General features: G+C 43.8%; 1 protein-coding gene and 1 long non-coding RNA gene across 5 annotated transcripts; both read right to left on the bottom strand.

Annotated features, from left to right (window-relative positions):
• Positions 1-5,264: 5,264 nt before the first annotated feature.
• Positions 5,265-224,642, bottom strand: GRIN2B (glutamate ionotropic receptor NMDA type subunit 2B). Of its 3 annotated transcripts, XM_061361769.1 has the most exons (17): positions 224,614-224,642; positions 222,798-222,918; positions 221,135-221,217; positions 212,648-213,091; positions 211,701-211,876; positions 176,720-177,148; positions 126,390-126,988; positions 85,871-85,985; positions 38,367-38,575; positions 37,876-38,047; positions 36,987-37,140; positions 35,357-35,482; positions 32,172-32,401; positions 17,156-17,316; positions 14,718-14,905; positions 11,419-11,657; positions 5,265-9,567 (listed from the first exon to the last, which is right to left on the bottom strand). In XM_061361769.1, the coding sequence occupies exons 6-17, from the start codon at positions 177,128-177,130 to the stop codon at positions 7,657-7,659; spliced, it is 4,515 nt and encodes a 1,504-aa protein (XP_061217753.1). In that variant the 5' UTR covers positions 177,131-177,148; positions 211,701-211,876; positions 212,648-213,091; positions 221,135-221,217; positions 222,798-222,918; positions 224,614-224,642; the 3' UTR covers positions 5,265-7,656. The 3 variants fall into 3 exon arrangements, with proteins under 3 accessions (XP_061217753.1, XP_061217761.1, XP_061217744.1); XM_061361777.1 differs by lacking the exons at positions 211,701-211,876; positions 221,135-221,217; positions 222,798-222,918; positions 224,614-224,642 and adding an exon at positions 213,874-214,041; XM_061361760.1 differs by lacking the exons at positions 211,701-211,876; positions 221,135-221,217; positions 222,798-222,918; positions 224,614-224,642 and having other exon boundaries at positions 212,648-213,382.
• A 26,640-nt stretch (positions 224,643-251,282) lies between these two features.
• LOC133214179 (uncharacterized) lies at positions 251,283-254,723 on the bottom strand. Of its 2 annotated transcripts, XR_009726025.1 has the most exons (3): positions 254,555-254,723; positions 252,586-252,700; positions 251,283-252,037 (listed from the first exon to the last, which is right to left on the bottom strand). It is a non-coding gene; the product is annotated as an uncharacterized LOC133214179 (long non-coding RNA). The 2 variants fall into 2 exon arrangements; XR_009726024.1 differs by lacking the exon at positions 254,555-254,723 and having other exon boundaries at positions 252,586-253,135.
• Between the last annotated feature and the right edge of the window lie 33,635 nt (positions 254,724-288,358).

The following is a 288,358-nucleotide window of genomic DNA, read 5'->3' on the forward strand; positions in this document are numbered from 1 at the left end:
CAAGCCAATGACTCTAGGCAATAAGAGAAGATAGCCCTGTGCTTCTAAAAGATAGCATACTTCTCACCAGTAGCCTTGCTTTTTCCACACAGAGAAAAAGCAAACAAACTCTACTGACCCTGATGGTGGTCAACATGAAGCAGATAATAAACTGTATCTGCCCTGCTCTAAATTCACTAGTCAGCCCTCAAGGATAGAAACTATGTCATTTGTCTTGCCTTTCTCAGAAAAAAGCAATCCTGCTGCTTCCTTGCACTGGCTAATTCACCAGAATGATCAGTTCTTATTTCCTGAGTGTGCACGAGCAGAATACCACCTCAGTGAGAGTGACAGAGAAGTCAAAAATAGTTATCAAATACCTTCTAAAACATCTGGTGAGGGCTAGAATTTGCCTGGAGAGAAGGAGAGGCCTGCCCTTCACTCATCTTCTGCACAGCATCGCACAGTCTAATGAAGACAACAGAGCAACAAGACAGTAATAAGAAGAGCAGAGTGAGCAAACACCCGGCATAAGCTGTTTTGAGGGAAGAGGCATAGAAATGCAATTGAAGAATCAGTGTAAGAAAGATGGCAAGTAAGTAGATACGAGGCCAGGGAGGTGAGGCAGTAAACTGCTGGAGAGATCAAAACACCTGCAAATGACATTCTACTTAGAGGAACATATAGGGTCTAAAGGAGAGGAAGCAAATCTGGCAAGAATGGCACAGAGGGTCTGAGACCACACTGCTTCCCCTCTCACTGGTAGTGGGAAGGCCACAAAAAGAGAGAGATGGAAGAATTGGTCAGAAGATGAAGGCCCACAGAGAGGTCCCTGTAATCCACACTAACAAATGTACTCTGCTGATGTCCCAGGGAGAATATAGTGGGGACCAGGAAAGATAAAGTAATCGAAGAGAAAAGCACACAGAGAAGGAAACAGCCCTGTGCCTCACACAAACAGCCCCTAGCAATCAACACGGCTTTTATTACAGGAAATTATTAACACCCTCTGCTACCCACCACCCGTCACCAATCCCAAACCTCCCCTGTCTGGGGACCCTTTCTCGGCACACACAAATAACATCCAGATAAACTTTCCAAACCAGCAAAAGCAACCACTGAAACAACTTCAAACACCACAGACCAATAAAACCACAATTTAGAAGTTAACTTTCCCAACCCACCCCCATGCCATTATTTAATAAGGAAATACTGTACAGATATAAAACCCACCCTTTTCCCAACCTGAATATAGTCGCTTGAGTTAGTTGCTGTACATATATACACACATATTTACACAGTAATGCTGCAATCAAGAAAGCAGATGATGTAAAAGTCACAAAGTGAGTACATGAATTAAGTAACTACCAGCAGAACATTAGGAAAGGTCACACTGTTCCTACTTGGCAAAAATGCATTGTGAGACAGAGTCATTAAGCGTACTGCAATGTACTGTGTGTGTCTGTGTGTGCGCGCGCATAGAGGCACGCAAGCCCCACAGCTTCCTGCTGTGCCAAGTTTATTCCTGTATGTTTGACTTCCCCTCTATGTCTTGTAAGTGTGTGCATGCCCAGAGGAACCCCTGTCCACAGCTGGAATTTTGTTCTGACCTGTTGAAGTGTGTACCGGTGCTTGCTGTCAACCTTTAGTGGCAGAAGGCCAGCAGGTTAAGTGATCTGTAACTACTAACACATCACAGAGATCCTCCTTTACTTCATCACCCAGGGAGCTGTACCCTTGGCATTGGCAGACATGAGTGCTGTTCTCTGCAGTGAGGTTTCACTGCCTTTTTCTATACACAAGCAGATTCATGTTGTGTCAGTTTTGTTGTCAGCAATGACAGAAGGGTGCCAGAATTCACACAAATAGCATGGCTAGGAGAGGAATTTGGGAATGCTCAAGAGATGAAGAAAGAACTCAAAGCCAATTGTAAAATGGTTTTTGTTGTTGCCATTGTTGCCGTTCTAATGGCAGACACCCAAGTCTGTCTGCAGTCAGCCCCAGGGAGGTCCAGAGAGCCTGTGATGAAGATGAAGCAATATTATTTATATTGCCAGTGAGACAGTCAGCACCCCAGTTTGCCTTGGAGGGAGGAAAGAAGAAGGGAACCACAAGGAGGTGTAGGAGGGTGAATTCAGCGAGGGTCTATGGCTTGGAAATCTATTTGGCTGCAAATTGAAAATAAGCCCTTGTGGGGACAACAATCCGGTCCCACTAGTTACTATCTCAACGTGCCCTGCAGCATCCAGCAGCATGGTAGGTGTGTTCCAGGTGGACACGCCAGGTGTGTTCAGCAGCAGGGAAGCACTTATGGGGAAGAGTGGGTGCAGATGGGGATCGTGGCTTGGTGTCTGTCCCCATTTGTTGCCATCAACCCAGTTTCTTTGTTGCACATGGCTCCCAGGGGCTCCTGTGGTGAGCCAGGCATATGCCATGGAGAGGCAGCATAATTGGACCCTACCCTTTGCCAGCATGGACTGAACAAGAAGGGTGAAGTGCAATTCCTTAAAGTGATGGTGCAAAGAGTCAGCACAAAGTCCTTTCATCAACACACCTCATTTTTATCCCCGCTCCTTTTTCTTTTCTTTTCGGCAAACATAAATACGTGGGGAAGTGCAACCTCCCACCCTTCTCCATGGGAAGGGCTCATCAAAGGTTGCTTGACTGAAGTGGAGGATGTGCGAAAGGCCTAAGTCTGATCATTGGCTGTGTTCCCAGTCTTGCTTCCATCTGTTGATAAGCAATGGAGGTGGGAGGATATGCCACATTTGATAGAAAGCTCTAAAGCAAAGACTTGCCTATAAAGATCCCTGAGGTATCTCTGATCACGCTAACCTGTCACCACCATCACATTCATTCTCTGTCTCCCCCTCTCTCTTTTGCTGGCAATGTTGCTGTGAGAAACAACCCTGATTTGAAAGTACAAAAGGGCTTTATTCGAGATGGATGCTAGTGTCTTCTTGGAGTGAGAAGCTCAACGTCAGCATGCATTGCTAAAGAAGCCAGAAGCAAAGAGGCCCATCCTGACAACTCTTAACTCCCTCATCAGATCCTTTAGGACTTTTCAAAGGAACCTTCCTCACTGCCATGCACTGCAAATTGAAATATCAGTATGGGAGGAGTACAAACTTGCATATTGCTGAGCATTTTGAACCAATTGGGGTCCTTGCCTGGAGATTTCTGACGACACATGCTGGATTTCAGAGAGAATGGAATGAGGTTTTGCTGACGAGTTGGGGCCGATGTGCTTCATTGTCTCAACTGAAAAGTCCTGACTGCAGCTTTTCGTTCCTACTTATGATATGACACGGCAAGTTCTGAAATTGTTCTCACTGGGAGGGTGATGTGAGACAGAGAATTACTACACCAGCCTGTGTTATGTTGCTCTCCTGTAAAAAGTTGGTGTGACTACATCAAGAATGTTTATGACGTGGAGATCCACGATTGCAAGTTCTACCTGCCAGCTGCTTTTCGCTGATGGCACATTTCTGGTATTTTTTGAATATCTCCTCTGTCTCCTTCATCCACATCCTCCTTCAGGTAAGTACGAACACTACCACATCACTTCAGAAGAACATGGCTCATGAAAATACCTCTCAGAGAGCCATGCCTGAGGCTAGAGTGAGGAGGTAAATGTCAGAAACATTGCCAAAGTTGCCTAATCTTTCCCAGGAGGCTGGCTGAAAATATACAGTAGAGGTCACCAAACCGTAGAGAACACAATGTTTGGGTTTTTTTCAATATTCTTGTATGAAGAAACTTTCAGAGAGGGGAATTGTTCCTAGCCACTGCACCAGAAAACACTGGTGTTTCCGCAGGAGAAAGAGAGAGAAATGGCAAGGTAGGGGAAGTGGAGTTTTGTCAGGCTCTGGTATGAAATCCCAGGTAATTCTAGACAGGTAATAAACAGCACATGGGTGGTTTTGGACAGTATGGACAACACCTGCTGCTAATATTACCTGATCGATTCACTTGAATACTTAGAATGAAAATACACCAAATCTAAAATTCTAAATATATAATCAGAGTTTAATAACATCATCCATTTATTTTCTGGATTATGAATTACACCCTCCCCCCTCCCACCCCTTTCCCTCCATCTCTGCCCCAAAACTTGTTGACCTGTCAGAACTAAAATAAACAAAGCAACCAGAAAAGATCGCTTATAGGAGAAAGGATTAACCTGATGGACACGTGGCCTAATCTATTATGGGAGAAGGCAAAATACCAGGCTCCTGTTGTTAGACCAGTGGTTCAGTCCAGAATTTCCAGTTCTTCTTTTCTGGTTGCCCTAGAGCATTCGAGTGGTTTGTGGCACAGTTAATATTTGCAGAGCACTCAGAGTGTTAACAGTGCTACAACGGTATCAACACTAGATAATGATTTTGGCAAACTATCATTTGCCAATCAGTGGAACAAGGGACAGACCAGTTCGGAGAAAATACGAACCAACTTTCACCCCGGAACACAAAAATCAGAACCTTTAAGAAGAGATTTGAAAAAAAGTTCCATTAACTTCTTTTTGGTTTGTTTTCGGCTTAATTTCCCTGCAGAGCCACCCTCCAGGTTTCCTCGTTCCAGGTGGGGAGGGACGGAAAAGTACCGAGATAACCGCCAAAGAGATTAGCTGCCCTTGCCAGCTGTCAAGCTCCCCCCCAAGCCCTTAGGAAATACCAGAAATTATCACAAGCTTTCCCAGGTCCAAGATTTCTAAACTGAAGTAGCATCGGAGAAGTCTCTTAATGTCAAAGTGATGGTCCAACCTGAGCGGCCAGCTTGATGGTTCAACCCACCACTATCAAGACAGCGTAGTGTCTTGAGGCCCAAACTCCACAGAGAGATGCTGGTACAGAGAGTTTATATGCAAAAAGGAATTGGGGGTGTTCCCATCAAAACATGAAACCCTGCTGGCAAGGCTTGAAGTGACGTTCCGGCGTCTTCCATTCATGAAGATAAAGGTGACAGAGCAATACAAGGGGCCTCAGGGGAACACAACACACATGGGTTTCTCTCTCTCTCTTTTTCCTCATTCATACGGCCTCGACCCGCGTAAACCGCTTCCAAAAACGCAGCCTGAAAATTCGTAGAAAACAAACAGAACGAAAACAAACTTTCCCTCCCTCCCACCCCACGACCTGAATATTCACGAGAAGAGAAACACCAATTTATACAAAAACGCAATAAAAAAGAAATATTTACAAATGAAAGGAACGCCTTCTTAGTGGCTGCTGTCAGAGGGCTCTGACAAGCTGCCATGTGTTCTGGATTGCAGATCGCTCTGTTAATTTGTTTGGTTTCTTTTTTTTGTTTGTTGTTTTTTGTTTTTTTTTTTTTCCATTTTTCTTTTCCTTTTTGTCCTTGTAATGAGAGAAGAGGGAAAGAGTAAGAAGTTCCCTTACCCTGAAGACTAAGGGGTGGCATTACAAAGACTCTCCCCCTCTTCCCTCCTTAATTTCCTCAGTGAAATATAAGAAAATATTCCCCGCACCAACCCTGCCCACCCTCTCCTCACACTCTTTGACTTTACAGGCAAGTCCCACCCTCCCCCCACCCCAGCTCTAAAAAATAAGTAAAATAAATAGGTTAAAGAAATAAAAGGCCTTTTGTTGGCTTAAAAAGAGAAAGATAAGATAAAATCAACAACGGTGCGGTGAGGAAAGTGAGAGAGGTGGCTTTCAGCTCCAAGAAATGTGGCTCATAAAGACAGGGCTACCATCTCCTTTCAAAGTCAGTCACAGCAGTGTCCCCATGCCCCCAGCACAGGGCTCTCTCAACCCTTCACCTGGCAAGCCACGGTCATCAAAACACTGGGACAGATCCAGGATAAGCAGGAGAGATTTAGCCAATATCTCTCAGGACAGGAGAGGTTGGTCCGTACCCCCACCTCAGGAGAAAGAAGACATATGAAAGGGGAGTTCACCTTCTCACTCCTACCATTGCTCCCTTTCCTTTAGTTTAACTTGCATCTAAAATGATACAATGGAAAGAAAAAAACTCTCTTATTGATACTAGGTGCACCAGGAAAGCTGTCACTACAACTGCAGGGATAGGAAACCCTAGGCTATTCCAGCTTTGCACCTGTGCTAGTATCTCTCTCGCACACACAGAGGCACACGCACATTTACGTACACACACATCTCAGCCTTGCACATCTTGTCTTCATCCCTCAGCACAAGTTTCTGTGCTCTCTGGCATTTATTCAAGCACACCCCTTCACAGGAAGACAAGCCATGTACTTCCCCTGTACATTCAGTAGTAAATATACATATGTATTTCCCACAGGTGCACACACCCTCCTCCCATTTCCACATGTGCAAGGAGGCGTAGAAACAGTCCACCAGCACCACCACCATCACACACACTGTTTCATGGCATTTTTCTTCCTCTCCAGCACCATGCCAGCATTGCAGAGGTCACCCTAGTCTTTTTGTTCAGACCTGCTGGCCAAGGGTAGGGAGGGCAGAAGAATGAAAACCCCTTTTCCCTGCTCTCCTTGCTGAAAGGACATGCCAAAACCAGCTTGGTATCCCCTGAAGTGACAGTGACAAAACTCCCCATCTTTCCCTACTCTTAAGCTCTGTTCCACTGTGTTTGTTATCCAGACACCTTATAGGATCGTGAATTTATTTTGCTTTCTCCACAGACATTTCAAGTATAAAGTTATCATATATACTCGCGTATAGGCTAACCCACACTATACACTGCTCCCACCCTTGAAGTACGTCACAACTAGTGAGCAACTCACAGCTAATGAACCAACCCTGTGCCCCTTTCCTCAAACTCCTCTCATCAGTGCAAACCAGCATCCTCTGTCAGAGATCCCAGCAGCCTCCCTGACTTCAGGGTTACTTTCCCAAACCCAGACCCCACTTCCTTTCCATCTTTCCCACTGGTCTGCTAGAGATTCCATGGCTCTAACTGCCATAGTGAAACCACTAGCCAGACCTGCAAGCAAGCCTTATCTCCCTCCCCACACACCCCCCAGCAAACAATTCAAATTTTTAGCATAAAATTTCTCAGCATATACGCAAATATATATATATTTCAGCCCTAAACCCCCATAGTCTTCACAAAATAATGTAATGAGAACCTCAGTATAGCTAACATATAAGTGCATCATCAAGTTACTCTTGTTATTCTCCCTTCACTTTCTTCATGTCTTCAAACACTACTCTCTTCTAGGCAGTTTAAGGAAGAGTTGCCTGAGCAAGCATATTTTCCTGCATGTCCATTACACTGCTTCTGCTGTCTCCTCCTGCCACACACGCAGGCGTGTGTGTATGTGCGTGCCTTTCTTTGCCGGGAGCCAGCAAAACTGATACACTAGAGTCATTGCCACTCCCCCTCAGCCCATCCCTTCCCTGCCTTTTTCTCCACTTCCTGAAATCATGAGCAAGGATATCCAACTCCAACGTCACTGTAAAGTGCAATGGCCAGGAATGGAGGAGAATGGGAGGAGCGAGAACATGGAAAAAGATAAAAGGGAAGGGGTGGGAAGGAGAAGGAGGAAGTGGGGAAACCAAAGAGGTGGCACTTGTCATCAGTGCTGCACTACTCAGAACTCCTGTATCCCACAAACTAAGAATGACCTAGAAGAGTAGCTGATGGGATTGATCCCACCCCACCCTCCCATGCTCCACATACACCCCCAGTCCCTCCCCGTGCTCTTCCCCTCACTCAAACGTCAGACTCAATACTGGAGAGTTTCTCATAAACATGCCCGTTGCTGGAGCCATTGAAAGCCCTGGGGTTTTTGTTGTTAGGCACACAGGGGTTGGACTGGTTCCCTATACAGATGTCCTTCTGGAAACGGGCTGGCACAGCCCCATGAAGGGCTGAGACCACCGGCTTGTTGGTGGTGACAATGGCTCGGAAGTCTGGCCTAGCTTTGGGCCCTCCTGCCACCACAGGCTGCCTGAAGAAATAAGATTTGCTGCCGTGGAGCAAGCATTGGTCATCCCCAAAAGTGGGGATGAAAGGGTTTTGGGTGACCCGGTCGGGGTAGAGCGACTTGCTGAGCATGTAGCCCCCGCTGCTGCCGGGGTTGTTGTGGTGGTGGTAGCTGGTGGCGGGCACTGAGGACTTGTTGTTGGCAAAGGTGGTCTCACTGGCTGGCATCTCAAACATGTGGGCGTAGGGGCTCCCCTCCAAAAAGCGGCCCTTGTCCTTGAGGCTGACGCTGCGGGGGGCCAGGGCTGAGTCATCCTTCTGCAGGTCCACAAAGGTGTCATAGGAGTGCTGCCGACGGAGCTTGTTGCGGTTCTTCTTCTGTACCTTGGAGGCAGAATTGGAAGGGCTCTGAGGATATTTGGAGGAGGAGGTGGCACTGGTGGCCACGGGCACAGGGGCAGGTGGCTGGTCCAGCTCTTGGAGCGAGTTGTCCTCACTGATGTCGTACAGGTTGCCTGCTTTCTTGCAGGCCTCGCAGCGGATGCAAGCTTGGCGGGTGGAGTTTTGCCCCACCACTGATGGTGTGTAGTTGTGCACCTTAGAAGGGCAACTGCGGCAGAAATTAGCCCCAGACCTATCCTCCCACTCTAGGTTGGTCAGATTCTTCTCCCATGGCGCTGGGACCCCACTCACAACTCCTCCATGTTTGTGCTCGTTGCTTCCTCCAAACTCGCCTGAGCCATGCTTGTGGTGGGCCCTGTTGGTGCAGGACCCACCCCCTCCTCCTCCTGTGTCACGCTTAAACTCATCTCCCCGCTCTTTGTAGATATCCGTTAGGTCCACGTGTTCCCAGTGTGGCGAGTTCTCTTTGGCTCGAAACTGGTCCAGGTAGAAGTCTCGTAGCCCTTCCTTGTCCCTGAAGTAGCGCTTGTGGTCAGGAGAGCGGGGTGGGCGCCGGCGGTAGGCCAGCTCTATCTCATCAAACTCCCGGCGGGACTTGGCAGAGGCTGGGCGCTTCTTCAGGCTGTCCTTGTACTGCTGCTTCCGCCGCTTGGCTGCATTGCCCTCGATGTTGCCATAGGTGACCGTGTGAGTGGAAATGTCAGAGACATCTGAGCGGATCAAGTCGTCATGGGCCCCGCTGCCCCCATAGCGGTCACTCTTGAAGGAGAACTTGCCGTAAAGGTCGCCCAGCTGGCTGTGCTTGGCAGGGGGTAACCCCAGGTCCAAGGGCTTCTTCCCAATGGACCGCGACTGGGCATTGAAGGGTGGGTTGTCACAGTCATAAAGCCCGTCGATGGAGCTGGTGCTGCCAATGCTGTGGGGGCGGTGGTGGTGGTGGTAGTGGTCCTGATACACATTGCTGTCCTTCAGCTGAAGGTTCCCAAAGGTCCTTTCCACCTCACTAATATAGTCACTAAAGAGGTTCTCCTCACAGGGGGGGTTGTTGTAGGACTTGCAGTCCGAATGGGTGAAGCTGCGGCGGTGCTCAGAGATGTCATAGACTGACGACTCACGGCGGATAAAGTCCAGGGCACTCTGCGGTGAGCCATTGACCCCTGACAGGTTGGCCATGTTCTTGGCTGTCCGAAGCAGACGGAGGATGTTGGAATGGGTGTTATTCATAGTTGCTGTGGGGGAGTTCATTGCTGACTGGCGTTCCTCAATAGCCACGCCATGGATGCAGCTGTAAATACCCTGAAATGTGAGAAAGCAGAAAAATGAGTGGTCCTGCAAAGACTGTACAAAAGGGAACTTGGACTAGGAAGCACCCTGTGCAGCAACAGCATACTCCTGTAAGACAGCAAGGCCTGTTAGCCTTCCTTCTTGAAGCACAATCCAATCAAATTAAATAAGACCTGCTCTACCAATGTTTGCTGTTCTGCCCCTCTTTCTTGCCCCTCACATTTTTCCTTCCCCTCCATTCTTCTTTCTCTGCTTTGCTTCATGTCACATCTGTAGGATGCAGGAATACCTGCTTGCATCTGTAAGAGTTACTCAAATCCAGCAGGTGCAACATGGAATTGCAGATGGGGTCGATAATACCTTGGGAAAACAGACATCAAGACAAATTATTCTGTGTGGATGAGAGAAAGAGTCTAGTTTGGCCCTTGAAATTCATCTGGACATCTATGAATCAATGAGGTAGAAGCTATCTTTAAAAGGGAACAGCTTCATTTGTCATAAACTTAGCTACATTAATCACCAGAACAGATTAGCAAAGGAAACAGAGAAAGAGCAGTTCTGCCAAATAGGTATTTAGGTCTTTTGCATATGGATGAGTGAGGTACAATAGAATTTTTAATTGCATTCTGTTAAATTTAACACTGATAACAGGCTCCAAATTGACATCACTGAAAGCAAAAGTACTCTGTTCAACTTCAAATCAGTCATCAGAAGTGCCTGATTCCTCCTCATTCACCACTACCTCATTTCATCCATGACGTGACACAGATGGTTTACAAGGGCTATCCCTAGGAGCAGAAGGAAAGGGGCTCATTTATTCCCTGGTCTGCCAAATGGTGCCTTCTGATTAAAGTCAATTGTGAAATGGACACCATCACATCATATTACCATGGTTTCTGAGCAGCCAGCAGATGATTAACACTTTCCAAGACTTTTCACCAGCCTGGTCCGGGTCTAACTGATAACCCCAGACTGAAAGAATCTGTAGTTAGCTAAGGGTCACCAAACACAATCCCCATTTTATCTCCAGACTAAACCAGGCTAGAAACTAATACTACAGGAAGGATGCTGTGCCCCCTGCATTCAAAAGCTTTGCCATTTCTCCTCAACAATATGTTATGTAGCAATTATATACTCCTTGCATAATCAAAGTTAATTCTTTTACACTGGTCACTGAGGTAAAAAATGCTGAGATTTGACCTCACTTCAGAATGGATCAGGAGAAAGGACCAGTGGCTTGAAAGAAGCAAAAAAAAACCCTCCAAATTACACAATGCTAGCTACACTGATAGCAGAAAGATGAGTCAGAAATTACTAGAATCTGCTTTAAATGCAAATATTAAACCCTAAGGCTGATTTGCATAAAGAGATTGCTAAGTTTATGTGGTCATCCTTTCCACATGGTTTATTGCATGGTTTTTTGTTAGGGACTTGTGACTTTCAAAGTCAGTGCACTTCTAGTTAACATAAGGTCAGCTGAAAAGCTGTTATATAGAGGACAATGAAAAACTCCTGAATTTCTAATCATATTATCCACTGTCCAAATTGGTCCTCTCACAACTCACATTGGAGAATCAGACAGTTACAGTTAACTTCTCCTTACACTGCATTTTCATTTCCATGTGAAATTTCCATTACCATAATCCATCAGAGACCAGAGTTGTCACAGAAAGACATTAGATGCTTTTGCAACATTAAGGGTGAAAAAATACCTTAACTTTAGCTAAGGATAGCCTTTATCCTGCAGACCACCACTCCATGCCACCTGTGTGTTAAAACAGTCATGGTAGATTTCCCCATCTCCAGTACCTAGGATTGTCTGAATAAAGCCTCTGTTCCTCCCCGTTAGCTAATGACACTCACCCTGCTGATGGAGAAGACCACACCAGGCTTGCCAGAGCAGACACCCATGAAGCAGTGGCGGAATTGCCAGTAGAAGAGATGTTCACAGATGAAGGTGATGAGACTAAGGGCCATGGCTGCTCCCAGCATGTAGAAGACACCTGCCATGTTATCTATATCCAGCTGGCTGCTCATAACCTCATTCTTCTCATTGTGACAAATGCCAGTAAGCCACAGTGCTTCCAGCTCCTCCATCTCTCCTAGAAAGATGAAGAGAAGGAAAGAAACAGGTTAGACAGACCTGTGATGGTTAAAGACCTCAAGCTGGAGAAGACTGAAAGCAAGAAGCTGATATAAGGTCATTTCTAGTGGTCATGTTCTTTTGCCACATGTATTACATCCATGAAATATCCTGACTGCCCTTTTATTATGGGCAGGTGCAATCTGACACAGAGAGGGCAACAGCATTTTTCCACAGCCAGATATTAACCACAAAAAGCTGTACCACAGGGCACAACTATCACACTTGTCAAATGTCTACAGTAAGATCCTGGAAAAGTTGTCCACCAGGTGACTGAAGACATGGTCTAACAAACTTCCACTTTCATGTTAGGTCAATGTGAGAAAAAATCAGTGACTGACACAGGTAGACAAAGACGAGTCACTTCTACAGGAAATTATGTGCATTTTCAGCTCAAAATTGAAAATGTTCTTTTTTTTTTAATCAGAATGTCTGATTTTGAATGTGTTTCCATTGTATCTGTAGCTCATTCAAACTAGGTACAATGTTCCCAAAATATTTGTGCATTTGTACCTGTTTTTCTTCCCTACAATGTTGTTGAAATCCAACAATTTCAAACTCTTTGACCAACCAAAAATATTACCAATTTGTATCAGCTAGGAACAAATGTTCTGTAGCCTAATTGCATACTCTGCTTACTGCCATTATGGTATTTTCATGAGTGGAGAGAAAGAGAGAGAAACTCTCACATACGCACATATTGAGATATTCAGAAACAAACTAGTTTTGCAGATTTGCAATTCCTTTCATGCTGTTAGGAAAGTTAGTTTTTCACATTTTGAACCTCTAGTTCAATGTCAGAGGGAAAAAAATATGTATATTTGTGTGCTGCCAGAGCACAGACTTTAAAGCTTTAAGGAGAACTTACGTCTTTTTCTGAAATAATACATATTAGGCTGTTTAAGAGACAGAACACTCTATCTGTCAGGTGGCAAATGTTCAGAGCTATGTTCTTTCCATATTTATTATACCATATTTTATTTTGAGATTTCAGGAATTAAAAACAAAGACAAGAAAAAAACCTTATAAATAAAATACCCTGTGAAACTTATTTATTAAAAAAGGGACACAACAAGACTTAATATGGAATGGAAAGAGAAAGCCAGGAAAATATTTTCTGAGAAGGAATTCTTTATCCCACAAAACTATAATGTTCCGAGTAAAAATTCACTCCAAAATATGCTTCTGAGTCTCAAGTCCTCCCTTGTTTTTTTAGGTTTCGGAAAACCATAGAATTATAGAATCATAGAATAGTTAGAGTTGGAAAGGACCTTAAGATCATCTAGTTCCAACCCCCTTGCCATGGGCAGGGACACCTCACACTAAACTATATCACCCAAGGCTTTGTCCAACCTGGCCTTGAACACCACCACGGATGGAGCATACACAACTTTCCTGGGCAGCCCATTCCATTGCCTCACCACCCTCACAGTAAAGAACTTCCTTCTTAAATCCAATCTAAGCTTCCCCCGTCTAAGTTTTAACCCATTACCCCTTGTCCTATCACTACCGTCCCTAATGAAGAGTCCATCCCCAGCATCCTTATAGGCCCCCTTCAGACACTGGAAGGCTGCTATGAGGTCTCCATGCAGCCTTTTCTTCTCCAGGCTGAACAGCCCCAACTTTCTCAGCCTGTCTTCATATGGGACGTGCTCCATCATTCTCGTGGCCCTCCTCTGGACTTGTTCCAACAGTTCCATGTCCTTCTTATGCTGAGGAAACCAGAACTGTACACAATACTCCAAATGAGGTCTTACAAGAGCAGAGTAGAGGGGCAGGATCACCTCCTTCGGCTGATAATCATGCTTGTCTTGGTGCAACCCAGGATACAGTTGGCTTTCTGAGCTGCAAGCACACACTGCTGGCTCATGTTCAGTTTCTCATAGACCTACACCCCCAAGTCCTCCTCCACAGGGCTGCTCTGAATCTATTCTCTGCCCAGCCTGTAGCTGTGCGGGGGATTGCTCCAACCCAGGTGTAGGACCTTGCACTTGGCATGGTTAAACTTCATAAGGTTAGCATCAGCCCACTCCACAAGCATGTCAAGGTCCCTCTGGATGGCATTCCTTCCCTCCAGCGTATCAACCGAACCACACAGCTTGGTGTCATCGGCAAACTTGCTGAGGGCGCACTCAATCCCACTGTCCGTGTCACCGACAAAGATGTTGAATAAGACCAGTCCCAACACTGATCCCTGGGGAGCACCACTCGTTACTGGTGTCCAGCTGGACATTGAGCCATTGACCACAACTCTTTGCATGCTGCCATCCATCCAGTTCTTTATCCACTGAGTGGTCCACTTATCAAATTTAGAGACAAGGATGTCGTGTGAGACAGTGTCGAACGCTTTGCACAAGTCCAGGTAGATGACATCAACTGCTCTACCCCGTCCATTGGTTCTGTAGCCCCATCATAGAAGGCCACCGAATTGGTCAGTCAGGATTTCCCCTTAATGAAGCCATGCTGGCTGTCACCAAGCACCTTATTGTTTTTCATGTGCCTTAGCATGCCTTCCAGAAGTATGTGCTCCAAGATTTTGCCAGGCACAGAGAATGCCAGAGAAAATCTGAGTTAACTCTTTCATCCAGGAATATTTTTTAAGATTTTGTAAATGTATGTCTTGATCTTGTCTAGAACTATAAAGCATGGGATAACCACAGAAAGTCCAGTATAATTACTGAGTTTAGACATGGCAAAACCTCAAAGCTAGTGAAAAGTTCACATCTTGTTTTTACAAGATATTCTTCACAGAAGATATTTTTCAAACACACATCTGAGCTGGTTCTATGAAACCTTTAGTACTTTTGACATTGCTTTTGATGATACTGCCATCTTACATCAACAACATAAAACAAGCGACATCTCACATTTTGGTGCAATGCCTCTTAACAAACCCTTGTTAGTAATTTCCTGTTCTCAACTCTAATCTGAAGCAATAGAGCTAGGAACATCTATCTCTTACATGCAAAACTTGGCACTTCTTAGAGAAACTCAAACTCCTGTTTTTCTTGTCACTTACCATCTCCAAAAAGCTGTAAAATGGCAAGATCAACCTGGCGCTTCCAGCCTGAGTCCTTTTGGATGGCAATGCCATAGCCAGTGGAGGCAAACACTTTCCCACTCCCAATCGTCACCAGCTTGCAGCCTTCATCTCTGCCAGCCATGTAGTTTAGCACTGCTGCATCATAAATGAAAGCATCCAACTTCCTGCACATGTGTAAGAAACAAGGGAGGTGTGGTACAAAAACGATAGAATCTATGTGAGTTCAAAGGTGTTCTCAGGTAACTAAGGCAGAAATGAACCTCTTTCAGATAGACTACAATAACTTGCATCTTTACCGTCATCAGAGTTAACTAAAATCTGAGCCTAGAACCTGTGTACAGAGGAAGCTAGGTTATAAAGGAGGACTGTCTATTTCTTTCTGACTCATTGCTAATCACCATTTTTGATTGGAAAGAAAATGTGGAATACAAACATACTGCATGATGAAGATGAAGGAAGAGGAAGTCAAGGACATCTGTAGTCCTAATAATAGCTTATATTTCTGTGTTGTCTTTCATCTTAAAGGAACCTAAAATGTTTTAGAAATTGTATCAATAAAAGCAAAGTAGGGCGTGTAGTAAGGAAAAGACTATCTCAGATTCAGACTGCTGGCATGACTTAGCTGAGCAAAACGTAATTTATTCAAATAAATATAGTCATGACGTCACTCCTTGGTTACTGTGAAAAGTACTAATGAATCTTCACCTATGTCAAGTGGCCATCATAGCAGCTTTATGATTTACCAGGCTAAGCAACTCTTCGGCAGAGAGTGCTTAGCCGAAAATCTAAAGAAAAAATCAGTTTCAAGACAGAGAAATGCCCATTATGGGCTGGGCTGGGTAGACGGCACAACAGATTGATGAGAGCCTTCCTCTCATTGCCATAAATTGATTAGGGTGTGGGAAGCGGTCTCAGGGGGGCTGCATCTTCCACATAACTGAAGACAGGCGATGAGTAAATCCTCCCACTAGATCTGAAATGAAGCACTTTTCAATAAAAGACCAAAGATCTTCCACCTTGCACATACTCACACCCATGCTATCTTTTCAATCCACCTCCTGCACATATATTTCCAGTATGGTGATTATCTCTGTGCATATCTGTGGGGAAGTCTGTCCAAGTGTGGATATGAAGCCAGGATGCCATCTACTGCAAGTGATAAGCTCTATTTCATCCATATATTTGCAGGACAGAGCATATTTATTTCCTGGATGATGACTTTCCTGGCAAATGTACCTTCCCAGGATGACATCCAACAATGGTACAATCATTTATAATGGGCTTTGAGCCTCTGAACCTGGCAAACAGGTTTAGGAATAGTCATTCAATCTAGTAATTAAATTGGCTGAACATCTTCATTCGTGCTTTGGAATGAACTTTCTCATAAGAGTGCAACACAAGTGTAAGCATAAACATTGGGGTTCTTGTTTTTCACTGAGGCTGGACTCTGACAACCAAAATGGTCAGCCTGGGGAGGTCGTTTTTGATTATAAAGGACAAAGGCTTGCAAAATGGCATTTAAGTTAGTTCCCTCACAGACTCACTGCTATTAAAAAAGGATGAGCTGTTCAAACATACTGTTTGCAAATTATTTTTCCCACATTTCCCAAATTACCCAAGGAAATGCTCTTATTCTCATTTTATATACTTACTTATTATTCAAACAACACTTTTTTCAGCCCTTGATGCTAAAATATTCCAGTGAGAAGGGCTACTTCCAAACTATTTGCTTCAAGCACACCTTCGATTATACTGTATTAGCTAGTGATACACTGGGGTGGGATTAGTCCGACAAGGATTGTTTCAACTTCCTGATTAACATAATCTTTTATAAACAGAAGGAGGGAAAACAAAAGAATTTCCAGATGACAATATAAATGCACTGAAAAAAACTTTGTCCACAGAGGCCTGTGAGCTTTTCCTGTGTACGCAGGACACATCAACATGAAACATCTTGATGAAGCAAAGTTTTTTTGACTAATATACACAAGACTAAAATGTACAAGCATACAGAAGACTTTTGGGGGGTTTGTGTTGTTTTTTTTTTTTTTTAACAATCTTATAAACACATTAGAGACAGAAACTCTTGTACAGATCCCAGTAGAAAAACCTGGCTAAGAGAACCACAGAATTATTCTCCTGTGCTGTGTTTGGTCTTGCTATATTTTTAACCATAGGATCATAGAATAGTTAGGGTTGGAAAGGACCTTAAGACTATCTAGTTCCAATCCCCCTGCCATGGGCATGGATGCCTCACACTAGACCATGTCGTCCAAGACTCTGTCCAACCTGGCCTTGAATATGGAATGATAATGGATGCTCATTTTCCAAATCCCACAAAAAAATAATTCCAGACAAGTATGCAAAGAACTCAGCTTTCTTTGGTGAGTAAACATGGAAGAAGGAAGCCTCACCCAGTCTTCAGTGAGAACAGTGCATCATCCACCCCCCTCTGATTGAACTTCACCATGTAGCTGTGCATTTCAGGGTAGTTGTTGCGAATGTTCCTTTCTGTGCTGCCATTGGGAACTGTCCCGAAGCGGAAAGGGGGTGAGAAGTCATTTGGTTTCTGGAACTGGAAAGACAGAAAAAGAACATTTCTCACAATCTTTCAGCAAAAAGCAGTCATCTGAGTGGGAGGACACACTCTCCTCTATATTTTACTGTTTTCAAACACAGAGATCTCCTGTTAGTGCCCAAGAACCAAGAAGCGAATCTGAGCAACCCGGTATCTTTGTCCACTCTGGATTAAATGCATAAAATAGCCAGTAATCAAAGATTAAAAGGTTAGATAGAAGGAAAAAGGAAAGGGAAAAGGTAACATCAGCTTTGGAACACAATAAAGGAAAGATTTTAGAAAAAATCTCTGTGTATTTTATCCACAGTATCATTTAGTTTCTAAAAACTATGTTTTTCAGCTCTGTGGATGCCTTTGCACTTCTTGATTCTGACTGAAGTAGAAAAGCAATTAATGAGGAGAAATGCCTCTCAGAACACCTCACACCCACTTCAGCGAATGAATGATCAGCTTTCAAACTTTTGGGCAAATGTCCCAAATGAAATGCTATTAGTGGCTTCAAGTCGCTAGTAACATTCAATGCTCAGAACTGGCTAGCAGAATACTCCAAACCTTTTGCTGCTCCTAAGAAATACATCCATCATAACATTCCCTTACGTCTGCAAGGCTGTGAGGTTTTATATGCCACTTGCTTAAGTCATAATCAGTGCTCTCTGGGATTTTATGAGCAGTAAAATTTAGACTGTCAATTATCAAGACTGCTTAAAACTCCTAGAACCAGCAGATGGGAAGGAGCATAGAATTGTAAGCTAGGAACTGAACAAGAGGTACAGATAAAGTTGCAAAAGTAGTTTAGATGGAGGGAAGCTCCCTCACTGATATATCAGACTCCCTGATATGTCAGCAAGTAGCTTGCTTGATGCTAATTCTTGACTCTCAACTGCATATTTGGATGATCTTGAGAAGCATGATAAGACATACTGAAGATCAGACCATTTAACAGCAACAGTTCACCTGGTACATGAATATACGCAGTCATGAACTGCTGCCTTCTATAGTGGAAATGTGGCTGTTGTCTACAGCTATAGCTTAAAAAAAACACACATGCAGATGAGCCTTATTCTTGAGTTCTGCTCAAAGACAATTTTGAACCTGGTTGACTCAGCTGGGAAGCCAAAGCTGCTAAAGCTCATTCATAACATCTCAACAATAACCTCAAACACAAGCTGTGTCAGTGATGCAGAGATGGTAGGTGAACACACCATTCACATCACTTTCTGTGTACCAGTCAACTCATCCGGCTGTGCAAGGGATCACTCTCCAGCTTGGATGGTGAGATGAACTGGCTTGTACTTGCACACAGAAGTGTGTGAGAGAGAATACATGTCCTATTGCTTTAAGCCAAAATTAAATATCAGGGAGGTTTTTGAAACACAAGTTGGCACCTCACCAGGAAGAAAAAAAAAAAGGTTTCACACAGCACAAAACAGGCAGTAAGGTGGCTTTTAGAACCTTGTCACACCCACTAGGGATGAGGACAGACCCATAGCTATCAAAATCTGTAAAGAAAGCAAACTTTGATGGGAGAAAAATCACTGCAGCATGCTAAAACAGGAGTCTGCAAAGTGGGCAACTTGCTTTCCCAGGGCCTGCACCCCCCATCCCCACAGAGCCCTCCAAAAAAGTGAAGTCAGCAGGACAAGCAGCAGGCAGGTCCTATCAGCATTGGTGAGAACTCAGCTTCAGCATGCCCTTTTGAGTGGCAGCAGCTGTGAGAGCCTTGCTCTGGGCCCAAACAGTGTTAAGAGAACAAAGAGGCCCCATCCAATGTCTGTTCTATACCTCCAGCCTCCATTCCCAGTGACAAGATCTCTAGTTTTGCCTGCTTCCATGACTATGTCTAAGAACTGGAGTAAGGATTATAGAGTCAGGCAGGGCTGTGATGAGGGAAATAATCCCACCTTTGAACTACCCTTTGTCCTCCCTGTGTCCAAGGGCCCATGTCAGCGGCCAGAGATGAAAGGCTCCATATGTAATATTTAACTTCCTGGGAAATCAATAAATAAATTAAAACAGTTTTCTTGAATGAAATTACTGTTTTCAGCAACAAGAAAGGCATGTTTCTAGAGAAAGATGCCAGGCTGGTGGCTTCTACACATCTGAGAAGTAACACTGGTACATGCATGCAGCTTTCTGTCAGGTGATAGCAGATGAAAAATCCCTACATCTGTTGTTGCTTGGAAGTAGGTGGGCACAGCTAAGTCCAGGGACGAAGGGATCTACAAAATGCTCTCCAGAGCCAAGAACTGCTGCTTCTTTCTGAGCTCATTTCTGCCCCACTAAACTTACACTGAAGGAGGAAGAAGACACAAGCCTTCCCAGAAAATATATGGGGAGGAGTGTGTCCTCTTCTGGCAGCGTGGTGGAGCAGCATGTGTGGAGGAACTGGGGAAGATCCATGAGGAAGAAAGTTCATTGACCCTGTTGTCAAAAAGTTCAGTAAGGAAAATCACTTGTTTGGCTTCTCCCTGGGGCTGGGAGAGTGGGCCTGGATCGGAAGTGTCAGCCCCAGGGAAGCAGGGCACTTTGGAGGGCTGGTCTAGAAGGAATCTGTGAGACATGAGACAGGAGCAGAGGCACAGTGCAGGGGCCATTACATGGAGGCAGCCTGTGCAGAGTTAATCTCAATGCTTTAGTAAATACTGATGAAGGAATTAACCATAGACATTGACAGAAAGGGTCAGAATTTAGATTAATGAGAGAACTGTCCCAGTATGTCCCAGTATTTCATATAAATGTTTCTCCTGCCAGAGCCCTAAGTCACAACTGCTCTACCTGAGGCATTTGCAAAGAGGAAACCTGTGAAGCTCTGGGAAAAAAGTTTGCGATAGCAGGGGAGGGGAAGATAAGCAACTGTACCAGTTGCTGAGCAAAACCAGCTGCAGAGAGTTGCAGGGAGCAGCGAACAATGATATACAGGGACCACACTTGTAGAAGTTGCCTGTCACACTTCCCTCCAGCAGGAGCCTGGTCCTGCTGCCTAGCTCTACCTGCCTCAAGAGGTGAATTCCTGAGAGGGAATCTGCAGGACTCAGCTGCACCCCTGCAAGCCAAAGACCCCTGGATGGGGGTGTACCCCACCTGCAGCCTGCAAGTTGTTTACCTTGGAGCTCTGGTCATGAGATACTCCCCTTTTAGCCAAGGTGATGTGACATGCTCTTGCCCATGAAAGAAATCCCTTAGATAGCTGACTTCACATCAAATGTGGGACAGAAGTTGGTGATAGAAATCAGGGTGGGAAGCAGACTAAATGTTCCAGAAGGGCTGGGTTAGCTCTGGGATATAAGAGGCCTGTGTTCAGCAGCTGTCCACCTCTTCAACCCCTTGCTTAACAAATTGAAATCAAGAAGCGTTAAGTCCAAATCAGAGCATGGCTTTGGGAAAAGTAACCTCTCAGAGTCAGAGAGCAGAAATCCTCCTGCTCTGAAGAGTGATAAACACACAGGCTGGGGGCTATTAGCACATTCAGAGTGGAGAGCCCCTTTCCTGCTCCCCCCGCAACTCGCCATGAAAGCTGTCGACAGCAGCAGTGAGAGTGGGTTTAAGTGACTTGTCTGGCAGAGCTGTTTCATTAGCAATTTGGAGCCATGCCGAGCAGAAAGCAGCATTGTTCTCAGATGTTCGAATATCAATCTGCATAATGAAACAGGTGATAGGAGCACTTCCCATTTAGGCAGCCGTGATTGGAGGGGATTCAGGAATGAGGTGAAGGGGTTATGTCTAATTGGCCACAATTAATTTGATGAGAATTTTTTTTTCATTGTCTATCACCAAATGGTTCCTACAGAAAAGCGCATCTGCACTTATTTATCTGCCTCATGTAGGCCCTGTTTACACTGTAGAGTATTTGCCAATAGCATTGAAAGCAGTTTCCCAAACTCAGCAAGCTCTCACAACAAAAAGGCTCTTCTTAATCAGCTGGTCTACTTTTACATTGCTTTAAAAAAGGGAATAATGCCCTGCTGGATAACATAATGAGCTGTCAAAACTTGGTGTGAGTGTGTGTGTGTGTGTGTGTGTGTGTGTGTGTGTGTGTGCAGTGCCTTACACTTACATTGCTTCTCTGGGAGGGCTCCTTTCACTTTATAAGTCCCAGACCCCCAGTTTAAATTTTCTACCACAGGAAGCTCCACAGCTCTGACCCACCAAAATAAAGCCCACAGGTTCAGCTCCTCCGTTACCTGAAAGTACAAAAGAGCTTGAGCCCATGGTAGGTACTCAGGGTTCAGTTCATTTGCCCAAGTGTTAAATGCCAAGTTGAGATGCCAAGGGAATTTCACCCTGGGGGCAAGTCTTTCATAGCCCCTGCATCAGATTTTCTTACCACTGTAGGGTATTTTGAACACTCTGGTGCACCCAAATTGCCTCTAGACACCTACATTTGCACAGATGAATCCTCCTACTGGACCATTTGGCCCTCAGGACAACTTCTCCCACCTCAAGTACAGGAAGGCAATTGCTGTGGGCAGCAGACAGCTCAAAGTGACCACTACTCTCTTGAACTTGCCCATCAGGGCATCAGTCACAATATTCTCTGCAGACGCCTGTAACCATCACTCTGCTTGCTTTTTTGGCAGCTGTGCAACCATTAGATACCTGTTGTGGCACAAGCCAAATATCTCTAAAAAAGATGGCATTTATTAGTGAGCTGCAACATAAGATTTAGTGGCATCAGGTTAGAAAAGCAAAGTCCATGCTTGAGTGCATAATTTTAGCACAACGTTTCTGCATTGCCCAAACACCCTTGGTTGGTTCCTCTTGCTCTGGTTCTGCTGCATGTCACTGCAGTCACTTAGCACCTTTCTTTGCTGCCTGAGAATCCAGTTAGGCTGTTTGCACAGGAGCTTCACCCAGAACTTGTTATAAATTAAAGAGTGGGCCAGTGGGTTTCAGGTCTAATTCTGAGGTAGCTCTATGCTTTCACTTTAGTCTTGATAAACTATGCATGTTCAGAGCAACATTCCTCACCCAAGCCATCTTGGTTTTGTGTCTTCTGTTGCAGCCAGAAAATGAACTTCTTCACAGCTAATGCATCAATCTCAAAGACAGGAAACTTGTCCTTTTCATATCTGCAAAATATGTCATTTTTGTTCCCAAGCTGCACTATGAACAATGCCACAGAACCACAAATCTGGATCTGGCTCTGAGATGCCTGCTCTGGCAGGTCTCTCCTAGACATTATTGCTCCTGACAGCTCTTCATTCAACCTGCAGGGGAAGATGGCTGGACCTGCAAACTCCCCTACCTATTCCCCTACCTATTCCCTGTACAACCTACACCAGGCTTTTACTATTGGAAAGTTCTTCCAAGTGTTCGAACTAAAATCTTCCTCCTGCAATCCAACTACAATATTTTCTGTTATCTTCACCATGGATACGGAAATTAAAAGTGTCTTCTTCTCTAAAGGTGAAGGTGTCTTTTTCTTCTTCAGAAACATTTAGTGTTTCTGAAGACCACCGAGCTGCTTCTTCATCATGTTCTTGCATTGGAGCGAAAGTGACCCAATTTCCTCAATCGTATTAGCTGTATTATCTAGACCTGCAACCATTCTTGCTGCTGCCCTTTGGCTGTATCCAGTAGGTCTTGCCTTGACTTGCCTTTGGTTGGATATGCTCTCCACCATACTAAGAACATTCTGATTGGCACCCCAAGATACTGAGAGAACATTACACTAAAAAGGCTCACAGAAAGACAATAAAAGTATTAGTACTGAGAGTCAGTGATCATCATTACTCTTCTCAGTGACTCTCTTGTATCAGTTTCCACACAACTGTGGCCCATCACCTGTCCTGGTAGAGGAAGTGCTCTACAGATTCCCAGAGTGGAATCTGCTCTATTGGTATGTTACTGCAGGGCACTTTCACATTGATACAATAGCACCCCAGGCTAGGAGTGTGCCAGCCCAAAGCATAGGTAGAAAGTCATAGCACTGGTACGATAATAGGTGAAGAGAGTAGACTAAAGAGAATTAGCTTCTCATTTTCCTATTACCCATTAATTTCTTGTACAGATACTTCTCAAGTGTCATTCCTAAAGCATCCCTCTCCCCTCTGCAGTCACCTAGTTTTGATATTGCAAACAGTTTTTTACTCCCAAGGTGGAACTCACAGCCATTTCTAAGTAACTGCAAGTTTTCAAATCCTCTTATTACCTGAGCTCCAATTTACTCTATTCTGCATTCCCTCACAGTATCACCCTCTACCTCCTCAACAGCAGCAGAGACTCTTCTCAGCTTAGAATCCCATCATCATATCAACTCCTCCTGATTGTTGGGACCAGTGGAAGAAATCAGCCTTAATACTGCAGTGTCAAAACCCCAGTTTCTTGTCTTCACCAGTCAAACAATACATGACTCAATTTATAAACACAAAAAAAAAGAGAAAAAAATAAAAAGGGGAATGAACAGCATCAAATCCAATATAAGTCAGTTTTGGGAGAGCATAAAATTACCTTGTGCTCCCTCAGACTTTGACTTTGTGGTTTATCTTATTATTCAATACTCGGTGATGTTTCAAATTCTCTGATCTCACTTTGCATAGTGCTTTCACCCATGAATTCCTCTAGATAAGTCTGAGAAAGGAGTTATCAGTTAGTGCAGCTGACTGCAGCAAAGTTGGCAAAGAATTAGATTAAAGTAATTTTTAAAGGAAAATGTAGGGTGGGTCAGACCCACGAACAAGAAATAAAATATCTATGAATGTCTGGTGGTGAAACAGGGACACGTGTGGGTCAGGGAAGGGAACACAGCAACCTAGTGACAATGCAAAGGTGGAGGGGGGGAGGTGAAAGCAAAAGAAAGGAATTCAAATGTAGCAACTTCAAAAATAGTTGCCCTTGCAAAATAACTGAGGTGAAAGCAGAGATCCAATTGGTGGAAGAAGCCGCCATCACATGCAGTTATTGCCAGAGCAATGCACACAGTGGGACTGTGCAGCCTCTTCACAAGCTGGATTGCTATGTGCAGGCTTGCTCTGTGCTGCTTCTGCAGAGACCCGAAGATTGAAAACCCTGGCAGCACAGCATCACTCCAAACAGATGGCATTTCAGGGGTCCTGTGTCTTCCACAGCCAGGGCTACATGCACATGCTGGGACCATACTGCCTTTCTGCTGATCCAGGCATTATGGAAATACCAAGCCTTCGGAGCCCCTCAGGGATCAGGCCATCACATGTGGACAGAGTCCACTCACCACCACCAAAGCAGGTGTCTTTTGGGTTTTCCAACTGTGTGAGCATTATGCAGCCTATGCGCAGCTTCTTCACCCAGAAGGCAGCACTAAGGCTTTAAAATTTGCTCAGGACACATTTGGCAGGCTATAGGCTTCAAGTCAGTCACAGGGTTAGAAGTTCCTCAAGCTTGACCAGAGAACACCATTCGTAGTGGGAATACTGAGCTTCACTAGTTGGGGACAAAAGCTTCTTGCACAGCCCTAGTATTAGTAGGTGTGATAGTAGATCAGCAGAGTCCTATCTGTTGCCCTATGGATCTTATCTACAGTGCACTTAACTTTTGCTTGCCTGCATGTAGAGAATGGAGATCATCTCTTTACCCCAGTATCAAATCATGCCATGTATTCCACCCTTGCAAGACAGCTTCCTTGGAAGCTAAACACAATGGGGCAAAAGGCACCTACTGAATAATTCCAGGCAAGCACACAACATAAATTAGTCAGGCAGAAAGATGCCAGTTAGTACATTTATGTTTATATCATTAGAAGTGTAAATGTTCATTCAGAGGGAGAAAATTAACTGATGAAAAAGACCTTGAAAGGAGAGGTGGCAGCTAAGTACAGAGGAGTTTGAAATCTGTTTTGTTTGCACATGAGACAGCTGGTTAACAAATTATGAAACACACTGAGAAATCCAGAGGATGTAGTTTGATGGGGGAGAAATTCCATTTTTCATTCATTTTCACTAAGAAAGGCAGGTCAGAGCCTTCTATGTTCTGAGTACTAACAGTAGCCAGCCTGCTTCAGCACCTTGTATGAGGGTACCAAAAATGGGGCAGTAGGGTAAAACCCTGCACAAGTCCAGCAAACCTCCCAAAGACTTCAGGGGCCAGATTTTCATCCAAGTAATTAGAAAAGCCTTGTCATCATATCAGAGCAATTTCTTAAGCACCTCTGTAGGCATGAAGGCAAAGCAAAAAGAAAGGAGCTCAAGACAGTATATGGGGCATCTCAGCACCATCCCAGAGGTGGGAGATAACACCTTCCCTTAGCCTTCTGCAGAAAGCTGCCTCCCATCTGCAAATGGACTACAGCAGAGGAATGAAAGCTGTAGCAACCCCTTGTGGGTCCCAGGGCACTAGAGCAGGTACACCTGAAGCAAGCAAGGCTGTTGGGCTACCAGGACTCAGGGGAATTTTTACCTTGAAGAGCCAAAGGCCTGAGAGAAGCAGGGCTCCTGAAGTAAAAATGCCTGGGAAGATACAACTAGCCAAATATTTATCAAGTATGTGCATACTACTTCAAATGTCACGGTTGCTAGGCATAAGCAATGAAAGGGGGAGGAGGACTACTATATTTTCTTTTAATCCTGTAGATCTCATCTTCCCATCTTCTCCCCCCACCCCCAGCAATTCAGCCCTGACCATTCAGATGAAGAAGGCCAGCTCATCTCAGGCTGCCAAATCTTGGCGGCAGGGCCATTGTCTTTTATTTGACTGCAGAGTGCCAAGTACTTTCATGGCACCGTATAAATAATAAATAAAAATATTCATTGCTTCCCCCTCCACTTACTTATACTGACGTGAGAAGCAGAACAATCTTTTGCTCTCCCTGACTTCCTTCCCCCTTATGCAACTCTCCAAAGATAGCTTTTTCCAAACTGCCAAACAATTAGCACAGAAGCAACCAAATTTGTCCAGAGCCTCCAATGGGTTAGCTCCAAGAGCCAGTTAAAGGGAAGACAAAAAGGAAGAGTCAGTGGTGGCCAAGGTCTGGGAAAGGCCAGGACCGTGTGGTGGGGAGAATGCAAAAATCTGCAAGCTAAGGACAGTGCCATGGCCCCTTTGCCAGCATCCCTCATCCAGTGACTCCCACTGTGCCACCAGCAAAGCCCAAGGGGTTGCATCTCTCCTTTTCCAACAGAATGAATTAAGCCTACAGTCTGAGTATCCCCTTCCCTTGTATCTTACCTGCTTAAGTTCTCAACTAAACTGCATTTTAGTTCACACTAATCCTGAAGTGTCCCATTATAAGTTTTTACTTCCATTAAATGCCTCCAGATCAACGGAAGAGAATCCTGAGAGACTGAGTCAAGTCTAAAGCGTATTGTAGCCTCCTCACCACTCTGCACTACACAGCCCTGAGCTTAAAAAAAGAGGGAAAATGACAAAGAAAGTAGTACTGAAGTGGGGCACGGGAAAAAAAGCATGCTTGAAAAACACTGACTTTAAACGTTTATAGCCTTAAAATTACAGAATCACTTTTTAGCCCACAGGCACAGTGATTTTTTCCAAGGATCTCAGAAAGCATAACATCATGCCAATCTGAAGAGTGCTGAATGACTAAATCTACAATAAATGTAACCATCTACAACTGTAAAAAGTTATCTAAGATCATATTTAAGTACATAATAAATGTAAGTCACCAGTTAGAAAGGTCTATTACTAACATAATGAGATGCTGCAGCTATTTCAACAGCTATTTATTAATACGAAGGCTTTAGCATAATATGTAATTACACAAACATATTCTGCACTGTATAGTATTTGTAAATAGTTCGTGCTATAGTAACTGGTGATTTACAAAGAGGTACAGAGAAACCATCAGGTTTTAAGACAAAAAAATTCAGACTATCAGAAAATATCAGACTACTCGAATTTTCTGCACTTCACTATGAACCAACGTTTGTTATATTAAGCACTAATGTTATATGCAATGGTCATATTTAAGCAAAAGACTGCACACAGTTCTACTTATTTACAGGAAGATGTATCCACAACGAAGCACTGCAGAAAGAAATTCAACTCTGCCCGATGACTTAAGGTTTTGAGACTTAATTACTTTTGACGGTTGTTGGTCAAGCAGCATACACTGAACTTCATGCATTTTGAAAAAGGTTTTAATCTATCACTAGAGGACAGGGTTGAAATTGGCGTGATCTTACTTCTGGGCAGCTAACTCATATCTTTACAAAGGTGTCCTGACAATAAAAGTCACACTGCTGTTGAAAGGACTTCTTACTTTCTGCTTTTGGACACCATCACATAAAACTTCCTTTGCATTGTGCAGAAATGTGTGAAAGTACCACAGATGTCTGTTGATAGCAAATGCACAATCCCGTGAAAGATTTGGTCTGCCTTCAAGCCATCTGGTTAGGCAACCTTCCTCTTGCAGACCTTACAAGGTACAAGAGTAACCCCCACTTTTGGTCCCCTTAGGAAATTCCTAGCTGATAGGTGTAGCCTTTCTGCGTTTTTCCTAGAGTTCTTCAGAACAGGTATTTGTTGTACAAAAGCTGCAAGCTCTGAAAAGCATGTGCATAATAGCCCATTGACTTTCACATGAGCACAAAGTTAAGCATGTGCTTAAGTGTCCTGCATATCTGGGATCCTTGGATAACTTGGATCTAACGTGCCACAGAGTACAATGTGGGAAACAATTCATTTTTCAATTTCAGGGCCAAGCATCTATTACTGCAGAAATACAGCAGATTCTTTTTTGCAGGATTTTTCGTGTGACTCTTGATTTGCATCAACTTTGTTTCATTCACTTCAGAATAATATGTTGTTTTGTCTTCCAATTATTCCCTTCTGTCCTTTCCCCTTTTAACAGAAAACAAAAATAAATCCCCCCCTTTTTTTTTAATGTAGGTCAATTTTATGAGTAGCGACTTCAGAAAATGACAGGTCAAAAATACATGTTAGAAAACAGTGTTTTGTTTCAAGTATACTAAAATGAGCTACTCTGACAAATATCAAGATTTCCCACTGCCTTCTTACTCTATCCCCAGTCATGGTTTATCTGAAACCAAGACACCCCAGAATATTTTTCAATAAAAACATTGGCCAGTTTTAACTCCAAAACTGATTTTATTTTTTTAATAAAAGTATATTTATTGAAAAAAAAATAGCTAACCTGTGTTGCATAGAAGCAGGCCCTTTGTCTCAGCATTTCATTAACATCTTAAAAATCAAATAAGTCAAACATGTGAAATTTCAGCAATCTGTATTAATTTGCAAGCATGCAGAAATCCATTTCTCTCCTTTTTATGTCAATTACAAAATTACCATTTTGCTTCTTTGGCATTTCCAACTAATTTATAGGCACGGATACTATTTTTTATTATTAACCTACTGCATTCTAAACTAGTTAAATGCCTTGCTGGCTGTCCACATTTGCTTTTATTCTATTACTACTGTATATGAATGGAAATTACATCTAGCTATTATATTATTTCACATATTATTCACATATAATCTTTCCTATATTTATTGCCGTTAGACTGAAATACCACAGGCGCTTGTTTCTCTAATTTGTCTGAAGCTCTCCTGTTAATGGAAATTGGGTTATATCCCCTGATTACAGTCAGATGAAATCCAGACCCAGAAGCCAACTGAAGTATTCTGTGACAGGCCACCTTACCAGCAGGGCTTTCACAGAGGGTTGGGGCCATAGCAGCCCCCAATGTGGACCCCAGATGGATACAGCCCAGGGCCACATGAAAAGATGCTCTGGCAGGGCTTGCTGGTGCTGGTGCTACAGCCAGGGCAGAGCTCCAGCCAAGGAGCTGATCTGGCCAGCACAGCTCTGCCCCTGCCAGGACCACATCCAGCCACTTCACTGCACAAGGCTGACCAGCAAAGGTGGCTGGTGCTGGTTTGGTATCCATGCAGGAGAGCAGTTCAGCCAGTGCTGCTCTTGGAAAGGAGTGGGTTTCTCCTTCCTGAAACTGCCCACAGCTGCACCAGCATTAACAGCCACACCTTAATGATTTAGCATCTGCAAAGGTTAACATGGAGGAATTAAAGCCATCGTGAAGTGGGTTCTGGGTCAGCTCTGGCACCAGTTTTGGGTCAGCTGAGCACTCAGCAGAGTGAGCATCACCTGGGCCAGAGAGAGAGTGACAGAGGTCACTAAGCTCTGCACAGGAAGCTTCGAAATCACCCTCAATCCAACCTATTACCCTGGCACAGAGGTATCCACTCTAGCTCAGCTCAGACAGACCTGCTCAGGCATCCACACAGCACAGCAGGGACATGACGCTAGTCATTGTCTTGCATGTCATTACGAAGTAAATGCTGGGGCACAGCCAAGACATCATCCAAGTCCTTAGACAGCTGGAGTGTTTCAACCTGCTTTTCTGAGGAAGCAGCAGGTCGAGAGCAGTAGGCATCTCTCAGAACAGCTCTTCCCAGGCAAGGCCCAAGGATGAGGGTCTAAGGAGACCCTCAGGGTGGCTGTTGCAGTATGTAGCCAGCCTGACCTTGACAAGCACTCCCCAGCCAGGCACAGTAATGGATTTTGCGAGTGCATCTGGCATTTTGGCTGCTGTACAGTGCCAGTGGGACACCTTCCCCAGGTACTGTCATGCTACAAAGACATTTGCAAGCAGATCTGGGTCTAGGCAAGTAGAACAATATCCCTTAAAATAACTACCACTTTGCCTATCAACTTAAATTACATCTTCTGCTGACTCCTTGTATTGGACACAGTTGCCCTTGCCAGCTGATGTAGCAGGCTGGGAGGTTGATCTACTTCACTTCTGCTGCAGAGACCAGATCACACACTGGAGTTAAAAAATACAGAAAGATATAGTCTTTCCTCTTGGCCACTAGCATTGGTCAGTGACTAGCTAATTTAAGCAAGCAGGAAAAGGTAGATGGAGCAGAGCACACCTCCATCTCCCCTGCATGTGCCTGCACCCTGGCCAAGCAGTGCATTGCCTGGGGGTGAGTGAGTTGTAAGTATTATGTGGGCTTTGGAAGAGGGAAAAGAGGAGATTCAGAAGAGTGATACTCCTAAACAACAGCATCTTGAAGTGTTGCGACACATTCTGCAGGACCCTCCACAAGTTCAGAGAGCAGAAACCCATGAGCCCCATAGATCAAGCTCATTCACTCACATCTTTTGGGTGAAGTTAGTCTCACCTGTCTTTATTCTCCAGAGGCAGCAACTGGCCTTCATTTTTACCAGCCAATTTTCATCCAATTCCCGATACTCTGGTAGATTGTAATTTTACCCACATGCTGTACTTGCACTAACAGCTGTGTTTGAGGCATACTGCAACAACCTGAGTATATACTGTGACCTTTCACTTCCCCAAGAAAGAAAGCACATATACTTTAGGATACTAAAAGCAAACACAGGAACTTTGGCAAAGAAACTTGGAAGAAAATGACCTCGATCCAATACACACAGGTAGTCCTACAGTGAAATCGACTAAAATAGGCCCTTGTATCCCAACTTGTATCCAAAGGCTTTGTGAAGCTCCAGGAGTTACTGCTTTCAATTGATATTTCATGCACATATCTCTGCAGGTATGAAGAATATCTTGAAAAACATGAGAATGAAAGCGTGATTCTCTCCATGAGCCTAGGCACAGCCTGAAACAATAGATCACAGGTCTGAGCTATCCTATTTAGCTCAGACAGTTGAAAACCTAATGATGACAAACTAATGTTAACTCTGATAGGGCTGGCTGGTTTTGAACAGTGTCTTTCAGCATGAGGGAGTCCACAGCTTCTAAGGAGTCTCAGCAACAACCTCTACCTGGCAGAAAAGCATCTTCCCCTCCACCTCCTCCTCAACACAGCACAGTGCAAATCTGGAGACAGCGTGAAACAAATTGAGGTTGAAATTAAAACATGTAACAGGAGAACCTGTGCCTGGATTGTATTATTGTATGTATTGTATTGTATTGCACGGATTGTGTTATACACTGTATACACAGGGGGCCTGGCCACAGTTTATTTCTAGACTGTCATGGGGGACACATGAGACAGTAACTATCACCAGTCCAGCAGCAGCAAACTGACATTTGCAGTTCTCTTGCTGCTGTCCCTGACAGGAATGTGTGCAACCTATTGCTGTTCGGTTGCCCTACAATGGCCTGACCCTTAAGCAGCCCCAGTGTTTGAGTAACAAATTCAGCATGGGAAATTGACCCTCACAATATTCAATTCCTTGTGAGTAACCTCACTACATAACAAAAATAAAGCAGTGCTCAAAGCTTCAGACCCTCATGAACCAGCCAGTGGTACGCTGCATGCATGAGCAATCTTTTCAAAATCCTCAGTGTGCAAAGCCCAGCAAAAGCAAATGCTCTGCAAGGACAAAATGTCGTGCACGTAAGCAAGGCAGCGAAACACACTCTGAGAAGGAAACAATTTCTTGTGCTAAGCTTCCAAAGGCCTCAGAAAAAATGACAGTATAACTTCAAATGTAAGTAACAGTAAATCATCAAAGCCATGCTGGTTTACCCCCACGGGCAGAACTCGTCCCCAGAATAAACTAACAGATCATATTTGCTAGGCTAATGGCCAGTGTTCCTACAAAGACAAATTATTTCATCCAGAAAAAACAGGTTACAGCCATTATATACATCATCTCCAAAGCTCCATTAATTCATTTCTTGCTGACGATCAAGGTGTGGTTTGGGATCATGCAAGTAAGCACAGTTCAGCTCTGCTTCTAATTCATTCCTGAAATGTTTAAAACATGACAAAATGCAACCGAATACCAACAAAGAGCAGTTGTGCTATTTAAACTAGGGACTAAAGCTACGATGTCACTCTGAAAAAACTGAACACTTGCCCAATAAAAGCAAAGAGGAGAGGGGAGAGAGGGTATAAGAGAGCCTCTTCTGTGGAAAAAGCTGCTTTGGGGGTTTGGGTGGATCCATTACCTTTTTGTCGCTCAAGCCAGACACCTGGTCCACGTATTCTTCTTGGATCATGAAGGCAGCCAGGTTGGCAGTGTAGCTGGCCAGAAAGATGACAGCGAAGAAGGCCCACACTGACACCATGATCTTGCTAGTGGTGCCCTTGGGATTCTGCACTGGCACAGAGTTGTTGAATACCAGCCCCCACAGCAGCCAGATAGCTTTGCCAATGGTGAAAGAGGGACCTCCTGGCTCTAGAGTGATTGAGAAACATGAATCCCACAGTAAGCATCTCAAAGTAAGTGGTCTGCATTTCTATTCACATACACATCTTGACTTCAGAGTTAAGAGCAGTATCTATTCCCACATGGGAGATGAATGTCGGTGGCTGCATACCCCTATGTTCATGACACCATACCTCAGCAAAGTGTGACCCTGAAAAATTGTTTTTAAAAAATGTCCTCATGTTTCCATATTGCTTCTGTCCCAAATATTTCCTCTGAAACATTATAAAAGGGCTTTTTTTCTTGTATTCGATTGGAGTCTCTAAAAGCCCAAACATTCCATTTCAGTTCAAGTGCTGTCACCAAAAATAGTTTTCTCAGAAAAATTCTATCCTTGTTTCTAGCTATTCAACAGCAATTTTGTCCTTGAACTTCCAGCATGCACCTGTGCAAAACATGACCTTAGCTGTATTTGTACAAGAGCAAGGCAGAGCACCATCTGAAATAATAGGGCTCTACAAATACCTCTGCAAGATGGTTTCATTATCCTGTCTGTTGAAGATACACAACCCAAAGAAAAAGCAGAGCTCCCTCTCCACAAGTTGTGTGTCCAAGGTATATAACGGTGACAGAAACTCTGGTCTAAATCAGGAAAATCAGCAGCTCCACCCCAGGCAGTCCAGGAGCAGATCCAGTGTTTTAAAAGCTGCTATTTTCCCCTTACTCATTTTTCAGCATGGAAGCTCACTCATACCACAAAAGCCATGTGCTCAGGAAGCACTAGGTTTGAAAACAGGTGAAATCCTGCCTGTCTCCCAGCAGTCTCATATCCCTGGAATATTCTGGTTCCATTAGTGGGAACCCAAATAAAAATTTGCTCAACTTGAGCACAAGAAGATCTGTCAGCAAGACTGCTGATGCAACCCCTCCAAGGTTTCTGCTTCAGACCCTGAGAAGACCCTCTTAGGACAAGAGCCCTCTGGCACAGTTCTGTCACTTTTCCAATGATGCCAGCCTGGCTCTGCACCCTTCTGGGTTAGCACCCCATGTGTTATCTCCTCTCTTGGGTAAGCTGACTGGTGCTTAGTGCTGCTGCTGTGGTTAAGGTTGGCTCCAGCAGAGGAACAAAAAGGAAGAAAGTTTCGACATTCCTCTCCAAACCCTTGAGTAGTGAATAGCACAAATCACCTGAAAGCACTAACTGTTTTACTCTAAATACAACTACAAGGTGCAAGGTGCTCATTTTTCACCCTGGGAACTGCACACCAAGTTCAAAACAGAATCATCACCTGGCAAAGCTGGAATCTCTAAATGCCAGGGAGACAAAGTTGCTGTAAGAAACATGGCCTGGCAATCCTTGTCTTTTTACATGCTGGACCGGTAGCTTTAAAACCCTCTCTATATAATGTGCCCTAACTCACACAGGTGCAAGGCCTGCAGAGTACTAGTGGGAACTGTAAGTTGTAAGGAAATCTTGAGAAGTTCCCTTTTAAAGTCTTCCTCTCTTCACTCATCACCCCATGTGCTTTTACAGTTACAGCAATGGGAGCCTCTGATTCAAACCAGGGACCTAGAATCCTTCTGACCTCTCTAACATTGAGTGCTCCAACAACAAACCAACACCATTTAGGGGCTAGATCAGGGTATGCCCACCTGACCCTGGAAATAAAATCTTGGTGTCTGTAAAGAGAAAATAGAGGAACAGAAAGCAGGGTATACTGTCATAGACATAGTTGCAGCCAAAGTAACACTAGCTGGAGCATTCATTACCAAAGAAGCATTCCAGTGTGTGCAGCAGGTTTCTCCATCTTCACATTACATCTGTCAGGGATAATATTTGCCTGATTATGCAGTACTGTTCATAATTACTCAGAAATATTGATAACTGCAGCTGCAGTTCAGCTAACTTAATAACTGCACAGCTACACACCTGTACTAAGAACTGCTTCCAGTTCCACATCTGTATTAATATTTCCCAAGAGGCTCACAGGTTTACACAGCATTTACTTGTGTCCACGGATCCATGTGGTTACAATCAGTTGCCATAAAGGCCCTCCACAGCTCCATGTTAAGAGAGTTTTCCACCTCCTCGTATATGTGGTTCTGCCTGCATTCTCATTAACACTTCTTTTTTCCTCACTCTCCTCTGATATGATGGCACAAAATCACTTAAAGCACTAGACTCAGGAGCATTTTCCAGTAACAGTCTCTCTCCCACTCTTCTGAATGGACCAATAAGCCCTGAAAGGTTTGAAGGGTTGATTCATCAGGGGGTAAAGCTACAGAGATAATGGAAGGCTCAACTTTCTAATTGTCTTCATGACAACAAGACAAAAAAGGCTGTCTTAGTCTGTCTGTCCATCCTCTCTTTAACTCATCAGGCTGTCTTCTAAAATCCAGAACAACCGAGATGGGTCAGTCATTTCCATCTTTCCTGCTGCCCTTAGCAAAATAATACATTACCTACTCCCAAGAAAATGTGTTTTCCACTTTTGCAGTTGGCCTTAGCAAGCCAGGGGGTGAAGTGTGGGAGGGACATACCCAGGTGACAGATGTGGAGTCTGGAGGACATAGCACTATACTGGGAGGCCAGCAGAGTGGCTTGCTCTCTGGGGAGAAGTAGCACTGAAGGATGGGTTGACAGCACTGAGCCTCCTTATTGCCTTAGAGAGCACAGCACCATAGCCATTGCCAGCACTGACTACCAGGATCCATTTTCCTTCAGTGAGAAACAAGCTGGAGCTGGTGTATGCTTTAGAGATAAAAAGGAACACAGCCCCATCTCCTGAGCCAAGCAAATTATCCATTATACACATCTGCTAGCTTCAGAGCCTTTTTTCTGCCTCCATTCCTGCCCTCTATAGTTTGAACACAGAGCTCAGAGTGGGCTAGATCTGTATCATGTTCAAGGCAAAGGAAAGACCCCAACAAAGGAGCCAGGATTGGAAGCAAGAGATGACCATGGCAAGAAAGGACTCCCCTTACCTCTGCCATCAGCAAGGCACCGATTATAGCCCACAGGGCTGAAGTACTCAAAGACGAAGACAGCCACCGCAGAGATGATAAGCAGCATCACAAACATCATCACCCATACATCAGCACTGAAAGGCTCTGCAGAGGAAGAGAAAACGATAGTGAAAGACCTGATACGCAACCTCACCCATCCCTCACATCTTTTGCTCTCCAGGTCACCTCAGTGAGAGTGGGGGGCAAACTGGTCAGGGGAAAAATAAAAGTTAAAACAAAGACTGAACTCCAGTCTGAAAAGCTACATGAACTGGGAGAAGTGTAGTTTCTGTCTCTGTAATGACTGCATTCCTTCTTACATTTGTGACACATGGCTCCATCTGGAGCTACATGCAGCCATTGTGGCATGAATTGATAAAATAAAATGCATTGATAAAAGATTGTTCCCAGGAAGTCCTCCAGCACCATCTGGAGAGAGTGGGGAAAATCAAGCAGAACTGGCAGAGTTTCAGACAAGCATCCAACTTTCAAGACGTTATTGAGCCAAAGAGCATCTCCAAATTTCTGAAGTTCATCCATAACGATAGTAGTTTTTTTCAGCTATTCCATTCCCTTAGCAATGGGAACACTGGCTTATTCTGGAAATCTTAGCATTGACCTCTTTCAGGTTTTCTAATTCTCCAAGCCTGAACACATAAAGATGTGACTGAACCAGATCAAAGAAACATAGAATTCTGCTCCAGACTATAGCCAATATTTCAGCCTTGGTTAAATTTTCAACTTAAAATGCTGGAGTTAACTTTACCATTGCTTTTACATCATCCAGCAATATTGGTGGACCTGTGTAAAGGCAAAAAACTCCTGAAGAGTGAGTAGTCATGAAATTCCTATTAAAGAGGTTTGGAAAAAAACTCTTTACCCATATAAAGTTGTTTCTGTTTGTCAGTGTTCTCAGGATGCTGGCAGAGAGGAGAAATTCATTATAGAATTCATATACTTGTGTTTGCTGCATCATAAAGCATTCTATAAAGCCAAATAATAGACACTAAGAAGATATTGCTGTATTGGGGAAATGCAGTGTAGTTTCTCCATTCTCTGATCACCTTCCACCACTGAAGGACATTAAAAAACACTTTATTGGAAGACAGTGTCAGCACAGAACTGATAGCTCAACTGTTCTTGAAAAGCTCTATTAGATCTCTAATAGAGAGTCAAGTTGTTCTGTCAAGGAAGTCAAGTTAATACCTTCTTTACAAATAATGTCTCTCAAAGTGTAACAATTTATTGCTAATTGTTATCACTAAGTACAATGGTATACCATCTATAAGGTTCAAATCAATTTTCTTCTGCCTTACACTCCTTGGACATGCTACTAGTTGAGTAGCTGACAACTCTGAGTGAGCCCATTCTTTGCTGGGAATAGGCATACAATTGCTGAGAAATGCCTTGGAACTCCTAACCAGTGCCTGTTTGCATTTGCCTGGATTTTGCTTGCTTGGGATTTAGAACTAAAACATCAGAGTTTATTTTTATACACCTGTCCCACAGGTACTCCCAAAAGAAACTTTCAGGCTAAGAATCACAAGCAACCTTCACCTAATTTTTGATGAACACTGGGTGAAGTTTTAATTTTAGATTAAAATGATACCTAAGAAGGCAGAAGGTGAGACAGTTCCATTGCTACGTGACACCATGACGCTGATTCCCGTCTCAATGAAGGGCACAGAGAAATCCACCACTTCTGAACGTTCCTCATTAATGGTGAGGGATCCCACAGCCATATAGGCCCGTTTGGTGACAACCTAGAGGAAGGAAAGGAAGAAATCACACATAGACCTGAGGCACCCCACAAGTACCAAAGCCAAGCCCCTACGCATGTTCTTTCCTTTCCACCTAGTCCTTTACTCCTTGTCCTGGGTTCAGCTGTAACAGTTATTTTTCCACTTCCTAGTAGCTGGTGCAGAAAATACCTGTTACAGCTGGACCCAGGACACTCCATGTGATCCCATTCCCTATATTGTTTCTATCATCTCTTTCTTATCTTTTATCAGGACACCTTCTTCCTTCAGGAATTGTATAGACATCACTTTCCCCCTCAAAGCTGGTATGTGTATAAAAAATAAAACCACAGAGATCTTAGGATAAACACATCACCCACCGAGAAGACATCTCATTTTTCTGTCCTTGCTTTCTCCTCCCTCTAACACTGCAAGGTATTATTTCATTCTTTATGCACCTTATATACGATCTAAGCATAATCTAGGTTGCAGCCTCTCTGATGCATGGATATTAAGCTCCTTCTTTGACTGTAAAGGCCAAATTTGTGACACCATAGAGAATAATAATTAATCATCAAACAGGAAAGGTAGTGAGAGCAGATTAATTTACCCAATGCCCAGAAAGAATCCAGGCCAATCATTTCTATAGTCACCTCTGTCCCTACTCAGAAAGGGACCCAGTAATGATGAGAGGCTAGACATGACCCATGTCACCCAGCCCAGGAATGAAACCCATCATGCCCTCCCTTTGCTGCTGACCTCTCCAATCATTCCATTCCATGTTCCATTGATCTTTTTTCCATGCTTGCCATTAGTCACCAAGTAGAGGTCATAGGTGAACTTGACAGACTTTGAGATTTTCTTGAGGATGTCAATGCAGAACCCCTTGCAACATTTCTTCATGTAATCTGGCTCCTCATCGGTTTTGTTCCTGAACCGTCACAACAAGAATGGGTTAAAGGACTGAGGAAGACTCCCTTAATTCCCTTCTGTTGTCTTTATGCACTCCCCCTCCCACAGTACAATGTGTAGAATTTCATGTGTGCTATCTGTGCTGGAGGATGAACGGACACACTATGATGCTTTGACCAAAGGGGCCAGTCACGAATGGACACAGGCCAGGCTGGGCAAATGTTGGTGACTTTTCTAAAGAGGATTGTCAGGGTATGATGGTATTGGCCCAACAGACTCCCTACATTTTGCTGAATTGGGAGAGCCCAGTAGGAGGAGAAAAACCCAGGGGTGCCTACTCAGTCACTATGCGTTTTTGGCAAGGGACCGTGTTCCTCATGCAGGTGCCACTTAGGGGGTCCACGTTCTCCACAATGACAAACGGTGCCTCTTCCAAGGTCACAATACTCAGGTGATCGTCCTCACGTTCCTCAGAGTCAGGGTACAGCTCAAAGCGGGGCCACACGTAATACTTCATCTGCAACTTTTTCTCTTTCCATTTCCCCACCTGTGGAGACACAAACCACAGAAGATAGACTTCCAGCTGTCCTATTGCTGTGCATCTCCCACAGACCTGGGCAGAAAGACCACTCTGGAGTATCCAAGCTCATGGCTCATGTAAGATGAGGACATTCCTGAGAAGGCTCTGAGTAAGTGGGTTCAAGCAGGGGGAAGTGGAGAAAAAGAAAGATGTCTGGGTTATCTCATATCTGTGATGGTCTCCCTCTGCAATAGTGAGTGGATGACCAAGAAGATACCATCACAGTGGTCAAACAGATATGATGTCTTTCAACTTTCTCAGCCAAACAGCAACAGAGCTTGTTGCCTCCTGAAATGACTTCAGCCTACTAGCCACAATAAAAGTGAGCTTTTCCTGCTAAAAAAAAGAAGAAATATTACAAATGCTGAAACAAATATAATGTTGAAACAGAAAAATTGAAATATTTAACTCCAAATAGTCAAAAAGGAACTTGTTTATTTTTTCAAAATTTTGTCTTCATTTATTTTCAGTGAAATTCATTAAACAGATTCATTTTAGTCAAACTTGATTTTGCCCAGAAATAATAATTTTGCCCATTCCTAGTGAGGACTGAGCTCTTCCAAGAGATAGGCAACAGAAGGAGATGTTTTCCATTTGCAGGAGTGTCTTCACAGAAGAACATAGAGGTGCTTGCTAACAGAAGTTTTTGCTATCCCCTGGCAAGGCCTTATTGAAATACCTGTTCTTGTCCTTTCACAATGACTTGGTTACATACCTAAGCTGGAAACAAGGAATTCCTCTGTGTTTCTGACACATAAAAAATAAATCAAATAGTACTTGGTATTTTTTTGATGTTGCTATTTGTCTATAAGAATATACTGCAATTTTAGATCTTTTCATGTTCCATTTCTTGAGCAAACAGAAATCATACCTTCAGCAGTCAGAAAAGGGGGGGGTAGAACTCAGTTGCCTTATAATTACTGCCACAAACAAGAGTTTTTTGAAGCCACTCCAGTCCCTCGAGAGACAATATGTGTAACACATTCACTGCACATGTTAGATCATTCCTTGCAAAAATTCCAGGAAAAAAAACCCAAACAAACTCTGGAACATCAACTAAGCTTTCAACTATCAAAGTCTTGACTTTGTTCTGAATTCCCCCCATCACAGTTGATGCTAATTAGCACCATGGCTGGCAGCTGAAGCTGAGAGGGCAAGAAACTAACTGGTCTTCAGAAGGTATTCTCCTGCTCCATCCTCAAAGAAAGCCCTTTAGACCAGGGCTGAGACATGTTGACTTGATGGCTAAGGCAGTGTAGGTGTGTGGAGGACTTGCATGACTGCCCTGAGAAGGGTACCTGCTTGGTGGGTAAACAGAAAATCTTCATTCCACTGCAATCCAACACCCCTCCCACCACCCCCAAATTTCAGTCATTTATTTATTTAAGTGACAGGATGGGAGGGGGAAGCACTTATTAGAGGCTCATTAGGTGTCAGCAGTTATTCTGTGAAACTCAAAGCCCAGCTGGGGTTTGGCATTTGAGAGCAGCTAGAATTCACATAAAACACTTGTCGCCTTCAAAACAAACAAACGCTTCATCTGGCCATGAAAGAAAAATCCACTCCAGGGGCTTGTGAAGGGAGAAGAAAGGCAGAAAACATCACCCAGAGACAGCAGCCTCCCCATCCATCCCTGCAGTGTGAACACAGCACCCCAGGGATAGCAAGGTAGTGGGTTTGGTAAGAACGGGGTGAAGTGGCTGGGCAGCTGGTCTTAGTTTCCCAAGGTGACAAGCATGTCAAGGAGATCTTCTCCTTAATGTTCCCTCCACCTACAGAGTCATGCTTCTTGGACCAGAAAGCAGGGTGAACAGCTAGTTTTCTTCTTTCTTTCTGTCCTTCTGTTTTGTTTTGTTACTTGAGTGGACAGGGAGGGACTGTTTTAATTTTTAGCTACATTTCAAGCAGCAGGTGAAAGGTGGACATGTAAACCAGTGGCCCTGAAAAGTGTCCTTGAATGACAGGTAGTGTTGTCCAGGGCAGCAGATGGTCTGTACTCAAATTAATATCTAAGCCCGGATGTGGAGAGTATATTCTGATGGAATAAAGAGCTCCTTCAGGATCTGCTCAGACCTAGGCTTCTCACTTGTTGACCAAGCAGCTCAATCTCATCATCTCATCAAGCTCATCATCTGAGCCAAAGATTTATGCAGTGTAACTTTAACCCTCAAGTAACTGAGCTCAAATCCCCAAAACCAGTTTGGTGAAGCCAACCGACAAGTAGAACAACTGCACAGACCGGGGCTCAGTAGGGACCAGTGATTAAGATGCTGCATGAAACAGCCCAGCTTAGTAACATTGACTTATCGCAGAAATAAGTGTTTGATGAAAGAGACATCTTGCAGAATCTCAGCAGCACTTAGATATCATAGTAATAGGCATGATATAAACCCCTAAGTGATAAATTAGATCAGATAGGCAAACCCAGTGCATAATTACCAAGAAGTTCTCTGGGACAGAAAGGGGAGTTCATAAGGCTGTGTGCCAGGCACGTTTCACAGTGTTGTACTACATGGACAACATTATGAAATTAGGATAAGAGTGACAGTCTTGCCACAGCCTCCAGCATGCTGAAGCATCTAACCTGCAAATACAGCACTACACATCCTTTCCTTATTATCCCAATAAAATCATTCTAAATTGTCCAAAGAGAAGGAAACAGGATGTAAGGGAATGTCCTGACCTAAATTTCCAAATTAACTGTGGAGTGTCTCAAAAATACATGCGAATATTACATTTCATTGCTAACCTGAACAATCAGGCATGCCATATACCTGGAGACATGTACACATACGTATAAGCAAAGTCAGAAAAGCTTTCTTAATTAAGACAAGGCAGACTTCTTTATATGATCATACACGCAAGGGTCAAATATGTATGCATGTAGTAAGACGACCAGGCTTAAACAACATGTGGGCAAGGACAGTATGGATAGTAAAAAACACCACACATTCAGAGGATGGAGACAATGCAAGAGAAAGAATATACATATGTGCATCATATCCTAGATAATCTGCCATCAGAGGGAAAGAGCAATTCACTGTGGGGACAGAGGTTAGCTGCAACAGAATTAAAAGTCACAGACTTGTCCAGGTAATGATGCCTTCTCCTAAAGAATATAATCTGCCAAGCTGTGCAGATCAGAGCAAGGCACTTCTGAAGTCTCAGGGTGTTTGGTATTAACAGATTGTGAACTGCTGTTACTAAGGTTTTGCTGAGTGCTTGCCTCAGCAAAAAGTGGAAAAATAAACCAGCCCAGGCATCTTACATATTGGTCACCCTGCAGTTTCAAGACCTACTGGGCATTCTTCGATCAGAGTCTAGTCATTCAAACTCCCACTAGGAGCCCTGGAGGGTTGCAGAATCAGCAGAAGTAAGGATACTAGGGATCTCTAAAACCTCCTTTCTAATCATTCGCCAATCCATAGGAATGTTGCTATATGTCAGGGCAGGGCTCCTAAGAGCAGAATTTCACCTTAACTTTTCCCTTGTTCTGTCTATAACACATCTGATCTTACCAAGAAAGGTAAGTCACTTCCATTTAGGGATAAATTTGGAGGTGTTGAGGGAGAGAAGCAGACAACTTTTACCTTAAATGTGAGATCCTACTTTGGATAGGAAGCTATTGGAACCAGAAGTCCAATACACTTGCAAAGTACAAAAGTGAGAGCTATTGTAGTGCAAAAAAAACATATACACCTTTGGTTTGCCTAGGTATACAAGCTATCCCATGTAGACAAAGGGCAAGATTGCCTATGCAAGGAGAAATGAAGTAAGAGCCTTCCAAAAGGCTTCCAGCATCTGGCAAATTGCCTTAATCGTGGTATAATGCAGCCAGAACAAAAGTGTTCTACAGTATGTTAATGCGCATCTTTAATGAAAGGTGTATTGAATTAGTTCCCCAAAACTAACTCTTAACAGAAGCTTTTCTCCTTCCAAGGAAAGCTAAGTTTTGTAACAGCCATTTGTGGCAGATGTTTGTCTAACCTGTCCTTACATTGAGAGAGGGCCCACGGTCTCTATGGGCAGTCTATTCCAGTACTTAACCATCCTTACCATTAAAAAGGTGGTTTTTTTTCCTGATGTATAACCTAAATCTCCTCACTGCAATTTACACCAGAAGAGTATATTTCCTTATTCTTCTACATGTGCTCTTTTCAGTGTTATCAGGTCAGCAAGATATTTATAACACACCGGAGTTGGTAGTCTCATTCAGTGGATAACTTGCACACTACACTGGGAAAAGTAACTGCCTGTTGAAATGTCCAGCTTCAGTCTCACCATTTACAAAATCCTTATGCAGATGGGTAGTACGATCAAGCACAACCTACTCATGTGAACTTACAAAATTGTTTGTTCCCACTAAAGACTGGCAAAAGTCAATCTCTGAGCTTCTCTTAGTATGCTAAGGCAGGACTTCAAAACATAAGAGCATCTGGAAAAACCTCTAAATAATGTCAATAGATGGAAAACCAACACCTTCTAGAAATCTGACTTTTAAGCAGTAGGCAACAGAATACAATTCTGGATAAAACCAAAATGTTCTGACACATTTCTTTGTCAAGATACTCAGAGGCCCTGCATTCATATTTAGGGTGAAGGTCCAGGGGAAAGCCTGAACTTTCAGATGCCTGTTTTTCAAGAGGCTGCAAGAGGAGTACATCTGAGCAAAGTCTTTTGACAGTTTTTATTTCATTCAGACTCCCACTTGCACTGTGTCTTCTACCACTCTCTTTTCATTTAAAATCTTCTGCCAGCTCCTGCCACTCCTGGTATAGAAGAAATACAAAAGGAAGAAAAGGAATTTGGTTTCATTTACAGACTAAAACAAAGGCCACCCCAAACTCACTCAGGACTTGAACTGCTTTCTTAATTTTCCCAGAAGGTGAATGTTTTCTCCCTTATTATGTGTTTGAGATTTTTTTTTTTTCCCCAGAAGCTGAGGGGCTTTTTCATTTCAGTGGGGAAGCACTAAGGCAATAACACAGGTGATGGATTAGAAAGCAGAAATCTCCTACTCCACCAAGGACCAATGGAGTCTAATCTGCACCCTTAGCCACTCCACACTGTAGTAAATGCAGATAATATTACGTTTTCACCTCTGGGCTTCACTGGGTAGATATACACAGAAAAGGCCTTGAGGTTCACAAATAGTATGGAAATAAAAAGACGTGTGTCTAGACCTACGTGAGGGAACATAAACAGCACGTGTCTGTGAATGGTGTAAATGTAAAAATTTCCTCTTTTATCTTTGCTGTCAGACAGTTGTCTGGAAAAAGTTCATGTAACTTTTGCAACCTGATTTCAATACAAGAAAAAGGGAAGATCAAATATAGAAAAGGTAAAGGTAGGATGTTGGGCAGTGGGCAGAAAATAGCAGTGTTATGGGTAATACAGCTGGGAAAAGCGTACCTAACCCCTCTGGGAAGCAGGGAGAGTTCAGGGAGAAATAAGTCTTGTCAGTACTATTCATATGGATCCTGAATGAGGACATAGGAAAACCAGAACAGCTGGGCAGGACCTGAAAAGAGCTACTGTAGGAATAATAGAAACACCATAGAAATAGTCATTATAACTGGGACACTGCCAATGGAAGTATGCACTGCTCAGGGTATATAAAAATAAAGGTAAACCTGGGGGATGCTATTGTAACCTTAATGCTGCAGTAGATTGTGAAGAAATAAATACAGTGAAATCATTTGGGACTGAGACAGTTTTTGGAAGGCTGGTGCAAGATATTTCACCAGGACTGAACCACAGAGATCTATTGTTTCTCCACAGGCTTGGCATTCAGTCTGGATAGAGATGTCATTACTGTTATTAAAGAGATATTATATCAGGAACTAAGTAATTATGGAAGACTTTAGTTTTCTACAGATAAGGTGGAGAACAAATGCAAATTTTAACATCAGCACCTTTGTGTCTTTTTTTTCTAGATCTCATAGCTGACACATTTCTTCACCCCAAAATTATTCAACAGGCATCAGGTCATGCTATTTTACACTTGGTTTGGACAAAGCAACTAGGGATCTTACAGAAAAGCTAGTTATCAGAAATAACCTTGGATTCAGTGATTAGGGGAACAGAGAACCTGCTTTAAAGGAGAAGATTAAAAAGCTTCTTTAACCTAGATAAATGAAAGCCAAGAGGGAATATGACTGCTCTGTATAAATAAAGGGGGGACGGGTACACAACAGAGGGAGAAAAGAGGGCTTAAAGCACAAGACCAATGTTGGTACAAGAACAACAGGTTGTGATGAAATTTGCCTTGAAAATACAGTGGATTTTAAGCATCAGAGGAGGGAAGTTCTGGAAGAGCTGCCCAAAAGGTGGTGTGTAAACAACTAAAATGGGGTTGAGAAGAAACACAACTGGTTCATATAGAGCTATACGATGTTGATTCCTTGAGTAGTGGGGATGGGACCAAATGAGCCTTTCCAGTCCAGTGTCTTAAATAAGCAGAAGCAAGAGGAGGAATTCCTCTGTGGAAAACCTTTTCTCCCTGACTTTTCAGCCTGCAGATGTCAAAACTCATATATACCACTATATCTCTGTTCCTCAGCTAACCCACATAATCACATATACTCTTGCCATTGATACCTCCACCTCCTAGGCTCATAATTGCCTCATTCAGCAGCAAAACCTTCTCCAGTGCTTTGAGAATAGAGCATTCCTCTTAGCCTTCACCCAAGCTGGTTAAGTCACGACTCTCACACTTAAGAGTGCTAACATCACAGCCATTGCCAAATGTATCATTCCTGTGATGTTACAGATCTGTATCCTCACATAGGCTGGTCTACAACAGATGTAGAAGAGATGCCATAGAGAGTGAAAATCTCCTGTTTACAGACACTCAAGGTGATTAATTAGCCACATCAGCCAAAGCAGACAAGAAATGGTTGTGAATGATCCACATGCAGAACTAATTAACAGAGAAACAACACTCCTTCCTGAACCTCAAGTTCACCTTCCATAACCACCTGGGGAAGGCTGCTTTCCTCACTGCACCTGCAGAAGGAGGAATTGCTTCTAATAGCCTTTCAATTAAACATGTAGGCTGCAGGAGATGGTGGAATTTTCTTCCCTCTATATTTATATAGCACCTAGCATATGCCAGAGAAAGGCTTGGCTTAGAATACAGACAAGGCGAAGTACTTGCTCTTGTTTACAACTCACTCTGGGAATAAAAGCTCTTTGCAGAAACACAGTCCCCCAGCTCACTGAGGTCTGGCATTTACACAGCTCTTGCCAGTTTTGCTGAAACATTTCTTTCCTAGTGCATTTAAATGCTTTTTTTTTGCAGTTGCTGAGGTCCTGTCCCCTGCCATGATTAGCCTGAGAAGGTTAATGAGATATGCTTTGAGTGCTTCTTATTTCTGCAAAGCCTATGGAGCTCCACTGGTGTCACAGAAAGGTCAGAGCTGTGAGAATGCCAAAGTGTTCGCCTTGCTAAATCATTTCTCCAAACCAGAAAGTACCAAGAGTTCACTACAGGCATAAAACCAGCCAGGATCACCTGAGAGCTTCCTCTGACAGATGGTGTTCTTGGTAACAGTGGCAACTTGGTAACCCAGGTAGTGGTCCATCCAGGCAAGGCTGGCTTATGCAGGAGCAGCATGGTTTCCAGGGGGACATATTTGCTTAAGGTCCTCAATGCTACCTGGTGTCCACATAACCATGATTTATGCAAGTGCAGACTGCAATCAGCACAGGCATAATTAGGAGACATGAAGGGAGAGGTTAAAGGAAGCCTTTCATGGTAGTGTGGGCTGTGATCTGAGTAGTCTGGAGGATGTAACTCGGCAAAGCTATAGCTTCAAGAGGATGCAAATCAGGTGTTAGGATTTTGGAAGAATAAGAAAAAAATCTGTATCTTAATAAACACTACAGCCTGACTGTACCATCCAACACAAGCCACCTCCAGCTAACAGGCAGTGACAGCACCTGACTCAGGCTCTTACTTCAATAATTTTACATCCTTAGGGCCATTATGCCCTTCTGAAATGACTCTATGTGAAGAGAGGGGAGCTGAATACAATGTCCCAAACTCTAGCAACATTGGTCTAGTCTAATCCTGGTCTGGGAAATAAAACCTAAAGCTAGGAAGCTTATACTACCCCATCATTGTTCATCTAAGGTGAAAGATTTCACCCTGAGCATCTTTACTGTTGTCCTCTGCAGAACCACGGGGCAGAGGAAAACGGGGCAAGGATACTGGTAAGATTGCACGTTTTCTGTCACAGGGGGTTTGGAAGTCACAAAGGTTTGAAGAAAAACTTATTTTTATGTGCATAATAGGTATCTAAACACTTTATGAAAGCATTTTGCAGTCTCTAGGAGTGCATCCGCATTGTGCAGGTGTGTGTCTGCATCTAGTACGTGTCCATGCATGTAATGCCCTATCTAATGATTTTTCCCTTTGGCTTTCTCTGTTGAGTGCTGGGCCTTGGTTTGCATTTTGCTGAGCTTTCATTTCTTTCACTCAGACTTTTTTTCCCCTTAAAGCATGATACACAGAGGGAGAGATGCGCTTTGACAAGTCACACTGCAGCTTGGGAGATGGTTTAGATCTTTACCTGATAAATGGGTCCTGTTCAGCAGTGTACAAAGCCTCTATATGTGTTCCCCTGTGCAGTGACACCTACTCTTTACACAGAGCAAATACCTTTCCCAGCACCTCTTGGGACCTGAGGCTGAAGGAATGTTTAAAAATGCACAGCCAGAGGAAGGCCAAAAATGTTTCCTTGTGCTGAGAAAAACTAAATGTTGGAGCAGGTCGCAGCAGGGTTAGGAGAGGAGGCGACATGAAGAGAGAGGGGGTGAGCTGCCTAAACATTACTGATTACTGTGCAAGCAAGATGGAAGGTGCTGCATTGAAAAGCATCTCTGCGAATACCAGAGAGATCCTTTAACTTTCACCATGGGGGTGTTGCAGTGAGTGAAACGCTTCCCCTTTCTCAATACGTCAGCCAGAGCTGCTGCCCTCTGCACAGCAGCCCCACATTGCCCCTATGCAGAGACGCACACCTGCCGAGAGAGGCACGGCCCCATGCACGCTCCTACTCAGAGAGACACGGGGTGCTCAGCTCTTCTCTTGCTGGTGAAAAGGGGAGGAATGTGCCTCTGGAGGAGGAATTACTGCACACGTTGGGAGCAAGATTTCATGGAAGGCAGTTACACAGCTGCATGTCCCTGTTTCTTTTCTCTCCCAACACTAAGAGATCTGGGCAGGCAATTGCAAATGCTGTCCCCACTGGCCACACACCCTTTGTATGGATCCTAGCCCTGTTTTCACACTGGCATAGCCACAGCCAGCCCCACCACCTCTACACCTTCAGAGTGTATGTCTGCATGCCCCCCAAACCTCGCATATGTTGGGGGGCTGCACACACTGCACAGAAGCTGTCCCAAGGAGTAGACAACTGAGTCACTGCTCCAAGTTGTCACTGTATTTCCAAACTAGTAGAAACCCCAGCTCTGCTCCGCACCCTGGTTCTCTGGCAGCTCTCTTCTCTAGCTTTGCAAAGGGGCCAGATGAGAAGCAAAGCTGTGAGATAGGGGGAACAGAGGACACCCTTGCTGTTTTCCGTCTCCCTTATGTGCTGCTAAGGGGGCTGCTTTCTAGCATCCTTGCAACTTTTCAAATCCAAAGTCTTCTTTGCCTGTCTCTATGGAGAAGGCATGGAGATAAATTCATACCCTGACTCAGTTTCTCCCTCTTTCCTTCTTTCTTTCACTCACTTAGATGTTCCCAACTAAACAGAGGGGACAAGAGATGGAGGAGAAGCAGAGGCAGCTCCCACCTCCCCTGTGTGAGCAGAAACAGATGGTGGTCCCTCATGCCCCAGCTCATCAGTACCCCAACTCCTGCCCACCTATGGTCCTCACCCCCATCACTGGTATGCAACCATTGACATGGTCCCCACTGCACAGACCTGTCTCCTCACCACTGCCTCCATCATATCTTCAATTTGTTGTTCTGCTGCCACATGCCAGTACCAGCTGCAGGAATGAGACTGGCACAAGCAGTGGAGAAACCTGCAGGGATGGGGGAGTAATTCATGGTTTGATTTCCACCCCATCTCAGCTCCCACTGACTTAGGGCTGGGATGGGTGCTTTGTCCTTATCCCAGCAGTGTCCAGATGATAACCTCACCCCTGTTCTGAAATTAAGTGCTGGTCCAAACCACAGTGGTGTCAGAGCTGCGCATCTCTGCCAGCAGTGAGCATTGCCAGGGTACTTCTGTCTTTGTTGCTGAAGACCAGCCCCTCCAATGGGAGAGGCTGCCAGGCTGGCCCAGGGCTCCCAGCTGGTGTGGGCTGTACTCCCCCACTGGAGACTTCTGCCTTAAGAGCTCATGCATCAGCCTCTCTAGTGGATGAGGGCTCCAGAATGAGAGCCCACAAGCTGCAGGACCCCCAGCTGACCCACTACTACAGCAGAATGCTGGGTTTTGCTTGAGAACCATGGCACTCTGCTGTGTTTGGGCAGAGCATGGAACAGGACTCGCCAGCCCTACCCATAACCTACAGAGAGGACCTGACCCTTGGATGGAGCCCACTGGCAGGACAGCTGGTTAACTGCACATGTGCCATGCTGACTGGAACCAGCAAGCACTCTGTGAGCAGCAGGGAATGGCTCTGCCAAAGATTTAGCTCCTTTCCTTTCCCATACACAGGTGTAGACACACACTCAGAGGTACCCCCAGCAGCAGTTATCCTAAGATGATTGGGCTTATAGTCCAGGTAGAACTGCCAAGGGCCCAGCTGAGGCCATCTGGGCTGCAAGTCATCTCTATGCAAAAGGAGTATAATCAGACCTGAGTCTGGATAGAGAGAGAGGTAACCTTGAAATCAACAATTTGGGAAGGAGAAAGGAAGCTATTTATTTGCCAGCCCCAGATGGCAAAGAAGGGTTAAGCCAAGCACTGCTTTCTAGGGAGCATGGCCTTAAGAATATAAAATCCTCGCATTCTCTCAACCCAGTGGACCTCAGATACACCTATTTTTCATAGAATCATAGAATTATAGAATGGTTAGGGTTGGAAAGGACCTTATGATCATTAAGTTCCAACCCTCCTGCCATGGGCAGGGACACCTCGCACTAAGCCATGTCACCCAAGGCTCTGTCCAACCTGTCTTTGAACACGCCAGAGATGGAGCATTCACAACCTCCTTGGGCAGCCCATTCCAGTGCCTCACCACCCTCACAGTAAAGAATTTGTTCTTTATAACCAATCTAAACTTCCTCTGTTTAAGTTTGAACCCATTACCCCTGCGCTACCACTACAGTCCCTGATGAAGGGATTTGTCTGTTATTTTGTTCCTAATCATGTCAACACAAAGCAGATCTTGTGCCATTCTCTTTCTGCAACCTGAAAGTAGAAGAACAGGCATGACAGAGGCAGTCTTGGAGATATAACACGAAACAAAGGCTGAGCAGGTTGCAAAAGCTCTTTCGTGACACATGTAAGTCCACATGTGGAATGACTTCTTGAAGTCTGGAATTAGCTGGATGACTTCATACACGTTATTTAAATGTGTGTATACTGTGTAGTTACCTCTATTATAAGGGGAGTAAGTAGTAAGACTAATTTAGTTCTCTGACATTTTCCTTTCCAGCAGTCTTCATGCTGGTTTCTTGCTAAAAGCCAACATCTCCATGTCTTGCAACAGACATTTGAAAGTCAGCAGGATAAAAACCCTGAGGCTAAGGACATGATTTTTACTTTGGCCCATCAAATTTCATTCACTTTTAACTGCATTATAACCTGTTAAATAATCGTAATTTCTTTTCTGTCACTTTCTTGCAGAAATCGTGGCAGAGAGCACAAACAGCACCTCAGCATAAATGTTTTAAGAGCTAAGCCCACCAACCCAGTAAATCAGTGGGGACATCCCCACAGTCAGTACAAGGAACACCTCAGCTTTGGCAGAGCAAGGGAAAGCCAAAAGCCTGATCAGGATGTCCACAAAAGCGAACAACCTGTCCAGGTTCTTCTCCATCTTTTAAACACACCCCACTGTAAAAAGGTCACTTGCACTCCACCATGTGGGATGCAGAAGAAAGGCAAGCCAGTTTGATCTGTCATTACTGCCTGTGTAACAGGTACAGGTTAGTCACTGGGTTGAGCAGTCAGACTCAGTCCTGAAAGTTCAGCATGCATGAGAATGAACAGTATATTTCTGCAGAAAAGATCTTGCATTTTCCCCTTAAAAGTAAAATAAAACACACACAGACATAAAAAATCCCATAAACCAAACTACACAAAAGGAACTTTATTTAGGTTGAAATATTAGGAAATGGCAGGTTTACTGTTTCCTTTTCAGCTTTTCTTCCATCCCACTTGTGTGTGGACATTTTGATTCAAGTTTTAATTAATGAGTACATACAACTCTCTCCACAGGGTCCCTGCCTCAATCCTGTACTGTAAAGAAACTTGAAGGAACAGTATTAAGGTGCCCTGGGAAACAAGACTGGCATTTCCTAGCTTGACTTCAGAAGCTAAAAATGAAATCACTGTTCTTTTTTTTTTCTGTTTGTAATTGCTTATACAATTGTGCATGAGTTATTACAAAACCAATAAATGGGCCAAGAAAGTATCAGTGATGATGGAGAAAGAGCTATCCATAAATCACCATGCACTGGCAGAGGACAGAGGAATAAAAAAAGGGCGATGGACAGCAAACCAATCAACCAACATGGAGATTATGCAATCCTATTTAATGATGAAAGAGGCAGCACTGACCTTGCCAAGGGGTTGAACAAGGCAAAGGAAGCAGAAGCCAAATTGGAAGGGAGCACTGGAGAGAGGTGGAAGAGGGTGAAGCTGGCAGGTGCCTCATGGTCATGGTGCCCAGAAGGTGAGAGGAAAGGAAGGCACTAATCAGGCAGATTATGCTGCAGGCAGATTTCTCATGTCGCAGCAATATGCTTATAAGAGGCTGAGAGAGAGGGCTAGGTATGGACAGGACCATGCCTGTCTAGTCTGTGTAACCTTAGAGTAGAAGCATGAGGGTAGGGGTAGATGGCATGGGGACACCAAACCAGTTGCAGCCCAGATATCATCTAGCTATGTTAGCACAGCAGGGCTGAGAGCCAAGGCAGCTTGCCAGGCTTTGCACCACACTGTGCTGCTGCATCCCTGTGGTGCTGCTCTGCGTGGTGTGGATTTACCATTACAAGCCTAAGCCAGTACAGGCAACACGTAGCTGAGTTTCACAGAGCACACTTGCCCTAAGCAGCTGCAGCAGCTGTGCAGAGCGCAGATGCTCTCCCCAGATGACCAGGAGTGAAGAGACACAAGTGCTGGCTGTAAATTTGTCCTATGCTTACTCTGTGACCTCAAGCAAGCTACTGAAGCTTTCCAAAGCTCAGTTTTCCCTCTATAAAAGGCCTCTTAATAATCCATCCCATGTTGCGAGAGGGATGAACAGGGACCTAACAGCTGGGAACAATGACGTAAGTATATTAAGGAGATGCCTGAGCTCACCCATACCAGAAGGAATTGTGCAGTTCAGGGCTGCATCTACAAGGGCTACTCCTCACACCCCACAGCAGAGAAAGAATCTTTGATGTGGAAGGGTAATTGTCCCTGCAGAGCAGCCATGTGTGCCGGCAGTCAGCAATGGAAATCATGCTGATTAATGACAAAGAGGCAGTACAAGAGGTCAGGAATGTAGATCGACAGCTGTGAAAGGAACAGTGGGATTTTATATGATACTCGCTAAGGACTAGTTTGGGATCAGGAGATTAACTAAAGATTGAGAGCACATTTTTGAGTCCTCTCCAGCTGCTCTGGAAGCTGAAGTGGCACAAGTGACCAGGCAGCTGTCTTTCCTGGCTCTCTGAAGATATCTTCTCTGGAAGAGGGAGCAAAGCGATGCTTGAGCTGGGCACAGTGGCACTCAGCCCTGCTCCTTCCAGCCTCCAGGAAGCAGTCCCATCTCGCTTCCCATGGTTAGCATAAAAATCAGTCAGATGAGGCCCCAGGCTTCAGCTCCTCCTCTTGGCTTTGAATCAGCCTTTCTGCCACCTCAGGACCCCATGCAGTAAGTCTCCACACACATAGGTCACATACGGGTAGGAGTGAGTCTGCAGCCTCAGAGGGTAGGCTGCCTCCAAAGATGCTACGCAGCTGCCACAGAGAGCTGTGGCTCATCAATGCAGTGCTGTCTTGCACAGAGAAATGGAGACAACCTAGGCAGAAGAAACAGTCTTGGAGGACTGGCTGATCAGCAGTCCTTAATGACAAACAGGCACTACGGGGAGTTGGCTTGGCATGTGTAAAGCAGCCCCACAAGCAGCCCAAGGCACATACAAGTGCAAGTTTACCTCAGTGCCAACTTTAGCCCTGCCTGCCTTTCTGCTGTGCCAAGAATACCCAGTAAGCCAGACCTTACCCTTCTTGCGACAGAAACGATCATGCTTAAGACTGAACATTTATCCCTTCCAGTCTACTGATTATTTCACCAGGGACCCTTAACGTTCCATTAATATCAGTCTTTGTGGAGCTAAATATATACACTAAGCACATATACAAATACATATAAATATGTCTCTATCTAGCAGAGAATCCAATTAAGTGAATATGTTATGCCTTAGCAATTAATGAATTCAACAAGCTGAGCTGCCTCTTGCATATGATTAAAGTTCAAGCAATATCAATCATAACAGCAGAAAGGTTCCAGATTTTCCTACATTTTATCTACAAGGGGATTCTTAACACTTAAATCAGCGGGCAAATTCAAACGTGTTTGTAAACCTCAGGAAACTCATCTTCCCAATGACACAAAAGCTGTCCTTCAACTCATGGTAGCCTATTCTTACATGCAGCATCTTAGACCACTCCAGCATTCTTATATATCTTTCTGCAGCATTTTCTGGATGGCAGGTCTCTAAAAATGGTGGTGTCTTATGGGTCAAAAGAAAGCAAATTCATTGACTGAATAGAGCTCGCTCTGTAATCATTTGGCTGGTGTTCAGTTTGCCAATTTTTTTATTTGTGTTTATGTGTATGTGTTTGTGTGCACATGTGTGCACACATTCTTTTATACATTCATCTTTTTCCAGGACAAGGCTTTTTCATGCAGTTTCTGCCTCTCAGCAATAGACCATACTGAGCACTCTAAGGACTGCTTGGTAATCCTTCTCTCAAAGTATTATATAGTATATATCTCCTTTGCATTCATTAGATATTCCCCAAGGGGTAAGTTCTACATAAAATAATATTTAAAGCCACTAAAGCACAAAGATGCAGAAGAGCACACAAGGGACTTGGCTGCAGTACTCAGGGCACAGAGGGGAAAGATCAGGGGCATGGCTTGGAGGGTTGGAAGAAGACAAATGACCAGAGTTTGAACTGGAAACACAACCATCCCCTCCTCTTCCCTGACCCAGGCAGCACAGTAGGCTGGTTATCACCCTGAGACCAGAGCTGATACAACACAGATCTGTGTTAGCACAGCTGCACAAACACCAAAGCCAAGAATGTGCCTTGCTGAGAGGCTAGAGGAGGCAACCAGCCTTTAAAAGAGACACACCAAAGACACAGCTAAACAAATATACTTCTAATGCTTGAGTCTTTTTCATTGTAGCTGCTCCACTGTTCTCCCAGTTTGTTGTCACACTCCAGAAAGAGGCCTAGAACACTTAGATGCAGGTTGATGAGGGTCAGCTGACCACCCTTCAAAACCCTGGAGCCACTCCTCTGCCCTCATCCCTGCTACATGGCTTGGAAGAGGCTGTTACCATACTGACAGCTCCTTTGAGGCTCAGCAGCTTGTGGATCCTGTAGCCATGCAGAATTATTTGTGTCTGCACCCACAGAACTACAGATTTCTCAAGTTTCTATGAGATATCAAATAATAAAGTTTGGATCTTTTCTAGACTACTTGAAAAACACTGGTTTGAACATGGGTATTATAGGGAATAGGGTATAAAATCAGCCACTTATGTTACCCATGAAAGATGGTAGTTTGAGGGGTAATAGCCATATGAAATATGTCATGCCCCAGGAAAACCACACACTATTTGTTTGTTTTCCAACATATCGAGAAAAGCTAAACAGCCCTCAGAGTATCCAGTCAAGAGTCAGTTTCTTGCAGAGCTGTGGGAGCACACTCAGCCGTACATACAGAGCCCACAGCAGGAATCGGCAGATTTGAAGAACCACTTGTATGGTCAGAGTAGGACATTTTTTTGTGCACTGGCATGCAATGACGCTTCACAGAGATTTAGAGATCTTTCTTTCAGAAGTATGTCCCAGATTTTTCACTTCCTCAGAAAGCTGAAAGGTCAAAGAAGTCCCCCCTTTCAGTTTCACTAGTTTTATTTTCTCCTCTATGTACAAAGATGCTGGCTGCTATTTGAGTTGTGGTAGGAAGCAAGCTGTGAATCAGAATTTTGGGTTCAAAGTGAATGAAACCAGCCAAAGCCCCTTCTTCCCTCCGTTACAGCAATTTCTGCAGCTTTTTTTATGCCTCTGCAGAGTGCTTTTATCACCATTTTAACCTGTTCTACATCATTGTCCTTTGGGGAAGGGAGAAACTTGGGGCAAAATGCTCCCTACTGATAGTGAGAAAATATGAGAGAGGGGATGGTTTCTTACCTGAACCTGGTGCAATAAGCATAAACAAATGCATTTCCTCCCTAGGCAGCCTTCTTGCGTTACAGGGAGAAGCACCCTGTCTCTGAGAAATTTGAAGAGGGAGAAGAGCCAGCAGTATCCACTAGAGAAATAGATGGAGGTGCCCTGTCAACATGGTGTGTACCACTGAACACGAGAGACCAGCCCATTCCGTCCATCCATCCATTCTCACTTCTTCCTAAGCAGAGTGGAAAATGAAAACATCCTTCCCACATATAGTCATCCAGATGTCAAAGCATAACAGCATTTGCGCAGTTGGGATCCCTTGGGATTTTTCACCCCACACAGCAGTCACAGCTGGTGATTCCCCAAAGTGCCTGCTGCATTGTCAGGCTCCTTGCAGTTTGCTTTCTCTGTGGCACCAAGCCCTTTCCACCCATCACCTTCTCCCTGTCTGTGATTACCACTGCCTGTCAGCACTGCGGTAAATATGTGTGTATTTCCAGGTCTCTCACTTCTCACTTTATAGAACTCTCTCTCCTAAAAAATGCAGACTTTCCAACCAGAGCAGACACTAACATAGAGAACAAACAGGAATTTTTTGACAGGTTCCCCTGCTCCACTATGCACAAAATTATCTGAATCTAAGAAATTTTTTTCTGGTTCCTGCAGAAGGTTATCGCACTTCTGTAACTGTGATATTGTAAAGCTGTTGTCATAGGTGCCCATGATCTTACAGGTTAAGAAAAAGTCAGGTCTCATATGAGAGCTGCACAAAATATCCCCCAAAACCGGAAGTCCAATGACATACAGCAAGCGGTGCAGCAAGACTGAGTGAAGGAGAGCTCTGTGCTCCAAATCCTGGGTGTAGGAAAGCAAACCCTGCTGCCCTTATAAGGGCAACACATCAAGATCTGAGGTATGGGATTAGGACTGTTGACCTTCACAGACTATCATGGTATTGCTCTCTCCCTTACTCTAACATCTTTTCATTCTGGCTGTTACAAATGCCTCTCAGCACCCCACTCTGCAGATCCATTCATAAGGCTGTTTCAGAGAACATTTGCCTGATATGATTTTCTCCCCTTTCTTTTCAGTCTCCCTTTGCCTCCCTTTTCAGCTGCATCAAGTGCCTCTTTTCTAAGCCACTTGATGCCTTTATCCCTCAGTCAGTAGCAAGATATGAATGGTGGTGACCTGCTCCACTTTCTTCAGCAGTTTTTCCAAGACCCACATAGCTTGCTTCAATTTTGGCTGCCTACTTGAGGGAGGTGCAATGAATACAAGTTATGTCATTGCTTTTCTCCATACTTTACCCTAAGTCTTTCTTTTGCCCAGATAGCTGAAGATAATTTGCAACGATTAGGCTGCTGTCATAGTTAGAGTCCACAAAATTTACAAATGTTCATCCATTTTCCCCTTGTATTTCTCTAGCAGATCAATGCAAAAGTGTTCACTGCTATCAGTGGGTAAAATATGCCACCTCTTTACAGACTTTGCTGAAGTATGCACAGTAAGAAAATCCTGGATATTAACTATTGTTCTTAACTTGCCTTCATTCCCCTTGCATTGACTCTCTCATCTAACTATATGACCACGTTTTCTCAGCTCATAATAAGTTTTCACAGCTTCACAGTAAGTGCTTAGTGGCTATGGTTATCCTCTTGGTCTCCCTGTGCAGCTCCCAGCAAGACAGGCAATGGTTAATGACAGGCCTTTTCAGAGACTACAGTAATACAAACAATCAAATCACCATAAGCTTGTTCTGCACAGTTCATGAATCAAACTAAGCAGGACTGGGATTTTTTTGCAAGACAGAGAATGATAGCTGTATTGCAACCGGAGTGCTATTCATTACAGTCTTTGTCTCTCTAATTACTCCTCCATTTTCACCTATCCCCTAAACTGCCAGTTAGAATGGCTTTGCACTGAGGAACAGCTGCCACATCTCAACCCAAGGAGGTACGGCTGCATCTCTACAGAGGGCAGAGAGATCTCTCTGAACACAGCTCATTCACAGAGAGCTCAGGGACACCCTAGGCTAAGGGAAAATAGGTCTTCAGTGTCACAGTTTTGCCTCTGCCTCTCCATCACAAGATCACAGAGATGTCGGAAATTTGTCTTGAATTTATAGAAGTAATTTATACATATTTAATCACAAGTGAAAAAATTACAGAAAGTCAAGAAATGGATTTCTATTTTCTTCGATTTGTACCTCAAAAGAGTCTCTCCCCATCACTTCTTCCTCCTGTCCCAGCACAAAAACCACCCTTTTAGACTCTAGTTGCTCACTTGACAGACTCAGATTAAACTCCCAGATAATAACCTTGCAAGGCAGAGCCAAACTTGCAGCAGTACAGGGTGTTCTCATCATTGGCTCCCAAAAATAGTTCCTTGCCAATAAGAGTCAATCAGTTCAGGCTTTGCCAACATGCACTTCTACTGTCCCCCACTATCCCAGGTGCTGCTGACACAACTGTCCCCTCCAGAAGGGTTGCTAGTCTCTAAATACAGACAGGAGTTGTGTATTAGTTGATTAAAATATCTCAGGTTTGTAATATTAATGTAAACCAGGCGTCCATGAGTCATCCCTGTCTCTACTCCTTTGTATAAGGGAGATATGAGAGTCCTGGACTGCAATAGCTGTGAAACAGGATTTGTGGACTTTAGTCTGTCTTCCACAACTACCCAAGACCTAGTGGCAGTAATCAGCCTGGGATAGCTATTTTAGGCTTGTCTCAACGACGCCAGCTTCTAGGACTCCACACAACTGGCTGCAAAGTGGAAGCAGAGGGTGGGGAGCATGCAGCTTATGGGAGTGTGCCATTGCAGACAAGCAGATCTGAAGGGACTTTGAAGGAAGACAACAGGGAGAAGAAGACAGGTCCCAGGACAGAAGCAAACAGAAAAGAGGGCTCTTAACATGCAAAGATGGAGCACAGCACTGTCAACAAGCCAAACCAAGCCTAAGAATGGATCATTTTTTGAACAGAAACCAGTTCATTATGCCTTAGTACTGTTCATTTTCATATCTACATTGCAAAAATTTACCCCTGATGTCAAGCAGTGATCCTACCCTGAAGTCAATGGAATTGCAGCCACTTATGCCAGAGGTGAATTTGGGTCCCAAAAGACTTTTTTATGCAATGACTTAGATAATGACCCTTCACAGCTTACGCTGTAGCCATAGCATGAGAGAGGAAGAAAAAGGGACAGAAAAGGCTGCAACAGAGTTGTCATCTCTCCTACTCATGTGTAGAGCCCAGCTAACCCAGGATGGCACAAAATAAGGGCAAAAAACACTGTAAGTTAATGAGGTCCCCTGGAGCCCCTTCTAAAATTGCGAAACCATGCAGATGTGTTAATACAGGCACCTTCATGCAAACTGCATTCCAGAGTATTTTGCAAAGTTAAATACAAGACAGCAAATGGCATACATCATAAAGAATAGCTAGTGCACCGAGCAATCAAGAGACAGTGCAAATGGCCATATAATTTTGCCTTTTAAAAGCAACTGCATAAAAGCTCATTCATCCATAAAAATGCTGTGTTTCTGTTTTCTGCCTTCCTAGGAGCTTTCTTGCCTGCCCCCTTTATCACAAACTACAGACTTCAGATCTTCTCAAAAGAGTACGAACAAACCCCTGTCCTTCCATGCCCAAATATTGCCTTCACATTTCAAGGCCTTTTTATACAGCTCCAAGTATTACCAGACAGGGCTAGTAAAAGACTTCACAGAGCCTCAGACCCATAGTGTATTTTCAAAGTATTGCATGTGACAGCAGCGTATGAATGCACACACAAAAATAAAAAAAAGTCAAGACAGCATGCGCTAAATGCATTTGGAATTTGAAAATTAGGAATGAATGGGATACAGTTTTAGGTATGGTAGGATAAATTTGTTTCCCAGTTCCTTTGCAAAGCCAGAATCTAACACTCTAGCATCCAATGAAATCTAGACATCATTTTGAACACCATGAGATTCAGCCTTTAAACTCTTTTTAGCCATAATATCTGCAAGAATTGCCAGCCCAGCTCACAACAAGCGAGTCAGACAGCAAGTTACAAGCATCATTCATTATGCTATAATACAGGTATTTCACTTCCTTATTGCCCCTAAGGTTTCTCATTCTCTCTATATGCATGTTTAGTTTATCTTCATGTAGTGTGCAACATCTCCTTTAAATACTATGAAAAACTGACCTCTTGGAAAGTATTTTTGCAGTGCCTGCAAAGACATCATAATACTAACATGAAACATGAGAGCTGAGATCTGGAAGTGCAGGGGAATTACAGTAGCCAGGATCGAAGAGCACAGAAGACATGTACAAGAAGTCCAAGAGACTGGAAGTATCACAGCCAGACAAGCTAAATCACTGTGGATGCATACTGGTGATAGGTAGATAGATTATAGATATAGATACATAGACAGAAAGACACATACATACATACAGAAGATGCAGATGAAAGAAAAAGAGAAGGTCAATGATAAGAGTGAGTCAATAAAGGGGAAAGTCCAACTCAAAGAAAGAAATAGAAAATTAACATGAAGCCTTTATCCCTCTCGCAGGGTTACAGATGGTATGCAGAAGATGATCTGCCAAACTTTGAACCTCACCTTGAAGACCTCAGCTGGCACACAGCATACATTGTGAATGGATCTAACAGCTCTTGGGCCCAAGTGTCCTCTTGGCCTAGAAGTTTCATGGCCCACTTGTTTCAATGAGCCCTGCTCAATTGCCCCCTTCCCCCTTCTTTCCTTTGACAGCCCCCGGTGCCACTGTGTTGACCATGGTAGAAAGGAGCTGTTCAAACAAAGAGGAAACACCTGAACTTCCAGCCACACAAACCCCTTCATAGACATGCTTCATCCATCAGGGACCAGGGAAGAGCACTGACACAGCCGCTGCTGCTGTCACTTGGTGCTGTCAAAAGAATTCATGAAAATGGGGAAGCTCTGAGATTCAGAGTTCATTGCCTGTTGTCCAGTCTCTCCCCTTTTCTCCCCAGTCCTCTCAATTTACAACTAAACAACCCCAATTCATTATATCAACCTTTGTATGTCTTATTTTCTACACCCCTGGTTATTTTCACTTCTTCCCCTGGACTCGTTACAGTTTGTCCAGATACCCCTTGAAGAGCTATGCACAGAACTGCACAGTTTTTCTGTCTTGCCATCACCCAGCAGAGCACAAAGATTACATCATGTGCCTTGCAGGCTAAACTCCTATTTATACATCCAAGTACAGCATTTGCCTCTTTCTCAACAACACACAATCATGTTCAGCTTGTGATCCTCTTTTATCCTCCTCTCAATCCTCTTCTACAGAACTGTGATCTAGTTGATCTTTCTCTGCACTGTATTTATGTAGTCCATTATTCCTGCCAAGGTACAATAGTTTGCTCGTCTCTACTGAATTACATCCCACTTTTTCAGAGTGTATCTCCGGTTTGCCAAGATCATTATGAATTCTAACGTTGTCCTCCAACAAATTCACAGTCATCGCCCCCCAGCTTGTTGTCATCTTTAAATTTGATATGCAAATTCTCCATCAATCACCAAAGCTGTTAAAGAAAACACTGAACTGAAGTGAGCACAGGACAGACCCTCACAGAACCCTAGTCCACATTCCCTTCCATTTTGACAATCTTACTCATTTTGTATGCATTTGTTATAAGCTTTCCTTGAGACCTGGTTCCTCTAGATTGCTAACAAAGCATGTTGAGAGAGGTGATAAAAACCTTCCTGGAGTCAAAGCAGATGACACCTTCAGTTTCACTTCTGTCCACAATTGCCTGTTACCCTCTCACACAAAGGTATTAATTTGGTCTGACATATCTTGTTCCCAACAGATCTTTGCAGACTTTCACATCTGCTTGTTATTGCTCAGGTGCTGACAAAGAGATTGGTTGATAATTCATTTAATATTTTTTCTGATAATCAGGGTTAAGCAACAGTGATTCCATAAATCTATAATTCCCAAGCTCCTTTCCCCTCTTTCCCAATCCTGTCTTTTCTAAAGACAGGCATTCATGTTTCTCCAGTATCTGGCACATATTACCTAGGTCAACTTTACAGGTGCAGATTCAATGCAGTGCATTCACAGAACACCCTTTCTGTAAATTCCTTTTGGAAAAGGGGGAAGGGTGGGTATGTAATGTGTTGCTGCAACAGGAGAAAGGAGGTTGTTACCTTGTCTTGGGAAACAAGCACCCCTGTCCTTACGCAAGTCTCACTTGTCACACTGACAGCAGAATATAGACTGGTATTAACATGAACCAGACCTCCTGTCCTACAGCCCTGGCCTGTGACACATCTTGCCATTACAGCCCTTGACAAGAGTAGGCAGTTCAGCCAGTGCACCTTAGATCCCATCTGTAGCACTTTTAACTATTTTAGCCCTTTCTTCCACTCCACACTTAGTTTTGTCCATATGCCTCTGTCCTGCTCAGCAGCATTCTCAGCTACCTGCTTGCCCTATCTCACCCATGTGCTTAGCAGGGACTGATAAACTGATAGCTTGCACCTTCCCTGGCATGACAGTTCTCACCCAATGTTTTGTTTTCTCATGGGATAGAATGTTTTTTCTTCCTAGTAGCTGGTACAGTGGTGTGTTTTGGATTTAGCATGAGAATAATGTTGATAACATTGAGATTTTAATTGTTGCTAAGTAGTGCTTACCCTAAGACAAGGACTCTTCCCTTTCCCTTGCCCTGACAGTGAAGAGGGGCACAAGAAGCCAGGAGGGAGGACAGCCAGGACAGCTGACACAAACTAGCCAAAGGAGTATTCCATACCAGAGAATGTCATGCTCAGTACAGAAACTGGGGGGAATTAGCAGGAAGGGCTGATCGCTGCTAGTTGGGCATTGGTCAGCATGTGGTGAGCAGTTGCATTGTGTGTCTTGCGTTTCTTGAGTTTTATTTCTCTCTTTTTATTATCTCCCTTTTCATCATTAATATTTATTTTATTTCAAATATTTAACTGTTTTTATCTCAACCCACAGGTTTACCTTTTTCCGATTCTCTTCCTTATCCCACTGGAGGGTGGAAGGAAGGAGGGAGTGAGCGACTGGGCTGCATGGTACTTAGTTGCTGGCTGAGGTTAAACCACGCCACCTGCTCGTCCTCCTTCAGCTTCTCTGAGACATTTCAAGCCTGACTTTCCACTCCCTCCTGCACCCATAGGTGTGCCAATGCATCTTCCACCTTGATAAGAGCAGTTAATCCCATTGTGCAATATTTCAGGACGACAATCCAGGCCACAGAAACTCAGATTACCTGAGACCTGCTGCACTTGTTTCACTTGTAGCAGAGGACAGGCTGGACAGCAGTGGTCAGGAAGAAACCCACTGAAGAAGGAAGTCTGAACTGTGCTCTGGTGTGCCAAGTGGAAGCCAAGAGCTGTGTGCTAGGAGCAGGCAGAAGCTCTAGGCTGGAAGAAGTCAAGCAGCTGAGATCATCAGAGAAAGAAGGTTCCTCTACAGCTACTACAACAATTAGCTGGTTTCCTGGGGAAACGGTGCAGTTCCAGGGATGAGCTCTGATGGGCAAAATAGCTTTTCCATGTACTAAATACCATGTGCACTCTTCAGCACAGACAAGGACCCAGGTGTTCATCAATTATTGAGCTTGCTTGAAAAGGCATTTAGGAGAGTGCACAAGAGGCCAGTCTGCAGCTCTGCCTCAGTCCCAGCTGGGCTGCTCTCAGAAACCCAGCCAGTGAAAAGGGAAAAGAAGGAGGAAAAAAAAGAGAGCAGGAAGTAGTAGAGAGAGAAGAAAGGGAAGAATCTAGTAGAACATTCCCCTTGCCAAAGGAAATCATGCATAGCACAGGAAATGCCTCCTTGCTGCTTTGTAGTATCATTCCTGTACTATAACCCTCTCCCTTCCTACTTTCTAGGATGAAAACTGAAAATTCCTTTTTACTCATCGTGCAGCCCACACACTCTGAGGCCATCTCCTGTACTGCAGAGAAGACCTTGGATTGGAGTCAGATCAAGGCAAGAACACACTATTGCCCCAGCAGTAACCACATCTTGACCACTCTACTGCCCTAGAACTCAGTGGACTTTACAGCTTTATTAAGAACTGCCATGTTTACCCAGTTCAATGAACTATGCATCATCCTAGGTTCTTCTGTGTCAAATCATATTTAGGGAAAAAGACAACTGTTACTCCAGATCATCTGCCAACATTCAAACACACACACTGTCAACACACATCTTCACATGGATCTGCAACAGGAAACTGTGTCCTGATAAGAACAAGCCCATACATTTGCTACCATTTGCTATGCATATTGTCCATAGCCAGCATTTAATCTCCATTATTGCTTTGGAGATGAAGCACAACTCTCCAGAAAAATGAGATATCTAGGTGCAGCTCCCTCAGGAGAACCACAGCTGATGTGCATTCAAAATGAGAAAATGAGAAGAAATCTCAAGGAACAGCTGCAGTCTCAAAGAACATCCACTCACAATCACTCAGAACTTTTCTATTTGTGAACTAGATTTTCTCAGATGTAAAAAGTCACTTATGCCATTGAACAAGCATGAAGATTAAATGTGACCAACCACAGAATTATCCTATCACTTAAAAGTGTGTATTTTTATAAAAAAATAAGTAGGTTTTTTACTTCATAACAATATAACTTGAAAAATGCTCAGTAAGATCAATCTCTACGAGCTTTTTTGTTAGAGATTTTTGTTGTAATTTTGAGCTGCTAAAGAAACTTTCTGCCTAGTACATACCAAAGTAAAAGTGTTTTCGATCATCATGATCCCCAAAAGGCAGAGCTTTCTAAACTACAAGCTTGTGGAGGACTATACGCAAGTGTAGCAGACAATATGAGATGCCTGGAGACTTAAATTGTTTACAATCCAAGAAAGAGAGGAAGTATTATTTTTTTTTAACCCAGAGTCTTTAAAAGTAGCTACAAATTTCTTTTTTTCATTAGGTTTTTGGTGTTTTTTTTTTTTAATTTAGGATCATAATCACACACCTTTGGGACCTAGGATATACTTTTCCACACACTGGAGCATCAGGTTATGGAACTTGCTGTCATGGCACACCAGTGGGGGACATGGCTTGATGCTAGCTAATGAGGAAATAACTGAGCATTCCCAGGATCAGGATCCATTCCTAAAATTGCTATGGCAACAATTAGAAAGAAGCAAAGAGACTTGGAGTCACAAGAGTGGTAAAATCTCTTGTGATACAGGTTATAAATCAAGACTGAAAGGAGTGAAGTTGGCATTAGGCAGTTCACACACGTGCATAGAAAAAGAGGCAGTGCTCCACACACTTCCAGGATCAGTACCTCTAACTCACACATAGAAATACATCCATTTCCTCATGCATCCTGTTAAGCACAAGTTCCTATATGCGCATCTACAACTTTCTGCAGACACCAAACACAACTCACCTGTCCCTCACACAGAATAGCATGTGCAAAGTTTTGTCTGCCCTGCAGTTACCTCACTGAAATGTGCATCTCCTGGAAACACTGGGGAAACAGGTCTAGATTCCCACTCAGTACCAACCATTGCCTGTTCACATCCATGTTGATGTTTGTTTCCGGGCTTAGATTTGTTGTATTGGGTGCAGCAGCAGGCAAAAGCCAGAGGCTAGCCTGGATGGTTCCAACCTGATGCCTACCCAACACTGTCATTGCCCAAGATCTTTGGCTATTGAACAGGTAGCAGTCAAACAAGATGGAAAAAAAAAAAATATCACCCCAGAACTAAAAACTTTGGCTATTTTTCCTAAAGACATAATACCAATGGGGAGGCTAGCCCCTATAATTATGTTTAAGCCATTCCATAAGTAAGTCTGCCTCTGCTGACTGTCCTGGCCTAAGGGGAAACTCTGAAAGAACAAAGATTTCAACATAGAATTCTGCCAGAACAGTATCTGTCTCTAGCACAGTGTTTTCTTCATTTTCCCAGGCCCCAGGGGACCAAGGGATAAGGTCTTGTCTCCTGAGTCCAAATCACTGGACACCTAAATAACTCCACCAGAATTTTTAACTCCTTTCAATATCTGTGGCGGAGCCTGGATTGACAACCTGGAGATGAAATTCACTTTGCTCTCCAGAAAGGATAAGCAAAAGTAGTCCTACCTTGTTACGGAGAAAATAGGACATTATGTCTTCAACCATTCTGAAGTCTCCCCCAGTATTAGACTACAATGAACTCATAACCTGCTGAGGGGATGCTACACTTCTATGGTCAGAAAAGCCTGTAGCATAGAGAAGAGGTTTCTTAGCAGCTGCAGAGAAAAAACAGTTTCTGATCACGATTGAAAGCCCCCTGATCTGTGTTCACCACGAAGTTAAGTGGCAGAGATGTTGGACTGAAGAAGATCTTTGGGATTCCATCACCCCTTTCTCTGGCCAGAGTTTAATTTCTTCTGCCATTTCTCCGAGCCTCTGTTTCTCAGCTAGGAAATCTGGTTTCTGGGCCACATGTGAAGGGGAGGGAATGGAAATTGTCACAAGGGTAGCTTCACCTCTCCTTTCTCAGCTTTTCATGGGGAGTTTGTATGCATATTAAAGATGAAGGAGGAGTCAACTGGTCTATAGCGCATGCCATCACAGACTGCAGGGGTACTACCAGAAGGACCTAGGGCAATCAAACATTGCCTTTGCAAAGGCAGCTGCACTTTAAAATATTTAATTGAAAACTGCTGCTACAAAACATGTAATAAGCAAAGAACACTTGCCCAAGGCCACAGGTCAGAAGATCATTGATACTTAGCATTGCTTTAGGACAGAGAATTACAAAATGTCAAGACTTCCCTTTACTCAAGTAAATAAATTTGCTAGGAATTGGGGTATGGAGGAAATTTTCCTTCTTTAACAATAATCCTCAACTGATTTATCCCAGAAATATGTCCCTTTGTAAATGATATTGTCACAAGACAGGATGGAAATCAAAGTAAACAAATCTTTGTCTCCTTCAGATGGATTTAGAAAATGGATCAGTAAAGAAAGTTTTAGTGAACTGCATTGAAAGAGTTTAGGCATTTCCTCTGGATGTGGCAAACTGGAAGAGATAAGGGTTATCACTGTGAGCTTCGGTCCGAAATCTTCTTCCATAGCAATGGCTACACAGCTGCAGGTATCTCCAGATAACCATGATATAAATGAGAAGGAAAATGTTGTCTCCATAACATAAAGCACCCCTTTCAACAATAAGTGCTGATAAGAGTGGTCTGTGTAAATGAATCCATCCACAAGACAGAACTGCAGAAGTGCAGGTGCACTAGCAGAAAGAGGAAACTTGACCTCATCTACTGCTGCAGGCTGCTGTGCGCTCCTCCCTTTCAACCAAGTCCCATTTCCTGGGATTCTCCTAGAATGAGCTGTCCAAAGCCCACCAGTCACCTTGCTTAAGGAAATTAGAGGCATTGTCCTAACCAAGATGATGGCCACTTTTTCTGACTGATCTCCCCTCTTTTGACTAAGGAGTTAATAAATACCTCAGCTGTGATCTATTACTTCTTATATTCCACATTTCACTGTTCCCTACTCCCCTGCATCCCCTCCAGTTGAAGTGTGACTCCCCTGTTCACTGCTCTGCCTCCCATTCCTTACCATTTCTGGTGTCCTCTGCGTGTAAGAGAGAGATTGTGTGAGAATACTTTCTTCAGAAGAGAAGCCAGAGAAGGAAGGACAAACAGTTTACTAGCCAACAAAGAGGTTCCAGACACCATAGATGTAAGATCTGCCAAACCTTGTAAGATCACTGGTTCTATTTATTTCCCATTCTGTATTGTGTATTATTTCAATCTCTTCAAGTGCAACTGTAATAAAATTGAAAAACATCCATGGAAACACTTCCAATTAACACAAGGTCAGAAAATTACATTATAGACCTCCACCGCCCATAAAGAAGAAGTACACCCAACACTTCCTTATGCTACCATTCTCCTCAAAATCAGCCTCAGCAAACAAGCAGACAGTGCAACTTGTCTTAAAGGTCAGCAAACTTTGTCTGCATGTCCAAGGCCATGGAATAAAGTATCACTATTTAGTACCCATTGCCAAGATCATAGCAATGGTAAAGCTACATGTACAAATCTACAGATTTTTAGCTCAGCCTAGATAATTTCAATCCACGCTGAAGCATAAAGCTACAAAATGCTCAGGATGCAAAGCTACAGAGGTCTACAGATAACAAATTCAGTACCTTTCAGATGTAGCAGAAACACAAAAGAAGTTAGGCCCACAACTGAAAAAGAGATGCGCTTCGGGTCACTGCATAAGCATTATGTCATTAAATGGCTTAACCTCACTATGACTTCAGCACAGGCTCCTGCACAGTGCTCTGTGGCACCAGTAGTAAGAGAGATAATGACCACAGCAAGGGCAATAAAAACACAGCAAGTAAAATCGAAACAAAGATGTTTGTAAACAGCTACTTTACAAACATCTGGAACAAGGTTGCCAGTTCTTGTCCACATGTCCAATACAAAGTAGATACAATACCCTGGTACCTGAAGTTCAGCCATCCAGGCTCCTTTTGAAGGCAAATCGGAACATAGCCTAGTGTTTTTCTGAGCCTTTCTGTCTTCTTCCAGCTAAGTCTCAGCATCCAAATCTACCAAAAAGATCCCACTCACACGCACATGGAGGTCTTATCCTCCAGACCAACAGCCCCTGCCTACGTAAGCAGTTACCTCAACCTACCCTGTAGCTGAAGGGAGTAGAATGGAGGTGTTAATAGGTGTCTGAGTCAGCAACTGAATCCTGATTATTACAACTGTCACAGCTTCCCTGTTCCCAAACCTGGGCTGAAACAGATGAAGAAAATTAGAGGTCTTCAGATCCTCTTCTGCACAGGCAACTTAGCAACCACCTTCCCCTGCAAATAAGCCTTCTGTCAGGCAGACATAAAAGGAATGCTCATAGAATCATAGAATAATTAGGATTGGAAAGGACCTTAAGATCATCTATCCCTAGTCTGTCTTTTGTTAGAAACATACTTATAGAAGCCCTTCCTGTTACTTTTGACATCCTTGGCCAGACTCAATTCTAACTGAACCTTAGCCTCCTGACCTGGTCCCTAGCTTCCTGGACAATGTCCCTGTATTCTTCCCAGGCTGTCGGTCCTAGCTTCCACCTTCTATAAGCTTCTTTTTTCCTTCTGAGCTTGCTCAGCAGCATCTTGTCCATCCATGGAAGACTCCTGGCCCTCCTGCTGCACTTCCTACTAGTCAGGACACAGCACTCCTGAGCTTGTAGCAGGTGATCCTTGAATATCAACTGGCAGTCTTGGGCGCCCCTACCCTCTAGGGCTATATCACATAGAACATGACTAAGCAGGTTTCTGAAGAGGCCAAAGTCTGCTCTCTTGAAGTCCAGGGCTATGACCTTGCTGCATGCCTGTCTCACTGTCCTGAGGATCTCAAACTCAACCATCTCATGATTGCTACAGCCAGGGCTGCCTTGGAGCATCACATTTCCAACCAGCCCCTCCCTGGTGGCAGGCACGAGGTCAAGCATGGTACCCCTCCTTGTCGGCTCCTCTATTACTTGCAAGAGGAAGTCATCTCTCAAACAATTAAGGAACCTCCTGGATTGCTTGTGCAGGGCTGTACCATCTCTCTTGCAGATATCAGGGAGGTTGAAGTCCCCCATGGGGACAAGGGCCTGCAAGCATGAGGCTGCTCCTATCATCTACTTTGAAAGACATCTGTTTGCAGTACCTCTAAGAGTTGCTCACAGAAGGTTCACAACCTCTTGTGTCCTCTTTCTATAGAGGTCAGGGTGATGTCAGAAAACCCTTGAAGCCAGTTTCAGTTTCCAGTGCTGTCTGTATTATGCTGCAGGTAGATAGTTGACTTGCCACATTGCAGTATTTAGTTCACTTGTTCTGCAAAGTGCTGCAGAAACGAATGACCAGGAAAAACAGAATTCTAAGCAGAAATAATCTTGGCTTAGTCTCTACCCCAAAATTCAAATTTGTGATCAAGGATGCAGTCAATCTGCTTTCAACATAGATCTCATGAGAGCTATTTATTTTAACCGTTCCCCTCCTACCAGTCCCTTCTTCCTTTTCTTGGCCATCTTCATATTCTGGCTTTGCTGAGCTTTGCACCACTATCCTGTCTGGAGGACAATGTTGGGCATGCACACCTCACATGAAGAACCAGGCAAGGACTGCTGTCCCAGTCCACCAGAGAACAAAGATGGTGCTTGGTCCCCGGAAAGAGGGTGTGCATCAGGAACTGCAGTATCAATTTTACAGCATCAGTATAACTCATAATAGTCAGGTTTGCAGCAAGAGTGCAGCTTCAGCTTCTGGAGTAAGGAAGTGCAAGACAGCACAAGGCAACAAGGAAAAGAGACAAGCTTTTCCTGACACTGCAGAGAATGGTGTCTGGGCAGCCTGTGAGAGAGGGCTTTCAAGAACAGAGCACCTCGGTTTTGTCCTAATTTAAAGAAACCACCTTGCAAAGTTGTGATGCTATCTAAATATTTATCACTCTTACACCTCAGTAATTTTTATGGTTTTTCTGCCACAGGCCAGGCTCACCATACTCACTGTAACTCACCATGCTCACCATAAACCCTCAATAAGGAAAGAGAGTGCAGCTTCACATTTGTCCAGGAGCTCGACCTTGAACTCGTATCCATCCCTAGGTGTTTCCTCAGAGATCAAGTTTGGTTATTCCCTCAGCATCTGCACAACTTCCCATTTATCATTGCAGAACCTTCTGAAGCAGAGAGAGATGGTAATTTCCTCTGAACGAGGTGCGCTGGCTAAGAGTATGTTCTTTTTTTAATACCAGAATCATCTGGTTTGTGTTTCTGGCTTCCTGAAACACACAGAAATATCCATTTGAATATAAATGAGAGGAGGTCCCTGACATTGCTTCTTTTGCTGAAAATTTCAAAATAGTATTCAATAATTTGAGAACAAAAAAACCTAAAATGAATTTGTACATATTTGTAGCAATAAAAGACTTTAAATTGTCTCTTTTCAAACTTTGTAGCCTTCCCACAAAAAATTGGAGTATCTCAAAGAAAACAAGCACCTTATAAGAAAAATGTATTTTAACTGAAATACTGATTTTTCATCAAAAAAACCTTTCACAGCGTTTTCTGCAATTTAACTCAATATGAGCTGGTTTGGGGCAGAGTCACTCAGATATGTCTGTATATTTAGGCCTCCTTCCCAAGGTATTTCCCTAAGTATCTTCAGATTACATATCACTAAGACAAGCCCCAGTGAGCATGATATGGTGTCCTCAACAAAAAAAAAGGACATGGAACTGTTGGAACAAGTCCAGAGGAGGGCCACGAGGATGATCAGGGGACTGGAGCACCTCCCATATGAAGATAGGCTGAGAAAGTTGGGGCTGTTCAGCCTGGAGAAGAGAAGGCTGCGTGGAGACCTCATAGCAGCCTTCCAGTATCTAAAGGGGGCCTATAAGGATGCTGAGGAGGGACTATTCATTAGGGACGGTAGTGACAGGACAAGGGGTGATGGTTAGAACTTAAACGGGGGAAGTTTAGACTGGATATAAGGAAGAAGTTCCTCACTGCAAGGGTGGTGAGGCACTGGAATGGGTTGCCCCAGGGCAGTTGTGAATGCTACCTCCACGGCAGTGTTAAAGGCCAGGTTGAACAAAGCTTTGGGTGACATGGCAGGGGGGTTGGAACTAGATGATCTTAAGGTCCTTTCCAACCCTAACTATTCTATGATTCTGTGATTCTATATACAGATGAGTCAACCAGTGCTTCTTTCAGGATAACAAGTCACACTTTCATAATACAAATATCTTTATTATATCCCTTTTGGTGTGTTTCTTTAAATGAAATTATACTAAGATCTTGCCTTCAGGGCACGATTTACCTATAGAAGCCAGATCAATTGACAAGTCCTCAGCTTGAAGTCTCCTGCTGACCTTCCATCATCCCTTTAGAAAACCTCCACTGCCTTTCACTTCAGATCTGCACAGCTGTAATTATCTTGGAGATGGCAACTGAGGTGGAACACAGCACTCAGCACAAGTGCAGAAAGGTAGCACACAACTTGCAAGAAGGCTTGAGACATGGGCTTCATCTTAACCTTGCATCCTCATTTATCTGCACTAACCCTGGCCACACTGCAAGCCAAATCGAACCGCAACCCCCCCTTCATAACATCTTTCTCCTGCTGTTGCGCTCTACAGAAAGCTTCAATAGTCCCTATGGATCCTTCTCCTGGGTGCCTTCACCCTGATGCTAGAACTGACATCTAACATCCACAAATTCTACTTCTGCCCACTGCTCCCCAGTTCTGCCCTTCATGGTTACCACTGTACACCTTCACATGTGCCACTTAAGCCCTGAGGGTTTCTCCTAAACAATCTTCTGATCTCCACATAGGTCCTCTTACTTGGCTCTTGAGCCTCTTCTAAGGCACCCATGCAGTGCCCTCTCTGCAGCAGCAGACCCAAGAGAATTTGCCCACTTCTTGGGGTGAAGGTCATCACTTCAGCTGGCCACATGCTGCTTGGAGGAGCAGCCTACACAGGATCTCTGGATCTCTGTGCCAACACAGTGACAGCACTTCTGAAGCAGAGAGATCTTGGTGGAATCCAGGCTTGTCCTCACTTGAGCCTGTTGAGGTTGGTCTTTGCAGGCTCCTTCTTTTTCAGAGACAGCAAAAGTAGTTTTGAGCAGGGGTATGACATTTAAGCCCTCTGAATTGCTTCCTGGAGCAGTCAGTCATGCCACTGGGCACAGGTTCAACCTTATAAAATTTACCTCCCTTTTTCCCCTGTGGTCCCAAGCTCTGAGCCTACTCAGCAGGATGGGGGCCAAGCAGCATCCCTGCTGCCAGTGAGGCTTCATGCTAAGCTCCCCCTGTTGTGTGAGTTTGTGCTCAGAGATCCTGTCTTCCTTAGCTTCCCTCATCCTGTACATCCTGTTCCTCTTCCATAGCCAATGCACAAAAAAGGCAAATGCTCCCCCTTTCTGGAGCAGGACGTGAAAACATCTGATCCTTCACTCACATTTCCTTCATTTTAGATCCTAAATGAAATCAGGAGGAACTTTTTTTCTCTTTTATCCACACCTCTCACTGCCCCCTGTCAGAATTATTCAGCTCTCTGAAGCTTTACCAGATACAGTGTAGGAAAGACACAGCAGAAGGAATTAAATAGTATTGTTAGGTATCTATAATTATCTCAAGTCATTTTTTCCACAGTGTAGCAATTTCCAGTCTCTCACATCACTCTCTTTGGAAACCAGATGTTGACCATGTCAGCTGTGTGCTAAGAATGCATTTTCATGAGTTGCATTTCTTGGTGTTTGCAAAGTGATGGTGGTGGCGGAGGGGGACGCTCCTGGAAAATTCCACCCATGCAGGCACAGTGTGGGCAGTGCAGAGACCCGCTGGGCTCCTCAGGGCACAGGGGGATTCTCAGTCCTTTCTTCTGTCACAGCACAAACTAGGTGCCCTTCCCTCAAGCAGAAGACAAGGGAAATCTCTAACACTCTTCTGCTCATAGAAGGACAGGCAGGGTGACTCGGAGGAGAGCGTATCTGAGAGAGAGAGGATTTCCCTTCGTAGTGCTGTGCTGCTTGCCCTTCAGAACAACACACATACAGACATGGAACAACTGAAACAAAAGATTCGGTGGACGTCTCTCCAGACAGTTCCTTTCCACTTGCCTTCCATTTGGCCTGTCCTGTCCCATACTCACAGCAATCAGGCCCCCAGCATGTTCATCACACAACTATTTTGCATCTTCTGTAAGAACCCAGTGATCTCCATTAATCTAAATGCACTTTTGCACTACTTCCTGCCTCCCCATTACTATTTAATTACCCTCAGTTGGACTATCTTTCCTTGTTGATTATTCCCTTCAAAGACAGAAAATGATCATACTCTCTATCTGGCAAAAATATATATTTGGGAAAAGATCTATCCTCAGCAACCAGGCAAATGTCCACTCACTACTACCAGAAACCAGGTTTTAACTAAAGTTCAAGCAACATTGCATAGTAAACCCTGGCAATACTTCAGTGTTTATTTGAGACAGGGGACTTCTTAATGGAGAAAGTCCTTAGTGCAGATTTCACAAGACTGTACTCTTTTAATCTTTATTTGTAAGACAGTGTCTCCATTAGTGCCAGGCTGGAGCAAGGTGTCTGGGCAATGAGCAGGAAAAATGTATACACACACAGGATTTATTCTTGGACCAAATACAGAAGACAGAGCACAGATGAGAACAACTGTTCAAATACAGACACGCAGATCTCTCTATGGGTCTGTTCCTCCACCATCCCAAAATCCAAGACCTCAAATAGCAGCCCTTTTTAAAAGAAAAGGGACAAGGCATGAAGCTGTTGGAAGCTACAGTTATAGGCTGATCTATACACAGGAGGAGTTCAGGGAAAGCAGCTGTCCACAGGTATCCCCAGTCAGAGGCAGAAAAGCTACAGAAACAAGATTCTGCCATAATCCCAGCAGTCTTTACAGAGCAAACATAATTAAATTCTGTGATACAAAGAACTCTGGCCTTGGTGAAAATGAGCACACATCTAAGAGGGAAAGCAAATAGCTCCCACTTCTAAAAAAGAACAAAAGTAAAACATTGGCTTGAAAGAAATGACCTGAACAATCCCGAATTCTTTAAACACCCAGATGATGCTTGGAGCGAACAGTTAAACTCAGCATGCAGGAGGTGATCTGAGGCAACAGACTGCACAAGGGACTCTTTCTATTATTCCCAGATCTCCCAGCTTGGGAGGTGAGACAGCTGTATGACACTACATAGACTGCAAAACTTGCAGCACACCTCTGCTGCCCAGTGCTGCACCCAGTCTATATTGGTTGATTTACCAGCAAACACAATTTCTTCTCAAAACCCACAGGATTACACAATACCAGGGTGGATCTACTAGAACAAAAGGATCTGCATCATCTATTAACATTAACACTGCAGTGTGCACCCCATGTTATGTGGTGGGTGGCAAGCTGCCCTGCTGCACAGTTCCCTCAGTCTCGGAAGGGCCAGCTGTGAATGCTCCAAAATGGTTCATGCATGCATGCATGCATGCATGCATGACCAAAATGGTGTTCCAGTTACCACGCACCAAAGTGATTTTTCAAAGCAGGGCCTGAACAATAAAGGGGAAAAATAAAATAATTACAGGCATTGCTTCAATCTAAATGCAGGTTTGTTTGCTTTTCTGAATTTTCCATGAATCAAACTCTTCAACACACACCCCAAAATCATGTTCTTTATCAGACATGATTAATAAAAGTGATGGAAATTTGGATTCAAACAAACATCTGCAAAGACACTTTGAGTACTCACTGGCAGAGGAGTTTCAATGATTAAATGAATTAATAAATATCCCAGTCCCAAGGGCTAGACCTACTCTCTCCTGAGATGTAACTGAGACTGCAGTTGAAACCTTCATTCTGAGTCAGGCAGAAGGGACTCGAATGCAATTTTCCCATTGCCCAGGAGTCTGTCTTCACCGTCTGGATAGCGAGGCTCTGGGATCTGGGGGAAGATGCTGCCATTTCCTCCCCCACTTTGCCTCTGTGAACAGTATCTGAAGACTTTTGTGAGTCTACATGAAAACACCAAAATGCCAGTTTTCATTTACAGTAATAAAACTTCCAAAATAAATTATCCATATCTAACCAAAATTAATGGATCTTTTCATTGATCCTGAACTATGTTTTGTCATAGACTCATTTGTTCCTCCCACCATATTTCTGAAGCTCAGGCATTATCATCTGGAAAGGGAAGGGCACAGGCCTTATCACTCCTGGCATTTAATGATCTTCATAATTTTCCCCCAAAACAGGCTTTGGGGACAAAACTGGCAAGAGTGCAATTAAAATTTCCTCTCTTCCTTCAATTTGAGACTCCTCTTTCTTACCCTACGTGGCTGTGCAGCCTTGTTTTGCATCATTAAGCAGCCTAACCCCATTCCACCACACAAGAGGCTGAACATCACTCACAGTGAAATGTTGCCTGTATGTTAATTCTGCTAAGTGCTTAGGATCCTTCTTGAATAAAGGAACAATAGAAATGTAAGTCATTATCATGTACAGGAACCGAGGAAATAAACCTAAGGGAAACAAGCACCAGAAACTGTCACACAAAATGCAGACCAAGTCAAAAGCTTAAACAGGAACAAGAAAAAGGCTGTCAAACAATCTTCTAGGCTTGGCATAGTGAGAGACACTGCAGAATGCAGCTAGCCCAGCAGAAGGAAATTAAATAAGCCTGACAAACTGCTGAATCAGCAGAAGACAACACAACCCCCAGCACATTTTAGAAATGAACCCAGGTCAGTAAATGCCAGAACCTTTCACAAGGAAGAAAGGCCAAAGAATAGTGACAGAAACTCAGATAACCACTACGAAGCAACAAAAGAGTGAGTGCTGGGATCTAACATTACCAAAGGCAGTCTGAAAAAATTACAGACTCGGGGAAAACACAATTCAGGCAGAGGGAAAACAAACGACGCTGAACATATTGTATGCTCAAATCAATGACACTAAACGCATGCTAGAGTTCAGGAGCAGTGAGAGCAACTCAAGCACACAGTAGCTTCAGCAATAACCACAATTTTAACACTGAGGTACCTTTGAAAAGCAACAGACAAGTTAACACGTAACAGTGCAGAGAAAGCCACAGGGGAAAAGACTGTCCTAGTCTAGTAAAAAATACTGCCAAGATGCAGGTCAGCATCAAGCCAAGTCAACCATGCGCTTCGGGATTCAAACCCAAAGCAAGGAGAGTGTGAGAGCCCAGCACAAAAATGCTGACCAGAACCAACACCAGAGGAAAGAAACCAAGGCAAGGACACAACAAACAAGCTATTCCTTACTGGGACAAAAAAAAAAAGAAAAAGTCTGAGCAATTTCATACTAAGTAAAATTTATTTCAAATTCATTCAGAAGCAAATATGACCAGGCTTCTACTCCAGGAAAAGCAACTGCCAAAATCCTAGCAAAAAAAAAAAAAAAACAAAACAAAACGGGGAAGAGGCAGAGAAAGAGAAACAAAACCAGCAAAACAAAAAAATAGGCAAAAGGAAGAAAACCTTAGGGTCCTGTGAATATGCAGATGAGGGCACAGCAGCCCCTCCCTTCTCTGAAGCCCCATGGAAGGAAAACAGAAGCTCTGGCTCCAGCTAATAACATTCAGAAAACATAAAACTAGAAAAAGCAAAGGATTTACAGACCAAGTGAAAACATCGTTGACATGAGACTGAGTCTCAAGCAAATGCAACCAAACAGATGAAAACACACTCTCAGGCACCAGGGGCACACTCACTCACTGTGAGCCTCCTTCAGCAGAAGTTAGCTAGCATTTCCTCCAGACTCAGCTTGGTTGCCTGCTTCCTCTCTGTCGCCATTTCTTCACCAATTTCAAATCTTAAAGTTGCCAAAATTCCCATGCTTTCCTTATCTGTCTTTTCATTGCACTCTCTGGCCACAAAAGCACTGTGAAATGTGAAAAGCAACGGAATTGCCTCTTCCAATGGCACTGGGGAACCTGTGCAATTTCTCACTGCTACAGATTCCCTGAAGTGATTTCCAGTATGTGGCTAGGGACAAAGCAGGGGAAAGCAAAGTTTGCTGTGCTGTGTATCCATCTGGTATTGTAGGACACACAACTTCCCCACTGTCACTCCTGAGTGAAATACAGTTGGATCAATTACTGTTGGGCAGATAAAAAGTCAGTTCACTCCTAAATGGAGTTTGGGGAAAAAGTCATTCTCATGCTCAGGTTGAAATAAGAGAAGGATTGTGGCTTGAACAGATGGCAAGAGAGGGGCTTCGTAGAAGCATAGATCACTTAGACATCTCACAATGACATGCTTTGCTTAAAAACTGCAATTCATGAAATGAAAACTTTAGAAAATTTTCATTTTCATATGACATTTTTCTATCAAAATTGGTCTATGCTAGTATATTTAAATGACCTGAGTTTTTTCCTTTTTTTTTCTCAGATCAGAAAAACATTTTCTATAGACTCAAAAAGAAATATAAATTTGTTTTCATTCACCAAACTAAAAAAAAAAAAAAACCCACAAAAAACAGCTATGTTTCTTTCTTTCACCTCTAACCAAGTCAAACTCTCCTTCCTGTTTTTTTCAGGATATTGAGGATGTTGCGGACTGATCAGGCATGATAGGGTGGATCCTTGGTACTGTGTTGCAATAGAAATATTTAATTACTGTACCCATGATTTAAAGCTCATCTTCCCACAGCAGCTCAACTATCACCTGAACTAAGATCTGGATGTTTATCATCAACATGCTGGGAAAACACATTGCCACAATCAATGAAATGTTCACGGTTATAAAATCATAGACTCATACAATGGGTAGGGTTGGAAAGGACCCTAAGGTCATCTAGTTCCCATCCCCTGCCATGGACGCTAGACCGTGTCACCGAAGTCTCTGTCCAGACTAGCCTTGAACACTGCCAGGGATGAAGCATTTACCACTTCCTTGGGCAACCTGTTTCAGTGCCTCTCCACCCTCACAGTAAAGAACTTCTTACTTACATCTAACCTGAACTTCCCATTGAAGTCTGAACCCACCACCCCTTGTCCTATCACTACAGTCCCTGACAAACAGTCCATCTCTGGCATCCAAACGGAAGGACCACAGACACAGCTACACAAACCTCGAAATTGATGAGAAGGAGGGCTTTTGACCAGAAGTGATATGACTCTGGCACTAACACACCAACCCTGCACTGAGAGCTGTTGCTGCATCGTTAGACATAGCCTTACTACAGGATTTTTGGATCCTCTGTAAAGTTAGGATTATCCCCTTGGATATTAAGAAGACTGAAAATTTTACAGCAGCACTGGATATCTTTGTTTCACCTCAGCCACAGCTCTCCAAGCACACAAAAGCACCCTTACTGCTTTTCCCCCATCTGCCCTTCACACTCCCAATGAGGCCCCCATATGCATGCACAAAGCCAGCTATAATCCTCTGCTGCCTATCAAAGCGTTCACAAGAGTTAGGCAGTTGGTGTGTAAAGCCTGCTGCCTACCATGCTGACTAATGTTGTCTGATTGTTCTCTTGTACTCCCCCGTTGGTCCATCTGTACCCATCTGCTGCCTTTTGTCTTCTAATTAAAGTGTAACCACTTTGGGGTAGAAGCCACCTTTCTGGTTAGCATTCACACAGCTCCCTTCAGACCAGAGTCTCAAGTCCATAAGTGGGTACTGGAAACAGCAATGGTGATGCACAAGAGGTGACTGCAGCAAGAAGGAGCAGTGACACCCCTCGCTATGTGGCATAGGCAAATCAGTTGGAAGAAAGACCCAGACTACAACCCTTACCTAGAACTCGACCAAGGCAAGAGCAGCCTTCTCCCATGGCTGAAAGGTGTTATCACAGTACACTGGGTACAGTCCTAAGGGTTGCTCTATCCAATGAGTCAGGTTGGCAACTCCACTAAAAGTCAGATGGCTGCTATCACTGTCATCAGCTACACCAGCATGAAAAACGTAGAGGCACTTTGAACTTAATAAAGATCTCTAGATTTTCCAACACCTGATTTGCATTAGAGGACAAGGTCTCTCCAAGAAGCCGTTATTGTTTCAATGTAAGAATTCCCTCTGGTAGCCAAGGAGTAGGGCATGGTGGAGAAGAGCCAGAATATTTTTCTGCAGGCTCATGAATCATGCAAATACACTCCAAAATTCAATCAAAGAAAGTCAGCAATTGCTTCAGCAAAAGGCAAAGAAATCAAACATCTTATACTGACATATAGTGGTTAGGAGGAGGCACGCACCTAGTGCCCTCTTTGGCCAAAGAGATGGACTACCTCATTACTGCAGGATGCAATAACCTAATCTGATGGTCTGATACTATCTGTCTGCAAATATACGTTCAATCAGCATGTCCCCAGGATTTACATAGGAGGCTTTTTCACAACACTTGTTCCATTTATCACCTGATAAGGAAAGCTTTGTGTGGCACTTGCATCTGTCCTTCTCCTTAGGAGTCAGTGTAAAGATTAACATGGCCAGAATTAGCCACAAATACATACAGTTACGTGTTGGACAAATGTGAGAAGCCAGGCCAAATCCTGGCAGTCGGTGCAGCATAGGTGCACAATAAAGCCATCTGGTTGTCTGATTGAATCAGGGTCATCAAGAGACCAATCAGATGTGACCTAGATCAGGTATCTAAGGGACACTCAGTTGTGAGTGGGGTATCCATAAAATATGTATTCTTTGATGCATGACTGGTATCTAATGAGAAACAAGAGATTCAGCAAAATACAGTCTCTTAGAGAAGTGTCCAGAAAGAACACTTTACAAACAAGGGGGGAAATGCACGTACAGACTCCCATTCTAATTTCAGCTATATGTGCTTAAATCCAGAACAGTCCATCTGCCCTAAGTGAAGCTATATCCTTCTAAAAACCGGTTCTATGGGAATAGAATCAGTCACTAACTCTGAGTAGGTTTAAACAAACTCCTATGCCATTTCTCCTCAGGGACAATGAGTCATAAATCCCCATGTACACAGGGAAATTAGCAAAACAGGACTGATTGGCAAAAACAATCCAATCTTGTCTCACTGTAAAAGGAGTCGGTGGGATAAAAAAACATTTCCTCTCTGAAGTCCCTGAACATGCTGGCAAGATACCAGAACTCCACACGGAGAACAGAACCTGACCAAAGGCAGTAACTTCTACCCCAGAAAGGCAAGCATACCTGTGCATGCATGTGTAAGTGATCAGAAAGGCTTCCTCAGGTGGGCACCAGACAACACAAGAAGGAAAACGTCATCTTTCTAAAGCCAGGGGAAGGCCTTCAAAAAAGGTGCTTGGATTTGTACAGCTGTAGACTTTACCTCAATACCCTACATTCTTGTTCTCTTCTTTTTAAAAAGTCTCCTTCAGAAAATGAAATTTAAAAAAATTTAAAACCTTCCACCTGCTAAGCAGTATAACAGGTACATGATTCATATTGGCCTTTCATGGAGTGGCCACTACCACACAGTGTGTGATTAGATTTTCAGTTTTTTTTCTTTCCTTTCCTTTTATTTCTGCCACTGGGACATTGAAGCACACAAATAAAGGATAGTGAATACTTCTTTTAATGCATAGAAAGACTTGAGACCAGATTTGAAAGCTGTGTCATCATCGAAAGCTACAGCCTCTTCAGTGTCTCTGTGGCATTCATCATCAGCCTTCCAAAGCTTCAGACTGCAGGGGGTGACAAGTCCTTCCATAAGGACTTTTGTTTGTAGTCATCCACAATAGTCTTCATGCGCCAACTGCCTGCTCATACAAAAGGTACATGGTAGAAACTTGCAGAAATGATGCCCTCACTGGGCCAGGCTTGAAGTTTTTGCTGATCAGCCTGTCCGTAACCCAGTTTTTCTTTTCTATCAAGTAAGTGGTCTCTTGTGAAACACTTCAGGTTCAACTTGTTCACCTAATCACAGAAATGTAGGCTGGCAGAGAACCATGAGAGATCGCTCACTGCATCTACCAGCTCTAAGGCAGGACAAGATAGATTTAGACCCCGTGCTGTTGGATATTTTTCTATGTATTCTCCAACAAATGAGCCTCACTAGCAAATGAGCCTCACCATGTCTCACCATGCTAACAGTCAGACATCTCCCTACATATCTAACTGAAATATTTCTGCTTGAAAATTTAGCAAGATGTCTCCTTCTTTCTGCTTACTGTGGACATGAAAAGCAACTGACCATAACGTCCTTTTTTCAACGATTTAGGTGTCCAAAGATTTACCTTGCTCCCCTTCCTCTCTTTTTTTCTTGCTAAACAAACCTTATTTTTCCATTTTTATTTTCTAAACTCTTCTTTCCTTTCTCTAGCTCTCTCCCACATGCTGAGGGAACACTTTTGAAGAGTGGATGGGCATAACACAGTTCTGTCCCAAGCAGTGGACAGGGTCACACAAGTTGCAAACACACCTTCTATGGACTATGACTGAGGCTGAACGTATCACTTGAAGTGCCATGTGAAAGAGAGCTGTGGACCAGCTTTTCACCCTGTTGCAGTGTTAGGAAGTACTGAAAGTGTACAGTCACCAAGGCATCTGACAGCATGTCACAGCAAATGGCCCCATTCTCAGGGAACACTAACGTGGGCAATGGTGTAAGGGACCAGACTAAGAGCAGCCTGTCAGTGAATTTGTAATCATGGCCATACTGATGGCTAAAGGAAGCAGAACAGATGCTGCTAATTGATTTTCAGAAGTTCAAAAGTCAAACGCTCATAATTATAGGAGCAGCAGCAGGCAAACATTTCATCTACTGATGGGGATGAGAGTTGATAGGGGCAGAGGATTAGCACATGCAGCAGGAAGAATGAATCTTTCAGCATAAGTTTCCTATCTGTCCTCCTCTAAGATGACTTGTAGTGACACCCTGACCAAACCCATCATCTGGATCTTTGCTTGTCCAGCCAGGAGCAGGAGTTACTGGAGCTTGCATGGTAAAAGATGCCCCAGGGAGACTGCAAATTAAAGGCTCTGTGGGGTGGCACAAGAGGTTGCTGTCATGAGCTACATTGCTCTGAATCCCCCCGTGACACACCTAAGGAAAGAGGCAGAGAAACACCAGTAAAACTAAGAGGCTGAGAGCAACCTAGTGATAGAAGTGATGCAAAATTCACTAGAAATCAGAGAAAGAATTCCAAAAAGGGCCTCAGACATAGCAACATTTGAGTCATCCCCACATTTGCAAGTAGGAGAATCTGGGAGCGAATAGGACAGGTCCACTGTGCCTTGCCTCAGTAGAGGTGGACTAGACAGCAGCATTTGCCATCTCTCACAAAGAGATCATAAAGACACAAATAAGTCTTCATCACGTGTGGGATTATAGGAGAGCAGAGGAGTAAGGCAGCTACTAAAGAATAAGCCTGGGTAAAAACTCTTCCCATACAAAACATTACACCCCACAGACACAAAACCTAGTGTAGTACCGAGTCTCTGGCTCACCCTGCAAGATCTCTGGGCTCAGCTCATCACTCTATCGAGGCAGGACCCTTCATGGGACATAAGGGTGGACTTCCTTTACCACCTCCATCTGCATATCTGCCTCTCTTTGATAAATACAATGGGGGCACCTAAGCACTCTAAATACACCTAGGCTATGTGGCCAGTGAAGCAAAGGGCTCTGCTAAGTAGCTGATTAAAAGGTAGTGAGGGAAGGTATGCAGCCTTTTGCCCCTAAGGAGCAGAAAATAGAAAAGTGAATGAGATGCAGCACAATTGCTTATCACAAGAGGAATCATTACTCATGGCTACAAGAGCAGAAGAGCTCAGGATACTGCCCTGTTCCAGAAAGTGGTTGCTCTACATGTTCTCTCATGATTGTTAGCCCGGCAAGGCCTCAGTCTGCCTGAAGGATGCAGGAGGAGATTTATGATTAGTCTGGGGACAGCTGTAGCTCTTCTGGAAAATGAATTCCTGTTATGAAATAACTGGTGAGGTTTTGAAGATATTTATGCCCAAACTGGGACAAAAAAATCGAAATCTAAAAAAAATTCACAGATTGAAATCCTGAAACAGTTCAGTCACTGAATCCTTGCTGCTCAGAAAATGGAAGGCATCACACATGTTTTAAAGCATTTCTTTATATGTGTATACACCATGAGACCTACTTTGCACAATGTATTTTGCTGTCTTTCAAGAATCAACTGCTCTAAGCTCTACAGAGCAGTAAATTGTGTTATGAAATCCAGAGGAGACTAATAAAAATGATCAGAAGACTAGAAAACTTGACCTACCAGGAGAGACTGAACAAGTTCTTGTTTCATCTACAGCAGAAATGACTGGGAGACAATGTGACAGAAGCCTTCAAACATACATAGAGAAGATAAAAAGAGGAAGAGAATCAACAATTCTCTATGTCCACTAGAGAGATTCCAAGTAGTAATGGGCTTAAACTGCAATCAGGGAAATCCAAGATAGACAGTAGAAAAACTCTGCAGGAGAAAGAAGCCATGGAAGAGATTGCCTCAGGATTTGATGGAGTTCTTAGCATCGAAGGGATCTCAGAACAGGTGAGACAAACATCTATCAGGAATAATTTCAGCCTAGTTGATCCCTCCTTTGGGCACAGGGAGGGACTAAATGACCTCTTGATGTTCCTTCCAGGCACGACATCTGATTATGGATAAAAGCATGCAGTGATGTAGTTAAAGACTGAGCTATAGTGAATGCACACAGGTGGACTGAATCGGTGTTTCCTGTGCAGCCTTTCACCTACCATCTCCTACTGTCTGAGTGTTTGACTTAGGAACTCTCCTGCACTTTGCACGGTTTCTTATGTATATTGACTAGAAGTTGCCAGGACAAAGCACCTTGCTAATTCAACAAAACTTAGTGAGAGTTTGGATGATTTTACACTGCAAAGCAATGCACTTACAAAGGTACTGGGAATGTGTGCTAATACTATATGAATAATTTCTAGCTTGTACTGTGGCAGTGCCTGGGGGCAGCTGTTAAGGGCCAGGACATTAGCCATATCGTCACTTCAGACTAAGGGCCTGACTCTCTGCAAACACAGAACAAAATGATGATCTTTGCCACAGAGCTCTGTTTCACCCTTATATTTTAATATTTGCATTTTTGCTGAATGGAGAAAAAAAAGAGAAGAGTATGAGCTGCCAAGTTTGAAAGGTATTTGGCTGTGATTAGAGCATGTTGGAGATTATTTCTGTGTTTTCCACAACTTGCCAGTGTAAAATTCAAACAGCTCAGAGTTTGATTATAATAATCTGATCTTCCAACTCAAGGTAAAACATTTCTGTTCAGGAAGCACTATGGGATTTTCATATGGCTAATACTGTTGTTCGCCATAGTCTCATTTCAGTCCAGCTCCTATGAAATGAAGAGCTGTTTTGGTTTAACGAATGCCAAGTAGTCCCCACAGACAGCAAGGCTGAGGAAGGTTCTAGGTCTAGCCCCAACATTCCAGCTCACCAGCATCCTTTCTGCTAATTGGTTCATCTGAGAGACCACAGATACACTATCAGAGACTGAACAACTGCTTTTACCACTCCTGGAAACTCCTGAGCCCTCAGTGAGGCTGTGACAACGTAATGCATGTGACAAGCAGGGTAAAAACAGGACTGCATTTATCTCTGCCTCCCCAGAGCCTGCAAAACATTCCAGCAACAAATTCCCCACAACTATCCAGGCTAATAATCCCTATCAGGACTTATGCTGCTACTGCCTCTATTTCCTGCTTGGATAATGGAATTTTCCTCTGTGAGAACAAATTTGGTGACAGCTAGGAACAAATCCTCCTGGACTTTGCCTGGTGAGCTTCAGTGAAGTTGCATGACGGACAGAGCCTAACACGAGGTCTCTGCAGTGTGAGCTTTGCCTGCCCACCCTCTCCGCAATATCCCACCAGCCTGCCTCCAAGCACGTCCAAGAATTGTCCACATGTGCTGATGCCACACCGTATGTTTCTTCACACTCCTGTCCCATTGAGACATCTGCTGACTCTCCCAGACCATACACTCTCACCTGGTCTGCACAGCAGCAAGACTGTGAGGTACACAGTTCTTCCTGGAAACCAGGAAGAAGATGGGACCTTTCACCCTCTCCCCTCTCCTGCAACTACTGGGAGACCTTAGTGCATGCCAGGCACTAAACAGATTGCTTTTCTGCCTCCTTCAAAAGTTGTTCCAGCTCTTTTCTGAATGCACTTCTCCTGACAACTCTTTATTTCATTCTCATTTCCCCATTAATTTCTTCTTGGCTTTTGCCACGCAGCCCACTTGTAAGTCCATGCATAGAACAAGCAGCCAACAAGAGGTTTGTTGTGGCTGATGAGGCAAAGAGGCATATTTCTAAGCCATACATGATCACATTCAGACCAAGCTCTTCATAGGTATTGAGAGAATTGAGAATTCTGCTGAATTCTCCTTGCTTTCACTCTGACTTCTCACCCTGATCACTTTTTTTGTATCTTACTTTCTTAGCCCTCAAACTACCTCTTCTGCTTCAATTCAAACCCTTTGGGAGTGCGTGTTCTGAGCCTGGACCACTGACATTTATGTGGGAAGTGAAATGAACCAAAGGAAGTGAAATGAACCAAAGCATTACATTAACACAAAAATCCACACCATTTCTAAAATGGTGCTTTGGGTTACATGCTAATTATTCAAAAATATGCAAATTTGCATCTTTGAACAACTCGATATGATCTCACATACACATCCTACTTAATGCACCATCCTATTGCAAATGACACTGGCCAGATATATCAGGCAATGAAGTTAACACTGGCATATATTACTAAGTAGCTGTAGCTCAGTCACAGTCATTTAGCACACTGAACTTCACTGCCTCCAAGCCACACAGAGAAATATTTTCTGTCTCTGCCATTGAAACCCATGGCAGAGAGGTCCCTTCTCTGAAAGGCAGGAAAACTTACGTTCAGAGGTTACAGACAAGAAGCTGATTAATTTTTTATGCACGCTAATGGAAGAATGTAATGGCATCCTGCATGGAGAAGACAGCAGCCTGGGTATTGGAGATACCAGTGGTCCAGGATGCAAGGAGATTGCCAGTCTTTGATGAGAGATACAGAAAGGTGGGGGGCATTATTTGCCTGGAGCCTTCCTCCATCCTCCCCCCAACACAGTTTGAGAATTACCAAACATGTCCTACCCTCTCCCACTTCCTCTCCTTGGTCAGAAGGATGATCACGAGTTTGGGATGCATCTGGTATCCGTCCTCACTGAATGACAAATTCCTGCCTTCAAAGGTGACATTGATCAGGTACCTGCAGGAGAAAGAAAAGAGCAAGAAGAACATTAATGCTTGGAAATTGAACCCAAAATGAGAGTCTGCCTCCCCCCTGCATTTTACATTGGGAATGTAGGAGCACAGAGCAAAAAATGGAAAATCTAAGAGGAAGGGAGTGGGAGAAACAAGACAATTACTTCAGGACTTTGGGACAATCAGATAAGGCAATTGCCTCAGTTCTGTGACTGGGATAGGTAAGACATGCCCTACAACTGGCTGCCAATGAAATCCTGAAAGCACAACTAAGAGTCACACACACATGAGGGCAGATGGATCCATAGAAATCAGCCATGTAAACACACTCCACAGCCTATTCTTTGCTTACTCTCCAATGGGGATTTCACATGTCAGCTGAGGACAGCAATGGCTATGGGTGAAGCAGTGGAGACAGCCTAGCCCAGCCCAAATATCAAGGCAATGATAAGAAAAGCTGTGGAGAGCAGAAGGAGCAGCACATTGGTGAGAGCTCCATCCCTATCAGATCCTCTGAAACAGCTTAGGAATAGGAACAGCGGATGTTGAGATAGCCCAGTGGAAGACCATTTCCCTAAGGACAGAGCCATGTCTTACACCCAGCAAGATCAAACTAAAGGGTGATCAGCACTGCAAATCCCTGCAGCCAACATTAATGATTCTCTTTGTCTGGAAAGTCACTTCCATACCAGGCACTCTCCTTTGGGGTATCTCATGTCAGCTGTACAAATGGACTATTAAACAGTCTGGGCTTCAGTCTTATTTGTCCTAAGGCCTCTTCACTCAGCTCAGGCAACACAGGAGACCTTTAAGTGGGCAGATATTACAGCTACACTCATTTCAAAGCCTTGCTGCATCGTGAGAGCATGTTAAAGTGAAGTTGCTGTAAATGAGAATCAGGTCTATTGTTTTCTTAACTGTCAGACCATCCAGAATGACACTGTGGGGAAGAGGGGGAGGCAAATACACATTTCACAGTTCAATGGTTTATACGACATCTCCGTGACACTCTGACAGCTTCCCCTGTTAATATATTTTACTTCAATTCACAATCCCATTGCATGAAGTAGATTTTGCCTTTATACACCTTCTCTGGCACCAGTAGAATCACATCACGGTGAGAGGCAGAGATGATCAAGCTGCCTGCAGGGCTAGCCCCAGGACTGTGCCCTCCCCTGCTTTGCCCAGTTCTCCTATAAATTACACAATCAACATTTCCATTACAGACATGAGAGGTTCTTTTGCTCTATTACACCATGAAACCAGGAAACATTCCATGACATTCAGCTTCAGTTTGTCCCTTCTGAATTCAATTTGAACCAATTTCAAAAGAAAAAAAAAAACCAACAAACTGTTCTCTTGGTCAGTTCACACTTTCCCACTATCTGCACATAGAAAACACGCAGATAATCTAAAGAAAGCATTGGCAGCAGGGAAGCTTCTTCAAACAGATAAAAAAGCAGGTCATGATTTTAGCTTCTTCCTTTTCCCAAACATTCTTGTCCTAACTCCATTAATCAATCAAACTCATCTAATAATTCCTCATTACCAAGTGTAATCATCAATAATGCTTATTTCTAGAGGAAATTCCATACTTGGTCCATGTGACCTCCAAGGAACGTGCATAGCTTAAGAAGCACAGCCATAAGGGAGCCCAGCATGAAATGTTTGCAACAGGACCATTTTCAAAGCCACACTACTGGTTATTTTCCAAAAGCCAGACCCATTCAGCACCCAAACACCAAGAGAACCCCATTTCATGTCAAGGCCACACATGCTCTTTTTCTGGCATTTCTTTCCTGGTCATTTGCATTGCTCTGCTATTGAGCAATGCCAGGCACAGACCATCGCCAGGCATGTGCAGCCTACCAGACTTAGGTGAGTCTCTGGTGATGGGAAAGACCTTCTAGTGGACGGAGATTACAACCACATCCACTTCATGGCCTCTCTGCACTGGCCACCAGAGTAAAGACAAAGCAAGGCTCCAAGAAGATGAGGATGCCGTTAGCCTGATGGGAGTTACAGTTTTATATGTCACTAGTTAGAAAGCAGTGCCAATAGCTAATTAAGCAAAAAGCAATATTAAAGAGTTCTCAGCCTTCTTTCCCCTACCACTCAAGAATGATGCCACTATGGGAATCTCCCTTGCACAACCTGACAGGAAGAGTTCACAGAAATCAGCAACAGATATGACACAAGAGGGTGTCATTTCTGTTCATTTTCCACCAGAAAGATTAGAACCACTAATAATAATCCAGGAGGGATCATCAGCGACTCTGATTCTTGGAGCTGCACTGAGATTTACACTTAAAGCAGCACTAAAATCCCTCACTTCTCACCTTAATGACTGAAATGAGTCTCCAAATTTGGCACAATAACTCTTCAGAAGGTTTTCTCTAAAAACCATTATCAACACGCTTACAAAAGTTTGCAGGAGGAGTGCAGAAGCAGGGGCTCCCCCCCCCCCCCCAGCTTTCCCTGCACTCCTGCTTGCTGGATCCAGTTACACAGAGATGTAGGGTGAGAGCAGCACACAGGGAGCTGCAGGGCTTGCTTGAATACGCTCATGCTTGGGACTCCTGCATGAGAAAACATCAGGGCTTGAAGGACTCCCTGGCAGGCCAAGTCAGTGGTGTGCTGCAAGGTAGCCAGACTCGAGTGGCTCTGCCCTCCATCACTACTGCAAGCGAGAGTCATTCCCTTCGGCAGCAACGCTGCCCTGCTTCAGCGGCACTACTGCTGCTTGCACTGGCTAGGGGGATGTGTTTCCTCCCTACAGACCACACACACACCTCAGTCCCCAATCAGGTGGCTGGGAGACTCCCTGGCCTGTCTGAACTGAGACACTAGCTGCAACAGGGGCACAATGAGAGGGCAGCAGGCTGTGCACGCAGGTTAGGTATCCCAACACCAAACTGTGCCTGCAAAGGGCTATTTCCATGATTTTTCAGACTCCAAGATGGAAAGAGAAAGAGAAAGGGGACATGGTGAGGCAGACACAAGCAATTTAATTTGCTAGAAACACCTTTCAGCAAACAATTTTTCTTATGTGAGCATTTTTGTAGCTGCTCAATGCGAGCACAGAAAGGGTGAGATGCAGTGGCCACAGTGCCCAAACTCAGCTGGATGGGAGCAAAACACACGACACTGCAGAAACAGCCTGACATTGTGAACCCCTTGGTGTGGACTAGCAGGCAGGAGCAAAGAAGGAAGGGATTTGCCCTTGGGCACAAAGCAAATCAGATTCTGGGGGACCCAACTCCCCATCCTGTGCTCTGAACATTAGGCAACATCACCTGCCCTAAGTGTGAGGCTGTCAGCCCTGCATTCTAATGGAGAGTGTTTCAAAGGCTGGTTGGCATAGGAAATTGAGCATCAGATGGCCAATTTAGGATCAGCAGAGAGATGATGAACTTTTAAATGGTTTTATCTAGTGATGGAGAAAGCATGGAGAGACAATTGTGCCAGGCAGACAGGGCTTGGAGGAAGACAGGGAGGGTGTTAACCAAATTTTTCTCTGCACCAGCCAGCTCTGAAGGAGATGCATTTGAAATCAGCACTAACCACTCCTACTTCTGCCTTGCTGGAAATGCCTCCTCCTGACTGGGTGAGCAAATTTGGACATTGCCATCACAATTCCTGCCTCATACATGAGCGTGTGTGCATGTACACGCACTACCCTGTACCCAGTCGGTGCTTGTTACATGCCAATGAGACAAGCAGTCTGCCTGAAATGGCATGATTATCCTAACATTGACCACTTCCTTGAATAAGACAGGCCATATAAATAAAACAGCCTCTCCACCATCAGCACTGGGGATTTGTCTCAGCACTCCAGTATATGAGGGAAAAGCATGGTGTAGGTGGATGGAGAGGAAAGAAATGCTATGAGATACCTCTGCTAGGGAGGATTTGCAGGGTAAAAGGCAGGTGGAAGGCAACACAGGATAAGGGGATGGGGATGAAGACCATCGTCAGCTTTTTCGGAAACTCACTATAGCACAAAACACTGAAGCCAAACATAAGGGCAGGGAATTGAAGGCAGCAAAAGGCCTTTACCACATAGAATCTGCATGGTCAAATAGCCTTTTTCTTTCCCCTAGAGACAGTATTAAAAACCCACCAGCCAGAGGTACGAGGGACAGGCATAGCTGCCTGCCCAGACCCACTTAGTGCCCAGGAAAGAACAAAGACAAGCACATTACTGATTTTCAGCACAAGTGCCCACAGCTCCAAACCATGTTCTTTCACTGAGCACCAGCAAGACCTACCCAGGCTGGGCTGATGCAAACAGCCTTGGCAGAGTGCATCATTCCTGCTCTGCAGCAGGTCCTGTCTGCCCCTCATGCCTGGTCCTGGACAAGGATGGACAGACAGAAAGGTGGGTGGACTCAAAGGGCAGCGAAAAGGGAGTTTAGGACCAGTGTATTTACCTACAAACGGTGATTCTGACCATCAAGTGGCAAATGATTGAAAAATGAAGATTTAACTAGCACTAACTATGCTGTTAATAGCTTCTGCCCCGGTCTGAGAGACTGAAACAGCGTAGATTTTGGTGAGCACTTTTTTGAGAAAACTGCAACTGATCCCTTCAGCTTGTGATTTAAACCTCCATTCTCCAAACCCATGGAAAACTTAAAATAATACAGATATTTTCTCTCCATACCATTGCTCAACATGTGAGAGACATGTGAGACATGGCTGTGTGAGAGATAGCCAATACATGCACAACAGCCATCCAGACCCAGCTGTGAGTGCATGAGGTCTCTTGAGATAAAGCAGCCTCCTCGGGATATCCAGCCCAATTGCTCACCCTCAGAAAGGTGAGAAAGAGCTCCACCTGGGCCTTTGAACAACTTTTCCCATGGCTAGTACGGACCCTGACTGAGACTTTCAGAGACTCCCCCATCACTCACAACCTTGCGCTGCCCCAGCCTCCTATACTGTCTCACACTGCTGCAGTGCTAGTGGCTTGGGAAGATGTGAAAGGTGGGCACATCTGGCTGTGTCTGTGTAACATCTGTCTAGTGTCAGGTACAATTTACGGAGGAAAGATTTCACACAAAGGGCACCAGTGCAACTGATTTTACATAACAAGGGGCATGGACTCTGTTCTTTCTGCTGTTATGAAGAACAAAACCAAAACAAGATAGGAAAAAATAGAAGCAAACATTGAACATTGACTAGGAAAATTAAATCTTAGAGGAACGGTATCTCACTCTTCTTCATTTGCTCTTTTCTCTCTCACTATCAGTATTACCGATGAATGTGGGGAGATGCAGAGCAAAAAAGAAAGCAAATACAGAAAATAGATCAGCCAAATTCCAGTTGTGCAGGCATCCTGCACCAGAAAATCTCTCCAGGCTACAGCCATTTTGTGCTACTGGGAAGCAACCTGACCAGCAGGCTTAGAGAAATGCTCAGAGCTCAAGACTGTTTTCATTAACCAAAGAGGTTTGGAGAGCATCTAGGTTAGGAAATATTCCTCAGGCTACAAGATAACAGAGATATAAGAGATTAATTTGGTTTATCCCTGCTGTCCACACTTTTTTAAAGACAGCAGATACTGGGCTGGAATAAATCAGTGATATTCAGCTGACTTCCATGTAGTGATACTGTTTGGCCTGCTGAGATTCTGGCCCTTCAAGATGAATTTTCTTCGTGTTTGATCCTGACCTCTGAAATAACCATTTCTGGTGGAAGACAAATTTCTACTCATCTGTCCTTGCTCTTTCTCTATCATATTTGGAAAGGTTGTTTTCAAAACAATATACATGTGTCCTGAGACTTCCAAGTGACAGCTCCCATATACAGTGAAAGAATGACTCTTTTCCATCACTCCCTCTCCTAATAATTAAAAAAAAAAAAAAAGGTACTTTCACTTTATTTCCCATTTCTTCTATTTATCTACCATGAATTTGTCATTTCACAGAGACTCTGATCTGACAGTTCCTGGGGACTGAGGATATATCCATCCTTAGAGTATGTAGGGAGCCAGAGCTGCTTTCCTACACACATTGTTTGATCTTAATGAGACAGGACCGTTCCTGAGAATAAGAAGTGAAGCTCACTTTCTACAGCCTTTGCAGTCCCCAGCCTCTCTCCTGAAAATGTAATAGGAAAATGAAGCACTGCAGCATAGGGTTTTGCAGCACAGACAGACGTCCATCAGGAAGTGGACAGAGGAGGAACTCATTGTACAGGATCACCAAACTACCTCTCAATGAGGAACATGGGGTCAGCTGCAACCTGGGGCAGAAAATATAGTACAGACATAGGTCATCAAAAAGTGGACAGAGTGGGGACTCATTCATTGCACAGGGTCACTGAATTACTTCGCAGTGAGGAAGATGGGGTCAGCTACAATCTGGGACAGAAATTATAGTAATGAGACCTGGGGTGAAAGGCTGCTTGTCCGACTGCTTCAGTGAGCTTCAGAATTTCCACAATAACTTTTTCTTCTATGTAGCTAATATCATCTAAGACGTGATCTCCCATTTGCTTTTTGTCCAATGCAGTCATTGCCTTTGATAGAAAGGGGGAAAGAGGTGCTGCCATCCAGGTGCAATGGCATTTTACACTCCTTTTGTCAAGATGCTGCTGAGAGTCCCAAGGCCAGAGTGTGAGAGCTAGGCCACTTGTAGATAACATAGGTATACATTAGGATGAGGTGACCTGTTTATGAATAAAAAGGCAAGATAAATCTTCATTTTGACCCACCTGCTATTTTGGTCACAGCAATATCTGGAAAACCCAACCAAAGCCAAATTTATCTCACATATACCATGTCAGAACCAGGAAAAAATACCTATCAAAACCACTTTTTAAATGGGAAAGGGGGATAAGAACTTGGCAACAACATTTTCTCATGAGGAGGTCAACATTTTGTTCAAAAGAAAAAGAACTGTAAGTTCTGAAAACTGTAATGACATTGGACAGAGAATGAAACTTCTGGCATGGTCATGCTCCCACACAGTCTCATGTGTTGACACACTGAAACAGTCCCACAGGCAAAACCACCACCTAAACAGGGGAAGGTATATCACTGGAGATCTAGTCTGAGTTTCATGAAGGAGAAACAGGAATACAAAATTCCCATGCTCCTGATCACTAGGGACAGCAAATAGGATTTCCATGTCAAAATATACCATTTTAAGTCCAAAATTTATAACTGTGTTTCAAAAATAATCTTTTTCTTTTTTTTTTCTGGGAAAATGACAGTGTCATAAGTAACTTGAGAATATACCTCTACACCTTCTGCCATCATTGGAAATAAAACAGAAACAAGGAGAAGTGGTTTAAGAGCATATTCTGGTTAAAGCTGGAAATATCTATAAATCTCATAAAAAAGCAGTCTATTCTCAGAAAGCCTTTTTTATCCAAAAAGCTTTGATAAAAACAAATATACTTCTGAATTGACTCACCAAACCTTTAAGTAATAGAAAATAGCTAATAGAAAAATAGCTTTAAGGTCAAAATTGTTACAGTGACTGGATAAAATAAAAACTAAATGTTCAGTTCAAAACTGGATCAAGCTGCAAAGCTTTACTGACTTAATAAATTCCTGCCAATTAGTTTTTTAAAGTATTGTTTTTTATTGCTACGTCTTTCCATCCTTCCTTATTCGTTAGGAACAGATTACATACCACTTTTCTCCAAAGCAAAACTAGTCTTCAAGGTATTTTTGCCATTTGAAAGAACTAAAAATCTGCTTACATGGGGCACTAAAAGCACAGAAAATTACATTTGTCAGAAGAGCTGACGGTGGGTCATAATTATATCGTGGCATCCACCTAACAGGTCACTGATGGAAGCCATACCACCAGGAACAGGCAAATATTGAAAGGTTAAACAGTGCCCTTCAGATCTGGTTATCTGTCTTAGGGCACAGTCATACAAACATTGGTTGGAGAAGCAGTCACAGAACAGAAATCAAATGAGGCTCCTCTTAGCGGTTTTTCATACAGGATGATGTTTTTCAAGCTCTGTCAATTTGCAGAGCCATAAAAAATATTCCAGTTGAACTACTGTCCCCATACAATGAATTTAATCCCACTGACAATGGCCTTACTTTTTTAAATAATTTTTGAAGGTCCTTTCGAAGTGTCCTATGGACCCACACTGCTGTGCACTACAGCTGAAAACACCTGGCCAAGTAAATGTGCATGTCAGTAGCCCCTTTGGTCTTCTGAAAGTGACTGGTGCTGAGAGTCAACCAACCATCAGGGCGTCTCGGTATTTACCAGAACTTACTCCAAGTTTCTGTACAGGGAGTCAAGACCAGCAAACAGGTGAGCACATCAATTTTCCTGTAGAGCTTTCAGGACTTTCTTGCTTGCGGCAAACCACTCAAATCTGCCAGAAAGGTCCCTCTCACTACTGCCAGAAGCCAGACAAGGCTAAACTAGCTGGAGAGATTGAAATAAATCCCTTTATTACATTCTCTGAAACAGCAAACTAACTTAACTTTTTTGACCCAGTGAGAAACCACAAGCGATTTGGGGGTTATTCAATGTTTATCAAGTTTTGAAAGCATTCCTGCATTTGTAAACGCAGTGAATTCACAACGCTTGCAGGAACAGAGTCATTGCCCACAAGGAGACTCAGTCCAAAAAGTGTGACTGGATTTTCCTGGGTCTGTAGCAGTCCAGCCAAGATGGCACCGTACCACTCTCTTCCCTACCACATCTCCAAGGGGTAATCGATTAAAACAAACAAATAATCACTCCTGTCAGCAACTGGGAGGGGGGGTTCTGGAGGCTGCTCCTCCTTTGTCAGAGGAGCCGCTCCTGCTGCTGCTGCTTCCTCTCCCTTCTCCCTCTTTCTCTCCCTCCGTGGGTTGATGTTTCCATGGAAACGTATTCTTTAGTGCTGCTGAAATTACATTGAATTTAATGCATTAACCCTTCCTTAGGCTGAGGAAAGTCTCAGAACAATTAAGGTTCTTTTTCGTTTGTTTGTTTCCCTCCCCTTTAAGCTTCCTTGTGATTTTTGTCCTTCCTGCATTAGGAAAACCTCGTTCTTACCAAGACCTCCCAGCTAGCGTGTGACAATGGGTAGAGGATGCATCAGCAGCGGTAGTGTCTAATTTAAGATTTCTTTTTTTTTTTTTTTCCTACATGAAATGATTAATGCATTTCTCTCCACACAACATGTGAGCAGGGAAAATGCTGCAGTTGCAAAGAAAGTGAAGAGCAAGATAGAAGCAAGCAAGCCATGAGCTAGCACATGTGGAGAACACAGCCTCAGTTAATAGCCAGAGCTGAACCCTTTGTGGTCCCGCACTTCTTCACTGCAGCTTCTTCATTGCAAAGTGCTAAAATTGCAGACCTCACCACCCCTCCTCAAGCCTGCCTTCTCTTCCTCTTCACAATCATGTCTGTAATTAGCCACCCTTGTCTTCACTTGCAGTTAGCACTCCAAATGCTACGGTAACACTTGCTGCAATCGGTATCCTCCTCACCACCAGCACCCTTCCCTGTACCACTGCTTCTCCACCCAAACTGCCATCTCTGCCATCCTTCCCATCAGCTCTCTAATAGAGCCAGCCATCACCTTCATCAGTGCTTCCAGTACAGCCATTGCTGGGTCTCTGCTGCCTTCACCGCAGCCAGCTCAACCACACGATCACTAGCATTTTCTGTGTCCCTACTGTGGGCCAACAAGGCTGTGAAATCCAAGATGTCCCCATCCAGCAGCTATCAGGACTCCAGGTCCCAACCCAAAAATTACTCTGCAAATCCTCAGCTCCCGGCTTTTTCTTATCCCCACCCCTTTCACAGCCATAACATCTCTGTACTCTTCTTCTAACATTATCCTTTTTTCAAATACTGGGGAAATATGAAAGGGAGATAAATACCAAGAATCTCCTTCTAGGCTTTTGCCTGGGTTCCTGCACTCAGGCATACATCCTCTCTGCCACAAAATTCCAAGACTTGGCAGCTTCCAAACCCCTTTTATCACCTCTACCTTCATAGCTACAGGGTCCACATTCCTTTGCACCATCTATTTTTGGTTTCCCAACACACACTGAATGCTTCAAGTCTACCCTCACCATCCTCAGCTCTTGCCCCAAAAGTCGATGTGAAACCTCCTGCTTTGAGCTGGGTGTATATGTAGTGCTGTAAGGATGGATCGGTGTGGGAGGAAGATGCTATTCTGAAATGAATGATAAATATGGATAATAAACTCAACCTAAGTCTTTTCAGCCTGTCTCTAGTGGGTTCCCAATATGGGAGATAGAAATATCATAGGTACATTTTGAACACGGCTGGGAACACTGCCAAAGTCCTACTCAGAGTTCACACATTTACATCATTTATATCACATCCGACTTGTGCCTTGTATTATTAACTTTGTAGAGTGTTTTGTGATGTAGTTTGTAGTCCAGGCTCTGTTTAAATAAAGTTACACGTCCTCTTTCTCTTCCTTTTGGTGAAAGGGAGTGATGTCGGGCTACACAAGGTCTTGCTAAGCACAAGGAGGGCAACTCTCTGCTGTTATGGTCAGTGCACTCCTACATTCTCCACACAGTGCTCTGGAAAAATTTTGGGATCCATCACTGGGGCTTGAAATGTACGAAAAGAAAGGAAATATTTGCCTTCTCATCACTGGTTCAACTCTTAGACCAGATTGGTAGTGACTGAAGATATTTTCTCTGCTGCTACATATTCAGGAACTTCTTTGAAACATACAGATTGGGTCAACCTACCAAGTGCCCAACATGGCACTGCAACTACTCATGCTTCTTCCTTAGCAGTGAAAGAGAAGAGGTTGAAGATGGAAGGAGACAAACAACCCAGGGCATGGAACTGAAGAAATTACATTTGTCTAGAAGAGAGTAAAGGAATATCAACAAGGAAAGAGGCAGAGCATTGCTGACAGATCAGGCATTCTGCTTTATGCAGGACAGACCACAGACTGTGGCAGCTGAAAATCCATCACCTTCCAGGAATTGATGCAAAAGACGAAGCACTACAATGACCCAGCACTGTGACTTTATGGTTTTGTAAATCGATAATATTTCCAACAGCCTGAAAAGACTCCAGGTTGTAATCTATCACCTACTCCACATGCCCAATTTGGATGCTGTGACTATTATGACATCTGAGGCCAGGCGAGCAGCAAGTGACTCAGATGCCTGATACACACAGGACAGCATTGTAACCACAGTGCATAGGTTAGATGCCTGCAGCAGGCTGCCTGAATGTAGTTACTACATAAAAAAGAAACAAACCTTAGCAATGTTTGCTAAACAGTAAGAGAGAGAAACAGTCAACTTCAGCCCATGTTGCTGCATCTCCAGTGAAGTAAATGTGCCATTTTACTCTGCAGCTCTATTTGATCTTTTCTGCTGCTTCTCCAAGAAAAGGTCAGTTTAAAGAAGCCTCGGGCATGATGCTAACATCACTCTCAAGAGGTCTGAAATAAGTATAAGGTCCAAATTTGGGATATGTTATTTGAATCCTTCCCTTTCTCCCTCCTGTAGTCAGAGTGGGAAAACTCCCAAGAATATTTCTTTGCTCAGAAGACTTCCAGGACTTCTTGAACCTAGAAATACTGTGAATAAGGTTTTCCAATGTGCACTTGAGGATCCCAAGCCACAGTGCCCACTGAGGGAAGCCTGAACAGCACAGGTGGAAAGAGCAAGCATGCTGGGAGTGAGACCAGAACATTTCCATGGACAGTGCAGCTGAGGGTCAATTCCCACTTCTATTGCCATATGACAGCTCCCCCACTTCAGCCAGCTCTGATACCCAGCAAATTTATCAGAGTAACCCAGCATTTTGCAGAGATATCTAGGCAAGTTTACTTAATTTGAGCATAAACTTATTTCACCTTTCATTGGTGCTTAAGCTAACAGACTAAAAACGTAACCCACAAACCTCACACACAAGTACAGATAGAGTGTAGACATAACGTGAAAGCTTGGGAATTAGCATGAGCACCAGGTGGGATAATGGGGGCTCTAGTTCTGGTTTTATTCAGTACATTTGGCTGCATCATTCCCTCACAGCTCTTGCTGAGCACATATTGTGGCAGTGTATGAGTTGTCTGCACCCTTTTCTGCTGGCAACAGTCACTGTGATCACTTCCGAAAAAGCAGCCTCCAGAGGAGGCACCTTTCAGAAATCTCTCACTCCTCCTTTCTCTTCAACATGTCTTGGGTGCTTAAACATCACTGATTCAGACTCCAGACACCTAACTACGTGGTCCCATTCAAACACCTCTCGTAACCTCCAGCATCATGTAAGCATTTCTCAAAGCCACAACTTCTACTGGGTGCCCATCAGCTGCACTTCCTCTGCATCTTCCCTCTACACTCCTTCCAGGAGGACATCTGAGTCTATAACAGAGACTGCCCAGGGACAAGGTTTCAAAGAGGCAGGTGAGGCCTCCTCTACCCACACATTAAACTGAAAAGCAAACTTTTAACAACCAAAAAGAAGCCAAAAAAAAAAAAAAAAAAAGAGGGAGGTGTCTTAAATTCTTTGCGGATTATGACTTTTCCATGGCAACAGGCTTGAGAAACAGGAGGGCTGGTGAGGCGGGTGAGCAGAGGAAGGGAAAGGAAGGCAGAGCTTGAGGAGGGAGCCAGCAGAAGTGGTACATTGCCATAGAAACCATCTTGCATTGGCAGCCAACTGCCAAAGTCAGTCAGGATCTCAGAAATGGTCTTGGAGGGAGGCCTGGGAGGAGCTGGGGGGAGAGGAGCCATCACCTGGCCAGCCCAAGAGTACCCTACCCCTGCGAACCCCAGTCCCACTCCTCTCACACTTCCCTGCCAGCCATGACTTCCTGGGTGTCCTTGCCTCCACCAGACAGAGCCAAATTTGGCCCAGCTGAATAGTGGGAAGAAATATGTATCAGCAAACAAAACAACTGGAGAGGGCAGGAAGGAGCAAAGCAGAGAGGGATAATTTTCCTGATAGCCTTTGGTTTGCTTTCCACCTTTCTGGATGGATTTGGACCACACAGATATATTTGTTTTCACACCCCAGATGGCTGTAGAGAAAGGATGACATTCCTAATCACTGAAATCATGATGGAAATGTTACTTCCCTGCAAACTTAACTACTGAGACAAAAAGAAGGGCTGTGTCTGACTAGAAGTTGCCGTGTCCATGTTTGCACAGGGCCACATCCCTTTCAACTGTGTCTATCCCACTCAGTACAGCAAGTGTCCCAATCCATCTCTATGATAGATGTCACCATGTTGTGGCCAAGTGAAAAATTAGAGCAGATTCTGCTAATGGAAATGAAGCACATTGTGAAAATGAGTCAATACTGTCTTCTAACCCTTTTCTGCATCACTAGAAGGGCAGGCAGCTCAGTGAAATGAACGATCAGCCATTCGCACCCCTGTGCACACTGTATTTCATCAGAAGCCTTTTGCTGCCATAGAAAGCGCTCAAAGACAGATTTCGGAGAAAGAATTTAATAAAGGGCTGGCAACTTCTGTGAGCCCTTGCTAGTATTTATAGTTGTACCCCTAGGATGGTAAGGGATGGATGAGTCGTTTCAGGCTGCAGACGGCTGCAGACGGCAGGAAGGAATTGACTCCTACTCCAACCACACAACTGGCTAAGCAAATTGTGGAGGAAGATTCCCTTCTCCTGAAGCATCTGTTATCACCCATCTGATTGCACAATGAATCAGTAGTATGAGGACAGGCTGCTATGAAGGTGGGGGAAGAAGGAAAGATTTCATATCAGACAGTTACAAAGCAAGGAGATGCCAGTTTCTGCTTTTTCAGAGGAAAGGACATGAACCAAACAGAAAGGGTCTGGGTTTTATACTTTTGAGCTATATGTTTGGGTTATTGCTGATACTATAGCACCAAATAAGTAGCTTAACTTTCAATGCAAGAGTAGCCTGGTTTTCCCACACATCTTTCAGAGCAGGGGATCCCAAAGTGCTCTGCACACAGACCATTTGTATCTTTAAATCCTCTGCACTGATGAAATAAAGCAGCCAGCCTTTACTGACAGTGCTACAGCAGAAGCAAAATCCTTACCTATGTGCTCCATATACAGAGCCCAACCACAGCTCTGCTCAACCACCATCTGCACTGCTTTGCTTAGTACGAAGATTGCAGCCCAATCCCAGGCCACCAAAGCACTTCTAAGATATTCTCACCACTGGGCAGAATTTTCCCCAGCTTTCCTGATGGGGGAATAGCAGCTAACTGAGCTCCATAACTTCCAAGGCGTCCGATACAAAGCTACCACAATGATGCTTTCATGAGCTCAGCACAATGGTGAAAATTGTCAATATTGGCCCAGGCTCCTACCTGGACTGTTGGAGGGACCTGAAATCAGTCTGCATTTTGGAGGAAGAGAAAGGAAATTATAATAATGACCTGTTATTGACTTAAGCAGTAAATTGGTCAATGTGGAAAAGAGTCAGCATGGGGTTAGTTTTTTCATATGAACTTTGCTTGGGCGGCAACCAATAAATCAAGGCCAAGTAGTGCTGATTTCCAGATCTGACAAGAAGCTCAACATGACCCAGCAGTGTGCACTTGCAGTCAAAAAAAGCCAACCATATTCTGGGCTGCATCAAAAGAAGCATGGCGAGCAGGTCAAGGGAGGGGATTCTGCCCCTCTAGTCCACTCTTGTGAGACCCCACGTGGAGTGCTGCATTCAGCTCAAGGGCCCACAGCATAAGAGGAACGTGGATGTGTTGGAGTGGGTCCAGAGGAGGCCACGAAGATATCCATAGTGATGGAGCACCTCTGCTGTGAATACAGGCTGAGAGAGGTGGGCTTGTTTAACCTGGAGAAGGCTCTGGGGATACATTATAGCAGCCTTCCAGTACCTAAAAAGGGCCTACAAGAAATCTGGAGAGGGATTTTTTACATGGGCATGTAGTAATAGGGCAAGGGAAAATGCCTTCAAACTGAAAGACCAGAGATGTAGATTAGATATTAGGAAGAAAATCCTTACTGTGAAGGTGGTGAGGCCCTGGCACAGGTTGCCCAGAGAAGCTGTGGCTGCCCCATCCCTGGAAGTGTTCAAGGCCAGGTTGGATGGGGCTTGGAGCAACCTGGTTTAGTGGAAAGTGTCCCTGGCCATGGCAGGAGGTTGGGAACTACATCATCTTTAAGGTCCCTTTCAATCAAACCGTTCTATGATTCTATGATTCAACAACCTATATTGAGAAGATTCTGGTAAGCCTATTCACTTGGACCAGTTCCTAACAGGTGAACTCACAAAGAATATTTCTATTCAGGCTTTGCCTCTTCAAAATCTTGAAGTAAGGTGATGAGTTTTATTCTGTAGGCCAACGTGAAGAATGATATTTGGAAAAGGTAATAAGCCCAGCTGAGTTGAAATTTGGGTTGCAGCTAGCTGCGAGATGTGTTCTCATTCAGAACCTGGACAAGGTACCATGCCCCATGGGCAGGAAAAAACTGTGAGGACTTCCTCTCTATTCTAAATCTGACCCAGTAGTTCAGACAATACAGATCCCTCCCCGAAGGACACAAGTTCCTTTCTCCAGCAAAGCCACATCCTTGACTTCATCACAGGTGAGGGCAGTACCCAAAGAACACTACTCTCCTGAGAGAAGAATTCTCAGCCCAGAGCCCTTCTCTGTGCATACAACAACTAACCGTGCACCAGTAAAAGGAGCCAATCCCAAATATTTTCATCCTGACCTCACCACCTCAATTACTCTTCAGGAGTACTCCACAACACAGGATGCACAAGCCAAAAAGGGAAATAAAGAATTCTTGTGGCCCACAGTCTGGTTTTGGCAACCCAATTCTGAGAAAACCGAGGACTCCCAGCCAGCCCACCCCCAGTTATTTACTGGTCAGAGACAGTCCCAAACAGGAGCCTGCTCCTGGAAACTGGACTCCTGTGTACTACTTTGTGCCTGGCACTTATCTTGTTTTATCCTCTTATCCCCTTATTTCTGTGAAGGCACCTGTGTCTGCCTTCACAGAAATGGATAGGCTATTAAATATGGACTTGTATCACTTACAAGAGCATTGCTGGCCCATCTGTGAAACTGCTTGCTGTCTCTTGAATGCATGCATAAGAGACATTCTCTTCCCCCCCTCCTCATCCTCCATTGATGTATTGAGTCTGTCAGCTTGTCAGCTCTCATTGGGCACTATTTGACATCAGTCCACATCGGAGCAGTGAAAATCTGTTTGCAGTCAGCTCTTCCAATAGCTCCTGTGGAAGAGGGGTGGCTGACCCACTCCAAAACATTCTGCCTCAGCTAGCTACAAAACGGCCACACATAATAGTGGTGTTAGAAAACAGCTTGAGCCAGGTGGCAACACTACCAGTTTCTTTAAGGTCTGTTGGGCAGGGCAAGGGGAAAGCTGAGAGCTGGGTTGGGAACACCATGGCTCCTGGATCTCACACACAGCCATAGCCACCAAGACCATTAGCCAGTGACTGAAGAAGGGGAAGTCTGCATGGTGGAAGTTGTGCAGGGATGCAGTTTGGTGGAGCAGGCCCTCTAATAATGTCCTGAGCATCCCTGCCCTCTCCAGTTGTAAATGTCATCTGTCAATCCCAGGCTAGTCCTTCCACAGCAGTTCTGACAGGGATAGCTGAGAAGGGACATAAGAGGCTAGCTACGCCTGCAGTGCCTCCAGAGGGTCAATTGCCATGGTACATCAAGTAGACAGTCATTCAAAATATGGTTTCTTCACCCTGCCTTCTTAATGTCTAAAAAAAATTACACTGTTTGATAGCACTGGAAATCCTTCTCAGTCTTTATAGAAAGCCAGAATCAAGGCTATTGTGGCTATCACAGTGTCTTGGAAGGAAAATATTAAATTATTAAGAACATTGAAGTTGCCATCAGGAACCCATCAAATTCATTTTATTCTGACATGGAAAAAAAACATGCGAGAATAGCTGGGTTTCTAGAAGGAGATAAGGTGATATGATGGGCAGACTGAGAAGCCTGAATGCAGCCAGCAGAGATTCTCAAAGGGAACTATTTTGACAGGAAAATAAGGAACTATTCTGAAAAATTCACATATGGGTCTAGTTTCAGCTTTGCAGTTCCATTTCCAGCTGCAAGCCCTCATTTAGCAAACACTCAGAAAATGTAAAGACTTTGACCCCATTTGGCATTGCAGCCCTTGATTGGCAAAACACTTCTACAGATGAGCTCTTCAAATGGTAATTTTGTGCTCTCCTGCAAAGTAAGATTTGTTTAGGCCATCAAAGGAGAAACACTTGATTGGATTTCTGTGCCTAGACAACAAGATGCGAGATACTGTCCAGTCCCACCATGCCATGCACTGTGAGACAAGCAAATAAAAGCACACCTCAGGATGAAAATACCACTACAGCAAACAAGATTTTTAAAGTTATAGATAAATTCAGGTTAGAATGGACCTCTGGAGGTGACCCGGTACAGCCCTTCACTCAAAAGAAGGTCACCTTAGGTCCTTTTTTTCACATCCATTTTCCAATGAAATAATCAAACATCAAATTATGATCGCTAACTTCCTTGTCACCTATTGTTTCATGTCACAGTCACCCATTCTTACACACCTGCACAACATACACAGAGCTTTTTAGCCCCACTTTCAAACAAGTGTGAACAGAAGCAGTAGATCGTTATAGTTACTCTACCAAATACCATAATAATAACAACTAAACAAATAAAAACACTAAAACACCCTGCACTCAGGTATGATGGGTAAAGAGTAAGGAGGAGCCCGGACCAAGAAAGGAAAGAGCGAAGGTTAAAAAACATTGAGTGTAGAAAGAGATAGATAGAAAGGCAAGAATGTTGTGGCAAGGGAAACCTCTGGATCTGTTTTAGCACTAGTGAGACCCATTCAAAACCTCACGAAAAAGGTTTCTTTTTTTTCTGAGCTTCTTAGCCCAGCACTTCAGAGCCTGGAGAGTTGAGCTAAATAGCCATGATTTAGATACTGAAGGGAGCCTCCTTGCTTTCAGAGCCTCCTTCCCACAGAGCCCCAGTGGCTGCCAGCTGCCCACTGGGGTCCCTGACCACAGTATCCTACCACGTCAGTCAGGAGCTACCCTAGGTGTAGGCATAGGGACCCATGGCAGAAATGGCCCAGATGCACAGCTACATAGAAGTGAAAGCTGTGGTGACATTGGAAGGGGAGCTGCAGTTCCCTTCCTTGCAGCAGGATAATAAGCACACATTTTCTACTGCACCCAGTTGAAAACAAAGAGGGATGAAAGTCCTAGAGTGAGCAGTAAGCATATGGCTAGGCTGAGTCACTTAAAGCTGAGTCTGTTCTTCACCTCACGGCCCTGCCCTGTGCATCAGTTTCATCATTATCCATGACAATTGTGACAGAGGATTCCCACCCTGGAACAGAGCTATGAGAGCATCTGCAACTCTCTCTCATCACTGCCCAAATGAACTTCTTCCTGCCTCTGCATAATTGATGCACGAGCCTTTATTGCTCCTACCAAGCCCTGTGTAATAGCTGGGGCCAGTCCTCCTCAGAAAGCTGGGTAATCTACTCTGGTATCTTTTTAAGCTATTTGCCATAATATTCCTTTAAAGCAGCTATTTCTGTACTTTAATTAGACACTGTATTTTCAAATCTTCTCCTTGTAGCCTTTAACCCCTCACTTATTTCTACATTTGCTGTATTTTAACTCCAGGAATCACTATTTGTTCTTGGAATATTGAAGAAGGTATGGGAGGGTCCCGCAAGGAAGTCTCAAGAAATCAGTACTGATATAGGATTATAAGCAAATTTGAAAAGATAAAGGTAGAAGCAGCTGAAGGACTGGGAAATACATGTGAAAGAAATGCCTTGAAAGCACCCTGCAAAAGTCATCATCATGGGGGACAGGAAGAGGAAAATAGGTGAAATAAAGGATGCATCTCTTGATGCATGCTCTGTTCAGTGCCACTTGACAGGTAGATAACTTTCCACTGCCCCCATGTCAGTCCTGGGGCTGGGGAGGGAGAGGGCTGGGAGCCCCATGCACAGTGCAGGGTACCCCAGCTCTGACTGGCTCTTCAGGTATATACAGCAAGCTTGAAAAGCCATCTTGCTATTTCAGATGACAGCTTCAGGCAACAGTAGGACCTGCAGCGAAGGGCTCGGCACTCATTTGGGACTAAAACCAGAGCTTCTTATTAAGGAGGCTGATGTAAAGCCCAGAGGAGGGGGGCGAGGGGGATGATGTGCGAAGGGAGGACACGTGATATTCATTCAGTAAAAGAAAACTAACAGCTAAAGAATGCACAATGTTAATATCAGCTCTAGAACTTCTTAGTGCTCAGAAGCCCAGTTGTTTGGAGTGTTTTCCTCACACACACACGAGAAACACATACCACACACCTCATCAGTCTCAGCCTCCAACAGTTGGAAAGAGTAGATATCCAAACTAAAGACTAAGGAAAAGAGCTCTGAAGGGAGGAGTGCTTAACTTAAAGCAGGACTTGTCCTAGCCCAGAAATCATCACCCCCTCCAGCTCCTGGGCTTGGAGACAGCTTTCTTTATGCTAGCCATCTCCAGCCCCAAGCAAGCATGTAGCCACTCACTGCCACAGACCCAGTGAGAAGTACATGCAGAGTGGGAACACCCACATCTTCCCCATATCTATCTCTCATCATTACTCCTCCTCTAACCTTCCAGCTTTCTCACCCTCTCTCGGTGCTAGAGGCTCTCCCACTACAGCAACCTCAATGATGCAAGAGACTGAGGGTGTCACAGCCTCTAGCTCCCATGGTCCAGCACAGCAACATTACCCATGGCAAAGGCCAAAAGGAAAGCTCTCTAGAGGTCAGAACAGATTCTTATCCTCAGCTTCCATCCTATGTAGATCTGGATCTGATCACCATCAGCCCTTTGGCTCCAGCATACTCAGGTTTATCAGGTTTTCTCCCTGGTTTATATCCTGGTTTCCAGATGCTTTTCTGCTCTGCCTTCTCTTCTCCCTAAGGCAGAGTGGAGCTCCTTTGCACGGTGCTACATGGGCCAGAATCCATGATCATTGCTAACTACATTTGAAAGGGAGAATCAATGGCAGAAGCAAGAAAGTCCATTTTAACTTCAAGTGACAGCAAGGGAGAGCTAATGGAGAAAAAGCAACAAGGGTGGCAAAGAAAGACAGATAAGGAAGATGGTGCAAAATTTGTATTTCCTACTGCCCATGTGTAAATGATTTAGTTGCCTTGCAGTAATTTACAGTAACTGGAAACTGGTCCACAAAGCCCCAGTGGGAATTAGGATGTTGTAGTGTCCCAGGGAGCTGAAAGGCTCATTCAATGCTGAGCTACTGCTCACTGGGAGTCCTTCAAGATTCACAGCCTAATGGAAATACTGGTCTCAGTATTTTCTTCACACCATGACCAGAAGGACAGAACAGATCTGCTCCACTGACCACATTCTTCCCCCCACCTGACTCAGCCATGTGCATAGCAAACGAATAACTCAAGTCATGCATGTTCACCACACTCTCACTGCAGCCCACATGCTCACCCACCTGCTGCCAGAATAGGCACCCCCCTCCATTGCCAGAGTCAGTCAGGCATGTTTCTTCTCCCACTCACACAGTCCCACTCAGCTCCATCCACACCCTGACTTTGTCTGCCTTTAACAATTATCTCCGGCTCTGGGAAGGAGCACTGCAGATTCCGATCTTGCCTCTAACTGCTCATTTATTGCATCACAGAACATGCCTGGAGATGGGATAAAATTTCACTTTTTGCATACCCTTGATTTACACTTGCTGCCCATGCTGGTTGCTTAAGGATGGGAAGGAGACAGGTGGGTATTATTAAGCTTTTTAATATGATACCTCTTAGATATAGAATAGCTGCTGCTATGTGAAGATCAGGCAATGGACCTGCCCAGGACTCCAGTCTTCACTATTTTTCTATGCTCACCTGGTTTTGTACGGCATATCAGGAGTATGGGCTCAGCTGCTGGCCCATCATTTCTAAAAGCTAATGGTTACACACTAAGCTCAGTTTTTTAAAGGTGTAAGATGGAAGATGGCTTCACACACTCTTCAGAGCTCAAAAGAAGGTGATGCTCTTGTGGAGACAAAACCTTTTATAATTCATGTCAGTTCTTCACAGGCCTTCAGATGCACATGTCCTCTGCTCTCTTCCTCAAGTCAGCCACCAAGATATTCCCTTTCCCTCCAAGAAACCCACTAGTTAAACCCAGTAGTTAAAGCACAGGGACCTCAAGTCCTAAATGCCTGACCATTCAAAACAAGAATGTCAAGAAAGACTCCCTGGGAAGGCCCCCTAAATTTGAAGTTGTCATCTGTACTAAGAATTTCTCTAAATTCATTTTTCTGAAGTAATTTTATATCACAAAAAAATATTTAGATCTTCTTTGAAGTCTGAGTCTGTGGTATCCAAGTAGAATACCTTCACAATGGGGCACAGGGCCAGTCCCAGCCTGGCTAAGGGCAGATGTAACTGTGCTGATAAATACATGTGCTGCCCCTACAGCAGTTGCGCCTTGAAGTCGCAGAACCACCAAGTAAGATTTCTTCCTAATACAAGCATTTTGTGTCTATAAGTAAAACCGGTCAGTGGGATCAAATCCATCTTTTCTAGCTCAAGCTCTTCCATCTTCCTCCATTGGTATGTAGCCCAAGCTACTCTTTTTTCCTGGATGCTGGTTCATGACTGTCATGTTGAGGAACCACAACTACATCCCCTCATTTATGCCAGCCCACCAAGTTTCATTCTCCCTTGCTAAAGCCATAGAGCTGGAAGTTATCTCAGCTATGCAGGTGGACCACCGCAACTCCACTTAGTTTTCCTCTGCTGCCCAGTTCTTCTGGAGCACTCAGTCTTCCTCATTTTGGACACTGTGGTATTACAGATTTATACCATGATAATTAAGGGTAGAGCCTGAATCTGTCTCCACTAAGACAGGTTTGCTGTAAAAGTGCACAGGGAATTGTACTTCATGGGACAAATAGATTCTGTGTCCCTAAAGGACCCCACCTGAGACAGAAACTGTGCTTCCAATTCATCTGATTGCTACAGTTAAATGTTCATACCACTCCATTACACACATCTTAATTAATCAGCTGATTGTTCCCATACTCTCCCAGATTAAGATACCCTCTCCTAGAAAACGTTAACTTATTAACCCCAGTCACTCCTTCTAAAGTAGTCCCAGAACAGAACATTGCTTGCCCACTAAATGCCAAGGCATTCATAATGCTCTGATTTACCAAGAGGCATTGCAAAATCTCTCAGAAGTATTTGAGTGGAGGAATAACACACAGGCTTTCTCAGAAGCATCATTAAAACCAGACAAACCTTTCAATCCATTTAGTGAAGTGCCTGAAGGTTGCTTTTCAGAGAGGGGAAACAGAAGTAAATACAGCACATTGAAAATGAATACATGTAGTGCCACAGGCACCAGCCCTCTTACACATCATTTGAGATGCTGATGTTTTTTCCTGTTTCCTCTTTTTCTTCAATCTATACTCAGTACATTTCAGGCTCATGTGAGGAGGCATCATAACAGCCCTGGAGATTTTTATTTATCCCTGAGAAGGTATAAAGTGGGCAGCAGCCATGGAATTTTCCTTTGTTGTCTGCTGAATGCCAGGCAGAATGTGTCAATTAGCTGCCAGGAGAAGGCAGTTCATAATTCAGCCCCACTCAAGCCCCTGCCCCTTCTGCTGCAGATGACATAAAAGAACTATCTGAGAAGTTCCAAGTAGGGAACTGGCTCAGGAGAGAGATACCAGCTCCTAACTGGACTGAGATACCTCGTTCATCTCACAAGTCCCATCACATTGCCATTAGTGGACATTAATATTTAGTCAGTGTTAGTGACAAGGTTCAAGGCTGTGCCACCCATTCTGAAATCCCCTTCCAGAGCACAGAATGCTGTCGTGGAGTCTACCGAAGTGATACTTTTCACTGGGCTTTCTCCAAGGAGAGGCCAGGGGAGGATGCATCAGGTCTCAGAAGATGCTTGTCTATCAAAACAAATGGCGAAATCTCTTTCAGCATCCTGATCCCAAACTTATCCCCTCTTCTAGTCTGTCACACTTTGTGGCACACAGCCAGAGCAACTCAGTTGGAGCCTGCAACCTCACCACGCCACTGAGCTCCTAGAAACTTTCAAAAAAGTGAGGAAAACCAGTAAATCTTGAATTCTTTTCTTCTCTTCGAGGCTTCCCATGTTTGGGGATGATTCAAGAGCTGCATGGCTTAACATACTTTGGTAAAAGAAAGACTGCAAAATACAGCCCCATAGCTGAGCACCCATGGGTGAAGAAGCAAGGAGGAAAGAAGGGAAGGAGAAAGCCTATGAAGGGTTTTTTCCATTCGTTTTCTTGTTTGCTCCAAATGCCTGGCTGGTTGGTTTTAGTTCCACCCAGGGTACTGGCACTGATTTTCTTTCATTGTGTGACATGCATTTTTAAATGAGTATTAAAGGTGCTGAAAGCCTGGGGTAGGCTGTTGGAGGGCTTTTAAAGTAAACTTGGGTTTAATTTAAACCAAAATAAAACAAATGATTTCTTTGCTTGTTGACTGAGCCCCAGGTTTAAGCCCCTACAAGGCTGCGTTCAGTCAGTGAGTAGACCTTTCTCAACCTCATAAAAATGCTCTAGGAAGCCCACTGAGAGAGGTTAGATCTGTACTGCTAGGGCTGGTACCAGTGTCTCTTCAGGCTGCCCTCTGATTCCTACCAAGATTTCTCTAGCTACACCAAATTTTATCTTTCAGTTTGACATTTTCCATATCAGATGCTCATGCCAGGTTTGATATTTGGAGAAAAAAAAAGAAGCAAAAGTGCTCTGTTATTTGCAAAGACAATCTAGAGGAAAGAAGCTATTTTACCAACATTAAGAGGGGGGGAAAAAAGTGATCTTTTTAAAAAGCTCCAGCAATTTCTCTGCTTTCAAGGGACTTGAATTTTGAAGAGAGGAGAAAGAAAAGATTCCTTTCGTGTCACATGCTGCTTTTTGCCATATTGTGGAAACCGAGGCAGGTCATAAGCCTTTGGAAAAACTGCAATTTACACTTGTTCAACAGACACTTAATAGAGTTTGGGGTTTTTTAATTTGAAAAAAAAAAAATCTAAAATACTCTCCTTACTGGGCTTTCTGCAGTCTAAGTGACCTTCTCTTCACGTGAGCTCAAAGGTCTGTATCTGGACTGGGGAAGCAAGAAGAGCACTGCACCTCTTGGATTTGCATCTCCCTTGATCCTGCCCACTCCCTGCACACAGTGATCATTGGAAAAGAAGGGTGGCTAATTCTAAAGCAGTAGGAAAGAGCCAGGAAAGTGATAAGGATATATTGACTCGGGAGACTAGGAGAAATATGGGCTGAAATGTTACATGGGAGAAGAAAACTGGTAGATGTGACACCTGGACCATTTAGGCAAAGAGACTGGCACTTGTTGGGGCCCAGAGGAGCAGAAGACAGATGGGACAAGGAGCCAGAATATGAGATAAGTGGAAATGGATGAAAACAAGTGGCACAGAATCCAGAAGTGGAAGCTGGATTTTTCTAGATCCAGATCCAAAGCTTAAATGAGACATCCACAGGGCAGATCGTAGCTTTGTAGGTAAGAACCAGACTGGGATAAATAGCCAGAAGGACAGAAGAAACAAGGCAAGCTGGAGGAGACAAGAAAAAAGAGGTGGGAGATAAAAGATGAAAAGTTCACAACTACTGAAGAAAGCACTTTGGCAAAGTCTGGGCTTATGCATTACACAAAGTCAAGCACATCAAAATGGGGAAGGTCAGAAGTACAGTTGCTCAAGGAACCTGAATGTAGCCCATTTTGCATAACCACTATGAATCAGTCCTGAATGACACAATCAACAACAATTTTTCTTATAGCACCCTTGTCTCATTCAATACACCAGATGGATTGAACTGAGAATCAAACTTAGCTGTTTGGAAAGTGGGCAGTAATCAAGGAAGAGGTAGAGATTGGCTGGTATAAACAGGACAACCATACAGCTGAGCTACCTTTCAGCTGTACTGCAAGGCTGGATTCATCCCTACCTCTGCAGAAGGGTCACGGTGATGCAAGTAGTACAGAATAGGAAAGGATGGGACAGGACAGAATGAAACGGAGCAGATGGAGCATAGTTCTGTTGGAAGGGACCTAAAATAACGATGTAGTCCAATTGTCTGACCACTTCAGGGTTGACCAAATGCTAAACCATGTTATTAAGAGCATTTTCCAAATGCCTCTTCATTAACAGGCTTAGGGCACTAAATACCTCTCTAGGAGGCCTGTTCCAGTGTCTGGCCACCATCTCAACAGAGAAATGCTTCCTAATGTCCAGTCTAAACCTTTCCTGGCACACCTTTGAACCATTCCCATGCATCCTATTGCTGGATACCAGGGAGATTAGTAAATCTCTTAAACCAGATTCTTTGCAAGCAGTCACTAAATCTGTGTGCCTCATTTTCTGGACACTTGACAGAAGCTGAACAAACCTCTGGCCCTTTTTTGGTCTGTTGGCAATTCCAAACAAAATAAATACCGTATTGAGAGCCCAGTTTTGGCAAATCCGTAAGTATAAAATTTTGACTTTGTTGAAACAAAGGTTTAGTCCCCCTCTTTTGAATCTGAACATTTGCAAACATATTTTTTCAAATAAAAGATACATTTTAAAACTGTACACTAGTTTGAAAGAGAACTAAAATATTTCATCTAAAATATATTGAAAGAAATTATTAAAATTAAAACGAAAATTTAAAAAAGGAAACAATTTGAAAACTGGAGATTTTTTTCTCTTGGGTTAAAGATGATTTCTTCAAAACAAACAGTTACACAGGATACAAACAAACAGCCCATACAGCTTGCCTGCCACCAAATCTGCATTTCTACATTAATAAAAAAAATCAATAAAAATGGTGCTCAGTCCTAGTTAGGATTTGGAAGGCAGCAATTCCAGGAATTGCTGAGTTGAAGTCAAAGAGGAATTTGCTTTGAACACAGAAAGCTTTCAGTAATGATCAGTACTTTGATAACAAGTTCAAGGTGTCTGAGATCGGCCATGAAAAATTAATAGACATTTTTGACCTTAATCTTGCTGCACCTCAGTTCTCCACCTATACAATGGATTTACATAAAGCTGCTTGTGCCTCTCGTCTCACAGGAGTAGGGTGAGAATCCATGGACTTCCTGATGTACTGAGTTACTGCCTTCACGTGTGCCACAGATAACACCTTGAGACAAACACTTTTCTCAGAAGCCTGTGAAAGCAGGCACATTACAAAGCTTAAGGCTACACATTAAACACGGCAAAGAAAACAAAACACTGAATCACTGCTCAGTCAGGAAATGTCACCCTTCCTGCGTACAGAAGCAGGCAGGGGTCCTATCTTGTACGATAGTATGCAGTGTTGAAACCGCTGCTCTGTAATGCGGAGTCTTAAGAGTGCCAAATTAACATTGCAGCCTTAATTCTGGCATTTCCTTCCTTTTGAAGTGCTTGCCTTTGCAACCTAAATAATATTTGTCTGACACAGTTGTGTGTAATATATGAAAGGCTCTTGGCTCGGGGGCCTTGGACTTCACAGAACATTGCAGCAGTGCCCCTGAGATTTCCTCCCCAGCTATTTTGCTTCCAGCTCATACCAGTTTTGCAGCACTGTATTAGAGCCTATCTATCTCCCTCTGTTACCACATGCCCTTCCTCAGACATTCTTTCTCACCTCCAGCCACCCACCAGCAAGCTCCCCTGCTCTGATTTTTATCACAGCATTGATAATTATTTGTTTGGGAAATAATGATCATAGGACTCCAAGCACAGAGGTCTTGCTACATCAGATATAAAGCAGCAAATACAAGAGGTATTTCCTATTTTCAGTGCAATAGTGTTGGCTTTTTGCATTCTTCCCGGATGTGGTCCATACTGCAGAGGTGCCTCCTTCCAACACTTGCTCCTTTGCAGCCATCCACCCAATAACTCTACTGGTGAGAGGCAGAAAGAGAAACCTTGACCCACCACAACTGTCTTTAATTGCAGTTCTCAGGCCCCTCTTAGCCCCAGACTCCCTAACACTTTTACAGCTATATAGCTTCTATGGTCTTACAGTCTTTATCCATACCTCTTTATCTGAAGCTGAGCCATTCCCTGCTTCTCATTTGAAGAAGACAAAAATTCTGGAAACCTCTGCTGGGAGTAAAATCCCTTCAGAGAACTCCTGGTGTAGTTCTGTTCATCCTGCAAAACATGCTCAGAGCCTGATGTAAAGAACATGCAGGAAACATGTTTGCACTGAACAAAACAAAGGTATCATATTAAGGTGGGAGTAGGGCCTGGTGTTAAAAAAAAAATAAAATATCTATTCAGAGAAAAAAAATAAATTGGAAATTGCCAAAAAGGAGCTACTTAAAAATATATATATATGGCTTTTTTTATTTTTGAACTTTTTCTTTTTTCTAAAATATCAAAACAATAGAAAAAGACCAACCCAGTTCAAAACATGGATAATCCTCTTCTCCCTGGCATCATGACACCAGTCAGTGCAAGATTCCTCCTTTGATAACATCCTTTATCCTGTCCTGTTATAAGTTATTGTCCTCCCCCTTTTTCTTATTCCTTCTCTCCCTTCCTCCCTCTCTCCTGGCTCTCTCCTCGGCTCTCCCTGGTGAACAGTGAGCCTCAAGAAGCATTCCTGGGCTAGAAATTAACATATTAATGAAGAAAGAGCCTTGAAGAAGGGTTGAGAGATAGGGAGAAAACAGAGAGATGAGGCAGGCAGAACAAAATAACAAAGGGAAGATATAATGAAGAAGGGACACAGAGCCAAAGCACAAAGGAAGGAAAAAAAAAACCAACACGCCTTTCTCAGGAACTTGTGCTACTTCAAACACTTCCATGTGAAGAAAAGATGAAAGAGAGAAAAGAAAGGGGGTGGGGAAAATGGGGTGGTTCTTCTGTTTTAAACCAAGATTTAATATTTCTATAGAAAAGAATCACCTATTGAGAGAAGGATGAGAAAGATGGAGGATGGGAGTAAGGGAAGGACACAGAGACACACAAAGGGGACATGACTGTTAACAAAAACAGTGGGCTCATCCCTGGCTTTTTTGCAAATCACAATGAGCATGGAGACATGGATACGTCAGTGCAATCTTAGGGCTTTGCCTACAGGTTATTGCCTCCCCTACAACCCTCTTATTCTCCCCTTCCACAATGTACTCCTGCAAGCCTGCCCCAAAATTATGTTGAAAATGGAGAAAACATCAATTAGCAAAGACTAGTGTTGATCTGGCAAGCTCACAGGATTCCCACTCCCAACCCCTCTCAGCATGAACAGGCAAACAGTTGGAAACCCATTAGGTTCAGTGGGTTGAGAAGGAAGTAAAAAAATTGTTAGTTCAAACATCTAAATGCTTGCTCAATCATTGTTCCTCTACTTGACTACCCATGATTTACATCCTTGGTTAGATGCACTGCAGAAGAAAGTATTCTGAATACTACAGAAGAATATATTCTAAATTTACTTTGTACCCACTAGCCAGAACAAGCCCACCACTCCCATGCCTGCTAAACATGACAAAAGGGCAAAAAAAAGGATTCCAGGCCTATAAAAGAAACATAAAGAAACAGCACCTTTAGTGCTGAAAAACACAGCAGACATTGCAAAACCAAGAGACATAAGGACTTGACTAGGAAATCAAGCTTTTTTGCATAGTCTACATCAGCAAAAGTGTGAGTTGTTTCCAGAGGGCCATTCCTGTAAAACAGACCTCCTGCTCTTTATCACCATCTTTCACATTTCTACCCGCATGTGCCACCACAGAAGAACTTATTCCACGGCTTCCTGGTGGTACCAAACCAACTGCTTAGCAGCTCACCAGAGCACTGCTATAGTAAGTGTTGAGGGCTCATGGTCTTCTGCAGCACCTTCCTGGGTGTGTAAGAATTATGTAAATAGCCACATGCACAACAGCGTTTGTCTCCTTGATCAGGCCCGCATCTCTTTTCTTCTATAATAGTGAGGAGGGTGGACCAAGGCAAATGCACTGGTGCAGGAGTCCCTGCTCCCTGGCTTCAGCAGAATGGCCACAGCCAATGTTGCAATATCCATGCAGCTCTCCAGGCTTTTGGCACTGCTGCTATGACCAAAGGCAACTTGAAAAGTAAGGTACTAACTGCACTGAGGAATAAAGGTCAGTGCCACCCACAGCCCTCCCTTTTAGGGAACTGGCTGTATTCCAAGCTTGGCAGTAGCCTGCATGCCCTTCACAGCAAGTGCTGTAAAACCAAGCCCAGTGATGCTTTTTATTTCCCCAAGTGCTCCTCCTTCCGCACCACATCCCAGCTCTCCTTTGCTGCCTTTCTATCAGTGCTCTTCTCCAGGGACCCATTTCCACAATGCCAATTGCTGGCTGCAATGAAGTTTCACAGCTGCCACATCTGATCACCAAGTGCAGGATCCCTTCTCCAGGCTTTGTGAGGATCCAGAAGTGGGTGGCAAATAGGAAGGCAACCAGTAGTAGTGCAAACCAGCCTGATCCCCAGTGGAAGGTGGTGGATGTCCCTCTCCTGAGCAACTTCACTCCCCTCTGGCTAATCCTACATCTGAATGACTACATAACCCAATGTACCAGCTTACTTGGTACTTCCAGTGCCACTCACTTTTGGCAGCACCATGTTCTTCTCGTTTGGCTCCCTCATTCTGCCAAACTTTCTACTTAAGCAATTTCATGGAACTATAATAAACTATCCCAAATCAATTTCACAGCATTGCTAAGCTTGTGCCTTCATCAGTTCAAACTTGAGCTTTTCATGAAAAATTGCTTGGAGAAAAAAATAAAAATCAGTAAACTTCTCACTCTGGGGCCTTTTCAGAACTACAATATTTCCACAGCCACTGGAGAAGCCATGACTTGGCACCAGATCTCCAAAACACTTGTTTCATCCGACCAGTAGTCCCACATTGGTAAAAACAGAGACCTTCTCCTCCTCAGAGCAACGTTAAAACAAAAATAGATTGGCAAGTAGAGCTCTCCCAATGTTTCAATTACATGCCTGCAAGGAAAGAGAAGGAAAAGGAAACTGAGAAGAGGGCAGCAGAACATGCAGAAGAACCCTGAAAGATTGGTCCTGCACCTCCTGGATGTGGGCAAGTCAATTGCTGGAAAGCCCAGTATCCCACACTCTCCTCCCCAAACAGCTGTTTAACATTAATACATACTAGGCATACTGAAGAGCAGTTGCTAGATGTTCAGATTTATTTGGAGGATGTATGCAGCTGTACTTCGCACCTCAAAGTCTTCACAGTCCCTTGGTGATGCTGGAGAGCATTTCACCATGGCTTAAGTACCAGCTCTTCTAAGCTCCCACCACTCAGATGCAGAAGGGCAGTGTCAGCATCTTTGAGAAGAGGATGAAAAGCATTTCTTGCAGCAATCTGTTTCAGATACCTCATGTCACTCATGGAGCTTCATCTGCCAGTGACATGCTGTTTTAAAGGGGAAGAAAGCCATGAAAAATACCCACTGTGGGTGGACCATCTTTTATTTGTGGCATCTATTACCTATGTGGCTACATCCTCCCAGAACTTTATTGTAGTTGACCCTTTTACTTCTCACACAGTTCTGGTTATCACTTGCTTTTTCTCAGTGGCAGGTACATAGCAGCCTTGTTGGTTGTCTCCCTCTGCCCAGGGCCGAGTTTCCAGGGGAAATAAGCAGATGATCAGTGCAGAATCTAGGTACATATGCCCAAAATATGTCATGATCTTGTGATGAAGAAGGTCTCTGAAAGCAGATATTATCTGCTGGTGAAGTCTGCATGTTGGAAAAGCTGCCAACCTCCTTCCTGAAACCACTTCTGGAACTGCTGGCTGCCTGCTTCACACAGGCACAGAAGAGGCATGTGTGGCACTGACGCTAATCTCTTGTGCTTATTAAACAGCCCCAATGTCTTGGCGAAAATCCACCTCTAGCAATTTCATTCTGCTGGCTGAAACTCCTCGTGCAGCTCCAGTGAGGTGCTGTATTAATCTCTGCTTCATACTGTGTGCTGTTAAACAGTTGCTCTATTTCACCCCAGAGATGGCTGAATTTTAGCGATGAATTAAGCCATCCCTTTCTACTCTGTGAAGTGCTTTGGAATTGCAGATAAAAGATCCTACGGCCTGACATAAATAAATGTAAGATGCTGACACTGCTACTGGAGGTAGCCATCTTGCTGAAAAATGATTTCATGTGTAACACTAATAATACAGGGAAGAATGCTGGGCAAGACACTGAAAACTCATTTCCATCTCGTTTTAATACAGCTTCAAAACCAGGAAGAAAGTCAGTGTCTAGTCAGTATTTGTGCATTTTTAACCATTGTCAGGCCTCAGAGATTCACAGGTTTTCAGGTTCTTTTCCACCCTGACCAGACCATCAGGGGGTGAATCCTTCATCTGATTACCTGACATGTTGCCAGGTCCTTGCAAAGACCAGCTCTCGGTTCACAAAATCTGTTTTTCAAGCATTTCTCATGACATGTTACTCCACAGGGGACCTCTATTCACCTTACAGTTTACTCAGTCAGGACAGGTATGGTGACCTGTTCAGTGTGGTATAGCAAGCTCAGAAATCTCTCCAAAGGGGGTGGAAGAGAGCTTTCTTGGTAGGAAGATGGCTGGCAGCATTCAGTCTGATAGATCCTTACAAGGGCACTACGGTTAGATTTTAATATTCATTTTATATAAAGGTGTTTGAGTAGGGACATTTTTATTACTTAAATCAGGGCAGGATACGCTGCAGGAATGATAGAGCAGGTAGTGCACTGGACAAGCTGATACATCTCTGCCATTTCTGTTTTCTTTGTTACTATTTCACTCACACTGAAGCATTTTAAATACCACATTTCTGAATTATCTTTCATTCAAGTACTTCAAGAAATATAGTGCACAATGAATGTACAGTAAGAAAAAAAAATTACACAATATTAACATACACCACCTTCAAATGTTCATATTCAATACAAAATCAAATTTTTAACCTTAACAAAGCAGGAATCCCTTGTCTACCACTGCAAACTATTTTTGAAGTTTGAAGTGAAGCTAGCTTTGAGTTATTTGTCCACATCAACAAAAATCCCACTGCTGGATAATTATTCAAAAGCAGAACAAATTCATCCATTTCATACAGTCATAACTCAAAATGGGATGAACAGGTTTTTTTTGCTCAGATTTTTCCAAAATGTTCACCTTTGGACTAAGAATGAAAATAAAATTTGCAACATTTAAAAATAACAGCTACTTGAATATAGGCCAGTGGGGAGGTCTGTGAGCTGCAGAGGGAGGTCTGGATTCTGCACAGGCAACAGATGTTCAAAACCACAGTTCCGTTTGGTCCCTTTGACATAAGTATTCAGCTGCCCCACAGATACGCAGATCCACATTTTCCCAAAATTTGGATGCAAGACTCGAGTACACCCTTAAAGCAATGATTTTGAGAGGAATATCATCAGCAGCATCTAGTCAGGAGTAGCCTAAGCCTCAATTCAGCAAAGCACTTAATTGCCAGCTTAGCTTGAAACATGCACAATGACCTCTTAGACAAAGCATATATGGCAAAGACCACCAAAGAGCAGGTGCCTCTTGAGGGGAACAGACCAGCTGTTTGATAGCACTCAGCTCCAGCACACAAGGATGAAGGACAGAAAGGGGAAAAGAATATCCCATCAAAATTTAAACCACAGGAATGGCGTTAACGCTGCAAAATGTAACAAAAAATGTCTCAGCCTGATGCACCAGGGTTAATGTCTTGACTGTCCGCCAGGAAAGGACACCTGATTTTTTTCCCCCTTTTATTCATGAATTACTGTCAACGATAGCTGCTGTTGTGGCCCCCCTGTCCCGCTGGCAGGAAGCCAGTAGGCGGCAAGCTGGCCTGGTGTGTTGTCAAACTGCACCCAAATTGCACCAAAGCGAAGAGAAGCAGAATCTGCTTCAGAGTTGCACAGGGAGCCATAGCAACATGGCAGTTCCTAGTTTTAAAAACTTGAAAGATAGTAAGAACATTAAGTCTGAGGAGAAAAAAAGAAAAAAAAGGAAGGGAAAAAAAAACCCACAAAAAACCCCACATTTCTATCAAAGGAAAGAAATGCCTGTGTTCCTTACAGGCTCTAGTGATGAAATCGCATATGGCTAACCATGGATTTGCAGGTGTGCAAGTCAGAAAATAACCACAGACCCATCAAGCCATTTCCTCAAGGAAGGAGGCTATTTCTCACCTTCCCTCCACTGATCTGCTAAAGCAGGTTTTCAGATTCCCTCGGGCACTTTAAAACCCACAGGACCCCAACAACATTTTGTGACTGGGGAAGATGCCACTGTAGCAGATGCTGAACTGCAGCCAGAGCTGGGTTTGCAGTTTCACACTGCTTCCTTCAGCTTCACTACAGAGGAAGGATTCTGATTCGCATTTCATGAAGAGCAAACAGAGCCTGAATGCCCAACTTAAAGCATATTGTCACCAGCAAGCAAAGTTGCCACGGTATTAGCACTAATTGGACTTGGCTGCAGAGCAGAAGATGTCTCAGAGGGCTGGAAGCAGAACATGGACATTTTCCCATCTGGAAACTGATGGTGCATACCAAAATTCATTCCCAGCTGGTGGATTTTGGAGGCCATTATGAAAGGGTCTGTCCTCTAATCAAGATAACCCTTGCCAAAAACCCAGCACTTCACTTGAACCCTCCCATCCTATTTTAATTGCAGAAAGGATGAAAAATACAGCTGTCCACACAGAGCAAGTGCCTCCTCTCCACTTCTGACAAAGCCCTGCTCTGCAGGACCAAGGCACCCTGTGGTGCCTGCTGAGGGACAAACATTTTTTGCTGTTCCCCATCATATACTCCCTCTGAGAAGCTGGGGTTTTGGTATTGCACAAGCACACTTAGTGGGGTTGATGTTAGACTTTCCTCTACCTGTCACTGGTGCCTTCCACTGCCAAAGCATCAGTGCTTAAGTGCTTAAGGTCTGGGCAAAGCAAGGAGGACCGCCAGGCAGAGGCTGTGCCCTTCCGCATGAGGCATCCTTGGCAGCCCACCCATATGGGGGAGATTTGGGTTGAGAGAATGTTATAAAGCTGCCCTCAGCATCACCCTCCAGGAGACAGAAAAATGAAGTGAGAGGAACCCACACTGCCCCCAAGATGTGGTGGTACATGGATAAATGCTGCTGCTCCCACCCACTGCCCACCTCCTTGGCAGACAGTGTGAATAACTGGTAGCCTGAGGGTAGTGAACTCAGCACCTTTCACCAGCATGGAACCACCATGGCAGGGAGCAACACATGCAGGGCAAATGAAATGCAACAAGAGATGGAAGGTGGAAAGCATAAAGAAAAGAAAGTGATGGCAGCATGCAAGCAGCAGTAAGCAGAGTAATCTACAACGGATGCGGGGAGACAGAGAGACCCCAGTGGAGGCAGGAGGCATGGGCCAGCACAGGCCTCCAGCTGCTGCTGGAGTGGTGACAGGAACAAGCAGATTTCAGCAGCAGGGATCTCTAATCTGTCAGCAGCGCTCACGCCACATGCTGCCAGCTAGCACCAGCCTGACAGCAGCCGGACTCATGAACCAGTGGAAACATAACGAGCTGCTAACAAGACACCAGCTTAAAGGCTCCAAAAGGTCAAAAGTTACATATGCTCCCCCACCCTCCAAGTTTCTGAAAAGGGCAATTTTTGCATCTGTGGGAACATGTCATTTATACCTTCTCTTCTCTCCTCCACAGTAAAGAAACAAGTCCCAGCACCGTGCCTCCCACTGCTGGAGCAGGGCTTCCCAGTCAGCTGCCAAGCAGGTAGATGTGAAGCCAGTAAGACTTCAGTGCCAGCCAGTGCTCCTGTCTCTTAGCACAAAGTTAACTCCACAGTCCTATGGAGAAAGGGTGACACAGTCCTTTCTCCATTTCTGCTCTCAACTCCTTTACTGCATTGCGTGAAGGTGTGTGGTTCACTTGTCTAGGAGACAACAGAGGGGCTCCATGGCAGCTCCTGAAAATGACATATGATGATCCCCATGTTGGATATGGCAGGCAATAGCTGTTGGGACTGCAGAAGAGAATGCAGGAGAGAGGGCTGGGAGAAGCCTGGGAAACAAGGAAAGGTGCTGCCTGAGTGCTGTCCTTCACACTGACCTGGGGAAAGCAGGTCTAGGATGACATGGTCACAGTGCTGTTTCCAGATATCAGGGTGACACAATAACCTGACAGGGCACTGCACCTTTCCAGGGATACATACAGCCCCTATGGTCTTGAGTCTCCAGGGAAACAATATATTTGTACAATCCTATTGCAAGTACTTTCTCTGCTCACTGACGCACTGTTCAGCTCTGTAAGCCCCTGCAGTTCCTAATTTCCACTAGGGCAATTTGGCCACATGAGAACAGAGCTTGCCCTGGAAAATAGTTTCCAACCATTCATTAAGGGCTCTTTTGCACTTCTTAACTGGCTGGTATAGAAAGCTCCAGATGAAAGTTAGTATTTCCCCCAAAGTGGAAGTATCATATCCAAACAATGCACCAAGCTAGCTTTCCAGCTGTTTTCATATTTGAGGAATCTGAGGTGCAGAATTGAATCTATCTTTGTTCCCCTCTTAAAGTATTTCTTTGCAAAGGCAGTATAATTCCATATTTGTATTTTCATTCCAAAGCAAATGCTTCACTGCACTTTTTATTAAAATGAAATCTGGTGTGTGCAGCCTGGTGTTAAATAAGAGACTATTAAAGCCAATCAGTGGAGAACTCATTAGTAACCCTACAACAACAAACTAGTAGTTATGGCCCAGCATTCACAAGCAGCCATGACAACCAGTGGGAAGAGCCCAGGTCTTGTTGAAGGCTATAATAAAAACACAGCTTATATAGCCCTATGACTGTGAATATCCATACAAAATGGTGAGCTTCTATTCCTCAAATATGTGCCAGAAATCATGTTCTTTTCTCATGACTCATCCCTGAATTCCACTCCCAAGAATGCTCCTGTCATTTAGTTGTTTCTTCTCATTTCTAAAATGTAATGAGAAGCACCAATCCCAAGCTCAAGGAAATCTGTCCCATCAATTAAAATAATGAAATAAGCAGAAGGCTGCCTATAAACACATCCACCTCTGCCCACTCACTCCTCAGCAGCCATGGTGAAGCAAGAATAGATGAGTTCTGCAGAATGCCTACGTTAGCAGCTCTCCTTTGAAGGGCCAAGAAGGAAGAAATCCACATTTGAGCATTTATCCAGAGAAAAACTGTGTTAGAAACTCCTTCTGAACTTTTGTAATCTCATCCACTAGAAGAGAGCAGAGAGCGCAGTGGTTTCCTGGGTACTCAGGAGAAGACTGGCCATTGAGATAACTGTAAACTTGGTAGACCGGAATATTCAAATCCCATTTCTTCTGGGGCAATGAAGAAATAAGTGAACAGGTAATTATTACAAACAATATGAATAACTAAAGAATGCAATTGAACTGGAAAACAGCATTTACATATACAGACTTCAAATGATCACCTAAGCCTATTATCAGCATAAATTGAGATAAATCCCTCACTCGAGGAAAATTTCATTCAAAAAGAAAACCAATAATTCTTGTCGAAAAAAAACCTTATTTAAAGTATTACTTTCCTATTATTTAGTGGAGTTATCTCACCAGTGGGCTCATTTCCAGGACAAAATTTGCAATGTTCAATGGTCGTGATCATACTTCTGCAGTTCCAGTCTAACACAAAAGAGAACAAGTTTCGAGACAGACAAGAAACAGTTGCTATGAGACCATTATTAATACAAGAAGATTCAGACCAAACACCTACATTGGCAAGAAATGGCATTTAGATAACAGTCTGTCTTGTTTCTTTTTGTGCTTGCAGCTGTACTTCAAACAAAACTTTGTTTGCACAGCTCTTGCAAAAGCGAACAAGTGTCAGTGTAAGAAGGGGGAAAGACAGAGAAACTGAGCTTTCTTTCTAAACATGAGCAACTTTCATTTCAGTTCCTCCATTATACGCCCAGATCAACCACTGAGACCACATTGAGCGAGACCCTCCAATTTTAGCTGCATTCAGAACTGCTTCACTTTCAGAAAGAGAAGGGGGGGAGGGGGGAAGAGAGAACTAAAAAAGGAAGAAATGGTCAAAGTTCAAAGGCAGATCTTGGGAAATGACTAATTCACAGTCTTAATGTATAATGTGCCCCAGCTGAACAGAACTACACTTTTTTTTCAGTTGGATGTGTCACTCTTGGAAGAATGGGAAAATTCCTTTATCACACTGCCTCCCAGCTATGGATTTGAAGCAAACTGGACCACTTTGGATTAGCTTCGAGAGTTTCTGAAGCATCAGCTACATGGTGATGTATTATCTGAGGTCACATACACTTTGCAGCCTCCCCAGACATCAAGCCCACATACGTGCATTTCTCTATTCTGTGTAGGCATGCGGAGGGGGAACTGTAAGTTGCAGATGGCTGAATATAGTATTGCCGGGTTCAGGGCAAGACTAAAATTAGTTTTCTAGAACCTTCAGCCCAGTCCAAAGTGAGCAAGACAATGTCCCAGACATGCAGATATTGCTGCTCCCTGGTGCTTACAATGCACAAGTGCTGTGGCATCTTCGTAGGTGGAAGGGGTTAGAGAAGGTATGAAGCATCCAGGTCTGCAGAATCTGTAATACTCCAGATAGACAAAGCATTTCAGGAGAGATTTAAAGACCTCAGATAGACAGAGTATATCAGGAAGGGTTTAAAGTTTAGCACATCATAAATTTCAGCAAGTGCAACAGGACTTGAAGGCATGAACACAGATCACAGCCATTTATCTCTGTGGGTTTTGGTCCAGTGAAGTGAACTCATATCTTCATGGCTGCTCCTTTCCACATCTTGTCCCTCTCTCACCTCTACCTTTCCTCCTACACAGACTCCAGGCTGTGAGGCTGAGCATGAAGCTGTCATATTTCTACTGAACCTTTGGATTTGCAAAAGCAATGGTTTATTTTGGACACCATTAGTTTTATACATCAAAAGGTGCCTGAAAGTAATTCCACTTAAACAGAAAACTAAGCACCCAACTCACTGAAGTCTAACTTCTTAACCATCTTACTCAGAAGCAGAGAGGGTGGAAACATCTGGGCGGGGCGAAGGGAAGAGAGCACAAGCCAGTGCTGTGCAAGGCAAAACAAGTATTTACACTGTGGTGAGAGAAGCAACTGCAACACAATGTAATTATTTCTGAGCTAGCCCAGGTGCCTCCAGCAATGTAGGCAGTGGCAGAACAGAGCTTGGCATGGACTAATTCACTCTGTTTCTCAGAGAGACTGATGTCAGTTACCCAAACTAAGCTGGGTGTATCTACATGTATCCACAGTCATTCCTGTGAAAGCTGTACTCAAAGCAGACAAGGGAGAAGGAACAGCATGATTTGGGCCATGAAGGTGAGAAGAAAGCTAATATCTTCAAAAGTGACAAGAACTGCTTTCGTGTGGGGTGCCCAGGCTTCAGGGCATATCTACACTGCACAACAGTACCGTCATATCTAGAGACTCAGGAGTCTCTGAGCTGGCAGCTTTTATACAACACAAAGAAGTGCTATGCTGAGAGGTTATGCTGGGTCCTTGAAGCAGTGTAGCTATGTGGGTATGATGTGCACAGGCTAATACAGTGTCAACAGAACTGATTAGCAAAAAGTCTCTGGAGAACACTGCATCACATATTAGGGGACAACATTTTTTTTTCTACATAACTGCTGAAAAGACACAGTACAGCTCTCCAGAAAAAAAAAAAAACACACCTTATTCATTTGGAAAGGTAGAACAGCCTGCCTTAATGCTGTTGTATAACTTTGATATCTGATAACTTTGCATCTATTAAGTATATTTTCCCTGCTTAATCATTCCAGTGATGAGTCAAAAGAGAAGCAGAATACAACCCTTACCCCTAAGCATAGCTGGGAAGGAAACCAATAAAGCTTTGGGAACCTTTAGTCCTTCAGTACTTCCAAGGCTCGCAGACAGCAAAAAGGTAATACGGGGATAGGCAAGTAAAGGCAGTAAGATCTGGTATATGCCAAATAGATCATAGAAACAGCAGATAACATTATGGATAATAAAAATGGCTCAAAGAACAGACTTTTCTTTCAGTTCCCAACTTCCAGGCAAACCAAAATCTGCTTTCTTGTTCACCAAGTATCTGCCTAGTACAGCTGACACTGAGGGGCCTCAGCACGCAAACCAATCAATCACGTTTTCACTGTTCCATGATTCATCATGACAAATGAACAAAGATGCTGAGCTCTGTGTGGCCACCTCTCCTGGTGGCTACTGCCTGCATTGACCTTGTTCTACCACAAAGGGACCAATATGCCCAAGGATTTTACATATAAAACATTGGAGAATAACAGCTGAGCAGGTCAGGGGGCATCTGGCTAATTGCAGATCCCATGTCTAATTATCTGGGTTGCTTAGTGACACACTAAAACTCCAGCTGAGAGAAAAAGGAAGATCTAGTAATCAGAGTGCTGTTCTAGAGATTGTTCCACCACAGGCCTCCTCTATGACCTTAAATAGGTATCTTAGCACTGTTTCTTCAGAAAACCTGAATCTGGATTAAAAGAAGACTGTTATTCAAATAGGTTTTCACTATTTTTAAATGCCCTTTTCCATCTAGAAAAACTTGCCATTCTGATGCAGATGCCTAAGCTCTACGTATAACGTGCACAATAGAGAATGAGACCCAAAACACCCAGCAGACAACGGCCAAGAATGTGCCAATGAGCAGGGTGATAGCACAAGTACTCCTCTTTGAGGTAAACTGGATTCTTAAGACACCCAAGGGTTTTAAAAGCTTCCAGTATAAAGCAGGAGCGAGGCAGAGTTATTGACTCTTACTCTTTTTGCAGCTTTAGTTCTCCACACCTCTCTGCACTTCACTCTTTCCTGTAATTCAGAGCTAATGGACAGCAGAAAGACACTAGGTCCTCAGACAGCAGGTGCCATAAAACTATTCCAGGTGGGTCACACACCTGTTTACATAGGGCTGGTGCCTGGAACAGAACCTGGTGCTTACTACATTTACATACAAACATCCCCAGTGCTTGAAGCAAGAACCCACCTGAGAGTTACCAGACCCATTTATGCAAAGATGCTCCAAGAAATTCACCACTGTTATAGATGCAAAATCTGGTGCCTCAATGGGCACACTCAGTCTTTGCACTATGACTTCATTGTTCCTTTTCCTCATGCTGGCTTGCCCCGTGTGTCCTATACAGGTTTTCTAAGGCGGTAACAGTACTGGTAGTCGCGACACATAGCAGCTCAAGTTCCACCATCAACTCGCCTCCCCTTGCCCAGGTTCTGGCCAACATTGCCCACTGCCCTGGAGCATCACATAGCCTAGCAGAATTATTCTGGTCTCAAAGGTCCCTTCTGACCCCTCTTTTGTAAGGCTGGCCCATTCCTTTTGCTTACCTGTTGAGCATGTTGGACTGGTAAATCCTTTTCTCCTGGGTGTTGTAACAGCTGCTCTTGGGCTCAGGGATGAAGCTGTGTTCAGACAGCATATCAGAAGCAGCCGTGGTGATTATGGCTATTCCATCCCTCACTCTGGCAGGAAGACCATAGTCCCATTCATCATATGAGACAGAGATGAGCCCGGTGGGGAACTCAGATGGCACTGTGTCTGTATCCCCTGCCACCAGGCTGGGCACGATCCACGTGTAACCATAGCCTGTCAGACCCACAGAGTTGGCCACCTCAAAAATGTAGGTAGCCTCTTCCTTTGTGCAGTAGAGGAGGATAACAGGGCTTTGGAGCTTCTTGAGCTGGTTCTGGATCTTTGAGTCCCCATCATCCAGGGACATGTCCAACAGGAGGACTTCCTCCAATTCCCAACCCACAAAGCTGTGCTCAATGGTACTGCGGATCTTGTTCACGAAGTCCTGATAACCAGGGAAATAAGTAGTGACAATGGAGAAGATGTACCAGTCATATTCTTCCATGATGTTGAGCATGACAGAGGCTTGCTGTTCTATTGATGGACCAAACTGGAAGAACATGGATGACTCATCCTAGATAGGAAGTCAAAGAGAGGAAGAAAGAGAAAAAGAAAACAACAATAGGTCAAAGGAAATAAACAGCATTCCTAGTCAACCCATTGCGTGTGGAGGGGGAGGCGTGCAATCAGAATCTTACACTTCATGTCTTGGCCAGAGCTTACAGATTCTTCTTTTAAAATTTTAAAATTTAAGTGAAGCAAGTGGGAAGGAAGTAAAAGCCTTTTTATGACCAGCTGTCCTTACTTTATTTTTAAAGGCAGGTTGCCAAAATTACTTAAAGATTTCAAATGTTAGGCATGATTCTAACAGACAGGGAACAAGTGGTACACAAGTGAGCAGAGAAAAAGAGAATATGTACAAAATACTCCATGGCTGCAGAAATTTAGAGTTTTAATCCCCAGATTATCATATGTAGTATAAACAGGGAAAACAGCAGCTTTGATACTGATTCAGTTTGGGATGGTCGTTCCAGTATGAGTATCCAGATTGAAGTAGCAGAGTAGACAAAACCATGAGACACAAATAGCTCTGAGAATCTCCACTGCAAGCTCCTCACAAAGCAAGCAGTAGCACAGAGCGCTGCAACTGTGAAGGTGCCACCTCAGAACAACATAAAACATTACTAAAATCGAAAGAAATAAATTCTAAACTATTATGGGTTTTGATTCTACCATGTTTTACAGAAATGTCAGCTCACTATTTCTCTTGGTATTGCTTTCATACCCTTCTACCATACCAAGTTCATCTTTGCCAGAACCAGAACTTGTACCATTTTATAGCCTCCACGACTCCAAGGAAGTTTTGTACAGGTCTCAGCTCTCCAATGGTATACTGTAAACCTTTTTCATTCTGGAACTTCACAAGATATCAGGCTTTCAATTTGTGACAGATCCAGTAAAATCCAAATACTCCCTTTTGTGCAATTCATGATGGAAAAGAATGGGAAAAGCATTTGCCAATATGCTCTCTCCCACTGACTTCTGTAGAGTAGGATTAGATCATAAACAAACAAAGACAGGATGAAATCTGCCTCTCTGCAGAGATTCCCATTACAATAAGAAAGCTCTCCAAATCCAATCACTACTTTTAGGAATGAGATAGCAGCCCCACCTGCTTTTCAATAAGCCAGAAAAGCTGAACCAGAGATTCAAAAGGAGGCAGTCAGGAGTTTCAGACGTAGGGAAACTTATTGTGCGAATGCCTCAAGACATTACTTCAAGATACTTGCATTTAGAACAGTCCTTTACCAAATTCATTCTTCTACAGCCTGGCAGGTAAACCTGTTTTTCAGCAAGGATGCTAGTTAATTATCCCTCCCTCCATCCCTTCTTTACCCATGGTTTTGATTACCTATAGCCATTTTCTCTATTGGCAATTAAGCCATAGCTCAGGAATTCCAGGAAAAAAATAAGGCAAGCTTTGATCCTGCATGCAGCCTTAAGCTGTTTGTTGCTCTTTCCTGAACTCCCTATGAGTCACGTCCTATATGAAAGAGTCCTTGCTACTATATCCCCATGCCTCTCCTATTAGGTTTGGTGATTAAACTCTGCTCACTTCCATACAACTCACCACCTACTTGTGAAAGTACTCTTAGGGCTGTTATTTGCTCACTGCAAAAAGGAAAAAGTACACACATCAACAATTAGAGATATGTTAAATAAACAGGAGCAGCAACTGAGCCCTTCAACCTGTGGAATATAGCTCGTACTTTTTAAGACTGGAATTCAGCCTGTTCTCCCAGAACTGCTCAGGAACAGAATTACTCTTCCAATAAAAAAAAAAAATATCTTTTTATCTTTGAAGATTATGTAGAAAATCAGGAAAGGAAGAGGAATGATTAAACTATTCTCATGGCATGTATCAGAATTTGAAGAAAGCCTGAACAAGCATCTCCAATACCCTTCACTGGGCCTTTGAAAGCCACTTGTAGCAAACTGAATGCTAGAGTGTAAAGACTCAGACTTAATGTAACATGAAAAGGCAAGACAGCTACACTGATGACTAGTATTCATTTTTATATTAATTTCCACAAAAGCTTTTCTATACTCATGCATAAGAACCTCTGAATTGCCTGTAAATTTCCAGTTTCTATCAGAAAGTCTAAGAGTTGAAGGACCTGGCTACTGAATTACAGGAACATTTGACACACAGCATCTTGAAGTCTCATATGAAAAAATTCTGGGTCCTTTTCTCCATGACAAATAAGGGATGGGAGATAATAAATCAAGGCTGCATATAAACACACACAGGAGTTAGCAGGCAGGTGTGAGAGAGGTGCAAGGTGCAGGAAGTATTGCCCTCCATGTGATTTTATACAGGGTCAAATACTTCAGTCAAAAGTGTTCACTGACAGCTCATTTCACACGAGTGCACAGCCCAACTGTTGAAATAAGCCCCAAGACTCAGGGAGAAAATTTGGAGCTCCTCACTAACCAGAGTGTGTCAGAACATCAAAAATCAATACACCAAATAGATAGCTTTATCACAATCCAGATAAACAATTCCTCTCCACTGAGAAATGTAAGCATCCCTCCCTAAATCAAACAGCACAGACCACTTGGCTGTGCATATAATAATTGCTCTTGAGCAACCGCTTGCATTTTTATTAAAGAAGGAGCAAGAAGAGACAACTTCTATTTAAAATGAGAACAGTAAGAAGGTGCAAGCCAGTCCAGCTTTTGGCTTGCTAATATGTCTCTTGGCACTTGATCACCCCAATAGTTGGGTGTAGCCAAATGTTCTTCATTCCTTAACCAATTCAGCACTCAGAAAAGAGAGGGCAAGGGAAGAAGAAATAACAACATTGTAGAAGTGTCCCTCATATCAGGAGAACTGCTGATTGAGCTGGACAGAAATCTCAGTAAGTGCCTTTTGGGGGGTAAAAAGTAAACTAATAAAAATGAAGAGAGCCACAATTTCCTTCCTTATTTTTGACCACACCTGATGGGAAGTCAGGGGAAAAGAGAAGGAGTTGAACTTAGAGAACCACTGGGTACTAGACAGAGTAGGAATTTGACTTCACTGTGGTGTTACAGTGAAAGCTTTTAAATTAGGAGATCTAAGGACGTTTTGCATATACCCCATAGAATCATTATAGCTCTGTTATAGCCTAAAACAAAAAGAGAAATACTTTAGCCCCCCAGCCCCCAGACATTAAGGGTTTTTACGGAATCTTACAGGCTTCTATTTTTCTCCTGCAGAAATTTCATGCTCCCCACCTCCCCTTTTGGAACAGCCAAAACATGGTTCAACATTGCCACTAGGAGACAGATTGAAGTCTGGGATAGGTTGGGTTCAAAGCAGAAGCCCCTTACACTGCACATCATCCAAGTGTAACACAATCCCCCGGCTATAGCAAAAAGCCTGTCTTTCTCCTACAGTTCTTTCACCTGCAAGCTCAGGCTTTCCATAGCTAACTGCTGCAACAGACAGCAAGATGCTGCTGGGCATCCCCCACCCAGTCTGAAAGAGTAGAGGCTCCATTACAGGATCTCAGTGCCTCCAGAGATCCTAGTACTCCCCCACTGTCACCCTGCAAGGTCAGGGATCTGTAGTTTCCAGAGCTGAGCTGGAGGTGGAGTAGATCAATTGACACAGCACCACTCCCAGGCTGACAGATGGCTTCCCACAGAAAATCTGCTTCGAGTTTACTGCTGCTGGGACAAGTATTGCCTCCTCCTCCTGCACGTTTAACCCCTCCAATAAGGAGGCTAGATTGCACACGGGGAAGATGCAAACGCACTCACTGTGAAGCCTTTTCTTGGAAACTGGTAGCTGGTGACTTCTTTGGTGGATGGAAGAGGGTTTGCAGAGGTGGCACAAAGGTTAGAGACCAAGCAAGTGTTATTGCCACCACTTCTAAGCTGCTTGGTGCCTTCTGCCCCTCAAGGGACAGGCAAGCCCATGCAGATATTGCATGAAGGCCAGGTCTGGCGAACACCTCACCCAAGATGCAGACCCTTGGCAAGGCTGCAGGTGACTCTCTGAGGAGCGCCCCTACAGCTGCACCATTTGAAACCAATCACTGCCATTTAATGAATCATTAGACTACCTCAGATGTGGTAGGAAAGGTCCCTGGGGTGCTGTTCTCACAAGTTCCTTCCTAACAGCCTCTCTGGATTCCCCAGGCAAGCAAAAGCAATTACAGCTTTACAAACAGCATCTTAATCCAGAGCTAAACTGTTCTGCACTGGGCAGTCTAGTGAACATTCCTAAAGCAGAGGAATGCAAGATCTCCAAAAACAGTTGCAGTGGTCCAGTCATCTTGAGTAACTAGAAAGACTTCTACTTAGGCACAGTATAACTGCTCACTTGGGAACTGAGGAGATCAGCACATTACATTTCTTCTGTGCAGCCTATCTGAATGTATTTAGTTTTGGTGTGCCATGCTCTGGTCGCTGAGCTATGAACAGCTCTTTGCTACTGGTGGCAAGCTCCTTTAGCTCCAGTCCAAGTGCCAGACTCTGCAGGGTTCAGGTGTGTCAAGCTGTGCACAAGGAATTTGAGTGAGGAGCAGGTCAAGAGCATATGTTTGCTTCCTCATCTGGAGAAATAAACCATGTTTTTGCAAAATGGCCTAAGCTGCTATATCTTCACAAATGCAGCAGAAACACAGTATGTGCTACTCTGGAAGTAACCCCTTTTTATTAGGCTTTTGGGAACATCAGTATATCTAACCCTATTTGCTGCTTCATTAAGCTTCCTGTGCAACCATAATTTAACAACTGGTATCTGGCCTTCCTTTCCTTTCCAGTTTGTAAAGGGAATCCTATAAGATCCTAACAACTTAAGCCAGTATCATTTTCCAAAGTCCTCTTCTAATTTTCCTGATTCAGAAGAAAAGCTGTTAGTGTTTAGTGTTAGTCTTTAATAGGGGCTTGATTTGCCAAATTCCTCTATGACCTACAAACAAATTACATAGGGATGTTTCTTGTTTAAAATTCAATCCTGCCTACCACACATTTTGTGGGGGCAAAAAGTAGTGAGAAAGCACCAAATAACTTCTGGGAAAACACAGATTTTAATTTCCTCACCTATGTATTTATTTTCTTCGAAATTGAGACACCATGTGCACTTATTTGTTACAGTGCTGGTGGGATACCTGATTCACTGGGAGTTTTATTGTCCATGATGGAAAATGCTGCAACAGTTCAAAGTCTTATAATTAAATTTCCTATATTTCTGAGCCCCATTTGTTACAACAGATCTGACAGGAAATCAGGATCTTTGCTGCTTAAGTGTTCATTTACTCCTGTTTATTCTTACCACAAATGCATCACTGCCTCAGGCTAGCCTGAAGTCAGGATCTTCTGCCTGTTTGTTTTTTTCTCCCCACATTTAATTTATTTAGCTTTCAACAAATCAATACAATAAAACTCTGTTTTTAATATTACATGCTGTATCATCCTGTGTGAGTCCTTTCCCTGAGTGCTTGCAGTAGGGACTATGAGAACACAGTAGCACTACAGCCCTAGCACAATGCTCTTATGGTGGGATTTGCATCTAGAACAACATGTTTCCGCATCTCTCACACACATACATGCTCGGATTTCCACAAGTACGCATATTGACAGCAAAACCTACTCAAAGTAAGTTTGGAGCACACTGGACTGTGTAAATTCTGAATGACTCTGCCTAGTTGATACTACTTAGTAGGATTTCAAAACTTTCCTGTCTCATTAGAACAGGTTTCCTGAGTTATTACTGATTTTGGCTTGCACAGCAGATGGAGCAGTGACCTCCTACAAGCCTTTCCCAGTGCTCTGATTCACTGATGAGTGGATCGTTGTTGGTAAAAATCCTCCAAGCTACCCTGGAAATGTACCCTTAGTGGGAAGTTCAAATTTGTTAGTTGCAGAAATGTGTTTTACATAGCCCTATCATTTATCAATTTCTTCCCTTGTTCTCATAATAACTACTGAACACGCTGGCCTTGTTTGACAGAAGTATACGTAGCTCATAGATGATGGTTAGAGAGAAGTGATTACAGAAACTGGCGGATGAGTGAAAGGGAGAGACCCAGTTGAATGTCTCCACTGGTGGAATGGCAGTCAGGATATACTGATAAATTAGTGGAGGTCTATAAAAGCCCTCTCTTCCAGGACAGAATGTTGCATACAAGTGGCCAAAAAAGGAAGTCTGCAGCAATTAGGAAAATGGTTGATTCTCTAGGTCTTCTCTGAAAGCCATGATCCCTGATGGCTACAAAGAAGAATTGCAATAACAGATCTAAAGTTGCTAGTATAGCTCAATTTTGTCACCAGGATAAACGGTAACAAATGTAGCAAGATTCACATGTATAATGACATTAACTATAGACATACGTATCACCATACACACAGATCCTAGTCATGGCTTGGACATTAATCTCTTCATAGCAGTGGAAACAGATTTGCTGCAGAGCCTTAGCCCAGGGGCAACTGTGTAAGTGCTCCAGCACCAAGGAGTTCCTGAGAGCTGCAATAAAAACATCTCTGATTAAAGATGACTCAAGGGCTGAAAACAGCTAAGTGATTTCCACTTTCCACTTAAGGGTCTACAGAAATCATTCATTCGAAACATTTTCTAACAGAGAAAACTCAAGATACCCTGAATTCTGTAATCTTGATCTTAGGATCATTTCACTCCATACCACTTGCAGTTAACAAAAAAAGATGAAAAAGCCAAACATACTGAGTGCCATTGACGGACATACAATTCCGAGAAAAACCTCAGAAGTCTTTTGGCTAAGAAGGGAGTGCACAATTTGTGACTTTTATACACAATCACTGGTCAAAGCAGGCTACTATATGCTGCTATGCCATACTAGCTTCCCAGAGCATCACATATGGGTGCCAGCAGTTTTCCACAGAGGACAAATGGCAATTAGAAAGCTGCCAGGATAAAAAGTTTTCACACCAGGCTTCTTGCATTTCCATTTTCACCTCTGTATATGTGTGGTTCCTTGTTTGATGAGCTCATGTGGATGGATTAAACCATTGGTCACTCTGGGTAGATGCTGCCTGCCAAGTGCCATGTTACACCACGATGGCAATCTGGACAACTCTAGCTTCCCTGTCCCAGCTCCGACAAGTCCCCTAGGTTGGCTTAATATTTTGACATTGCCAGCCCAGAACAGTTAGAGGAAATTCAGACCATCCCATTACTCATTTACATCATTACTCAATTACATCATGGTGTTTGCCTGGGACTTCTTTTCTGGCTGTCTTACCCCCCAGACTTAGGACTGAATTTTGACTGAAAGCTGAATGAGATGTCTTTGGTATAGACATATTTATCAATAGCAGCTATAAAACTATCCAACACTCTTAAAAAGTCCAGTCACAGTATTTGGCAAGATGTTATTGAATAAATTTCTCCAATCAGCTATTCAGGGTGAAATACTATTTCTTTTGATAATTTTTAAATTAACTGCTCTTTCATTTCATCAAGTATGCCTTTGGTCTCTTATTGTGAGCAAATCTTATTGTGAACTGAACCTCCAAAATTTCACAGAATCTATTTAAATAAGCCCTGGAAGCCCAGCATTGCATCCAAAACCCCCTGAGTCTCTCAGGAGCTGGCAATTTCCTTGTACTATGGCCCAGCTGTGGACAGGTCAGAGTGTGTCTGTGAGGGCCTCCATTCCCCTTCTGTCTCATGAAGCAGTGATACCCCTTTTCTCTCAAAATTTTGCATTGTTTATTTAAGTAATTATCTTCTGCAGGCAAAACTGTTAGTTGCTCTATGTCCTAACACATGGCACCCACAGTCCTGATGATTCCAGTGTCAGACTTTATGAACAGAGCAAAGTTAGCTCTGTCTGCTCTCTGGGCTGGCCAGATCACAGCTGAAGCAAAATAGTCAATTTAAGATAATATTGTGCCAAGACTTAATCTTTTCTTTGAGGCTGGCCGTATTAACCAGTTTAGGTAATTTTCAAAGCATTGATAATAGCTTACATACTCTTTGATATGGCATCTGGCTTGCCTCAGAGTGCAAGTAAGCAGCGGAAGAAAAGCCTGTGTAGATGTGTCCTTCACTTTCCGTAAGGCAAGGAGCAATAAAAGGCTTCAGCCTCATCCATTCTGCCCAGCAGTAAATGGTAATTCTCTTACTCAAAAACAACAGCAACAACAAAAAAAAAAAACCACAAAAAGCCCCAAAAATACAAAAAAAAAACCCAAACCAAAAAAACCCACCAAAACTAAACAGTTCCAAACTCTTTAAATGGGAGAGCTCTCCAGAAAGGGGACAAAGCTCAGCTCACAGACTCCAGATTTCCCACTGCCCCATATCTGGCTGCTTCTTCTCTAAGGGGTCATAATTATTCTCTGAGTACAAAAAAAAAAAAAAAAGAAAAAAAGAAAAAGAAAAAAAGGGGGGAAAAAAAAGAGAGATAAAAAAAGGTTCAGCTGCCACCGTCTTGGTCCCACTTAAGCAGTGGAGTTTCCCTGGCAACCACGCACACGCAATGCAGCCATGGCCATACACTCCCCGCCACAGCCAGCGGGAAGGACCACCATTGCTCCCTGCAGTGCTACACAGGGTACAGTACAGCCCACAAGTTCTGGGGCTGAAAAGACTGGGGCTGCACATCACTACCCACACCCCAGAGAGAAACTCATTGTCTGGCAGCCTGCTGGACCTGCAAAGATGCTCAGGGAGAGGAGGGTGGCTAATGGCCCACTAGACTTCTTGTGCCAGGTAACTAGGGGCAAGCAGGAGGAAAGTCGAGATTTGCCCTCATCCTGCTCACCCAGGCCTCCTTCTTCGGGCTGGTTCCTCACTTGCTTCACGCTCCTTGGAGCTGTTTTCCTCTGTGGTGTGAGAGGAAGGTATGGAGTCTGTCTTTGTTCCCCTGTTTATGCAGTGCTCAACTTGAAAGTTCAGTCCCACAAACACAGCCAGGTTTATTCAGTTAGCCCAGGTCACTGTCTTTCTGCCATTAGGCTGCCCCAAAACTCAGAAAGAAGGGAGCCCACTTTTCATCCTTCTCAGCCTGGAAGTACATTCAGACATTTCATACTCACAGCTTTATGAGATCGTGAGGTTCCACACTACCCTTCACTGCACCCTCCAAATCAGATCTGATCACATTGGAAAGGAGGTGCTGCTTGCACAGAGTATACCTCCTCCCTGCTCTGAGCTCTCCCAAACCTGCCTCATGCCAGCTCACTCCAACCTGTGTTTTACAGTATGGGCTGGAATAGCAGCAATGTTGAAACCTTTGTGTGCACCAGGTGAGAAGGCAGCTCTGTGTGGTGTATTTCAAGAGGGATTTTACTACCTTCCTTACGTCGCCAAGATAGATAGTATAAAATAGCACTGGTATAAAATGAAGAAACAGTACCCTGTTGCAGGTTTTCCACTTTTTGTTTGGACATCCTGCTGGCAAGCAGCTGCCCCATTAGCACATAACATGTATGTCTGCACCAGACAAGAGGAGGCAGAGGAACCATGAACTGGCCCTAAGGCATCTGTGCATTAGCACTGGGTAGAAACTCCAGCTCATGTCCAGTAGAGGTGCCATGTCAGGAGACATAACTAGTTCAGACCCCAGCCTGCACCACGCTGGTGACACTCCTGATTTCAGATCTAATTGGGAATTTGCTAAGCCTGAGGAGAAGAAACAGAGGTGGATTCCTGAACCACTGGACCTGGACTATGGATTCAGCCCCTGCTTTGGAAAGTGACTGTACCACTGAAGAGTTTTACAAGAGTCTTTGGCTGGAACAAGCAATATGGATTTCAATACGCAGCTTGATTTGTCATGCTTGAAGACGTGATCCCCATCAGAGATGGCTTTGTCCACAGCAAGTTACCATCCAGGATGGATGAAAGCATAGCAGCACCTACTTTCTCTCTACACAGCTCTCCTTCCTAATCAACCAGTAAGCAGTGCTCCTGTCGGGAAGCTGCTGTCATGCCCGTCTTGCTCATGTAATTGATTCACAAAGTTTAAACAATTATTGATTTTTCTTCTCCCCACTGTGGAGACGTTAAGACCATGGAGTTATTTACACAGATATTAGAAAGGAAAGAAGCTCTGTTCTCAGATGTTCTTTTTGAGTTCACATCTATTAAGTCTCAGAAAATAGGAGGTTTCCTACAACTTTACAGACAAAAGCACGCATAAATACGTTAAGTTCCCTGCACACACACAAGCCCATCCAAACATTTGCAGGATGTTCTGCCAAAACCACACCAGCTGAGTTACTGCTTTCTATTATTTTCTATTGGGACCATAACTCTTCAGTTCCTTGTCTTTGCCCTGATGATTAACAGCCATTTGCCATGCCCCTTTACGGCTATGAGACTGAAGCACAAATTGTGGCAAACTTCCTATTCAAGAAAAAGCCATTTCTGAACTCCAATGAATTGGAAATTCTTCTTTGTAAAAGACTGGACTATAGGAGACATACAGAGATGGAGCTTGCAATCCTCCCCACAGCTCCTGAAGCACTTCATATGCATGGTTGCTACAGAGATTGGTGCTGTAAGAACCATTATATACCCACCTCCATGATCTAAGAACATGAACGTTTACACTTCTCAGGGTTTGGTGAAGAGAATCTGAAAAGGGAAATCAGTCCCTCTGAGCTTGCAATAAGGGTGCTATGAGTTTCAGTTCTGAACTTCTTTTTGCTTGGGCAATGAAAATCAGCAAGTCCAGTTCTAGTCAGCTTAACTCTGTGCTGGAGCACACACAATTAAATTAACTTTTTTTCTATAGTTACCTGCACATCAATAAAAAGTTCCATCTATAATATTCAATATGCCCTTGACATAACTTTAAAGCAGCAACATTACAAATAAAATGCTCTTTTTGTACCTGAAAACATATTTTTCTACCTATATTAGGCTTTGTATTTTTTTAACCAAAACCTGAGTCTGGGACTGAACTGACATCTCTTTTTCAAGATCACACACAGACATAAGACAGTGAGATTTCTGTTGAGGATCAGCACAGCAGAGAAAGGGACTGATGGAGCAGCAAAAGTATTTGCCTCTGCTGGCCATTAATAATAAGAGTAACAAAAACATCTAAGAGAATAAGAGCCAGGGTGAGGCATGTAAGGTTTAGAAATAGCTCTTCAACTAACTCAAAGGCAAAGCCAATGCATCTTGTTTTCCTGCATCTCCCATTGTCTGTCCTCTTTATTAACCACACACTCCAGCACAACGGGGGAGTGGGAAGTAGATGGAAGCATCAGCAGGAGCTCTGGCAAGCCGGGTAGAAATGAGCTATTCAATCTGAACATTGCCTGGTCAGGGCCCATGACAAAAGATGGAACAAATAACTATAAAAGAGGGGAAAGAAAAAGCCATGTCCAGCACTGCACCTCCTGCAAGGGAAGAGGCGTTGGCTGTGATATTTTCCTTCTACTTTGTATCACCCTGTTTCACTATTTTCTGTCTTCCTGCACACAGTTGCTTTCAGGTGCTTCAAGTGCATGCAGTTGGATATGTGTGTGTGCATATACACGTATACATACATATCTTCACATACACACAGGCAAGTGCACATAGGCAATTCTACATGCAGGATGGCTCAAGACAGGCAAATTGCCTCATCTCCAGTATACCAACTCAGGCTGGCAGCACCTGAAATGGATTAGCATCCAACAATGATCTCTATGAAATGAGGTGATGATGCAGTCCAGCCTTACTGACAATAAATATCTACATCACCACGCATGCATGCAGTGCTGACTAAACTTCTGGTTAGTGCTCTCAGAAAGAAGCCAAGGACTACACAGGCTGCTTCATTACACAGCCCTGGCCACAGCCCAGAGGAAGAGAGTTTGCATGCCTTCAAATCGTGAGTGAAAGCATTGAAGACAGTTTTAACACACTTTGTTCTTCCTGACATATACAGTCCTTCAGGACTCATCTTTCATGGAGGCAAGTAGTCATCTATTAATACACAAGAGGATCTGAGCTATTAAAAAAACAAAACAAACCCAAAAAAAACCCTGCAACGCTGTCTTTTCTTTCAGCAGGTCAGAAGGAATACTTGTGGGAAGGGAATAGCCACAGAAAGGTTTATTTCAGGGTGTAGCTAAGCAATTCTGGAAGCTGAGACAGTCATTGCTCTGGTCATCCAGCTTCAAGATACCTTTTTTTTTCTTTCAGGATACTTTTTTTTTCTTTCTAGGAAGAATTGTATTTTCTTCTTTTTATGCAAAACCTCTGAATATCTGCCTTCTGAGAAGTAACGAGCTGAAAAACCTTTTCTTCAAGTCTGGTGGCTAGTGCAAGAAGCTCAATCTTTTAATTATCTCAGTGGATGCAGGATGTGTACATTCCCACACTACGCATCCATCTGCACTGCGTAGGAGCAGATCATAGTCTTGGCATCAGTGCTCTTCAAGGCATGCAGCCTTGCAGAGTGGGCATGCTTGGTGAATGAAGCACACTGCTTGGAAGGCATCAACCCAGTGCTCTACGGCTCATCTTGTATCCAGCTGCTCTTATTATGTTACCCAGTAATTTTTAAGGGCTGGTAGTAGATCTTCTCCTTTCACACATGGCACTAATCCCACTGACTTCGAAGTCACACCATATTCTCTAGCTGGAAGTGAGAACGTGGTCAGGCTCCTTGTGCATTCAGCAGTAGGCTATGGATACAAACTCTCTATTCATCAATAGGAAAACACGGCCTTTACAGCTATCCCTCACTGGCCTTTCTTCCCATGGAATCTCTCTATTATGTAGCTCTAGGATACCCAAGAAAGGAAAAGTATGCTTTTAAAAATGTACATATTCCCTCCACATATAAAGGGCTGAGGATCATAAATTTCCTCTTTTACAGGGAGCTTTCTGAGGGCCCTTCAGCTGTCTGGTGTGGGGGACTTTGTGCAGCTCATTCATAATTTCTGTATTTCATTGCTATGCAACAAGAAAATTGTTGAGTCTCCAGAAGAATTTCACTTCACTCCATAAGCATCAGCATGTCTGTTTCAGCAGAGATCAATCATACAGGCCCTCCCGGCCTTGGACTCAACCCTTCTCAGGGCTCCTCTAAACAGGGCAGTTCACTTCCTTACACAAGGTCAATTGTGCATCTTCAACTTTGACAAAAGAAACTCTCAATCCCCTGGGCACACTGACAGTGACATTTTAACTCAACAGGTGCTGCTCAACAGTTTGTAGTCTAAACTAAAGATGAACAGTATTTCAAATGGAAGTGGCAGGAGGACTTTCAGCAGGGTAGTCATAATCCCTCCTGCTGGGATGTGGACATTAGACAAGCTGGTCCCATTCCTGTTGAGTCCTGGCAGGGGATTTTTCAGGACTGTAAGTAGGCAACAACTTTCATCCTACAGCTTCCACCAAACCACATCCTCTGAGTTTAATAGCATCCTGCAGTCTTTATGGGCTCAGAAGGGAGATTACTGCCTCCCAAAGTGCCAAGAGCTTTTGCTACAATTCCTAGATTTTCCCTGAAGTGCTCCCCTCCAGGTATTGAATGAGCGAGGTATTACAACTGAAAGATTGAAAGATTTTCATTTAGCATCTTTTTCTTGTTTTTTTTTTCTCAGTTTATTTACTCAGTGCAGATGGAGTATAATAGATGAGATTGCTTTGCTCACCTATATATGCATAAGCTTGTTTTAATCATACATTGTATGATTACTTCAACTTCCCACGAACAGCCTCCTCACATCTTCAGGCCTCTCAAAAGCATGCCTGGATTGTGTAATGCCACAGCCCCATATCAGAGTTGCCAGAGTTAACCTGGACTCCCTAGTAAGTCCACAAGGCACAGCGACACCTTGCAGAAGTACTAGCTTGGATCCCTGAAGCTGAAGAGTGATTTCAGTACAGTCCATGAGATAAATTTGTGGTGACTCAATTGCACCCCTCTTAGAGTTATCCTGTTGGTGCTGAGGGTCTGCACAACATGCCATGCAGCTATGATCTCCTCAGTCTCACTCATTCCCTGCAGTGCCTAGGCACCCCAACACCTTGGAGTGCTTCACACCATAGCTGCCAAATTTACATTTACAATTCACACCATAGCTGACAAATTTACATTTACAATTGCTGCCTGCTCCTCTAGCTCCCTTTGCCCCCACTGCCTCAGCAGAGGTTGTTCTCTCTTCCCCAGGGCCCAGGGAACAAAGAATCCTAAAATCTAAAATCTTTTCTCTCAACCCCACCTTGGACACTTCTACAGCTCCACACAGTCCCTATGCATAAGCTTCCCTCCCACCCACCGAGTGCAGGGCAGCTGTGACCGCCCTAGGAGTGGAGCAGAAGGAGATGAGGCCAAAAGGACAGCAGACGGAGGGTTCACGTCCACATACACGCACATCCCGATTAAGGATCCAGCTTTGTTTCCATGGCAACATGCAGAACCGCAGCAGAACAGTCCCTTCCTGCACAGCAATGGCAGCCATGCCCTGCACCCCTAAATCCTCCCACTGCTCCCAGCCACTGACAGGGCCTGCAGAGACCCCTTTACACACCTTCCAAAGCCTGGCAATTTAAGGCTTGCAGATTTCCCACTCATGATGCGATGTCCAGAAAACAGGAAAATAAGGATGTACACTAATAGCAGTAACAGAAATAACACTACCTGTCACAGTCAAGCTGTAAACCCGTTAGAACAGCATTACAAAGAAATGCCTTTTCTCTCCTGGAAGCTGGCAATGATAATCAATGGAGTGCAGCTCACAGAATTAAAAGAAGATATTTTTTCCTACGCGCAGGTAGCCCCTTAGTATACAGCCAAGCAGCCAGCACTCCTCTGAATCTACTACGAAATGCCACCTGCAACCAAACCCAACTCCACCTTTCAGGACAAGTTGTCCCATGCAGCCCACCTTCCCATGAGACAGTACTAATACCTTGATCCCTGTTGGTAGGGTGTTGAAACACAAGAGGACAGCTGAGACCCTGAGTCTTGGCAGCACGCACCCTTCTTAGCAGCTCCACAGGGAAAGGCATGTAGGACATGGCTACATGTTTCTTCAGGCCTTCTGCACTCAGAAAATCTACCTGCCATCTTATAACTGAACCACAAGCAGGACTGAAGTGCTCATGATTTCTTAGCCATTTCTACTACATTTCTTCAGGGTTGTCTGCTGAGGAACGATTGGGAGAATTAATCCAAATTAACTGAAGTTGTGAGTTTAGCATGAATTCATTAAATCACATTAGCCTTGAATGGACACATTTCTTCCAAATTAAAGCAATCCTTAGAAGAAAATTGAACTAAACCGAATTAAGGTCATTTTAATCCTGAAGAACATAGTGCCTACATGGGCTTTGTTGTAATTAAGGAACAGCAGTCTGGAAAGGATGTCCCAGCCCTGGTCTCCCAGACAGTCTCTCCATATCAGTCTTTTCAAGAACCTATCATGCTCTCACTGGGAAGGGATTAGGTTTCTTACTTTCCCTGTGCAGTTTGGAAGCTGGTGCAGAACTTTGCTGTACTGATGACTTTCTGCTAAAGCCCGTTCCTGGCCAGTTAATGCCTAGTTCCTCTTTACCTTGAAGAGCTCTAGTATTGTCACAGTATTTTCCTCCCACTCTTTTTTTAATGGAGGGCAGCCTTTTATAGTCTCTCAGCCTGCATTTTGCCAGGTTAAGTAAGCTACACTATCTTAGTTTCCTCTTGTAAAATGTATTCTTCCTTCTCATTACCAACTAAATACTTTTCTGACTCCATTTTTGTTTAATTGGGATAACTGGAATTATACACAGAATTGTACACAGAGGAAATCACACTAGAGCCTGTTACAATGATACTGATACTTCCCTGCCTTGGTAGGGAATATCCTGCCTGGCACCTAGGAACATAATTGTCTTTTATGCTGATGTCTCATATCTAAGCCTCAGTCATCACATCAGTAAATAATACTCCCACTTTTCTCATTTTCATTTGCTTCTAACTGATAATCCCATTGTTTTTAAGATCAATTAGTAGGAGTAACAAAGAATCTTCTCATACAGGCCAGCAGACTGTGCAAAGGCAGCCAGACCAGCTAGAAGGAACAGAAGTAATAAACAATAGAAGCCCAAACAATTTCTGCTGCTCAAGTCCTTCAGATCTAGTGTGGGTTCCAACATGTGGCTTCATACCAGGCACTGTAGATGTGTCTATCTGCATGCCTCTGAACTTCACATAAGTGCATTTCCCCTTCTTTCTATATTGTAGTCCTCAAAACTGTCCATTTCTTCCTGCTTGCTCCCTATTCTACTGCATTGATTACACTGCTCCCAAGTGTGCACAAATGTCCTCATGAACATGATCCCTCATACTCCTACACCATAAATCAGAACCCGACATTTAGAAACATTTACAATTCTGTGGTTTAGAAAGTTTCAGATTAGCCACACTACACTTCATCTCATATCTGATGTGGGAGAAGGGAACAAGGGAGACAGGTTAGAGATGGATAACTGATGGAAGAGAGACAATCAGGTTTCCCATTCAGAAAAGCACTGCCTATTGCAGGACACAAGCACATTTACAGATAGTGTCACATGAATACAGCCAGTTAAAAAAAAAAAAAGGAGTACAGTTTTCATACAACATATCCAAGCCAGGGACTATATTACTACAGGAAATCTTTGTACAGAGCAGCAGAAAGAAGCAAAGAGGTAAATTATTAGGTTCTGATTCAACATGCCGTTATTGCTATTCAAGATGCCATTTACTGAGGACCAGGTTACTTTGCTGTAAAATTAGACTTTTATCCTGGTGATTTAGGCCTTTTAAAAGTATTTATTCACATTTTTTATGCAAAATTACTTAGACCTGGCTTGTCTGTGTTTGTTTGCTGTCAATGCTTCTGTACAGGAGTTTCATCTGCATATTCATAGATGGAAATGTGCAAAAACTTGCAGAAGTGTACATCTTCCCTGTTCATATGCAAGTATTCAAGCCAGAAGTGCTTGTGAGCTCATTCAACAAGGGAACAGGAACAATACCAAATAGATACCTCTGACCAACCATAATTAAGTAATGCAGCCTGTATCAATCCATAGAGTAAATATTTTCCAAGAAGTTCACTGAATAAATTCAAATAAATTTGAGGAAATTATGATCCACACAACGGATATTCCATAAGTCGAAAAAGGAGCTAAATTCACTGAATAAATTACGTGTTGTGAATTAGTCCCCCAGCTCTAGCATTTACTATGGCTGGATTATTAAAATGGATGTCTAATTTAGAATCATAGGATCATAGAATAGTTAGGGTTGGAAAGGACCTTAAGATCATCAAGTTCCAACCCCCCTGCCATAGGCAGGGACACCTCGCTCTAAACCATATCACCCAAGGCCTCGTCCAACCTGGCCTTGAACACCACCAGCAATGAAGCATTCACAACCTCCATGGGCAACCTATTCCAGTGCCTCACCACCCTAACAGGAAAGAATTTCCTCCTTATATCCAATCTAAACTTCCCCTGTTTAAGTTTTAACACATTACCCCTTGTCCTATCACTACAGTCCCTAATGAAGAGTCCATCCCCAGCATCCCTATAGGTCCCCTTCAGGTACTGGAAGGCTGCTATGAGGTCTCCACGCAGCCTTCTCTTCTCCAGGCTGAACAGCCCAAACTTTCTCAACCAATCTTCATATGGGAGGTGCTCCAGTCCCCTGATCATTCTCGTGGCCCTCCTCTGGACTTGATCCAACAGTTCCATGTCCTTGTTACGTTGAGGACACCAGAACTGCACACAACACTCCAAGTGAGGTCTCACGAGAGCAGAATAAAGGGGCAGGATCACCTCCTTCGACCTGCTGGTCACGCTCCTTTTGATGCAGCCCAGGATACGGTTGGCTTTCTGGGCTGCAAGCACACACTGCTGGCTCATGTTCATTTTCTCATCAACCAGCACCCCCAAGTCCTTCTCCTCAGGGCTGCTCTGAATCTCTTCTCTGGCCTACCTGTAGCAGTGCCTGGGATTGCTCCAACCCAGGTGTAGGACCTTGCACTTGCCATGGTTAAACTTCATGAGGTTGGCATCAGGCCACCTCACAAGCGTGTCAAGGTCCCTCTGGATGGCATTCCTTCCCTCCAGCCTATCAACCGAACCACACAGCTTGGTGTCATCAGCAAACTTGCTGAGGGCACACTCAATCCCACTGTCCAGGTCAGCGACAAAGATGTTAAACAAGACCGGCCCCAACACCGATCCCTGAGGGACACCACTCATTACTGGTCTCCAGCTGGACATTGAGCCATTGACCACAACTCTTTGTGTGCGGCCATCCAGCCAGTTCTTTATCCACCGAGTGGTCCATTCATCAAATTGATGTCTCTCCAATTTAGAGACAAGGATGTCGTGTGGGACAGTGTCGAATGCTTTACACAAATCCAGGTAGATGACATCAACTGCTCTACCGCTGTCCATCAGTTCTGTAGCCCCATCATAGAAGGCCACTAAATTGGTCAGGCAGGATTGCCCCTTAGTGAAGCCATGCTGGCTGTCACCAAGCACCTTGTTGATTTTCATGTGCCTTAGCATGCCTTCCAGGAGAATCTGCTCCATTTAGCATCAATAGTACTATTTTTTGTTCTGGATACTCAGATAATACTACTTAGGTCTCCTATAGCACCGCTCAAAACAAATTAAATGACAGTGTCCCCTTTTTCTTCTTTTTTTTTTTTTTTTTAATACAGAGGAAATAAATAAAGTAGAGAATCAGCCTTCCTGGTGTCACTGTGTACCAAACTTCTCAGTATGAACCAGCTCAGCAGACTGGAGGAAATACAACCCACATCCCTGACGAGCCAGCTAGATCCTCCCTCCAATAACAGCGCAAGAACTAGTTATGATCCTCATAGACATCCCTCATCTCTCTGTATGAGGAAATGGCTGCATTCAGGATGCAGGAAGAGTAGGGATCCTATTAGCCTACATCAACAGGCAACAGTTACTGTTTGAAAGTGTCTCTTTAGATTTAATGGGTTTATGTGTGCTAGATTTAATGGGTTCATGCGTGCTAGATTTGCCCTTTTAGAACAGGTCACTTGGGAAAATTCATTCCTAATTGTGATCTTTTCTGTAGTGTCACTGAACTATGATGTTCAGCAAACCATACTCCTGTCTGAGAGGTGAATTACTTATTTGGAGAGCTAGAAATGAGATTGAAATCAGCCTGTTACCATAAAACAATTTATGATCTGCAGGATCTCTGCCCAGGTCCCTGTTGATCTCTCCAAAACACCTCCTTCAGCATGACATTCACAACTGCTACCTTCTTAAAGGAAGGCAAATGTTAGAGGAAGTCTGAGCTGCCCACTGCCTCCCAGGAAGGTTTTCCTGGGGCAAGGGTAAGATAATGGCCCAACCCAGGGGAAATGGCAGCATAGCTGCAGGGCAGCCTTCCCTCTTCCTGTGTCTAGAATAGCAACCAAGAAAATCATTTTGTGCTGCAAAACTCATCAGTTTGGCACCTTGCACCAGCCTCAGAACTATTCTGGTTAAATGAAACAAGGCAATTTCCTGATCATTTCACTAAAAAGAAAATCCTGGGCCCTCTCAGCCCTGATGTAAAGCCATGGGTTGCTGCTTGTCCGTTCCTCCCTTCCCTAGGTGCTGCGCTGCTGCCACACACGAGATTAGCAAGGAGGTTATATTTAAACTTCCAAGAGGAGCTGCTGTGTGATTATGGGTCTATTTAAAATCCTCCGGGCAGCTGCAGTACATAATAACAAGTCAGCGGGAGGGGAAGGAGGAGAGGGAAAAGAGGGGGGTCAGGAACGTCACAGATTGTCTCCGAAAAATTGATTGCCAGAAGATGGCAGGGAGTGCAGTCAAGTTAAAGATGCCTCCCATAGGGAGTGAAAGGGAGAGGGGGGACATGCAGGAGAGGTGCCGACACTGGTGGTGTGCACTGACAGGCAGCGGGGGGATTAGACAGGCCAGCATGGAAAGCTGCCAGACCTGAAACCTTGCTGCCTCAGGCAAGGACGTCATTCCCTTAAACCCCCTCCACTCACTCTGGAGGGCTCTGTCACACACCACTGGGTGCCTGTCCAGGCTTCTTCAGATCATAGGCAATTGAATGAGTAAATAGCTATTATTAGACTGTCCTCTCCAGCCTGCCCACACACACACCTCAGCCTCAAGCCAGCAGAAAACTACCCCAAGAAAACACCCTTCCAGGGCTTTACCCAGTCTTCAGCTTCACTATATCTCTTGGGAGTCTATTCCCCTCTCCAAATTGCTACTAGAAAGATCAGAGCAGGGACCCAGCCCCTCCAGCCTCACCATAAATCACATTTTCTCTGTATTTTCCCAGCCACCAACAGCTGTCTCCACCATCTTCTGACTCCAGGGCACGGACAAGGTGGGTTGAGGACCCCTAGATGGCGACTGAAAAATTCCCTCAGGTAGCCGTGACACCAGAGCTCAGTGACATCATGCCTGGCAAGGTTCTGCAGGTGGACCTGGGGCAGGTGAGGTGACAGCAGCAATGGGTGGGCAGATAGATGAAAGTGAGGTCCCAGTGTGCAGGAGGTTGTGCTGGTGGTACCAGCCTGCCCTGAGCAGAGCAAAGGGGTCCTCAGTGTTCCAAATCACTGAAAGACAAAGCCTAATTCATTCTTAACTGTAGGAGTGAGCTCTTTCAGCCTCACTAGTGTTTTTCAGGTAAGTCCCACCCATTGCACAGGCTCTCATTTAATGATATAGTGGTATCATAGTCTTCCACCTGCCTGCCCTCTCCTTACCAGTCAAATTTCCACGTCCTTCAAAGACTTGCTGCAATCCAGCCAAGATGACTGCACTTCAGTGCTGACTGGAGCCTTTGCGATGCAGTCTATAAAACACTTTGGGAGATTTCCAGAGGAAAGATGCTCGAGAAACATCAGTAATAGCAGTCCACACACCTTCTCTGATACTGTCCTTTGTGACCCTTTCCTACTCTTCTTTCTTCCCCATCCCTACACAACCTTCCTCCCATCTCTACACAACCATTTTCAGCACTGGAAAGTGGTACTACCAGGCAGGGAAGGAGTGTCTCTCCAAAAAAAGATTTGCCTCAATTTCCATCAGCAACAGAGAAGAGGGGAAAAATGTCCAAATTAAGCTGCTTGATTACTGAAATTAATCTTGTCATTTAGCATCCCTGTTCCACAGAACGGGGCCTTTGATTAGCCTCCTTGTTTCAGAATATTACAAGCAGACATTTATTAAGCAGAAGGCAATTCCTCCGCAGGGGGAGAGGGGCAGCTGATTCAGAAGAGATTGTTGCTCTCAGGATAAGAGATGGCCCCAGCTTTGCCTGCAGCCCTGGCAAGGGGATTCTGCTCTGACAACACATCCAGGGCCCCCAAAGGATTCTCAAAAATCCTGCCCCCCATACATGATTAAGGACCATCCTCTTGCCACTATCATAAGCTTGATATTTATAAGGCTGTCAGCACTTACAGCAAGTTATCCCTTATTATTACCATCATCCTTAGAGCCCTCAAAGGTTGTGAGGTACTATGTCCCCCCTGCGTGGCTCTCTCTGAGCACTAAAGAAATACAGCCAGATGGGAAGCAATCCCCAAGGTGACTGGAGGAGCACTACACATGCGCGTAAGACCTTTGGCATCCACACTTCCCTCTGCTTCCTCTCCAGCTCTGAAATGCATCACAAAATGCACTGCTGTGACTTTGTACATTCATGCTGTCACAAGCTATGGGCTTTTCCACTCCATAGGGCACATGCTCGGAAACAGGTGCCTCACTTTAGATGTGGACTGCTCTCATTGACCTGATATGGTGTGCCATACTTGCTGGGATGGCTGAAGGGACAGCTCAGAGATGGTGGTGGAATGCTCCAGGGATGCTCTTGCAGCACTCAGGGAATTTCAGAGCCTACTTCCCCTAGGATGTGCCATCCTGGGGCTCCAAAGCCCAGAACTAGCACTAGTGGTAGAGAGGAGGGATAAGATACTGTAGAAGGTTGTCTCCCATGGTTTCTTCGACTCTTGTTCCCCCAGCCAAAGGGTGTTTAGACATGGTTACTGGCACAGGGAAATATTCACCATTATCCCAGGCAAATCACTGGTAAATTTTAAGTCTGCTAAATTGATTGCTGGGTTTCAAGCTATACTGGTCAAAGTCCACCAGCACTGAAAGGTTGTAAAATGGAAGACCAACCTTTACACTGTTTACCTTTTCCTTCCCATGCAAGGGATGATTTTGGTACTGCTGGTCTAATGCGCCCAGTACTGCTACTAAAACGAATGTATTCCAGTCTCTGTGCTACTGCATCACAGTGCCAGAGCTCCATCCTGCAGGAGAAACACAGCTCAGAGGGAACATGAGGATGAGGCCTCTATAAGCTTTAAGTACAACCTTTTTACAGGCTGTTAATATGGAATCTAGCAAAAAAAAAGAAATAAAAAAGGCAGGTTTTTAACCACTTTCATCAGATACTCAAACTACTTTCCAAACATTAACTAAATGCATTTCATAGTAGCTCAAATCCTCTGAGTGCTTCCTTGTACTGACTGGTGAAGTCAAACTTGCCCAGCCTACGGGGAGGTATCATTATCATCTTTGTTCTGCAGATGGGGAAACTGAGGCATGGGAAACCCAAGTGATTCAGATAGGGTCATGGAGATGAACCAAAAGCAGAAGACAGTTTTTTTTACTTTGGGTCTTCCTTAGCCCTCTGCATTCCAACTCTGCCCTATGCAATGCAACCACTCAGCTTCCAGACTGCATGCAGCAATCCACATCTAACAGCAGATCAAAGATCCTAAAGCTAATCAAACTTATTTGAATTCGGACCCAGATGGAAGCTGGGACACAGGTGTGTAACAAGCTCTAATTTTAGCTGATTCGGGTTTGCTCATCCTTTCCTCACCCACGGTGGCAGGCAAGGCATACAGACTGAATGAGAAACGGTGCTCTGATGAGGCATCTACAGGCCTGGTGTGGTTTTGTTTGTGGGTTTGCTGTTTCTTGGGTACCAGAGCTGCATGAAGCATTGAAATTCCACCCTTAGCAGCAGTGAGCAGCAGAACCTGGTTTCCATAGCACTGCTATGGAAACTGCGCTTTGCGAATTTCTGCCTTCGGGCCCCTCTGCAGCTGAACATCTCTGTGCTCCTCCCCATCACCCACCTCCACACTACAAGCCTCTACACCTCCTTGTATGTCTCGGAAGATTAAAGGGTGTGGTACATAAGAAAAGTAGGACCCTGTTTGGCTCCTCCCTGGATCATAATATGTAAAAGTGTCCTTTGAAGAGAAATACTAACAGCATACTTCTTTCTCCCCCTGCCACACATAAAAGCAGAAAAAATGACAGTTAAAATTCCTCAGCTTGAAATTGCACAGGTAAAATTTCACCTGGTAATATATTAAAGTACAAACCCAATATTCTCATTCAGTGGGTTCTTTCCACTTCTTTTGTCTGCCTGGACAGCAAGCTTCTAAAAGACAAGGATTGAATTAACTGTTAGAATGTATGATAGACTCCCCTTAATCTTCTCCTCTGGTTTGGTTTTTTACTTTTTGCTTCCCATCCCATAGCTCACACTAAAAAAACTCATGGCAAGGGCTTCATAAAATGGAGGGAGAAACAGACAACTGGTATGTGCAAGATACATGTTATTTCCCCTCTGCATCCACTGAGTGCTTAGAGAGCACATGGAGGTGACATACAGCATCTCAAAGAGATACAGCCTATGAGCATTAGCAAGCCATCTTCACTAGCTGGGAGGCCACAAGTCTGCCCAGCACCTGGACAGGTCAGTCCCTAACAGCCTTGGTCATCAGGAGAAGTTTGAGTTGTAGTGCTCAGACACTACCCTAGGAATGAGACAAGCAAAGGAAGGTCTAGATTTTAGAGAAACAGCACCAGAAAAGCAAGTAAGAGTCAAGACGTGATTGGCAGGGAGCAAAAAGTAAAAGATTCATCTTATGGCCCTCCACCATGGTTCTTGAGGGAGGGAAGAACCATACCCTGAGGGAGAAAGAAATCTGATCTCTCTGCTTTACTGGAACCCTTGACTCTGGAATGATTATAGAAAAGGATACTGTGTTAACAGAAAAGGCCAGAAAAATTTGTTCCAAGTGGTTTGGAAAATACCCACAGCCAATGACACAGAGCTACTTTACATGCTGTCAAAAATGGCAGCTCTCATCTGACATGCATGGAGCAAAGTGAGCCCCTTGATGGAGGACAGACCAGTTCCAACTGGCTTAGGTCAGACCCCATCAAGGGCACAGCCCCTGACACCTTCCTTTCCCAAGCAAATGTCAGAATAACAGCAATTAACAAATATCAACATAACACCAGGTTTTGCATATTCATAACCTGTCCACTGCCTACTCAAACAAGCACATTTCATTACTCTCTGAGTCAACCTGTGCTGTCATGTGAACCAGCTCTTTTCCATATTGGAGCAGTGCTGAGTCTGTCCGTCACATCATGACCTGGGCCACATCTTTCTCATCTACTGTGGCTGTAACTCATCTGAAACCTTGCTGAGCAAAATGACTGATACATTGCATTCCCTTGTGGAGTGTAAAGGAGATGACCTGTCTTCCATCATATGCATCCACTCGTCCCGATAGTCTCTTAAAATGACTAGAATTTTCCTGTGTTGCCAAGCACACCTCTAGCTTTCATTCTCCAGCACGTGCAAGCATAATATCGCTTAATGAAGAAAGGAAGCTTCTTGATTCGCCTTATTTGTCCCTTAATATATCTGACTACAAATCCCAAATCACTTCAATCTGAGTCCTGGACTCCAGTTTTCTGTTGAACAAAAACCTGAAGCAGGCAACTCTCAGTCCACTAATGCCATGCTGTAATTTGAAAGAGCTTAATATAGACCAAACTATAACTCCCATCCTTTTCACTCTGTTCTTTATTATTTTGATGAGGTTTTCAACCCATCTGTTAAATCATGGATGAAGAAAACTAGCAGTTACATCGCAAAATCCAGAAAACTATTTAAAATTCATACCTACTAAACTAGCCTATAATTATATGTTACTAAGTCAGGTATACTGTGTCTGGAAAAACAAATTTGGTATGCATGATCACCTGCTTAGCTGCTGTGTCTTCTAATAAGGTTAACTCAAGGAAGATGGAATAATAGTTTAGGACAAGTACATAATGAATTGCTTTATTTGGGGGTGTAGGGGGGAAGAGAGGGTCCATGCAGCAAGAAAAGATCAGTGGCTACTTCGTTGCAAGGGGTCAGTCTTCCTTGTACCACTAACTCTTCCACTTGACAGCCTACATTTTTAGTTGATGTGTGTAAAGCTTTGACAACCTCTTCAACATGACTGCTCTTCTGAGCTCAGGATAAAACCTCTTTGGCCCCTCTCAAGTTCCTTTTAAATCCCTAAATTACCTTCGTATAATCTTCAGTCTCTCATCTCGTATTCACTGGGTACCTTGCACAGAAGTGTTGTCAAGAGCAGGACTGCTGAAACTAAATGAGGCACTAATATTTCTTACAAAGATTGTGGTATTTTTTCCTTGTTTATGAGGCAGTATTGGCCATACTGTGATCTACCTGCATTAACAAATCTTCAAAGTATGTCATTTACACTACACCAGTACTGGTCCCCCACAAAGCTTCTCAGATCCTCTGACAATAGTTTTATGGTGTTTGAATACAGCTCAAAATCTCCATTAACTAAACATTCATGCCCTCAATATCAGAATTCCTCCCCTCACAGTAGCAGGAACGGATCTATTTTTAAACATTTATTTACTCTTTTAGATCCTCCGTGTCCAGCTTTACACACTTCATCACCTGATTATTTCCAGAGAAATAAAATCTTTGATTTACTCTAATCTCCATTTACAATCAAAAGGAAATTTTCTAGGGTCATGAATCATGGGCTGACTTGGCTCCTTCCACTCTACCCTACAGCCAGGCACCTTCCCTCACCCCAGGAAAATATCCTCAAATGGTATCTTGAGAAGACCTTGATTTAGCTGACTTTCAACCTTACAATGATAGGATTACAGATCATTCCTTCTCAAGTTTATTGGGCTTTTAGCCATACTTTTAATTCAGCCACTTCCCTGTGAAAGACTAATTTCTGAATTTCCCTACTTTATCATTCCATTCATTAGGTTTCCTTATTTTTTTCTAGCATCAGACTAACATACTTGAATGCAACTACAAGAAGTATTCCACTTGCCTTGATACTGACAACAAAATCATCTGCCATTGCAAAACTGTTACAAAGAGCTGTCCAGTTTTAATGCTGATCTTGGCATCTTCCTTAACTATACTGGGAATGCATTTGCAAAGTAAAGTACAGCACTGCAGTTCTTATACCCTTTTCTCAAATATCGGCACTGTGTTGGGTATTGCTGTTTGCTGCAACATCAGTAGTCCCCTGTGCCATTTTTGGTGGCCACTGAATTTGAAGCTGGAAGGTGGCCAAAGTGCTTTTTGTAGATTTCTCCTTTCCTCACCAAATCCAGGCTCTCTCTTGACTCAGTGATTCCTCCCCTTGGGAAATTCAGAGTATTCTTCTGAGGTTTACCATAAAAAGTCTTGTGTTTGTGTTCTCTCTCTGGTCACCCTCACTGAGTTTTGTCCCATCTTATCACCATCCAGTCTTTTATCAGGGACTGGTTTAACCTCCCAAGACTACCAGCTGGGGTCTTCATCCTCTCTGTTTTTACAAGCCCTCTTGATTTTTTTGTCTTCTTCTTAATATTCTGGTTCAAAAATACAGGCTGAATTTGCATCAACTTCAGGATTGCTCTAATTATATAGTCCCATTCCAAATGAAATCTCATATGGCTGAAATCCCCTGAGAGCCCATGCTCCCAGCTAGCCACAATTTTCATTTTGCTTGCAGGCTTAGGGCTGGTTTCCATGTAAGTGTTCCCTTGCATCACCTGCATTTTCAGTGAGACTCAGCTCTGGCAAGGCTTTTGTCTGCTATGTTCTACTCAGCATGTTTTCTTAGCTCATTTTACTCCTGTTGCCATGTGCTTTCCAGCAGCCACTCAGAGCCAGGGAGCCAGCTTCATTCAGCATCCATTCACACGTTGCTCCACAGGAGTAAGGGGAGCATCCCTGTAACACAAACAGCTGGCTAGAGCTGACTCCTGTCAAAGCATCTTAAAGCTGCATGTCTCCACAAGTGCTGGAGAACATGCCCTCTGTGCATGGGCTTGCTCAGGCACCTCAGACTGAACTAGTCAAAAGCTGCTCAAAATGAAGGACATATTACAAATCAACATTACCCTTATGTGCAGGATTTGCCCATACATGGACTGTTTTCGAACATATTTCTGGTGATGGCCATGCCTTTCTTGAAAAGGCCTGATGATCACTCCATTTTCCAAGGGCTTCTGGTCATGCAGAAACACAAGATGATGCTAATGGTAGTGATGGGCCATCCTCATTGCAAACTTTGGAAGCAGATTTAGTCATCTGTGCACAGCTGCACAATAAACTCCCTTTAACAGGCATGTTATTTTATCAGCCATTCCCCTCACAGATCTTTCATTTCTGCACGCCCATAATCCCCAGATTGGATCCATAACAATGTAGTTTGGACAGACATTGCTTTGTAGGATGATCAAGAAGACCTGCAAAGATCACTCTGCTCACAGTCACAAAACGCATCAAATTGCAGGTAAGTCCAATTGCAGAACGTAAAATTATAAGCATCCTGGACAATCACTGTACAGAGTCCAAGCAAAGCCCTTCTACCCACTGTGCTACTCATCAGGACTTGGGCAGAAGAACACAGACCTATATGGGAAATGGATATAACTCTTTAATAGGTGGTTTTGATATACTAGGCCCAGAGAGCAGCATGTCACAGCAAAGTCAAAAATTATCCTTTTTTCATCTAGACTCTCCAAAAGATATATTTGCAGACACAACTATGCAGGCATGGTATCTTGGACCCACACAGATTCCCACTGAACACAGCAGAGCAAGATGTTATGCAAGACGTCAGCACAGTGCTGAGCACAACTCCCCTCCAACAGACTATATGCATGTGTGCTCAGAATGGAACTCTCTTAATTCTCAACTCATCATTCCCCCTCATGCCATCCGCCTTCCCCAGATCTCTGACAGCTTCATCTTGATGTCCCATCACTGCTCCTAGCAAAGACAGCCTCTGTCTCCCCAGTACTGATGACGATACCATCCTGCACTTATGAATCCCCAGTGCCTTTCTCTCCTCCTACAAGCCCTACAGGCCACCACTGCCCCTTAGAAAAAGGGATATGGGTCCTCAGCAAGGGGGTGCAATAGAGTTTGAGATAGCTCAGATGAGCCACAAACTAAAGGGCTAGTTCTAGCAAAGAAAGAAGAACCAGGGGAATCATACATACTAATTTCCTGCCACTCTCCTCCACACTCTATGATTTCTGTAGTAACTAGTTCTTTTCCTTTGCCCCATCCCACCCTATAACCTGCACCTAAGTATGTTATGGTGCACGATGAGGAAGCACCTGTGCAGTGGGTGATGATGCGAGGGTGAGGTTGCAGACTACCAGGAGGAAGTAGGAGTTTTGATAGCAATGGGTCCTGCATGTTTGGGGCACCAGGAATGAAAAAGGCACCAGAGAAGCTTGGAGAGCATTCCAGCAGTGGATTTTGTCTGAAGGGGCGTATGCAGGTAATCACCCTGCATTTCTTGAGCTGGCAAGAAAACAGAATTGCTGGGGTTTTTTTGTAGTTGAGAGCAAAAAGTTCTCCCATTATCATGTATGAAAAGTCAAATATTAGAAACAATCTACAAAAGAGAAATACTTGAAAAACTCATTTTCAGGATATCACAAAGAAAGATTTTTGGGTTTTTTTTAGCCTGTCATCTACTCAGATGGCAGATGAGGAATCTGGAAAAGCTGCATGGCCTCTCTGCAGACCAACAAACCTGCTCACTTCCATCCACAGTTGTGACAAGCCTGACATATTCCATGGGGACTTTTCAATACTGTAGAATCAACATTTTCCAGCAGAAAACTTTTCCACTGGAAAACCTTTCAGGCAGCTCTACAATACATTTAGAAATGTTTCCTATGCACCAGTATGCTGAACACATATTCATACACTATTCACATTTTATAATCTCCAGATATTTTAAGTGCCTGTCTCCAAAGAAAGAAGTAGAATATGCCCCTTAAAATGCCAATCACAGTTAAAATGACAAATGATCAGCATGAGGTTTTGCAAGAGGAACTCATAAGTGGATCCTGATTTTCATTCTTTCCCTTCATCTCTATCCAAAGGTTCTGGTTCCCTCCTCACTTTTTGTTAGCAGCATTTAGCTGCTTTGGGCTTTGATTCCACTGCTGACTGCATAGCAGTTTCTGCCATGCCTGTGAAGAGCCTCAGTGGAGTTCATAAGGATCTGCTGAGGAGCTGGAGACACAAGCTTTATATCAGCATGCAGAATCCAAGTGCACTGTCCCTGTACATTTTCTGTCGCACAGAAGCGTGTGGATATTACATACGCATAAGGGATTGCAGTCGCAACTTCGTCTTTTTTTGAAAGCTCCCCTCATCCCCAGGAGCTCTCCCGTGGGACTCCATGGCTGGGAAAATTAAAATTTTGTTTCCTTCAAATGCTGTGTCTCTGTTTTTCCTAGAGGCGGCTAAAATTCTTTCTCTGTGATCTGAAATTGCAGCAATAATTATATTTCCTATTTTGTTCACTGTAGTTGACTGTTTTGGCAGTCATCCTGTAGCAGTAATCCACACATAAAGAGTCATCTTGCATTTTTCAAGCCAATTTAAAGGGAGTTGTTTCTCAAGGAAAGCAAGGGGGTGAAAATGTTCCCCTCTGGCAAAAATGTCAAGTACTTGGGTATTACATGCAAGAATTTTCCCTACCTGTCTTACTCATCATTGCATTTTACGAGCACTGATTTAAATTCTTTGTACTTCTAGGGAGGCCTAAGAGTTTCTTCATGTTGCTTCTGTCTTACTCCTCTCTCAATTCTCCCAGCAACTGAAAGAGAACTTAAGTTCCCTCTTTGCAGATGATGCTCAGAGCACAGAGTGCTCTTGTTTTGTTCTTGTTTTGTTCTGGGGCTATTTGTTCTAGAGCAGGGGAAAGGATGCAGTAGAAATTAAGGCAGGAATGCAGTAGGAGGCAAGGGAATAAATAATTATTCATTCTTGCCATCAGCTCATTCTCCTGGTTTGGTTTACACTAGCTGCCCCAAAATTTTCCTTCTAATTATATTCCTGAAATACCCAGAAGCCTTTAATAATGGCATTTACATGTATAATGTAGCATTATTAATGTTAAGCAAAGCCTTTGAAATCCTATTCATTCTGCAAGCCTCATATAATTTCAGAACAAATTACTTTCACTGTAACCTCTCCCAGACACATACACACACCACCACTATTTTGTTGAGTCCAGATACTTTTTCCTGCTGCCCATTCATTTTCAATCTTTATATTCTCTAAGTCATGAAGACACAAGAGCAGCACAACAATGAAGATGCTGAGGCCAAAAACAGTTAGGGTCAGCGCAGACACAAAATAAGGTGACTAGAAATTTAGTCTTCAGATCCTGCACATTCCAACTGCTGAAGCTATCTCTGCGTTCCAGACAAGATAAGCACCTGAAATAGCATTATAAGAAAGACAAGCTTCAGAGTATTTCAGGACAACTGTAAGAAAGCAGATGGGTGTTTGGGAAGCACTGCACCTCCACATCCCAGCACATCTAAGTTTTCAGTCATCTTTCAAGCTTGCACCACCAAAACCTGCTCATCACCTGGGGAAGTTTCAGAGACATCTGCTGCAATTGCAGGAAATCTTAGGAGTTTTGCTCTGTTCTTTCTAATTGTTGTTTCAACTTGCTTTTCCCTCTCCCAGGCATGCAATGATTCAGGCATCAGTTGTTTCTACAAGACCTCTGATGCATCCCCCCCTGTGACCCAGATGCTGCTCTGCTCAGCAAACCAAGCTTGCTCTAAGCCATGCCCCACCACCTTGCTTGTGGGAGCCTGCTCAAGCATCCCCATGAAGCTGGGCAGACAGTGCTGGCATGCCACAGAGAGGAGCTGATAGTAACATCAGGACACTTCTACAGCAGCTATTCAGCATGGTGCAGATTTCCAGGGATACAGGATCCACTCCTAAACCACAGAGTGCTAAACACCCTCCTGCTCAGCATCACAGCCCAAAAGCTTACAGTGTGCTCGCTAGAGGGACACAGCAAAGGAAAAAAAATAAATAGATCAATGTCAGGATAGACTGAAACCGTAGGGGAAAAAAGAGTCACAAAGCAGTTTTGTACAATAAGGACAATTCTAGAAAGTTTTTGTACCTCAGGCTCATGTATCATTTCTGAGGGACCTTAATGACGCTTCATGCCATCACAGAAATGCTGGCAGGACAGGGCTTTGAAAAATCCCACTGAAACACTATCACCAACACTGGACCAAATCAACTGTGGCTTACCTCAGGGCCCTTGTTTCAGCACTGCACTACCATCTTACTGGAAAAATTCTTCCTGATGTCCAAGGCAATACCACGGCCTCTCATTACTCTGGCACTACATTTTGGTTCCATCATCTTTGGGCAGACCCAAAACCACTGCTTCAGGACACCACAGGGCACGCTGTATCTGTGTCATGGCCAGCCCAGTTAGACCCTGCAAGTAATACCCACTGACTTCAGATCTTCCTTATTTCCACTGGAGAATCTCTGTTGAATTCGTCTCCCAGTGGGATGTAGAAGAGGCAAAAAAGGTAGAAGAATGGATTACACAACTGGAAAGGTCTTCCTGAGGATCAACTAAACAAATTACAAGTCCCCTGTGGAAAATTGACAGCTGGTGGGAATATGGTAAGGACGTCTAAGATTTTGGGCTGGATATAGATGCTGAAAAGGGAATAACTGTTAGTTGTTTTTTTTATCCCAGTAAAAGAATGATGGATTATCAAAAGAGAATGCCAAGTGGTAAGTTCCCAACAAAGGAGAACTTCTTCACCCCATGAGCAGTTATGTGGTGAAAGTCCTCGTCTCTTGGATGCTAAAAACATCCATGGGTTCACAAATGCCAAAATTTGCATGTGGGTAAGTATATGGAAGAAAAAAAACCACCATCCAGCATTACTAAATACAAAGATATGCTAACTAGCTTAGGAAGTCCTGAGCCATAACTCACAGGATGCTCTTGGAAAATATTCTGAGGAAGTATAATTAACTGATCCTCTATCAGTTCCTGTTGGCTGCAGAATACTGGGCTAAATCAGTTTTGGATGTAAACTAGTTCACACAACATTACAAAAAGGTTTCTAAATTAACATTTACTGGACATCTTCAGGTATACTGGGATAGTATAGGAAAGTCAAACCAATTTACAAGTCCACACACTTATTTTTATTTAAATGCTGTATTATTCAACAGAATCAGGATTCTTGGCTTTTTGGAAAAAAGGGGAGTGTGCCTGACCACCCCATCAGCCCAGCAGGACATTAATGCCGTCACACAGCAGCCAAAGGTGCAGAGCACCTGGGGTTGAGCCCAAGGACTTCAGCGATGGCACATCACTCTGCTACACTCTTCACAGCCAATTGCCCCCAGCTCTAAAGCATCTTTTATGAAAAATAGCAACGCCATATCATGGCCAGAATAGAACAGGCTTCGAGGCAAATCATCTTCTCAACCAAACTTTACACCTTCATCTCCACTCCAAACATTTACAGTCCACGAATTCTACTCTCCCTTGATTTTCTGCCCTCTGCTATACATGAAAATCCCAAAATATATCACAAGGTTAAAAACTGGTCTTGGGTTAGTAGCCCATTTGGCCAGCAGAAGAATGAGCAAGGAAACCTCACCACATCACCTTTTCATTTCTGCCCTAACGGGTAAAAAATGCTGGACCGTGCTGCTCTGCCATTCACCACCTCACACAGGTGTGATGAAACTCCTCCAGGATAGCAGATCCTCTCCTAGCCCCTGGCATTACTCAGCCACCCAGACCTGCCCACAACAGGCATGCCTCCATTTCTGCGAGTTTCTAGTGTTGCCTGTGCCAGCTCCTTTCTTTTCCTACTCCCCTGGGTCAGAGGCATAACCCAAGGAAGAGAGTTTGGTCAGGGGCATCTCTGTGTCAGACTAATGCCAGCTGTCACTGGGGCCATCATTATCATTTATTCTGGCCAGCAGCCAGAATAAAACTGAGGTGAGAGACTTCCACCAAATCCCAAGCCAACAAGGGGAATATACTGCTGCAGAAGTGGTATAAAGACACTTGTCTGCTTGAGCACACTGACACATACCAGGCATAGCTCAATGTACCAAGGGGACAAGGCCCAGTGGTACAAGACCCCAAAGAGACTCCTGTGGTCTCACTGCAGGTGCCTGCCCCAGAGAGGACTGGACCTTGGGGAGCCAGAGCTGTCTGACAGATTTCTGCATGCCAGCACATTCATGTTCACGTTTCTTCTACTAGCTTTTCTAGTCCTATGAAATATTTCAAGCTAAGCAGCTCTCGCCCCAACACCCACCTCCAGACGGCACACAGGCAAGGATGAGGCCATTCCCCAAGCAGGGAATAAGCATGCCTCGGTCCCACACTACCATCCTCACTAACCTCATCACCTTTACACCTCTCCTACCCCTCTTCGTTCTGATCCTGTGGCAGGTTCATTGAGGAGCACAAAGTTGGTCCTCACTGAGCCGGCACATGACAGCCTAGCACGGGCTTCAGAGGAATTAATTCAGATGTGCAGAGTCTGATCCTTTTCAGAGAGCGTGCGAGAGAGGAGGCAGCGCTCTTCACTTCAGACATCAAGGGAGAGTAAGAGAAGAAGAGATGAGAGAACGCCTCGCATAAAAAAGGCAGCAGGAAAAATGTCCTAATTTGGAAAGACAGGCTTCATTGCCATGGCAACCCAGAATCACCCCAGAGCTGCCAGATCTGACTTTGTATGTGGTGTTAAACGGTTCAAGCATTAAGAGAAAATACTAAGGGGAAAAAAAATTATGGAGCTGTGTAAGGGAAAGTATCTTGTAGCAAAGAATTTTTCTCTGGGGGTATTTGGGCAACTAAAATGAACCCTTTGAGTCTTAAGTTGTATTTTTTTCCCCCCATCTTTAGGTGCAGACACATTTCTGTGCATTTGCTTCGTTTCTGGAGAATGAGTCACTCCTCACTGCACTGCCTTCCCTCCCCAGCCTAGTGCTCACCAGCAGCAGGGCCAGATCCTGACTCCGATGCAACATGGGAACTAAAGGCAACTAGAGCCCCCATTCCTTTCTTCAAAGCCCCCTACAAAGACCTCTCAGGACAAGGCAGAAATTGGGAATGCACAGCAAACGACATGGCGACAGTGCAGAGTGGCAGCACATGTCACCAAGGAGGTGGCAACACAATACAGGGTGACAGTAGCCACCAGCCATCCCAGCATATGATCTGTGGTGTTTAACAGGCACATAAAGGATCTTTTCAGGAAAGCTGAGGGCTGCTGAGTACATGTGGCCATGGGGTAAGCAAAAGAAGTGGGAGAGATATACTTACTAGAAGTCACACAATGCACGTATTGCTGGCTGAGAGAGGAAGATGCATCCCTGCAGTCGTTAATTATCTGATCTCACCCTGAGACCTTTCTGCCACTTTAGTCTATGAATTACTCTGAACATCTTGTTAAACCTCCTCTTTCCACACCCCCGCCTTCTTCCACACCCACTCCTGGGGTACCTTGAGCCCTTCCTCCACACTGATGTGTCTTACTGAACACCTCCATTCAGCAGGTCTCCTCATTCTTTTCTTACCCTGGCACAGTTCTACCACCTTTTCTCAGCCTCCACAAGAAGTCCCACCCATCTGCAGGGTCTACCCCCCAAAGCGTGCTTAGCACATGGAGGTGGCCCAGCACAAAGAATAATAAGGCCAGATGAGCAGCAAGGAAGGAATATCAGAATATTATTTTATCCTCCTTGTAACTGAAGGAACAAATCCCAGGAGGTGAGTTCCCAGAGGACCATCCCCTACAGATTCCTAAGTGCAAAGAGAAAAATTGTCACAACAAGATTTGTGTCAACTTCAGTCTAACCTTTTCATGTTACCTCATTTTCTTATCCAATTTATTCATCAAGCAACAGCAAAATGCCAGTCAAAAGGATTCCTTGATAGCTGGGATGCATGCAGTGCAGAGAATGACAGGACATACTTCTGCATGGGCATGGTTACACAGACATGACACACCTCTTCCACATTACCTATTCCCACACAAAACCACTTCTCCCTGGCTACAGAAACCCAAATAGGCCAAGCAATAAAATCCTTGCAATCTAGACTAAACCAGGACAGGAGGAAACAGAAAAACTAAACTCACTCTCCTACTACCAAACAAAAAACCCATTGATGTTTGATCTGAGAAATTTATTTATTTTATAGCAGCAGCATGGCAGGAGCTGCTGGCTGGCTACTGGCACTCTGGAAGCACAAAATGCTTCCTCACAGCTTGTACTGTATATTACTGAGTATTATTACAGGCATGTCTCTATATAGAGTAAGACTGCTGGACCAGTACAGTGACCAGTGAGCGACACTGTCAACAGAAATGTGACCAAAGCACAGCAGGACACAAATACCACTCACAACCTCTATTTCTCCTCCCACTGGTCAGTATCACAGCATGTTTTTGTCAGCCTGTTTTGCCTCTGGTGAGAAATCTGCCAGCCACAGCTTCAGTTTATAACAACTAAACAGATGAAACTTAAAATCCCCATGCATGCATTAAATCTTCTAAGCAAGCTCAGGCAAGGGCAGAGGGAATAGACAGAGAGAACAGCTGGGACAAGCCCTTGTGAATATGATCTCCATGGCCTCACACTAGGACATGGAGATAGTGAAGGTTAATGGCAGCATGGCTCATTGTGGGAGAACAGATCATGGGCATGAGGAACAGCGCAGCCAAGTGAGGTCTCTAACCATCCTCTAAATGAAGCTGTTCCACCATCTGCAGGCAAGCACACTTTGGCATTAAACATTTTGCATGAAGGCCTAATTAATGGAGCACAAAGTGATTTATTAAATCTAAAATAAGGAACTAAATGACTAGCAAAAAAAAAAATCACTTCTCTGGTCAGTTAATGGCTGTAGCAAATATTTTGATGTGCCCAAAGTACAGCAAAACTCACCTGACAGATTCCAAATATGCAGAAGTTTACCAAAATATAATCAGAGACTTTTAAAACAAAAGAGATGAAGGTGCCATGAGTTTATGGAGTCTGTCATATGATCAAAACAAGCAGAGAGAGAAGGCTGCCTGGTTCATCCTCTGTCCAACTGAAGGTACCCACTGGTTAGAGTATGCCTGATCTCCTTCACTGCCACCTGAGGAACCCAAACCACTACCGTTCGCTGTGGACTTGCCACAAGGCTAAGAATGAGACTAGGCAGAAAGTTCAGCCAGCCCAAAGGCACAAAAATAATTGAGGCAGAAAACAGATGTCTGCTTGTCAGTTATGAAGAAAACCAAGGTACAACTCACATTTTAAGTGCAATTTTTTAGTCTTTGCATTGAAAATATAGTAAAAGGCACAGAGGATACCAATGGAATAATCCAGTGGAATAATCCAATTATTGTTGCTGTCATCAGGCCAATTTCTTTTCTCAAGAGGTCTGGTTTTGGATAGAAATATTAATAACTCCAATGCTTGCATCATGTTCCCCTTCAAAAGCTAACCAACATGAGCACATGACACTGAGAAAACTCCTGCTCATGACTATGTCCCATTCGCTGCTGCAATCCAAGCCATTGCAGTGCGGTAGCGTGAGTCACAGAGCGCGCACATGTGCATCGAGCAAAAGTGTGAACCAAGCGTCCAACCCTGAGAGACAGTGCCACTCACTCACATTAGATGCTCATATGCAAATCACAAAGCAGGACAGCACTGGGGTGAATCAGAGTGAGTCACCATGGGAGCATGTCGCAATGAAGGAGAGCATCCTGAAAGCATGTTTGGGACACACTGTGCATGGGTCACTTGTGTAGAAATCACAGTTCCCAAGACATTCCAGAGGTTTTGCCCATCTTCTCTATGCAATTTTAGCTCATTTTCTTTAGGAAACAAGCTCTTGCAAACCTGATGCATCTGTGTTCATGCGTATGTGAGTCAGGCTTCCCAGTAACTCTTGAACCTGCTGGCCAATTTCCACCTGATTTGATAAAGGGGCAGAGGACTTGAGGAGAATTAAATTCTTACAGTGCTGTATAAAATACAGCCTACAAATGCATGCAGTCCTTTCTCTGGCCCCACAGCAATGCATATGATTTACTCATTCACAGTTAAATCCTCACTAGGTAATCAGACAAACTTCATCCTGCCTTGGCAACATGCCTGTAGTGGGCAGCCCCTATAAACAGAACCCCCAGGACACAACAGTAGATCTCCCTTTTGCCCAGCCAGTGGGTGTAAACAAACACAGTGGAAACTGGAGGAAAAGCAATAGGAGACCTGGGGAGGAATGGGATTGTTGTAGAGGGCGGTGTAGTCAGCTCCTGAAAACTTGAAGCTGCACACCCACTTATTTGGAATGAACATCTTCCAGTTGAAGCAATGCAGTGGGTGGAGAAATCAGATCCTTTTAGTGCCCCTGGTCCTCACCACTGGGGGAAGGATGAGTTCAGGTCTTCTGAAATCTCTTCACCCAGCTCAGGCTCTCTCCTTCGTGGACTCTCTGGTGTCTACTAAGTTGAGCTCACATTACAGTCTTAGTATATAATTCATTTAAAGAGTCAATTAACCATGAGATGTGAATCTGCTGAAAACAGGATTCATTGATTTGGGAGCTGACAGAACTACTTGTTCCATCACCCTTCCACTCGCTGTCTTCTCAACAAACTGTTCCAATGTCAGGTCATAAAATTCACTTTCAGTGCCAGACTGGGGCAGAAAAGCCTCTGGTATGGATCTGCAAAAGTGGTAAGAGACTCTGGGTGTCCATTCAGAGATAAACATGAAAGACAGATACTCAGTCTTTTTTCAATTTTGGGCTGCCCTAGCCTGCCTCGTGCTGGATGTCAGGGGAAAAAAATGGCATCTATAATCACTGTTCATAGTCCAAAATACTTACGCCTACTTCTTCAATTGCCACCACTCTCTGGGAGGTGGGCAGAGCCCATTCAGCTACCAGGTGTCCTGCGCCTGGCAGCTTGGCACACAGTGCCGCATGGAAAAGGCACTCCACTCTACCAGCCTTGATACCACCTGCTCCCAACCCTCCTGCTGCCCGCGCTGAGGAACAGGCTGGGCCTGGCCCACAGCCAGGGCTCTGGAGGGGCCCAAATGGAGCCAGGGAACTTGGAGACACAGAAGGGAGGCACTTTCTGAGAGATGCTGTCTCTATACACCATTTTCTAATGCGCCACTATCCAACAAGAGCCTCTCTGCTTCCCAAACAACTATTTCCTTTATTAAGGATCCGTTGACCCCTCCATTTTATCTATAGTACCTTCAGAAAAGAGTTATCTTCCTTACATTTCTCCTGAGCTCACTAGGTGGTTTTAATTTTGGTTTTAACTGTCTCTAGTAGATAACAAAATGGTATTGGTAACTATCAGCTCAATGTGTTGTCTCAAGGAAAGTTCTTTCCTCTCTCAACCTTCTTCCATACTTCTCCAGCAACGGGAGATTTCCTGCTCCCCACAAGTCTTCATGAACTGAACGTGATGGAAACACTGTATTTCCAACGAGGGGAGTCTCAGCAAGAGGAGGACATCCACTTCAGAAGGAAAACTCATTTATTTCAAGAGGGTGAGAGCTACATGCAGCCACTTGCAAGGACAAACATTTCTGGAGATAGTAGTATTACCTTGCACTCAGGCCATGCAGGTGTGTGAACCCTATGATTTCTTAGGCTTAAGTAGAAGTTAAGAAAATAAAATCCTTCCAGATCTCTGACCTTTGATAAACGCGAAGAGCTGGCTAATGCAGCACACCAAATACTAAACTTTAGCTCAAGTAGGTTTCTGTTGGAGGAAGTCCCCATAAGCTAGGAGCTGTGAAACCTCACAATACACAACATCCTCACAGGCAGCTCTGCCCCAGCTGAGTTGACACCACTTTACCCCTGGCCAGGTCCCTTCAGGCTCATCTCTTAGCCCAAGGGGAGTAACAAGCAACTTACAAGTCTGTCACAAACCTTTCTCTCAAGCTTCACCTCCTACAGCTGCTCAACCATGATGTGGAATAGACAACACTAAACTTCATGTTTAGCTGTGGCGAGAGGATCACCAGCTTGACAAGCTGGTGATGTGGAGAACGGTATTAACTGAGTAATTAAATAGCTTCTGTAATTACTCTCACACAGCTATAAATAATGTAAGCCCACACATTCTCTCTGGAAGCCACAATAGAGAGAGAAGACAAGGTGAGGGATGCAAATGAAAAAGCAGAAATAATAATAATAATAATAAAAACACTTAGCATTTATACAGCACGCCACATTTTCAAAACAGTGCAAACAATAATTAAGAAATGGTTAGAGTGACAGACAGGAGAGGGTGAGAGGAAGGGAACTGCGAGAAGCAAAAGGAGGGGAAGGGGAGCAGGCATGGAGCAGTATCTGAGATCCAGAAAGGCTGGCAGCCTAGGGGACACGCTGCCCAGCCCCATGGCAGAGCCACACCACATGGCTTTTCACCCCACACTTCCATACTCCTGCAGCAAGGTGGGGAGGGAGGGTAAGGACACAGTTCTGCCTCTGCAAAAACGGAGCAGCAAAGCAAGCTCTGGAGCAAGAGCCAGGACAAAGCACTGCACTGCGTGAGCCCACACCTTGAGGAGTCAGCAGCTCTATCACAGAGCATCCTCCCAACGGCTCCCATCTGCGCCCTCCAGTGCAGGGCCTCAGCAGTGACCACACTGGCCCCAAGCCATGAAGCTGGTGGAGGCTGTAGGGTCTTGGCCCCTCCTCCCAGGACCTTTTCCCCTCTCCCCACCACGCCTGGGGCCCTGGCACAGGCTGTGTTGGCTAAGGAGGGGTGCAGCCAAGTCAGCCCCATGCACACTTTGGGAGACCTGGTGGCTTTCCCTCAATGGGAGCACTGATGACAGTGTCCCTGTCCTCACCAAGAAGCCATTTCTGACTCCCTTTGTGGATCAGTGCAGAGAAAGGAGGAAACATTCCTGTCTAACTGAAGGGTCAGGCAGCACTCATAGGGAAAGCATGGCTGATGATGCCATTGCCCTGTGCCCTGCCTCAGCCAAGCCCTGCTCTCCTCAACCAGTTTTCACCCGACAGGTTTTGCGCTTCAATTGCAACTTGGGCAGCATCACCTGGGCAAGCACATCTCCTCCTCTTTCTTCTCTCCTATTTCCCATCCTGCTTTCCACCTTTTTCAACCTGCCTGCCCATCTTCTTGTTTCAGGATCTGTTTCAGATGCTCCTGCTCTGCACTGGCTCTCCATGACACCCTGCATGCCAAACAACCTCACCCTGTCGCAGTCCAGATTCCCTGCTGCACATTTCTCCTGTCTGGGTCCCACCAGGACCTCACAGGAGAGCTCCAGCCCCAGCATGACCTGTGCAGCCCCCAAGGTCCAGGTGCAGTTTTGAAGCACAGTTTGCAAGGACAAGATCTTTTAAAGACATGTGACAGACAACTAAAAAGACTCTGGTGCACATACACAGTTTATCATGCTTATAACAAGGCCACACTTGGGGCAACCAGCACATTTCTGGTTAAGAGTCCTCCCCTGTAAGACACCTGCATCAAACTTGTGCATTTGCTCTGAGGACCTGTGGTGGTCAGGGAGAACCTTTGGAGGAAAATGTGCCAGCACATTTACAAAGGTAAATCCCATATCGTCCCCTGCCATATTTTCAGAGAGAGCTGTTTTATTTTCCAAATAAAAGTGAAATAAATCCATCAGCTTGAGGCATACACCTGGCATAGGAAACTTTGCACAGACAGCCATGGCCTGGCAAAGTTACAGGAAACCCCCAAGAGGATCTTATAATGGGAAATGCTGGGCAAGCTTACAATAGATGGTACTATCAGCCCTGAATACAAAAGTTCTCCTGTATGCTGCAGCTATTCAACCACCTCTAATAGGGGTTACAGCTTATCCTTCTAGAGTCTGCATTTTCATATCAAGCATTGTATTTGCTTCAGCTAGAAAAATCTGTTAATTGCTCCCTAGCAATTAGGTAGCCTTTGCCTTTTGTAGAGCTCAAAGCACTTTACAAAAACATTGTTATCGTCTTCTTGCAAAGGGCAAATTGCTGTAGACAGAAGTTGAGCAACTGCCTTAAAGTCATGTTTTATAGCTGAGCTGCAGTGTGGACTCCGTTCTAGTAGAGCTGCTTGACTCTGCAAGCACCCTGTAAATCAGTCCTTCTCACTACGTGTGCTTGCCTTTCTTGCCTTTTTTCTGCCTGCCTTTAGAATCTCCACATCATTCCTTCTTCCCCTCTTCCTCTGGAACATACATATACAATTATTATCAGGAGCCTCACAGATGCACAGCTAGAAGCTATTGCTAAAGCACAGAGAAAAAAACGCCTCAACAGAGCCTATAGGTTTTGCTTTGGGGTTTTTTTCAGTCACCCTCAGAACTTACTCTCTATTGTTTTTCCTCCCACTATCCTAGATTCTGTTTTCTTTCCTCTGCCTCATCTTGTTCATCCTCTTTCTCCTCCACTCCAGCAACATAACATTCTCCAGTATTTGGTTCAGTCCTGCTTGAAAACAGCAATATGGTTTCCATGCTCTTCCCTAAGGAGACTAGAGCACATCCTGATAAAACTCAGTGCCTGAATTTTTTCCTGATACACTAAAATATCATTTAATATTGTCATTTAACGTATCACAACATATCATTTAATATATTTTCTCAACTTTATCCTGTTTCTACTACTTCGACTTCTGGCAGCTACACCAAGCATTATTTTCTCTAATCTCAGTCTACTTCTATTCACTGTGTGTATAAATCACACCCTGACTCATCGTTCAGCCAATCTACAATACACACATACAGCTGTTTCACTCTATCTTCATGTATCAGTTCCTCCAGATCCCTAACAGTCACAGACTACAATTACATCTTTATCCATTCCCTGTTTTTTTCCAGCTTGTGTATATGTAATTCCCTTAACTTCCTTCATAATCCGTCCCCTCCAAACTTGGTTAATGAGGCAAATAAAAGGCAAAGAGAATAAGAGATTCCCTGGAAAGAATTGTTTCTCTCTGTCCTGCGGTTACCGGGGAATGACATGCGGATCTAAAGCAGCAGCATTGGGCAATTTCACACTCTGTGTTTTCAATTTCATTTTGAGGCCAGCTTAGGGTAGGGACAAATTTGAGTGTAATTAATTTAGATTTTGTGAGACAAGTAACTGCTTGGGGTTGTAATAAAGGACTGCCTGCTCTAGAATGAAGAAACTAATCTCCTTGTCCGACTGGGGATGGCACAAATTGATTTAGTACTTTTGTGTTGCTTTTTTTGTTGTTTTGAAGAAAAGGGTTATAATGATGATTATAAATAACTATGGGTCAGATCTCATCAAGCTCCCAGGTTTTATTTAGATAAGTGCTCACAGATTTGGAGATCTAACAACACATCATTAGTGTGAATATCAAAGTTAGAAATATAGCAAGAAAGGACTTCACAAAAACCTCATTACTTGACATGTCCAAGCTGGGTGGAAATCAGTCTTTTCTTCACAGATATTGCAATACTTCTATTCCCAGGTAGACAATGGCAACACTGCATTTAAACACTAGTTGGAAAGAAGCTAATTCAGCTTCTCTTTCCCTCAGGTATGTTGTAGCAGTTACATTCACAGCTAGGCAAGGAAAGGTCTTCTGTCACTCAAAAGAAAACATCACTATAACAAGAGAAGAAAACAAATGCTCAGTACTTCTGGAAAAAGAATGCTATGGACCAAAATAAAGTAGCTTATAAATAGCTACAGAAAGCTGATGTAAAGGAACCAGACTTCAGTTTTGCTTGGTGTTGGGTCTGGGACAACTTGTATCAAGGGAAGACAACCATGCCTCTGTGTAGTCATCTTCTCCTTCAGCATCCTATCCCTGCCCCAGCACTGCCACTGCCCAAAAGCACCCAGGATACATTGGCAGAGTGTGACCTCACCAGGGTCCCTCCAGGTTTTCTCTTCCCCAACCCTGAGACACTCAAGCTCAAAGGGTGCCTTCAGGCTTCAGGTCTCCAAGGCTTTTTATTTCCAAGGCTCAGAGCAGATATAAAGTGCATCAAGTAGAAACTACTGCATGAGGGTATTTGAGGGAAAGTTCCCAGATTTTTTTTTTTTTTTTTAAAAGTGGAGTGTGTGGGGGGAAAATCAAACTCCTTATTTTCTCTTGTGGCTCTTGAAAACAATACCCCAAAAAAAGTAAGGCTTTGAAATGGATTTCCTCCAAAAAAAAAAAAAAGGGAGATAAAGTAGAGGAAAACTTCACAAGTTTAAAAGCAGACTATTTTGATAGGATATTTAATAAAAGAAATAAAATATTTCTTTGAAGTTTTTTTTAATTGAAATAATATTGATAAAAGCACTTGAGCTCTTGTTTAGAAAATGAGAGCTAACACTGACGGATTTAATGGCCCTGGGGAGAGGTTAAAGCTCTTAGAAGTTCATTCCAAGGTTTCCTAATATCTCAGGGATTTTAAGTGTTGTAATTCATTTGTAAAGTAATAAAAATTGTTCCAGGGAAATTCTCAGATGATAATTAAAATCCACACAAATACGCTACCTATATTCCTTTTCTTTATATGAAAAAATGTCATTTTGTTTGGGTGGATTAGATAGAGATGTAAACCCAAATTACAGATCCACCTGGCCTGTGGTTATGGGAAAAAAAACAACACAGACATACAATACTGGCTTTCATTGTTTATACCTCTGTGACACAGCTTTCTTCTCCCTCACCAACTTTTGCAGCAGACTTGTAGTTTCAGAACGCATGATATTTAGCTCATTATTGGTAAGCAACACAGTGCTTTCATTTGGCAGCAAGATGAAATTGAGTACAGAAACCAGAAGTGTATTAATCATGTCCTCAATAAAATTATTAAAAGCTTGCAGGGAAACTGCTGATATTTTTTTATTTTTTCAAATCAAATTCATCTTTGTTAACCACTAGATTAGTCTAAGAACATTTAAGCTACTACTATCACCAAATGTTGTTTCAAAGGAATGAAAATGCTTTGTGAATTTACATGAGTTTTGCTTTGGAGGGAAAAAAAGGATAGAAATCTTTTGACAACATTGAACCATACTCTTTCAACATCTGTAGATCAAAATGTGTCTTTCCCCCTTCCTGCTTCTAAGCAGCATTTTGTTTGGAATTTATTTCACTTCAGTTCATATAATCCAGTCAAAGGGAACTTTTTCTTTTGCTTTTTTCCTTCACACAAGGACTCTAAAAATTTCAGATGTCATCCCTAATGGAAATGAAACAAATTTACATCCAAAAAATGAGGTTTGCATTCCCTATGCATCCCTATTATTTAACCTTTGGAAACCCGAGAGTGAAAGTGCTTTCCTTTTAATTACAGATCTTCTGCTTTTAGCAGCACTGTCCCAGTGTCTTTGACTTTGTCCTGGTTTCAGTGTGAATCTAGGTGCTCAGCTTATCCAACTCATTTTAGCTTCCCTGTACCTGCAGCATCACTTTGCTGTTAACCAGCAGTTAATTTTCTTTCCTGGTGCTTTCCACCTATTGTCCAAGTTTGGACTTCCTCCCTATCAAAATACCAAAGAATACCATTGCTGCAGCATCATGGAGACCACAGCTACATTCAGCATTGAGAGAGACACAGTATGTCTTGAAAACTTTGACAGAAAACCAAAAGAAAGGGAAAAGAGATTTATGAAGTGGGGATGGAAAGGTGGAGGTGCAGCTTTGGTGTGAATGGGGAAGAAAGAGCAAGGTAGTGGAGAGTAGTAGAAAATTCACCTCTGTGCTGTGTGAGAAAAGGAAGGAAAATCTGGCCTAGAATGGATCAGGAATTTTAGATTTCAGGTCAGTTTCATGCAGCTTTCATACAGATCTTATTATGGACACAACTGAATTTAACAGATTATTCTTTCCTCACATTTTATTTCCATCAGTATGGCTAACCTGTGTGGGGAAGCCCTGGAAAAACAGCAAGGGATGCAAAGATAGAAGAGAATTATTTTCAGCTGGGTAAACATAATCATCCTCTTCCAATATTTTTCCTAGGTGCTGCCGGGGCACCACTGTGTTATTGTAAAGCTGCACAGGACAAGAACCTTTGCAAAATAACATGATTGTGGAGAAACAGTGAGGGACAGTTCCACCAAAAACTATGATCACCAGCTGTGCTATAAAGAGAACCCAAGGCATTTTTTGCCCTTACCTTTTCTGCTTTCATTACCACCAAGTTGAGATTCCGTGTTATTTTTTAAAACAAATAGTCTCTCATTACAAAACAGCCCAACCAGACAAATGGTGTGGTCATTTTTTAAGCAAAAAGCTAAATCTTCTCCAAAACAATAAGCATCCTAAATTTGAACAATTCACTCTTAAGATACCTATGAATGTATATTGTTATTGCTATTTCCTTTTCTGTAACTGCTCCTCTACTTCAAGTTCTAGGAAGAAGTTATTTTAGCTAGTATTGAAAATATAATGAAGAAAAGCCCAGCCCAGATTTCCAGTCTCAGGTCTGCAAACACAAGGTATTGGTCTGTCTGCTTATCTGAACAGAAGCTTGGTTTGCAGCCTTGACGGTTTCCTTCCACCATCAGTCTCTTAACACACAGCATTCTTATCCATCATCTATTTCCCTACTGCGATCGCATTGAGTTTCTGCATTCAAAAAACAAATGAGAAAAGGAGAAATTATTTTAAGTACTAGAATGGGAGCAGATACGTTCACCAGTCACAAGTGCATTGCAGTCCTCTGGACAATGCAAACTAATGTGTAAGATCAGGCATCACAAAGCTGTAAAAAGAAAGGTCATTATGGCAACTTCAGGCAAACTGAAGAGACTAGGAAGCTTCCACTAGCAAAGCTCTTGGATCACAAGAACCTAGCATTGGTTATGGTCCACATTTCTTTCCATCTCATCTATTTCAAATTAAAACACAGATCATCAGTGATCCCTTTCTCATCAAAGGTCCAGGTGACATAATACCCTCATCCTAGCCATTTTCAAGATATTACTACCAAAACAAACGCAGGTGTTTCCTTGCAGGGTTGAAAAGGTGCAATCATGTTTCTACCATGCCCCACAGCTGCAGACCTTGTTGCTCTGAGAGTAGTTATCACAGTGGCTATTGGACCCCCTCAGCCATCACTCCCAGGCCACCCAGCCCAGACAAAATGACTGCTGCAGTTCACACTGGTTGGTGTCACTGCTGGCACATTCAAAGACTAAAGGGACTGAATCAGTGATGTCAAGACTCTCCCTCAGCCAAGTGGTCTCTCCAGAGCTCAAGTGAGGCACATTGTGTCTATGCTTCACTGTTTTCCTGGAACTAAACCCAGATCACAGTGTGCACACAGATCATCTGGTCATTTTCTTCTGATGCCAAATTAGGCAAAGATTAAACGTAACACTGTTTAACAGCTAAGCAGGTGGGATTAGGGACACCAGCACTGAGGAGAGAAACAGCAAAAATACATGCAAATGCCTGTATACTTATTTTTCAGAGAGAAAAAGCAAAACACAGGAAAAACAGAAGGTATAAACACTATCCATAAAACCTAATCAAATGCAACACTAAAAGTATGAGTTTGAACAAAACCATCAGGAAATCCAGACGTTACACTTCCAGCAACATACCTCCACCTGCTATGTTACATCTGCAGCAGGATTCATAGCATTTAAATTGAGGCATCACGAGCAAGTCAGGGTACAATCTTCTTCAGCACTTGGCAGAGGGAGATAAGACTCTCCTATGAGTATTTCAGGGCACCCTGAGGTGGGTGGGGTGAACTGTTCTCAGGTGGTTCCTCCCTCCCCACTGGTTGTAACAATGCCCAGACCTCCAGCTGGCAGGTAGCAAACTGCTAGATGGACATTAACTGAGAGGAAGTCAGACTATGGTGCACATTATACAATATTTCTGTCTATAGATACAGGAGAAAAGAAAATTCAAGCTTGAAATGCTCTTTTTTTTTTTCTTTTTTTTTTTGCCTGCCATTTTGTGTCTTAATTTACCAGCTTCACAGTATATTGCAAAGCTTTTTTTACACATGGGCTCAAATTTCCTCCCAGAAACACTTACAAAACTCTCATTGAAAGTGAAAGAATTTCACATGCTACTCCAAGTGGTTTGACTGAGGAGCTTTTTTGCATTAACCTGCAGAGAAGAGGGGCTTATTTGTCACACTAAGGCGTTAGTGGCTTGTACTGTTCTTTAGGTTTGCATTGGCACTACTGATCACAAACGCACAGGGAGGATAACAACGCTGTAAATGCAGGGATGAACCTGTGAAATGCTGAGCAAGTTCAAACGCAGCTGACTGCTGTGGGTGTCGAGGGGATGCTGGAAGAAGCAATCCATGTTTGCAGGATCAAACCCCAGTCACACAACTCATCTCCAAAGAATATGACTAAGAGTCACTAAAAGCAAAGCCTCTGTCAAGGCCCTCTGTGGAAAATAGATTACTTTTTTCTTAAGGACTTACCAGGCTGACTTCAGTATTTTTAGTAGAATATGAATATATTCACTCTTTACTGTATTTTAATTCAATTCATCAAATAAATACTATCCATTAAAGATTACGCACCTGTGAATCAGAGCTGTAAAGGTCAGCCTTTTCAATTTCTATTAAAAAAGTAAATAAATAAATGTTGGCCTTTCCTAAAACTGCAGGTCTTTGTATGTAACCTGCTTCTCCTCTCTGCAAAACTGCAAAAAGAGGGAGTTGGATAAAACAGAGGTCTCCATTCACAAGGCTTCCACCTTTCTGCTCCTTGTGGGCAGCCTGAACACTCTTTAGAAGTGAACCAGTGGGGTACACACGGCAGACGTGGGAGATCCTGCCTTCCCAAGGAGAGACTAGAGATGGGTAGAAAGAAAGATCTTTGCGAAGTGCAATAGGCCAAATTTCTCTTTGAATTACAGCAGCGTAAATCTGTTCTAATCCTGCCAAAGGCAATGGGACTATGCTGGATTTACACTGCAGGAATCTGAATCAGAATTTGGCCTGCCATGTTCAAAGTCACAAGGACCTTTCCCCAGTGCTTAGGAGGTCTGGCATCAGTAACTCTTACACTTGTTCAAAGAGGATATAAACTATCACCACAAGTGTGAAGTGCAGCACTCAAGTAATGCTTCAGACCCCTTTTGCACAGACATCAATAACTATGCAATGCCGCAGGCAGGAGAGCATGGATAAGCAGCATTGTTGCCTGACTGTCCTTCAAAACATGTGGGTGAAATGGGGCAGACTTTATCACATGTGCAACTATTCCAGGACAGAGAGAGAAAAAAGACCTGTGACTATTTTATTCAGTGACTAGTGCAAAGGCTGATACGAGAAAATAATACTGTATTTTAACTGTATGTTATTTGGCAACTGAACAGTTGGTCAAAGAGTGAGAAAATAATTAGTGATTAATTTATTCCCATTTACTTACCTACAATAACCTTCACTGGATTATTAATTTACAAGGTAAATAAAGCAGAAAGTGCTTGCATTTCTCAGCCCACTAGATCTCTTTCTGAGGAAAAGCTGCCACAGTGGCCAGTTTAATTCTCCCCCTTCATTCAATTAGATTTGATTCTGCCTAGATAAATGTTTCAGATTTGCTTAAAAGTGACCTGTAAAAGAAAAAGGCTGTTGGCTTGTGTCCCTGTTTACTTTTTCGCCATGCACAAAGTGTGGTCAAAAGTGTCTTCCCAATAAAGGGCTTGGCCCTCACTCAGTCTAGCACTGAGCCTGAAGGGAAAGGGTCAGTACACTTCCCTCAGGTAGTACCACTGGCCCACAGGCCACTCTCAGCCACCACATCTGGTCAAATGCATACTCATGTATGAATTGCTGGGTGCCCTACTCCTCCCAGGGGAAGACTTGTATCAGGTCCAGCTGCATCCCATGGAGGCTCCCCTAAACTAAGAGTTATCAGCTGGCCGCCAAAGATGCAGCTCCCTCTGCATCTTGCCCTGTTCAAAACCAGTAGCAGGAAGGTGTGTTTGTGAAGTAATTCCCCAGAAGACTGGCTGAGGCCTGGGAAAGCAGTGAAATGTCAGTGGTATGAAGGAATAAAATAGAGCAGTGGAAAAAAGAAAGACTTAGCCTGACTGGTTCAGACTGGTTAGTTGCTCTAGCTAACACCTATTTAACTTCAGGGGCTAATGAACACTTCTGAGAAAGGATGGCTTTATTAAAGATTCAATTATTTTCCAATTAAGATGTAAGAGCTGTATTAAGCATCCCTGACAATACCACAATGTCCTCCAGATGTACGCAGGAAAAATTCAAGCCAGCATCTCTGGCTCTTCCAAGCTAAAATACAGGAAAAATAAAACCTTTAAAAAAAAAAAAAAATTACAATTGTCAGGGGCTCTTTATCCTTATAAGGAAGGAAAAAAACAGCTGACCCTTCTGTAGCTCTCTTCTACCTGCTCTTCTTCCTCCTAGTTTTTTCTCTGTTGCAGATAATTCCACATGATTAATAGGCTTCTCAGCAGTGCTACACACAGTTAGATCTGTTAATCTCCCTTTGAATCTGAGAATCTCTAGTCCCCCAACCCTTCGGCCCCATGAGACTACACCTTAGGATCACAGAATAAGCTATTTCTTTCTATTTTAAGTTTTGACCTGCAGGCGTGCAGTAGAAGAAAGCTGAAATTTACCTTATCTGCCATGATCATAGAGGAGCCTCCATGGATGCCCAGGATGGGAGTGAGGGTCTGGGCAGAGATGAAGTCCAGGATCTGAGCAATGGCTTCCTGGTCTGTATCATCAGCGAATACCACCCCTTGAATCTTCCGGTCTGACATGAGGTCACAGATGCGGGTTATGATGCTCTTGGGATCTGTCTCATTCATGGCCACCAGTTCCACCCGAGGCACCACTGAGAGGTGGTGGAAGTCATCTTTCTCGTGGGCATCTTTGATGGCCACTTCGTCTGAGGTCCCCACGAGGATGACCGCAATGCCAATGCTCGGGTGGCTTTTCTGTGCACGGGCCCCGCTCCCTGTTGTCGCGAGGACTGCCAGCACCAGCCAAAACCCTGGAGAGTAGCACTCCACCCTGGGCCTCATCTTCGGCTCTTACACTCCCTGAGTGAGGAAGAAAAAAACAAGAAAGGGGGAAAGTAAGAAAAAGGGAAACTGATTAATTGACAAGTTAATCATGCACTCAGCCTTCAAGGCTGATCCATTGATCTTCCTCAGCCACTAGCTCTCCTCCCACCCATCCTTCTTGCCTGACACCCAGCCCTTTGGCTGTATTCAGTACTCTGTTGAACTTGGAGGAGTCAGACCAGTCCAGCCTCCAGTTCAGAGTTTAGTCACTTCAAAGAACATCTGTCAGCAGAAGATGGGATCATGTCATCTCTCAGGTCCCATGTCACTCTAAGACCCAAGTCAAAACTGATACAAAATTGTCCTTTGATGGCTGATCAGCTGTCTTGGTGAAATTAATTGCTTATGTCAAGCCCATGTCTAAGTGCTTACCCTCAACACAAAGGAATTACTGGTGCTTGTGATCAGTTTGGCCTTCTGCTGGAGGTGTAGGCAGAAAGGCTAAAGGGACCAGGCAGATAAGGACTTCTTTTTACTTTCTTAGAACAGCCCCTCCACAAGAAAGTGAGGACAAATTAGCAAGACCATTGAATCTATGTGTATGGTGTATCCATTACACACAACCTTCTTACCACCAGGACACACATAGCTCCAGTCTGTAGTACAGTCAGCCATATGCCTTTCACCCATACAAGGTTCCTTTCATTTTAAAAATCCAGGAACACAAAAATCCAGAACCCCCAAAATCCCTATCAGTTGTGTCCAAAAATGGATCAATGCAGTGTGGAGAAGCCATTCCCTCCAAGCCCCTATGACTGTTATTTTCGCCCAGAAGCAGAAAGACCCATGGAGCTTAGAAAGGTTCCCCCTCAGCTACTACAGCCAGGGATGTTACACAGATTTTCTCCCTGAACATGTCCACTTGATTTTGTAATCATAACAGTAGAAATGGAAAAACCCGATGAGGTCATCTCTCCAGCCCTTGCCTGAGCAGGACTGTTCCCTGCGGGATTGTTCCTAGCTTTCTTTATTCAGTCTTGTTTTAATAATAGTTCACATTTTCACAGCATTTTTCATCCTCAAGGCACTTCACAAACATGAAATAATTAATCCTTGCAGCATCTATGCAGTGTAAATATCAGAACCCCCTCGTCTGGGGGCAACAGTTCCCCCATTTGCCCACCAACCCTGTGGGAGTCAGCCCTGCTCAGCGTGCCCACCCAGGGCCATGCTGCTCTCACAAGGAGATTTCAGGCATTTCAAAGCAAAGAAGACTTTCCCTCAGCACAAAACGTCCTGGTCAGCTATTCACAACCATGACTGCTCTCCAGCAACCAGGCTTGCTTGGAATGAACACACCAGCCCTGTGCTTCTTTGCACTACACTTCTGGTCCAGGAATGGGACCCTTCCATACTGTTTGCTGCTACACGTGCCTCTATCAAATGAACAGAAAGCAACAGCAGTATGGAGAAGGATGGCAATTCTCTGGGGAGGCTGGTTGTCCACAAAACAGCCATAGCTGACATCACCCACAGAAAGAGAAAGAGCACAAGGGGCCTCATCTTGTCCTGCCCTGGAGAACACAGAGGCTCAGCACCTGCTCCCTCACTGTCATGCTAAGCAGAGAGTATGCATCCTGCATTGATAGTAGCAGAAAAATAAGCAGATAATAAAATACATAATAAATATGCACCGGAGGAACCAAATCCACTTAAGAGGCTGAAAGGGACCACGGATGTGAAGCACCAATCAATTCTAAACTCTCTGACGGATCCACTTTCCAAGAGATGCTCACAAGGAGAACCAAGAGACTTTGAGAGTTTGGCAAAATGAAGAGATAACTTCATTCCAGCAGGACTGTTATCCTCCAATTACGAGTCACTAAATTAGATTCCTTCACAGTGAAATGCAGTCCCCACTCCTGCAATGCTTTATTAACTTTAATGCATGCTACACACTCTCCGTCTCTCACTCTCTTGCTCACTGACTTTAATGCTATATTCGTTCTCTTTAAAATATGTCTCCTGTGATCCCTCTGCATAGACTTACACAGTATATTACGCTTGGTTAGGCAATGGCTAGCTGTGATGGCCAGGGACCAAAGTGTAGTTTTTTCCCAGCCCCCTCCCACCAGGAATACTTTACAGGGCCTTCCAACCCAGGGCTCATATAGCAGTGATGCAGGAGATACGCAGGCAATCATGGCAGCTGTCTGCCTTCGTGCCCAAATAATTCTCCCACTGGGAAAAATACCATCCAAGAACCCTATTCCTTTTCTATTCACCTACATCAAAGCCAAGAAATCTCTCTCATCTCTACCTCCAAACAGCAGCAAAGAGCCCACATCGTGAAGAGCACACATGACAATCTGTTGGGTGTCTAGCTCATGAGATGTGGCCCCCCGGCAGATTTTTTCCATTCAATACAAGATAAATGGAAAATGGAATTCCTATACAGTGCCAGATCCTCAGGAGTTGGCCAGATATACAGGGAGCAGCAAGGGCTAGGAAGAAACTAATGTAAAGAGGAGGTCATCAGTCCCTCCACAGCCAACCTAGCATCTCCGTTTTGGATCCTCAGCTATAAGCTCTCTCTGGATCAGGCAAAGAAATACGCAGGTAGCCTGTGTTGTACCACCCAAAACAGCTCTCTCTTTTTCTCTCACTCACATATATCACTTCTGTCATGACCATAATGTGTTTCAGGTGATCCAGCTATCTGCAACTCAGAGACCAGTAGCCTTCTGAGGGAATAGCAGGTACCAGGTCCAGGCAGGGCTGCCTCGTAGGATGGGACCCAGGGATGCAATGAGGCTGTGGAACACAAATAAATTACATCCAAGCCAGGGCTGTGTGGTGGCCTCCACTATTCAGCTCCCATAAGGCAGCAACAGGTTCACAGCACAGAGTTGAGCTGCTCCAAGACTACAAAAGGGGTACTCACAGTCTTACAATCCCTTCCCTGCCCTCCTTGGGGCCACTTCTGCTCACATGCACATGCCAGGTGTTGGGGAAAGGGACGAACATGCCAGCACCAACCCCACCTCCCTTTTTTCTTCTGGTCTGGCTCACTACAAGCCCCTTTTGAACATGCACTAGTAGAGGAGAGGCATGGGTGAGCCAACACAGGCTTATTATCAGAGTAAGGTGACCACAGAACAATGTGTAAACATGTTTTTGCACACACAGCAGTAAGTTTTATCCATTAATTTCTACACTGTTCACATGCAAAAGTTCGAGGCACACAGTCAAGGAAGCACTGGAGGCAGCATGCAAACCTCCTCCTGAGTGGTGTTCTTGGTTCCAACAAGGAAAAGAAATGGAGAAATTCACACACAAAGAATTTCAAAAGCACCTTACAAGGTTGCAGTTGTAAAACAGAATATTTGCTCTTAGTTGTTTCAAGTAACTTTAATATTGCTAGAGTCTAATTTCACCAATTAAAAATAATTTTAAAAACATGACAGTGTATTTTATTACAAAGTATTTTACTTGAGCAGGTTTTTCCCTTAGTGGTGGTGTGGGGCAACACTGTGGTTGGAGTCTTTTCTGTGATTTGGCCACTCCAAAAGAATGTAGCAAATCCCAAACTCCAGTCTGGTAAGTAAAATCCTTTACACACTACTCCACACTACTGTATTGTCCCTTACTCCCTGGAAAATAATATGTGATAAGGCCATTAGACAAAGTGGTTTTGCAGACATATCTATATTTAGGTATAAACATGCCCGTAAAACCGTTATACCTCTATAATCTCATTTTACTTACCAATAAAACACATCCACCATTGTAGAGGAATGCAGCATCTACTTAGTGCTGCAGAGCAATGTTACACAATCACCATTAAAACAGGAAGGGAAAAGTAACTTCTCCAATTGAAAATCCAAGAGGAATGTAGATAGTCAGACAGTAATTATTCAGATTGGATTTTGTCCAGGACCAAAGGTTAGCTTGCTTAAAAATATCACGAGAACCCTCTTTGACACTGCATTTTTATGTGGAACAGACCTAAGATAGGTATTAATAGAAAATTATTAGGCTGCACAGGCAAAATACAGCTCAGCATTTAGAGATTATTTCTGGACAATATTTCAAAATACGGAAAGTACACAAATAGGTCAATGTGCACTCAGCCAGGCTAACTGTAAACAGAGTACTCTTCAGGCAGTCTACAACAATGCTAGGCAATCTTCAGGTCAGATAAAGAAACTGACTGAGAACATGGGCTGGTCTCAGGAGTCTGGGGCAGTTTTGTCGTGTGCCTATGCTGGTACCTCCTTTTTCTGCAATTGTGCCAGTTTTAGGCAGCCTTGCACAATAGCCCCTAGGGAGGGTATTTACAGCGTCCCCAAAACCTGATCTCCAAGCTCAAGACAGCAAGAGGAAAGGAAGTCCTGTGATAGTGCAGTCCCCGACAAAAATCTGTCTTGAAAGCAGTTTTCCTAATTAGGAAGATGACGATGCTTGGAACAGGAGGCTGAACAGTGTGCGCTAGCCAGCAGCAAAGAGAACTTCCCAGGTAAATTGGCTCCGTATTGGAAGAAGAGCAGAGTCACCTTACCTCCAGCCTCTGTATTATGTACTTCCCTGGACGGCCATGGGAAAGTTCATATCCCAGTGCTTTCTGGGCTCTGCTCACTGGGATCTCTAATGAGGTCCCAGTACTGGCTGAAGGATTTCAAGCCACAGGATCCAAATTCAACAGCTAATTTTGCATCTGCACCAACTACAACGCTAATTCCCAGTCCTACACTCATCCCTGATCCCTAGCCCAGTTCCAGGACTCACCACCACCCTCAATCCGACTATTACCTAGAGAGAGATGCCCTGCCAGCCCCAGTGTTAGCCATCAGTGTTATCCCCAGTGTTAGCCATCAGTATTTTACAATCCTTGACAGCATCACAACTCACACTGGCTTCATTTCTCTGACAGTTTGAGCAGCAGACAATGAGTCAAAAAGCAGTCCTTGTGTTTCAGGCCCTAGTTGAGGGTAGGAAGAAATCCATCTCACCTGTGAGATACTTTACAAAGCTGAAAGATGCTCTGTGCCTGGTATCCAACACAGCACCAGGGAATAGCAAGTACACTAGAAGAAGCTGTAGGGAAATTATTGCACTAGGCATTCTACTGGGCTGTCTGGCAAGGAAATAACTATGCCCAGACCAAAGGAGAACATTATTTCTGCATTTACCTACTGCAAAAAAATTACTATATATTTAATCTTTCTGTCTACTACCTACCTTACAGACAAACTTCAGGAGCTATGACCATCCATGCAAAGAAAGGATCAGGACTGGTTGCAGTCTCGAACTGTTACTCCTAAAAGCTGGGGCTTAAAGCTATATATCATGCTATAATTTACACCTAAGTTTCTCCAAATGCCTGATTTTTGGCAACCTGATTCCAGCTTAGGACAGCCTCCCATTCTCATGGTTCGTGTCATCCCCAGCCTAAACACGCTGCTTACTGTATATCTCTGAAGAAGCATTCTTCATGTTCTAACACTGCTTTAACCACTGCCCTACTGCACCTTCAGCTCAGGCTATCTGTACACTGACAACTCTTACACTGCTGTTCCCCCTATTACTGCTTACCAGGCAGGTGACATAAGTGCCCATAAATCTTCTGGCTCACAGCACTGTTGTTCCAGGAATTTTGTAAACAAAGACGAAGAAGAGGGGGATGGATCTGGGGCACGATGGATATGTCTTAGAAGTACCTGCGCACTTCACATGCTGATAAACAAAATGAATGATGCTGCATGACATTCACAGTAGGAAGATGGCAAAGACTGGAGACAATGGAAAGTCCCACGCACAGTGATGAACACAAGAACAATCCATCACCTAGACCAAAATGGCTCATTATGGTGACTCTGAGTAAACACTCCACCAAGGGCATTTCAGTAGTTTTAGATGAAATCTTGTGCAGCTCAGTTTATTTTAACTAGCTTTGAATATCACTTATATTCTCATTCTGATATATGAACGTTCCTATGACAGTAGTAGAAACATTTCTCCACTGCCTTTTGGGCAGGTCTTCTTTCTACTCTTCACAACCACTCCCTCTCCAACATGTACCTTTATCATCCCTGTACTGCCCCACAGATTAATTTCTATCTAACTTACTTGCAAAATGCATCTTCTTTTCCCTTATTTCTCTCAAGTCAGTCTTTTTATTTGGGGGAATGCATCACACACACCCAGAAAAAGATTTCAAAGCCCTTGGAGCTCTCTCGCAATACCTCGCTGCTAGCTTTCTTTCCATGGATGCTGGGTGGAAAGTAGCACATACATTTAAGTTCTATTCTCTATTTATTTTCTTTCAAGCCTTTTTTTTTTTTTTTGTGGGATTTTTTTTTTTAATTAAACCAGGTAACAACTCCTCTGTGACTTGGGCAGTGTCAGATTGATCCTGTATATCACATTTCCATTCCTCCCCATCTTCAATGGCTAGCTTTCTCTGTCTATCCAACAGGTGTGTAGAAGGATGTGGTGGAAAAGTGCTTCTCTTTTCTGCCCCATGCAAAAGAGAATTTTCTCACTGCACTTAGGCGGTACACAGAATGCTTTGATCATCAATTAGACCCATATCATTCCTAACAGATGAAGAACTATGTCTTATTATTGTAAACTTGCCCAAGGGTAAGTTCCCAGTGTCCTTCCCACTCCCTCCCACCCACATATTTTGCATATCACGGGTGATAGCTGATACAGCCACAGCCTGAGAGCTTCTTTTGAGACCAACACCAAGTGATTCATAGAAATTACAAATTAAAATACTCTGCTTAATAGTCTTGCCCTTCCCCCAGTCACTTCAGAATGGCTGTCTATGGCATCTGCTTTAGCACACTACCTGCTCTGAAATGGCTTAATAAGATTTTACCACTGCTAGGAGATGGCTCCAAGGCTCACATTTAGAAACGTTTCCCTAAACTCAACCCAAATTTTGCCTTTTCTCAGCTACCATGTTACTTCACCCAGACTAAACAATTTCTTCCTCTCGACTCACCGCTTCCACCGTGAAAATGCCTGTAGATGGTTGTCTGATCACCCCTTGGGACTTTCCTCTGCTGGAACAGAAGTTCAGCTGTGCTCACCCCTCCTTGTAAGCTTAGTCCCCTCAGGTCCTCATCAGGATGAGCAAGGGAGGATGAAGGTAATGGCTGGGCAATGGAGAGCAGGAGCAAGTCTGACCTGCTTACCCAGGCTGGTACACACGTGCAGAGCTGCGGGACTCAGTGTCACACACACAAAAGCCATTAAGCAAGACAGCAGGTCAGTCTGGCATTGCCCAGTGCCAACTTCTAAATGCCAGGGCATAGGAGCTTGGCACAGTCACCATTCTCTGCAAGCCTGGCTTGCAGAGACGGACTGGAGACACTATTCCCCTGCCAGGATCTCACACCCGCCACCAGAATCCTGCTGGACAAATTTAGGGGGATGAGACAGGCCCTCCCTGCCAGAGACTGAAATATCCTCACCACCTGGAGGGTTCCGTTGCCACAGCTGTCACTCCATGCATGCTCCATTTAAAACAAGAGTTTCAAAGTTTACAAAACGTGCACCGTTTCCCACTTCTGACTGTCATCTGTCTCAAAACTGGATCAGGCTCACAGCAAGATCATACAAAACAAGGGATGCACTGCTGTGTGCATAGGGCCCCTCCAAAGGGATTTCAGTATGGTTGAAAGCAGCTTTGCTTCCTGAAGTGCAAGACTGGGTATAAACAGGCAGCAGAACACCGCACCGGAACAATATTGGTTTTGACAATTAAAATCAAACTGGAACAATTCAGTAATTCATATGTCCTTTCTTAATTCTCCACTTCCAATTTTCATTTCCAATCAGGAATCAACAGCACAGTAACAACATGAGAACAAGCATTTTCCAAAAGCTCAGGATTTAAATACCTCCAATCCATTAACACCCATGAGAAATGCACATTTAACCTCACTTGGATGGTCTGGACAACACATCTTCCTCATTTCTCATTATTTGTTGTATTAATCTGAGGTTTTCTATTCCATCTTAATCAACTCTGCATTTAGCGTATTGGAAGATTATTATATTGAAATTCAAAATTTAAAAAAGAGAGGAGAATTTTTGCTTCCAAGGCTGGACAGACTTCTCCATTCCTGAAACTCTCTATTGCACCTCACTCAGTACCTGTTTGTTCCCTGTATCATTTTGTTAAAGGAAAAACAGCAGAGAGGCAGAAACTGCACTGTCTCCTGAAGGCAGCTGCCAAATGCTACGGTGATGCTGGGATCCCGTGGGTTACTCAAAGTCTCACATAAAGAGAGAGTCTTAAGTTCCTTGGATGCCAGATGTAAATCCTATAAAAGCCAAATCACAAAGGTTTCTTAAAACATACCACAAGTGGTTAAGAAAATATGGGGGTTTTGTTCTTCCTTTTTAGGCAGAAGTTGGGTGATAGGTTCTCCTACAATGCTGAAAATCCCAAAAAGGACATCTGAATCAGAGGGAAACAGCCTCAAACTACACCTGCACTTTGGATACCATCATCCAGTTTGCTGCCAATCTCCTCAGATATCACGTATGACATGGGATAAAGCTTTAAAACTTAAACCTGCCTGGCCCTTACAAAAGATCTCCATGAGTGCACGTTTCAGTCTTGAAGCCTATGCAGCAAGGGCAAGCTAGGAGAACTACTCTCACAGCCTCTGCTCACTGTGACACTGTTTCAGCAAATCTTAAACAGCCCTAAAGCAGAGTACTAGAGCTCACCAGACCTGATCAGGCTCTCATAAAGGTGTTACAAGCAGCAGAAATGGCAGAGAACGTGGCTTGGTGCCCAAAACACCAAGATGTGAGGGGGGCAAAGATGTGAGGGGGACAAAGGAGCCAGTAAGTGGAGGCAGCAGGATACAGAGACACATCCTTTGAGCTGGTTCAGGAAAAAGCAGCAGTGCTGTGGACACTGATGGGTCACATTTTACAAATTGCCAGCACCTCTCAGGAGCCCTGTGACTTCTGATTTCCACTAGGATGCAGCATTTTGGAAAATGGGGCTTAGTCACCAAGGGTCATTATGAAAATGCCAGCACTGCTCATGAAACGAGACAGGGAATTAACCCAGAAGCAAGAAGGACCAAGACATGTGTTTAGCAAGGGGAAAAAGGCATGCCAGAGCCAACAGGGTCAAAATCTAGCTCTGATCAGGCCATTAGAAAAGATGGCTGAGTACTCAGGAAACATTGTTGTGAGTCTCCTTCCTTGTACTTGCCCATCCCTCGTCCCTTTCATTTTCCTCACTTCAGTTCTTGGTAAAGGACTTCTATGCTCCTGTTATCACCACTTATAGAAAACCACAACAAAATCTGCCTAGAAGTAACAAGGGAAACCCAGTGTGTGTCATCAAAGATAGTGCCATTCAAGATGTTTGGAGTTGTACACTTCCAACCCAGAAGCATCCACAAAAGGATTCATCCATTTAGAAAGACTTGATCCTTGTACTAAATTCTAATGCCAGAATGAAGTGAGAACTGACAACTGCAAATCAGGAAATCTTTGTGGTCTCATTTTTCTTCTCCTTTCTCTCTTTACTCTCCCCACCCAACATTCTCCCCCTTCCCTATCTTTCTCTCCCTCAGTTCAATGACCAGTAAGGCACCATCCACGAAGCCTCTGGATACAATATGCTTTCACAGTACATTAGTGCTGTGCACTAGACCATGCTGTGTCTGCAATTGTATGACAGGTCAGGGCCAATTCATCTCACAAAGACCTTGAATCAATAGTGTCCAGAAAGCTTTCCCAGCTGGAGGGACCCAGCCCAGCAGCTACTGACCTCTCCCTCCGCTCAGCACTCGATCATATTTATAGAGTTGCAATGACAGAAACATACGCAGGCAAAGCCACATCTGGACCACAGCTAGTCACTTGCAGTTGATGCTTCAGGGACAGGGATGGGAAGTCCCAGTCCAGCACAAGCAAACAGATTTCATCTGCCATTTCCATGCATTTTATCCTCTGTTTTACTGTTTTCTCTTACCTCCTGAATCCATTCATGCTGGCTGCTTCAGCTACCTTTTCAGTAACTCACCTAGCTGTTCATTCTTCCATGTGCCAGCTAATGGATGTGTGGAGGTACCAGCCCATACCTCCTCCTAGCAGATCTCCACTGCTGGCTCCCTCAGGGTGCAGCTCAGCTCCCTTAGACTGCAACTCATTTACACAAAAGAAGTCACTATAGCTTACATTTGCATCAGGGGAAAAAAGCATTAGTAGTAAGAGTAGGAGAGAAAAAACCAACAAGCCTAGATAATTGTCACAATAAAGAATACCCTACCAGTAAATAAAAATCAATAATATGGGCAAAGTGCAGCTGCGAGTTACTTATGCTTTCATGTTAGTTTACACTTTCAAAACTGTGTAAGAGTTTTAGTATAAAAGAAAATCCAGAATTACAGTATTTCACATGAACTTCCTTCAAGGTACAATGTAATGCCATGAACTACCACACTTCTCAGATTTCTCTATCCATCACTTACTTCTAAACTGTTTTTTGTCATTCATGGCTCCTACAGTCATTCTTTTCCTCACTGACATATTTTTGGTCCATCTTTGGTACCTCTTAGCTCACTTGTATTCACACTGTGAGATACCTGGTTTTAAATCTTGAGAGCATGTAGGGGATGAACCACAGCAAGTGAAGTCTTGTTCTAATCCTTCATACCACCATCTAAAATCAATAAGCATTTTTTGAAAGTGTAAACACCATTGTTTTCTTCCTCACCCTTTGCCTCATTCTCCTCATCAGAGAGAGAAATGCATCTTCTCTGCTTCCTAGAGTTATAATGCTTAATTATTTATGGTATTTAAAGTACTTTTGGCTCTCAAGCGATGGAAGCCACAGGAGTTGAGATAATAATCTCACAGGATAATAAGCTCACAGGAGCTGAGATTATTATTATTGCCTTCTATTGCATTTCCCTGAAGGCAGTAATGTCTTCTTGTGAGATCATACCAAACATTACTCACAGGATCCCAGTAGAGTGTATTAAAACCTGTATGTCCAAGATCTTCAGGACAATAAATCCTAGTTTAGCTAGGAGCAGAGAGAGAGGAATTGCTGTAATACCATAAATAGTTGTCGGTTTCCAAGCAAAATCCCTGATACTCAATATCGACTTTGCCACACTGACTCAAACTGCAACATACTGCTGATCAGTAATTTCTGATGAAACAACATGTTGTCAGCAAATGTTGGTTTGTTAAGCCTATTCTCATGAAAATATCTCAACTCATAATGACAAATTTTCACTTACTCCAGAGCAGTTTCCTTCCTGGCAAGCAAAAGCAAGAGTGATGCAGAGCTTTGGAAAGCAAGGCAGAGCTGCAGTGGGCAGCCACCCTCCAGGGTCTGGGCTGGAGGGGCAGCTTTTCTGAACACCAGCACCCATCCATCCAGAAATTTCAATTCAGACCTAGAAATCTCCTGTTTCATCAAGAGATCCGCCCTGGGGTCTGCCACGGATCCAGGGATTCTGGTTCCAGCAGCTCTTTAACAGTGGGATGTAAAGCCCAGCTCCATCTCAATTCACTTGCAGAAATTCAAAATACAGTATCTCCTAGTGTGAGCCTTGGAAGTGGAGACCCTGGCTTTAAACAGATCTGGGGAGGGTGGCCAGAGAGTTCACCAGGCTTTTGTAGCATGACCTGAAAGTCCTGGGAGCTCTGGTTCCCTCCTAAGCAAAAATCCTGGTCTTACACCACAGAGCCCAGAGACCCCAAGTCCTAGCTAGGGCTTGAGGTGCCAAAAACCTAGGATTCATAGAGAATAAGTTTTTAGATATAATTCAGAGGGCCCATGCCCTAAGGCCAGGCCATGAGTAAAAGTGCCCTACAGCTACAAACCCTACAAGCCCTGGGACCCAGGGGCAGAGACCAATAGCTTTGACAGCTTCTCTGCAGTCATTAGTCTTTTATTGGTTCCTCTGAACATGTAGTTTCCCAATATTTGCAGGGAGAAGGAGGGAATTTTGCCATTAAGTTCAGGCTAGAAGTAAGTTTCTACCTCTGACTTAGCCCCTGCCTGGCAAATTGTATGCAGCCTGCTGCACTGTGGTTGTCACAAACTACGCTGTGCTGTATCTGCTGAACACCTGAGTGAGACCTGTGGAGAAACACAACAGTTTTTGAGGAGTGCTGGCAGCCACAGGGTGTCTGTTGTCATTGATAACTGTACAGAGAGCAACTGGTCTGCTCTGGGGGAGTTTTTTGTTGACCAGAGACAGTCAATAAAAACCAGAGCAGTCTTGGAGTCAAAAGAAAAGGTGTTGTATTCCACCCCAACTCAAATTCTTCCTCCAGTTTCCACCATTTTCTGGGTTATGCTGCCACAGAGCACATGTTGGAAGACTATAGTGTGTTCCCTCTGCAGAATTATGTATAAGGTAAAATGAGGGTGTGCATGTGGGTTTTTTTAATATATGCAAACACTATTTACTTATTTATACATAAACATTTGTTATTATATATATAAAAATTAGTGCATGTGTGTGTGTGTATATATATATATATACACATATATATATATATAAATCAGTACCTGTGCACTTCATCTCATCTTGGGCCAGCAGATGAGGCTGCATTTCTATGAAGGAGGAAAGCAGGTGGGAGAAGCAACTCTTTGCAGGATGACCAGTTACCCCTTTCCTGCCAGACATGAAATAGCACCAGTTCCTAAATGCACTAAATCCCCGTATTTCTGAAAACAGGAAGTGGAGACAATGTTCAAGTTGCAACTCTTTTACACCTAGACTCGCCTTTGTTAGGAAATCAGCTTCTAAAATAGAAACCCAAACCTTGCTGCCATGCCAGGGGTCAGCCTCTGGCACAGAGCAGCTGCTCTCCCTCACATGAGTTGCTTACGGAGGGAGCAGAGGCACCACTCAGACAGGAGGTGGAGGTTTGTTGGATACAGAGTCAGGGCTGTTTTCACACTGGCCATCTTGAAATGCTAAAGTAGCATCTGAGGCACCAGTTCTGCTTTGTGAGGAGCTTTTGCACAATCCTGAGATTATAGCACCAGATAACCATCATGTTAAAGCATTCAGTAAGCAACAGGCTGAAGTCTTTAGCTAGGTATCTCCTTGTGTGTATATAACAGAACCAATATTCACATCCTGAATAGCCAAAGATTACACACCACTAGTATCTCCTGACCCCTAAAATGAAGTAAAGAAAGCAAATCTGGTTGGCTGTATGAACTGCCCCTCCAAATTTCACCTCAAGCACAATACTCACACCCCTGGAACCTCCTGGGACTATGCTCACTTTCAGGTTTCCTTGTTTCTCCTTCTCAAAGCAGCTTTCACACTTCTCCAGGCAAGGTCTATTCCACAGGGTTGAACTACAGCCCTGGTCCCTGTTTTCAGTTAAAGAAAAAAAATCAGCCCTCCAATGTTATTTTGGCCTCCTGCAAAGCCTCTCTGACACAGCCCCTTGCTTCGGTGTCTTGTCAAGATGACACTGTAGCCAGACCTAATTTCCAAGCCAGGAGGCATTTTTGCATGCAGCAGAAATGAAGATGCTCAAGTATAGTAAAACTCCCGGAGGCCTTTGGACTAGGTGTTTCCACTACCTCTTTGCCAGAGGCGTGTAAAGCCCATCTGATCTGATGTGGCAGCGTTTTAAACTCACTTTGCACAGGTGTTAGCACCTTTGTGAGGCATGGGATGCCACGGGAGGGGGCTCATGATCTATTAAAAAAGCACACATCCAGCAACTGGCCTCTTCCCATGCTCCCTGGTACCTGTCTCAGGAGAGAGGGAAAAGCTGGAACAAGGACATGTATGCACGATCACCTGACTACATTGCCTGCTCTGGGATCCCCCTCTTGTTTGTACTCTATCTTCTGAGCCTGCAAAGCTTGAGGGACTCTAAACCACCTCCCTGACCATATTCCTAGCACAGCCCTGTCACCACCCCATCCAGAGACCAGGGATACTTCAACAAGACTAAAAGCAATACCCATTTATCACTCCTCTTTCCTGATTAAAGATATCGGAGGACATATCAGACCACAACCAAGCTTCTGGCCCTGCAGCTGAGGTGAGTCAGTGGGCAAGTAGTGCAGCCCCTCCAGCTGATTTATTTACCCATGCTGGCCTGGCATGCAGCTAAGAGACTGTCCTCTCCAGATCCATTTGCTTTACAGCTTCCGCCACTGCTAGAATTTTTATTTATTTATAGAAAGCAATTGCCGAAAAGTACACATTTTAAAAAAATAATAAAATCAGGTGTCCTGCAGCATTAGAGAAAGAAAAAGCACTCAGGCAGTGCACATATTTCCCAGAAGTGCTTAGGCTTGAGTTACTGCCAAAATGACACCTGTAGGGAAATAAGCCACCAGATGCAGGGGAATGGACTGGAGGGGCCCAGAGCAATGGAGCTGGGTGGAGAGAGAGAAATAAGAAATTAAGAAGGCTGGTTTGCCCATGGGCAAAGCCATTATGCTTTATGCTATATATGTTATGATACATGTGTTATTATGCTTTACAGAATTTACATTTGTCTTTCACACTTTACCTCTGAAGCATCTTCCCAAATGTCCTAGTACCTGCTTCAAATCATCTGGCCCACCAGACCCCAACCCAGCAGACTCGCAGCCAAAAACACTTCTTGCTCTGCTGCAGTAGGCACTGAAAAAAGAGCCATCTTCACTAGCCCCTGTTACCTGATGGGCCCACTCTCCTCCTTCCTTTACTTAAACACACCCCAATCATCTCATGAGCAAAAATAATCACATACACAAGCATTCACACGCCAGCTTCCAAAACAGTGCGCCTTCCCAACCACCACTTTGGCAGTGGCCATGAGGAGATAATCCCATTTCTCTCACAATCTCAAGATGACATTGGTGCAACTGCTGCAGTAGCGTTAACAGAGGATATGTCCATGCCAACAGAAATGTGAAATGAAGAGGCTGATGTTTCACCAGATGGCTTCAGACTTGTCACAGCAGGGAGAGAAACTGCTTGAAAAACCTGGCACCAATTATCATCATCTCCTGGACTGGTAGCACAGGACCACTGGAGTTGGGGCTGAGTACCAGATGTAAGATGGCAGCGAAGTGGAGCGGCAATCACACAGGGCAAACATGGAGGCAGTGAGAACCACAGGCTTTCTCTGGGGCTGCAATGACATGTTCAGACAGGCAGAATGTTTGGAGCAAGAGCTTAGGAAAAAAAATTCACATACCAGACAGTCAAAGGAATAAGGTAATGAAAAGCTAAAACATCTGACCACAGCTTATAATGAACAGCATCAAAACACTGCAAGCAATGGGTCAATGAAGTGCAAGTTCTAGAGAAGGCTCTGCAGCTTAAAACAAGCAGTGCACCAGCCTGCCTATGGAGCTCATTGGCCCAGGAGACTTCACCTTCCCCAGTCCAGTCTCAGTCCAGACCCACCACTACTGCCAGTGTTCATCCTTGTTTCATACTGACCCTCTGAAGGCCACCTCCTTAGACATCATGGCTGAAAACGCAGATGACCACCAGACAACTGTACAAGTGAAACCAACACACTGAAGGAACTGGAGGAAGGTTGTTGCCCCTGCTGCACTCTGTGTCCCAGGAGACAATCCTCTGCCAATATAGAAATCATCCCATACTGAAGCCTCACCTAGAGATACCCTTCTTTTCCTTCTTCTTTCAATCCTTCATTCGATTATTGGTTTTGAGGGGCCCAATCCCAGCACTGGGGATGTCAGCCAGGTGTGTGGGCACAGCTGACACAGAAGCCTGCTGCAAATCTACAATTATTGAGACAAGAAAAATCACATGGGGATGGATGGGACCATCCACCCTTTTCCTACAGAAGTTTCAGCTAGAAAGGGGCTGAAAAGAGATGCTGCCAGCACATGTGTCAAGAGCAAAGCAGATAGTGCTTATAGACAGATGAGCTGCATCATGGAGAGAGGGATGACAGAGATGCTTTTCTTCTCCTTGTCCTCAGGGTGCTTCTCTGAGTGGGTACCCACTCCCCAAGATCACCAGCCTGCACCCTCCTCCTGTCATGTGTAAGGCTGACATTCCATTCCAGGTGCAACATACACAGCTACACACACGTGAACAACAATCAGAGAAAAAGGGGAAAAGCTAAGGGGAAGGAAGCAGCAGGGTAGAGGAAGAGAGGATGAGAATGAAAATGAAAAGTGAGCAAGACAGTGAGAAGAGGAGATAATAATGGGAGAGAGAGTGGAGAGGGAGTTACTTTGCAAGCTAAAAATCTCCCAACGCTTACAGCAAATGATGCATGAAATACACTGTCAGGAATTGTGATGCCCAAAACCTTTTGCTGCTAAATATTTAATCTGATTGGCAGGGAGCCGTTAAAACCTCAGTGTCTGGGTCTCAGGCTTCTACAGAGCAACAGGTAAAGTAAATACATCAACATGTAGTGATTCACCTTGGGTGCCCACTAGCATTTCCGACCTGTAGAATTGTTCAGGAAAAAAGTTATCAATGGACATTAAAAACAGTGGAAACAGGGAACACGAAAGACACAGCTTATGTATCTTGGCTTCCAGTGCAAGCTAGAGTCAAGTAGAAGGTGGATATGCTGACTGTCTCCTTCAAAAATCACAGCACACTGCTGCAAAGGTCTCACACAATGAGGTTCATGCCTCTCAAGCACCCATAACTGTGGTACATCGAGGCTGCAGTTCTAATGGCCCCACTCTTCCCTGCACATAATCCCTGAAGCCAATCTGCGATCAGACCAAAGGCTGCTCCAGCAATCAGATCTACCGTCTGTCAAGCATGAAGCAAGTCAGAACATCCTATGTATGTGTCTCCTAATGCCAGCACATGAGAGCATGGCAGGACTAGTGCAATCCATGCAGGTATACCTTTGAGGTAGGAAACCTCATTAGCCAGTACTGCAGTGCAGTGAGAGGGAAGACCAGCCAGCTAGCTCTATCAGGGGCATACACACACATACATTTGCACATCCAGTGCAGGCTCTCACTTTACTGACTTTACCTACACTACTTTCAGAGCAGTTTCTGTCCATGTCAGCTCCGGTGTCCCTGAGCAGAGGCATTGGACCTGAGCCTATGCTCCCAAACAGATGCTTCTTGGACCTTTGTGAAGAATGGCAGAATCATTAGGGTTGGAAGGGACCTCTGGAAATCATCCAGCCCAACTCCCACGCCAAGGCAGAGCCACCTAAAGCAGGTTACACAGGAACAGACCAGGCAGGTTTTGAAAGTCTCCAGAGAGGGAGACTTTCTTCTTAATAATTTTGTATTGTCTAAAGCAAGTAATTCCTAGAATGAAGGTTGTTGGGGGGGGGGGGGGGTGTATTTATACATTTATGTATAACCATAGAATGTAACAAAATTTAACAATTTTCCAAAGCTAACTTAAAGGTAGAAATATTCTGTTCTGCTGCAGAGACCTCCAAAGCAAGTGCCTCACCATCACCCAATGCACCAGCAACAGGAGTGAAGTTCTTTCTAAGGACTGTATGGGTCTAGGACATGCAGTTGATTCACTGCACTGGCACTGACAAGTCATAATGTGCATGAGCCCAGCATCTGCCTTCCAAAAATAAATAGATGGATAGACAGACAGATAGATATCTAAGTGGAAAGTCTTGACAGAAATGTAGGGAAAAGCAACATGCCCCATACTGGTTTCACAGAGGATGCGGCATTTTACTGTATCGAAAACCCTGTATCATGCAGGACATCTCCAAATCTAACACTGCCTACGGAGCCTTGGAAGTCTGGGATGAGGGCTTTGCAGCTAACACAGAACTGACATCTTCTCTAGGCATAGAACTTGCAGGACTTATCATAGACTCATATTCACTAGCATAAATCTCCCATCATATTCCTTCCCCTTTCTATATTTCTGGCTGCCTCCCTGTCCCTGTCGCAGCTGTTCAAGGAGCTGACTTCATCAGAATATGCCTTGTGAAGTGCTCTGTACAATGCTTTTGCTTTGTTTCTTTCAGTAAGTGCCAAACCACTGAAGAATGCCAAGGGTAGAATTCTGAAAGTCAAGACCAAGTAAAGAGTATTTTTCTGTGGCATCATCAGCTGAAAAGACTCAGGGCTCTTCACAAACACAAAAGAAAGCGTGGCTTTTGAATACAGCTGTATGGTGTGCATGTCCCGTCATTGCAGCTCACAGACAAACAGGTACACTGAGTGACTTGTTCCTGGGCTCTAACAAACCCTGCTTCTGTTTAACACTTGTCCAATCCGAGCTTGCCATGGTTGTGAGAAGATACTGCCTATAGCTGGCAAGGAGACGCATGCATTTTCACCCACTGCAGTCAACCGCCTGACATGCTATCCTCCATCAGCAGTGAAGGCCACTGAAATCCTGCACAGTACTACTCGGGCAGGGAAGGGAGATTACTTGAATGACCGCAGCTGAGTAAGAGTCAATGCATGGAAAAGTTAGATAAGCGACCCTGCTGACCAGCCTCCTAGCTCTACCACAAGAGTCATCCCTGGAGCCCAGGTCAGCATAGCACCACTTGCATGCAGTGCTTCAGCCTTTTCCTTAGAAGGTGCTCATCCAAGCTTACAAGCAAGAATCTGTTTCTTTGATCCAGGGCTCCTGTCACTCTGAACTCCCTCTTAAAATTGCCCAGGAACTAGCTGTGTCACTAGGACACAGTCACTGTCATACAAGGAACTAAGCTGAAACATTTATTTTACAAATGGCTCTCCAAAAAGGTATTACAAAATAATAAACTTAGGATATTGTTCACATTAGTGTGAACATTCACCAGAGAGACTGAAGCCACCAGCTGAGATACTGCACCAGCTCATGGCTCTGTTTCTTATCCTCACCTCTTAATTTCACTTGGAAATGCACTCAGTCTTAAAAGCAGATCAGGAAATTAACATTTCCAGGTATGGAATATCCTCCTCACATTGAAAATGGACTTATACAAAAAAAGAATTTCCTAAGTACAACTTAAGAAACAACTGGACGAGAAATACTGTGATAGGAGCTCTTTCTTCATGATATTTTCCTGTGCCTGTCAAAATGAGGAGATACAGTACTTCATTGAGACTCTTTTTTTAAAGCCAATTAAGCTATTTCATACCTTAAAAAGGATTCACACCAAAGGGGCAAAAACCCCAAAAAAATCTAATCCACACTCTCCTGAAATTAGTTCCTCATTGCATTTTTGTAAGTGTGCATTTTGTCTGTAGTCCTTCCATTGCAAAAGGCAGCATTCAGATAGATCCATAATCAAAGAAGAAAATACCATTAAACAGAAACATTAACAAACATGTCCTGAACAAATAAGCTGCAAAGAAAAAGCACCACAGCACTTGCTTGTGTAGAAGCTCAACCGCCTTTTAAAGACTATGAAATCATATGAAATCTCACTGAAACAAGGTTGGTTTCCTGATGCCTGTATTGCACTCTGATAAGCGATTGTCTAATGTCATCCCTGGGTATCTATACTCTTGGCAATTCCCCCAGCCCCTCCTAGCCTCCCTGTCGCCTGACTTACACTTTTCCTTCATACAGATTCTGCTTTTCTCAGCTTCAGCTAAGGGCCCAGTTCCTTCCAGATCTCCCCTTAGTAACCAAAGGGAATAATGGGCCCCTGTCCTCTCTTTATAACAGTACTTTACAGATATGCAGACAGTTAGGTTTACACCCACAGGTTATCTTTCCTCTAGACTGATCATGCCTGGCTCTCTTGGCAATTCTTACAGGACTTATTGCCTACTGTCATTTACCCACAGCCTCTTGCTTGCTCTCCCTCTAGCCTGCAAACTACCTTTTAAAAACTACACCCTGACATGGATGCAACACTACACAATCACAGCCAAAAGGATGTGAGGAAATGATGTACAGGTCCTGCAAATTAGAGGGGGAAGACTCCTGTGGGAACACTGCATCCTTTCTGTCCTCTCTGGAGAATTTTGGACACACTTTGTAGCAAAGCTCCCAGGGCTACTCTCATTCAGAGAATACCATCACTTCTCTGGGAATGGCACTTCAGCCTCTGCCACATTGCTGTCTATTCAGCATTTCCTTTTGTTCTGTTTGCTACTACTCTTTGGCTACAGCTACTTCTCCTTCAGTTCTGGTTAGGCTCCTACACAACTCCTTTAGCAGTGCAGACCAGGCATCTAACCAACAGCCACTCCAACAGCACTGAATATTTCCTTGTTCTCTTTCTCTCTCCTCAGTGTTTACATTCTTAAGCACACATTTTAAGGCAGTCATCACATCTCTCATTTAATTGTCATTTGGCCAAGCTAAATGTAATTAGTTACTTTAATCTTCGCTCTTAGATCAATCCCTCCAGCATCTTAATCATTTTTGTTGCTCCACTGAATTTGTTCTAATTTGCTGCCATCTTTGGGGCACTGAGTTCTTCAGAAATGAACTCAATAGCCCAGGTACACTCAGATGAGGCACATGAAGAAAACATTACTAGAAACACATAGAAAACATTTCCTTGCTCCAAGATGCAATAGTTCTGCTTATGCAATCCAGAAATCCCATCAGCCTCTTTGCTGCAGCACTGTATTGTGAGTCCAGATCTCATTTGCTAACTGGTGTAACCCCAGTGTCATTTCAAGCATTACTGCTTTCTAGGGGTGCACCTCTCATCTCTGCTTTCTTTCCAAGTGTAGTCTGATTTTAACTCCTACTATTCAATTTACTATCCCCTCTGCTAATCCCCAAATCCTATTCTGAGGTATGACTGCTTAGCCAGCTATGTATCTCAAATCTCTTTGATTTCAAATGGAAATACTCTCACAAAGCAAAAGGCACAAGTGTTTGTCATCAGAGTAAAGTCAAGGCACATCACAAGACATTATGGATTTTTCACACACCTGTCCCCACCATCAGTCCCTCACTGAAAACTGCCAAAGGGTTTTCAAACACGGCAGTTCAGATTTGTTGGCGTACCAATGCTATGCCACTGCATCAGTCCCTGATGCTTGCACAAAAAACAGTGGCCCCTGGAGACCTGTGCAAGGCCCTGCAAGAATAACTGGGAGCAGCACCCAGGTGCCAATTAAGCATTACTCAAAGGTACCACTGCTGAGGTACATTTCTGTGCACTGACTTTCTCCATATGCACCCTGATAGTGGACATAAGCACCTTCCTAATAGCATGAACATGGCTCACTCCGAACCATGTTGTCAAAGGTTTCCCTCCTGCTTCATCACAAAGCAGGGCACAGGGGGGAGAAGATTTCTTCAAAGCCTTTCTGAGAGATATCACATTGGTGCAAAGCACCCCAAGCACTGCCCAAGCACTGGACAGTCACAGAAGGATCTCAGAGCAAAGATTTTTTTCAGGAGGCAGAAGTAAAAACCTTTCCGCCTCCTCCAAATCTTGCCCTTCTGAAGCCTCCTCCAGAACTCATCTTCTGACTCACCACCACCAGAGCCTCCAGCAGCTCCCAGACTAGTTCAAAGGCTCTGAGGCAGGGTGGCTTTGCTCCCCAGCCCCATCTATCACCTGTGGGGCTGCCCTAGCCCCAAGCTGGGGGTAACAGCATGAAATCCAGTCAGGCTTGTCCAGCCTGGAGGAAGGAGAAAGAGGATGGAGGAGCAAGGGGAAGGTGGGGAGCCTCAGGATGAAGGGTGGATGGAGAGCTAGCCCTGAGCAGCACTGACGCATCACCTCCATGATTGTTCAGCTCAGGGAGGGGGATAGATACTGTCCAGCCCAGGCCTGCTCCCAGTAGTGACAAAGCAGCTGTGGCTCAGCAGCATCTAAATGAAGTGGGTAAGGGGTCCTTGCCACTCTGCCTCTGGTTGTGCCTGTCCCCACTCTGCTCTGGGACCCAGATGAAGCAGAACACATCTACCTGCACTGAAGCAGGACTCATCTACCTGCACTGAGCAGGATGTAGCATCAGCTTACTTCTCCCTAGAAAACAGTGGAAAATAAAGCACCAGCTATTCCCTCCCACACTCTCCCATGCATATGTACTGCTACTGCAGATAAATTTATGAGTTAACTCTCAGTCCCTCATGGTCCAGGCTTTCCCAGGGCTGGAATGCAATTTACTGTCACTGCAAGTCCAATGAGGTATATAAATCTGCCCTCATGCCATCACCTTTTCTCATGACCCACGTCAGCCCGCTTTTCACCAGCAGCAAGACAAGGTCTTCTGCTTTACTTTACACTGTGTGTACCAACAGAAAGAAGTGAGAAAAGAACCTTAGCACAACTCAAGTCACTTGTAGAGCCACAATGTGTGTGAATTGGCTGAATTATAACAGTTGTTACTGCCACCACTAAGCTCCACACTACAAGCAACAGGATCAGTTTGAGCAGAGGGAAAACAAAGTGAACTGAATATAAGTACAAATCTGCACAGTATATATATTTTGGATGTTCAGAAAATGTGAGATGGTATAGATGCATGCATACACTTCTTCCACCTCTACACTTCGGATCTACTTGAAGTCCATGGGTCCTCCTTGCAGACTAGTCTACAAGATCTTGGGATGCTTTTAGCCTGAAAGAAAGACCAGACCTATGCATACATCTAGAGGAGAGGAGCTCCAGCCAAACCACCTGACTATATCTCCTGGCACAGACCAAGGATGGCCACTTTCTGCCAAATGCTGATCAGCATATACTAGACCAGCTCAGCTGGGATGGAGAAAGTCAGCTTCACTTCAGCCAACTGGTACCTGACTATGGCCAAGAAAAACCTTAGTGGGGCTCTTACAATCTTGCTCTAGCAAACAATGAGACAATTTCCAATTACATCTTCTCCAAACCCTAGTTTTGCACCAGATAACTCCATCCATTTGTTGAACTGCAAGTGCTGCTGAAGGCTGTACAGCTGTTCCCCAGTAGTTCTTCTGTTTAGCTGTATGAATGTATAATGTTTCAATTCCAGTTGTATTAAGAGGTATAGCTTAACCTGCTTCCTCTAAGTGAAATTTGCCTTCTCTTTACATTGCTGTGCGGATCTTTCATTGAACAGACTATCTCCAGATGCTTTTAGCTAAGTTCTGTATTTTTTTAGCTGATGTAATAAATGTGGCATTTCGCTAAAGCCAAGGTATAAGTTGAGTCTTTTGCATACAAACTTGTCTAAACCTCCAGGCTTCACCTAAAGAGCATGTAGATTCATTCATATCCAGAAGCATTGGACCACACACTGTCTTTCTGCCATCTCCTTTAAGTTCTGTAAATATATAGACATCCTATAATAAAAGCAATTAGGCGGTTGAAAAGGAATTTAGGTCTTTAACTCTTTCTTTTTTCTCTCCCTCTAGATCTCTGACATTGAAGTCAGGTTCCAGGATTTTCTGTGAAGTTTTGCCCTGCAACTTTTAAACCATCATTTTATATTACTCTTTCAAAGTCATTCAGACATTCAGTTTATGAGAAAACACCATTAAGTTGCTTTAAAAGTTTCAAATTCTGTTCAAATGGAAATTTCAGCTATGCCAAATACAGTCATTTTAAGCAATTCTTAACAGAGAGTCATTGATTTTTCTCCTCCAGGCACAGTCCACAAGGATCTGGGGGAGGAAACTCGGCACAACTTAATCTGATCCCAAAACTGAATGCCAGATTCTATACTTATTGCTCTTCTATACTGCAGGAAAAGCAATATATTATGCAATCAAGAAAACACCTTAAAACTTACACATAGCAAATGCTGATGAATGTGTTGGTATCCTTAAAATCACATCATTAAATGTTTGAAAAACAAGGAAATGACCAAATATGAAGGAAAAAAAACAACCCACCCATTGTATGCAGCACAGATTTCTGCAGCATTCATTGCAGGCATTAAAATAGCAACTGGACAGCACCTCAATAGTTGCTTAAAGTGTTCCTCAGATGACAACAGTGAACAAGTTTAAAACAGCAATACTTTGAAATGAAACTGATTAAAATATATATATATATTGCAAGCCCTTGTGCCTTGAACCACAGGGCAGCCACCCAAAATCCAAGCCTCACCACAGAAATGCCAAGATTCTGACCGACTTCAAAGGGATAGCAGATCCGGCCTCTGGGATGCACCTGAACCCCTGTATAGCTACACATCGCAATTAGTCCTGCCACAGTTGATGAACTGCAGTACCACAGAAGACTGTCACATCAGAGAAGATACACGGATTTCTGTATTAGCCTGTGTACTTAAAAGGACACAGACTGCCAGGGCAAACTTTCTCTCTAATTTTCTGTTTTATTTGATTTTTATGCTTCATCATGCAAGCAGTATTTTCTTGTGAAAGATCTGCCTTGGTGGAGATGGGCAATGCTTCTAAAGGCATGCAGGCAAAAATGTGTGAAGATGTATAATTAAATGTCATTCTTACACCAGCTTCCTCCTGGGACACAGTAGTTATAGATGAAGCAAGCTCCAGCCATCTCTCCTTAGTCTTCTTGCAGCATCCTGAGAGTTCTCTGTGGGGCACCAAGGACCAGCCCTATGACACCTGGTCATGTCAAAAGACCTCATGTGCTAACTTGCCACTCTGTGGCTTGAAATTAAGGTCTGAGAATTCCAGAGCTATATGGATATTGCCATTTCTTGAAAATTCAAATCACATTTGGGAACCATTTATATCAGACTGAGGGGTCTCCAGGCCTTCACATTCAAAAAGATGTGACTATCAGGCAGCCAGTTTTGTTACAGTGGAAAAATACAAAACGGAAGACCAGGGATTAGGAGGCTTTGGATTCCTCCTGGCTTGTGGCCATTTTCCAAACTGGGTAGTAAAAGCAGGATAACTTAATACAACTTCCTGTCTTCCAGCCCCAAGCCCTGCATATCTTTAACACGCATACACACAGAAAAGAGAGACACAGAAACCTTTAGGAAGCTGCCTTTGTACTCAATAGGGATTTGCTTCTCCAGAGAGCTCCAGGAGTAAATCCATTGTGCTTCAGCTCTACACTGCCCTTTGAAGGACCCCCCCTTTCTCCACTGACTCCCCAGAGATCCTCTAGAAACAAGTCTCCCAAAGCTAGTGTTAGCTTCTAGAAAAACTTCCCTTTCCATACAGAAGTCAAACATCTCACCAAGCTTATAAAAGCAAACATGTAATGAACAAGAGGAGATATACCAAGGGATACAATCTGCAGGAATGAAAACCCCCAGTGATTTTAAAGATCTTGAGACAACTTTAAACTACCTGCACATTAGAGAAATCATAAAAATTTTAATTGAAGCAATAACTCTGGTTTCCTGTCACAGTGTCTCTGTAGTTCTCACCCCTCATTTTTTCCTGAAGAGCATTCGCTCGAGGATCGGGTCTTTGTTCCCTGGGAATTCACCTCCTCTTGTCACTTTTTCTCCCACCTGGAGTCAGCACTGGATCTGGATGCTAAATGAAACATTTTGTTGTCACTAGAAATACAAATGCATCTAAAGCAGAACAAGATCAAACCTGCACTGCCTAATTGGGAGGTAGAATTAGCTCCCATGTCTCACATATCTCAGAGGAGTCTACAGCTTCTGGGCTATAGAGCCTGCTTCTCTATTTCTTTCATGCTGAAGCCATTTCCCTTTATATAAGTAATTACTTTATATTGGGCTAAAGAAACAAACTACCTCCACAGCCCAGTTGTTAGAGCACTCACTCTCCAGCACAATGAATAGGCATTTATATAAAGTAGAACAGCTCCAACTGGAAAAGCTCCAACCGAAAAAGCATTACTGCAGAGGACCTGGTAGTCTGGGCTCTCATGCTGGCCAGGACAGCCTCGGGGGCAAGCCCCCACTCCAAAGTATGCAGAATAGGAATATGTCAAAACGCAGTTACCTTTCTACTTACTAGGCTGCTAGCTATTCAAGGGCTTTTCTCTTTTTCATGAAAACACATCAAATGCTCTAATTTGAGTGCAGAACTAGCAAAATCTATGAAATTAATATTTTTGTGAGTGGCGGTAAACCCATTTCTTGCCACATTCACTCCATAACAAATCTCTTCTGTCAAAAAAATTTATCACCATCTCTAACATCGTAAGTCAGGGATCTCACAGACAAGCTGTGAATAAGGAACGTGATTTCACCTCAAAGTCTTAATGAGAAAAAGCATAAGAGCATTAAGATGAGGTATGTTGTTAACCAACACTCAACTCCTATCTTGCATTCTATGATCTGATTTCTGAAAGGTATTATTCCCTCCAGTAAAAAAAAAATAATAATTATATATATATATGGGGGAAAAAAAAGAAAAAGAAAAAAAAAAAAAAACAAAAAACCCACAAAACTTTGCACAGAAAAGGGTCACTCATGTAAGATACCCACTGTGGACTTCTGAGAGCACCACAGCACAGGAGCTCAGCTCCTGCAAAGTTTTCTGAACCCTGAAGTTCAAAGAGCCTTTTAGCCCCTTCACTCCCCGTTGAAATTGTGCAGATTAAAAGTGGATAAAGCATGATCCTCACAGCTGTTTCTGAATTCCTGGTTTGAAAGTTTGCAAACATTCAAACCAGGAATTCAAAGAAAGCTTTCTGTAAGAGTTGCTGTATCTTTCAAGGCAGCCCTCCCACAGCTACCCTATTCTTCTAAGCTACTTAGTTTTTATCCCCTCTTGTTTAGAAAACAGGTTCCCCATCATGTTAATAAAATTATTCTAATGTCTTTTCTGAGATTTCATTTATGCTTTTGTTGCATTTACCACTTTGCTACCTCCAGATGGAATGTTAAAACCTTCCTCCCATAATACTCAAATACATGGTACCTCAGAACACATCCAAGCTGCTTTTATCCTTTGACTTTCTATGTTTCAGGACACTATCTTTGCAATTTTAATTTTATATAATGTTCACCTTTTCAGTAATATATTAAAGGGTAATTTCAAGTTGCAACAGAAACGTGGAGAGCTGAAGAGGAGAGACTGTGAGAACAGATTATGTCATTCTGTCGCTTTCATTAGACTCTCCCCTGGGCATTGTCAGACTCTGATGTTTCAGCTTGCCTCTGCTGAAACACATCTAACATGAGGGAATCTCCCCTGAGATGCTTAGGCCACTAACTACAGCAGCCAGCAATAACAGAGAATTATGGAGGAGGAGAGAGAGGGGTGCAGGGCTATGTAGATCTCTCCCATGTGCTTTCCACGCAAGCATGTGCCTACGTGCGAGTAGCCGCAAACTCGGGCATTTTTGTGCATTTCCTCTTCCACAATACACTTCAAACGTATTTCTCAGCAGAGTCCTGTGACAGAAATTCCCCAGCAATCCAGTCATATGCAATTCATTAACATCCCGCTTTACCTGGCACAAAGAGATTAACAGTAACCTTTTCTCCATCCTCCTCCTGGGGCAGCTGGCAGCATCCTGACATTTTTCCATACAGTGGTACAGCCATTCTTCTCAAAGCACAGGCTTCAAAACCACCTGCTCCCAGATGCTGTGAAGATTTAGGATTACCCTTGGAATCAGAGCCAGTTTTAATCTCCTAGCAGATCTTCTGCAATTCACTTCCAGGTGGCATTCATTTAGGGCCTTCGCCTTTTACATTCAAAATATCCACTGGGTCTCTCCAGGGCCGTATTTCCAGCTGGGGATGCTGGAGTAGCAAAAGTCCCATGTGCAAAGAAAAAACACAGTCCCTTGTTATGGCAGACTACCTTTCACCTACCCAACAGCCACCTGTGTCCCACAGCCAGAGGTAATGCAAGGCAATTGCTGTCTTCAGCTATCATTAGGCTATTACACCTATCACCTGAAAACAGTTTTCTGTTCATTAGGCAATCAGCTGTGATGTAGGACATGGCATTTGTGCTAGTAAATTATCAGTAGTTCATGACACCAAATCTTATCTGTCTCAGTGGGTTCTTGGTAACCATCTCACCTTATAGTCTGTTTTGAAACAGTGAACTTTATAATTTTACATTTGTCTCCTTTTACAAAATCCTCCAAATTCTTCAGAGGTCGTAAAAGCAAGAAACTACATCCACGTGAAAGAGTTGTGCATATTAGCTCTTCAACAGTGCACCACAACCGTAACTAAGAGACTATGAGAAGAGGTGAAATAAAAATGTTAAATCCAATAATAACAAAAAGGAGAGCTTATCATGTAATTTCCTCCATTTGCACTTGTGTTTGTCTTGGACACCTGTATAGAAAACTCCTGATTCTTACAGAAAGCACCAGAGGTCAGGATTACTTGCTTGTTGCTTTGCTAAAAAATAAGTGTAATCCACTAGCAAGGTTGCACTACAGTCCCTGCAACTGCTGCTGCATAGGGGGATATACACTGGCATAGGCTTCAGACCACACAGCACATTCCCAAAGTTGGCCAAACCTGCAGTCTCAAAATGGCACTTTCAGCTCTCTCACCTAAAGGCAGGGGAATCTATCCTGACTCAAATTAGGGAGACCATTCCCTGAACCCATTAAAAGAGCCACCCATCCAAACCTCAGCCATACATAGGAAGCTCCTCCAACTCAGAGCACAGAGGATTGAGACTGTGAAGGCTGGCTAGTGAAGCGATGATTCTCAGAAACTTCAATGCTCATGGCTCCCCAGATCCCATTTTATCTTCAGGAAGCAGCAAAGGTAAGTAAACAGAAGGCACCTTTAAACTGTAACTTATCTTGCAAGAAAAAAGAATGACATCATGAAATAGCAAGGTGTGTATTTTCACATTGTTTAATATGTGATAATATACATCACCTCCCCTTGCAGTCTCAAGTTTTGGAACACTAGGTATTCAGGTGCTGTGATAGTGTAAGACCTTGAAAGCAATGGCAACAAACCAGTGAAGCTTCTTAATGAAAGGGACATGGTTGCAATCTGAAACAGCCCAAATTATTCCAGAATTCAAGAACTGTGCCTGCAAACACTAAAGCGTTGTTCATATGGGACAGTTTTATGTCTTTTCTGCACAGATTCCTATACTGAAGCTGTAGCCATCCCCCCAGGACAGGACACACCATCACAATACACCAGAGGTTTCAGAAAACAGATATCTTTGGGGAGTTCAGAATATGCTCAAGCTCTGCCACCAGTCAACACCATTGTGTTGACTCCTACAGCTACCATAAGAGATTTGGAGCATAGGCTAAGCTCACTCAGGTGGAGATGGTTTACTTCAACGGACAGTCTCTCCCTCCTGTACAGAGAACAGATCAACCTCATTATCTTTCTTCCAAAGTTGTTCAGTTAGGCATGCAACTATCATGATCACCGGAAACAGACTTTATTAGATACAAAATCCTGATAGTTCAGCACCTACATCTAGCTTTAAATATCTTCAGTCACAACCATTCTGCCAAGTTTATCAGCATCTTCTGTCACTAAGCCATTATTGCAGTAAACATTTAATTTTATGTTTAATCTGTATTCTCTCTGCTTCATCTTAAACTCATTTATTTCCCGATTTGTCCTCGGTGACTAATGAGAATAATTGGTCCCTGTCCTCTTTCTGTAACAATCTTTAATGTATTTGCAGACAGTTAGGTATCCACCCACAGTTGTCTTTTCTCTAGACTGAACTTGCATGGCTCTCCCAACCTTTCTTCACAGGTCTTGTTTTCCTCTTATCTGTGATCATTGTCTTTGTTCACTCCCCCACACTCTCCCTGGTCCTTCCCTCTCTTAGAAGTGCAGTCCCCAAACAGAATGCAGTTATCTAAGCTTAACCACAGCTGTAAATAGCTGCTAGACATACCATTTCACCATTCTGAGCAAGCAAGGTTTGCGCACAGAGCTCACCCATGGGCTGGACAGCAGGTCCGGTAGAGGATGCTGATAGCTAGAATGATTCATTTCTTGATCAGTGGCTCAAATCCAGACTAGGAGTGGAGTGTAATAAGCAAGAACTGTTTCCATTTCACAACTATATGGCTACACACAAAGTAGTGTAGGCTGACTGCTGTCTGGAGAAATAACTTAGAAGTTTGTCACATGGAGAGTTAACTGGAGGTGAGCTCTTAGTCCCTTCAAGGACTAATCAGGTGTGGGAGGAAGCAACAGAATAGTGTCCCATGGATTATTCAGTTCAGATAAACTGGTGGCCCCACACCTGTTTTGGTGGATAAAAATCAGTGGAGACAAGAAACCAAACAGATCATGAAGACTAAATTCCCATTTTTCCCCATAGGAAAGTGTTTCTTCCCTATGAGTGTTTCAGCAGACGCACACACACCACTATTAATGATGCTGTATGTATAGAAACATCTCTGGTACTCAGAGCTGGCAACATTTTACCTCATCCACTTTCAATGATTCTTTTCAGTTTTGGACCTTCCTTGTGGCTGGGGTTTAGAAGCATATGGAGTGAATGTTGCAAAGATCTCAGCTTAGTATCCCTTTTGCTTTGAGCCAGTAACCACACTCTCATTCACAATTTCTCTTTTTTCCCCAGATGCTTAATCAATCCATCTATATTGAAGGCTCTGAAACATGGTCTTTCATTGCTTGCGTTAGAAAGGGAGTCACCCAGCATACTTCATAGTCTGCAAATAGCCTCTGTATTAGGAAGTATCAGCTGACAGTGAGTCTCAGAACACATAACCTTTCCCTCTCCCCCTTTTAGTGGTCCTGAGTACAGAAAAAAAACAGTATTTTTATTCCACTTACATTAAATATATTCAGTATATGTGTAAAAATTGAAGAAAGAGAAGCCAGCCCTCCTCCTGCCCATAGCCAGCGCACCCTCCTGCTTCTAAGAAAACACTAAATAAAAAGCAGCCTTGTCTCAAGACGTACAAATTAGTCATGGTTTGAGTTGCCTTGATCACAGCACAGTTCACACACTACCTAAGTGCCATGCATTTGTTTCTGAGCACATAGAGAAGCTTTTCTCTGTGCAGCTGACCTCAGACACATGGAGGTACGCTGCCTGGGCTGCACATATCACCATGCACTTGGTCGACTTCTACACACACCAGTTTCATACTGATGCAAAATTCTACCTTGGAGTTGGTGGTTTGCAGCTTAAGGAAGCCATGAGTTCTTGAACTATAAAGGGTGGGGTTGTTTGGGTGATTTTTTTTTTCCCCAACATGAAAAGTAGCTTTGACATTTATCCCATCTGGGTCAGCCTTCTGGTTCCCAGGTGGTTAGGACCATGGCACTGATTTTGCCAAGGCAAGCGTCAGTCCATGCCTGCCTCCTTTCCTGTCTTCAGATGAACAGACAAGCAAGATAGGTAAGTCAGAGGGATGATGGAGCCCCCTTTGTGGCTGGAGAAATAGTCTTTTTAGTTTCCATTACAACGCACTTGGCTGAAGCAGAAACACAAGGCTCAGAAGAAAGGAGAAGGCAATGGTAGCAGGAGGGCCATGCTTGCTTTAAGTATCTTATTTTCCTCTGGTTACCCTTCCACATATGTAAGTGCTGCAGTCTTCAAACGCCCGTTTCATCTTATGCAGGGAGGCACCCAGGGCAGTAGCTAGTCCATCTGACTGCGGTGAAGCAACGAAATGCATTAGTTGATTCACTGTGGTTTAAAGAATTCTTGTGGACGGTTGGTAGAGGACAGATCAGGTAACAGCAGGTAACTTACCAGCCATGCTTCTCCCAGCCACTCCCTGTTTTTCTATCAGGTATACATATATCTTGAAGAAGGCTAGTCACAGAATCCCAAAAGTCAGGCAGTTCTAGAGCCCCAATGTCAGGCAGAGCAGATACTACCCATATTCCACTGTAGATTAGGTAATCAGAACACATGGAGTCATCTCTCTTTAAAAGATCATCTAGTCCATCTCTCCGATTAACTAATCCACTTATTTTCAGCTTACACAAAGAAAAAAGATGTTTTAAAAACCCTCTGTGTATTCTCCAGCTGCAAGATAACTCTCTTTCCCCACTGCCCACCAAGCCATGCTGATAAGTAGGGTACAGGCAGAGTACAGCTGTGGCCTCCCTGAAGGCTGGGAAGATTAAACCTCTAGAGACTAGCCCTCATCCTGGACTATCTCACAAGCAGCTTTTGCGCATCCTAAGGAGCAAAAGACGGGAGCCGGGAATGGAGCCCATTGCAGACAAGCAGCACTGTCTGTACAGCACTCCCATCCTCTGCCTGCTTGGGGGAATGAGAAAACAGCACTGGGAATCAAATCCAGACCTCCCACATGGTACTGCAGAGAAACTGATTCCCAGAGCCAGCCCAGGCAACATGAGTCCAGCGTGGGAATCCAAGCGCAGCTCCATGCGCTAGTGCAGAATGGCTCTGGCACTGGAGATGAGGCCCACCTGCCCTTTTCGGAACCAATTACAAGAAACGGCCCCAGCTGAGCTCCAACAGCAAATGAAACACAGGAATTAATGCTGTCACCTCCCCCCATGTAGCCATGCATTTGGGGATGGGGTGCTGGTTCATAAGTTGATAGGGGTTTATACAGGCATAGACGATAATCCAGAATGAGGATAAAACAAGTCAAAGCCCAAATCATTAGATGAGGATAGAGGGCTGGAAATCTTGCCTATGCACTATATTTTCCATCTCTCCACAACCTCTATGTGCTTTTGTGTTCACAGGTACAACGTAAAACTCAACCATTAGTGCAGATACCCTGCCCAGACCAGGATGGCTGGGGGCTGCTCCTTTGCCCCCTTCCTTTTCTCCGCTTTGTCTCATTGCCCAAGGGATCACAAGAGGCACAGGACTTGTGCAGGCTGTGCTGAGCTGGTGCAGCAGGTGTGTGTCACTGGATCAGAGCCAAGGGTCCCCAGGAAAGGGGAGTAGTGGCTTTGACCATGTTTCTTCCCTTCTCCCTGCTGAGATCTGCGCCTGCATACCAAAGGCAGAGCCAAGAAGAAGGTAAAGCAGGTCTCACCACCCCCCAGGCTGTTTTCCCACTCCACCCTTGACCTGCTCCAACCTGTCCCAACCTTCTGAGACCCCCATCCAGGACTGGGAGACAAGCTGGTGTGGTGAGGACCACAGAAAACCAGGATACGTGGAGGCGACAAAAGCTGCTGCTTTGGGACTGCGTGGGTGAGCACTTCAAAATCTCCCATACCCACACCTCCCCTCTGACAGAGCACCCTGCACCCACACACACGCTGTCTCTCTTCAGAGCTGCAGTTGGGGCACACCAGGTCACCCCACACCCCAGGGTGCCATGCCCCTTCTCTGCTCCCCAAGGCCTTGGGCAGAGGGACAGCACTGCGGTATTGCATATCCAGCCCTCCCTCCCTGCACAAGGGGCAGCTCAGGGGGGAACCAGCTGCACCCCTACACTGCTTATAAGGTAACTGTGCTTGATGATTAGGGGGACAATATTAGAAGACATCTCCTTTTACCTCTGCTGGAGCTGGCAGGGAAGGTGAGGAAAAGTCTCGGGTAAAGGCAGCAGCAAGAGAGAAAGGGAAGTAAAGGCAGGATGAAGATGTGGGCCCATGCTTCCTGCCACCATGGCTGAGCATCAGAGCTGCAAGACCCCTCTGCAGTTCCCATCCACCCTGCTCTACTCTCTGCCCAACCCTTGCCCAGGTTACAGCTGGGAAGGACCGTTGCAGGGATTCGGCACTGCTTGGGCCCGGTGCCTGCAGGCAGGGCTGGAGGCTGTGGCAGGCACCGGGCTGCCCTGGGGGAGCACACAGCCCAGGCTGGCTGCCGGGAGCTGCTACCCTTGCCAGGAACGTAAAGCAGCTTCTTCACCTCCCTTCAATCTGCCCCGGGAGGGGGGCAGAGGGGCAAGAGCTGAGCCAGGCTCACCCAGCATCTTCTCTTGCCATGCATCTCACTCAGACCCTGTTGGCATCCCCCCGGGGATGGGACTTGCAGGGGCTCTCACGGCTAAATAAGACCTGATGGAGGAGGCAACAGCCTCCCAACCTGGTCGCTATTGGGGTCGAAGGTGGATCCGGGGCCTGAGAAATTCCTCCCAGAAACAGGAGAAAGGCTCCCACACACGCCCTCCTCCCGCACAGGTAAACTTTCTACTCCCACTTGCGGAGGCAGCGGGAGGGAGGGAGGGAGCGCTCTGCCGGGGAGGATCCAGGCGCAGATAAACCCTGGGAAGCCTTAGATATTTATAGAAGCATAGCCATAATATGGCAGAAAAGGTGGTTCTCAACCCTTCGACAGGGAACTGCTCCCGGTTTTTAACAATAGCATGACAAAATTCCTTGGGAAATGTGGGGAAAAGCCACTGGAAGGATCAAGGCAAGGGAGGGAGGAGTAGAAGAGGCGCCCCCGCCACAGGATGCTCCGGGTGCCTCAAGGGCCAGGGACCCGCCACCGCCCCCATTCTCCCTGCGACAGGGCTGGGGGTGCAGCCCCCTCCATCATATTCCTCCTGTGGGGTTGTGGGATGAGACACCCGCCCTGTATTATCTCCTTGCTCCCACTGCCAGGCCTCCGGTCTGCTGTAGGGAAGAGGAAGTGGGAGGCTGGTCGGGGGGAGCGCGGGTTGGGGGCTGACAGTGAAGGGTAAGGGTGGTGGGGGTCCGCCCCAGGGTGGGGGTGCAGCAGTTCACCTGCCCCTCTCCCGGCGTGGAACTGAGCAGCCCCACGCATGCCGGGCAAAGCTGCACGGTGGGCACGGGGTCAGGCTTAAAATAACCCCGAGACGCTCAACACCTTGTGCCTGGAGCTCCCACATCCCGCGGCACTCCGCTCCCTTTGTCTTGCCACCATCTTACGGAAAGACTCACATGTCACGATTACGGTCGGGATGCACCGGTATCTCTCACGTATCTTGAGCCGAGCGGCACAATAGCCATTTTGCATCCCTCCCGAATGGGCTGGGGAAGGGGCTGCCTGCGCTAGGGACGCGGGTTGTGAGGCGCGGGAGGGCGTCAGAGAGAGACCACGATGCCCGCTGACAGCACTTGGGGAGGGAGGGGGGGCGGGGCGGGACGGACAGAGATAAATTAAAACCCATGGAGTTGCCCGAATACAGCACCTCGTAGGTTCAGGTTAAGTCTCTTGACGTGCTTGGACTTAAAATAGCCCTTCACCTCCACGCAAGCAGGCGCACTCGCCCCTGCGCTGGGCGGGCTCCTGCCGCGGAGCCAGGGGCGGCCCCGGCCCCCCGGGTCCCCGACCCTCGTGTTAGGCCGCTCACGATCGAGAGGCCAGCGTGGGTTTTAAGTAATGCACCACTCGCCTCGGCAACAAGCAGCTTTCAACGTACTGTTATTCCTAATGAGCTGTATTTTCACATCAAAGCATGGCAAGCAGCCGCTGGACCAGTGAAAAGAAAGAGGCAGTTTGCGGATGGATGGATGGAAGAATGAATGGATGGATGGATAGGAATTATCTTCGTTTTCACCCTTTCCAAAAGCCATGCTCCTCCTTCCTTGTCTCTCCCTGACCCCACCTGCCCACCCTCAAAATAAAATACAAGGGACTTTCCCCCCAATGCGGTTCATAACTCAAAGCATCCCTCTCGCCTTCCCTTCATGTCCTGTTTGATGAGCCAAGAGGGAATCAACATGTCTGGTGACTATTTCTCCTTTTTTTTTTTTCTTTTGCCCCTGTATCTGCTTCTAAGAGCAGCGTCACTAAACCTTTTGTTCTACCATGAGTGGTCTTCCCTAGGTAAACGCATGTACCATAACGAGCTGCCGGTAAAACAGAGAAAGAGGAATTTCCCTACCTTGGTTTGTAGAAGCAGAACCTCTAGACGGACAGATCAAGGGAGAGAGCATGTTGGGAATGTCCAGTCTCTTCTTGCTTGCATATCCACATAAGAAGAATAAGGGTCGGGGGGGCAAACGTTGGGGAATGAGTTAAAAAGAAAATCCTATTTGGCTGCAGAAAAAAAAAATAGAGGATTCTTTGTGGCAATCTTGCGTCTTGAAGCTGTGCAAATTCAAAAGCTGGAGAGAATCACTTCAGCGGATATTCAGCACAAGTGGTGAGGATCATCAAATGCAGGTTCCAGAGTAAGCATTCCTTTAGCCTTTTTTATGATTATTCTTATTATTTTTCTGGGTTTTTTTTTTTTCCTGGAGCCCTAGTGGAGGAGGTTGTGTTTAAAGCAACTGGAGGTCGGCGCCGTTCTTCTGTGAAGCATGATTATCCTCAAAGCGTCCCCTTCCTGAAGGGAAAAATAAGCATCAATTTTGGTTTAGAGGGGTCTGAAGGGGATAAAAACCGCTCCCCAACAAAGACATTAATATATTGAGAAGAAAGGGAGGCAAAACGCATTTCCCAACAGTGCACACACGCGGACTTACAAAAAATATATTAAAAAAAAATTCAACAAAAAAAACAAAAACAGCTGGCACGGGTGTATAAATAATTCAGATACGGGCTGACTACACCATTCCCGGGATAGGCATGCATACGAGATAGGGAAGAAGCGGGCGCGATGTGAATCGCGGCGAGAAAGAGAGGCCCCCCCCTCCCCACGCACGCACAGCATCGCGCCCACCCGGGCCCAGCCCCCGGCGGGCTGGCGAGGGCCGTGCCCACCCTCTGCAGTGCTGCCCGCACCGCTCCGCTCTGCTCAATGGGCTGCGCGGGGAGCACACACACACACGCACTGCCACGGGTGGGGTTCGGGGGGGTCAACTGCTGTGTGGCCGCTTTGCACTGCGCTTCCCACCCCCCTCCGGAAAACCGCCCTTGGCTCTCTGGGGCTTGGGTTGAGCTCTTGGATGCTTTTTTCCTAGGGGTGGGTTGATGGCTGGGGGTCGTCCCTCTATCCCCCCCCCCCCCCCAGCTCCTCCAGCCCACGCGGACAGGGATTATAGCTCTGCAGGCATTTATTTAATGAAGTCACAGGTATTATTTTATTTATTTCCCTCTCCCCTCCCATCTCTCACGGAAAACAATTCACACTTAGAGCTGTCATAAAACACAGACCCACATACATACCAGCAAATCCTGCTCCAAGCACTCGGGGCTGCTCTGAGCAGCTACTGCCCCCCTCTCTCCCTGCAAGGCTGATCCGCCTCAGACATGCTCAACTTCAGTCGCTTCTATGACACTGCCCGGGTAGGAGATATGGGGCGGGGAGGGGGAAGCGTTCAGAGCATCACCCTAAAAATACATTTAAGCAAAAAAAAAAAAAAAAAAAAAAAAAAAAAAAAATCCTCTGCAATAGAAAAGCTCCAAGAATTCTTCCCGGAGCTGGAGAAAGCACAGGAAGGGGAGCTAATAAAGCAGCTTAATGATTAGTAATAAGAACATACACACGCGGAAAATGGTGGGGAGGGGGGGGGGGAAATCAAGGCTCAGGGAAGGGGGGAGGGCGGGAGCCTGTGCGAGTGAGCCGTGGTTAGAACGGGGGGGGGGGGGGGAGAGGAGGAGGAGAGACTGTGCAGGGAATAGGAGATCCACCCCTACCCGCTGCAGGAGGGGGGAGGTCCAGCCCCCAGTGCCCGGCAGGGGCGAAGGGGCAGCCCGGGACAGGGTCCCTAGTGGCACTGGTGCCCGTAGCCAGGCCTGGGCTGAGACTCAGACTGAGCCGTGGGTGCGGCCCCCTGGGACTGTGACCCACGTGGAATGAAGTGACTGAGATCAGGAATGATTAAATATATATATATATAGATATTAAGAATAACCATAAAATGGTAGTAATAAGAAGAAAGGAGCAGGCCCTCAGCCAGCAAAATTGGATCCGAAATGAAAGAATGAGAGTGGAGATAATGCTAATATCCAAATTGGATACTCCACAATTAAACCCGGCACTTTAATTGCTATTCTCAGAGCCCCCTGGAAGCTAAGCAACACAAAATCAGCCTGAACAGAAAGCAATATGCATTTGCACACTCCACGCTGCCCTGCCCACGGGTGTCTGTGTCCTTGCTACCCGGGATGCTCTCAGCCTCACCCCTGTGGTGCGATCCCCTCTGTGGTCAGGGTTCCAGTCCTCTCCCTCCCATGCCTGTGTTTAGCTCTGGGTGGCCTGAGCAGAGCGTGCCCATCTGCCCTTCGCACCACTGCAAAGTCTACCCAAAACAGGGCAAGATGGTGAAGATAACAAGAGCCCCTCCAAGCAGCATGCCAAATGCATCCTTCAGGATAAGTAGTCACACTAGAGTCACAAATTCCCACCCTGCCACTGGCTGGGTCTTGATAGGAACTTTGGAAGGCTCAGCCAGGCCTTCAGGGACCCCCTGGAGACAAGAGGGATGAAAAAAGCCCTCTCCCTGATGCCCTGGTAGTTTCACTTATCCTGCAGGAAATCAGACCCCATGCTCAACACCACATCTCTGCTTTGGTTCTGATGGGGGCTGCACCGGCCAGCCTTTGCAACCCTCTCACTAAAAGCCTCCTCCAAGAATAACGCAGTAGCCTGTACCTAGGCATGCTCTGTTTCCAGGAGTGGTGAAGAATGTACCCCTTAAAAGATGGGCAAGGAGGGCTGGATCCCACATTCTGAAGAGCTGTGTTCCAGTGAGCAGCCAAGAACTCAGTGCTGGCCCTTTGCTGCAGGTATGTACCTGCAGGGCCATGGATATGGCCAAGGTTTCTGAGGGAGGAAACCTCCTAAGAACACCACAGCATCTCTGGACTGTGTCTCTTAACTCTCAGCTCCTGACAGCTGATGCCTCAGAATTCATCCACATGGTTCAAGCAGGGTTTGCTGGTCTGTCAGGAAGGCTATGGATGGCAATGTGGCTGTAGCATCCTGTGCATGTATCAATATGCTACCTGGAGCTTGAATGGATTTCTGTGTCCATGTACAGTGAGTGTGCAATGGTATTTTTCATAGCTGCAGTGACCACAAGCAATATCAATCTGTGCTTGAGCTCCTTGCCAAAAGCAGACACCAAGATTTTAATTTTGACAGCCAGGATCTTCTTGAGGGTGCTAGTAAGGTCTGTTCTGTTGGAAAGATTTTCCTGACATTTTTAGGCATGCTTAAAAAAAGTGACTCTGATCATTTTCATTCTAATTTCAGTAAAAATGGAAGCCATATTAGCCAAAGCCTGAAGTAATCTGAAATTATCTCAGAACAGTTGGAGGAAAGGAATGTAGAGTGATACTTACATACAGAAGTTGCTAATAGCTGAAGAGATTAGTCATTTGACTTTCTCATTCCTTTCACTGATGATAGTGATACAAGAATAGCAGATAGGATTTGGCCAAGGGATATTTTTCCTTTCTGTATGGCAAGAAGGGATAAACTAGGACTGTGCAGGTCCTCCTGCATTTTTATGGATGAAACAAGTAGAGAAGGAGCTTCACAAAAAAGAGATGGAATGGTTGTCATCCAGCATATTACTTAGAAACACAAAATGGAGGGTTAAGAAGTATCTTAGGAACCATTCTGAAAAGGGGCCTATCAATCAGAAAAGAACAGCTGCAATTATTTTAAGCAAGTCAGCAATATTTAAGATTATCATTCTCTGTGACCTTAGAAGGAATTAATGCACCACAAGTTTTCCATCTAAAACTACAAAAGTCCACAGTGACATGGTATGTGGCAGCCTGTGTTACTGCTCAATTTTAAGGGTAAGGCTAGTTGCCTTTCTACTTAATAGATGTATATGTACATCTTATAGAAATGTTATATCTATGTATATTTATCATTCTCTCAAATCACAAGGGCCAAGTTCCCCGCAGTGATTAGGGGCCCAAGTGTCTGATATGATACCTTTTTCAAAGAAAGGTGGTCCATTCCCCCTGACCAAACAAATTGGGCTCAATTACAAGTTTGAAATTGGGCACACAAAAATGCTGATTGTTTCAGAATTATCTTCTTGAGATTCTGTACAGCATCCAACCCCCAAATTACTTTTAGATTAAGATGTAATCTTTATTGCAAATAATGCTTGTGGAATTAGGCTCTAAATAAAAATTGTTACAAAATCTCCAGCAGCATAGTATTATGACAAGGTTTACTCTCACTAGCTGGGGTTGGCTTTATTTTTTTTCTAATCAACTAACATGAATGAACTGCATAAAATGAAACAAATAGCATCTCTGATGGGAAATGGTTTTTCAAACATATCTTCAATTCAAAAACACTTAAATGTTATTTGTAAGACAAATTGAGGGATTTATTTTAAATGGGTCCATGCTTACTATAAATTTAGGGCCATATTATTCTTGTCCTGCCTAAGATGAAAGGATGTGGATGAAAGTTCTTATATTTAAAGCAACCGGGGCTGGATATGGCAGACACAGTGTTAGGGAGGATGCTGAGCAGCAAAGCTATTCTGCCACCACAGAAGAGCATCTGTCAGCACTGACAGACACCAAAGGCCCTACACTATCTTTAACTCTCAGTAAATGCCCCACTAACTTCATAAAATCAGAGCCCACTTCCAGTGCATTATGTCCCTAGATAAATGGGGTCTGCAGCTAAGGGAAAAGACTGGCAATTCATAGGTCATCTGCACAAACACAGATGCAGTTGCATCAAGTGTAGGAAAAGCCATGTCTATGAGGAACTATTTCTTATAATTAATGAAATGAATCAATTGCTCTGGATAATTCGCACCTTAAGAAGGTTTTTCATAATTCCTTTGGGTGTTTGCAATGGGCTGCAGAGCATGGTAGCCAAGTCTCCAGCTGTTTTATACAGTGCTCTGTACCCCCAGTACACTCTGCCAATCTGACTGCAAAGTGGACAAAAATCCCTACACTCACGTCCCAGATCTTCCCACTGTCTGAAATAGTGTGGGAAGTTCTGGTGGTGAGGTACTAAGCCTATGACGTTTTTAGAACACCACCATAATGCTGACCACAGATCCATAAGAAAAGATGCCATGTTATGCTGCATACAGAGCAGCAGGAAGAAATTTTATCAGATAATTAAAAGGAAAGCAAACAGAGAAACAAGCACACAAGCTTGACAGTGTCACAACCCAGCTGAAGGACTTGGCTGAATTTCGGCATGAAACCTTTTATCATTTCTTTTGCACATGGCTCAGGATCGAGAGATGCTAGTGCAGGAATGAGCCAGAAGCCACTCGGAGGGGTGGGGGTGCTTCTGGTCAGTCTTTTGTAAAGACACCTGGGCAGAGAGAACGCTTGCTTTGTTTGCTGTCTCAGAGGACACTCATCCTGCCAGCAGCCCTGCAGAAGAGAATTGTAAGCACTGTTGCATTTGCTTTGAAACGATGTATGTTCTCTCAGCTGTCATACCAGCACACTTAACTGAGCTCTCATCATTTTACATCACAATAATTGCAGCATCCACAACTGTCTCTGCCATGGTCAGTCTGTCCCCAGAAATCCTAAACATCTAACAGACTGGGGTTTTGCCATGCAGAATCAAAAGAAGTGTGAAGTAGATTAAAGGAGAAATAGCTTTCTCTGTGTCTTTATAGACTTGGTTTATTCTTTTGAGTATGGAACGTCAGGCTCACTGAAATTGGTTTTCCTGGATGGTCATTTATGTATGAAATACATACACATTCAACTAAGAAACTGTGGAGTTCTTCCTTTCAAATGGAAATGTGTTATTTTTTAAGTGCAAAAGCACAGACTAGATTTCAAACTAACACTGTCACTTTTTTAAGATGATACATAGCTCCTCTATTTACAGCTCATTCAGACTGAAGAACCTATCCATCAAAAGCCACCAGATCTAATAATAAACAGTAATTATAATCAGATGCTGTATCATATGTCATCAAAGCATGGAACAAACATTAGCCATACATGCCACCCCTTTTCACATGGCACTCAGAAATAAGAAGAAAAGGCTGAAGCACTGCCTTACACCACTCTGCACTGAGAAAGCAGCCTTTCTCCTCCACCTCTGGGGTTCAAAGATAATTCCAGTAGCTGGAGATTTTGTCCCACCTCACTCATTTTAACTAGGCATCATTTCCTGACACACTTGAATGAATGGGAAACCACAGTCCTCCAGGAGTCATCTCCATCCTGTTCCAACCCTAACGAGACAAACAGATTATCTGGGTTTTCTTCTAAAATCAACTTTCTGTTTGATGAAAACTTTATTGGTTCTCTCCAGATTCAAGTAATGACACTCTTCTCCTTACTGGAGGAGCTGCAAACCGGATTAGGCAGATTGCCTTCATGGTTTAAAGGAAACTGGAAAACCGCTTTCAGTAAGAGATAAGATGGAGCTTTTGCCAGCTTATTGTGATGAAAAGCTAAAAAAGACTGTTTTCAAGAAAGTGCCTGCATTCACCTACTCGCCATACAGGACATACAGCAGCCAGGAAAATCGCCCTTATATCTGAAAGCTGTCTTCAATGTTCTAGCAGAGGATCCATCAGAGCATTCAAAACTAAATTAGAATCCCAAGGAGGAATAGGGGATTTAATTCTAGGATTAAGCTTTGAAGTTGCTCCCAGGAAATAAATTATTATTGGATGAGAACCAACACACCAATTATCTCGTTTACTGCTCATGCTACTGAGAGCTGCTGCACACACCCTCAGGGAACGGATACCATGGCTCTACCTAGCCAGTCTTGTCTTTAATACAATATCCACATAAAGGCAAAAACTCAGCTAGCCGCATTCCAAGAAATTTAGCTTCCCAGCTCTCAGTATTACCAGGGAAACCGTCCACTACATAAACACAGGGCAGTAAGATTCGGTCACATAAACTCCTTACTTTTCACTTTTTATTTTGCTTTATTGTAGATAATAGCACAGTTAATAACATGCCGTTTCTTTGCTCTGTATGTTATAGTTGAGTCAAAGCGCAATAGTATTTGTGCTACCATAAATAAGCACTTTTTTTTTCTTACACAGAAGTCCTACTCCATTCGAATGGTGTCTAGACACAGTAGTGGGACATACCCAGCTTTTCATTTGCTACCCCACTGATTTCTTCAGGCTACACAGAATACTTCACCTTCACTTACACAGCCTCAAAACTTTAATGTTTGTTCAATGGGACATTGCTACAACATGAAACACCTGCTGTGAAAGGAATAAGTAAAGTTAAATAGCTCTGAGACTGATAAAAGTGGAATACAGCCATCAGGGCTGGTATTTCACTTAGATGCTACCAGCTAACCAATGCTATTATAAACTCACTCAGAACATAGTTACTGCAGGTAAAAAATAAATCCCTCTTAAAAATATACATGTCATCAAGGCAAAAGCTGGCATCAGCAATATACACAAATATTTGGTTTCCTCCTAAAGAATGTATTTTTTTTATAAACACCTTATGACCTAAAAATACTGTCACCAAAGCATCACTACTTTTTTCTTCCCAAACACATGGTTTCTATCTTTCCTCCATGGATTCCTTTCAGTCCTTAACACAGGGAAACGATGTGCACAAAGCAAAGACTAAATCCTACCCACCTCTCATACCCTCCTCCACTGGCAAACTCTGTCAGAACTTCTGATACCATTTAATATACATGTACATATTGAATGGGGCATATCCAGTGAGTGGATTCACTTTAATAGCAATGTAGCAAACCAGAGGCACTGGTTAGTGTCACCAGCTGAGCTTCCTCTCAGTACAACTGTTCTGAAAATCCCCATCTCTCAGGACCTCCTAACAGACCCAGGTTTTTCCAGAGAAGTTTGGGGTCAGTAACAGCACTGAGGCTCTCTCTGTTCCTCTCATTCCTCCTTCAGGTGAATCAGTGGAGGGGAAAATGATAGCAAAGGAAAATATTATTCACACTGACAAGGATTCTGAACAAGGAGCTGCATGGCACTGGGAAAGTGGATCAAGTTCCTAACACAGAGATGTGGGTCTGAAAGCATTCTTCAAAACAGAACAATAATTTCATCAGTGAACCAAGAGCCTGTGAGCTGGTAATGTTCCCACAAGGATTGGTTTAGGTGCTCACAGCAGTATTTATTGCACATTTGTATTGGCCGCCTAATTTAAGACAAATGTTTTCTGCAGGGTCATTTAAAAGTGAAAAATTATCTCAGTTAACATGCAGCTGTGGTCCCTGAGATAACTCATTGCCCAAGGGCAAACAGAAAAGAGATGTTAATGAACTTATAAGTAGCTCTGAAAACCACTGTGTCCATGGTCAGTTGAAAGCCAGCAGGATCAGGGTCACCTGCTCCTGTGCGTGTTTATTTAGTAGTCTCATTAAATTAAAAGGTGAAAAAGTCTGTGCGAAATCTGAATTGGCAGAGCCAGAAGAGAGTATCTACCCCAACAACTGCAGTTATCACGCTGCCCCATCACCACCACAACTTCCTGAAAAAAAAGGGATACCTACCTACTTTATGCAGATAGAGACAGATTTCCTTTGCCTGAGCTGTTTCCAGGTGAGCCAGCTGACTCAATAGTTCAGCCCTCTAGCTAGAAAAAGCATTAAGATTTCTGTCAGATTGCTCTATATTCTAAAGAAAACTGCCACCTTCTTCTCTCCTTTACTTAGACATCCCCTTACTTAGACATCTAGGAAGTGGCAATAAGCAAAATGTCCCTGGTACACCTCAGCCTCCTCTTTTGATCTACCATTAAATTGAAATGGAGGACATTTACCTCAACTGAAGCCCAGCAGCGCATTTTCCCTTTCATTTTAGGCCTAACCCAAACTCAAGCCTCGGCATCTTGATGGTATGCACAGCCCACAGAGTGTCTCATGCTCTGACTACACCTTTTTTTCAACACACATCAGCTGTAAACATGATGCCAAGACCAGGCCTTACTCAAACATGAGCTCTCTTTCACCTCCACAGTGATTATGAACTCAACAGAGTGAGGTCTAGCTTCAGCTGAGCTCCTCCAGTAAGCCTGTAAGTTTGCCCTCTCCTCAACATGTTACTACAAGGACCCAAGTGGTGACTGTGTTTCTATGGCCTGGCAATGGGAAAATGGAATGTAGGAACCTTTCCCAAGCCTGGGAAAGAACTCTTGCCTTTTCATCACCCCTTACCAATCACTGAGGTCAGAAAAGCACGCACTGTTCTGTCCCTCTCTCGTCATCATCTTTAGAAAATGCCCACCTAGGGCTCTGGCCACACTCCGGCAACTTTCCCAGTCCAAGGACAGAGGCTGGGCATTAGAGCAAGGCAACATTTATCTGGAAGGACAGCTCAAAGCATCTCACAGTAAAAGCTTTGGCTTCACCTTGCCCTCATAAATAGGTTTATCTGAGAAGGGGAAAATTTGTGACTATATTCTGTGTTCTTTTCATGGCAATCCCCTCTATTTATGCTCTGTCCAGTTTTATAAGGCCATTTGTCCTTTGTTATGCCCTTTAGATGCAAGTACATAACGCTCCTGGGGAGCTGTAGCTTGTTCTCCTGGCAAAAGAGCAGCTGGGCATCTCTGCTTCAGCCCCTATATCATTCAGAAGTTGGTTGCCGAGCTTGCCTGCTACTAGGCTTTCTCATGCTGACAAAGAGCAAGCCTGCAGGCTGTTGTGTCCTTGCTGGTCATGTCTTTATTCCAGGTCAAGGATGGCTGTGTGTTCTCATGCTACCTGAAGGAATTGTACTTCTTTTTTTTTTTCAATAATTGATCTGTGTCTCTCACATGACAACTTCCATAGACCCCCATATTCTTGCCTTTGCAAGCCAAGAGCTTTCCTGCTGTAGAACAGCCTCCGCAGAGGACACTGTCCCAGTGGCACACACAGCACAAGGGACAGTCCATTACCTAATGCAAGAAAAATAAGTATCACTAATGCCACTTTTCCCACATATTTTTGACTTCAGAACCACCAGAGGAGGTCTGGGTCTCTGCTATATTGTTCTTCGTGGCATCTCAGCAGACACATAAGGAGGAAAAGAGATGCTGGAAGAGAATAATGAGAATGTTGGGAGGGTACAGTATTTGACAAACCCATTCAATGGCAATTCTAACTCTGAATTATGTTATTACATTCCATTCTCCCATACACATATATATCATCAAGAGGGGCCTTTACCTACTAGGAGTCAACCCAATTCTGGTAGCTCTGTTGGGCTAAGCAACAGCAGATTTGACTCCAGAAAATCCAGTGGATGAGATGGCTTCCTGTTGACCTTGCTGTCTTGTGTTACCCAGAACAGGCTACAGAAATGTTACCAAACCTTAAGATGCTGTTACAGGTAAATGAGTGAACATGCATATTATGACCATTTAGCAGGAGCTGCAGGCCTAGTGCAATGCCTGTAATGGCCACAGGCTTTTGGAAAGACATGTAAGAAGCAAGATAAGCTGCATGATCTAGAATACAGATTGATGTCAGTGTGCTACGGAAGTTCGCAAGTGGACCATTCTGGTCACCAAGAGTGGGTGTTGAATACGTCTCTGCTGCACATGCTAGCACCACTTTGCAACCCAATGCTCTGAAAGGACAGCTTTTCTGAGGGGCACTGATGCACTTGAACAGAACATGAACATGGAGCAGTGTTAGGTTATCTCCGGGCTTGAGGGCTGACTGGTAAAGCAGCTGTAGAAATAGTGAGCAAGAAAACTGGCTATTATCATTTGCTTCTACAGTAGTCCAGGAAACACGTCCTTAGCTATACCAGCTGTAACTAAATAGGCTCACACAAAAGATACACTAAGTTGTATATAGTTCCTTCACTCCATAGAAACAGCATGGCGAGACCACTGATACTGGCTAAATTCCGGGGCCACAGACCAGCAATACAAGGCTGGTGACAATCCCATCTTCCACACACTGTTACCAGTTACTCTTCGGTGAAACTAACAGCAGCTATAGCTCAGCTGAATATAATGGAAATAACTGATCACACAATGTCGGTTAATAATGGAAGACCTCAAGCTCTATGATTGCAAGCATGTAGCATGTGTACAGATGATAAATGTCCCCTGGAGTTACAGCTCAAGACCAGTTTCAAAGTTTTCATCAAAAAGGACTGTCTCCTTTAAAATCTGTTGTTTCTTTTGAAGTCTGGCAGAGGTCAGAACTGCTTGATGTCTCAGTGTGTTGCAATGAAAGGAGTGTAATCTCCTTAAGGTGGTGAATAGGAACAATTGGCTTCACTATCAACAGTGTAACTGGCTGTCGTTGCATTTGTGATATTTTTGTTTTCAAACCTCTCTTGGTGGCTGCAAGGGTTGAAAACTACAGAGGTGCTGTACTGACCTGAAGTGTTTGACTCTTACAGAACAGCTGACAAAGGAACAGCAGCCACTGCTCACCATCAGGGAGTCATGGGATCATATTGAGTCTGGGAGGGACCTCAAGAGGCTTTAGTCCAACATCCTGCTCAAAACAAGATCAGCTGTGAGATCAGATAAAGTTGCTCAGGGCTTTAACCAGTTGGGTCTTGAACATACCCAAGGATGGAGACTGCACAGCTTCTCTACGCAACCTGTCCCACTGCTTTCCTGTCCTCAGTCAATTTCTGCAAAAGTACAGAAGTACACTCTGCAGGATCTGTGAGCCCAAATTTCTGAGAAAGATCATGTTGGATGGGCAGACTACAGCCTCCATGTTTACCAGCCTGCCTTCACAAGGTTATGGGGAGGCATGCTGCAGGGTCCCCACACCCTCACACCCCATATGCCTCTTCAAAACCCCAGGCTTGAATACAGGTATCAATATAGGGTGCCCAGCCTCCTTGTCAACTGCCCTCACCACACCCCTTTGAAGCATCAAGATACTCATGAGTTCCCTATCCCCACCAAACCCATGAGGGACACACACAGGTGTAACCAGACCCAGTTTTTGCTCCACCATACAGCCCTGAGCAAAGCACAACCAGTGTGTACTGCTGTAGTTATCACACTTACCCTCCTCCCCTAGCTCCCCCTTCCCCTCCCAGTAGCAGTGTCCTCCAAAGTGCCCCCTCCTCCACTAATGCCAGATGAACCTGATAACAGGGTTGCCAAGCAACACAAATCCTCCAAGCAACCAACCACAGCAGATCACAGCAACCCATTGCAAATCAATTCAAAAGACAGTGGGCCTGCCACCATTTTGTGTCTCAGCGGCTCTTCCGCTCAGCCATAGCTAGGATCTACTCCTACTCATCCTCTTCTCTTCCCTTATCACTCAAGAGCATTGGCCAAGACGCTCATGCCATTGCCAAGGAGCCAATATGCCCACAGTTAATCAATACATATAACACACACAAGCACAGAGGCCAAGGAAGCCCAACCAGGAATGGCCCTCATACAGGCACCAAACACTTCCCTGTCTTCCATGGATCACCAGTCTTCTGTCTTATTCCTTGTCTCTTCCCCCTAACCTTGGTGGTCACACACTGAAGGTGGTCAGGATACCGTTTCACAACATCCACACAGAACTGTACCATCTCCAGGTGGCATGCTGACCAGCCTGGTCTGCACATGCAGAATACCAATGAGGACAACCTGGGACAGCAGTCATAGGCCTTACATTTCTATACCTCTCCACACCTCCAAGCTGTCTCCCATTTGCTCCCTGGCCTCTCTACATGATGACAGCTGCAACAGGCTGTCCTTCTGTATCTCCAAAGACAGAGCTGAGACCCGAGGAGAAGGCTTAGCACTGCTTTAAAGCCTATCCCCATCTCTCTGCTATTGCCATAATCATCCTACATACTGTCCCACTCTGCCTGGCATGCATGGGCGAAGGTGGTCTTTTACAATACCCTGCACACTTCACAGGACAAACCACAGGCTTTCAAGAGATTAAAAACTGAAACAACAATTAATTTTATTGCAAACATCCCTAAACTGTGTCAGGAGGCACAAAAGTCATATTCTCACGAAAAACACTAGAAGAAGAAAAGGAGAAAGGAAAGGAAGATGAAAAGAAAACAGAAAATAGGGTTACCACCCCATGGATCCAGCAATGCCTTCTTGGTCAGTGAACAGAAACTCTTTCAGTTGTAGTCCTTTCAGCTGTAGTCCTTGAAGTCCTTGTGATCAGTAAGCCTGCTGGAATCCAGGGTGGAGGGATGCACCACATGGCTGCAGGACGGCTGCCTTTTTACAGTGTCAGGTTCTCTTGGACCTTTCCCACAGGTGGAGGGAGGCTCACTGCAGGGGACCTGGTGAGCCCCAGCCCCAGTTCACGTTGTGCCCCGAAGGGTGCCGCAGCGTCTGTGTCGCTCTCCCGGGCAGTTTGTTGCCGGGGCAGTTGATCTTCACGGCCTCAGGGCAGACAACACAGGAAAGCATCCCCCACCTTCCTGCAGCATGATCCCTGCTCTGCCTCCATGCAGTTTGCCCAAGCGATTACAGTATCACAGTATGTTAGAGATTGGAAGGGACCTCAAAAGATCATCTAGTCCAATCCCCTGCCAGAGCAGGAACACCTAGATAAGGTTACAAGCTGCCAGCTCCTTTTATCTTTTGAGTTGGTTAGGAGATCCTTTCTGTGTTTGTCTCAAAACTTCCAGCATACCAAGTGTCAGCTCCCCAGCCTCAGACCAAGACAAATGACCAAGCACCCATCACCTGCCTCATGTTTTCCTTTGGCTCAACAGGGCTGTTGCAATACGCTGACCGTTTCCTGCAGCTTCACCCAAATCTGTCAGAAAGAAGCAGAATGCTCTTATGTGCCTCTGGAAACACACATGGTCCTTGCAGACTCTCAGCTCTCAGCAGATGCAATGGCATGCCCATCCTGTACAGGGTAGTGGTTCAACCAGACACCACAGCCACAGGGTAGGCAGACCCCAATTTCTCTTGGGCACTTTTGGAACAAGCTCCCCAAGGAATGTAAAGCACAGTGGCAGGAGGTAAACAAACAGCAGCAAGATCCACAAGTGACTGTTTGCTGCAGCCCTTCCCCGCTCTTTATATTTTTTCTGCCTTTATTAAGAAGGTAGTCAGCACGTCCTGGGACCAGTACTAGTGACTCCAAAACAGCAAATCCCTTGTCACACCATCACGTAGCTTCCTATACAAGAGAGATGGATACAGAAGGTCCTATCTGTGCTTCACTGTCCTGGAGTTTTTAGGCAAATACCATGAGCAAGTAGGAGGCAGCAAACTCGTGTAAGGCATTCATGACACTCGGGAAATTGAAGGTTTGGCCCCACTGCCTGCAACCAGCTGAGTTCAGAGGAGGTGGAGATTTTGGGGTGAGTCAGCTGCTGTCTGTACTCAGACTTAAACCACGACAGGCTGAGGAAAAGATTCCCTAGGCTGCCTGGGGCAACCTCAGAAACCACACTAGAAGATGACTGAGCTCCAGAGGCTTGCATGCTGGCACCATCTATCTGGTATGGGTGGCATACAAGGGCAGTCCAGATAACTGGAGGACTCTTGAGACACACTGTTTTTACTCATCACCATTAGGGTCTGGGATCACTCTCATGATTTGCTCCAAGTTGTCTAAGGACAGAAGACTCAAGAGGAAGACTGTCTTGTTCAAGACTAAACTCTGAGCACCAGGCATAGTTTTACAAGGAGCTTTTCAGGAGGGGCATGGCAGAACTGTCTTCTCTTGGAGTTATCTGTGGTTTACTTCGCATCACATCACCCATAGCCCAAGTCCCAGGCCGCATTAGGAAAAAAAAGATCTCCCTATCACAAGCATTGAGCAGCATCTGCACAACTGGGGAGTGTGCAATGAGGAAATTATGTTGCAAAAGGACACATTCCTTAATCAGACAAAAGCAATGAAAGCAAAGGTGTTTCAACCTAATCAGGGGTTGTTTCTTTCCAATACGTGTTGCCTTGTGTCCTGACTGACAGATCTGGGAAAAGGCCTTGGTCCCCAGACTGAGTGCAAGGCTTGACAGGGGACATCTTCAATGCTCCATGATACAGTACACTGACATTAAAAAATCCTAATTGTGACATATAATGATGCTAATGTGGCATTCCCCTGCCATTAATCAGCCCAGGTGCAGTAGCCTGTTGATATGAACTCTGGAGTTGGTTTATCCATACATAACTTACATACATCTACCTCCATTAGCTGTACAGACATCCCCTTGTACAGATTCATTTTAACTGAAGCAGACTAAAAAAGTTCAGATTAAATAAATCAATTCTTCCACATAAAGGGGCTGCATAGACTTAATTAAACTGATAACTGGGGCAACCTGGATTAAACTAGTACAAATTTGGGTATAGACAAGGCTTTATTTTTCTTATTAAAATCATTAACTAATCCAAGTTTTGATTGGCATTAATTGCACGGTAACAAATGTGAATCTTCAGTCCAGTCTTCTAATGTCTGTGTCTCCATCTGGCCTCAAACATAATGCATGGAAGATCTGGGCACACTCCTGATCCTGCCCTCAGAATTCATACTTAGTAGGTTCTTACTTGAACCCCAAAGGACCCAGTAAGAATGCTCTTTTTTTTCCATAAAAATAACTTTATGGAAGCATCCATACAACCATTCCTCACAAAGGAAGCTGAGCAAGGCTTACTCTTACAGAGAAGCTATAATTTCTGAAGCAACAGCAGTTAACCAGATCATTCTGTTCCAGCATCTCATCTATAGGCCCTGTATAGGGATGATGGTATTATCCTATTTTTCTTTCCCAGCTAGTTAATAGGAAATCCCCTTTCAAAGTCAGTTTCCATTTTAAATCACCCAAATTAAGAGAGACATGTTTAATACCAATAAATCCGCTTTCTTGAAAGAGACAGAGAAGTCAGGCTCATCAGCTGACTAAATCCTCTCCCCCCACCCCCATTCCTGCCTCGCAATCTGTAGATCTTGCAGAAGGGCGATCCAAGACAGCTGTAGCTAGCTAGCTACACTTCTGAGCACTAAGCTGCTCCTTGCTTTGTATTCACTTCATGCCAAACAAAGGTCACAGGTACATGAGGAGCTAAAAGACTTTTCTTGCTCTAAAGGAGTAGGAATCTCAGCCAGAGATGACCAGAGGCTGGGTTTCCATGCACTTCCTGTAGGAGCTTCTCCCTATATCAGTCTGCCACTTCAAGTCAGTGTGGGGTGAGTGCTATCTATAATGGCTTTGCAGGTGAAATTACTTTCTCCTCTCAAAGCTTCATGTAGCAAACTTACAAGAACCAGCCACTTACTGCCAAAGGGATCCCTGTACTCAAAACACATGCTTGGAGGACTTCTCTGCTGTGGGGACCCTACTCCATTCTCACCATCACTGCTTCCCCCCTTCAGGGGCATTTCTAGACTTATCGCTCTTGCAGACAGTTTTACCACACCTTTGGCAAAGAAGCAGGTGGCAGCCTTTCCAAGACTCTTGTGTGCCTAAAGCAGCAGCCAGCAGTGTGGGCAATGCTAAGGCAATGCTCCATCACAGGCCAGAGGAGGGTGACCTCAAAGGACCCCCCAAGGTTGGGAATGCACCAGCACCAAGGTGTTGGCACAAGTATCTCACTTGTCTGACAGGAAGCAACACAGCTAAGGGGGAAGGATGGGGAGCTCTGAAACCTGAATGAATTCCTTTCTGTTTCCCACTGCTGTGACAAGGATCAGGAGCAGAAACTGTGAAGTAAGATAAGGTCTGGGGCAAGGGAGGAACAGAAAACAAGGTACAGCAGAAAAACCTTGGCCTGGCTGTCCTTAGTTTTACCAAAAATAGACCAAACGTCACCTGGATGATATTTCCTTGCCTCATCACACTTGCCAGACCTTCTTCTGGGAAGTACAATGCTGAGTCCCTGCAATGGTCTCTTATGGGAGAGAGCAGCCAGCACCCTCCATTTTGCCAAGATCGTGACACAGCAGTAGGAATCCTGAAAATCACTTTGAAATCTTCTATATGAAGTGCATGTTGGAGATAGAGTATAACTCATCACATGTTTTCTCAGTTGAAAGCCTGAGCACCTTATTTGGCAAAACAATTCTTGTTTGTTTGACAGCAAAGTCCATTTGCTCTGGACATATGCCTGCTTCCCCACCAAGTATGCAAGCTCCAGCTCTGCAAGCAACCCTATAAAGAAGTATAGTTATGCATATGCATGCCAGAGCATGGCCATCAGCAATTACCTACCTGTGTGCTTGACTAAGGTAGGGCTTGTTAGACTGGGGGACTAAGCTCACCGACCTAGGAGGTCTCTTCAGTGGTGTCCCAACCCTGCAGCAAGACCCTTACAACCAGATCCTTTCCTTTCAGGAGCACTGCTCAGACAAAGCTTCTTGACAGAGGAACATTTCAAAAAGCAGCTTCTTTAAGAAGCATAAAGGTATGAACACAGGAGTTTTATTTTGTTCAAAATAGATAGTTCTTTGTTCTTTAAAGAACCTTGGCCTCATTTTGCACCGCAAATCTATGGCTGACTGGACACCGCTCAGTGGCAAGGACAGCAGTTCCACTGCAGGAAAGTGCCCTACCTTTACTGGAGCAGGAAGTCATCCTCCTCCTTCTTCACAGTACTCTTTCCGTTAGTTGGATAATTATATCTGTTTCCATGCTCAGCTTAACCAAAGTGGTATTTCTTAAACAATTCCATAAACATAGACAAGAGCACTTGTATTTCAATCTTGTACTTATTTTCCACATGGTACTAAGATCCATTTCTTGATTTGAGAGTGAATAAGCCTTAAAAAAATATATTAATCCTATAGTCAATGGGCAGAAAGAGGAAGGGAAAAAGCATGAGTTTGTGGAGCTTCATGGCCTATTGCTCTGTAACTTGTTATAATAGGTCATAGCCATTATGTTACATTACAACACAAGATCTAACATAGTAGACCAGAGTAAAGCATGCAAAGATTAATATATAATTTATGCAACGATTGTTTAACATACTGCTGCTAGGAAAAAACAGGTTAAGGCAAATAACAGGGAGAGGGAGAGTATATCTTCGTTTTTGTTATTCCAAGATCATTTTAACCTGTTCAGTGGACAAAACATCTTGTTTGACCAAAATCTGTTTGCTTTAAGAGAGATGAATTAGTACCCTAAGTAACTTCTGACATGCCCCAGGGTGGAGTTAGGTGCATGCTAGAATGTTCCTATCTGTCTGTATCTGCACTGAACTGTTAAACAGATGCTCACTGAGGAGAAAATAGACTGCAATAAACTGGCACTGACACAGATCTGAATTGCTAGAACTGCCATAGAGATAAAATTCATTTAAGGAATGTGGTTTCCATTTACATTTTATTTTAATAAAAACTATCAAAACATTAAAAATATGTACTATTTCTAATAGCACACTACACATAAGTAAAAGAAGGAACTAAGACTTCATTTTATTGATGCAAAATGTGAATACATCACAAATACTGGACCTCATGAAAGAGCCAAATTAAAGTCCCTTTTCATTGCAAGGAACAGAGCCTGTCTTCACCTACACAGCTGACCAACACTCAAGGTCTGAATATGGCTTCTAAAATGGACCAATGTATGGGACTTCCCCATGGACCCAAACAGGAGAAGTACACATGGTAAAGAAGAAAGCATACAGTACAATACACCTAAGCAAAGATCTCTATGCTATGCTGATAGTGAACTGTCTTTCATTCCTTCAATTAATCTGCTTTTTATCTCCCAGCACTCCATCCCAGCCACTATGCAATATGAGCCAATATACTCCAGCCACTTTAGCAATGCTCTTCCCAGAGCAGGGCAAGACCCTAAAGCAGTCTATTATTTGATCCTGGTTCAAATCCAAGTTCTACCCAGGCTGCTTCAACTGCATGTAATGAGCTCCTGTCCTGTGTAGTGAGTAGTCATGACAAAGCTCCAAAATTACATACATAAATTGGTTTCTCCTCTCATGATCCTGAGAAGAACAATTATTCTGCCAGATTAACCTGCCTCCAAATCGAGCCTTTGGTTCTGCACTCTAGGAAGATTTAAAAGTATGAATTTGAAGTACCCTTAGTACTTGGATAAGATCAGAAGCAGGAGTGGAAAGATATAATGGAGAGCTATATGCTCCTGCATCCTCTCCAATAACCCCTCTAAGCCAGGCTGACAGCTTCAGAGCTGGTGATCAGTTGTTACATCAGCCTTCTAGAGATATGTAACACCTGGACAGATCCAGCAACCTAAATGCCTACCATTATGTACCAAAGAGAAAAATTGCCATGCTAGCCTAATTGGTGATCAGGTCTTACTTAACAATGTGAATGAAGATCACCATGGATACTACAAGTCACTGCATACTTTCAATTCTAAAATAAATCAAGAAAAAACTGAAAAAAATCTGGCTAAGTTCCCCACACTCTGCCTTACATATTTCTTCCAGAAATATTTAGTATCACAGCATCCCAAGTCCCATCTCTTCATACTGCCTGGTACTCACTGTCACAGGGTGAGATACCTCACGCCACCCTGCTGTGGGAGAAACATGGTTCAAGGTGGTGTATCAACCATGTTGCTACAGGAAGTTTTCAGGTCACTAGCATAAAAGGACAGCAATCCAAAATTAACAAAAACATCAAGGTTGCCAGCAGGAGTCTTATACCTATAAAGAGGTTTTTGTCTCCAGGAAGTAGCTAAACATCCATTTCCTTATAGCCACATTTTGTTACATGAACATTTTTGCACTAGATTAATGAAAGCCAAAGAAGTAGCGACACTACTTCCAATAATGCCTTGAGAAGTACCTGTGATGAAGAAAAACAAAGTGCAGCATTTTGGAGAGGTTCCTGAGACAAGACAAGACTCGAGCACCTCCCAGGATCTCTATTTCCTGCCATGTTCTCAGGGAGCAGAAGGGGCAGGCTGCTCCACATGGAAAAGGCAAGAGAAGATAAGGACTCCAGGACCATATTGTCACTTTCACAGGCCCAGCCCCACAACACCTGAGCAGGGCCAGTACAGCAATCATCCAATAACCACAAATGAAGTCCATGATCAGTCCAGGAAGCCCAACCAAATTCATAAAAGATAAGAGCAAACCTGCTCACTACATAGCTTAGGCACAGACCAAGGCTGAGGCTATATAGCACTCCCAGGCTAAGGACAGTGTGTGTGGGTGAGGGTCCCAGATGAGGCTGCTCAGGGCAATTACAGCCCATCAGGGCAGTTGGGTATTGACAGCAGCACACTCCGGGCATTAGGCAATACTTGGTGTCTCTGTTTGCCACATACAGGCCGTGAGTCAGCTTCAATGGCTGCTGCTCTGAGTTTTTCACCTAGCAACAAGACAGACGGATGGATGGGGGGGTGTTAGGAGAGATGCTGAAGCAAAATGAGATGAGAAAGACAGAAACTAAATTGCCAGGGAGACTAAGGGGTGGGTGCAGTGCCTGAAGCTTGAGTTTCTATATGACAAAGTTTGAGGGTGGCAGTCCCTTCTGCACTCTGGCCTTCCTGAGAAACCATGACCGCCTGACATCAGGGTGAAGGACACATCCTGCTCTCTCTTGAGCCATGCTGCAGGTCAGTGGGCTCCTGTGCTTTGACCTGTATATCAGAAGCTCTGTAATCAGCTCGGTTGTAAGCAAAAGTCTTCACCATTTGCAGTGCATGGACTCACCTTGAACCTGCCTCTCACCAGGTGGCAAAAAGTGCCCTGTCAAAAGGCAGTCACGAGGCAACCCTTGCCATGCCCACTGAAGTGCAGCAAGTGAGGACTGCCATAGCTGGTTTTCCTGAACCTGAAGCCATGGGGAGGACCAGTGACGTCAAATGCTGCACAGGGGATAACCCCCACCAGTGGTCAGAGCCCTGTGCCTTCTCCCAATACATACCACACTGCAGCCATCACTAGTATCAGAGGGAAATCAGTATCAGTATTAGTGTCAGTAGGAATGGCCAGACTGCCCCACCACCTCTTCCCAGAGAAGAGGATGCTCTTAGAGACTCGGGGGTCAGCGCTAGGGAAGGCTGTGCCTCCTTAGAGCTCTAAAAAAAGGACTTTGCTCCTGTTCAGCATTTTTATTTTTTTCTTTTTTCCCCATCTGGGCTAAATCCACTCTTAGAAAGAGATAACTCTATCTCCAGGGAAACAGGCTCTCTATGCTCACAGGGACTCAGCCATCTCTCCCCCTCCTTTTGCCATAGGGTCACTCAGCAGTGAGGCTGAGACACACAGGTGCTGTGGGGCATCTGGCTTGTGGGGCCACCCCAGGCCAGGAGCACTCTGAGGCAACATGCGCTGGTCTCCGTGCTGGAGCCAGGGCCACCACAGGACCTTTGTAAGCCTGCCCAGCCCTGGAGAGCTCACAGAGGAGTGATTACGGAGATCGACTGTGCTCAGAAGTATCTCATTACTGAGACTGACTCGTGCAGTCTGCTTTGCATCTTCTTCTTTTATGCCGAAAATAGCTTCATGTTCTCAGCACCAGTTTTCTCTGCAAAATCACTCACTGCCCTCCCTCCCACCACAGAGAGACAGACATGTCCTGTTCACAGAAGTCCCCCCCAGCTGTGCTGCAGCATCCCCATCCTCCCACAAAACCCCCCTCCATCTTCCCCCAAGCTGAGCACTGCAAGTCCATGGGATGCTTTGGGTAATCTGGGGGGGCCAAAACAGCTCAGGGAGAGAGGAGGTGACATGACAACAGGCTGAACTCATTTCAGAGCCCCACAGGCCCCTTTTCCAGCTTGCTCAGGCCAGTTACCACCTTCCCTCCCCACCTGCCCAACCTCTGGCGAAGCAATTCATGTGATGGTGGAGGAAGGTTTCATCCAGAAGTTTCTGGGTTTCCACCCTCAAACCTGAGCTCCAAGGAAATTCCCACAGCAGCTACATTCTGGGGTGGTTCTTTATTCCCACAGCCAAACTCCATTTGAAAGAGCTGCTCCGCATTAGCACCCGAGTTGGAAAAGAAAAAAGCCCTCAAGGGTCTTCTGGGCTACAGTTTCCCATCTATGGATGGCTATGAGACCTCTTTTACGGGTGCCATTCCAGGTAACCCAGCCCTTCCCTGCTTTAGGAACCAATTCCCAAATCTGTGATGACTGCCCCTGGGTACCTCTTCTTTGCTTGGAGGCAGAGACATCCAACACACCCACAACATGTTGCAGGAGACTTATATGCAGATTTCTACGCAGTCCTGCCAGCAGCTCTGCCCTGCTGGGGCTCCAGTCAAAGAAAAGCACACATCAGTAGTGGATGTGCTGCATTCCTGCATCCCACAATTCTGGGCACAGTGGAGAAGCATCAGCCCTGACACAATGCCTGCACAGAGTTTGTTGCAGGATCCATGACTTATCTCGCCTCAGCATCTGAAAGCAGACTTTGGCTAAGTCCTACATGCTGCTATTTAAAGTAAGCCAATTTGTATTCATTCTGCTTGCTACATTCACCAGTTGTTCTGAATTGTGTTTGAAGCTGAAGGGAAGAGGAAATGTACAAGAAAAAATTATACACTGGTAAATTTTGTTCTAATCCCTTCTGCTCCCATTATTTCTTCCCCCTTTTTTGGGTTTCTTTTTTGTTTTCTGTGTTTTATGTATTATTAGCTTTAGCATAATTTTGACTGAGAAAATATGTAGCTGATAGGACGGACTAATTACACTACCTAGAAGAATTAATTACACCATCTGTGACTGACAGTGGAGCCTGACTTGTTGCTTCCTGGTAGATAGAGCTACACCACCAGCTGCACCAAATCTTTCCCTGTAGAAGGCAAAAGAGGAATTACTGTAGGAAACATCACTTAAAAGCCATTAATTCTCTTTTTTAATCAATTTAGCACCATTGGGTGACCTAGCCTGTCTGGCCAAGTCAGGGATGAGGCTCATCTGCCCCCCCTTGCAATCTAAAAAGAAAATATTTCTACACCTATCCTGGCCCTCTGCCACTAGCAGTCAGCTGGCTTAGTGAATCCTAGGAGCCAAAATGGTCCAGGGATCACTTGCAAGGCAAGTGGCACAGTGGGGCTCAGGTCCCTGCAGCTACCTTCCTCTTTTGCCCCTTCACACCTCCTGGGATCAGTCCCTGGACAGAGCCATCCCTGAGCTGGAGCCAGGCTTTGTCTGTGAGTTGGCACAGGCTAAATCTGTGCTGGGGGTTGCTCTACCGCATGATGTTCATGATGATCACGGCCCTGCCCAGTCTACTCACAGACTCTCATGATCAGCATTTGCTACTGTTCCCCTACTCCAAGGGAGGTGGGAGGGCAGGCTGCTCTCTCAGCATCCACTGTGGATGAATAAGAAACCACGACACGGTGAGGGAAGCAGGGAGTTGAAGGCAGTGACGTTCTGCCTCACTGGAAAGACTGCATCTCTTATAGGTTCACCCACTAAGTCCTGTCAGCCTGCTGCTGGCATGTCATCAGCAATGGGCTCTAACTGCATCCCTGAAAGGATGGTGGCAGCTCTGGTTTCTGCAGCCAGCTGAAAATCTGCCCTGGTTTCTGTCCTGGCTTACAATGGACCTGAAAAGATTGTCATGGCTGAATGTGGGTGATGGAAGATCTGTTCAGTTGCACAGCCTTGACTGGGTGTTTTCACCTAAGGGAAGGGAACAGTGCCCACATGGGTCAGGAAATTTGAAGTAGTCATGCTTTAAGGTAGCTGCTCCTGCCCTTTTTGCCTCCAGCTCTGCTGCAGTTCTTTTCCTCCCACTCCTCTTTTAAGCCCACTCAACTTACACAGGATAAGCTGTCGTGCTTATGTTAGAGCAAACCTCTTGACTGTATAAACACATCCCTAACTAAAATGGACCCTAAGCATACAGTTTTCTGTACAGGCCCTTGCTATTTTTGTCAGGTGCACATTACATTGACAAAAAAAACCCCAGAACTCTCTAGCCCTTGATCCCTAGTTTTGACCGGGGATCTGGCTTCTTTCATTGCTGAACACCTCAGTGCAGTGATCCTTAGCCAGAGAAACCTGAATTCTTCTCTAGGTGACCAAGGAAGAACTTAAGACATCCACTGAGACCTGATGTTTGCCTGACTCAGTTTTTGCCCCAGGTCTTAAACAGCATACAAATAATATTTTGGTTAAGCCTCTAAGAAAAACACATTAGAAGGACACCGACAGATCCTGGGGAATTCCCAAGCACTCACAGGGGAGGCAAGCTTTATTTTGGACCTGATATTGAGAAATGGCCTGGTTGGTGATAAGGGACTGTCAATACACAACGATGATTTGGACTTATCAAGTAAGCAGGGTGCCGAGAACAGCCCACAACTCTCCAAAGGCTTTGTTCTTACACCATGAAATTCCTGAGCAGGGACTGAAGTTCCAAAGTACTAGTCTTGCATTGCCAGAGCAAAGACTCATGTCTGGCTCATAGCAAGTATTTGCATAGATGCATTTCATACGAGAGAAACTTCCTGAAATCCTCCTTACTGAGAAAGGAGAGAAGCTATAGACAGAAACAAAATTTGGTGGTTATTCTTTTCTCCTCACCAGGTAATCCTTGTGCCTCTTATCAAAAAGAATTCTGCACCTCCGAATTGGGAAGTGCTGTTCTGTGTCGTCTATAGCCACTCCCAGCTCCAAGGATATGCCACTAGTTTCTCTTAGAATGGCCATGTTTTGCATCTTGCCAAGTTCTGTGTATGTGGGTGAAGGGTGGAAAAAGAGTGGACTGAAGTAGAATTGGAGAGAAGAAAGGAGATGTGGCAGTGAAGGGCGAATAAGCCAGAGAGAGTCTAAGGAAAGTGTCTCTATATGAAGTAAGAGAACATCTGATGAAGGGGAACAGTCACAGGGGAAAATTAGGAAAAAATTGGGGAACAACTGCAGACATGCATTGAGTGAGCAAAATGAGAGAGGAAAAGAGGAGCAGATGCGTGGAGAAAAGACAGGGAGATGCCAGTTTGCTATCTGCAATACTGGAAATAGTGATGGAATGAATGATTTGGATCCGGTACAGAATATTCGTGCACACAGTTTTCAAGAAGATGTTCCTGCATTTTTGGCTGGGTATTTCTGTGACCTTGAAATGTCACTTTTTTTCTTTATACCATAGCTTACTTACCTGTCACTTGGAGGCAGTGATAATATTTCCATTAGGAGAGCATGGGTAAAATTAAACAAAAAGCTTCAAGATCACAGACGGAAGCACAAAGTATTGCCACATTTAGTTGGATTTCACACACATATAGACATGCTCAGATGACCACATATATCAATAACTACACGTATGTAGATATAAATATAGCATGAAGATATGTATGGCTTTTTTATTTATTTAGGCCAAGCTGACATTTTGTGGTTGCCTAGTTACCAGAGAACAATAATGAGAATCTGTTTAGTGTATATTGCATGAGGAAGGGAAGGGAGAGGGCAGCTGGGTAGCATGTCAGACACAGCCACTTGTCGGGTAGATGAGCCCTTTTAGTGGGAAACATGAAGAACTGCAAAAGAGATCAAAGCTGAAAGGAATTCAGATAGGAAGGCAATGAGCTGTGGTGTGTGGTATGTGTAGGTCTTGGCACTTGCATGGCACCTCTGTGAGCATGAATCAAAGCTCAGGTCGTTAGAAGTCATGAAGTGCTCATCACTTTTGTGACATACTCCAGCTCTCAAGTTAAACAGACATTAGGAATATCATAAGCAGTTTCAAAATCTGCTTCCTTTTGTATTGGGTCTCTACTCTCCTGGTCCCCATACACACCAACACTGGCACCCCTGCTTCAAAACAAATGTCTTTACTAACTGTGAGGAAGGAGGTTTTGCTGGTCAAAGGAAAAACCACTCCAGTAATCAAAAGCAACAAAATAACACATTATGCCATTCCTACTGCACCAAGACTTGCCTCCACTGCAGCTCCCAACTATTTCAACATTTGCTTGGCCTGATTTTGTAAACTCATGGAGCAGCCTGAAGGTTCAGGAACTCATCTCACCATTTCACTTCATGTTAAAGGTAGACTGGGTAAATTTTGTTGATGAAAGCTGGTGAAAACCAGCTTTCCCAGGTTGACATCTTGTGTTGCCAGGTCTCACACAAGCCCAGAAAAAAGAGGGAGCTTGAATTTGTCCCAAGACACTATGAGAGTGGTTTATGGTTCAGCATTCCCTTGGGAACAGAGCTTCTGCAGTTCAATCTTCCCTAAGGCACTTCTAACAGCAAACAAGGAGGTTAAGATAAAGATACAGGGTATTTGCTACAAATCTTATACTAAAAATAGAATTACTAAGCTTAGAGACAGGCATACATCAATTAAAAAAAAAACCCCAGACTTTTGCTATAGTTAAGTTGCCAGAAGTTCACTCTCTGCTTCATCCAGCTAAAAAGATGCTAGAACACAGTCCTTGTATCAGGGATCCAAATTTCAGCTAAGACCCTTGTCGTGGGTATTACTCAGACACATACTGGATATGTTAAACACATAGTTCCCTCACAGGATTCCACCAATAGTTAAGCCTTCTTCCCATTCTCCCCAGCCTCCAAGAATTCCCTATGGCTCATAACATTAATATTTAATTAAGGTTTATTAACATTTCTTCCAAATGATTATTGACTGTCCCAACTTCAGTGATGCTGCTGCTGTCCTTTGATACCTAGGACAATTCCTGACAAGAGTTCATCCTCTGCTGGTGAAGTTAAACATCAGTGTTTAACTTGATTCCAAACAAGCTGTTTGCATGGTCTTGAAGAAATACTTCTAAGACTCTCAGAGCATATGCCTGGTACTGGACCCAAAGGACCACCCAGCTCAGTTCTCTGACTGAAACAGGAAACAGCAAAGGCTTAGGCAAAGACAGTGCAAATATACACTGATCTTTCTCCTACTGTATTCTCCCAGCAGCCAGATATCTGCAGCTGAGAGTTTCCTGAGCCAAAGACCACATCTGCATCAATCTGTTTGGCAGATCTTAATGGCTTTTTTTTTTCACCCCCCACATAAATGTGTGAAGATGCTTTTAGAACTATTTATAATTTTGCCCTCCACACCATCTAGTGAACTCCACAGTTTAAGAATGCACCAGATGAGAAAAAGTGCCTCTTTTTGCTTTTGACTGATAGATTTACTGGGAATTCCTACTTTTGATATTAAAAGAAAACAGTCATATCCTACCCATCTCTGTGATCCTCCTAGACCTCTGTCATGTCCTACTCAGACATCTCTTGTCCAAGCTGAGAAGTCCTAACACCCTAGCAAATAAAAGGGAGTGTTTGAATCTAGCAAGATTCAAGCCTTATGATTCAAGCCAACTGAAGCTTTGAAAAGTGCACAGAAATGTAGAAAACTATGTAGATGTAGTATGAAGTAGATATATATCATACAAACATATTAATGAGAATAGCATGTGCAATCCATTATAGGCTCTTGATGAAGACTGGACAGGACAACAACCAACCAGCTTTGCAGAGAACAGTATGCTTAAGACAAACCATGCCAGCCCCACTATTGAAGGATGTTGTTATATCAGAGCAGTAAAAGCAAACATTTGTTCATAATTCAAACTAGTTTCAGCTCAGCTAAACTGGTCCCAGAATCAGCTGTGTTGCCGCAGAGATCAGATGTCTGTTGTATATTTCTATCAAGTCCACTGCAAAGCCTGTTCCAATGCAGCAAAAGTGGCTCTGACTGCCTGAAATCTGAACTAAATTACAGCTCTGGCACATTTCAGATCAAGCTTAACTGAGCAGGTTTTTAAACTATCTTGAATTTAGCAGGCATATGTTCCAAGTCTGGAGTTTGGTTTGTTTCTGTACTCATGCACACAGATAGGTACAAATTACTTCTTAATCCCCTCTGCAAAACACAAGTCTTCTTACTGCCCCAACCTACCTTTTGTGCTGTGCCATAATTATGCTGGGAGCAAAGTGTATGACATATAGGAGCTAAAAAAACACAAAAGAAAGACAAAGACCTGAAAATGTCCACCAGCAAATTATAACTCAAATTTATTCTGCAGCCTATACCCTCAAAGGTTGTGGCACCTAGAGCCAAATGCTTGTTAGAGACATTGAAGTGACCTTTGACTCTTCCATTGCCTACCTACTTAGCAAGACTTATTTACTTCATGTTCATCATGCAATCTGAAATCATCCAATAATAACTATTCCAAAATAAGTAAACCACATTTTCATATTTAATATACATACTGTAGCTAAATAAAACCACTTTTGAGGGGTAAATAATTGCAGAGGAAGAGAAAAATTCAAGAGCGTAGGCTATGAAGATGCGCTTTCAGCTGAATGTTTTAAAAAGCGATTAGTTGAGGCAGAAAAGCAGGAAAACTGTTCCTACATGGCTAAATCAACACTAGAACAGAGTTTCACAGTAACTGTGGTAGGTAAGTAGAAGAAATCAGGATGAAACACACGAAGAAAGGTGCGGGAAGCGGGTTATGGTCTAGGACACATAATAGATAAGAGAAAGGAATCTGAATCAGAAAGTTGCCTCACCCTGAGTCTAGAGGCAAGTTCCCTGATCTCCTGTGTTGAACAGTTTTTCCATTTGTAGTGGGAAGTGGAACTTACAAATGGGCTATTGTGAGGATAAATAGTGCAAAGAGGTTTAAGAATGTACGTCCAGCACAGCCAGCCTCGAATGAAAAAAAAAAAAACAAACCAGGACCTGGACTCCAGAAAGTCATTACAAGGTTTCCATATTTTTTTCCTCTGCAAATGCCACTGCGTTTGAACTGCCTTTGGAGCACCCTACCCCCAGCTTCCCAGCATGTAACATTCAAAAAGTCACTAGCTTTCCCAAAATCAGATGATGATTTTGGATGATGTCTGCCACGACTCTGGCCATTCAGCGACTGAGAAAATCCAGCTCATCCCCACAAGCACTGGTGATTCCCCACACCCCACAGACTTCCTCATCTGCAAGACCAACAGTGAATTATTCACTTCTCAGCCCCAACTTTCCTGCCATTATCCCAGCTCACAGAAGTTACTTCCCACTTCTCCACCTTAGTCTTTGTCACACCCCTGCCAAGATTCTTCTTTGCTTTCCTACCCCTACCAAAACCTACCGTGTGGGTTGCAGTGGAGCAAGGTGGAATAGGATGGGGTAAAACAACACAACCACAGCTGCATTCAAATTTTCCTGCTTCCTTCTTGCCCGGGAAAAGAAGAGTTTGTAATCTCACTTTTCCCCCTTTCCAAGCCTGGTACTACAATGCTAAAAGTGAGTGGGCAAAACAAAGTCAACCCATTTTCTCCAAAGGTGACAAGGGAGGACCACTGCACAGAACATCTCCTCCCTCCATTGTCCACTGACATGAGGTTCACTGGCCTTTCTCCAAGGTTAAAAAAAACTTTTCCAGTCTTTTTCAGAATCTACAAAAAAACGGTAGCCACCTGTTAAGTGAAACAGGGGTCATGGCTGAGAGACATGACCTGGCCAGAGACGTAAGGCAGCACAGGCCAGACCACAGAAAAATAGCACAGGGTGATGAGGGGACCTTTTCCAAACAGACCATCCATGTGGGCAGGCTAGGCAAGGCCAGGAAAGGGTGTGAAATAGGGGAACAATGCAAAAATCAGTTCTTGAATCACTTGGAAATTGCCCCATTGGAAAAAAGGGGAGAGCAAATGTAAAGAAACTTGTAGCAACAAAGAGGATCTGAAGTAAAAATAAGGGCTTTTCTAAAGTTAGAATTGAGACAATTGGTATATGCAGGTCCCACACATTGCCTACATGTAATGACACCACCTCAGAATTCATCCCCACAGAAACAGCCCAGCCTAGACTTAGCCAGCAGTGGGATGAGCAGCACAAGGAGACAAAGCAGGAGCTGTGTTGGTGGCTCTGCAGACAGCGCTCTACCACCAGAGACAGTTCTGAATGAGCACCTCCCTGAAAGACTGTAGCTGAAGATGCTGTCTGCCAGATGCCCCCAAATTCTTCCCAGAGCTTTGGAGTGTGTCATGGTTTCTTCCTTTTTTAGGGCTATGATGTCCTGCCTCATGCAAAATGAGGCTTTACCTGCTTTAAGTAGTAGTGAGGCAGAAAGCTTGGAGAGCTCTCAGCATGGGTGACTCTTTCTCTCCAGCATTTGTAGGTACCAGTACACTGCTCACACCAAAGGCAGCTACCACACACCATTGTTTCTGGTGGGGATGAAGCATGTATTGCCAGGTAGTAAGAAATTTGCCCTGTGGAGAGCAGGCTGGGTCAGGTAAACATGCAGTTCAGGAAAAGAGACTAGAAAGCAGGAAGGGGTGGTTTGTAAAACCAAAGCAGACTAGGACCATGTCTGATCTCAGGTGAGAGGTGCATCACCAAAGCAATATGATGCTCAGGGGATCAGAAGTCGTAAAAAGGAAGAAGAGGAGGAGATCAAGTGGAAAAAGGAGGATGCTGTGGGGTGGAACTGGCAGATGAGATGGGAAACACAAGCTGAATAAACATCCACCTTACCGAGCAGAAGCACTTTGAAAATAAGTCATTATTATTATGAACATAAATAAATAATCCCGATTTTTCTCTATCATCTGTCCGTTTGGTTGAGAAATGTCAGATGCTCGGGGAGGGGAGGAGGAAACATTGACATCAGACAACATCCATTTGTAAAATCGCATCTTCCAGTTTCCCAGCAGCTGTGATCTCCCATTAATATCAGGAGTGAATGTGAAAGGCTACACAGAGGGGAACTGGGGGTGGAGGAATTAGGATTTTCAGTTCTCCCAAGAAATACTTGGCGCTATAGCCAGTGCTTGCTAACGAATTGACTCAGTCACTAATTCACATGGGGTCCCTCTCTAGTAATGGACTCCTGTATCATTAGCAAACACAATTGACAGTAAAAATAAACACACTTGCACCCTCCCCCTCTTGTGCAGCTGACACAGCCCTGACTGATGGATCTCACAAGTACATCAATAAAAGAAGAGGACAGTTGCTGGTATCAACCAGCTTGAACACAGGACGGAGCTAAGAATTGTATAGGTTTACAATGTCTTTCTGTCATGATCCAAAGTACCGTAAAGAACAGAGCGTGGTCTAGCAAGCTCAGAATGGTTTGCAGTAGGTAAATTTGTGAAAGGACTGTCATTCTAAACTTCTCTGATCAGTTGCTCAAAGGAGCCATATTTTAAATTTATTTTCTGTTAGCACTGACAGTGAACAATATCCAGAGTTAACAGCGTAGAAAAGAGAACAACAAAAAGCAGCCAGGCTTTGTTTTGTTTGCAAAGTGAACAAAGTCTCAAACAGTTCCTTTGGTTCTGAAGCACAACTGCAGATACCTGTGCCTTGTCCTAGTGATAAAGTATTCCAGCAAGTCTCAGGAAAAAAATTGTGAAGATGTTATGCCTGAATTATCTGAGAACAAGAGGGGGAGAGAGGAAGAAAGTGTATGCTGCCTTTAAACGAATAATCAGATCTTTTTCCATTGAAGTGCAAGTAGTCGAGATTGACACTTTGGTGAGGAATTGTCATTACACCAGATCATAATAAAGGAAAAATCTTCATCATTTCAGGAGTATGTCTAGTTACATATGCAGTAACACCAACATTATCACAGAACATGCCCAGCAGCCTGCAATGGCAAATGCAGTTGTGTGCAGAAGCAAAGCCTCTACTTCCCATCAAAGATTATACATTACAGAAACTTCAGCAAAGAGCCATTATGCACATACTCCACAGTCTATGTCTGAAGACACTATTTTGAGCAAGAGCCGTATGTAAGTCTTCCAGCACACAGTGTTCTGCATGCATTATCCCACTTCACGTTACTCACTGCACATATCCTCCTGCTTGAACTGTCAGCTGCAATCTCACCAAAAAGGGCAACAGAGTTGAACCCATTCCCCAAGCATCTAATGCCATGGAGTCCATCCATTTGTCTGGGAATAGTTTCTGTCCTTATAGGAGGGTTTCTGGCAAGGCCTCACATTTTCTACATCAACGGAATTTCCTACGGAATACATTTTATACCAAGGCATTTCTTAAACAGTAGGACTGCATTCTCCAGGGAATAACATTCTATTCTAAGGTTGTAAAGAGATCTTAGAACACAAAATAGATGTAATATGATGCCACACTGTCCTCCTGAATACATGGCTAGCATGGAAACATCCTTATCCATTCTCTTCCACAGAGGTTTTATGCCCGAGCCAGTTCTGTGGCTCTTCAGCACTTATGAAAAAGGCATAAAACCTTCCCTTTTCCTTACTGGCATCTAATCCTAATTAAAACAAAATTATCAGCTTTATTAGGTTCATCTTAATGGAGAAAACAGCTAAATGAATCTGAGGTTCCTAAGCCCCAGTATGGACAGTGGCTGATTTACCAAACCTCAGGTTACCATCACTTCTCTCATTGCCTTCCCCATTACCTGTTTCAGCAGTGAACTGTAACCAGTGCGAAAACTAATTCTATGTTAAAAACAGAGATACCATGAAAACAAATTCAATGTAACCTCAATATTATTGGTGAAAAGGGTAACATTAACAAGAACATTATCATTTTATATGTAAATATATTTTCTTTTTAGGGGTTTGTCCAGCAGCATTAAGGCTCAGTCAATGGAAAAACAAGTGTTTTCTTCCAAGCAGCTGGGTGGCAAAGCCATATCAGCCCTGATTACTGCAAAGAATGCAACCTGGCCAATTTTTCCTCAGCCAATTCTCTTCTGATAACCCAGAATACCCCATCTACCGGCATATATTCCTCACCAATGCTTCTGGACAGGAGTTTGTGGACATCAGCTGGTAGACTTGAGGAAAAGGGAATCAAAATCAGATCAGCTAAACTGGCACTAGTGAGTAGGGTTAGAGGCTGGAGGCTGCAAAACTCTCAGTCAGCTGGAGGCTGGAAATAGGATTTTCTGCACAGATGAAGGTCCTGGAGGAAGTAGAGAAAAAATGATAAGATTTCTTTAGGAAGGAAGGAGAAGAGGAAGGAAATATGAACCAATCCCTACCTTTCAGTTCAATCTATCAGGAACACATCTATTCCTCCTGAATGTTCTGAAGCTGAGATGGAAAGCCATCATTTTTCCTTCCCAGTCTTACTGTGGTACCATGTTTTGCAAAAAATCCCATCTGTTGTTGATGTTCAGTGTGCTCGACAGTTCTCTGCTCCCCTCCACCACAAGCTGTTGCTGTAGGGTTCAGTTCTTCTCATCCCAACTCTCATTTGCTTTCTGCAGCCAAAAGCTGCAGCTCTGAATGACTCCTAAAGAGAACAGAAGACATGCAGCTTCTGATCTTTCTGATGGAAGTATTTGCTTTGTAACCTTTATCTTTTTTTCTGCAATCATACAGGAATTCCCCTGTGTACAAAGACCCTTTTATTTTTGTACCCACCTGCCCCAGACTTTTTGCTCCTTCAACCTCCTGCATTGCATTCAGCACATCCTGCCTCCTGGGCCAGACCCTTCTGATAACATCAGGTGAACAGAATAGGAGCAGCTCTATAACAGCAAATTATGTTTGTTTTAAATCTATATTTGTCATGCCCATGTGCAACAGAGAAGATTTAATTAGCCAGTGAAGCTTGCTTTTGGTATGTTTTCATGAATACAATAAGAGTTTTGATGCATGACTTCAGGCTACTACAACAAACAAAGAAAATACACCATAAAATTAAGAAACATAATAAAATACAAGAGAAGACACTTGGCTGCTGTTACACTTTCACCAAGAAATGGGCAACCACCAAACCTGGATCAAGCTGCCTAAATCTGGGAATGTACTTTAATTCAGATCCAAATTTTGCACTACAGTCTCAGTTAAATGCTGGAAAGAAGTTAACTGCATGTGAAATGACTGCACAGGATCCTGTTAGAAAAGAGGAGAGAAAAGAAAGCATGGGTGACTAAACCAGTGTCCCTGATGTGACACATTAAGAAAACCCAATATAGTTTTGAATTATTTTGATGGGAAGGGCTGCAAAACAACTACTGTGCCAACAAGGAGACAGTACATGACCCTGTCTCAGAAATACACGTCTGTGTTTTTGCCATGCTCTCTATATTGGGTCTGTACAACTCTGAAGTGGAGCCACACAGTCGCACAAGTGCTCACACAGCTCTTTAGAGCAAAGGCATGTCTTGCTGTCTTCAGTGATGTCATACAGATGAGTAATATTAAGAGTCAGCATCAAGTGTCAAAGCTGGGCTTCCCATTGACCTCTTCTAAGCAGCTGCAAAATGTCACCCTTCAGATAGCCAGACCATTTCTCAGAGAAGAAGGTCTTCCCATCAGCTCAGGTACTCATTTGATCCTGTCCTAACACGTCTTGCCTGACCTTCTCTGATGAGTATAAGTTAAATGATACATTTGACTTTGCAGGTACGTTATCAGGATTCATTATTTAACATTTACACTTCTCTACGCATAATGCTGTGAGGCCATTTATTATCTTTCAGTCTTCCATTCATGTCAAGAGGAGAAATCAAACACAAAACCCCAGTTTCAGACCACCAGAAAGAAAACTATCCAGCCCAAATTTCCAGCAACTGTTTTCAATTTTATCTATCATGATTTCTAGCCAACAGACTTTCCCTCCCATGTTTCAGAAATGTTAGTAACCTACAACGTGAAGGAGAAGCACACCAGCAAGCTTTACCAAGTATGGTTCTGCTGGCAAATTGTTAGAGCTTTACTGTGCTTGCAGCACCCATTAATGCATATCTATCTTTGCAACTGCTATTTCCACATAGCACAGCATGAGAAAGAAAACAGCTCCTGCAAACACACACCTGGGGTTTGTATCCAGGTGTGAGTAGCTGGGGCTTTCTAACATGAGTCAGGTTAGGAGGAAGCCACACTTGGAGCACATAGATGAGGAGCAGTGTGGGAAGGTCTTACCAAAACTGCCTCTGTCACTTCAGGGCTGAAGGAAAAATTTCATTCTCCAAGAGCTGCCAATCTAGTACTTTTTTGCTAGTGATAATATTTTCTAAGTTTAAAAATAAACTTAGTGAAGTATGCTCTACCTAACAATGTATGTCTCTTCAGTCTCAAGGAAAAAAAATTAAGAAGAAAAAATGGACTGAATATCAAGCACTGCAAACGAGTATCAGGTATAACCAAATTATAGCTTAATATGTTTCAGGTATCCCATTTAGAGCTTTAGATCTTCTAAGGAAATAGGTTTTCCCCATTGAGAAATGTATATGCAGTGAAATTAAAGCTACTTTAGCCCCATGTGAACCAAAAGTAGGTTGGATATCTATTTTAAATAATCACTCAAATGTTAATTTTTCATGATGGAAGGAAGACCTGAGAGGAAAGGAACATTCTCTTCTTCTAACCCTTGTGTTCACCTCCAAACTACTGTCTTGGCTTCTCAAGCCTAGCGTGTAATACAGCACACGGTCAAATGTGTAAAACCCTGCTTTCATTGTTATTTGCCATCTTTAAAGACAGGGCAGGGCATCAGTGGACTGGAGAGCCTTCTCTGAATATCTGGGGCACCATCCAAGCGCCATATAGGATGAGAGGAAAATAAGATACCAGGGTGAGGGGGAGACTCCCAGCATATGTCCAAGCAGTGGCACCCAAACCTGTCTTCCATCTGATGTCCATCCTCCCTCTCCCTTTCCTCTCTTGGGAGGCAGGCCCTGCAGGAGCGCTAGCATCCTGGGTGCCTGTGGAGAAGGAGCTGGTTCCTGGCTACACGTGGGGCTCCTCCGACTCCCCCTACACCACCCGCCACAAACAAGAGGGAAAAAATTCCGCAGGCAAAGGAGGAAGGCAAGCGCTGCTGCTAAGTGGCTCATTGGTTTCTATGGCAACTGGCTCCGCTCTACTCCAGCTGCTTACCCCACAGTCCCTCTGTCACCCTATTTTTAGCTGAAAAATCAAAGAAAGAGGAAAAGTGGTGGAGGTTTGGGGAGGAGAGAGTTGGGAGACCTTCTTGGGGTTTACAGGGAGGAGGTTAATAGGGATGCAGCCATGTCTGGCTTTTAACCACAAGTTAAATCCTTGCTGTGGACACTCCTTATGGGATTCCTCAGACTTGTGCACAGTCAGGTCCCATATTTGCCAAGACCATGAAGCAGTGTGCAAGCAAGGCAACCACGCCATCCCCCTCTGAGTGTGCGAATCAGCTGAGCTGTCAAGTTGACCTTGGCGTTGAAATTGGAAAGAGCAAGAAGCCTTTTCTGTACTTGGGGGAAGAAACCCTCTCCCGTCCCACAACCCAACATAATGAAGTGATGTACGTCAGCACACCAACACCTTTTTAACTCTTTGGTCTGAAAGGTTTGTTGTTGTTTTTTTTTTTTTTTTTAATAAAGCTGTGTCTTGTATGATCTCTCTGAACTGCGTGGTACAAAAACAAAGGAAAAAAAAAAAGTCCTCACAACGAATGCAACATGTTTTGCTTAAATACCTCATCAACAGAAGACCCAGAACAAAATTTACCTGGACTGTATCAAGGCTGTAGTTCAGTTAACGGATTTTGGTATTGGAGACTGACTGTTGAGCTGCAATGTTATCTGCTGGTAAATCTAGAGCAAAGATATTATAGCCTGCAGTTTTAGTATGCACAGAAGTATGTGCTCACAGAAGCATGGGTCCCTTAGTCTCTTCTGAATGACTACCTGCTTTTCTGAAATGGATGTACCCAAACACTGAGAAACAGCTATTTCAACAGATATTTCTAACATCATTCCCCTCCTTCACCCCAGAAATTCTAGAAATTTTGCAATGAAATGTTGCAATTATCCCCAAAATAATAAACTTTAAACCAAGGCAGACTGATGCCATAAGCATCTATTCACTTTCTTCATTCCAACTGCCATGACATTTGATGCTTGCCTCCAAACTGTTCCTGCTAACAGGGTTGTGCAAGTCTACCTTTGTACCACTCATTTTCATTTGCTGCCATGAGAACAGATATTGATCTGTGTATCTGTGCTCACACAGCAAGGCTTCCTTCCCATCTTGGAGCTGTGATATTGTCGGACTAAGAGGACAAGAAAAAGATCAATGATTTCTAACAATCATCACTTTTAAGAGGAAATGCATTGGTAAAATGACTTACTAGTCCAAGTATCACATTTACAGTCTCTGCAATCAGTTCTATATCCTGGCAGGCATTGACACTCTTGCTGTAGATAAACACAGTGTATTGGATGAAAATTGTCCATTTTAAAAATGTTATTGGTTATGGCATGTGATGGCACAGACTGTACAGGGCTTAAGAGGAATCATACAAATGGAACAGGACACAGCCAACAGAGTCTAGCAGTGTCCACACCAAACAGCTTAAAGAGAGTCAGGGCACTGGGAGGGCTGGGAGCTCCCCAGCAAGATCCCACCATCCCATACAGGGAGCAGGCAGTCAGGGAGGCAGTTGGACATCCATCATGCAGTGGGACCCCCATGGTGCAGCAGGACCCAAGGCTGGTCAGGCCAGGGCTGTGGTAAACTGAAGAGTAGCCCTGCTTCAGTGTCACTGAAGGACTAATGGCACTTGGAGGGTGAACCGGGGTCCTGGGACCTGGGCAGGGTGGAAGGAGACCCAGGAGATGCTGGGCAGGGACAGTCAGGGCTGGCAGTTCCCTTGGAGCCCTGAAAAGAAGTTGTAGAAGGCTCAAGAAAAGAATTCCTAGGAATTTGGAAACTGGCTCACTCTGTAGAGCCACTTAGATTTTCCACCTCAATTTGTGGTCTCCAGATCATGCAGTGTCAACATGTCTGGTGATTTAATTACCACTGTGCGAAATAACTGAAAATTGCCAATTTTTCTCTGAATGTCCCTTCGCTAGTTTCTGGAGAGACACAAAGAAAAGGTATTTCTGACAGACCTCTTCTGATACATGTTACTTTAGACACTTTGAACAAGCCCCTTCTGACTAGATTTCGTTTTTTGAAACCACTACCAAGCCCATACAGGCAACCTTGTAAAACCCATTGTCAAAATCTGACCTCACAGGAAAAAACACATTCACCTTATAACTCTCCTGCATCCTGCATCTCCGCACAGTCTGGGGGACTGTCAGGATGAAATCCCACACAAGAAAGCAGGAAGAGGACTCAGAAACACAAATCTTCCTCTGAAAGCCCTGGAAGACAAGAGACCCCTTAGAAAAGGACAAGGATGGTAGGACAAGTACAGAATAGCCAAGCACACAGTCAGGCTTGCTCTGCAAGTAAACTTGTCTCTGGCCAGCCCAGAAGAGATGTAGTGGAGAAGAAATCCTTTGCAGTGAGGGGCATCGAAGTCATAAGCAGAGGTCACCTGAAGGAAAGTGGCAAGGCATGACTCCAAGGCAAGGAGGAAGAGAAAAAATACATTCCACTAAGCACACATGCACAGCCAGGATGGAAGGAAGCCTGTGCTGGTAGTAATGGATAACCTCATGCCATGATCAGTAAAAGAAAGGGAGAGTGACTTCTTTTAAAAGGGGCAGCCAAGGGTGGAAGAGAAAATAATCAAATGTGCATCCTCACTTGCCTCGGTGGGTTAAGTAGAGGAGTGGAAGCTCTGTGACTACCAGACAAGTGACTTTACTGAAGAACTGTGTCCCATTTGCAAAACTGGAGGCTTGACCTTCCTTGTAGAGCATTTTCATACCTGCATATGCAGATCACCAGCTCTAGGTGGCGATTCTGATCATTATCTATTCTGCTTTTTTAAAAAAGGAGTGTACAAGCACTTCCAGATGAAGTGTGATGCCATTTCATATTAATTTATGACAAGTAGTCACGTGCAGACTTGACATTTGTTTTCCATGTATAAGAAACTTGAGCCTTTGAATGTTTATGAGAAATGAGCACACATGCAAACAATGCTGACAGAAGATGATCTTCTTTAAAACCCATTTTCACTTTTTTTGCATTTCTCATTTGTCCTTATTCAGCACATTTAACCTGCAAATGTTATCCTCAAAAGGTCACTTGGAAGGAAACTTGGATTGTCAAATAAAGCTGAGGCACTGCAAAGATGGTACTTAGTAACTCACACAGAATGAGATTGATAGACATACAGGGAGAGAAATTTTAAAGAGGTCTGACCATAGTCTGAGGTCTGATAAGACAGTCCTCCACTCATCAGTGAGGACCCTCAGCTCTATCTCCACCATAAACTACAAGACCAAGTTAAAAAGAGGAAGTCATAAGAATTATCAAATGTAAACCAGCCCCATGAAACAGGTTCTTGTATCTGTACCTCCACACAGTCTATGTCAGCAAGGAGATACAAAACTCTTCAGTCTGGGTGATACAGCCTAAAATTCAGGACTGACTTATTCACTGAAGTGCCAGAGCTGTCAACAAACACATGTAGAGCAGCTGCAAGGCATCAAAGTCTATTTGTTCTGCAGACCTCTTGGATAAATCATTCCTGATAGCAGTCCTCAGAATGACTGAGCTACATTACTGGTGGGTCACCACTCCACCACCTCCTATCTCTCTAATGATCTCAAATCCTTTAGCCCCAGGGGGAAGCAAGATAAATCTAAAACACAGTCAGAGAGAAGGAGCCTCTCATGGAGAGAGAACTAAGTTCTTTGGAGAGTCCCATCCAGCAGTTCTTGCTCATGGAGATACTGAAAGGAAGAAAGGAGAAAGTCAGATGAACACCTTTTGTTCTTTCTTTGTAAGGACTGCTAAGCTACTTTGCATTACAGAGATGTTCCTTGTCAAGGGTAAGTCCATGGTCGATGAATCTCTCTTAGAAATATCATGCATGGGTACTTACCACCTACTGTGTTAGACCTTGTCTAAGCTTGAGCCCCTTAATATCAAGCAAGCAAGTATAGCATCTAGTCTGGCTGTTATGCTACTTGTGTGCTCTGGGTTCTGGTCACAGAAAAAAATAGAGAAACTAAATCTTGAGGCTCTTTGTTTCCTCATCAGTTGTTTTAATGAAGCAGAATAATTCCATCACTCTATACAGAGGGGACAGGCTTTCTATCCTGTCCTTTTGAGGTCTCTTTTGTTGTTCAGAATTTGCAGTGATGATCTTGAAAAGCTGGTATAGTTTACAACCAGGAGCTCCTCAGAAAGGAGATACATCAATGAGAATTACTTGCTTACACAGACCACTCTCCCCATCACCACATGCAAAAGGCCTGTAAGCTAATTTCCACTCTACCTTGTGTCCTCAGTCCATGTCGGTCTGGTGTTTGCAGTAAAGGAGTTCATTCAGGTTATTTGCATCCTTAAAATTCTAGCTACACCTTGGTATCCATTGACCCTGGTTGCCTTGGCTGTAAAGAGATGGCAGGGGCATTTCAGGATCTTGTGCCAGCAAAAGAAACAGCATTAGAATGAAACAAGGAGGAGGATGCTGTGCTAGACAAGACATCCAGGAAAGAAATTGTGCAGGATATTAGCAACACCCTGCAAGACAAGCAGACTTCTAGGTATTCTTTCAGATACTGACAGTGTCTAAAATATCACAGGATGATGATGCTGTGACTGCTTTTGTACTTCAGCATCTCCACCAGGAGACAACTCACAAGGTGTTTACATTGAAAAGCAGGAAACAGCTGTCTGGAAGTTAGGATTTCACAGCAGCAATAGTCCATAGGACTGATCTAACCAACAAACAGAAGTGTGCACCAGTGTTTGAAATACATAAGCAACTCTGGCTCACTCCTCAAAATAGCCTTCCAGTTGGATCAAGGAAGACTCAGTTCAGAGAAAAGATGGGGTTACATACAAGCTGCTTAGTTTGTCAGACACTAGACTTCTTTGAGGATATTGTCTCTGCTGCCCCATCCTGCATATGCATACCTTTTGCTTCTGAAGGCCTATGTTGATGGAACCTCAAGGACCTTTCTCTCTGGTGTACTACTTCAAGATACTTTTGCAGCAAATTACATGGCACCATTCAGCAAGAGATAAAGATCAGACAACCAGCTTGGGAGTGGGCTAGTAACATCATACTGCATGATTCCTAAAAAGAGCTCTAATAAGGGGGATAAGGGACTGCCATTACAGCAATCTGACAATTTAGTGTTGCTATGCAACTTGAGTTGCGAACAGACTTTTGCAATTGCTTCGTATTTGTCCACTGAATACTCAGTGACAGTGTCTGGCAACCTACCCCCTTCATCGCTTTACCTAAAGCAGCAAGAATTCATGTGCAGGTTTTGTGCCAAGGTGTCCCAGCATCCTGGGCAAACTGAGATGCAGAGTCTATAATATTTTGTCCAATTTCTATGAGATTCCTGTTGTGCCACACACACATAAACAGCTATGTACATTCACACACATTTCTCCTTTCCTCTGATTCATTGCACAACTTCCTCATTTTCTTCCTTTCCTACCCTAAGGTCATCATGTTGTCAAAGATGAGCACTGTCTTTGAAATCTTCTTCCTTGCCATGTGACACCTCTTGTCATGCTAGTTCATGCTCTTTCCTAACTTTCTACATGAAGTTCCTTCAGACCTTGCTATCTTTCTCCTGACTTTTCTCAGACTCATAGAAAGTGGGGATAGCTATGGCTATTTATCTTGTTTTGTTCACCTGTCCTAATACTGCCTTGTCCTGTCTTGAAACTGTGATTGGTTTTAAAATCCTCCAGCAATGATGCCTGCAGCCCTTTCCTTGGGACTCTTGACACTGACAAAACTCAGTGGTTAGGGAACCTGAGCTGCTTGTCTCCCTGGCTGAAATCTGACTACTCCTAGTGACATCTCTTTGTGCCACCCTCAAAAGCTCTCCCTTGCATGCTGGTATCATCAACTCAGTATCAAGGTGATTTCTATTCTGCACCGCTATTAACCACTACTCATTCCCTATTACCCTTTGTTATCACTTCCCAGACAACCCTTGCAGCCCTCACTTGATTTGCTGCTTTTCTCTGAATTCCTTTGCTTTCCACAATCCCTTTTGTGGTGTTGATTGTGTGATGTTTAATAGCCGCAGCTCAGAGTTGGCTGCATTTCAGTGGTAGGAGGGAACACAGTGAACTGTGAACTGAAACTCCATATAATGTTGCTAGAGATGAGAACAAGTAAAATCTTCAGAAAAACATCTTTGCAAATGTGTATCTGTGCAGGCATTGTGAAGATAGGGATTACGTTATGCAGAGAGGAAGAAGAGCTGACTGACAGTAGAGATTTGCAGTCCATATTGATGCTTCACAATTGTGCATCTGTCTGCAGAACAGCTATGAAGCTCCTGAAGTCATTGCACTAAAAAAAATATAAGGAAAGATAAATCAATAACTTCACTCACCCTTTTACCACAGCTCAGAGGGTGGAGGAGGAGAGTGTTATAACAGCTCACACTAGTGAGAAAATTTTAATTGAAACAGTCTTCAACCAGAAAATACTATTTTGATAAAATCAACATTTTTCACAAAATTGTAAGTACAAATGAAAAATCCCTATGGAAAAAGGTGGCTCAAACAAAATCTTCAGTATTGAAAAGTTTGCCTTAGAAAAAAGAAAGGGCAGATTTTTTTCAAATTAAAACACTAATTTTGAAAACAACCTCGTATTTTTATATCATATTCTGTTCTTGGTTGTTTTTTTTTTTACATTATCCAGTTAAAAACAAGAGACACTGATGTGTTCAATATCCTGCCATTAGTCTGGAATCGGGTTTCTAGGGTAATAAAAAAAATTTGTCCCTAACTAGTACCAAGCACATTTCTTCTTCAGAGTGTAAAAATTTCAATGGTTTCAGTCAGCACAGAATACTAAAGCTGGTACAAGTTTTGACAGAAAACTTGTTACTTCCTAAAAAGTCACTTGTTTTGAAAATAAATAAAAAAAATCACCTGTACTAAATTATATAACAGAATATTTAATTCTGATATTCATGGTATGCTATGTTAGTGGTAGGATTGCATAACATGCCCTCGTATGAGACTTGATTCAGTATAAGCTAACTCTGCATTACAACTGACATGTGAAACAGTACCAAAATTTAACTAATTTTCAAAAAAAACCATCAGCTATTTTACCAGAAGTACCTAATTGAAAGGTTCTTAATTTTCAGTTCTTAGGAAGACACTGAAAACAGTATTTTTATCACCAAGAGCAACAAGCAGCTTTGAAATCATAAACTTTGAGATTTCTCTCAAAATGAACATTTCAGGTTTCATCTGGCTCTCACTCAACCTGTGATTCATTCTTTGTACTAACTTTAAATCTCCCTATTTGGAACATCTTTAAGATTGGAGGCCTTATTGAAAGCAATCATCACAAATAGAGCATGCACTTCATCTTAGCTGGTTCTACCAGCATTTGTTGCTAGATAAATCAGTTCATCAGTACTCACTTTCATCTCAATTTTAATATTTTTATATGCATTCATGGGGATCTCAAAATTATCGCCATCAGGATAGATAAATGAGGATAAAATTAAATCAATCTTGCAACCCAACCACTCCCACGAACTAGGAAGGCTTCAATACTCCCACCGCAGCCCTGCTCACAAAATCCTGTTGCAGGTAGAACCTGGGGTGTAACAGATATTTCTCCTCCATTCCTTCGCTCATCTCATTCTGCACCTGCAAAGCTTAGACTTTCCTTTCCAGCATGTGAAAGCAGCAAGAAAAGAAAACGATCACGCACAAGTCTTCTGCTTTTTCTGCCTTCAGCAGCTGCGGTAAAACCGCAGCCCAAGGCTCCCACCTAGTGTCTGCTGGCAAGCTCGGCACACCACCCCGGCTAAAAATGTGGGATGCCAGTGGGTGCCCTGAAGCTTTACAGATAAGGGGCAAAGGCTTGGTTTGTTTTCGAGATGGGAATATTTTCTTATAATACAAAACCAAGTCTCGGCTAATTATGAACCACACAAGCCTCGTATGATGTCCCCTACAACTTAAACACTAAATTCTGATTTATGTGTGGAAAATAAGATTATCTTCCTTCTTATTTCTTTCTGTCATACAGACCATGCTAAAATGTTAGGAGGATGCAATACAAAAGAGGAGAAGCTTGTTGGATTAGGTAGGACTGCTCCCCCACGTCCAAGGATGTCTTCCTAACCTTTCTCTGCAGTACTGCCTTTGCTCCATGGTCAGCCTCCAAAAAAACTGACAGACTTTCTACACTTCAATCCCTACTAATTGAGAGACACTTAAAAATTAGGCTGGCTTCTACAAAAGATACAGGCACTTTGCTTTGGATTATTATTTCCTCAAGGGCAGCTGAAGCATGTTGATAGTTGTCAAAGCAGCAGGCTCACTGACACCCTCATATACTGGCCTGATAGGAAACTGTCCTCTGCTTTCTCTGGTAAGTCCAGATTTTAAAAATCTCTAGTGCAAGTGTTTCCATGATGAACAGCTGTTCATTCCCAGTTTTATAATGCCTCTCTTGATCTCTTTTCTTCAGCTACCTAGGAGCAAGACTCCTTGCCTGCAGTCCCCTGTGCTTTAATTTATGGAGGCTACAGTCTATGTTCTTCTTTCAAGACCTGTTATTAGTCATTTGGGCAAGTGGACGACTACATGTAGATCCACACATGCACCCATTCACAAGAAAACTCTGTTAAGACGAGCTCAGATATGGCCTCAGAGCTTTTTAGAATATGGAGTACACTTGGAAACTGGAGTCACTAAAAGCCATGAAAACTCTCCAAGTCATGAAACCTAACCCAGGTGCAACAGCATCTCACTACCCCACTTCTTTTGCCCACAAAAGCTCATTTGCCTTCAGCTTCCCAGATGCCTAATCTTTTGACATGTACATAAAATTCAGGATATGTTTTCTGGAGTTTAAAACCCATTCTGGCTGAAGCAGTCTTTTTGCAATGTAAAGATAAAAGGGAAAGGAGAAGCCACACATTGCCCCTTGGGAATGATAAAGGCATCGTGCATACAGACACTTCGGCATCCTGCCAGCGTAAGACCACCAGTCTCCTCTTTGTGAGCTCCACCACTCTACTGGTAGAAACTATAGGGTGAAGACAGTATATTTTATTGACGTCACTAGCCAGCATTACTTAGAACAGGGTTAAGCACAAATGCAAAAAGAACTGCCTCCAAGCTATTCTATTTATATTCCTACCAGAGCTACCATTGGTACAGTCATCCTGCCGCTGAAATCCTGACCCTGTTGTTGCCAGTGTAGCCACAGACCAGAGAAGTTCATTTTGGATCGTTTCAGAATTTGGCATGTCTTAGTATCAGCAAAAGCTGCACTGGCAGGGGGTGGAGTGTGCTATTTGCACAGGACCTGCGTCAGGATTGGCATTCAGTGAATAGCAAGACATATGAAAGCATTTTATCCCAATATAGAGAATAACGCATCTTCCTCTGCGTTGCTGGTGGTAACTTTGGCAGTCCAAGGAACAATGGTAATTGCCTGTTACTGTGGAAACAAGACCTCCAGAAATAACACTAATGAGCCAGCAGGGTCGTGGGAGAAACACAAGCATACTGTCTCCTGCAAACACACATGATTTGGCTGCACACAAGATGCACATGCCAGTCTGAGCCTGCAAACAGCTTAAGTGACCTGAAAAAAACTTCAGATAACTTTCAGAATCATTGCTCCCCCCACCGTACAGGGAAAATAAAAGAAGATGTAAATGTCAGTCACAGTGAAAAAAAAGAAGTGGGTGTACTCATATAACAGGGGTTTATTTACTGATAGCTCCTGTGGTAGGCCAGGAACTTCTCAAAAGCAAACAAACAGATAGGGTCACCACTTCACTAATTATTGCACTCCCTCAAATAGTTTTTACTTACTATTTATTTATTAGCTATACTAAGAAGCTTCAGATGAAATCAAGGCACTCCTGCCACTAGCGCTTGTCACACTTTATGCCCACACAAAAAGCAAAAGGACGAGAAGAAAGACTATGTGTTGTCTACAGGCTAGGACCTCAGGCAGAAAGACATGTAATGACTCAACAGTGGTTATCTCAGGAGTTAGCGGCAGAGCCAGTAGTTCACTAACAGCAACTTCACCCTACACAGCCTTTGTCCAGAGCTTTAATCACAAACTCCTCCTTTTTCCTGCAATCTAAAAGCCAGAAACATGGGCAAGCAGTAGGAAGCAGTTTGACACATAAAATTGGAAATGAAAATCAGAAGTTAAAGGATCAAGATGGTGACATGTCCTTCAAATAATATTGCATTGACACAGTTTTGTGGGGGAGGGTTCTCTAAGACTTTAGTAATCTTATTTTTGGAAGTCTTAACGCACATTTCTATCATTTTTTCCCTTAAAAAATACAAAAGAAATAGTTCCACAATTTAAAAAATAACCTGTTTAAAGCCCCAAGTCACTTCCAGACATGTACAATAAAACAAAATAGAACTATGTAACTATGTGCATATTGAAGCCAGTAAATGAACAGCATATTCTCCAGTGATGAGCTGCTGGGATCCCACTTCAGGATCCCTGCATTTCCTCAGCAACAGTGGGTGTTGGCACTGGAGCAGAGCAGAGCACGGGCCAGCAGCTCCAGGAGAGCCACGCTGACTTGGAGCTGCAGCTGGGGAAGGATAGAGCTAGTTGAATAAGGGAGGAAATTGCCCCAAACACTGCTCCTTTGAAGAAAGAAAACAAGAATTTAAATCCATGTGGCCTCCCTCTGATCTGATTATGTGAGCAGCTGTCCAGTGTGTAAGAGCCTCATATATGTTAAAGAAAAAGGGAAGAAATTAATCCAAATTTGGATAACCATTTCTGAGGTTGTGGACACATATTTGCCTAGAGCACCCCGCCCCTCCAAATCTGGAAGGTTACCATGGTGACAAATTTCAGCTGTAGGTAAGAAGAAAACGTTTCTGTATGAAAGCCATTTTGTGGAAACATAAAACCCGAAGATTAAGCCACATTGCACCATTTATAAGGTTTGTTGCCATATATTCACAACTAGATGAGCCTTCTCATTTCAGGAATAGTTAATCACAATGCAAATAAGCTGCTTTTAATTCATGTGTTCTGCTAATAGATTTCATCTCCATGCAGTAAAAAACCACTCTCAAAATTTACCAAAAAATGGAGGTATTCATTTGCTTCCAAACTGTGTCTGAAGGAGTTATTAATATTTTTTATTCTCAGAAGACAGATTCATTCCATTGCCTGACTGTGAATTAGAAGAAAATTACCTTAAATCATGTTTGGATCTGATTCATAGCACCTTAAGCATGGAGAGTCCCCAGTGCAGCCCGTATCACACAGGCACAGTGGGGAGGAGTGTGGTTCGGATTATAGACTTCCTCTCAGTTACTCGGGGGAAGGTTACAGCCCAATGCTCCCACATTCACTGGGCCTAAATTATACATCAGCTCATGAAAGCCACCACAGCCCACACTGGGATCCCCAGGTAACTGGCATGTACTGAGCTGCCATTTCCTCAGCTGGGTCATCCCAGGCTGAGCAGCTCTGCTCCTAGTGGTTTAATTTTTCACAGTCTTAGCACAGCAGCAGGCATAGGAAGTCACACAGCCTTGGACCACACCATAACATCACCTGGGAGACAGGGGCAGAGAGCCAGCTGCTAGAAGCTCCTGTACTGACCTTACCACCACTGAGGACTTGGCTTTGTGGCATTTAGTGATGCTTTCCTCTACAAACTCTTCCTTGCCTGCTTGAGTCTTACATAGATATCAACACGCCTGTGGCCATGAGCACAGCTAAGTCACACTCTGTTTTTAGGAGAGTCAAATGAGTAGCAAAACAGCAATTACGCTGTGGAATAAAACCATGCTTTAAGCAACTTATCCCTTCCTATGGGAATCGGGGGAATGGAGGGAACAAATAGTTTGGGGTTGTTACTCCCCGTTACTGAGCATAGGTCCATGATGCGATTTGCAACACATTACCACCTCCTTTGCCTCCAGTGCAGGAGTAAAAGCTTGATCCTTCCTTCTCTCTATGAGCCCATGTAGCTATGTACTGCATGATCCCTGTCAGCACACAAAGCCACATCAAAGCATTGCAGACCACTGCAGGTATTCTCCTTTTCTCAAAACTTTTCAAAAGACCTCTAATCTGAAACCTCAACATCCTGCTTTATTTAGTCTTCAAATTGCCTTTCCGTAGTAACTGAAATGTAATGATTACAATCCATTTATTGTGTAAGGATTTACAGTGAACTATGCCACAGCCACTTGTGTCAGGTTAATTGTGCACTGAGCTCCACAAATACACGACCAAAGTTCAGCCTTTTTTCAGCTAAGAGAGGTGCTCTCTGGATAATTTATTCTGTCCTCTAGGCATGGGAGTAGAAAAGGGGGCAATCACTACCCAGTAAAGCTAGCAGCAGTTTCGACTCTCTGTCACATAGTAGTACATGTGCCTTTGTGGTTAGTGATCAGGTGAAGATCCTTGCTGCTCATCTTTCTTCCTCAGATTGTCATAGGATTGTAAGTAATGTTTGTACTGGAGAGTCCAAGTCAAGCAGAGGTGCAGTCTGGTCAGAGTTCAGATGGGAGAGGACTGTGTAAGCAGTCATTAGTCATTTTGTCCACTTGAATAGGACCAGGTGTTAAAATCTATCTCCAGCCCTTCCACTGTCTTATCAGGCTCAAATCAGAAGCCTCTGCCCCACACAAATCTCTACCCCACTTCCAGAACTGGTGGGCATTATCCTGGCAGCCCAAGATAGCAATTCTCCATGGGAAAATCATGTGGGAGAAACAGGTACATTCTCTTAGGAATCTGACTTTCCCTGGTGCTGGCAGTTGTCTTCTTTCTGGATGGAATAAAAAGCCAAGGTTCTTCCTGCTAATAGTCATTAAATAACTTTTCTCTTTTTTTCCTAGTACCATTTCAGTATTTTGATCGAGTTCCAGCTTGGTTTAATTACATACTTTCTATCTGAATTCCTGCCCAAGCTTCATTTAGAGAAATTATTCATTTCCCATCTTCAACATTATTATTATTGTGCTTATTTGCATGATGTGTTTAGCATTCATTGTACACATCTTCAGTGCTCTGATGGGCTCATCAGAGTGGTGCCGGTGGGATGGAACAGAAGAGCACTCCTCATCCACCAGCCTGAAAAATGAGCCCTCCTTCCCACCACATACAGGCAATTTTGCACTGCTGCAGATTAGGGAACACTCACAGTCACATCTGAGGCACCAAAAAATATTACCAATTCCTCCTCAGGATATGCCTGAGTGCTGAACAGTAATGTTATTTAGAAATAAAATCTTTATCTGACTTCAAATTACAAGTCAAAGGGGAAAACGTTCATTTCAGGCTATTAACATTTTCCAGGACACACCTTCCCAGACAAGGAAAAGTTGAGTGAGACTGGCAGAAACACATGCCCTGGGAACACTTTCCGTGTCTCCTTGAAAGGATAAAAGATTTGAGCAGGCATTATCTCACATGACCATCTTGTGTGAACCGCGTGCACCATGTCCTTTCTTGTCACATGGTAATGAATGCATGCAGAGTATCATGGTTTATGAAACTTAGTCATATTGAAACTGATGCTTTCTTTGCCTGAGTGATTTGTTTTCTACTCAGCTGCTTTCAACAGCTTTTAGACTTTACTTCTCAATATCTCTCCTGCAGTGCCCTGAGGTTGACCACACAGGATCAAAGAGCACTTTTTCCTTCTTCCCATCTCAGCCAGAGACCTAGCTGGAAAAACCCTGGGGAATGGCAGAGACCAGCACGACACAGCCTTTGTTGGCTTAGTGACAGAAGGGAAGGAGCAGGACAGGCAGAATGGCGGAGTGCGTAACCCCACACATGCACACGCACAGCTATGATCACTCACAGGCACATTAGGTCAGGAAAGCACTGCTTAAAATTATAATGAATATAAAACGAATGATCAAACACCAAAATGCACACTTCTGTTGGGTAGGACAAGAGAGAGTCTTGCACTAAGGCCAGAAATGGAGCAAATACCCAGACAGCATACCTTAACACAACAACTGCACTCCAGTTCTTGGGGTTTGTTAGCTTTTTGATATGCATTAGGTTCTAGTTCCAAACACAGGGCATCAAAATAAAAGCAACAGCAGCATCTGGCCAGGGAACCCTGTACCAGACAACTCAATCTGTATCTAATCATGGACAGACACAGAGCAGGGATGGACCAGAAGATGACACATCACTATCCAGCTGGAAATCAGCCTCCCTCCCCGTGCTGAGATAAAACCCAAAACACTTTCAGAGGCTCAAGCTCAGTCTGAAGGGCAAACATATTTCAGCGAGGTGACACGTGATCATCTGCTTCTCAAGCACACTCCTTCCTGCACAGCAGGTTATTGCAATCTCTCTTGAGAAAGCAGAAAGCCCCTTGGAGGCAGTAAATTTCAGTGTCTGTAATATCAAGCCACGTTATCAGCACTTTTCCAGCCTTGCCTTTGGTTAGACACATATTTATTCTACAGAGAACTGGAAGTGATTTCAAGCATTACTATTACTCAGATGCATGTCACCCCCAATCTCCTCACTCCTAACAGTAGTATCCTCACTCCCACTGCCAAGAGGACTGAAGGTGCAAGCAGTCCTCATCCACTGTTTTTCAACACCCATTATCTGAGCACTGCTGGGGAAGGTGATCTGACATTGCACTGTAGCACCCTTCCCCTTGCACCAGCTCAGCTGGGGAGGCAGAAGTCTCCAGTTCTGAGGGAAGCTGAACAGTTGGGGTTTATGAACATCTTAAACAACCTTACCTAAACTCAGAAAAGATTCTCCACATCCTTAAAGATCTTGCACATCCTCTAAACTCACTCAAGATTTATCTTTCACTCAGCATGGGGATGGGAGTGTACATTAGGGACTGTAGTGATAGGACAAGGGGCAACAGGTTAAAACTGAAACAGGGGAAATTTACATTGGATGTAAGGGAGAAGTTCCTTACTGTAACGGTGGTGAGGCACTGGAATGGGCTGCCCAGGGAGCTTGTGAATGCTCCATCCCTGGCAGTGTTCAAGGCCAAGCTGGACAGAGCCTTGGGTGACATGGTTTAGTGGGAGGTATCCCTGCCCATGGCAGAGGGGTTGGAACTAGATGATCTTAAGGTCCTTTCCAACCCTACCTATTCTCTGATTCTATGATTCTATGTGTGAACATGCATATGCCTCACCCTGGCATTCAGATCCACACAATTCCTCATTGAGCAGTCATACCCAGCACAACTCTTGTGATACCTGATGGCTTTGTGAGCATTGCAGAGGCTGTAATCAGGTAACTACCCCAGAGTCTGGGATCTATTTTTTTGTTTTTTTAAGTACATTTCTGGTTTTCGTGACAATGTGGCAAACTTGCAAGCAGACAGTGAATGTTCCAACACCAGATGTCAAATAAAAAGATTCCAGAATATATTGCCTTAGATTGCTGTTGGTAGTGGTTTAATCTTGTAATCTTAAAGGCAGTCTTATTTTGGAGGGGAGGTTTGGCACATGATTTCTGTATGTTTGGGTTGGCATAATTGTTTCTAATAAGCAAACATTCTGCCATACTAAACAGGTACATGTTCAGGGATTGGCTTGTTAAGAGTATGTTTATGCAACATATTCCTGGTAGCCACAAGATCATGTTGGCCCGTAATATACCATGCAGACATGCACTGTGATTCCCTCCAAAAAGATGTCTTTGCTTCACTCTCTTCGCTTGATCCCACAGAGACTACCACAACTCTCAGTAGAGTTTGAAAACTGACTTGTCTGCAGTTTGTTCAGAACATGCTTGGTATTAAGGTCACTCTGTCCATGAAACATTTGCTACTACGGTCATCCCTTTCCTGCCTCAGATGATTTCAGGCTGTAGGAAGCTGGGTCAATGAAGTTTTAAAACAAAAATTAAGCTTTGTTTTTCCAGTAGATCTCTCCCCTGTCAACAGTTTATTAAGAATGAAGAATTTACCTCTTTTCTTAACTCTCAGTGAGTTATGTTTAGTTTGTTACAGCCATGATGCTGCCCATATCCTGCTTAACTTTCTAGCTCCCTAAACAAGGTCCTATCTAGTTTGGAGCTCATTATGTCTGTGGTCGTACTTGGCACCTTAAGTACAAACAGTGAACACTCCCTGCACTGATAAGTGGGAATGCAAAAAGGGGTACTAGTAAGTGGCACAGTCATCAGCAAAATTTCTGTTAAAACAAAGAAATACAACTGAAATAAAAACCTCATGAAGAAGACCCAGATTTACTCCAGACAGAAAAAAAGAAGATACATTAATGAAAACTGTGCAGATACTTGTGGTTTAAAAAGTGAAGAAATATTACCCCAACCATAACCCTAAAACCAGAGAGAAACTCCTCCTTTTAGGGAATCTCAAACTCAGTTTCTGGAGGGCTCCAAAAAGTAATGGAAGAATTTCTCATCATGTGTGAGGTGGGGCCTCACATCAAAAGTCACCAAAAGGCATGTTCTGAACGCTGAAGGGCAAAATCACACTGCTCTTCAGGTAACGCCAGGTGTTTTCCAAAGAAAGGAGAGGATAAGGCACCCAGAAAATAAGAACAGCAGGAAAACCAGACGTTTAAAAAGTAAACATGGGATTTGTGTGTTACATGTAGTTGCTAAAAATCTCAGCGCAAAGGAGACAGAATTTCTGTGGAGGGAAAGGAAGCACAAGGACTAGAAAGCTGGTTGAATCAATCCTGCAGAGGGAGTGAGAGGGTTTGGTGGTTGGCAGAGAAGTTGAACTGGTATTTCCAGAAAACGGAAAACAATTACAATTACAAAGCTGAAACACTGCTCCTCTTTACAAAGAGAACAGCTAATGGGTAAGAGGAGACAGATAAAACGCTGCTGCGGGAGAGGTCATGATCGGTTCACACTGCTTGTTGCGAACACTGCATGCTCTTCCTCAGTATAAAAGCAGCACAGAGATTGAAAGTTGATCGTGCAATCAGGTGAGAAAGAAAAACAAGTTTGGTTGGTAAATTCTGCAGAGATACCTACAAAGATAAGCTGAGGAGCTGGATGGGAGCTTCAGTGAAAAGCCATCCTAAACCAAAAGGAAATAAGGGAAAGCACATGGGAGTGCTGTTTGAAAGCAGCAGCAAGCAGGAAAGGAATAAAAAGCTACTAAGATTCTCTCTAGAGCTCCATAGAAAGCTCACACATTTTATTAAATCACTAGATCTCATGAAACACAGCCTTGGCTCTTCTTGCTGTTTCACACACACACACACACACACACACACACACACACACACACCTTTTTTTACTGTCCTTGCTCTTCTGCAAACAAACCAGCCAAAGAAAAAGTGTTACATTTCTAAACAGACCTTAATCAATACCACTATTACCCTGTTCCCAAAGCATGGTGTTGTGGAAGCTACAAGGCCACTGGGACCTGCTAAGAACTGCTAACGTACACAGGGGCAGCAGCATACCACAAGGTATCAGTGTAGGATCACAGAAAGACACAGGATGCTACTCTACAGCAGATCTCTGAATCTGCAACAGAACACCCAGGGCTACCACATGTGCATTCAGAGAATCCAGCTGGGAGATATTTCTTGACCACTACAGCCTGTACAAACACAAATGTTAGACATGGCCTCAGAAGTATTACCCTAATGCCTATCCCAGTCTTTGAAAATTCCATTTCTTCTTCAAATGAGAGTGGCCCACTTCTAATTTCCTTAGCAAGCTTTTCAATTTTTTTTTTCAGGTGTCCATAAACACATACTATCTGTCCTCCACTGATGCTTCTTCCATTCCAAAATAAATGTGTGCAGCAGCAAGATTTCATTTGGGGAAGAACAGAAAAGCAATTTCAAACAAAACATGTCTTTAAAACACTTCTCAGATTTGATTGCCAGGCCTCTGGCAACCAACACAGTTGTCTAAGGCTCTGATATTAGGCCATAAATTACTTAGCCAAGAGCACCATGAGCAGAGAGAGTAAAAGAAAAATAATAATAAAAACCACCATACATGTAAACAAAAACAGTTGTCTTCCCCCATCAGGGGGGATGCCAGAGTAGCAAAGTTATAGAATGACATTACAGTGGGGTTTTCAAAGAGGGCAGATGTAAAATTGTGTTACAGACCCAAATATTTCTGAGTCACCAGCTGTGTTCCAGTTAAGATCAGTATTCTATAATATGTAATTTCTGAGCAGTACTGGAAATCTCAGAGCAGTTCTCACGAAAACAGCATCCTCATTGGAAATGTACCACCTCACATTGCAAGGATGAGAGCAAAACCATCAAAAGTCCAAATGAAAACTTATGTTTTCTTATCATTAAATGTGATCTTTTCTAAAGGATTTCAAAAAACATTTGTGGAAACACCTACACTGGCATAATTGTCTTTATTTATCGAATGCAGCTGCCAAGACAGGCAATATAATGACATCAGCTTGTTTCAATCTGTCCAAGAGGAAGTATATTTAGAAACAAGGACAAAGATCATTTTCGTCTGGCTGCAGAGATTAGATCTGTTAACAAACATTATCTTCCATTCAAATTAATATCTAACCATATTAATTTTTAAAACATAACTAAAACTAATTTTTTTTTAATTCAGAACATATTTCAGTAGGCTTCTACAGAAATATTATATCTTAATCACTTCAAAATGATACCTTCAGGTTTCAGTGTTTTTCATGCACACCAGCTTAAAAACAATTGTAATTTTAACCCAAAATCCTGAACTTCCACATTTTAAAACACTGATAAATTGGAGTGGGGGGAAAAAAAAAGACTGACCTTTTTGTAAACCCTTAATAAAAATACAAGGCTATTGGAATTCACCTTTTTACATTAATTCTTTCAGCTATGAGAAGCTAGTACCTTCTAGTGACAAACTTTCTGGACAAAGGGGAAAAAACGCAACAAAACACTAAAATCCACACACAAAATTACCATTTGGAATCAAGACATTGGATTGCTCACTGGAAACTAAGATAAGACCCTATTTTATAGAAACCCCAAAACAACCATTGCTTAGTAACAGAAAGCAGATTTGCAACTTCCATGAACTCAGAAAGATTTTGTAGTCTCTAATTCTCTTAGGGGTTCCAGTTGTAAATGAGGCCCTTTAGGATTTCATGAAGCATATAGTACTGCTACTGTTGTTTTCATTCCTTTGGTTTATTTCTCAGTGTTAATTTTTAGTGAGTGACTACAATTCATAACAACCACAGTTTGTTTGACTGGACAAAGAAGGTATTAAAGACAGAAAAGGCTGAACGTAGCCCTGCTTGAGGTAAATGCAGCTTCGTGTATGAGGACGTTATTTACCTAAAAGCTGAGAGGCTTTAGGGGTAAAAAAAAAAAAAAAAAAAAAAAAAACAAGGCATTTAATAACTCTGGGGTCTGGAGGGGTCTTGGTTTTGCTTTTAAGAATCCGACCATATCGCCCCTGAATTATGAAGGGTGGCAATACCAAACAAAATCAAGAGATGGCAGCATTGGTAAAGCATCTCAAAGCTCTTTTTTTTCTGTACTGGACCAGGCTTCTTCAACACAGTGTCCTAAAAGCCCTACCCCAAAAAATGTTCTAATTAAGCACCCGGTTTGGAGATCTTGTTTATGTGGTACCAGTGTGGACTGTCAAAAAAGAAGTGTTAGAAAAGAGGGAGTAACTACTCTTCTTACTGGAACACAGACTAACTCTCAAAGACCAGGACTGCGAGGCACATTATTGTTACATGTATAATTAAGATTAGGAATTGTTTGCCTTACAGTAGGCCCCCGATGTTCCAGTCAGAACTATAGCTAATTGTAGTTTTGCTGCAAAAGTATATAGTAAAAGGCAGTCCCTGCAAAAGAAATTTACAATGTAAATGAGAACACACAGAATGAAAACCTACTGAATCACTGAAAATGAGAGCAGAAGGAGTGCAAAGATAACACAGAAAAGTCATTTTACGTATGATAGTCCACCCTCATGTATATGAATTGTGGGAACATGAAGATACAAAGTGAAAAAAAGTAAGAATAATAATCATATTTTATAAAAATGTATCTCTAGTTCTCTCTTCAATGTGTCCAGCATTTTTAAAATCCAGTCATCTGAGTCAGACACAGGAAAAGAGCTGCACAGTGCAACCACCTTTAAATGGAAACGTTCAGCTGGGCTATGCCCAATCTGAAAGACAAACTATCATAGTCAAGAACTTAAATGCATTAAAGCTAGACTAGAAGAAAATCAAGCACATTTTCACAAATTCCACCCCACTACATAAACGTGTGTTTCTGAGGTTACCATGAGATCCACTGTCAAACATTATTGTAAAGACCATTTTGTGGTACACAATGTATTGATGACCAGTGTTAGAAATCTAGTTAAACAAGTATATTTGAGGGATTTGCAGTCATCCAGCTAATGCTGTGGCCACACAGGTATAGTTTCTTTAACCCCATCACTTAAGTGTAACACAGGCACCCAGTCAGAGAGGTTGTGAAGTCCCTTGGGACATGCTGCTTGTGCTCATCATCCATGGGCAGGCACTGACAAGGGGAACCAGCGGTAACACTGCAGGGGAAGCCCAGGCAGGCACACACATGGAGCTAGAAGGAGAGATCAGGGGAGCAAGGAGCCTAGGCTGCAGGGCAGAAAGAGGAGCTCTTCATCTGCACCTTTCAGGTTGACACTTCAAGAGACACCTCAGCCAGTCTAAGACCTTACTGACTCCAAAGGAGAGCTCCACTCCTTCCTACTCACCCCACATACCTACTTACACCCTCCATCTGGTATGGTGGTATAACCACCACCTATCTGGCCCTTTGGTCAACCAGTGCATCTTGCTCAGGAGTAAAAAGCAAACCAAACATATGTCACTGCGTAACACAACCAAACAGTAAGCAACAGTGGTTTTCTACTATTTCAGAAAGTGAACAGCTAACTAAAAGTCACCCAAAACACAAGAGGACAGAACCACACACGGGAGCAGGGGAAAGGCAAACAGGACTGTGTCTCTCGACAGCTGCAAGCTATTAGATCAGCTTCAACTATCATATGAAATACCACCTTTGATTAATATCTGAGGACTTAGATGGTTAAGAATATGTTTGATCACAGGTTTGCCAAGCTGGGGCAGAGGGTTTTAAACTAACTTTGCCAGAGGAGACAAACCTCAATCCATCCTACTCCTACCAGCTTCCTTCCAGTGTGAGCAGTATCAACGTTTCCTATTTCAGCAGTCAATGTCCAATACACAGAAGACAAACACTCTAATTATAAAGCAGAAGACAAGTGGCTCACACATTCAGCAACATGTATCAATCTGGTGAGCAAATTATTCACAGCCTTGGACATAAGAACATCAATAAAGTGCCCTAAGGTGCTCCCTTGGATCTCAGACTGAAGATGCCAGATGACCTTTCGTGCCTGGGTGCAGACTGTTACAACTTCCCACCTCCCCCTGCTCACCAAGATACTTGGAAAGACACAGAGAAGTGCAGTCTGTGCTTTTGTGGTTATCAAAGCAGTAAATCAAGGCAGGGGTCAGTAAAGCAGGCAGCAACTGAGACAAAGACACTCCATCATCTAACAGACAAGCCTTACTGGATACCTGGGATACAACTATACAGAACTAAGCAATGGCACACAGCTCTGTTAACAAGACCTTACTAATCCTAGCTATCGAAGATCCCAGGAGCCTTGGGGACCTAGAAATGGTACACTGCAGAGATCCATGCAAATACAGCTCCTTTATATTTAGTGCTCATGAGTCCTTCCTTCTTGTCATTTCTTACTTTTTTCCCTTTTCTTTTTGAGTCTTCCAATGCCTTCCTCTACTTCAGCACTTGTTTTTCCTGTCTCCTTCCTAAATCTTTACAAAAACATTTTCCTCAGCTCCTTTCATCCTGCTTGTAAGCTTTGAAATCACACAATAGCAGCTATTCCTTCTGGTTTATTTCGCTAATCTAGTTCTGGGTTATTTAAGCCAGCTATTGCAGATGCCAACTACAGGCTGCACTGGCTACATTACAACTGCATCTCTAATGATTCTGTCTTGTATTAGTATTAGACTTTCGATACTGAAGTCTGTCTAGCTGTCACTGCATAACACAACCAATCTTATTTCTATCATCATGTCTGAAATTACCATGAAAGAAATGTCACAGAGCATAAAGAGTCAAAACATAACATGTATTTTTCTGCAAAGCACCTAATTTAAATCCCTGAAAAACAAGTGAAACGTAAACTCTGGTTTCACAGAAGCTTGACTATGAATGTAAAACAACATGCAAGCAAAAAGGTTACATTTTCATCAAACTCAAGAAAAGGGAGTGATACACAATACTTCAATTTTAGGACAGGAAAGCAGAATGAATTTCCAAGATCTTATTTTGGTTGTAACAGAAAATTCCCATTCTCTCCAGATTTAGAAATTGTTATGCTTTTTTTTCTGAAAGCAAAGTCAAGATATACCATAGAAAAGTCCAGTAGCAATACTACTACTCCTATGTAAGCAGCTGTATGGGAGCATGCCATACAGCTTGGAACCTTTCTTGTACTGCCAGCAACTAGCAAGTGTATTCAGCTCTCAGCAAGCATTCTTTGTCAGAGACTTATAGGCTTCATCACTTGCTGAAAGAAAATTTCAAACTTGATTTTTCCAGTTCCTTACCTCCTGCTCGTTCTCATCCTCATCACCCTTGCTTCTCAAGTCAACTGCTCATCCCCTCTCAACTCCTAGCTCCCTTGCAGCTTATTCTGCACCACCTAATCAATCTATTCTGCTTCGAGGTCACCCACACTTCTCTGTCCTCAAAGCCTCCTGAACGTAACTGAACACTTCCTTGAGAAAACTTACCACAAGAAAGTCAGTAAACCTTCTGATTTTTTTTTTTCAATACCGACTCCTACATTAATTATCCATTTTTGTGACAGAGTTAAGATTTCTGACTAAAAATTTGTTTCTTTCACTTGAAATATATATTGAAATATGTAACACAAAACCATTTCTGCAACATTGTATCTGCTTCTGTATTTTACAGCTAACATTACACTAAATACCTTGAGGACTTGAGGATAACAATATCGCTTTTAGGAATCTAAAGGAAGATCCCATGCCAACTTCTGTCTATCCTCTACACCTAGATTTTTAGGATTCATATCAGTCTTTCTTGTAGGGATGCAAACACTTGCTCTACTTCAAATACTGTGATAATTTCTGCAATTATGGCAGATGCCAGTGAATTGTCAAACCTAGGTGAAATGAATCATAGGGATAAATAACAAATTCACTGATCTGTATGAAAATAAAATTTGACATAAATCTTCACATGTGAATTATGACCCAGGAGTCTTTCCTACTTCAATATTTATTTAAAATCTATTCTTTTTTAATGTACTAATACATTTCATAGTTTCCTATACACATTATTATACATTTGTTGTACACATACTAATTAGATCTCTGGCAAATACAAGGAACCAAAGTGGCAGAGGTACATTCAGCAGCATGAATCTCCTGTAGATTGTGCTGAAACAACTTTGACCTATACCTGTGGTCAAATCTATCAGCTGCCAAAGATTCAGGCCTTATATATGCCTAATAGATCAAGACACTTTTGAAGCCTGCAGGCACAGTTTACCTGTATCTCCTTAGAGATCTGCCAAGATTACATACCCAGAAACTGTAACAATTAATCCATTTATCCAAACTGAAAGAGTGTGGTTCTAAGGCAATTGGTCTTTCGCTAACAAACGAAAGGCATGGGGGTGCAAAAAACACACTAATTAATTCTGTTGAAAATCAAGTTTTCCATCAAGTTATCAATACTTTATAAAACCAGTAGCAGTACCATCAACATTAGCACATAATGACTTTTGTAATTCCTGTTTAACTATTAAATGAATATCAAAGAATAATCCTGTTCACCTCCCTGCCTGGCTCCAGACACTTTCTCCTGCTGCTGCCCTTGGGCTGCCACTACTGTTTGCACTCCTCGCAGTGAGGAAAACTAGGCTACCTAAAGAAAAATTTGCTTTCAACTGGAGTGGTCCCCTGAAGCAAGTCATCACACAGCCACAAGGATATGAGTGGCACAAGGGAAGTGGTGTGAAGAAGTGGCAGGAGACAGCAGAAGGAAAGCCAGCTTGCTCCTTTCAACAGCAGCTCGTACTTCTGCCAGATTAAAATAGCAGTCTCATGACAGTCTAAACCACTTTGAACAAAGGAGGGAGGCTGCTTTCAGGGACCTTTTTTTCTTTAAAATTTCTGTAGCAGGACATTTCTTTGCTAAAGGGAAATTATTCAGTTATGACAAATTACAGAAAAAAAACAACACATGCTAAAAAGTTCCCCAGTTACGCTAGGAGATCTGAGAGAGTTTAATGACCCAAAAAAGTCTGAAGAGTTATCACAAGACAATCCAGGATGATAAAAAAATTATCTGACCAACAACTTTCCCAACTTTTCTGACTAATTCACCAATAAAATTGAATTTTCTGAGAATATACAAAGTAAATGCTGGTTTGCTTTTCATAAAAAGCACTGTTGCTGAATGTTTGTTTTTGTTTTTAAACTCAAACATTGGAACAGAATTGTTTGAATTTTATTATGTTTCTTCTATGTCTATATTCTGCGAAATGACTTTTCAAAGATTTTTTTTATGTCAGTTCTGTTTTTCTTTTACCTTCTAAACAATAGAATAACCCAGACAGCTACTGTCTTAGAATTCAGACTGGCATTCCTTTCTCATCTCTACAGTTTTGCCGTTTTCTTCCTCAGTGCATTAATTACTAAAATAAAACAAATCAACCAACCCCTAACAGGGTAGATTTGCAACTGAAGGACAGATTTCTGCTTAAGACTAGAAAACTATTCTGAAACAAGCCTGTATTTAGTTTCCATTTTTTAAAGATCGGAAAAAGGAGGTGGTAGAATGGTGACAGGAAGACAACATAGCCCCTGCACAAGTGAATGCAGCTTAGTGATGCATTGGGAAATGTAACTACTTGAAATCTTTTGGGCTACAGGATACTCACATTCTTCTACAACATATAAATGAAAAGAAATTGAAATGTCTGTTTGTCTTAGTGTAAATAACACATTTTATCTACCAAAATTATATAGCTAAACACAACTGGCTGTCCTGTCTATAGAAAATCCTTGACTAGACAATCAGTGTGCTGAGGGTGATGCCTCCAGGATCCAGAGAGATCTGTGGAAGTCTGCACTTACATGCCAGTTTCCATGGCTAGTGGCTTAGATGGATTTCAAAGCCAGAAAGCAGTAGGAATGAAAAAAAAAAGATCTAAAATTTCTGAATGGAAGCTGTAAGGAGGCAGAAAAAAGGCTTGGCATTGTGCAGCAGGTCAGAAACACAACTGAGGTAAGTTACAAAAACAGGGATTATTGAATAAATACTGCATTGAAAGAGTAACAGGCACTGTCAGAACTAGAGCAGGAAGATTATATATTATCTGAATACCCCTCAATCTATTCACAGGCTTTTCATTATACACAACAATAAATGAGGGGTTTTCAACATACATTTTATTTATGTGACTTATAAACCAAAAGGTAAAAATTGGCAGCCTGCAGTGCATTATGTCAATACTAAGCCTTTAAAAGCCAGGAGAATTCAATTTGCTGTACCAAAACAACTGTCAAATTCCCTCAAACTCAATGACTCCAGCTCTTCTCCCTGTCACCACCTCTTCAGAAATACAGCCACCTCTCAGCTCCAGTATTCCTGGCATCACTCCAATGTGCCAAGCTCGACTGAAAGTGAGCACTCCCTTCAGCAGATTGCCCCAGCTAATTTTCAGACATATGGCAAGATTTATGTTTTCACTTCAAGACTGCAGAGGTGAATTTTAAAATAAATATTTATTTATCCCTTCAATACACTGGAACAAGCATGTACACATAAAATTATTTTGCACAGCCACACATTCCCTTTGAGTTCTTTGTGTATGGACAAAAGCCAAAGACTTCACTACCCAAATCCTCACAAAATCTGGAAAAAAAAAAAAATAAAAATCTGCCATTGACCAGGAGAGGGAGACAAATGAGAACAGTCAAAAACGGGATTGTTGGTGCTCATCCTAACCGAGGCTAGGAAGGAACTTTATCAAGTGCTGTTTCAAAGACGGAGGATGGGACACGCTGTTACAAAAAATATGCATATTCAATTGCAGTGTAAAATGGTTTTCTGATTCAAAAAATTCCTGAAGGTTTCCTTTTTTTTTTCTTTTTCTCCTTTGATCCCTGGGGTTACAGATAAAAATCCAAACCCTTTCCCTTCAGTATTTCAGAGACAATGTGACCTATCTTCTCTAAGGAAATCAGGAAGAGAGTGAAAGGGAACAGGACAGGCGAGTAGGGCAGAGACTTTCCCTTCATCCAAGTCGCCTCCCAGACCTAGGTCTGGCAGCATTTGAAAGTCATAAATATGAGTGTGAAGATGAGGGGATACTTTTGACTCTTATGAAAAAATGTGAGAATGCAAGTATTTTCTGTTGGCATGAGGGTTGGAGGCAAAGAATGGGGGAGGGGGGGGAAGGAGAAGCAGTGCTTTATCCAGTGGAGCTAGTCCCTCTTAGCAGAGAGAGCTGTTTGCATACAGCCTCCTGTGTAATGAGTGAGACATTTTTTTTCCCTATAGTCTCAAACCTTCTCTGTTTTAAGGCTAGGCAGGAACTACCTGTTTTGAAAAGATCCATTCTTCTACTCCTGGAGCAGAGGATCCTTAAAAGAGACACCTAAAATGCAGCATAACTGCAAACCGCCACAGTTTAATGAATTCTAGTAAATCCACTTTGTCCAGACTTTCACTGGCAATGTGTGTGTGCATGTGTGCGTGTATTTGCACACATACATACAATTTCCCCAGAGGTCTTCACTGTAATTGGATGTGTTTCCTTCAGCAGACAGTGACAATAGGGTTAAAACACTCTGCAGCTGGTGAAGGGAGTGGGAGAGATCAACATGTTTGATGACTGGACTGCCACTCTGCATCAGTCTCAACAAACTGGAAAAATATGACAACAGAAACCTCATAAAGTTCAACAAGAACAAATGCAAAGTCCTGTACCTGGAACAGAACAAACCCACAAATCTGTACAGCTCAGGCAATCAACTACAAAACATCTTTCCAAAAAAGGACCCCAGACTCCAGATAGGCAAGAAGTTAAATATCGTCAGCAGTGCATTTCTGCAGAAATCAAGGCCAACTACTGAGCTGCATCAACCAGAAGCACAGTCAGCAAGTTCAAAGGAATTGTTATTTCTCTCTACGCAGCAGATGAGAAATGGCACTACTCCACATCATGTGTGCTGTTTTGGGCTTCCCAGTACCAGAAAAGTGTTTGCGAGCTAGAGCAAACTCAGTGGGCCACCAAGACGGTTTTGGGCCTGAATCAGCTAACGCAGAAGAAATGATAGAAAGCACAGGAAATACTGCAATATTGTAGCAACGATGGAACACCTATAAGAGGAGAAAGTGACTTCATTTTAGAGAAAAATTGGTTTAATTTAGTTAGTTTCACTTGGTCCCATTGGTCTTGTCAGGCTTCTTTCCAACTGCCCTTAATACAAGTGATGCCAGCTACCAAGTGCTCCTCAGCTTTTCTGGGTTCATGGCTTTGTCAAGATGCTCTTATCGATGTGTCTTTTTGGTTTCGGGTAGCTGGTGGAGGTTTTTTGGTAGGTTTAGGAGCTGGCACTAATTGGTCTTTCCACCTTCTCATCTCTGTGAGTCATAAGGATACACTGCCACTCTTTTGTCGTATACCTAGTCCTCCCCCTTGAGGTTGTGAGAAATGTCTTCCTGAGACGGTCATGGTCACTACTTCAATACCTTCAGAAGCATGTCTATCTAAAAGCAGTTTTCACCGAAACTACCAGAAATGCAGCAGAGCTGGCTAAAGCTCAGGCACACGTACAGCTCCTCTGTGTCACAAAACCATGCCTGACAAAACCACTCAGCCACAGAGAACTTGTGCCAGCCACTGGCTTCAAACAGCAGACAGGCACCCCAGAGCACTCACGGGACATGCTGTGAGAGGAAATTGCTCCAGAGGGAAGTCAAACCTCTGAGCACCCTCTTAAACTTGGGCTCAGGCGTTTCCTTTTGTATGTAAGAGGGGATGGGTTTAAAAAATGCAGTGTTTTCTGTGGTCACCGCGTGACAAAATCAGGGTGTGCTTGTCTCCCTGGTGTGATTGTGTGGGGCAGAAGGGAGAGGGAACCCATGTCCCCTATGCTGACACGGTCTGACAACCGTCGCCGTGACTGGGGAAGATGAGCGGGTGCTGGAGGGCGGGGGGCTTTCTCTGCCATCATGGTGGCAGGAATCAGACTGTGGTAAGAAGGGACAGAGGCACTGAGGTCCCATGTGCTCGTACGTGTGCTGAGGAGCAAGAAACCGAGTCCAGACGTGTGACAGCAGGGGAGTGATTCCTCCGTACTGCACACACCAGCGCGGGGGTAGGCCGTGCCTGGTTACCTCACAGGGCGAAGTTCGCGTTGTGCCTATTTCTTCCCTAAGCGGAAGGGAAAAAAAAAACTTGCAAAACACGCATTATTTCGCTGTGGAGGAGAAATGTGGGTAGAACGCCAGGGCAGAAAGAAAACACGCCCATTATCCCTTGGGGCAGCAGCAATGTTTGCAGGCATAGGGCGGTGCGGAGGGCTCGGCACAGCCCCTACCCAGTGAACTAAAACCGGACGAGGACATCGCCGGCATGGAGGAAACCTGGGACTCAACGGAGGGGGAGAAGAAAACAAGGGAGGAGGAGAGGCTGCTCTGCGGCCAGCAGAACCGGTCTGAACCAGTTCGAGCCGGTTTGAGCCGGGCGGGGCGCTGGAAGGAGACAACAGCTGCTGAGGCTGCCCCCTGAATCCGGGCGGACGGTACTCCCCGGGCTGGATTCCTTACTGCCGCCGGAGCGGGCTTCTGCGCAATGTCGCCCGGTTCGGCTGCCGCCAGGAGCCGCAGGACGGCCATGCCGCATCCGGAGCAGGAGCCGCCTTCAGGAGGAACTCCACTCCTGTCTTTCCGTCTCGTCCCGCGCTGCCCCAGACTGCAGTAGGGGCAAGGGGCCGCCCGAGCGGTGTCGGGTTTCAGCCGGAGAAGCCGGTTTTGCGGCCGCTGGGGGAGGGGGCGCCTACAGCGCAGGGCCTGGCTTCGGGGCCAGCCCTCTCCGCCACCCACGGGCGCCGCTGGGCGGCGCTGCCTCGGGCCCCAGAGAAGTCATTGTCCCTCATAAGGCTGAGCTGCCTCTGGGGGTGCTGCTGCAAGCCCGCGGTGTGGGCTCCTGCTGCGCACGGCCTGCTCCTGCCCGTCAGCAAACCTGCCACGTACGGGCAAAGCCGGCTGGCCCGCCCCGCGGTGTTTTCAGTGAGCTGTTGGGGGACTCGGGTGTGGGCGCTGCCTCTGAGGTAGCCTGGGGTGGGAAGCCTGTGGCTTACTGGTCATGTGTGGTGAAAGGAGCATAGTTTGTCCTGGTAACCTTAAGCACAGGTTTATCAGACTTGCCTAGAATCTCCGTTGAAATGCTTGTCAAACCACACCTGTTTTCTCTATTCCTTTTGCACTGTATTTGCAAACGTGTAAGTACTGCATTTGATCTGGTGTGGTAGCATTCAAAATACAAGAAAGCAGTTGAACTCTTCTGTGGGGGAAGTGACAGTCTCCCCTGAAAGATGTTTACTGTTATTTCCTCTCGTGATTGATAGTCTCATCATTAACATTTCCGTCACTGGAGCACAGAGCCACAGCCTCCTAGCTTGCTTTGGGAATGGTTTCACACTTTAATACCTCACCTAGTACAAGGCACTTACCTATCCTTCCTCAGCCTAAGGTTACTGTTCCATTGCATTGCATTTTCCGAACCATTTCTTAATGGCCACTTACAGCATAGTAAGTCAATCAACTTTTAACAAAAGGTGTACTTTTCACTTGTACTCATTACTCAAGAGAAGATCTGCAACTGCAACAGGTGTAATAATGGTCTTCTTTGGTCTTTCTGGGCTGGTCACACTGGGCTGGTAACACACTTAAACTGTCCTGTGGTGTTTCAGCCTAAAGGCTAACTCAATAAATTTTGTTGTCATACTGAACAGCAAAACTACAAGCCTTGTACCTTCTCTTTATATTAGATTGGGTCTTTCCATGTGCCTTTAATCTGCTTCTAGTTTCAGTCTTTCATCTCTGCCCTTCTTACTGGGTTACATTGCTCTCCAGATAACCCTGCTAACCGGAGATGATCCCTGCACACCTGTCCAGCAGCAGCAGTGGGAATGGAGGTGCAGACAAGGTACTTCCTTGCCTAGTTATCTAACCCATTTAGATAACCCATTGAGAGTCTATGTAGATCCATTTAGAGACATTTAGAGATGCTACTGATAAAAACTGCCCGTGCCCACACAGATTTTGCCTACAGCGGTCTTCTCTTATCAGAAGCTGAGCTATTCTCCTAACTCCAAAGAAGTCACAGAGATAATCTAACTCAGAACCTAAAGGTGTAGGAAGAAATATGAGCTGTATTTTGTTCTTCAGAAGCCCAAAGGAGTCAGGAGGTAGAATGGATGAATTGTACTTTTCTAAATACTAGATATGGATAAAGTTGCTTGACCAGAGGTGTTCATGTTTCAGCTTAATATCCTTAGTACCCAGGCTAAAAGAGAAGTGTTGGTTGCTCACATCCTGATTTCCTTCCAAAAAGATATACAAGTGAATACAGCTAGCAGCAGGTACTCTTTCTCCTTGATACAGAAGTCAATGAAGCAAGAGAGCTACTTACTCTTTATATTGATCACTACAGTGCTGTCAGCTATGGTGCTTTGAGTAAGCCAGTTGTGCTGCAGTATTATGATACTCTGTATTGTCAAAGGATCAGTACGGGTCCCATCCTGTACTGTGGAATTAAAACTGTATTGAAATGCATGGGACAGATTATTCTCCCAGTAATGTCTCTTCTATTTTTATATTTTTGTGTTCTAGTAATAAAAAGTGTACCCATGTTCCATCGGGGGAAAAAAAGACAAACTCCACCATTTCTGTTCCTTCCGTTCCATGGATATTGTGTTTCAAAGTATTTCTGCCCCTGAGAAAGTCAGACCCAATTGTCTATGACACTGATGCAAGAACTGTAAACTCTTGTCACAGCCAGATTTTTTAGCTTGCTTACTTGAGAAGTGTGACTCAATGAGCAAGAGGTTTCCCTCATGTATTTCTTAAATACTGGTGAATATGTGTTGCTTCAAAGTTGCTGTATCAGTTTTGTCACACTTTGAGTGTTTGCCTTTTTATGAGAAAAAAAAAAAAACAACGAAGTTTCTAAATTACGAAACAGCGTTTTTATCTTTTTACGCCAAATATCTCCCCAGTATGTTTGTTACAGTGTTCTGGCGTAACCATAAGAGTGCATGTGAGATACTACAACTGAGTCAAACGTTAAGCAGACTATTTTAGTCATATGTGTATTTCAGATGTTGTGGTTAACACATTGCACAGCAAGTTTACATTCTTACACTTTCAGGCAACAACATCATATTGCCTATGTCACACATCCTTTCATAGGGAAGGCATGAAAAAAGTTTGCTCACACAAGCATGAGAATGAGGTTAAGGGAGTTGCTGGGAGTCACTGCAATTTGAGTGGAGTCATGCACAGGAAATGGATCATCTGACAGCTGACCACCAGACTACTCAAATTACAGCGCTTAGATTCTTAAATAAAATCGAATTGCTGCTCATCTTTCACCTATCTGCAAAGACTAGAATTGAGAATTCCCTGTCTGTAGGAACAATGGGCAATATCATGAATATCTCAAGCCATATAGAATGTGAAGTGAAATATTTTGCTTTCATGGCTTTTATCCGCTGTTTCCTAGGCAACAACAAACTTTGAATATAGGTCCTGACAGATAAAGAGAAATACAGTCTTTTTAGCTTAAATACTACCCATGCAAGCATACTGTAGAGTTGCTTAGTATACTTGAGCACTATACATGGAATTAATTGGTTTAGTCCTCAATTTGCCTGATGTTTTTAATGAAATATAAAACTGGAAGACTAACAGAGTATTCTTCCAGAAGATCTTGGAGCATCTTTTTTCTTGTCACTGGAATGGGTGTTTGAACCTAATGACTTGACCAAACTCCAATTTATGTAATTAGGTTTTGTCAGCCCAAGCTTCCTCTTGCCTACTCTATATACACCATGCATGTGCAGAGTTACAGAGATACTTTGCCCTAGATCTGGCTGAATCTTAACCATGCTAATAGTCTTCGGTTGAGCTCTGACTTGTTTGTGGGTTGGACTATGGCCAAATAACAGGAGTAAAACCAAAATGCCTGTCTCGGTTACTCTACCCCATCAATGCCCAAACACTGTAAAGAGGAGACCTAATTTAAATGAAAAAAGACCAGGAACTAGATATGGGAGGTAGATAGTAACTTGGGGCATTGAGTATCCCAGGGATACAACTGGGACAGCAGAAGGAAATAGAGAAAACAGAACCAGAGGTTGTGATTTAATAGGGAAGTACAGTAGACTGGCTGGTCAAGAAAACTGGGTAGAAAATTGAGGAAGAAGCAGAGTCTTGTGGTTGTTGAAGCAGAAAGGGTCAGTTTCAAGGGAAACAGGCGAGGAGTTACTTCTTTTTCAGGTCTGGAATAAGGTTCATGACTTCTGAATCTCCTCAGTCCTCAGATATAAGCAAACAGCAGCGAAATCCACTCACAAGGGCATGGCACTCATCGTAGAGAATGAAAACATGCCACCTCTGTAATTTCTCCGTATTGCTCATGGTTTTTAACAGTTTACACCACCAAGAAGTATCTAGATTTATTAATAAATTGGGCCTTGCCTAACAGCTTTTGTTGGTTTTAATTGTAAATAAGCCTGGTTCATGCTATTAGTGTTTGGTCAGCTTTTAACTTGCTAGTAACACAAAGAAATGTGGGTTCTTTAATGGTTCTTTTCTTTATGACATCTGAACAGCCTGTTGTTTCCCTTTCTTTGGAGACATATTGGTCTTGGCTGATCACCACTTATGATGCACTAGCAAGTGTCTGCTATAATACAAAATCTTAACTAATAAATAATGAAGACTTGCAAAAAAAAAAAAAAGGTAAAAGGTAAGGGGTTGTGTTTTTTCTCCAGAGGTCTCATGCTTTAGAACTCCCATTAATATTTTCTGTGTTGTGGTTATTGATAAAAGGATAGAATTACTGAAGAGTCTTAGGGGATGAGTAGTTTCCTCATTAACTGTTCAACCTGCAGTTGGTATTGCCTGGTGGTCTCTCCTAGTTATATGAGAGGGGGTAACCAGAGCTGCTGCATAGACACCTAATTCATTCACATGATGGCCACATCCAGCTCTGAGCACCCCTGAAAAACCTCTTGGAGAAGGTCAGAGAATCAAGAACTCCTCTGTAATGTCCCAGTGGTGAGTTTACATTAGCAAAGTGTTATGCATCTCCATAATTTTAAATGGCACCATGGTCACGAATGCAAGTTTTTAAGAGGCTTAAGTATTTTGGTGACTCAGAATATTATAAAAAGAGAGAAAGACAAAGAGAAGGGGAAAGTGAAACTATTATCAACCTCTTTTCTATCAGAGTCTAAACACCAAATTAGAAGAGTCAAGGATAGGTCCCATGAAATAGCACCACAAGAGAAGCAAGCATGGTGAAGAGGATGGGAAGAGAGAACAGGTTGGAAAAGTTGCACAAGGAGTAGGAGGAAAGGGGAGAAGGGTGGAAAGTGTAGGAAGAAGGAGGAAATCATTGTAGGTTGAAGAAAGACAAAAAGGGATGAAAGGAGGTTGGCAGAGGAAAATAATATAACAGGAAGGAGATTAAATGAAGAGTAAAACACACACAAAAAAGTAGGAATTCATTAAGAATTCAATTTGCATCCTTCCTTCTAGAATCTGTCAGAGATCAAAATATGTCAATGGACTTCAGTATAAGGTCTGTTGTTTTCTCCCAGATTTATCTTCTAAATGATATGAAGTGGGTTTTTTTGTATAGTGCAGCTTAGAGTTTATATACGGCACAAATGATCTACCTTGATACAGCTGTGCAGACTATGGTTTATAGATATCAGTGTTTACAGTCCTTTAAGCTATGAAATGACCAAGTAATTGTGATTCATCTAGTCTTTAGAAGTTACTGGGCTTTGCCTCAGAGCATGGATAAAGTTATTATTGTGATGTTCATGGAGAGATTTTTTAAATGTAGGGAAATGGCATTCATTGATTGGACAACAGCATACCTCTGAGTTACAGTTTTTATAAACAGTTTTCTGATTTCTGTAGTTTAGCCATGGGGTGGTGGTGGCAGGTGTTTTAATGAATTTGCTCTGCAATACTTCTTTTCTGAACTGGACTAGGGAACTTTCAGCATTAATTTTCCATTAAAATGGAAGAGCATCTGACTTCAATTAAGCAACAACTACCTCATTTCAACTAAGATGAGAAAAGTTGGTACTCCTTTATAGTGTCAGTGGATAGTTTCCATCATCAAACGTATGCATGTATTGGCAAACAAAAAGGCAAATATCAGACCTGTATGAGTGAAATACATTTTGCTGGCTGTTTCCTAAAAATGCGTCTTTTGTTCTTAGGTTCCTGCTGGTTTGAGGCAGTATTACTGTGTACGGGTTTTTCTGAAGAAGTGGAAGCCTCCTGCTTCCACTGTGATTTTTAACCTACTGAAAGTATTTCACAGTTCCCCTAGCTCAACAAATAATTTGGGTAATTATGTAAAATATCCTACCAGTTCTGGATCACACATTGCTCCATATTTGTATTGTGTATCTCTTGGCTAAAAATAAGGAATACATGTGTTTAAATGTCATAGATTTAACATGCGTATTTTTAACAGTGCCTCTTATCACAGCAATTCATTTTTTAAAACAAGTTGTTTTTCTCTCATTGTAAGTTCTTTTTCTTTAATGATGGGGTTTCACAAAGTGTTCAGTATTTGACAGCATAGAGACTACACTCTCCGCATGTCAGCAGAGGTGTGTAAAAACCTGTTTCCTACAGTGAGAGAAAAAATGCTGGAAACTGATAAGACACTGCAGCAGAATTTGAAATAGTGCTAATTTATGTCTAGCTAATGGGTGTATATCATAGTTCCAATGTTTTCTTAGTGTAATTTGAGCAGGACATGTTTCCAAGCAAACTTTATGTCCATATGTAAAAATGAAAAGGCAGAAGCACTTTGAAGTCTTAGGTGAAATGTTGAATGCAATCACAACTTTGAAACAGTGAAATATAAACAGAAGTGTTTATCTTTCTTTATACATACATTAGGATTGCTAAAAGAGGGGGGAGGAAGGAGGAGAGAGAATTTTTCTCATTGATCATTCAAGTAACTCACATGTGAACAACAGTGCTTTAACCAAAAGTCTGTGTCTGGAATGGAATTCTCTCTCACACCCTTCCAGGCTGGCCATCCCTCCCCCCATCTACCATAGCTCGTATTTCAGAGTTGAGCTGATGGCCAGCAGACTGTAAGCTGCCAGGAGAAAGACAAAATTTGCTCAAAAGAAAGCAGAGGCACAACCTTTAACTGCTTGCCATGTCCCACTCCCACCAGAACTAGAGAGATTTCTGCATAATAGATGATTTTGCTATTTCTCATATATGCAGCAAATCTCATCAAGACCATCATGTGTGCCCACCAGCATGCGGGCTTTATGATCAGGAGGCTACATCTCCTCCCAGAAAGCTAAGTAGGTCATGGCAGCTGACCTTTCCTTGTGTTCTCATGGGATCAAGTCCTAAAGCCAAATCCAGGTTATTGCTCTCATGTGATTTAGGCACTCTGCTCACATCTAGTAAGCAAAGAACACATGGATGAGTGCAAAGTTTATAAAAGGATGTCATGGTTACACTGTTGCCCTTGGGCATAGGACATTTAATGCCAGGTCTTGCCTCTACTAAGAAACGTTTATAGACAGTTAACATGTTCCTACCAGCAGACTTTGGACATGCATGAGTAGTTGAGTCTCTTGTGCCCATCCTCTGAACAAAAACAAATCGGCAGCAGTACTCCTTGCACTACAATTCCATTCATTCTTAGAATTTTTGGCTCTGTGGCTTCATTAGTCATGGTGATTGGGAAGGCTGAATTCTCATTAGCTTTGTAAGTAAAACTTTAAGAAATTAGGAAGAACAGTGTAAAAAGCTTAAATTAAAAATGTTACAATTTTTTAAAAGTTTCATAAAAACAAGAATATTTTTGCCTTTCTTCTCTCCCTTTTTTTTTTTCCAAATATTCACTCACTATTAATCATCAATTATAGTTACAACATCTGTGTCAATGTCAACATGCTGTGCTTGGAATATATGTTGTTTCCCTGATAGAGTTTACTTTTAACTGCAGGAAGACATTTCCATTGAATTAGGTGTGATGAGGCAAGAGAAATTTCATAGAACAATGGCTGCACATAGTGAGATGATGGCAACAAAACAAACTAAATATTGAACATTCATAAATAGATGAAGCAATTAAGCCCAATGGCATTGGCTCATATACAGGAATTTTAATTCAAATAACCATATAAATATGTTTTTTTCCCCCTGAAATAGTGTCTTGGGTTCAGCAGTACCAATGGGCTTTTGGTATTGCTTCTTTGGAGATAGAGGAAATTAAGCAGCTGTCCATCTTGCCTGGTCTCTCAGAGGATTCTTCTGTTGTGGGGTTGCTGACGGTTTTAAGAACAAGTGCCAATCATGATTTTAAATGGGGCCCTGAGCAACAACAAGCCTTTCAGCAAATTAAACAAGAGATAGTTCATGCAGTAGCCCTTGGACCAGTCAGGACCAGGCCAGATGTAAAAAATGTACTGTACACCGCAGCTAGGGAGAATGGCCCTACCTGGAGCCTCTGGCAGAAAGCTCCAGGGGAGACTTGAGGTCAACCCTTCAGCTTCTGGACTTCAGGATACAAAGGATCTGAGGCCAGTTATGCCCCAACTGAAAAACAGATACTGGCAGCCTATGAAGGGATTCGAGCTGGTTCAGAAGTGATTGGCACTGAAGCACGGCTCCTCCTGGCACCCCGGTTGCCAGTGCTGGGATGGATGTCCAAAGGTAGGGTCTCCTCTACTCATCATGCAACTGATGGTACATGGAGTAAATGGGCTGCACTAATTACACAGTCAGCTTGAATAGGAAATCCCAGTTATCCAGGAATTCTAGAAGTTATCATGGACTGGACAGAGGGCAAAGATTTTTTAATGTCACCAGAGGAGGAGGTGATGAGTGCTGAAGAGGCCCCAGCATATAATGAACTGTCAGAAAGGGAAAAGCAATATGCCTTGTTTAGTGATGGGTTCTGCCGTGTTGTGGGAAGGCATCAGAGACAGAAGGCAGCTGTATGGAATCCCCTACAACAAGTTGCAGAAACTGCTGAAGGAGAGAGTGAATCGAGTCTATTTGCCAAGGTGAAAGCCATCCAGCTGACCTTGGACATGGCTGAATGAGAAAAGTGGCCAGTACTTTATACTGACTCATGGATGGTGGCAAACGGCCTGTGGGGGTGGTTGCAGCAATGGAAGCAGAGCAACTGGCAACACAGAGGTAAACCCATCTCGCTGGTGCACTGTGGCAAGATATCACTGCCCAGGTGCAGAACCTGGTGGTGAAGGTATGCCATGTAGACGCTCATGTACCCAAGTCATGCCACTGTGGAACACCAGAACAACCAACAAGTGGATAAAACTGCTAAGATTGAAGTGGCTCAGATGGGCTTAGATTGGCAGCGTAAGGGTGGATTATTTTTGGCCTGGAGGGCCCATGACACTTCAGGCCATCAGGGCAGAGATGCAACATATAGATGGGCTCGTGATCAAGGGGTGGACTTAACAATGCACTCTATTGCCCAGCTTATTCATGACTGCAAAACAGGTGCTGCAATTAATCAAGCCAAGCATTTAAAGCCTCCTTGATATGGAGGACAATGGCTGAAGTACAAATAAGGGGGAGGCCTGGCAGATTGATTATATCACACTCCCACCGACCCACCAAGGCAAGCATCATGTGCTTACCATGGTGGAAGCAACCACCGGATAGCTAGAAACATACACTGTGCCCCACGCCAGTGCCCGGAAAACTATCCTGGGCCTTGAGAAACAGATTTTGTGGTGACATGGCACCCCAGAGAGAACTGAGTCAGACAATGGGACTCATTTCTGGAATAACCTTATAGACACTTGGCCCAAAGAGCATGGCATTGAGTGGGTATATCACATCCCCTACCATGCACCAGCCTCTGGGAAAATCGGACGGTACAATGGGCTCTTAAAAACTATACTGAGAGCAATGGGTGGTGGGACTTTCAAACACTGGGATACACGTGTAGCAAAAGCCACCTGGTTGGTCAACACCAGAGGATCTGCCAACAGGGCTGGGCCAGCCCAGTCAGAACTTTTACATACTGTAGAAGGGGATAAAGAATTTGCTGGGGAAGACAGTCTGGGTTATTCCTGCTTCAGATAAAGTCAAACCCACTCTTGGGATTGTTTTTGCTCATGGACCCAAATATACTTGGTGCATAATGCGGGAAGATGGGGAAGTCCCATGTGTACTTCAAGGGGATTTGATTTGAGGGGAAAACAGCCAATGAACTCTATTGTATGCTGTTGTCTGCTATGTAGCACTTTTATAACCCACCACCTAGATGTCTTCAGGTCACCAGCGACTGGCCCTGACTTCCCTCTGGCCATCATCCCAACAAAGAATGAACTTTGATGAAACCAGAGGACCTCAGCAGTGACCAGACAAGTTCCATGTGCCATCAGCAGGCAACAGTCCAACACTGCACACTGTCTGTCCTGCTCTGAAAGACTGTTATAAGAGATGGAGCCCGACATCATGGAACAGATGAACTCATCAGCTCTATAGGGATTGGACCACGCACTAAGGAATGATATCTCTCTCGTTATGTGTGTGTGGATGTGTGTACATATATATATATATATATATATATATATGAGACAAGAGTGATGGTATAGTGAAAAATGGGGGATCTGAGCATTACGTGAATGCTATGGAACAACAAGGGGTGGATACTGTCCTGGGTTCAGCAGTAGCAGTCATTTTTCTCCTTCTTAGTAGCTGATGCAGTGCTGTGTTTTTGACTTTCAGCCTGGGAACAATGCTGATAACACCAGTGTTTTTAGTTGTTGCTAAGTAATGTTTACTCTGACCTTGGACTCTGTGAGTCTTACGCTCTGCCAGGGAGTAGGGGAAGCTGGGAGGAAGCAGAGACAGGACACCTGACCCAAACTAACCAAAGGGGTATTCCATACCACAGCATGTCATGCCCAGTATATATAAACTGGGGGCAGTTATCTGGAAGGGCTAGTTCGCTGCTCGGGTCGGACTGGGTATCGATTGGTGGGTGGTGAGTGATTGTATTCTCTTTCCTTGTTATTTGCCTTATTATTATTGGTGGTAGCAGTAGTGGGTTTGTGTTATGACTTAGTTACTGGACTGTTCTTATCTCAGCCCGTGGGAATTACATTATTTTGATTCTCCTCCCAGTATTTCCGGGAGCAGGGGAGGAAGGGCGGGAGTAAGCAAGCAGCTGCGTGGTTCTGGGTTGCTGGCTGGGCTTAAACCATGACAAACAGTCATATTTGTCCAATGAACATTCTTTATCTCATGTCACCATGGGAAGTGTGGAATGGAGAGGGTTCTCCCTACCAAAGCTAAGCATTTTCGGGTGACACAATAAAAAAAAAGGTCAAAGGTTGTCTGTATAAATGAAATGTTGTGAAACAAGCGGGGTTGTAAATTTAAAAACACAACAGCTATTCTCATCCCTTCTTAACTAACATGAAGAGCACTCATTCTATCTTCAGTTTTCTATGTTACATTGACAGGTAAACAAGCTCTCAAAATAGGTTAGTTTTAAGAGCAGTTCAAAGTTAACGTGAGTTGAGGGAAGCAATGAATTTAAAAGTGCAATGGCTGCTCTGAAGTAACTGTGCATGGATATTCCTTATTCAGAACAAAAGTATCCACACATGGACTTAATCAGGAAAAGCTTCATGTGTAAACAAGTCTTGATAAAG

Source organism: Neopsephotus bourkii, unplaced genomic scaffold (assembly GCF_033783945.1).
Source record: "Neopsephotus bourkii isolate Nb327-2 ecotype Australia unplaced genomic scaffold, CSIRO-AGI_Nbou_v1 NB_107, whole genome shotgun sequence".
In the NCBI taxonomy this organism is placed as follows: domain Eukaryota; kingdom Metazoa; phylum Chordata; class Aves; order Psittaciformes; family Psittacidae; genus Neopsephotus; species Neopsephotus bourkii.

Coding starts and splice junctions, on each gene's coding strand:
- GRIN2B (XM_061361769.1), bottom strand. CDS start 177,130: ATGAGGCCCAGGGTGGAGTGCTACTCTCCAGGGTTTTGGCTGGTGCTG. Junction 85,986..126,389: donor CAGTCCAACATGCTCAACAG/GTAAGCAAAAGG, acceptor TTTCTCCTGCAG/GTACCTGATCAATGTCACCT. Junction 38,576..85,870: donor AGGAGAGGAAGTGGGAGAGG/GTAGGACATGTT, acceptor GTGTCTCCACAG/GTGGGGAAATGGAAAGAGAA.